This window comes from Pieris brassicae, chromosome 13 (genome assembly GCF_905147105.1).
Source record: "Pieris brassicae chromosome 13, ilPieBrab1.1, whole genome shotgun sequence".
Taxonomy (NCBI): Eukaryota; Metazoa; Arthropoda; class Insecta; order Lepidoptera; family Pieridae; genus Pieris; species Pieris brassicae.
In genome coordinates this window covers 5696793-5961041 of record NC_059677.1, presented here as the reverse complement: position 1 = coordinate 5961041, position 264249 = coordinate 5696793, and the positions used below count along the sequence as shown (strand labels likewise).

At 34.4% G+C, this 264249-nt stretch overlaps 27 protein-coding genes and 1 long non-coding RNA gene across 50 annotated transcripts; 13 read left to right on the top strand and 15 right to left on the bottom strand.

The window, feature by feature from the left end:
- Positions 1-34029: 34029 nt before the first annotated feature.
- LOC123717771 (protein HBS1) lies at positions 34030-36349 on the bottom strand. The gene has a single exon (XM_045673949.1). The coding sequence runs from the start codon at positions 36227-36229 to the stop codon at positions 34187-34189; it is 2043 nt and encodes a 680-aa protein (XP_045529905.1). The 5' UTR covers positions 36230-36349; the 3' UTR covers positions 34030-34186.
- An 81-nt stretch (positions 36350-36430) lies between these two features.
- On the top strand, positions 36431-40775 carry LOC123717773 (ras-related GTP-binding protein A). 2 transcript variants are annotated; one of them, XM_045673951.1, is made up of 6 exons: positions 36431-36524; positions 37029-37128; positions 37210-37427; positions 37676-37842; positions 38776-38869; positions 39507-40775. In XM_045673951.1, the coding sequence occupies exons 1-6, from the start codon at positions 36477-36479 to the stop codon at positions 39828-39830; spliced, it is 951 nt and encodes a 316-aa protein (XP_045529907.1). In that variant the 5' UTR covers positions 36431-36476; the 3' UTR covers positions 39831-40775. The 2 variants fall into 2 exon arrangements, with proteins under 2 accessions (XP_045529907.1, XP_045529908.1); XM_045673952.1 differs by lacking the exon at positions 36431-36524 and adding an exon at positions 36545-36943.
- A 7341-nt stretch (positions 40776-48116) lies between these two features.
- On the bottom strand, positions 48117-49930 carry LOC123717772 (serine/threonine-protein phosphatase 2A activator-like). The gene is made up of 2 exons (XM_045673950.1): positions 49728-49930; positions 48117-49274 (listed from the first exon to the last, which is right to left on the bottom strand). Exon 2 carries the CDS (start codon positions 49272-49274, stop codon positions 48288-48290), a length of 987 nt encoding a protein of 328 aa, XP_045529906.1. The 5' UTR covers positions 49728-49930; the 3' UTR covers positions 48117-48287.
- On the top strand, positions 49532-52586 carry LOC123717774 (beta carbonic anhydrase 1). Its single transcript, XM_045673953.1, has 5 exons — positions 49532-49712; positions 50125-50209; positions 50329-50516; positions 50886-51074; positions 51154-52586. Exons 1-5 carry the CDS (start codon positions 49620-49622, stop codon positions 51361-51363), a joined length of 765 nt encoding a protein of 254 aa, XP_045529909.1. The 5' UTR covers positions 49532-49619; the 3' UTR covers positions 51364-52586.
- A 134-nt stretch (positions 52587-52720) lies between these two features.
- Positions 52721-54205, top strand: LOC123717770 (HIG1 domain family member 1A, mitochondrial-like). Its single transcript, XM_045673948.1, has 3 exons — positions 52721-52957; positions 53242-53351; positions 53589-54205. Exons 2-3 carry the CDS (start codon positions 53261-53263, stop codon positions 53780-53782), a joined length of 285 nt encoding a protein of 94 aa, XP_045529904.1. The 5' UTR covers positions 52721-52957; positions 53242-53260; the 3' UTR covers positions 53783-54205.
- A 466-nt stretch (positions 54206-54671) lies between these two features.
- Positions 54672-68855, bottom strand: LOC123717660. 4 transcript variants are annotated; one of them, XM_045673767.1, is made up of 12 exons: positions 68649-68855; positions 68359-68569; positions 68161-68284; positions 67327-68090; positions 66511-66836; positions 65883-65996; positions 63257-63752; positions 62879-62903; positions 62605-62679; positions 59579-59670; positions 59321-59372; positions 54672-58416 (listed from the first exon to the last, which is right to left on the bottom strand). In XM_045673767.1, the coding sequence occupies exons 1-12, from the start codon at positions 68715-68717 to the stop codon at positions 55026-55028; spliced, it is 5739 nt and encodes a 1912-aa protein (XP_045529723.1). In that variant the 5' UTR covers positions 68718-68855; the 3' UTR covers positions 54672-55025. The 4 variants fall into 4 exon arrangements, with proteins under 4 accessions (XP_045529723.1, XP_045529725.1, XP_045529724.1 ...); XM_045673769.1 differs by having other exon boundaries at positions 67564-68090; XM_045673768.1 differs by lacking the exon at positions 62605-62679.
- Positions 68856-69360: 505 nt separating this feature from the next.
- LOC123717802 lies at positions 69361-70760 on the bottom strand. Its single transcript, XM_045674015.1, has 2 exons — positions 70667-70760; positions 69361-69838 (listed from the first exon to the last, which is right to left on the bottom strand). Exons 1-2 carry the CDS (start codon positions 70715-70717, stop codon positions 69410-69412), a joined length of 480 nt encoding a protein of 159 aa, XP_045529971.1. The 5' UTR covers positions 70718-70760; the 3' UTR covers positions 69361-69409.
- Positions 70761-72010: 1250 nt separating this feature from the next.
- On the bottom strand, positions 72011-73236 carry LOC123717810. The gene is made up of 2 exons (XR_006754873.1): positions 73188-73236; positions 72011-72425 (listed from the first exon to the last, which is right to left on the bottom strand). It is a non-coding gene; the product is annotated as an uncharacterized LOC123717810 (long non-coding RNA).
- A 2259-nt stretch (positions 73237-75495) lies between these two features.
- On the top strand, positions 75496-104205 carry LOC123717675 (ATP-binding cassette subfamily C member 4-like). Of its 3 annotated transcripts, none has more exons than XM_045673804.1 (29): positions 75496-75631; positions 76349-76443; positions 76947-77097; positions 78410-78481; positions 79731-79932; positions 80499-80636; positions 81432-81516; positions 85081-85237; positions 85695-85908; positions 86890-87025; positions 88201-88278; positions 89146-89243; positions 89751-89907; positions 90460-90656; positions 91147-91229; positions 92055-92178; positions 92433-92582; positions 93645-93811; positions 94720-94899; positions 95878-96025; positions 96319-96469; positions 97079-97303; positions 98119-98282; positions 98931-99065; positions 99614-99769; positions 100500-100620; positions 101147-101385; positions 102829-102969; positions 104059-104205. In XM_045673804.1, the coding sequence occupies exons 1-29, from the start codon at positions 75555-75557 to the stop codon at positions 104086-104088; spliced, it is 4071 nt and encodes a 1356-aa protein (XP_045529760.1). In that variant the 5' UTR covers positions 75496-75554; the 3' UTR covers positions 104089-104205. The 3 variants fall into 3 exon arrangements, with proteins under 3 accessions (XP_045529760.1, XP_045529759.1, XP_045529761.1); XM_045673803.1 differs by having other exon boundaries at positions 97079-97306; XM_045673805.1 differs by having other exon boundaries at positions 75506-75631; positions 76382-76443; positions 97079-97306.
- A 363-nt stretch (positions 104206-104568) lies between these two features.
- LOC123717676 (exocyst complex component 2) lies at positions 104569-115806 on the bottom strand. Of its 2 annotated transcripts, none has more exons than XM_045673806.1 (18): positions 115630-115806; positions 115438-115552; positions 115009-115161; positions 114686-114878; positions 114259-114370; positions 113466-113625; positions 111601-111815; positions 109817-109932; positions 109461-109597; positions 109061-109242; positions 108783-108959; positions 108561-108713; positions 107600-107791; positions 106802-106962; positions 106507-106732; positions 106088-106266; positions 104982-105041; positions 104569-104755 (listed from the first exon to the last, which is right to left on the bottom strand). In XM_045673806.1, exons 2-18 carry the CDS (start codon positions 115544-115546, stop codon positions 104671-104673), a joined length of 2610 nt encoding a protein of 869 aa, XP_045529762.1. In that variant the 5' UTR covers positions 115547-115552; positions 115630-115806; the 3' UTR covers positions 104569-104670. The 2 variants fall into 2 exon arrangements, with proteins under 2 accessions (XP_045529762.1, XP_045529763.1); XM_045673807.1 differs by having other exon boundaries at positions 115660-115798.
- A 104-nt stretch (positions 115807-115910) lies between these two features.
- Positions 115911-119362, top strand: LOC123717892 (growth hormone-regulated TBC protein 1-A). The gene is made up of 6 exons (XM_045674143.1): positions 115911-116164; positions 116249-116433; positions 116587-116853; positions 117171-117353; positions 117806-118059; positions 118342-119362. The coding sequence occupies exons 1-6, from the start codon at positions 116145-116147 to the stop codon at positions 118447-118449; spliced, it is 1017 nt and encodes a 338-aa protein (XP_045530099.1). The 5' UTR covers positions 115911-116144; the 3' UTR covers positions 118450-119362.
- Positions 119363-119469: 107 nt separating this feature from the next.
- Positions 119470-120453, bottom strand: LOC123717783 (mitochondrial import inner membrane translocase subunit TIM14). The gene is made up of 3 exons (XM_045673971.1): positions 120178-120453; positions 119864-120103; positions 119470-119653 (listed from the first exon to the last, which is right to left on the bottom strand). The coding sequence occupies exons 1-3, from the start codon at positions 120178-120180 to the stop codon at positions 119537-119539; spliced, it is 360 nt and encodes a 119-aa protein (XP_045529927.1). The 5' UTR covers positions 120181-120453; the 3' UTR covers positions 119470-119536.
- A 363-nt stretch (positions 120454-120816) lies between these two features.
- LOC123717674 (importin-5) lies at positions 120817-131300 on the top strand. The gene is made up of 17 exons (XM_045673802.1): positions 120817-120928; positions 121311-121544; positions 121793-121935; positions 122074-122275; positions 122583-122708; positions 122892-123103; positions 124003-124234; positions 124856-124999; positions 125768-125887; positions 126178-126373; positions 127151-127303; positions 128000-128173; positions 128330-128634; positions 129171-129311; positions 129436-129956; positions 130233-130446; positions 130580-131300. The coding sequence occupies exons 1-17, from the start codon at positions 120848-120850 to the stop codon at positions 130661-130663; spliced, it is 3282 nt and encodes a 1093-aa protein (XP_045529758.1). The 5' UTR covers positions 120817-120847; the 3' UTR covers positions 130664-131300.
- Positions 131301-131528: 228 nt separating this feature from the next.
- On the top strand, positions 131529-162022 carry LOC123717736 (choline-phosphate cytidylyltransferase B-like). 3 transcript variants are annotated; one of them, XM_045673880.1, is made up of 8 exons: positions 131529-132015; positions 147633-147855; positions 153121-153218; positions 156738-156900; positions 158326-158495; positions 158715-158923; positions 160542-160614; positions 160860-162022. In XM_045673880.1, exons 1-8 carry the CDS (start codon positions 131881-131883, stop codon positions 160914-160916), a joined length of 1128 nt encoding a protein of 375 aa, XP_045529836.1. In that variant the 5' UTR covers positions 131529-131880; the 3' UTR covers positions 160917-162022. The 3 variants fall into 3 exon arrangements, with proteins under 3 accessions (XP_045529836.1, XP_045529834.1, XP_045529835.1); XM_045673878.1 differs by having other exon boundaries at positions 131530-132015; positions 160542-160606; XM_045673879.1 differs by lacking the exon at positions 131529-132015 and adding an exon at positions 135510-135717 and having other exon boundaries at positions 160542-160606.
- Positions 162023-162467: 445 nt separating this feature from the next.
- Positions 162468-163824, bottom strand: LOC123717664 (protein canopy homolog 4). Its single transcript, XM_045673782.1, has one exon. It carries the CDS (start codon positions 163612-163614, stop codon positions 162967-162969), a length of 648 nt encoding a protein of 215 aa, XP_045529738.1. The 5' UTR covers positions 163615-163824; the 3' UTR covers positions 162468-162966.
- A 633-nt stretch (positions 163825-164457) lies between these two features.
- Positions 164458-165472, bottom strand: LOC123717665 (N-acetyltransferase 9). The gene is made up of 4 exons (XM_045673783.1): positions 165220-165472; positions 165013-165122; positions 164877-164933; positions 164458-164804 (listed from the first exon to the last, which is right to left on the bottom strand). Exons 1-4 carry the CDS (start codon positions 165294-165296, stop codon positions 164464-164466), a joined length of 585 nt encoding a protein of 194 aa, XP_045529739.1. The 5' UTR covers positions 165297-165472; the 3' UTR covers positions 164458-164463.
- An 87-nt stretch (positions 165473-165559) lies between these two features.
- Positions 165560-170501, top strand: LOC123717663. 5 transcript variants are annotated; one of them, XM_045673780.1, is made up of 6 exons: positions 165596-165617; positions 166380-166456; positions 168442-168531; positions 168603-168957; positions 169233-169419; positions 170214-170501. In XM_045673780.1, the coding sequence occupies exons 4-6, from the start codon at positions 168608-168610 to the stop codon at positions 170466-170468; spliced, it is 792 nt and encodes a 263-aa protein (XP_045529736.1). In that variant the 5' UTR covers positions 165596-165617; positions 166380-166456; positions 168442-168531; positions 168603-168607; the 3' UTR covers positions 170469-170501. The 5 variants fall into 5 exon arrangements, with proteins under 5 accessions (XP_045529737.1, XP_045529736.1, XP_045529732.1 ...); XM_045673781.1 differs by lacking the exon at positions 166380-166456 and having other exon boundaries at positions 165560-165617; XM_045673776.1 differs by lacking the exons at positions 165596-165617; positions 166380-166456 and adding an exon at positions 168130-168201.
- On the bottom strand, positions 165855-167999 carry LOC123717661. Of its 5 annotated transcripts, none has more exons than XM_045673773.1 (6): positions 167919-167999; positions 167304-167362; positions 167107-167239; positions 166862-167038; positions 166700-166784; positions 165855-166522 (listed from the first exon to the last, which is right to left on the bottom strand). In XM_045673773.1, exons 2-6 carry the CDS (start codon positions 167360-167362, stop codon positions 166098-166100), a joined length of 879 nt encoding a protein of 292 aa, XP_045529729.1. In that variant the 5' UTR covers positions 167919-167999; the 3' UTR covers positions 165855-166097. The 5 variants fall into 5 exon arrangements, with proteins under 5 accessions (XP_045529729.1, XP_045529727.1, XP_045529728.1 ...); XM_045673771.1 differs by lacking the exon at positions 167919-167999 and adding an exon at positions 167658-167731; XM_045673772.1 differs by lacking the exon at positions 167919-167999 and adding an exon at positions 167444-167645.
- A 4737-nt stretch (positions 170502-175238) lies between the features above and the next one.
- Positions 175239-178007, bottom strand: LOC123717904 (prostatic acid phosphatase-like). Its single transcript, XM_045674160.1, has 6 exons — positions 177588-178007; positions 177421-177516; positions 176919-177158; positions 176290-176590; positions 175822-176033; positions 175239-175541 (listed from the first exon to the last, which is right to left on the bottom strand). Exons 1-6 carry the CDS (start codon positions 177789-177791, stop codon positions 175398-175400), a joined length of 1197 nt encoding a protein of 398 aa, XP_045530116.1. The 5' UTR covers positions 177792-178007; the 3' UTR covers positions 175239-175397.
- Positions 178008-178124: 117 nt separating this feature from the next.
- On the top strand, positions 178125-183264 carry LOC123717906 (retinol dehydrogenase 13-like). Its single transcript, XM_045674163.1, has 5 exons — positions 178125-178359; positions 178472-178834; positions 179164-179285; positions 180012-180229; positions 182707-183264. The coding sequence occupies exons 1-5, from the start codon at positions 178242-178244 to the stop codon at positions 182837-182839; spliced, it is 954 nt and encodes a 317-aa protein (XP_045530119.1). The 5' UTR covers positions 178125-178241; the 3' UTR covers positions 182840-183264.
- A 108-nt stretch (positions 183265-183372) lies between these two features.
- On the bottom strand, positions 183373-189093 carry LOC123717905. Of its 2 annotated transcripts, XM_045674162.1 has the most exons (6): positions 189004-189093; positions 188415-188675; positions 186470-186664; positions 185441-185680; positions 184302-184580; positions 183373-183723 (listed from the first exon to the last, which is right to left on the bottom strand). In XM_045674162.1, the coding sequence occupies exons 1-5, from the start codon at positions 189065-189067 to the stop codon at positions 184351-184353; spliced, it is 990 nt and encodes a 329-aa protein (XP_045530118.1). In that variant the 5' UTR covers positions 189068-189093; the 3' UTR covers positions 183373-183723; positions 184302-184350. The 2 variants fall into 2 exon arrangements, with proteins under 2 accessions (XP_045530118.1, XP_045530117.1); XM_045674161.1 differs by lacking the exon at positions 183373-183723 and having other exon boundaries at positions 183802-184580.
- A 62-nt stretch (positions 189094-189155) lies between these two features.
- On the bottom strand, positions 189156-191061 carry LOC123717908 (mitochondrial nicotinamide adenine dinucleotide transporter SLC25A51). 5 transcript variants are annotated; one of them, XM_045674164.1, is made up of 4 exons: positions 190909-191061; positions 190746-190770; positions 190429-190637; positions 189156-190159 (listed from the first exon to the last, which is right to left on the bottom strand). In XM_045674164.1, the coding sequence occupies exons 3-4, from the start codon at positions 190615-190617 to the stop codon at positions 189434-189436; spliced, it is 915 nt and encodes a 304-aa protein (XP_045530120.1). In that variant the 5' UTR covers positions 190618-190637; positions 190746-190770; positions 190909-191061; the 3' UTR covers positions 189156-189433. The 5 variants fall into 5 exon arrangements, with proteins under 5 accessions (XP_045530120.1, XP_045530122.1, XP_045530124.1 ...); XM_045674166.1 differs by having other exon boundaries at positions 190746-190767; positions 190909-191057; XM_045674168.1 differs by lacking the exon at positions 190746-190770 and having other exon boundaries at positions 190429-190605; positions 190909-191060.
- Positions 191062-191171: 110 nt separating this feature from the next.
- Positions 191172-203003, top strand: LOC123717820 (integrator complex subunit 4). Its single transcript, XM_045674036.1, has 16 exons — positions 191172-191359; positions 191504-191836; positions 191979-192227; positions 192715-192890; positions 193387-193579; positions 194149-194323; positions 194767-194972; positions 195467-195589; positions 196770-196905; positions 198391-198528; positions 199467-199626; positions 200088-200234; positions 201258-201463; positions 201652-201791; positions 202041-202260; positions 202754-203003. The coding sequence occupies exons 1-16, from the start codon at positions 191306-191308 to the stop codon at positions 202948-202950; spliced, it is 2853 nt and encodes a 950-aa protein (XP_045529992.1). The 5' UTR covers positions 191172-191305; the 3' UTR covers positions 202951-203003.
- A 2901-nt stretch (positions 203004-205904) lies between these two features.
- On the bottom strand, positions 205905-207538 carry LOC123717762 (steroid receptor RNA activator 1-like). The gene is made up of 3 exons (XM_045673922.1): positions 207286-207538; positions 206798-207214; positions 205905-206282 (listed from the first exon to the last, which is right to left on the bottom strand). The coding sequence occupies exons 1-3, from the start codon at positions 207314-207316 to the stop codon at positions 206128-206130; spliced, it is 603 nt and encodes a 200-aa protein (XP_045529878.1). The 5' UTR covers positions 207317-207538; the 3' UTR covers positions 205905-206127.
- A 95-nt stretch (positions 207539-207633) lies between these two features.
- LOC123717685 (stromal cell-derived factor 2) lies at positions 207634-210583 on the top strand. Its single transcript, XM_045673824.1, has 4 exons — positions 207634-207772; positions 207954-208149; positions 208524-208748; positions 208895-210583. Exons 1-4 carry the CDS (start codon positions 207697-207699, stop codon positions 209064-209066), a joined length of 669 nt encoding a protein of 222 aa, XP_045529780.1. The 5' UTR covers positions 207634-207696; the 3' UTR covers positions 209067-210583.
- A 291-nt stretch (positions 210584-210874) lies between these two features.
- On the bottom strand, positions 210875-221007 carry LOC123717684 (serine/threonine-protein kinase polo). Its single transcript, XM_045673823.1, has 10 exons — positions 220739-221007; positions 219926-220150; positions 219449-219653; positions 218758-218950; positions 215832-216061; positions 214951-215078; positions 213748-213929; positions 212981-213114; positions 212088-212200; positions 210875-211109 (listed from the first exon to the last, which is right to left on the bottom strand). Exons 1-10 carry the CDS (start codon positions 220835-220837, stop codon positions 210915-210917), a joined length of 1704 nt encoding a protein of 567 aa, XP_045529779.1. The 5' UTR covers positions 220838-221007; the 3' UTR covers positions 210875-210914.
- A 930-nt stretch (positions 221008-221937) lies between these two features.
- Positions 221938-240423, top strand: LOC123717898 (pancreatic triacylglycerol lipase-like). Its single transcript, XM_045674150.1, has 11 exons — positions 221938-222281; positions 229610-229716; positions 230362-230520; positions 232539-232676; positions 235252-235355; positions 236107-236234; positions 236891-237031; positions 238254-238352; positions 238620-238731; positions 239412-239551; positions 240044-240423. Exons 1-11 carry the CDS (start codon positions 222203-222205, stop codon positions 240208-240210), a joined length of 1374 nt encoding a protein of 457 aa, XP_045530106.1. The 5' UTR covers positions 221938-222202; the 3' UTR covers positions 240211-240423.
- Positions 240424-245120: 4697 nt separating this feature from the next.
- On the top strand, positions 245121-263431 carry LOC123717866 (transient receptor potential cation channel subfamily V member 5). Its single transcript, XM_045674114.1, has 16 exons — positions 245121-245211; positions 245941-246119; positions 247547-247675; positions 248334-248472; positions 249136-249325; positions 251788-251941; positions 252304-252558; positions 253482-253728; positions 254163-254273; positions 254832-254914; positions 255955-256079; positions 256604-256738; positions 258265-258374; positions 258618-258799; positions 262317-262559; positions 263288-263431. The coding sequence occupies exons 1-16, from the start codon at positions 245121-245123 to the stop codon at positions 263429-263431; spliced, it is 2517 nt and encodes an 838-aa protein (XP_045530070.1).
- Positions 263432-264249: the final 818 nt, after the last annotated feature.

Genomic DNA, 264249 nt, shown 5'->3' with positions numbered 1-264249 from the left:
AGGACGTTGCGCCCACTGAATGCTGTCTCCGACAGTATCGACATATTTCTGCAGAGTGAATGAATATGTTCACAGTAGCGATATTGTGTATATTATGTGTTTAATTTTTAAATTTTTTTGTATTTCTGTAATAAATAAATAAATTATAAAGTGTATAAAACGGCTTTATTACACAAGTGTCCAGAAACATAGAATAATACATGGGGCATGGGTCTTTACAAGTATAGAGCTCGTATCGAATATCAATAACATTTAGGTCCCGTATAGGTCGTTCGGTGTCAAGTCGTGTCACCCTCGTGACTCCGGAAGGGTTATTTCGAAACGTGCAAGCGATTGTCGCACGCTTTGCTACTGGTCGCATTGTTCTTAACATAAATAACCACTCAGCAAATGTGAGGCCAATGGCACACTTGTGTTGCTATATTTTAATTGCGATTATCGTTTGATTAAAAAAGAAACCTGTTAAGCAGCTTCGTATTGTTAAATTTGAACTTCGTCAATGACTTCTGTCCGTCTTCGTTATGTCATAAACACAAAAAATAACATTTAACTCCTAACACCAACTACACTGAATATTATGTTCAACCTATTTGTCAGTTTTATTCACTACACACTACTTACTTCTTTTTACTAATTTTTTCAGTAAAATATGTCTGTAAAATGATTTCAATAGAAGCTAAACTATATACAGCTATGAACATTATTTTATGTTCATAACAAATTTAATGTTTGAAATAAAGAGTACTTTTAAGAAGCCATCAACTCTCACCGAGCTTCCTACTCATTTGTTCCCTGTTCTATAAAATAATTATTAATGAAACAGTCTTGCTTACTGAAAAGACTGGCAACGCACCGACTAAAGTGGGCTTCCATAGGCTATGATGACAGCTTTTTTTGGTATCGCATAGGCTGGTTTTCCTTGTAAATACATAAATATTTTATGTAAACAGGTAGCGATCAACAAACGATTGTTATTCGATCGTCCGAAAACTGTTTCATAATAACCTTGTACTTCCAGAAAACCCGGCTTATATTGTACTTAATATTTAATGAAACGATGAATATCTATAATCGAATGCCGTAAACAAAGTCACGACTCGATTTAACTACAATCGAGTTGTAATATATGGAAAGAATTGTATGTACACTGAACATAGCACAGAAGTCGAAAAATTAAAATATTTCTATTTTAGGTAACTTTTATACGTTAACTTTACGTTATACTCCAAATGTTATATTTATTAATTTAAGTAACCTTACAGTTACTCATCGTTATTATAAAATAAAACACATAGACAATATACAAACTTAGAAACTCAAAACAGATTACTTTGGTAAACAAAAATTATCGACCTTTTCCCGAAGGAATACCTCTCCTCTCTCGATTCATCCCCTATGATGACATGCATGCTCGTCGTTTATGTGTACTTTTGTCTTGTCCCTTATCCCAACTTGTCCCAACTTTAGTACGTCCTGAATTTGGTAGAGGAATGTACGACAAGACCTTCCCAATCCGACTTCACCATGGCAAAACCTCCTAATTTAAATAAAATTAAAATCTAATAATGCTCTAATTAATTAGTGACAGTTCTCAAATTAAGACGGTAGGGGGGGGGGGGTGAGAAGAACTGGCAATAAACTTACCTCCACACCTTTTAAATGATGTCAACGATTAATATGTAGTATAATGTAAATAAAAACCTGAGTAGAATACCAATTGACGGAATATGGGAGGAAGTAAAAGTAGTTTTTTTTAAATGTAATATATTTAATATAGGTAACACAATCTACACTTATGACCGTCAATACAGAAATGTATATAAAATGCTTCTAATTTTACATTTACTGCCAGTTCTCAAATCAAGGCCGCAGAACGGAAGAGAAGAGCTGGCAATAAACTCTCCGCCACTCTTTTTAATCGCCAAGTTTTGTTGTTTTACAGGTAGGTAGTTAGCTAGATAGATAGGTAGTTCATTGATCACTTTACTAAAAAAACATTCGTACGGGAATCAATAAGATATTTAAAGGCGGTTTCCACTGCACCAACAGAGTTTAATTTTTTACCTTTTTCAAATTAAAAAAAAATTGTGATCTATTGGGCCAAGGTCCGAAGACCAACAAAGGACCATACGTCAAATTCATATAAAGGGACCTAATATTTAAACGGATATAAATACGAACTTGTGTATAAGTCTTGCGGGGAGCTTTCACAAAAACTGGCTTCTTTCTGCTTAGGGGATAAGTGCGATGGCGGAGGCCAAGGTCGTTTGCGATACCAGGTTCAGGGCATGGGACCAGAACCAATGTTTTGCACAGATCCCACCTCATCCCAACAGATGTTGCGCTTACTAAATGTTGTCTCCGATACTATCTTTATATGTTCGCACAATATGTAAATTATGTATTTAATATTATACTATTTTTCTCGACATAAGTGCTATGTACTGTAAGGATAATGTATGTATTTTTGTGAATAAACAAATTCAAAGCATAAATATATACCTTACAAATAAATTACATAAGTTTATTCTTGTTACTGAAAGTATATTGCGAAGTAAGGCAAAGTTTTCCTAACTCTAGTATTGTTCGTCATTTCACAAATGGCCTTAATAAATAATAATTTTCGAACAACTTTCCAGATGGCAGATTTGTACCTTTTAGCTAAGGTATAATTTACAGTTAAAGGTTTCACGTTCGACCAACTAAAGCAATTTTAGCCAACCCAAATGTTGTTTCGTCGAGAAAACGCTCCCGCAGCCTTACGCACGACGGGGGCTCATAAAAGTTAATATTTGTGACCGTTCTAAATCCACCTAGTCCCCCATATTTTACAGATAACTAAATAACCGATTGTTGTGACTTCTGGTTATCTATATCTGCAAAGAGATCACTAATTAGTATTGTCTATTGTTAACATAGCTTTTACACATTAAGAAAACACTTTTTAAACGGATTGAAGCTATGTAATTATATTACAAACTTGGTCACGGTGAACACGCACGCTGTAAAGCACGCGAAACATCGGATTTTTTTTTAATTTATGATATTAATAAGTATAAGTTTTTAATAATACATAGCTTACATAGCTTCAATCCGCTTAAAAAGTGTTTTCTTAAGATCACTATTTGATATTTTCTATCGAGAAATAAAACTTTATCTCCTAGATCTATTCTATTTATTTTATTACTAAAATCATATATTTTTTTTTTCGATTAACCTAATTTTATATCCAATACAATATTATATTACAATATACAAGTTCAACAATATTCTTAACCATATTGTCATAATATTAATAATTACAAAATTATAAACAGCTTCATCCCGATACTCCGTTCGACCAGCTCTGGGACACCTGTACTATCTACCAGGCGCCAACTCAAATCTTTAATCTCTTGAACTCGACGGCACAAGAGTCTCAACTTCATAGGGAACAAAATCGAAGTTGGAGGAAAGACTTATATTCGAGCCCTTTACTATTTCCCTCCGGCTCTGCGGCCGCGCCAGTTTTTGTGCTTGTCCGAGGTCCGAGGGAGATGGGACGGGACAAACGTGTCAACAAAAGTAGAATCTTATACCAAAGCCAGTCCCATCCTTCAAGGGATGAAAGACATCTCATCCCGCCTCTAGCCATCGTCTTTAGCGATGCCTGTTGGCTCCAAATAGCTGGAACATTGATGCAGGCTACAGAGCGTCATTCTTTCTATATGCGCATTTAACATTTCTAAATACGTCTTTCTTTTAATAAGGTAAAATGAACTAATTGTATTATTTGTATTCATGTCTATGATAATAAAAGCCTATTGTTAAACTTTATCTTTTTAACTTTATTTAACCAATATCTGTAAAGTTGCATGCAGTAGATATTTTTTTGAAAAATAAGGTCATAAAGAAGTTCCATTTCTTACGTGTGTACACCAGTACACGCACACATTTTTATTTTATATAAATGTAACGAAGTGTGAATAAATAAATTATTACTAATTCTAATAATTTACCATTTATCACGGTCGTGAACTACAGTCTAAAAGCAAATGATTCTCCAATATCAGAGCGAATTAACTGAAGAAGGACAAATCGATTATGCAAACGATTCCTATTAATTACATCAATTCGCTTATTGGATAACATTCCAATCGTTTTAATCACACAATGGCCCGTTTTGCTATATGAGCATGCCTTACATGCGAATGACTATTAATAATTGTAAAATATGCAATATCTCTACTCTATAATCAAGATAAACGATGACCAATCAACCCGAGGTATCGATTTTTCTATCCATAAATGCTTTATTGGAAATGTCCTTAGTCTGGACTCAACCAGACAACTTAAAAAAAATATATAAATTTACTTTCTTTGAGTACTAGGCGTTATTAAATAGATTGTGTCAGTATAAGAAATATATGCGTACATGACAACAACTTGTTCAGATCTTCTGGAACTCATATGATCTCTATGCTCGCACAAAACCTTTAACCTTTCGACTCCCAGAACCAACATTGGGTTCCGTGAGCATCTTCACAAGATCTAGTTTGGATTCAGCTACTAATATCGACCTTTCTTCACACTCCACTGCTTCATTTAAGAATCGGTTAAAACAACTATTAATGTCCTAAACCTTGTTTATTTCTCCTTTATTATAGTACGTTTACGTACTAGTAACGTTTGTCGTTCTACAGATTTATACATTTTGTGTTGTATTGTCTACTTAAATAACATTTCGCTGTCATGTTTTGTTTTGCTTTGTATCTTAATTTTTATCAATGAAACATTTTGTGGATATATGCCAATGTGCTAATTTTGTTTTTTTTTTACTTTTACAGAAGTATCTAAATGAATAAATAAATAACCAATTCTTGTGTAACAATTATGTTTAGACAGTGTTTTAAAAGGGTGAATTTTTAAAATATATATAGTGATGTTAAACCAACAAATGTTGTTTTGTTATATGAATGTTATTGCCTTCTTCAGTCGCGCTCATGCTGCACTGTCCCCTGTCTTCGGCAAGCGTCTGCGCCTGGGTGGTGAAAAGACCTGTAAGGGCGTATATCCACTCTGGAATTCACGATAAGTTATTCTAAACGCAGGAGCATAACAAAGTGTTGAAAGACGATTTTTTGCCTGTAGCCGTTTTAGTATGACACGTTAGTTTCCTTAGCTGACTTCACACAAGGGGCAAATGGCCGTCCTTAGCTGTCCAGGGATTCCTAAGCATCTCGAACACCACATTTCCAGAATAGCTCTATTAAAAATGGGGCTGGTAGTAAGGGTAAAATTGAGTGTAACACAGTGTACACTTATGAATGTCAAACTAACTCTTACTAACTCTAGATAATAAAAAAAACAATGTGAAGATTCAACATGCCTATCAAACTTCCGTGTGAGGAAATGAAACAAACAAACGCCCAAATGAAACCTTATTATTTAGTAAATGAACTTTGTATAACTTGTTAAGTACGACAATAAAAAAGCGATTAAACGATGAACACAGAGATAGGAGGTCAGCATTTATTTAATGTTAATGTTGTTTAGATGAGTTACATAAATCTGTCTCGCCCACTTCACTAACGGTAGACGCAGATAATGGTCGTTAAATCACTAGAATAAACATATTAATGTTTTACGTGAAATAGCGTTTGAAAGTTATGTAATCTGTATTATAGATTGCTCATTGTTCAACCCTGAACTCCTGGACCAGCTGAGAACAAATCTTCCACAGAATAACATATTCCACGCCTATGACTGAAACATTAACAGCCTGTGCTAATGTCGACGCATTTTAAACTGTACCGTCAGGCAATAAATGTCACTGACAGTAGGACACACGTCCCATTGTTACATTTTCACCGAATTCTAGAAAGATACCAAGAACGGATTTGATTTTAAGTTGGGGTTTCTTCAATGAGAAAAATTTTGACGTGAGTCAGCTACAAGTTTAAAAACAATGCCGATAGACGAAAGTATTTAATGGAAAGAACGGATATAGTCTGTGCTAGTATATTAATACTTAATGTAGTATATCGATCGTACCCCTTATCGATATGCACGTCTACAATTCTTACGTACATCACTACACCTCTGCATAAGACCTGTATGTGCGAGCGAGACAGATAAATATAATTTATGACCCGAGACCTCATAATGCGTCGACTATAGAGAAGGAAGACTGATACTGAATCTACTGGTCTATATACAGACAATTCAGGAAACAGATATCAAATTCTGATACCCAGAGATTGTAGTGTGTGTTTTAAAACACAGATAACAATTTAAGAAGATTCAACTTGTTTATGTGTAAAGTGCGAATGAAACGTATTTATTCAATTAACATAAATATGAATTCAAGGAAAGATAATCTTTAATTGTTACATAAATACAAAATATCACAACTGAGCGTTTTCCAATTCCGTTTTTTACCGCCCACCACCACTATTTGGCTGCCCACTGAAGTATTTCCGAACCAATTCGACTTCAAGAAAAGAGTGTACCAATTGCTGAAAGGCCGGCAACGTACTTGCGAGCCTTCTGCCAAAGTGAGTATCCATGGGCGGCGGTATCACTTAACATCAGGTGGGGCTCGTGTCCGTTTGCCTCCTATTACATTAAAAACATATTTATTTTTTCTCTTCATATTAAGAAGAAATTTAAATTTATTTAAAAATCTTCTTTTTGATCATTTTTCTTCTGCCTCACCTCGTAATTAGCTACTACTTATATATATTAATTGTGAGCCAATTAACCTTTGTCAAAGGTTTGATAGGTCTGTTTATACATATTATTATTTATATTTTAGCTATAGTTGCGTGTTATTTTGAGTTTTTTTTTTCATTATTTAATTATGCACTTGTACTTTGCCCTCTGTAGGTGTTTCATTTCTTTAATTTTTTAATCTCCCATATTAGGGTTGCCTGGAAGAAATCGATTGTTAGCGATAAGGCCTGTTGCCTAATAACTTATGTAACCATTTGTTTGTATAATTATGTATATTATGGTAACAAAGTATAAATAAGAAGTTGTCAAAAATACGGATCGTAATTCTTTGAAAATACACTTACACTATAAAGCTTGTAACAATCATTGTTTTGAGTATAGGAACCGAGGGTATACTATGGGGTTACTGCAGAAGTTGTAAACCGTTATCAAAGAACATAGACCCTTCACAGCAGCGGACGTTGCGCAAATGGAGATTAGAACTAGCTAAAGGCTTTTGTGATTTCCATTGAGACATCGCCAGGCCAGTTTATTTATTTTGAAAAGTACTTAAAACTTGTTAATTATGCATATCATTTATTTAACGTCTTTATTCATGTCTCGATAACTTTCATACCACCTACATACACATACGACCAATTAGAGTTGATCTGTGGAAGATGCTTAATAATCACTATTATTAACGGCGCGGGCGTCGGCAAGAGGTCACAATAAATTGGCCATAACCCACGACAGATATCATCTTATTGTCTTGCTATCTACCCATTATTTATAATGATAAACGTAAATGGCAACGCACATACACTACAATAAATAACGTTAATAAATATTTAGCCGCCTCCCTGGATCAGTGACTATCAGCTTCAATTCCCGGAAATTGTATTAGATTATAGTATGAACGATTTTTTGTTTAGTTTTTCTTCTTCTTCTTCTTCTTTCTTCTTGTTTTTCAACTTCTTTAGGCGCATTAGGGTAAATTTACAGAACGTCACGATAACTTTTTTCAAGAAAAGGGAGAGAACGATTGAGGACGATTGAGAGAGAGTGAGAAAGGGAGATCGAGAAAAAAATACACGCGATTGGTTGATGTATTCGTTTAGTTGTTACATATTAGAACTTTAGATGGCAGTTCTGTCGCATAACGTCTTGTGCAGTAAATGCAGATTTTTATTTATTTATATTATTATTAGCGCGTATACAGTGTGTAAACACTGTGAATATATATATATACAAATACATGGAGTGACTATATACTGGTATATGATCATCTATTGCGGCTTTTAACTTAGTAATAATGAATTTACAAAGTTTCACTTCTGACATGTGTACTTTATAGGCACTGACTTTTTTTCTCTCTATTTCATTATATAATTAAAATTCCTATAATTATGGTACTGCTAAAGCTGGTGTAAATAGATTTTTTATTGAATTTCCTTAGTTTTTAATTAATAACTGGCCTGTTATTTTCAGAAAAACCCCTTCTACTAACTTTTTTATTTTTTTAAATCAACTTTATTTATGTATATACATTTATTATTTTATTTGTCTAAATAATAGATAATAATAGACTAACACCTGAATACATAATAAACGTTTATATAAAATGAGTCTCATTATTCATCCCTTAAGTTAAGAGCTACAATGCAACAGGTATTTATATAAACGTGATATGAAATTAAAGGTGATACACAGACACCTCAAACATATGACATCATCCCCCCTTTTCGTCGTACCACAGTACTGACATAGTGATGGCCTTTGGAGCAAAAATATGAATCGTTTGGTACTTTAACAAGAAGTTTTGATACCTAAATTGACTGATAATTTAATGTTTCACTATTTTATTTTAAATAGCGTGTGTTCGGCCGTCCTTGTCTCCATTTCATCACAAACCTTCCTACGAACACCTACGCCAGGGAACGTGCAACCAAATCTACGCTATTTTTATTGCTATTTAATTAACAATCTTCAGAAATTAAAACATTCGAAGCCTCCTCTATCACTCTGAATATATTTTAAAACTAAAACGTTATCACAATTTATTTGTCTACAGTATTTAATTTGGAAATCGTATTAATTGTTTGAGATAGATAGAAATTATTATTTACTTCATACAGTTTTCGCAGTGTGAATTATTAAAATTTTATAGTCTTTAGAGGTCACTCCTTTTCTTCTCTTTTCATTTGAGGAGATTTTATTTTTATTCAGAGCCACGCCCTCTTCCTCTTGCCTTACAGTAGAATCCGTATCATATTTATTAAAAGCAGCTAAAGTATCTAGTATTAACCACATGATAGGTACAAGTTCAAATAAAACAAGTATTTCTTTAGTCATTGCCAGGATAGAGCCTGAGTCTCGACAGACTGGTTGAGAAGTAATTTTTTTTTGGTATGGAATCTCGCTGTTGGCCTTAAGGGCCTTTACAGGCGAGCTGTTTTGGCGAGCTCTGCCTGAATGGGCGTTATTGAGAGAAGTGATGGCAGGAGAAGTTGGGGTCCATCGCCAACCCGTTAGTCTGACCAAATTAAGACAATTATGGGTCTCAACTAATGCCTTGTGACAAGCGGAGGATAGAGCGATATGGAAGCGATGGCACGACCTTCAGTAATGAAGTCTATGTAAGAGAAGAAGATAAAATTTAAAATTATATTTACCCGTCTTCTTATTCTTCTTCTTCTGTCTATTACTGGTGTTTTGTCCTGTGCCAGATGCACCAACTAGCGCAAAATCGTGCGCGGTACATTCTTTACTTATAAGGTATTTTAGAACTAGAAGAAAAGAAAAAGAGTTTACACAGTTATAATTAAAACTAAGTACTGTTCTGTACAAACCAAAACCAAAACCGCCTATCTCTCGACGAACTAAAACAAAAAATTAAAAGATATTTCGCCGTGGCTCCGCATTCATAAATTATGTAGTATGCCCGCTGCACAATGTTCATTTAAATTCACTGAGCGATGTATTGGGTGAGTGCCAGCTAATGGTACCAGCTTAGGTGCAAAATCGATGCTTTTTTCAAATTATATAAAACCCGCAATATACCTCAAAGTGAGTATTTTAAAAGAAATATTTAAGAAAATCTCCCAAAAAATTAATTAAATCTAGTTTTAAGGACAAGTAATTAATAGTACCGTACATGAATGACACAATTAATCATGATATGTCCCTTATAACAATGAAAATGTTTAGAAAATGAAAAACGGCTTAATATAGAAAGTTACCAATACTTTTATTGTTTTTGAAGTAATCTCCGATCCTCTCTACACATCGTCGCTTTCGATGGAACCACTGAGAAAAGCAGTGGGCCCATTCTTCCTTAGAGGTATCTTCTGTGGCATTATCGTACGCTTTCACCGCATCTGCAGGGCTCGTAAAGCGAATACCTCGAATTTTATCTTTAGTTCTTGGGAATAAATGAAAGTCGCAGGGCGCCAGGTCAGGACTGTATGGCGGATGACTCAGTATCTCGACGCCTGCCATGGTCAAATATTCACCAGTCCATGCGAAGGTGTTTCTGGTCGTCGGTTAAAGTATGGGGAATCCATCTACAAGCAAATCTACTGTACAAAGCTTCCTGACGGCTAAATGATCGTGTAATATTTTTTGAACTTGACTCATACCAATGCCTAGGCTTCTGCTGATATGTCACTCTCTTGTCTTCCTCTATCATGCGTCACACAGCACTGATGTTATCTTCAGGACGTCCCTCACGCGGATCATCATTGAGATTATTACGTCCAAGCTTAAACTCGTTAAACCAATTGTAAATAGTGGCACGAGATGGGGCTTCATTAAGAAATGCTAATCGAAGCCTATTACTGCTTTGTTGTTGAGTAAGTCTATAACAAAAGTCATAATAAATCATTGACCGACAATTTTCTCGCGTTAGGTTCATTTTCACGAGTTTTAGATTCAAAAAACAAATGACAAATGAATGCAATATATTATATTAGGTTACCAAAGAGTTCTAAAATTAAAATTCAAAAAAGTTTTCAATAATAATGTTTCTAACTGGCCAGTTCTAAACATTTTTAGTGTTACCCACGTAATTTTGTATAATATATATTAATATTTAATTATAAAAAATAACATAACATTGCAAGTGTTATGGAATTTTTCGCTTGTTTTCCAATTTGGGGGGGGGGGGGGTAATGCCATCCTGCAGATAACGCATTGTTTTTAAAATATAATTTTTAAACAAAGTCTAAACCTTTAAGCCACACATAACTAGTAAAACTTTCATAATTTATTACCTTAAACAGGGTCATTAGCTTAACAAAAATAAGCTTTCTCAAGATTAAAGTAAAACAAATTGAAGTTAGCCGTAGGTGATAATTTATGACTCCCAGTATCAATTAAGACAACTGGCTACGCCCTATTAAACTATACATTTAACTACATCGCGGTCATCAAATGTATGCTCTCTGACTCCACGAGACTGGCCTGTATACAGGATATATTGGCGCCTAAGCACAAGACGAACACTGCCCTATAACCTTGTGCTATGGAAAAAATTAATCCATTTATAATTTATCATCATTGTATGCATTTAAAGATATTTTGTATGTAAACATTTAATGACATCCGTATTGGGATTCGTATTAATCTTTGTAGTAACTTCCGCTTTAATAAATGTTTTAAATTTAATTTATTAGTCTAAGATTACATTTGTAAAGTGTTAAAGATATAATTCTTAGATAAAAATAAACAGTCAATGGAGCAATAACATCTGTGTTCGGTGACATTCATTTTTTTTCTTTACAATACATTCAGATACCGGCAAACTTCTTGAGCATTAAACAAGGGAGTGGGGGAAAGTTTGCGCATCGTACACAGCGCGGGACACAAACGTCAACTGATTTACCAATCACGCGATCGAGACGTCACACTCCCGCCACCTCCCCCCTCCCAGTGATACCTAAATATCGCTTATGCGCAGGCAATGACATTTGTTCAAGATATTTGCCGGTATCTATACATTCCTTCGTGTCTAATTGACTTTTTGAACTGAATCTTCTTTATCGACGTTGGATTTTTTTTACCATCGATCGATAACGATAACAATGATAGTAATAATTATATTACAATTAATGAAATTCTGTAATAATCTTAGTAGTAATAATATAAAATGAAATAACTGTATTATTTGTATTCATGTCTATGATAATAAAAGCCTTTTGTTAAACTTTATCTAATTTAACCAATTTCTGTAAAGCTGCATATAGTAGATCATTTTTCGATAAATAGAGTCATAAAAAAGTTTCACTTCTTACGTGTGTGTACGCACATCTTTCTTTTTTACCCACTAACTTTTAAAATTACAGAAGATAGAAGAAATCTCTCAATCTATGTTATTTGAAATCATTATAGCAAACTCTCTCAATATTTTATTATATTTTTTTGACCGATTGACCAATGGGGCAAATTTTTAGGACAATCATAAAGAAACCAACTAAATACATGAAAATACAACGCATATAATTTCTGAGATCACAGACATCTTGCTTGTTTAATTACAGTAATGCATCGCCTCGACATAACTATGACATCAAAGAATAATGACTGAAGTACGATCCCTATGTAACCACGGGCTCACCATACGACCCGTCATTAAAAAACCTCTTTAGACCGTAATATAGAGTAATCTAGAAGAATTCAACTGACATTAACTAAGACAACATTATTTAGCTCATCCACAAATGGATGTAAATTTAAACAAGGTATTATAATGAAATTCAACCATTTGTTAGAAGTTTAGTAACCTGTTATTATAATTAAATATATTTTAATTAAAAATCTTCGAGTTTATAGAAATGAAAACAAACACACAAAAAATTTTAAGCACGTCGTTGAAAAATGTTATAATAATACCAATAAGTCGGCAATGTATAATAACTGGAATAAAATAAAGTGTAATTCAGGTAATAATTGTCATCAATAAAGACAAACTAAAGCCGGAAATAAGTGGGCATCACAACTCACTCTGTGGATCGTGTTACCGAAGGTTCGATTACGGAGCCTTAAATTTGTAAATTTTACTCCGGTTTTGGTGGGTTGAGACCTCGATTGGTTGTAGCGGGTATCATCTATATATCATCTGATGCTAAGTGATATCGCCGCCGCTGCCATTGCTACAGGGCTCGCCAGTGCGTTGTCGGTCTTTTAGTCAATTTCCCCTATTTAAATTTGATTGTGTAATCTATGATTCAAATCCAATTATATTTATGTAACAAATTTCTTGTCACAGATAAGTAGAACTTCTTCTGGGCTTTAACGCGAAAAATGTTTCGGCGAAATCAAAACGCACGAAACTTTTCTTATTACTACACTACAAAAACAAAACAACGTTCCCTATTTTAAACATTAACGATAAAGTTCGTCTGAAGAACCATTACCACGATCTAAATTGTCTTTACAATTAGGAGTTAGGAACTCAAGATTCTACTTAGCATGAAATTACAGAGTATCCAAACAATTAACACGAATTAAACAATTGCTTAACTGCAGTTGTATTAACCACAACGTTCCACATCAGTATTTAAAAGCATATTCATTTACGGTTTAGCATGAGAAACTTCAGTCTGGCATACAGCGAAGTTTCAGGTAATTTCTAAAAAAAAATACTTCATTTTACTTTAGCTAACTTAATATTCTATTCATAGATAATATTCACAATATTATAGTAATAGCATATCTCCATTTTTGTACTTAAAGAAAGCTTTAATTAGTGCAAGCTTAAAGCTGTCCAAGTATGTGTACAATCCCCATTTAATAGCAGTTTTATGAGAACAATTGTGCCGCCAATTATCTCATTGACCAACACCGCACGCAAATACACATACATGACACATACATATTATAAAACGAGGACTTAAGTATCAAATGATGACTAGGCAGATGTTAAAAAAACAACTTATTAGCTAGATTGTGCCTCCCTATTTACATCCATATTTACATATGGATGACATACTTGGGTCATTTATTTTATTATATATTAGTGCTCAGTTATAAATAGAAAAATAAAACAAATTTAAATTTATTAGACTGAGCAGTGTTGGCCTAGTGGCTTTAGCATGCGACTCTCATCCCTGAGATCGTAGGTTCGATCCCCGGATGTGCACCAATGGATTTTCTTTCTATGTGCGATTTTAACATTCGAACGGTGAAGGAAAACATCGTGAGGAAACCGGCTTGCCTTAGACCCAAAAAGTCGAGGGCCTGCGTCATACACAGAAGGATGATCACCTACCTGCCTATTAGATTAACAAATGATCATGAAACAGATACCAAAATCTGAGGCCAAGACCTAAAAAGGACTGGCTGCCCTCTCAAACTTTGTTTCGCCATATTATTTTTAGTAGTTACATACAAACGTCTGGAACGTTTTGTTATGCTTAGAGTCTGTTTCGTACTACTAAAAAAAACATTGTCTTCAAATTTTGCGCTTAGCAGCATACTTGCGATTCATTTTCGTTTATATATATAAGTCAATATTAAAAATCATTTATTCATATAGGTCACACAATGTACACTTATGAACGTCAAAAACAGAAACGTATATAAAATGCTTCTAATTTTACATTTACTGCCACTTCTCAAATCAAGGGCGTAGAACGGAAGAGAAGAACTGGTCAAAACTCTCCGCCACTCTTTTTTTTGTATAACATTATAACACGACGTTTGTTCTATCTATGTAGTAAATTTAGTGTGTGAATTACCTAAATAACTAAATCCCATCTCATAACTCCTACTTTCTTGACGAATCCTTTAAGGTCCCTGCAGTTAGGCTATGGAAATCACTTTCCGTCCGTTCGCTTAGCTTCTTCTCAATCTTCCTTTAAATTTCTTCTGTACAAACATTACCTGTCCACATCGTATCCCTAACTTTCTTACTAACTACTACCTGAGGTGAGACTTATCTTAAATTATCGTGATTTATGTGTCTTTTTACTTTTACTTTTTATTTTTAATGTATCATCTTTTTAATTTAGTTTGTTTATTTTTGTTCCTGTTTAGTTTTGTTTTAATAACTGTGTATAACATGTATTTTTGCACTACTTGCCTATCTTATGTAATTTAATACATTTTTTCTTTACTCACAGTGGTTGAGCGATAAGGCCGCCAGTTGCCCTCCTTTTGAATTAATTATGTTTAAATTTTTTTATATTGTAGTGTAACGAAGTGTTAATAAATAAATAAATATTTAAGGGTGAGAACTAAGAGCCTAACAACTTTGTGGACCCCTTAGCCGTACTCTAACATATTAATCAACCAGATGTGATAATATATATTTTCATTTAGGAATCAGTTACTACCAAACGTAAATTTGAATTGAATTATCAATTTTTATTCACTATTTTGGCTTTAATGACTTACACATAAGATATAGATATATACTGTGGTGGGTCATTTAAGATAAACATATACATCATACATTTATATGTATTAAAGAAAAGCTGTTTAAAAAGGCTTACTACAAAGTTAACGATTATCTAGTTGATAAAAGGGCCTGGGACTAGTGCTGGACAGGCTACTTCTAATTAATTTGCGATATTTGTTTTAAAATCCAGAGTGCCGAGAGTTTTTTACGCCGGCTTTTTCTCTCGGCCTACATCCTGGGTCTTCTTTGCCGATGAGTAGGGATATCTACTTATTTAAATTTAATGACGTGGAATAAGTGATAGTTGTATCTTATGTTCTATAAAAAACATATTTTTTTTTTTTTTTTTTATGTGTAACTACAGTTTTGACAGCGCTTGCTCGCAGGTGTTAGATATTTTTCTACTTGATAATTTACACAATTCATGCAATATCTTTATAAAAAGCCTATGTGTTATTCTGATGTATCTATTCGAAGTATCTATTTAGTAGTGACGTGAGCAGTGTTGGCCTAGTGGCTTCAGCGTGCGGCTCTCATCCCTGAGGTCGTAGGTTCGATCTTCGGCTGTGCACCACTAGATTTTCTTTGTATGTGCGCATTTAACATTGGATCGAACGGTGAAGGAAAACATCGTGAGGAAACCGACCCAAAAAGTAGTCGGCGTGGGTCAGGCACAGATGGCTGATCAACTAATTACCTATTCAATTTACAAATAAAAATAAAATTGTAGCGCCATTGTTTTTTGTTTATCTACTATCTGTTGGATTGGGCAAAATCTATCGAAGGTAAATGATATAATATAATATATTTACGTTTATATACCTCTATTTAAGTTTTATTCAACTAGTACTATCGCAAAGTCAATAGATCGAAAATCCTATTAATTCTGCGCATAATTTATTCTAATACTAAATAACAGCTCATACGTTTCGCTTTCCGGGGAGATAACGGTTAATATGGTGGTTATTTTATTTTGCGTATTTATTAGAAAATATTTAACGTATTAAATATATCAATGGCGTAATTCTTATTATTTATCGTGGATTAGCTGAAGCGTCACAGACAATGCAAAAGGTCAACGCACGACAGTTTGACGTTTTTTCTACTCCATCGAAATGCCAACCAGTAGAGGGGAAACTTTTTTAAATTAATTTAGCATTTAAGAGTTGATGTAATAACTATTTACGATCACCTTATCAATCGTACAAGGTAGGGTTCGGTGGCCGTTAACACACAAATTCGTTTAACCATTAATATCAAGCCCTGAGCACATACCTTGATTACCCGAGTTAAACTAAGAATATAATAAAGTTTATATATAATACTAGCTGACCCGGCAAACGTCGTCTTGCCATGTATATTATTTATATAGGAAACATTTTTAAAGTTCAATAAAAATTTCTACTATAATTAAAAATAGGGGTTGATCGTAGAGGGGTTGTATGTATTTTTGTATGTTGTATCATAAAAAAATAGAAATTAAAAAATTTGCCTAAAAATTTAGGGGTGGACTACCCCTAACATTTAGGGGGATGAAAAATAGATGTTGGCCGATTCTCATAGATACCGGATAAGCATAAAAAATTTCATGAAAATCTGTCAAGCCGTTTCGGAGGAGTATGGCAACGAAAACTGTGACACGAGAATTTTATATATATATAGATATACAATATTACTACAGTGAATTCACTCTGCGAACATATAAATATGTTGATAGTGTCGGAGACAGCATTAGGTCAGCATCAGCAGTAGGCGCTACGTCCTGGATGACGGTATCGCAAATAACCCAGGCCTTCGCCATCACACATATCCCACAGGTACTTCTTCTTCTCTTCTCTACTTCAGGAAAGTTCTTGGAGGTGTACTCAACAAACCTCAAGATAGGTTGCACACTACAAACCTCAACACTTTCAGTACGTCCCGTCTAGTTTCCAATTTATTGTACCCCAAAGACAAATAATGTTGGGTACAATAAAGGGTACATAAAATTTATTCTGTATGCGCTCCAACATGAGACAGTTTTTAGCTTCATGCCCAAACATACGAGTTACACTCTAACATACTTCTAACCAGAGCGTTGTACAAGCTTGATATTAATATTAGTGAACGAAGCACAAATTACTTTGTTGCGTTACTTTCTTGTATTTAACATTTAAGTGAACTGACGCGCAAACTAATTCAAACGAACACTGATCGACGTTGATACCATTCGGTTCTTTCACACATCGCCAGCGCATCTTCTTCTTCTTCCATCCGTTCCGTTCCACGACTGAGCGTTTTTCAAGGCATTTTTTGCCGCGCACCACCGCTATGTGGAACCAGCTGCCCACTGAAGTATTTCCGAACCAATTCGACTTAGGGTCCTTCAAGAAAAGAGCGTACAAATTCTTAAAAGGCCGGCAACGCACTCGCGAGCCCTCTGGCATTGAGAATTTCCATGGGCGGGCGGTATCACTTAACATCAGGTGAGCCTACTGCCCGTTTGCCCCCTATTTTTAAAAAAAAAACCTTCCGGTCGCATCTTACAATTTATACCTCACGGGTACAATTTCCGCATCTTTAATAGAATCATTACATCCCGTTTCTGTTATGGCCACTATATCGATGGTAAGTGCTTCCATATCTCGTATAACTTTATTTATCTTGATTCGCAAACCTTTAGCATTTTGATAATAAACAGAAAACTTATACAGTTTCCTCTGTTTTATTTTTTGACTTCCGAAACCAAAACCATTGACTACACTCGGTGTTCACAGGCCATACACCGATTCCGATACTGTTACAGTAAAGCAGGCACATTCCTTTGCTTTTTCGACTTAATCTTTAGAACCTTAACGTTCACTTCTATGCCACATATTCGTTTTATACACGATATCAACTTTTCCTCCTAGTATCTAAACCTCATCGCCAGATATGAAGGTGCTTCTTTCTTTGAGTAGCCCGTATTTCTAGCCGTATTTCTTCCACGAAGTAACTCAGAATTTGTAACACTGAGTACCGTTTGCGAAGCATCGGAATTCTGACTTCCTATTGTCGTAGTTACTAACTCTCAAATCGCCAGCCGCTTCGCTTACCAACGCCGGTTCCCTGGCCTCTTTTTTTACTGAGATCTACCCTCTTTTGGCATTTTTACCAATAACTTCGGCATATGTCAACTTATCTTCTTTTTATTTTATATTTATTACAACACTTCGCGAAACACAACATGCACAGGTATATTCACATAATGTGATACTGCGATGTTCTGCACCCTTTTATTATATTTTGAGTTCCTTCAACGCGTCGTTTACGATATCAATATTCACACTACCAGACAGCAAATGCGTTGCCGGCTTTTAAGAATTGGTACGCTTTTTTCTTAAGGGACCCTAAGTCAAATTGGTTCGGTAATACTTCCGCTGGCAACTGGTTTCATATACCTAGTGTTGCGGCAAAAACTGCCTTAAAAAACGCTCAGTTGTGGAACGATTGACTTCGAGGTGATACGGATGGTATTTTGCATTCTGCTTTGACGTCCGATGATGAAACTCAGCTGCAGGTATTTATACGATATTATTGGTAAGAAAATGAGTGAAAGAAGTCATCTACACTTGTCACTCTGGTACACATTTATGCCTAGCCCCAAAAACTATTAAGAATTTGCATTTACAGTTTAGCTAAATTAAAATATATTATATATGGGAAATCCCCATCTCGATACATATATCACTCTAAAATAGCTGCGAGACAATATAATGGGGGCAAAGTGAATTCATTTGCATAGTTATATAGTTTTACGTGCAAATTCGTAATTTATGAATGAACTTTATAAATCGTTTTATCTTTATTGAAAACGTATTTTCCAACCTATTGGACTAATACGTTTAGCCTATTATTGTGGTTAATGGATCAATGATACAATAGAATATAAATTGGTTGTTTAATAAAGCTCGTGAAGTCACTAATCATGTATTGGTTTCTTGTTTTTTTTTGTCATATCAGTATTGTCGGAGCAGTGTTGGCCTAGTGGCTTCAGCATGGGACTCTCATTCCTGAAGCAGTAGGTTCGATGGCACTGTGCACCAATGGATTTTCTTTCTATGTGCGGTGCAGTTAACATTCGGTCGAACGGTGAAGGAAAACATCGTGAGGAAACCGGGCCTTAGACCCAAAAAGTTGACGCCGTGTGTCACAGAAGGCTGATCACCGACTTGCCTATTAGATTACCAAGAGATCATGAAACAGATACGTAAATCTGAGACCCAGACCTAAAAAGTATAACGTTTTTTAGGCCATTGATTTTTTTTACCAGTATTGTCGAGTCTTGCGTTTAAATTTGTTTCCATGTGTGAAGTTAACACTTGTTAACATTTCGGGAAAAGACATGAATGACCCTAAAGTTGACGACGTGTAACATAAGAAATAATCTATGGAGCAACGACTCTGAATCAGTCTTGGATCCTGTTCGTTAACTGTCTTTATAGTTGCGTACCTTTATTTAAGAAGCTCAAAATGTTGTCTCTTCCCTGTATTTATATTTTAAAAATGTCCTTATTCGTACACAGAAACATACATATCTTTAAGTCGAATGTAGAAGTAGACATGGGGAGAAATTGGCTGTGCCAAAAATCAATCTGGAACTGTTTAGGAAAAACACTTTTTGTATGGCTATTAGGGTTCACAATAATTTACCAAAAGAATTAAAAGATCTTGGTGTATTACTTTAGGAAAAAATGTATTATTCAATAAATGATTATTTGCGTGAAACACTGTAGTTGATATAAACTTAATAACATTTGATATGATATGTACGATACAAATAATATGAGAATTGACCAATTCATATGACTATTAATGTAAAATGTAAAACTCTTTTAATGACAAATTTTCGTGCCACAATATACATTATTGTATCAAATTCTTGCAATAAATTATTATAATTAGATCACAAGTAGCTGCTCAGAAATCTAACACATGTCATCGATATTTGGATTTAAGACATTCCTCACGACATGTTCCTTCACCGTACGCGCACAAGTCCATTGGTGGACAGCCGGGGCATGAACCTACGACCTCAGGGAGTCGGAGGAGTCACACGCTGTAGCCAATGACTAACCTAACCTAACCTTGTTTTTTCTCCTAAAACTTAACGGATAAATGAGTGGCGAAAATATCACCTAAGAAACTTTTCCGCATTATTTACACAATTCAACATGAAATACAAGTTAATACTAGACTAAAGCATATTGAAATTACAGCATATTACGGCGTTAATGATATTTTGCTTTTATTAACGCCAAAGAGAACCACTAACATCACCCTGATGTTAGTGGTACTGAAAGAAGGGAAGATTTAGCTAACTATGAATATGTCAAAAACTTTGGTAAACATCCAATGATTTGGTGGTGTCTTTTAATTTCCATTGCTTCAAAAACAATAACTCAACACTATATCGAAAAGTGGCTTAAAACGCTTAGTAGTGCAATAACCGATTATAGACTTAATACGTGCAGAATCCACGGTTTTGTCTATGGATAGACAAAAGATATATATAGACAATCAATTATATTAAGACATAGACAAGAGAAGGTAATCAAATCGAATTTAACCTAAAAAAATAAGCTATCAAAAAGTTCTCAGCTAAATTTCGCACAATTAAAGACGTTTTAACGTATAAGCGAACATTGATTTGTTTCTGTTACGCTAATCCGAGACTTGTAATTGAGTTTTCAACCGTGTCTTGAGAGATCAATGAACCGACCAATTAAGTTTGACTTAACCTTGGCGGTCAATTACTTTTGTCTACCACAAAGCGTTATAACCATAACCAATGTTATTTCAATTAAAACACAGCAACAGAATATCATTTATTCATATAGGGGATGCTTTAAACAATGTAAAATATAATATTTTCTATACTAGTAGTTACTGAAGAGAGTTTCTGTCTATAAGCCTCTGGCTGTATTCAACCTAAAAAATCTGACTAAGCAAAATGTACACGTGAAGGAAAAGTAACTAAATTAAAAACTCATTTATTCCCAGTAAACTCTTTGTGACACTTTGTAATCTACGATAGATAGTTTTATTTCGATAACCTAGAAAATGTTCCGGAAACTGAAAAGTATTGAACTGGAAGCATATAAATACTAAGATAGTATAGTATAGTATAGGACTATGCTTCAAGACAATGCTTTGGTAACAAAACGGGTAGGTATGTGTTAAATGCAAAAATAATATAATTTTGAGGTGAGTTATATGCAAATATATTTAACCTAAAATAATGAATATAACAGAAAACAATAACTAACCTTAAAATATAATAACTAAAATATATTATTAATAGGAATCCCTTTAGGCAAGGTTACAAAGATACTGGCAGCGTTCCCCCTTTAAATATCTGGACTAATTCTTTGTCCAATGTTTCTGCTAGCTCTTTGGTCGCCTGTGATGTCAGCCATCCGTTTTACTATATATATATAATAAGCGTAAATGTTAGTAAGTATCGCAAACTTGAAGCCAAAATGAGCCCTTTAGTCCTTCCCACTCTCAATAATTGTAATTGAACATTCTCGCTTCCGATAATGTCCAATAGGTCGAAGACATTTGTATTTTTTATAGGTAAGATAAGTGTCACTTAATATATAAGTATTATATAAGTATAATACGTCAAATTAGTTTTTTGTTAATCCAGCCTCGCAAACCCACAATCGCTAATTTTATGTTAGTTATAAGCTCATGTTTTAAACAATAAAAGCCAGTTGACTCCCAGCTTCAAACAATGTGTTTCATTTAACATAAATTTCTACATATCTACTGGCATAGTACTTTATTAATAAAAAAATATTTCAGATTAGATTTATTAATTTTTTCTCTTCTCATATATTAACGTTTATATTTGAACCAGACTATTATGAGATTCGTATTTGTTGTATCAATTTATGTTGTAAATATATATATTCACGTTACTAATAATTCATTATTCTAATGGAGAAAACATACAAATATTTTCTCTGTATAATATTAGTTACGATTAATAGAAGTGTATATTCTATACATTAGTTCAATAGTTTTAGAGTATATTACGAAATCAAATTAAATTATCTTTATCATTTTAGTGCGCTTTGAGTATTTCCATAAAGCGTTGATAATATTTCAGATTATTATGTCATAAATGTTCTGCTTTTAATAACGGAACAATAGCCATTAAGAATGGATTGGCATTGCGATTAAGCACATAATAGGGAAATACGTTGAGGTCATCTATAATATTATAAATGTTATAGTCTGGTTATCTGTCTCAAATCTTTTTAAAACAAATTATAACTTTCACAAGTATAATACTCGAAACAGAACTAATTTGAGTGTACGAACAACCAGGCTCCAGAAGATAAACCACTTTATAATGTGATAAACAACCTTATTTTGGAAGTTGTATTCGTTTTTACAACAATCTCCCAAGCGAACTTAGAGAATTATCACTAAATAAAGCCCTCGTTAAACGTAAATTAATCAATAAAGCTTTTTATAAATTTGACGAATACTTAAATAATCCTAATCCTTGGGAATGGTTTGCTCCAGTTCAAACAATTTATGTGACTCAAAACTTAGCGATTAAAAAGAGTGGCAGAAAGTTTCTTGCCAGTTCTTCTTACCCACTCTACGCCTTTGACTTGCGAACTGGTAGTAAATGTAAATTTACAATTAATTTAACTTCTTTTCTGACGTTCATAAGTGTACTTGTTTAGCTATATGAATATAGTTATTTTGAGTTTGAGTTTGAAATCACATAATACAATTCGATCAGGCGGTAGAGCATCACTGACAACCCTTAGGTCATGTGAATCCCAGTTATGCACCAAATTAGTTCTATATGCCGGATGTTATATTGAAGAAAACTCAGCCTGGTTTCTCGACTCTGAATCATGCTCTGCCTTAGCACACATAAATTTTCATCAGCATCAGCTTGATGGCTGTAAGTCTTCCACGGTCTTCTTCACAAGATACTTTCTTTTGCAAACTATCGAACTATGGAATGGACTTCCAGGGAGGTCTTCCCGGAGAGATACGACCTCCAACTGTTTTAAGAAAGAGTATACTGCTGCCTCAAAGGCCGCACCACTAAAACTGGCTGCGGTGACTGCCGTTTTTGGGCGACCCGTAGTCTCGTTTGCTATAAAAAAACGATAAATTTTGTTTTAAACAAAGTCAGGGCTAAATGTTATATAATAAACTTAAAATCGCGGGGCCATTGTCATCGAAGCGCCGAAGAACTATAAAAATATAAATAAATTAGCATAACTGCTTTCACGAATTACATATGCGTTATATATATACGTTATGGGCGCGTGTCATAATAAATTTCTATACACGTAGAGCCTGTTACTTCGCCTTCGTAAAATGATGATAAAAAATTCTTACTGAACAATACAGATTAATTTAGTTAAAAAACAAAATTAATTTACGAATTTTGCTGGAACAACACATAACGAATTTCTTCTTGAATAACAATATAAAGTACGACAATACTGCTGTGCAATGTACTGTAATTTGAATTTATAACATTCTTATGTATATCGCTGACCTCGTAATAGTATATATGACAGCTGTATGTTTGACAATTGACAATTAAAAGTATCATCCTTACGTACTCCGGTGGATAGTTATAAATAAATTAACTACATTGTCTCAGCTAAAACTTTCCAGTCCACGCCAGGAAATTCCCTGAAAAATACGACCGCTTCACCACTTCATTATATATATTTAAATATGACATAAATGTCGAGGAATTAAATTCGAAGTGAAATGGCTGCCTCACTTGTCATATTTGCATAAGAATCATGCATAATCTGCTGACCGTGAACTAGCTTTTAGCTTTGAGAATAGAACGAACTATTATGAATAAGACATAGGGCGGATATATTATTGCCTCAGATTCCTTGATGACTTAAGTCCACTATGTAATTGAAATAATATCAATTGAATAGCGAGAAAGTATTGGAAAAAGGTCGCGAATTAGAGACAAGTGGAAGAGTTTGGAGGAGAGATAGATTATTAGAATTTAATCCGGATTATGTAGTGCTTTTATTTATCATGGACAGAGCAACTCCATGTAACGCCCCTCGATTTAACGACTCCCTCCCTCCCTACTCCCTAAAGCGTCGAAATCAATTGTCTTTGCTTAGTTTAGCTTGTCTTCCACATGTTGATACACTCTACATAGAATTACACCCACTCTCAATAACGATAGGATTGAGTAATAAAGTACTTTTTAATTTGCTAAAATTAGTAAAAAACTGCGGAGCTGTGTACGTTCTTTTGTCGCTTTATTACCGTAGTCCGCAATAAACTCGACTGTCAGAATCATGCATACGAACTTTCTAAGAAATTCGTTCTTTTGTTTAGAGATTGGGATTGCTTGCCACTCCATGACTGTCGTTTAGCATGACTAATAAGTAGGAGTCATAGATTATCTACACGTTTTTTTTTATTTTCTCCATTTCTATTCTATTTCCAGTCTATTTATTTATTTATTGTATAAGTGTTCTTAATATAAAGGAAGTTGGTGTGGTGGAAACACAAACAGTTTTTCTATCCACCAGGACGTCGAACATAATTAAATCATTAACACACATATATATATAACCTAACTAAGGCCAGTGACATATAAACTGTAAATTTAAATTTAAAATTGCACGTAAAACGTGATAAACAAATCTAAACACTGACGCGCCATAGATAGCCGATGCAAGAAAACTGTTCTTGTCGAGAATTCTCATTCACATACAGAATGAGTTCCTATATTCGAATATTTCTTAATGACGTATATAGCATAATTTTTGTTATGCATAATTTATAATTGTTTGACTTATGTAGTATTTTTTTTAATTAAATTTAATATTGTTTTTTGTTATATTAGTAAGAAGTGTAGCTGGTATCGAGTTTATTAAATTTGGAATGATGTAATGTTTTTTTCCCATATAAATTATTGTATTTGGGTAATAGAAATTCGTTTTTTAATTTTCTACGTGTTGAATAGTGATAGTGAGTATTAATTGTTTTGAGGTAATTTTCTGTAAAGTAGTTTTCATTTAATTCGTTATATAAAGTTTACACTGTAATTCTTTACAACGAGTCATATGATTGAGAGGTATTACTAGTAGTTACTATACTAGCTATTGGGGCACGGGGCATGCATCATTTTCGTAAAGAAAGTGAACTTTTTGTACCCTCTTGCCTGAAAACTTTTGCAAATTATCTATTACCTCATCTTGGTGATACAAAATAAGATGGTGTATTGTCCTCTGAACAAATAAAAAAGGATTTCCTATGTCTTGCAGAGATAGGACTCTAAAAATAAGGAATAACACAATCATTATAACAAAACACTTGTTTTAGATTTCAAAATGTGATTCGCGCTGGTGAGTAAGTTGATCAAACTCTTTGGTTCAGCAAAGTATTACCACCGTATTCGATTTCCGTCGAATGCTATCGGTTTGGTGTTGCCAGTAAAGTATATGAATTATGTATTCTCTAAGAGGTAGTTTTACACAACCACTAAACTTAAATAATAATTGTTTTCGCTTGTGTTATGCGCAGGAGTGGATGGGTGTGGGCGCTTTACGAGTTAGAGGTATATAAAATGTTATGACAAGTGGAAATGCATGTTGCATGTGCAGCCATTGAAAATAGGAAGTTATTAACCTAAAACTTGTTATCGAAGCCATTGCAATAAATACTTTGAGCGATGTGTTAACTATTTCAGTACGTCAAAAATTACTTAAGTACAATAAAGGTTATCGTTTACGTTATCGATACTCACACTGCCAGAAAGCAATTAAGTCGCTGGCCTTTTAAAAATTGGTTTGTTTTTCCTTTTTTTTATAGAATAGGGGTAAACAGGCAGGAGGTTCAACTGATGTTAAATCGCGAGTACGTTGCGTGCCTTTTAAGAATTGGTACGTTTTATTTTCTCGACCCTAAGTCGAATTGATTCGGTAATACTTCAGGAGGCAACTGGTTCCATATAGTGCTGGTGCGAGGCAAAACCTGGCTTAGAAAACGCTCAGTGGTGGAGCGACGGATATCGAATTGGATGCCCAGATTAAAGTATTTCTGATTCGCGTTTAAAATACTAATGAAACGGCTGCCAAAGCAATAACATAAACGCAAACTGCAGCCGAGGGACCAATTTATTGCATCCCATATGAATTTTATAATACCTGCTCCGATTTTCAATTGATAAGATATTGCGACAGATAACATTTCTTTCAAGCGACCGAAACCAGTTCTTTGCTTATTTAATGTTCAGCCATTAAATTCATGTTGTATGATTTTCCTTTTTTCCACCAATCGGCGCCAAATAAATAAACCCAAAATATGCCACTGAACGTGCCTTTAATACCTTTAAAATACCGACTTCAAAAGGTAATATAATACTATATCTCATCTGTGTTGGCCGCGTATTATTTAAGAATATTATTGAGTACACCACATATAACGCATTCAGAGCAGTGTTGGCCTAGTGGCTTCAGCGTGCGACTCTCATCCCTCAGGTCGTAGGTTCGATCCCCGGCTGTGCACCAATGGATTTTCTTTCTATGTGCGCATATAACATTAGCTCGAACGGTGAAGGAAAACATCGTGAGGAAACCGGCTTGCCTTAGATCCAAAAAGTCGACGGCGTGCGTCAGGCACAGAAGGCTAGGCATAGCGCATTATCTACAGTATAAGTTACAAGGTATTTATTCTAAAATACATGGCAATACATAATATAAAATTACAAAAAATTAAATAAAAAGTTTACACTTCCAATTTTAGGTTTTACTTGTAATTGTTTGCTTAACAGTTAGAATATGAATTAAAATAATTCTCCAAAGGATCATTCAGAAAAGCGTGCTAAATCTTAAAAAGCCAGCAACACACTCGCAAGATCCCCCAGTATAGAGTGTCCATGGGTGGCATCACCTAACCCCTAGTCTATAAAATAGGTATAGATTTCCGCTAGAAATCAAACTAAAGAATTGCAATAGGAATCAATAAGGCTTGACCTATTATTTACTATAAATGAACACAATTTTTTAGACATGAAAGTATACTTTTCCGAAAAATCTATCAGTTGACCAATTGTGCTATGACTATTTTCCCTCTAGTATCGAGGCTGTAAAGGAGCTGTGAGCCCCCCTTACGGGCTTTTCTTTTAATAGCGGGCACGATGACCGAAAGAACTTCACGGCTGAGAACTGCGCCAGTATGCCTTCATCTTCTGATTGTGTTCACGGCTTTTACCAATAATTACAACTAGAGCCAGCTTTTAATCTGTGAGTGTGAGTGACGCTAATAAATATTTGTTATTTCCTGGTACTTAAGATTATAAAAATCTTACGGAAACTATCAAAGATTAGTTGACCTTCTCATACTTACAAGACACGATACATTTAAGCGTATTATTATTTATATATGTCTCGATTGTGTGTACACTAGTGTGTTATTGAAGTGAAACTACTATTTGGGGATATTACTATTGAGGGTTTTACGGATGAAGCAGAATAATAATAATATTAGCGTCACGAAGATTTGCAGCGTTTTTGTCGAAGAAAAGGGAGAGAGAGGGGAAGAGAGATCGAGAAACAATACGCGCTATTGGCTGATGTATTCGTTTAGTAGTTACATATTAGAACTTTAAATGGCAATTCTGTCGTATAACGTCTTATGTAGTAAACGTAGATTTTTTATCTTTTTATATTATCATTAGTACCTATGTATAGTGTGGAAGCACTGTGAATACAGATATACAAATACATGGAGTGATCATATACTTATACATGATCATCTATTGGGGCTTTTACCTTAGTAATAATTAATTTACGAAGAAGTCTCACTTCTGACATGTGGACTTTGTACGCACACACTTTTCTCTATTATTATTTGATAGGTTAAATTGTCTAACTTTCACCACAAAAAAACTAAACCCAACCAAACAAACATAACCCTACACGTGAGTAACTACAGACAACAAATTTTTATGTGGATATGATTGATGTATTAGCCTGTCAACAGGAATATGATCAATTCGTATGTTAACCAAATTAAATAAGTGGACACGCGGAAATACGGGTCCCATTATCCCACGTCCATACCCCATACCCGACATACCGTAATTACCACGAGTGCAGCAAATAAGTATGAATCATTGCGTAAAAAATATTGATACAACAAGACAGCTTACCGTTTGTTACTAAAATTCCACAGGCTACAAATAATATGAAGAACGATTCAGTTGACTCTGCAGTCTATGGTCTTAGTTAAATTAAAACTTTTTCCTTCAACGCTAAAACATTCGAATAATTAAGAAAAACAATAGACTGTAATGAGAAATTATAATTTCCTGAAACATTTTGCCCTCTTTGTTACTACGTAGCAACATTGTTATTTATATTAGATAACTGTCAAACGGCCAAGGCGTAAATAAAGCTAAGTACTATCAATTTACGTTATAAAATAACATTAGAATTAACTAGAAATGAAATAAATGTATGTAATAGACAAGTTTAGACAGCAATATGATGCTAACAGCGAAACTTTCACGTAATCAGATCCCACTTAGATATTTATCTATTATTTTTATTAGCGTCCTATAATTATAAGGTGAAGTTTATGTACCGTTTTAAGTACTTGTTCTGTTTGTCGAATCGTACTAAGGCTGATATGAAAAGATGCTTACAATATGTTTCTCATTTAATTTTCAGGCTTAGTCTAAGACATTTATATGACAGCATTAAAAAAAGCGCCTGCGTACAAAGTGCACATGACACGGATGTAAACGCGCATTTGTAACAATGTGCCCGTATGGGTCGGCATCAGAGCCAGACTCGTACGCCAAACGATCCCATAATAATGATCAATGGCGCTACAACCTTTTTAGGTCTGGGCCTCAGATTTCTGTATCTGTTTCATGATCGTTTGTGAATTGAATAGACAAGTAGGTGATCAGCCTTCTGTGCCTGACACACACCGTCGACTTTTTGTGTCTGAGGCAAGCCGGTTTCCTCACGATGTTTTCCTTCACCGTTCGAGCTAATGTTAAATGTGGAAATGTCTCAGGGATGAGAGTCGCACGCTGAAGCCACTAGGCCAACACTGCTCTGCTGCTCTCAAACAATCCCATACATACAGGAAATTTTGCTTTTGAATCTCATCTTAAGTAATCAACCGTTCTGGCCATCGAGAAAGTTGAATAAATCGCGTTAATATACGTTAAATGTATTATTTACTCCCTTAAACCTATTATAAAACTGTTTTGGTCGATAGTAATATAAATTTAAAGGGTTACGTTATATCCGGGTCATATAAAATTATTAATAAAAACTTCCCTCATCTAATAACTACACTGAATATAAGCGCCTTAAGGAAACCTCGAGCAAAGTTCCACGTAAGCAATTACCGCGGCATGTGTAAATAGCACTTTGAACGTTCTTGCAAATTAAGATTGCGCACAACTTGGAACAAACTTGTGTTTTAACAACGATAATTTATCGATTTCTACCAGTACTAGTACTCTACTAGTTTTGATGTTGTGAATAAGCGAGAGTTTGGAGAGATTTTTCCTACAGCTGGGCTGACTGAACAACATTTCTATTCTCTTATAGAAATTCGTGTTAGTTTTATAGTAATATAGAGAGTATAAAACTGTGTGTAACATCGTTAATTAGATGATTTTACTAAGCAATTAATTTAATTAAGTTTAAAAAGAGTTGCATCGTATTGTAGAAAGTGCATCGTCTAGAAAAGCAACTACGTAATGAGATTAGTCAGCGAGACAGTTCACTGCATGTTCCTGTGACCTCGACTTAACTTACACTCAATTAATTCTTGTCTGCCTTTATTGGGGTAATTAATTAGTGATTTTACACTAACAGCCACAGAGTCACCTATTAAATTGAATATAATATTAATCCCTAAAAGATTAATATTATATATCCAAATTATAATAACTCAGCTAATATCGAATAAGGGGATTTATGTATCAAATTTCTAATGAACGATTTTGAGTGAGACACCCTCTCAACTTTGTAAATAAATCTCAAAATTTATACAATAGAGCATATGGTGATGGTATAGGTACCGGCAAAGTTCCTGAGCATTAAACGAGGTAGTGGGGGGAAATTTGCGCATCGTACACAGCGCGGGACTCAAACGTCAACTGATTGACCAATGACGCGATCGACACGTCACTCTCCCGCCGCGTCCCCCCTCCCTCTGATACCTAAAAATCGCTTTGGATACCTAAAAATCGCAAGGACATTTGTTCAAGATATTTGCTGGTATAAGCTGTGCGGTATTATGAGTGACACTAAGATCATTTTCAACAGACATGAAGAAGAACTGAAAGTACAGCGATATTATGTTAATGGTACGAAATATTTTAAACATTGCGATGTGCTTAAATAATTACTAGGCTTTCTATAGGTAACATTGGGTATAATTTAACTGGACTATAGGTTCTTAAAAATGGGAATAATCTCACCAACTAAGATATATATAGTAGAGTAGTATAGATACAATTCCAAAAATCACTCTGAATTAGTACAATTATCACCCAATAGCCATAACCTCCTTCTCGAATGTCATGGAATCCAATAGGTACTTAACGGCCAGCAAGATATCTCGTGGCCTCGCTCAGCTGGTGACCTTACACGTAGATGGGCAGAGACAATTGAGACCAAGGAGCACCGACCTTTCCGAAAGCCTCGATCCCTTAGCGTTGCAGGAATGTGTGGTTTCTCTGTATCTTCTACCGCAAGGGCGGCAAAGCACTTACGAGCCCTCTAACTATGTACGGGCGGCGGTATCATTTAACATCAGACGGGCCTCCTGCCCGTTTTCCCACTGTTATATGAAGTATATATGTTTGAGGTTAGAAAATTACTACTGTAGAATAAAAACTGTATTTTCATTTGATACCAAACGATTAATGAAACAGACCTCGAAGTTTCTCCGTGGTTGTGCCCCAATATTGCACCATTGGGTTAATCTCTATGTTTCATTTAAATGCCGGACCGAAAGCCCCAGTAACTTCAAGAAGTTGTATATATCCTTTGATAGCGCGTTTAAAAGTTTGCATCGTAAGGATTCATAGTGATACGTGTATGTATGTGTGGACTCAGTTTCAGCACTTAGACGCTCAGTAGGTCCATTGTGCGTAATGTCCTGGCTAAATAAGCCAGCCTAACTCCTTCCAAAAGCACAGAAGCCTCCTGGGCGCTTCGCAGGCTTCACGGAGCGACCTCACTGTTCCGAGGATTTCTGCACGTTGTTTAGTCACAGCCTCGCATTCCAGGACTACGTGGGTTAGTGATACGTGTAAGTGTATACCAATAATACTCGCTGACACGGTGAAGAAATTGGATAAATGAACATGTCTGCAGACACAAGAAAAGTATCACGAAACCCCAACATAATCATATCATAAACTAAAATAACATAAATCATAAACATAATAACTTAATTAATAACTACAACGTAATGGATTAATGCATTTACTGTTTATCTTACTACAGGTTACGATACGATACAGCGTATGTTAAATCAATACAATTCACAACTTATAAGCACACCGCAGACCCTTGCTGCAAATTGTAAAGGAAATTAAATTTCAACAAACCACGATTTCTAACGACGATAAGAACCAATATTGAAAACTCCTAACAAAACATTCATTAAATTACTTTTACACTGAGTTTAATCCATTTTAAATAATCATGATTAAGTTTATTTTTATGTTTACGTAGTTATTTTATTTATTTATACTTTGTTACCATAATATACATAATTACAAAAACGAAGTCGCGAGTATCTGTATTAAAAGTCCATAGGCAGCGGTATCACTTACGATATAGACGTTAAATAAATCATATAGGTATAATTTTCAATAAAACCATAAAGTAGCATTTGTTTTTTTTTACATATTACGCGGTTTAATTGGAAACTTCATGGAATCTTTTCTTAAATTAAAAAATTACCTATTATTTGGTCTTGCTAATATTATTAACGCGGAAATGTTAAGTATAGTTTTTTTTATCGAGCGCTGGCGCTAAGAAGCGTAGTGTTCTGGTGTCAATTAAGCGAGGACGACTGACTAGTGGCTAGTGTACAGTGTACACAACAAACGTACCCGTAGTTCAAGTGAAATGAGAAGTACGACACAGTGTTTCGCGGTACAAAAATGCATTAAACGCCAAAAGCTAAACATTTCGTAAAACATGCAATATTTCATAAAATCGATAGTAACAGCTCTCGGCCATACTAATGTGCTGTAATTCAATTAACTTTTGCCTTCATAATAACCTTAATTGAATAAAAACTAAATCAGCCTAAAGTTAGAAATTTTTTTAGACTTTGTAATTTTTTTACGAGGAATTTAAGTATATTGTATTTTGTTTTGAGTCAACTATTGAAATTATAGTCAAGGATCAATTATTATTATTAATTTATTGTTTTTTAATTCAAGCATCATATAAAATTAAAATAAATAAGTGACACTACAACCTTTTTAGGTCTGGGCCTCAGAGTTCTGTATCTGTTTCATAATCATTTTCCAATGTATCTAATAAGCAAGTAGGTGATTAGGCTCCTGTGACTGACCGACGCCGTCGCCGCCTAAGGAAAGCCGGTTTCCTCACGATGTTTTTCTTCACTGTCCGAGCGAATGTTAATTGTGAACATATACAGAAATTCGTATTTCAATTCCTCCATTCGTACACAGTCGGGGATCGAAACTACGACCTCAGGGATGAGAGTCGCACACTGAAGCCACTAGGCCAACACTGCAATCAAACATCACTCTCATACAGATACCGGCAAACATCTTGAACAAATGTCCTTGCCTGCGCATAAGCGATTTTTAGGTATCGCTGGGAGGGTAGGCGGCGGCGGGAGAGTGACATCTCAATCGCGTGATTGGTAAGGCAGTTGACGTTCGTGTCCCGCGCTGTGTACGATGCGCAAAACTTTTCCCCACTCAAAAAGTTTGCCGGTATCTGTACTAAGATTGTAATTTGTATATCAAATCTACGATGAGTGATAATATTTAGTCTAATCTCCTGACTAAAGCGGCGTAGATATACGTATAGAACATTTAATGAAAACATTCCACAGCTTAGTCTGCTCAGCAACTACATTTCTATTCGAAGTACGAGCCAGAAAACTATTTTATCTTAATCGAATCTCTAGAGCCAAGCATGACAAATTGTTTTCTCGCAAGTCTTTAGCTCTTGTCATTTCGGGATCTAATTCATCATTTCACATGATAAATAGACCGATAAATCAAGATTTCTACAGAATTGCAAAAAAAAGTGTAAGGCGTCATTAAGGCAGTGTTGGCCTAGTGACTCTCATCCCTGAAGTCGAAGGTTCGATCTCCGGCTGTCCACCAATGGACTTTCATTATATATACGCGATTAACATTCACTTGAACGGCGAAGGAAAACATCGTGAGAAAACCGGCTTACCTTAGACCCAAAGTCGACGGCGTGCGTCAGGCACAGAAGGCTGATCACCTACATGCCTATTAGATTGTTAAATGATCATCAACAAATAGAGAAATCTGAGGCCCAGACCTAAAAAGGTTGTAGCGCCATTGATCTATTTTTTATAATAATTAAGGATTTCATTAAAATATTAATTTTCTATTTGTAACGGTAATCGCGCTAGTTTATTTTCACGAACTTTTTAAACTCCTACTATAATTTAAATGGAACCTGAAAAATACTGGCAACACCTTTACGTCAATTTTATTTTCATTAAAAAATATATTTAAAGAAATTATTGGAGACCCCGATTGTAGAAGACTTGAGTTCATAGTTCTCTTGTTTTATCTATACCTAATATTTCCCTTTGGGATGATTATTTTCTAACATTCATATTATGCAAGGATATAATATCAATAAAATTACAAAAAATACTATAATAACCTTTAATTACGTAATAAATATAATTTACAATAACAATATGAAATAATTTTTATATCACGTTTATGTATAGCACATTACAATTGTACATGAATTTAGTCTCATAAATAAAATGGTTCAGCGCTAGCAACGCTATTAGGTTATCAGATCAATCGGTATAAATCTCTGTGACAAGTCCTGCTGCTATAGTGACACCCGCCACGCGTAACATGACACGACCCAACTCCTTAACATCCTTATACCTCTCAATACAAATAGGCCGACAAACTTCTATATCCACTACCGCTACTGAATTGTTTCCTAAACATCTAGGCTTTTTCTTTATCATTTCTCCGGTGCTTTTATTTAATAATGCCTTCAATTTTCTGATATGTGCCGATTCTATTAGTGACTGGTGGTGTAGCAATACAGGATATCCCTTAGTTATCGGCACCTTAACATTAAAAACCACAAGCCTTGCTTCAAATCGTGAAGTCACTGGTACCTGATAGACCGAATCACACAGTATGTAACCTATAGAAACATTTTGCATCTCTACCCCTGCTAGTGTTATTGCCACTTGGTCACCGGCAAACGCAATGTTAGTCGACAGTTCATTTATAGCCATATTTCTGACTTCAGCCATTTCTTTTGAAGGACAAACTAAAACTTTATCGCCTTTATTTACAATACCATTTTCAATACGGCCTGCAACGCAAAACCCAGAACCGGTTCCTTTATATACATCATTAATAGACATTCGCATGGGCTTTGACACAGGCCTCTCTGGAACATTAAACTTATCTATTACATCTAGTAAAGTAGGTCCAGTATACCAGTTAAGCAACTCTGCTTCATTTGAAGGCTTCACCAGATTGTCTCCAGTTAGCCCTGAGCACGGGACAAATGTCACATCTGAGTCTTTGTAACCAGCTTGTTTTAAAAACAACTTCAACTTTTTAACAATTACATTGAATCTTTCCTGCGACCAATTGGTAGTATCAAGTTTGTTCACAGCCACAGCTAATTGACTTACTCCTAATGATCTAACAAGCAATGCATGTTCACGAGTCTGTCCTCCCAGTTCAAAACCTGACTCAAATTCTCCTCGAGTGGCATCGACAACTAACAATGCGACATCTGCTTGTCCGGCCCCAGTAATCATATTAGGAATAAAATCTGCATGTCCCGGTGCATCTAAAATAATTACTTTCTTTGTTTTTGTTTCAAACTGAGCTTTACCAACATCCATTGTGATACCTCTAACTCTCTCCTCACCTGTCTCATCTAAGACCCAGGCATACATAAAGCTCTGCTTTCCAATTTTTTTGCTTTCTTGTTCATATTTATGCAAGGTTCTCTGACTTACCTCACCAAGCTCACAAAGTAAGTGTCCCATTAGGGTAGATTTTCCAGCATCAACATGACCAATAACAACAATATATAAATGCTCCTTATCAGATCCTCGTTCATTGGAGTATTTAATAGTTGGATCAATTTTGTTTTCCTTTACTTTTGGAGTTGATTTTGATTCATCTAAGTTGTCAGCTCTAGAAGTCACAGCTGGTGATTGGTCTCTGGGTGTCTGTGGTCTGCTATATGTGATATCATTATTTATTTTAAAACCTTTTACAACTGCTATGTTATTCTCTTCTGGTTTAGAAGCAATCAATATTGTTTTATCCAATGTAGAAGTTGAAATTATTGGAGCTTTATCAAGATTTGGTATTATAGGGGCAGAGTCAATGACTATTTTGGGCTTTTCTGTCGAAACTTTGATGTTGTCCCGTTTATTATTATTTAAAATTTCATCCAGGGCTTTATTGTAATCAAATTTATGTTTTATTACTGCCTGTATAAGAATAGTATCTGATACCGTATCTCCCAAAACGTTTCGTAGTTCATCTAAGCAAGACATTAGCTTAGTTTCGTCCTCTTCAGTCAAATTTAGTCCACGTAAATCCATGGATTCGCGACGTTCGAAAGATGGCCGAGAGTTATCGACATCGACTTCAATTTCTGGCTCTTCCTGAATGTCATCCGACTCCAGAAATTGTGATATAGCATGTTGATTTCTGGAACGATCATATATGAACTGAGCAGCATCACTTGGAGATAAACAAACATCGTCTTCAACCGAGTGGCCGTAAACGTCTTCGTAATCATAATCGTCTGAATAACTTCTATTTCTTATATTTCGATGACGAGCCATTTCATACAGATTTTTTATTAATTATGTTAAAAGGTAAGTCATATCTTATTTTTTTCTAATTTTGCAAATGATCCACGAGTTTCTAAAGCTTCTTCGTTTTGTTATTGACTTTGAGAAATTGACAGTTGACAAATAGATAGGACATCCGGTGAATATGTACTGTGTGGCTTGTGAGTATATGATTCTCGTCAACTTGAAAGTAATTATTATTATCTCGTGGTTCAGACATGTTCCAGAATAGATTAGGATGCACACCTATAAAGCAAAAACATGCATTCTACCTGTGTATAAAATCGTGAGTTGTCCCTAGGATTTAAGTAATTTCATAGTGACTTTTGGTAGGCATTTATCAATAATAATGACAATCAACACATCTGTGATCTGTGGAAGTGGTTCATACAGGAATTGAATGGGTGAATAAAAATTTAGAACCCTGAATTAAATTCTAAACAGTAATACTTTAAAAGTTCTTAATTAAAGAAAGTTAAAGTAATTGTTTTTACTAAATAACCTAATGCAGCTTAGACGTATTGTTTCACACTTAGCTTGTAGCGTTGAATACGAGAGAAAATTTGTAATTATCATCACTACATAATATACGTGTTAGACACCTTTGTGTTTCGCAATACATTTAATCTCTTAGGGTCACGTTAAAAGTTATTAAGGCTTAACTGTGAAAGTGATAACTTTTAAACTATAATCATGAAGAAAAAGGTACGTTGTTAATCTTATCAATTTCTAATATATAAACGTTGGTATGTTTTATATGTTTTCTAAGATTAATTAAAATATCTTCTAGGTATTGTTGATGGGTAAAAGTGGTTCAGGCAAGACTAGTATGAGGTCTATCATATTTGCAAACTACATAGCAAGAGATACACGCAGATTGGGTGCCACAAGTAAGTACAGTTTATAAACAAAGCAGAAATTAAAGTAAATCATATGTCTTGTTATATTTAATACATCTATGCCTGTTACAGTTGATGTAGAACATTCCCATGTAAGATTTCTTGGAAACCTTGTACTAAATCTTTGGGATTGTGGGGGCCAGGAGGCTTTTATGGAGAACTACTTTGCATCACAAAGAGACAACATATTTAGAAATGTTGAAGTCTTAATATATGTTTTTGATGTTGAAAGCCGTGAAATGGAAAAAGATTATCATTATTACCAGTCTTGCTTAGAAGCTATATTACAGGTACTTTCATTCTATAATTTATGTAAATGAAATAAAACTTATTTAAATTGATATTCATTTATAGTTGGAATTGGAGTATCATTATAAAACAATTATTGCAATTTCAACAAAGATTAATGTGTGATTTCCTATTGCAGACATTAGAAATATATTAGAAATATTTTTGAATAAATCAAGATTTTGTAATTAGGAAACTCTTCTACTTGCTACTATATATATCTATGACAAAATCTGTTACTATATTTCAGAACTCACCAGAAGCAAGAATTTTCTGTTTAGTTCACAAAATGGATCTGGTTGCTGAGGAAAGGCGAGATGAAATATTTAAGAGTCGTGAAGAGGACCTTAAAGGGCTTTCAAAACCATTAGAGTGCACATGCTTTAGAACAAGTATATGGGATGAAACACTATACAAGTAAGTTCAATGTGGTTTATTATTCATATAAGGTATTTTTTATTTACTAAAAATACAAAGTGATTCTATACAATTAGTCATAAACAACCGCTATATCATTTATTATAGATGTTACATATTTTATGTTTTGTACATTGAATCATTGGCAATTATTTTCCCTTATCACATGTGTGTTGTTTTGCAAATAATAAGATGTCAAAAGTAATTTTATGTTATTGTTGATGAATAAGAAGTATTTTTTTAGATATTAAATTGTGAGCTTTTAACTTAAATAAATAGTGGCTAATTTGGCTAAAGTGGGCGAATTTGATTTGGCAATAAAATTAAGTTGTAAGGAATATTCAAGACACAACTGAGCTAAGTTTAGTTTAACTGTTAAGTTCTGCGACTATTCTGACTTTTTAAAGATGTTCCTGGTAAGCAGATATGTAATTTTATAATTCTGCCCTAATGTGTACACAGAATACCCAAACATTGCATTTCTATATAGCATGTTGGACTGGAGCTTGAGGTTCAATACACAGGTGGAGCTGAAATTAATATGGCAGTTTATTATTTTCATGAAACAATAAACCTAAAATTGTTCCTTTTTTTATAGACCTGATTTTAATGAAACATCTTTACTTTTAGTCAACAAATTTGTGGACAAACATACACCTACTAAATACATGCTTGAAAACCGAAGCACAGTCAAAATCTGTTATAACAACTTCTAAGGGACTACTCATACTTAGTCGAAACAGCCGATGACGTTGTTTTTAAGTACCTAATACAATAGAATTCAGCCAGACCTTTAATTTTGAACGGTTTTGACAATATTTTGTATACACTTGTTTAATAATTATATGTGAAGACAATGTAAAATCAATGATATAATAACAATTTTTTTAATAAAACTAGTATTTAATGATAATGTTTTTTTTTTTTTTTCAGAGCGTGGTCCAGTATAGTTTATAAGTTAATACCCAATGTCAAAGTGTTGGAGTCATCGCTCAAACAGTTTGCTGCAATTGTTGATGCTGATGAGGTACGCCTTTTAATGTAACTTCTTAACAATATTAATAAATGAATAATTCTATACTTAGCACCTTCGGTAAATAGCTTTTAGAACTAACCTGTTTCCAGAGAAACAAAGACTAGATTTTTTTTTACAAATGAACAAAATTTTAAGATTAACGCCATCTGTTGCCTCAGAGCAGTGCTGGCTTAGTGGCTTCATCGTGTGACTCTCATCTCTGAGGTCGTAGGTTCGACCCCCTGTGCACCATTGGACTTTCTATGTGCTCATTTATCATTCGCTCGAACGGTGAAGGAAAGCTTCGTGAGGAAACCGGATTGCCTTAGTCCCAAATGGCGTGTGTCAGTCGCAGGCTGATCATCCACTTGCCACTTAGATTGACAAATTATCATGAAACAGACACAGAAATCTGAGGCCCAGACCTAAAAAGGTTGTAGCCCCTTGAATTTTTTTTTATTGCCTTAAAGAAAAACACATTTTGTTTAAATGTGGAATACTCTATGTGTCTATGCTTAACCATAGACGATATGTATTTCTACAGCTAGTTATTATTATAATATCTAGATAATTACGCAGAATATAATACATAAGCTACAGTTAACAACACAGCCCTTGTCTAAATTATAAAGCAGGTATTTGACATCAGGTACTCCTATTCGAGCGAGCCACATTCCTGGTGGTGTCCCACTGCCAACGGCGCGCCCACAGGGACGCTCATCGCTTCGAAAAGGTTTCCAATATCGTGAAACAGTTCAAATTGTCCTGCTCGAAGCTGGCGGCGCAGTTCCAGAGCATGGAGGTCCGCAACAGCGCCTTCGCGGCCTTCATCGACGGCTTCACGACCAACACGTACGTCATGGTGGAGCTGTCCGACCCGAAAATCCCTTCTGAAGCGACGCTCCTCAATATCCGCAACGCCAGGCGGCATTTCGAGAAGCTCGAGAAGGTTTCGGCGGACCATTACCACTGACACTGATGACTCCCGGATATACTGTAATTGCGGTAGATTTACTGTAATTTCATTAAAAGAATTCGAATTGTTTAACGCCTATTAATGTGTAAAATATATTTTTCAAATTTGTATGTAATTTATGGCCGAAGCAAGCGATATTAGTTAAATTGGTGTGACTAGTAGTAACGCCAGAACAGGATTAGATACCATCTCACAATATAAGGGAACTCGTTAAGTACTTCAATTCAACCATTTTGGATGCGTTTCTGCGGACGCAGACGGCTAACGACAGTTTTAAAAACAATTAATCTCAGTTTTTTCGCATTTACAAATTATTGTTAAAACAGCATTAAGACCTTTAATAAAACATAAATTCTCAGAAATATTGGAACTTGCTAGGTCTTATTTGTGATCACACAAGAACATAGAATGTTATGTTGTTATTATATTAAATTTTATAAACCTTATTCAAAGAATTTGCTGTTGTTTTTCTTTACTGGCACGAATATCTAATATCATATAAACTAATGGTTTTTGTATAAAAAAAAATAATAAGGACTAGACGAAGAAATTATTTAAAAAACCTCTTAGTTAACTTACTATCGTTTAGATATTTTTTTTAATGTTACCAACTGCTAATAAACGAACTGGAAAGCTTAAATTTGGGAAGCCTTTGGTTTATCCAACTTTTATATACAGATGATCAAGAGCTACTATTTATCTTAATAACCAGAAAGATGCCTCTTAACCTATTGTTGAACATTGTTTACTTTTATGCCCATAGCTTATAGTATACCTGTCATATACATACATACGACGGCCAGGATATGTAACACCGTCTCTTCAGCTGTATTTCAAGGACAGGCAGCACTTTGTCTAACCCTGAACCTGTAGAGAGACAAGAATCCACCGTGACCTGTCAACATCTGGGAAATCAATCCCGTTGGTTTTATTTGTTTAATTATCGTAAAGGCCGAATTTAGAAAGAATTACTTAGTTATTGCAGCTGTTTCGCCATTATCTGTGATTCCATTTTTCTATCGTGTTTCCACGTAGACAGTTCTTCAAATGTCATAGGCAATCTTTTTTATACGCTTTTATTGCGAGTTGGTCTGCTCTTTTATTCCCCTTCATGCCCGCATGCGCTTTAACGCAAAAAAGAACATTTTTTTTTTGTTGATCCAACGCTTTGTCTTACGAATTTTGACTGCCAGAGGATTGAAAGAGCTGTTTGTTTCACTGAAATTTCTATGCAAGTGGACTGAATTATTAATCCAGGAATGGTCCAGAATTTCTAGCTAGAAAATTTTAATAAAATACGTATATTTTGTTGAGTAATATATCATATAGTATATTTGTAATTTTAATATGGTATAAGTATTTATCAAGGAATGAGCCAAAGGGCCTAAATTCAACATATTGTGTGTTTAAATTAATTTTAAAATGTTTTGTAAAATACTATTTAATGGATTGAAATAAATATTTTAACAGTTTAAAAATTGAATTGTTAAAATTTACGTGCATTCCAATTTGCCAAAAGTTCTATTTCAAGTTGGGAAATATTTGATAAGTAAAATGACTAGGCCCAGGTACTCACGAAACATGTTACGAAATATTTTATAACTATTTGTTACGAATAAAAACTGTGTTTTTTTTAGAATTGTTAATTTATCGTTATTAAACTCTAAATGGAATTTATGTAGTTTTATTTATAAGGTTTATATCCTTTTCTCTAATATCCAGACGACTAGCGCCAAATATGACTCATAGTTTGACATATGTCAAAATATTTGATAAAACGCAAGATTATAATGACGTTCTCCAAGACTCGTAACCTGTTTTGAGACTTACCATGTTATCATTACCATCAGACATTACTTATTGAAATTAACCCAAAACCTGATTATTTTCGGTCACATAAACTACTAAAAAAACTTGGAAAATAATATATTTCAACCTTACATATGAAATTAGCGAACTAAAACTACTTTTTTACCGGATTGAAGCTATGTATATGTTTATTATAAACTTATAATTATTTTACATAATTTTAAATTTTTACCGACGTTTCGCGTGCGTGGTCACGGTGACAATACATAGCTTCAATCCGGTAAAAAAGTGTTTTCTTTAAATGTGTAAAAGCTATCTTAATAAAATACTACAAGACAATACTATGAAGAAGATATAGTTTTTATTAAAATATCATTTAACTAATCAAGGCATGTATTTGCTATGAACTTTTGCCATCTTATAGGTAGTTCATTGATCCTTTTACTGAAAAAAACATTCGAACGGGAATCAATAAAATCTTTATAGGCAGACTTTTCGACTGCCTCAATTTTACTTACTTTACAATTTTAATATTATGCCTCTACCTTGCGTAACTTAAAAATTCTAAAAAAATGGATTCTGTTGGAGCAAGGTCCGGAGACTATCGCGGAAGTCTTAGACATTCTAATTGGAGCTCCTCTAATTTGGTAGCAGTCTGTTGTGCAGTGTGTGGTCTAGAGTCTTTGACTAGCCTTGGTTGTTTAGTCGCTACCTTTTCCATCATGGTTCGCAATTGCCGATCATAGACATCAGCCGTAATCGTCTAGCCAGTTTTAAGAAACTTATACTGCACTGACACTAGTCACTGGGGCACGATTTGGCTGGCTCGGCTAGGTTCAGCCATTGCGATGAGCGCTTCCAATTAACGTACAGTAGCTATTCTTCATCACAGGTTATTATTCGATTTCAAATCCATTCATTATTGTGCCGGTTGAGTCATATAACGGAGCAGTCGACGCGCGTTTAGCGAATTGGTTCACTCAATTCGTGCGATGAAGCTTTTTCACCTTCCCAATTAGCTTCAAGTGGCAGCTTACAGCTAACTTAAATATATAGCAGAAAACCCTTCGTTATCAACTTTGGTCTCCGGCCGTCCACGTGGTTTGTTCTGCAGGCCGAAATCTCCAGTACCAAAACGTTGGATCTAAAAATGTTGTAAAAAAATTGGATTTTTTAAGTCCAAACCAGACAGATAGTTGTGGTCGAAGTACAGCATAACGCCAATTTCATATGTATGGACCTAATATATTAATGAATACATTTAAAAAATATAAATTGAATTGGATGAACAAAGTTATCATTGATTTGATAAGAAAATAATATCGATCAACATTATTAGCACATATATTAAATATGTCCCCTCCAGAACTTCGTGGTTACCGATATCTACAAAACTACTAAACCGATTTTGATGAAACTTGCATCAGTCCAAGTTTACAATTAGAGATCAGTCTCAAAGTTGTAATACCAGTGGAAATCCGATATTTGTGGACAAACGAGCTTGCAAGCCAAACTAGGCGATACTGAAATATCCGCTCCGCCAAAAGCGCTTTCATAACGGTCAAATTGACAACCACCTTTTTTGAAGTCAGTTATTAATAGTGATACAGCCTATGAATTATAATTTTACTTACAATGATTCAATTTTTTAAGTAAAGTACGTTTTGTGATGTGCGTCTTAGTAAATTTTGTTACGGAATTATTAATTATTATTACGGAACTATCAATTTAATTCACTCCAAATTCTAATCAACAAAAGGTAGCTGTGACGCGTTAACCTTGTTGACAATCATTCGTTATCTACAAATATCTAACAAGTGCTCAAGTATGGTAATACTAAAAAAAGGTTCGGCATATTCTGTGATAATTATAACTCGGATTAGTAGTTATTATGATTAACTTTAGGCTTAAATTAGAATTTTCCTCGTAAACAAAATAGCAAGGTTATTCTCGGACCCAGTTTTAACCAGAGATTTCCAGACGAGTATTGTCGTATTAAAATCACGAATTATAGCCCCGATACATAATATAATGTATTATAAATTGTATATTATATACCTCATACCAATTTCCTAATTATATATAAAGTGTATACAGTGGCCGTACACTGTTGGAATATGCTTTTTGCGTTGAATGTGCATCTGGGAAGCCTATTTCAAGAAGAAAAAATCTACATCAGAGGCAACAATATGGTTAGAATTCTGAAGAACTCACCAAATGGTGGAATCTGATAGAAACTTACAAAATTAATTGTGGCTATGTTCAACAACTAGAACTACATACGCACAATGTTAATACTCGGAACAAACGCAGGCTGCAATTTGCCCGTACTAGACTATCTAAAGTTAGTCATTCTTTTATGGGAAAAGGGATACTCTTCTTTAATAAAATTCTAGAGGCTCTTTTATCTCTGCCTTTTAATAAATTTAAGAAAGGTATTAAAGAAAATCTGTGTAAAAAGGCTTACTACAAAGTTAACGATTATGTAGTTGAAAAAAGGTCCTGGGACTAGTGCTAGACAGGCTACTTCTAATTAATTTGCGATATTTGTTTTAAAATCCAGAGTGCCGAGAGTTTTTTTACGCCGGCTTTTTCTCTCGGCCTACACCCTCTGTCTTCTTTGCCGATGAGTAGGGATGTCTACCTATTCAAATTTAATGACGTGGAATAAGTGATACTTGTATCTTATGTTCCATAATCAACATTTTTTTTATTGAGAATATATTTATCTTCTTGAAAGAATAATAAGCATCTTATTGTTCTTCACGATTTTAAAAAGAAATTAGATAATTTCTTCTTAATACGCATGCATCATGTGTTTAGTAAATAGTATTCTTCTTACTTGAAAATTTCGTATGTTGTTCGAGAATATATTGTGAACTTAAATTATTAATGTGTCCAATCTTGCATCATAGAACGTAAACAAACTGTAACAAACGCACGTGATGCTTCGTAATGACGCAAGAGTGTATGGTGAGTCATCATTACGTCCGGAGTCCCCTGCGTCTAAAGAGTGGAGACAAAGTACTGGTTGCAAGAGGAAAATGCCTCAAAAAATTATAAATGACGGAATTATTTATTTATCTGTCTCAATTAAGTAATGACGATTATGGAAATTAACAAAATATGTCTAGAGACAAAGAGAGTTACAAGTTATAAGTATGCATTTTTTTAAATTTACGTAATTTAAAAAAGATCTGGGAATAATTTATGGATAATATAAATTCAAGTTTAATGAAAGAGTGAAAGAATTTGTTAACGGTCTAGTACTATTTGAGTTACAAACATACAAAAATACCACTTCTACAACAAAACATAAGAACACTACATATATACAGGTACACACTGCGCCATTCATGAATCCGAGAGATAAGTTTCTAGTTTGTTATTAATATTTTTCTGTATTATTTTTGATTAAGGTTCTATATTTTTCTTGTAACATTTGGTTATGTATTACTCATCATTTTCTTTTTTGAGTTTTTCTCTTACTAGGGTTGCGTGAGAGAAGAGATCGTTTGTTAGCGATAATTCCGCCCGTTGCATCCCTTATATTGTATTATCTATTGTGTTATTTGTGTATTTTTTTACTGCAACGAAGTGTGAAAAAATAAACGGTTTATATACACACTATCTTAGTTTAAACTATTTACTAGTATTGTAGAACATTAAGTCAACATAATATAGCTAAGAGTAATTCATATGAAGTCACATACACATTTGTTAACTTTATAGTTAGAAAAAACAGAAAGATCTAGTATATAAAATTCTTGTTTGTTCACGGTGATTGTAATAAAAGACTTAATAATAGAATGTAATAACATATCGGGCGTCTTTAGAAATTTAGAAAATGATGACGAAAAATGAATTATGTTCTAATAATGATGATAAGTAAAAAACATCCCTAACAAATATCTAGTACCTAATAACCTAACGGCCTTTTAAACTGAATATTTGTGTAAATCTAATCGAAATTGGAGGCATACGCAAGTTTCTATGCAGATTGCATTTACCAAAACACTTTATTGTTCCAGATCTTCGGGGTCTTAAATACCGCACAAACATATAACAGCTGAAATAAAACCGACAAGTATGTAGTAATTTCTTCAATATATATATACTAGTGTGCGCACAGCTGTCCTTTTCCTCGTATTGCAATTTGCAATATATTTCGAGTAAAGGTTTTCCCACTCAGCAACTTCGACGAGTGACGACAACAGTCCACAGTGTTTCATTGATATCTGTACGTTCAAGACGTGTTGCGCTAACAATTTTATAGTGCTGGTGATAATTGACCTTGACTTTGTGTAAGTTATTTTTACTTTTCTGCAAATTAGTTTGCGAGTTTATAATAATTTATGAGTGTTTTGGATATAAAGACAATTTATATATCTATAAATTATTTAACATTTTCTTTTTTACGTGGCACGGTGCAATTTGTATCCCTTGGAAATATATATTGTTATAATAAATTATTAAAAGCATTTTTACATAATTGTGTAACCGAATTCATGCTGTAATATATTATGCAATAATTTAAAATTGAAGGAAATGATTTTAAATTGATAAAATTCCGAAGTTCATGTAACTGTACAATGATAAGATACAAATAGTAAGTGGCAAAAATGACCACGTTAGTTGTAATTATATATTTTTATTACTGACGGCATCGCTTAATTGGTATTTCACACAATTCGTCCACTCTCTTTGCTTTAGTAACGCCAATAATAATAATAATTTTATTATCACAACGTACCTATGATTTACATCATCATTTCTCCTTTAAATTTTGTTTCTCAAAACAATTGCACGCGTCAAATATTCCTCTTTTAGGATTTCCTTAGGATTGACTTTAAGTAGTCTGGAAACAAAGTTTTTGATGCCGGTCTATCAATGTGTCTCCACTTTAGATACTCACTGAATTGTTCTTTACTACTTTATGATTAAGGTGACCTCACTGTAATTTATAAAATTTTAATGCTTCCAACTACTTTGTACTGTGCTCGCTTATACCAAATATTTATAACAATGTGTAGGATTCACTAACTCTGTATTTTTGAAAAATAATGTGTTCCTTGTTTTAGAATCCAAAATGGCCATGGAGAAACCGATTTTCGAATACCAAGAAGAGTCTCATAGTGATAGGTTGGCTCGTAAATCAAAGGAATCACCTTTTATGGTTATTGGTAAGATTGTTTAACAGTAAATATAACTAATGCCAGCGATGCCACATGAATTGCATTGCGCACGCACTTTCTCGTAATCTTGTGACACATTATCCCGGACAATCATTTAATCTAAATCTTCAGGGCCGGCAACGCACTTGCGAGCCTTCTGGCAATGTGAGTGTCCATGGGCGGCGGTATCGCTTCACATCAGATGAGCCTCTTGCTCGTTTGCCTGCTATTACATTAAAAAAAAAACTTAGAATCATCCTTATTATCACAATTATTCATCATTATTGGCAAAACTCCAGAATTTTTTTCAGTACCTAGGTATCCTCTTGCATCGAGTTTTTATATCGTCCTAACTACAAGTTTGCTTTGGCCAATTATATAACATTAACGGTACTAATATCACCGATATTTATCAATCGTTTTGTTGAGTAACGATGAGTTGATTCAATTGATTAGTGGTGAGGTTAATAGATACAGCTGAAACACAACATTTTTATTTACAACATATGTTGTTTACATATAATAAGCTCAGTAATTTGTTCAGTCTTTCTTTACAATCAAAAGCGATGTAGGAGGAAAACTTTGGTACTAAATGTCCGTAATTAAAGGCAAGATACTTTAACGATTGATGATATTTTTAAGCCAATTGTTTCATTTGAGAACACAACGCTTCCACATGTTAATACAATAATATTTTCAATTGACAGGACTAGGGGGGTTAGCAGCAGCCGTGGGTTATGGAGCATACGCGTATAAGCGGCGCGGGGCCATGAGTACGAGCGTATTTCTTATGCAGTTCCGAGTAATCGCTCAGGGAACTGCCGTCGGAGCCCTTACTGTAGGAATGGCCTACACATTATACAAAAATCACTTTGCTAAGAAACCAGAGGCTATTACCACACTACCAAATGAACATTAGTTTAGTTATTACATAAAAAAATGTGTCTAATTACTTCTTGTAAGAAGAAATATAGATACAACTTGTAACACATTTGGATATTTTAAACACCAAAAAAAAATCCATGATTTTTATAACTTTTATAAAAGTTTGTGATTTGTTTATTAATTTATGAAGACTTTTTGGTCGGCGTTTAACAGAACTGGTATATGGAATTTGATTGTTAGTTATTGCAAAATAGTATATTGTGTGTAAGTGTATTTAATGCAAATGTAATTATTTATGAATTAAGTGTGTGAATTCATAGAATGGCAGTGAGAAAATAGTATGAATAAAATAATACTTTATAAATACAATATTTTATTTCATATAGGCTGTTAAATAAAAAATATTAAAGTAGGTTTTATCATTTAATAAAAAAGGAATATCAACAAATAATAAATTACAGAGTATTAAGCCAATTTTTTTTTAAAAGGATTATAATTAATATCACATTTAGGATAAGTTCCTACAACACAAGCACAATGTATACTAATACAATAATGATACTGTTTAGGCAAATAAAATAAAAACTTATTGTTGAATAGGAAATCTACGTATCGGTAAAAGAGATCCAAATAATACATGCTGAATAACAGGAAACTTGGCGAGCACCTCTTTCTTATACATTTTTATGAGACCCTGATTTATTTTGGCCCAAGACCCCACAGCACTTATACTCCATAATTGATTCGAGTGTTCTGCAAACGGACCTTTCTTTACTTCCTTAATGTACTTAATGCACGATAAAAATATGTAATCATTTGAATATTTCTCAATTATATCTTCCTCAACAAATTTGGCAGGTGGATATATTCTGGGTTGATCGATGAGCTGGGAGCTACCCCAGATAAATGGTACAAACTGGTAATCATCTAAACTCCATACGCCATGACTACCTGCTGGTTCCATTCTATATGTCTGCTGCAATCTCCTTGCAATTTTCAAATATTTATTAAACAATATGAACACAGTGGACACATTATCATCTAATTGTAAGCAACTTATTTTGTATAGACAGCACAAAAACATAATGAAAGACATTTCGTGTCCTGTACCATAATCAATTCTAGTTGAGTTACCAAAACTCTCTTCAAGGTACACTTTGATTTCTGGTATGGCTAAGTGCAGTTTCGGATCTAATGCTTCCTGAAGATATGGTGTTGAATTCAACCTGACTTGATTTAACCAATCTTTGAATGCCACATTTCCAAACCTTTGTGGCTGCTCAATTGGGGGAAATGCATCAATTAAATTATTAATTTTATCAAGTAATTCACCAAGTTTTTTAATGTTAGGGGATATTTTACAGTCAACTGAGAGTGGTTTCCCTCTGATAGCCTCATTTAATGTGACAATAAAGCCTGTGTATTCCATATAAGCCTCTGATTTCTCCCAAATTGCCATATCTGTGATTGTTTTAACTGCTTTCTCTGGTTCAAGAAAACGATGATTTGAAGGGAGAGATGGGGCCTCTTTTTCTACCTTCGCTCCATCACCAAAAGCACATTCAGCATTCATCTTAAAACAAATTATATAATTATTAATTATAATTCGAACAATTGAGTGTTATATAACTTAGAGTAATAGAACCAAAAATAAGCATATTTGAATGTAAAGGAATAATATTATAAGGATGACAAATTTTAGATCTCTGATAAACAAATGCGATAATTATTCTAGTTTCTACTCATAGGAGGGTACAGAGTACACAGTGGGTAGGTACTTCTGTCAGTATGCTAGTAAGACCATGATAAGAAATTAAATGAAGGTCAGTAACGTCAAAAACGGCTTCGGTACTCGTGCAACGAATTTAATTGCTTTCTCATCTAAATGTCGGAAACTACGGGTAAGAGATAAAAAAAAATGGATAGAATATTGCGAGGTATTATGAGATATCGTGTTTTGGATCGAGCTAGTATGGTTAAACAATTCGAACAAGTTAAAGACAACCCAGTGGTAAGTAAAACTAACCTTTGTTATAGTTTCTTATTTTACAGTTTCGTGTATCACATAGGCAAAATAATTGAAGCTGTATATGATAAATTATGGAACTCGTTACAAACAAAAATATGTATTTCTTTCTGTCTTGTAGAGATTTAATTCGGTGCTAAGCGCTAGCCAAATAATGTATTTTATATTATTTTACTTTAACCACAATGTTTTGGTATTTCTTGTTAACAGAATTGACAACTGACAATTTATGTTAATGTCAATCTAACCATCATGCTTGTTTTTATTTGACAGAAAATACAATAGCTGCAGTATGATCTAATATCACAATATTTTTACTACCCACTGATAATTACATTTATTAAAAATGTAATGGCAAGTAAGATATTAAATATTTAAAAATATTTATTTATTTTAGCCAAAAGCAATATTTTATACATGTATGGACAGCAGAATGATACCTACGAGATTCACAGAGACGTCCGTTGGTGACATGTTTGTTGGTAGGTTGGTTACATATTCGCAATAAAAAATATTAATTTTTGTTTTGGCTTTAAAGGTCTCTTGTAATTATATTTTTTAACCCATCAAATTAATGTCTAAATTTTTTTTTTAATTACAGTCAGAAATGCTGGAAACCTTATTCCACATTCTGAAGCCTTTATTGACGAGATGACAAGTTGTGAACCAGCCGGTCTTGAACTCAGCTGCATTATAAATAATGTAAGGCATATTATTGTCTGTGGACATAGTGACTGCAAAGCTATGAATCTCTTGTATCATTTAAGGAGCAAAGAAGAATCTAATGTCGTAAGTATATAATAATGGTTGTATACAATTGTACAGATATCGTAATACTAGTGAATACTACAGAATAATATTGTTGTAATAAGATCATGTGTGCCGGCGCCACTCTAATAGGGATGGGGCCCTAAACCATTACTGGGTCTTATCGCTTGTAGGTTAGTCTAGGCTTATACCGAGTAAATATCCATTGAAAAAAATACGTTTTTATGTTTCTTATAGCATTATAAAGTAATTTTTTAAGTTTACATTTTTTGTACTTATATGTTGTTTTAAGGGTTATTGTTTTTTAAAAAATAAATTTTATATTTATATTCATAACATCTTAATAACTTTCACTAGGATTGTACAAAAAAATTACCTACAAATTTACAGGAACAACGAAGGATTTCGCCATTGAAATCTTGGTTGTGTACGCACGCACAGTCGAGTTTGAAAAAATTCTTAGAAATGAAGGGAGATTTTAATAAACCCATGCTATTCTCTGCCGAAACTCCTCAGAGAAAATTTGTAGCCTATATTGATCCAGAAAATAAATTTTGTATTGAAGATAAACTTTCACAAGTAAGTAACAGGGTCTCTTCAGCCACTTTAAATTCCTTTTAATCAAATTCAAAATTTAAATTATAACTGTATTTAACAGGTAAACACTCTGCAACAGGTACAAAATGTGGCGTCATACGGTATGTTAAAAAAACGATTAGAGAAACACGATCTGCATATCCACGCTCTGTGGTTTGATATATACACCGGTGATATTTATTACTTCAGTCGTCGGGCGAAAAGTTTTGTTATAATAGATGAATCCACATACGAATCTATTTTAGCTGAAGTTCGAAGATATTATTCATAGATTCCGTAGATGCAAATGATTCCTACTTAAAAATAAAGGTGTACTTACTCAAATTAGAGCTATGTACCCGTCGCAGCTAACCAGCTTAATTATCCGTTTAATTAACAGCCTAGCCTTTTAACTAAAAGACGCCATTTAACTAGCGGCCTGAAAGGTCGGTAGAGTTTGTTACAAAATATAATAAACTGGCTTAGGGCTTTACTAAGGTCATTCGTGCGATAGAGTAATTATTTGGCAGATGGAATAAAAAAGATGAAACCTATGACATAAAAATATTTCTTTAAAAATTTAATTGCTTGAGTCAGACAGCTAAATGCACATTTATTTATTTATTCAAGTTTACCACATCATACATAGTTCTAAACTACGTTCTACGTATTTTTATTATTCTACGTCATTGTATATATTCTACGTCATATGTTACAAACTATTTTATCTAAAATAAATGACAACCAAGGTAAACATAAATGTTACAAAAATACTATTAAAATAAATATAACTTAAAATTAAAATACAAAAAAAATTTGGTAAGCACAAAAAAATATTAGGAAACCAGCGGATTGGGTTATTATTATTGTTGTTAATGGAAGAGTGTAGACACATAATCATTGTCTCTACACTCTTCCATTAACAATTGTATTTATTGTTTTTCATTAAAGTTTGGAAAACATCATCAAAGTTATGGATGGCCGACGCCATATTGTTTGAAGAATTTCGTGTCGAGTTTCAGACTGGCAGAAATGAAAGGTAGGCCAGTAATGAAACGGAGCTGCTTAGTTAAGAGGCTGTTGATTGAGTGGCTGATTAAGCTAGTTGGCTGCGACATATAGCAACACAACTTGAATATAACACAAATATAATATGTTAATTTTTATACTTATATTAATCTATAATTATTGTAAATAAATTCCTTTAAATTTCACTAAATCTTTAGAACGTTTTTTGGATACCCGTGGTTTTAGCCCTTTTTTGTGGGCAGTATCCGCATTTTAATTATACAAATACATTTATAAGCTTATTTCGGTTTTCTAAAGTACTTCATAATTTTTTTAGAGTTTATAATTAAGTAAAGAGGGAACAATTGTTTTAATAATACTTATAAGAATCCAAGAAAGTGAAGTCAGCCTTGTGTATAAGTAAATAATTTGTTAAGTACAAGTGAAACACAAGCATTGTATAAAAATAAATACTTTTTCATTAAAAAATATTATATAGGGACCAGATTTTATATATTCTAGTGTTATAATTCGTTAGGTATATATAATAAATAAAAATAATTACTAAGATTTTTTTTTACCTGGTAAGATTTAATTTATTACATAATTCTGGCGATACTTAGAGACTTTATTGACGAAATCTACTATTTTAATGAGATGCTGTATTTTACAAGACTCCTCTAAAGTTTTTAACTGTATCTGTGATTCGTGATCTTGTCATTTCAATCATTATGTCAAAATTACGGCACAATTTGAAGTAAAAACGGGTAATAAAAAACCTCAAGGTTACTTATGTCTCAAATTCTGAGCAAATGTGATGCAATGTGGATATTTCAAAAAATTATATAATTTTATTGTTTTTTACATCTAAGGATTCTGTAAGTTAAGTTTTATATTTCCTGAATAAATAAAATAATGGTTTACTTCTACTAATTTAGTTATAAAACTATATTTTTAAAACGTATATACTCTAATAATATTTTTATTACTGTATACGAACTATCACTTCGATAATGTAGTTATTAATTTAATCCTTTATATGCTTTTAAAGTTTCACATGGAAGTTTTTCCGCAAACCGAAAACATTATTACCGCAAGCTCTTCAGCTTGCTGAAAAACTAAGATAAATTTTTGCTGTATGAGGTTTCTAATGCATTTACAGTTCACACTTGAATCTCAAAATGGATCAACAGCCAATCTTCGAATACAAAGACGAATCTCAAGCAGACCGATTAGCAAGAAAATCGAAAGATTCACCATTTATGATTCTTGGTAAGAAAAAATATTGCTCTAAATTGTGGGTTCAACAATGATTTATAGTTATCTAAAACAGTGAACTTGTATCTATTGCTACACACTTGTGCTTATCTATATCTTGATCCTATTCCTATGTGCATGGCAAGTTACTCATGGTATCTATATAAAGTCATTTATTTATTTATGTTAAACCAATAAAGGTGCCAATGAAAACTTGTGTGTTATATAATGTAACATTTGTTTATTTGATAGGTATAATGGGATGTATTGGTGTTTGTGGTGTTGGCGCATACAAATACAAGAACAGAGGTCAGATGAGTACAAGTGTATTCCTCATGCAGTTAAGAGTTGCAGCACAAGGAACTGCTGTTGCTGCACTCACAATGGGCCTAGCGTATTCACTTGCAGAAAGATATTTATTTAAATCTGATAAGAAACCAGAATAACATTTGTTGTTCTAATTTTAGATAAATGTTTAGACAAAATTTTATTGTTCAGTATTTAATGTCAATCTATACGATCATAGTTGCACACAGGACTAAAGCAATAAAGGGCATATTCAGGGATTTTATAAGATACAATCTCTTAACATAGATCTTATTTTTAATTTTATGGTGACTATTACAAGGAAAATAAATCATCCCAAAATCATTTTAAAAATAAATGAATATGCCCATATTTAGCTCTAGAAATAAGTAATAATTTAATTTAGTTATTTTGTTCTGTGATTTAGATGTTATTCTGCTTAAATATTGTTTAAGAAAGATATTTGTAATATTTATTTTTTGACACTGCATACCTTAAAACTACCTATGTGATATTGTCTTGTTTATAATTTAAATGTTATGAATAAATGTGACCATTGCTTGACAAAGTGTTTCATTAAATAAGCCATGCCATATATTAATGCGACAGCCAATATAACTAGTATGGCTATAAATACTGTTACATAATAGATAATCTTTTTTTCAACTTATTTATTTTAAATTTGGAACATGTAAAATATAATTTTTTAACTTTTGATTATGCGCCATTTCAGTATTTTTTCGTGTTCATTATCAAATTACGATATGGAATGGGGTGTTAAAGAAAATAGGATTGCGGTGATTGCCTTGCACATACAGTCATGGATCAATCTGTGAAACCTCTCAGACTTAATAAAAATATTCCATGGAATTTCAAGCAGGATTCTAGCTGCCTAGGAAGCCTAGCTTAAAGGCCTGTAAAAATTGAATGACCTGGCCATTTCAAAAATAATATATTTTATTTTCTGCTGTTACATATGTAGATATTAATATAAGATAACTTCATTAAAAAAAATGCATTTTCATTTTTTACAATAAGTTAACATATAATATAGCTAAAGTCGAAATTGTTTCTAGAAGTCTTAGACAAATAAGTTTCTGGTATAAGCAGAAATAATTTTGAGAAAGTCCGGTTTAAATGCATTTTGAACAGTAGTCTATTGAAGTTGAGTATATCTTCACTTAATGGTTAAGAAATCTATGATCAGCTAGAATTAGACTGCAAATAAAAATAAGTACATGTTGAATTTATTACTCAATATCATTAAATCATTATCTCAATGTTATATACATATAGTCAAAACAAAACATTAACAAAGCTTTTAAGACAAGTAGGAATGTATAAAAAAATATAAATAACAAAATAAGTATAAACAAAAAATGGTCACGCGCTTTTGCTATTATCAGAGCCTTTCCTTTTGAGGCTGCAATTTGGAATGGTTAAATCATCTCTATCAGAAGTGGAATGATTCCGTATGGAGGTAGAGGTCACTTTGACCGAAGACAGTTCTTCGGCATTGCTGAATAATCCGTTGGAATTGTTGGAGCTGGACGTCGTGTGATAGGTGGTAGATTTGAAAATTTGCACTGGGGTGGAAGTCCTCGCTCGATTCGTCTGACTCGCGACGGACTGATCAGCCTCCCTAGTTTTTTCCGGTGTATCCCTAATTTCCTCGGGCATTTGCGTTTCATACAATGACACAAATTCGTCAGCATTTCTACTCGATTGATTTGTAAAAGTTATTTTTTTAGCAAGTTCATTCTTGAGAAACTCTTTGACAATCATTGAATTGGTGACCGAGGTCTGTTGTACGGCATTTTTTGCACTGTCACTGACATTTTTGGACCTATTTGTGTCGGATAGCGAGGAATCCGTGGCTAAAGCGGGAGGATCCTTATTGAAGCTTTTAAATTTCAACTGACTATAGCTCGAACTGGATGTGTTCGAAGAAGACGACAAGGCCAACCTCTCTTTCGTCTTCTTTAAAGTAGAAGAAGCCCAGCCCATACCGAGTTTCTGAAAGGCATTTTCCAAATCTGGATTTGATGATAAACTTAACGTTTCCGATGTCTCCGTGAGATTCTCTTTGTTTGCGACGTGCTTGCTCGATCTTCTTTTCGCTTTGTATATATTAGATAAGGCCAAGAGTGACAGAGAAGACTCCGATGACACGCTAGTGGTGAGGTGTGACGCCGTCGCCGTATCGAACTTGAACGGCTCACTTATGAGTTTTCTCTTCAATAACTCTGAAATTACATCAGGAAGGCTGCCATCGGAATGTAATGAGCTCATTTCGCCGCCCCCTTGCTCATTCTTGGGCAGATCCTCCATATTAGAAGCGTCTTCGATAGGAACGCTGCACTGTTTTGCATACTCTTGCAAACTGACAAAAGGTTTGAGCATAATATCATTAAATATTTTCATATCCATCATTTCCATCTTTGTATCATCAGAGGTGAGTGAGGGCGTTTTCGATCGAGTTTTAGGTGAATTTGCTTGGTTAATTTTATTCTGTTCCAATTGCGTATCGTCTGAAACCGGATTGCCACTAACGGTTGGCTCTCGAGCCGGTTCCCGATACAAGTTCTGCCGCGAAGATTGATTTTTTAATTTGACGCTCATTGGGGAATCAACTTCCATAACTGTGGACAGTTCGTGAGGTACCACGAAATTATCCGGCGTGGTCTTTAGATTAATCCTGGATAGAGCAGGCGGAGGCCTCGCTTTGTGCTTTGTCTGATCGCTTGTGGAAGACGCAGCGTTAGACTTTTCGCTGATTGTAGAAAGAGATAAAGTGGAAGGCGTCAGTGGTTTAGGTATGTCTTGAAGAAGAGGAATATATTCTCGTTGTGCGTTTTCTTGATAACGGAGATCGTCGAGATTATCGTTTCTTTCCTCGGTCACGTGACACACTTGCCGATCATCTGGGATTTTCTGTTTAGGCTCCGAGTCTGAAGCGGTATCTGAGGTAGAAATATGGCTGTACACCATTGACTTGTTCTTTCTCACTTCTTCGAGCACCTTGGCCAGGTTAGATAACCGATTCATACATTTCTCGGTGAGGTCAGCGATTTTATCCATATTTTGAAGCTTATTTTCGGCAGATTTTATAAAATTTATTTCACTTTCGATACCACTGGTGTGAGTGGAGTCCGTGGGAGGAATGTGTGAAAAAGAAGCGGTCTGGACGTCTCTTTTATCTGAATCGGTGGAAATCGATGTACGATGTCGGTAAAGAGTGTAATCATCACTTTTAGTGTGATTTGAGGAGCAAGGGGTCAGGCGTCTTCGGCTGTCTGCTGTCTGTCGTTTCGGCTGTTTGTTTTCAATAGGCGTTGGTTCGCTCTTAGAGGGCTTCTGATTGGTTGGTGAACTCTTGTTTCTACTTTTTGTTTTGGCCAATAATTCGCCGTTATTCTGGGTTAAACGGTCAGACGTCGATGAAGACTTCTTAGAATTGATGTTTAATTGATAATGGGAATCATTTATCTGTTTATTTTTAAATAAATGCCTCGATATGTTTAGGGACTTCACTTTGTGCACTTGTTTCCTTTTTGGCAACTTTTGCAAACTTCTGTTGTGTGTTGAGTCGGAGAGTCGATTATCTTTATTCGCGCGTTTCGCGTATTCGTCAACTATCTGTTGTTCGAGCATTATTTTGATTTGTTCTAAGGAGATTTTGTTATCTAAGGAAGCGTCCTTTTCCATATTGCATGGAGCGTTGACGATAGAACTGCTCGGCGTGTTGACGGAGCTGCAGTCTTGGTTGATCACTTGGATCGCTTTCTTCCCTTCTTTATTGAGGGCTAACAATTTGTTGACATATTTCTTTACCACGGGATTTATTTTGTTATCAGAGATTCGCAATTTAGGCACAGCTTTCGACGAATGCGTTCCATGTACAGACTTTGAAGACCCTCTGTGTAAAGTTGAGACGCTTCTGTGTTTGTGATTTTTGTGGCAGAGTCTAATCTTTTCATTGACAAAATCATCATTCCGGGCAGTATTCGGCGGAGTATCGGTCGTGCCGCTGACGTGTTTGCATCTCCGTACTCTGGAGGAATGCGAGCACTGTTTATGTCTTTCATTTTGAACGTCAGGTACGCGATGTCTCAAAAACTGTGGAACGATAAAGTCGGGGGGACTCATGTACGCCGTGGACGTGGATGACGTCATATGCATGAAAACAGGCCTGGAATTTGGTGAACTGAACGATGTCTGGGTGTAGGTGGACGTGGCTGGCCTTATGGGATCACTTTTCGGAACATCGTCGGGAATCGCAAAGGAATCTCGGAACGTTGTGTTAACGTTTTTGTCTTCGACGTTTTTAGATTTAACTTGTTCCAGCTCTTGTGTCACATCCACGGCGACACCTTGGTCGACTGATGTCTGTGCTGCACTTTCCCTCACATTAACTGCGAAAGATTGTACTTCGGTATCTTTTGACAAAGTCTTCGTTTCTTCAGAATTAATAGAGTCGGGTTTTGTCAAATCTTTAGTAACATCTTCCGCTTCTTGCGATTTGGATATCTTTTCTTCTTTTTCAATTCCTTTTTTTTCGATTTCTTTCTTCTTCAATTGAATCACAACTTCGTAGTTGTCGTCTTTTAAGAAACCAGACGCTCCAATGTAGAACTTTCCAGTTTCCTGTCCATCAATAAGTTTAACGAACCCTTCGGGTGCGTCATTGGGGGCCGTTTGAAAGGAACAAGAGGATTGTGGCGCAGACAATGGTTGATGGCGACATTTGCAACCAGGACATGTGTGGTCGCATCTGAAATAAAAAAATAAAGCCTGTATTTTATGCAGTCTACAAATTTCATCTTAAAGTATATTACACAATCAGAGATAATTGATTTTAGCCATAAAATAGATCTATATTTAGTAACATCTAATATTTTATCATTTATGTCTCTTGGCATGTTGAATTCCGAGTACGTAATTTGGCTACCAAAGAATTATTATAAGCCAAAACATTTTCTGTTTTAAATCGTCGCGAAGGTTGTCTTATATATAGAAAAAATATGAAGTACCACATTAAAACACGTTTAGTGATGACAATTCCGATATTGTTCATAAACTTTTTTTATTATTTGCAACCAGCCTGATAGAAGGCCTTAAAAGAGGTTTCCTTTCTACTTACTTGTACTGGTACTTGTAAAATATATTGTAGTATTTATACTTCACGAAATAGAAAGTGTCAATGAACGTTGTTAAAGATATTTGAAAGATTAAAAAAAACAAATCAATGGCGCTACAACCTTTTTAGGTCTGGGCCTCAGATTTTTATATCGGTTTCATGATCTTAATCGAATAGGCAAGTAGGTAATCAGCCTTCTGTGGCTAACACATGTCGTCGACTTTTTGGGTCTAAGGCAAGCCGGTTTCCTCACGATGTTTTCCTTCACCGTTCGAGCTTTATGCGCACATAGAAATAAAATCTATTGGTGCACAGCCGGGGATCGAACCTACGACCTCAGGGATGAGACTCGCAAGCCGAGCCACGAGGCCAACACTGCTCTTTTTGAATACAGAGGAATCCAAAAATCTCCTTTAGAAAGAAAAATTTGAAATATTATCCCCAGATAAACTGTTGATAGGTCTTCTATATTATATCTACGATAATAACTATAAGGTATTTAATATATACGGTACAAGCTTTTACGCAGAATACAAACCTTAAAGATGTACTATTCTTAGCACTGGTGCTTGGAACTTGTTGGTTTTCAACTGAAATCGAAATACATCAATTTAAAAAAAAAATATGTTATCCTGAGGAAATTTTGACAATGGTTCGGCAAAGCAGCAAATCATTGCTGAAGATGATCCCCAACCTTCGAAAGAAGATGGCAGTATAAGATGTGTTCAATTTACAGTTGCACATGACAAGTTCAGAAAAAAATGTTTATTAGGAGGGTAGACGTGTCGAGCCTCACCATTTTGCGAAGTAACAGATTTCTTACTCTCGCCCTGTTGCTCTGTCGGTACATTGCTATTATTCTCAAAATAGGTAGACGCAATATTATCCCTGAAATAATACAACAAATGTATGTTAGAGTAACATATAATTTACACCATCATACCTTTAATAGTAACAATAAATGTATAGGAACTACACTAGCGAAAATACAATGACAACGCTACGTGAAACTCCCATAGTGGCATTGACATAACTATCAAAGAACCAAACTCACTCATCATAGACTTGATTTTATCAAATCATGTGATTATTTAATATAAAAAACAATAAATATATATTAATCCTTCACTATAACTTCATTAGATGACTCATTAAAAACACAATACAATATAAATTCCACCTAAATTCGTTTTTATTAAATTTTCGCGAGTTTCGAGTGATTTATGGAACCAAAAAATAATTGAATTACAGCACATTCGTTTGGCCAAGAGCTGTTACTAGCGATTTTATTAAATATTGTATATTTTAAGAGTTATTTAACTAAAAAGCATTTGGCGGTTACTTCATTTTAGTTCCGCGAACTTCAGGAAGACGGGCGATTGAACTGTTCAAGTAAATCAAATCAAAGAGTTTGTTTATATTCGAGTGTTATACCGCTGCCATATGTACGTCACGTCGAAGTCAGTGCGACATGCTTGTACAATAATTCACTTATTCCTAACTCGTGATCAACCCGCTATAAAACTTCTAAAAAAAAAAAAAACAATGGCGCTACAACCTTTTTAGGTCTGGGCCTCAGATTCTATTTCTGTTTCATGATCATTTGTTAATCGAATAGGCAAGTAGGTGATCAGCCATATGTGCCTGACCCACGCCGACTACTTTTTGGGTCGGTTTCCTCACGATGTTTTCCTTCACCGTTCGACCCAATGTTAATGCCTTCTGTGCCTGACACATGCCGTCGACTTTTTGGTTCACCGTTCGAGTTAATGTTAAATGCGCACATGGAAAGAAAATCCATTGGTGCGCACAGCCGGGGATCGAACCTACAACCTCAGGGATGAGAGTCGCACGCTGAAGCCACTAGGCCAACACTGCTGCTTTGAAACTTCTAGTACGCTTAAAACATACTTTAAGCATTTTTTGGGATTATAAAAATATAAAAAAGTTGGTCGAACTTTTTGGAAAGCTCATTTGAAAATTTGGAGGTTTTGGAGGTCAAATTATTTTATTTTTCAAAATTCATTTTCTAATCAATAGGGGTAAGATCTACACGAACTGCAAAGCGTGATTTTTAAATACCCTATTAAAGATCTACTCAAAAACCGGAATTTCAATTAACATTATTTTTTGAAAAAATCATGAACGCTAAAGGTATGATTAACCCGAATATAAACAAATTCTACAACCTCACTTTATCTTAGCTGTCCGCTTCAGTGAAATTGCCTAATAACTTCGTAAATTAATTAATAATTAATTTTAAAAAGGCGCCTTAGATAAAAATATAATTATTTTTTATCTAAGGCGCCGCAGAGTAACCTGGTGTATTAAAAATGGACGGTGTGTCTCAAATGCCTACATGTTTATATATAAATTTGTAAAATAATAATAATACCGCTTTATTAATATCACAATAGTATAAAAAAAGATTAATGGCTTCGTCAAACAGATCGCGTACTTAGCGCTGCGTAATAGCGATATATAGAAAAGGAACAAAGGAACAAAGGCAGACCTATAGAGCGATGGGCCGACAAAATAAATTAGGGTGGGCAAAGTTGGAGGAGGCCTTCTCCCGGACAGGGGCCGCATCTTAGTTAAAACTATATATTTACCTTTTTTTTATCAAATGTATGTCAAAGATGTGGAATAAAGGCATATTATTATATATTATAATAGCGATAAAGCGTCGATTTTAACGTCGCGCTCGCTTCGTGTCACACAAATTCGACCATTCGCGAAAGCGCAGTGCTTAATGCTTTTTTCTTACTTTTATATTCTATATCACGATCCCACAAAAAAGAGTATTGATGCACGACATAAATAAAAAAAAGGATTTAGGAGAATACCATCGTTCGTGTCGCGAGCTTGCATCACATCCACATCGTATTTTTACATACTTTCGTATGACTTTTTCATCTTAATTGTTATTTTTTATAAGAATTATTCTTCGCATTGTATAAGCATGGGTACTTTCTAACCAATTTATCAATTATACGGACATTGTGCAGTATTTTAACTCACATTCACTTGGACACAAACATAAATCCCCATACGAGATCTTGTATATTTTCAAAAAAATAATTCACGTGACTGAATACGATGAATACTGCATGTTTGTGTTAGTGAGGTTAATTAAAATAAAATATTATTTGAAAGAAAACAAAAGCCTTTATATTTTAATATTACTAACGCAACAACTGACAATTTTAGTAACAAGTACATAATAAAAACAAAAGTAGGTATAGCTCAAGGAGATTAAAAAGTAAATACGGGTGATTTTGGAACTTCTTAAAAAACAAAGTGTATCAAGAGTGCTATCTGCTAACCGGCATTTAATGTCCGTTGCAATGTACCCTATGTAATGTGCAATGTCGCGTGAAGCGTCCCGAGCGGATGTGTGTAGAATCGCTGACCATTGCAGCCCAATCCCGCAGATCTCGAACGGGATCTCGTCACTTCGGGATCAATATCCCAAAAAATAACACGAGATCCCGCTAGATCGGGATTGCATTCCCTAAATACAACACATCTTGGCGTCTTAGCGCACTGTGATACGCTCTGATACGCGCTAAGAACGCGTTCTGTTTGACGAAGACTTGAAAGATAAAAGTAAGTTGGTGCTCTTACTGCTAAAATCAGTTTCTTCCAGACAATATACATGAAAGCGCAGCTAGTTTACGAGATTATAATTGTTTAAACGAGAAATATTTTGAAATTTATTGTTATGCTATGAAAGATCTCTAGTAACGCTTAATATTTTTATTTTGCTACATACATGATCGCAAACATACTCTAATAATTTAATTTCTAACAAATAATTACCACCAAGACTTTCTTTCTGTGCACGTCTTCCACATCTCGACATTGCTTGTGTAACAACTCATAACATTGTAGGCTCTGGGATCAATCGCATCATTATTGTTTTAGTCTAAATTAGCTAAACGATTTTCAATAAATTCTGGTTTTTATATAGGATCACATTTATTTAAATAGGATCAAAATTTAGGCTTTGCGAGATCAATACATATTTATATATATATATATATATATATATATACGTGTATCCTGAATATATGATAGGAATACAATAACTCACCCATTTTCTCCTACTTTGTAGATACCTGAGAATAAAGAGAAAACAATTTTTAGGACTAAGCCTCAGATTTCTGTATCTGTTTCATGATCATTTGTCAATCTAATAGGCAAATAGGTGATCAGCCTCTCGTGCCTTGTGCACCCGGCAGTTTCCTTCCCCGTTCGAGCGAATGTTAAATGTGTACAGCCAGGGATCGAACGTACTACCTCAGAGGTGGCACACCAAAGCGATTAGGCCAACATTACTTTAAGGTTAGTTAAGTAAATGCTAATTGAGTTCCAGGACTGTTAACTTATCTCCGAGTTGCCTCATCACCTACCATAATGGGCGATACAAATAAAATACAAAAAAGTATTTTAATATTTATTTTAAACTTACCTTCGCTTAGATTCTCCAAAGCTTCTCCATGTTTAACCGTAAAAGCGCTCTCAGTATTCTTAGTATTATCCTGAACTTCAACATCCTTCATACATTTATCACTCCCCTTGGCAGATTTAAAAATCCTATTGATCGCTTTCACTTTTTTATCATCCCTTTTGCGTTTTGAATCCAAAATCTTATAAATGACAATTCTATCTTGGTCCGAGTGTCCTTCGAAATCCTTATCCGTCCGTCCGGAACTATCGGTTTCAGACGTATCCTCAATAACCAATGTATTCATTTTGTCTTTAGTTTTTTGTTTAGTCGGAGGTGTGTGCTTGTGTCGTGATCTGTATTCGTGGTATGTGTCGACATCGTTAAATTTTACGCAATTTTTATTCGGTAGCGTGTGAACGGCAAAGTCGCTCTCCGGGACCGGCATCCAGTCATATTGAAATGGCCGATCAAAGCTATCAGGTGATCTCGAATGCCTTATGTTTGTTCGATTTTTGTGCTGAAATTTGTTCATTTTACAAATACACTACAATCTGAATTTGTTTCGTAAATATTTGTATTTTCTAATAAGCTAGTAGGTAGTGATTAGACTTCTGCGCTTGACACTTGGCCAAACAACTGACGGCTTGTCGGTTTCCTTACGATGTTTTCCTTCACCGTACGAGGGAATGATAGGTGCGCGTGCACATAGACAAAAAGTCCATTGGTACACATACGGGAATGGAACCTACCACAGTGATATACTCTGTAGCCACTAAAACCTCACATATACTGCAGTAAAATTTATTTAGATACAAATAAGATACACTCATATTTACGGACAATTGTCGAGAGAAAAACATTCAGGTTTATGGAGAAACTCTTAAAACTACTGAACCGAGCGAGTATCAATCTTAACACCATTATTATATATTATACTATCTCAAAATCGAACTTTTATGAGGAAGAATTTAAAAATTACAAACATTAGAATCATTTTCCTTCAATAATAATAACATCGCTGTAAGACGCTGACGTCTTTCGAAATCAATTAAAATCAAGTCTAATTAAAAACACAATACTATATAAATGCCTCGATAAAAATAAACACAGAGTCACCCCTAACTTTTGTCTAATTTCATTTTTTATTCAATCGTGGCGAGTATTGTGGAAACAAAAGTTAATTGTAGTACCCCACATTAGTTTGGCCGAGAGCTGTTTCTAACCATTTTATTAAATATTGTATATTTTACAAGTTATTTAACTAAAAAGTATTTGGCGTTTGCTTCATTTTAGTTCAACGAAACACTATCGTCCGTCTCATCTCACGCGAATTTCAGGCATACGTTTGTTTCATTAGTCAGTCGCCTTCGCTCCATTGAGACCAGGGGGCTTAGTCAAGATACTTTAACACTAGTATATGTAGAAAGTCGAAAACTAAATTTATATGAAAATTTGTCAACACTGTCAATTTCATACATCTTAGCGCCAGCGCTGGCTTTAATATTATAATTACCACGATTAAAATAAAACCATTACTCAAAGCTAAACTTTTGCAAAAATATTAGCAAGACTAAATAATACGTCATTTGGCAATTGAAAAATTTTCATAAAATTTCCAATTAAACCTCGAAGTAAACTTTTTTATGAATTTATTGATATTCCGCTGTTAGGTGTAGACTTATAAAAACAAATCGACGAATACTAGCAATGGTTAAAAATAATAGAGATTAAAATCTCGTTATACTGTTAGCCTATCATGTTATTATCGAAATAATTGTTAGAATCGGTGTAGTAGGTATAACTACTAAACCAATACTAACTAGATTACTCCAACAAACCAACCAAAAAAATATTAATTCAAAGATATTAAAATATTTATTAATATAGATAGATAATTTTCGGCTCTGCAATTACACTAAGGTTCCGTTCACAATGCCCTCGAGTTTGATATCTGTGAAGTTACCAGAGCACCAAAAGAGTTCTCGTAGCACACACAATAGTTCTATAGTTATTAGGAAAAGTATAACTTCCTAAAAACTATAAGGAACAACACAGACACTCAAGTTTCGACTATAGACCGTTGCGCTGCGGTTATGGCGGTGTTTGCGTACACATCCGCTAGCCGAAACGCGTTCTTAACGAGGACTAAACCGAGGGACATATAAGCATACATTTTAGCACCACACAATCAAACTAAACAAAATAAATAATGGGAGGTATATATATCCCTGATTAACATATATTTATTTAAAATCATGTACTATAACGGTGAACTTCAAGTACCGATTAAGTATTACGTAAGCAGATTTACTGCAATTTACCCCCCCCCCCCCTCCTCTTGTCAAAGTAAGCAAAGCTGCCAAAACCAATAGTACATAAACGTATACATTTTTAGTAGAAATCCTCGGAAATGCATTTCCATTTCAAGCATAGACAATGTGTAAAACATAAATAATTACTGATGACGTAATCACCAAATAAGAAATACGAACCCCCCTCCCAACACCCCCCCTCCCCATAGTGATTACGTAATACTTGTCACAATATATGTATCTAACATAAATTATTATTATTTTATGTTGCTTCTTTGGAAGTACGATGCCCCTAAGGATATTTATAAAGGACATAAAAGTATAATATTACCTACCTTACAGGTCTTCTTGGTGCAATCCTTTTCAATCTTTCTAAATTCATCTTGCATATGCTTCTGCCGTTTGTCATTTTGTATTTGAAGCCTGTCATAACCCATGCGAGCTGTATTCTGAAATTTATTTAATATATACCCGTGAAAAAAAATTAAAAACCAAGAGAGTCTAACAATTAATTTATATTATAACAAATATTCTAGATAAACAGTTATCTATGGTTCGGTAATTAGTACATATCTAGTCTTTTATTAAAATAACTTTTACATATTTAAAGCAAACACTTTTTTCAAAAAATTATGTAAAATAATTTTAAGTTTATCATAATACATGACTTCAATCTGTTGAAAAAGTGTTTTTTTTAAAATAGTACAGACTAATTGAAAATAATGTTATGAAATGAAAATTAATTATCTGAAATATGTCTACTTTTTTATATAAACCATTACTACTTCAAAATATTTGTTAGTTGATTCAAATATTGTCTGCAGTATACAAGTATAGACAATATTTTAAATTATCTAAATAGTCAACCCTGCTTAACACCAATGTTGTATATTTTAAATATATAATACTAATAACAAAGCTTCAGTTTAGTATATTTTTAATTATACATTTACAAAAACTTACATTTGTCGAGGTTTTTTCTTTTGATAACGAATTTAAAAATGCCAGCGTATCTTTGTATTCTTTATCCACATTTTCCCTTGTCACGGCCACTTTATTTCTTAAAAGCTCTCTCTTCTTTTCGAGATCTTGGGATTTAACTTCATTTAAAATAGACGTTTCCTTTAGAGCATTCAAATATGCATCGTCACTCGTGTTTTTCTCACGAACAATGGTTGCTTCATTATTATATGATTCTCGTGTGTCTCTTGTGCTGTGATTGTACATTGTCACTGAGGGTTTTTTATTTAATGCCGAATTGGTTTTTGAACTATCATTCCTACCTGAAACTAAAAATTCATAACCGTTAACAGTAGTAAGTTAATACAAATGGTGCTTACATATATAAATTAAGCTACACAGAAGGGACAAAATCAACTGGAAATTAAAAATAAATTAGGAAAATATGTCAATGCCAATAATTAATAAAACAAATATTATCTTTCATTTACAGTAAAATTAATATGTTAAAGCATTCAGCTTTATATTTAACATATTACAAAATATACAAGATAATATAATATTGAGCTACCAATCTATTTCAAAAGTTCTTTAGCTACAATCTTAAATTGAAAATGTATTTTACTAACTGCTAAACAAGAGAGTTGAGAGTTGATCACAATTAGTACCAGTTTATATGAAAATACATGAATTTATAACAAACACAGTAAAATTTAGTATTTTTCTGTATACTTCTTATATGAATATTTACTCTACCATGTAAATAATGTATTGATGTAGTGAAACTATTAAAGTATACAGTAATTGTGATGATTTCACCTGTTTTTTTATTCATATATTTATTATCTTTTCTTTGATCATTTTTGAATGCACACGAGGAGAAAGGACTAGCTGATCTTTGAAAAGAATTTGTGTTGTTAATTAATACATTAGTAACAGGTTGTATTGGTTTCCTGTTATGGCAATGATGACAAAGACAAGAATCAACTTCTGCTGTCCAAGATGGGACAGGTATTAGCTGATTGTCAAGAACGTGGCATACATTTGAAAAATTACCATCAATTTTTGAGGCTCGACTCCTCAGTATTGTTTGTTTGATACTCTGCAAGTCATCAGACTTCTTGGTGCTGACGGGCTTTGCTTCTCTCAAACGTAAGTTTCTGGTTTGTAAATATTCAGAGACAATAGTAACTGATGATTGTTGTTGGCATGCTTGAATAGGCATATTGCTATTGCCACCTCGGAGACTAGATGGCATTTCATCACTTAATGCAAATAAATTCAATCTTTTATGCTCAGATTTTTCAGTTTCTAAATGTTTTCTAGAGTATCTATCATCTTTTGGAATAGACAGCGATGGAACACTGGAGCCCCATTCTTTAAGTAACTCATCAGCCTCCCACTGTGTAGCCATATCATTTTTAGATGTATCTCTCTCTGCCTTGTCCTTTTCCACTGGATTGTTATTTATTTCAGTAACAATAGGTTCCTCTAATTGTTTCTGTATATTGTCACATGATTTGGAGCTTAGTGTCTTTGCAACAGTGGCATGTTTGTCTCTAAAAAGTTCATTTGCTGCTTCCCTACAAAAACATAATTCATAATTATATAATGGTAAAGTATCATAGTTAAAAACTAAACTTATATACATACCTAGCCTGCAACTTTCTATCAAGAATTTTCTTCTGTTCATCTAGCTTATCTTGCTTTCTTTTACGAAGCTCTGCAACCGCCTCCTTGCCGCGTAGTTTTGAAATATCTTGATTAGTTTGTTTCTCTACAAGTTTAAGAATGACTTAAATAAACATATAAAATAACTAATAGAATTAGGATTTAAAAGTGAAAGTTTACCTTGGCCTAAAGCTTCAGCAGCATTCCTATGACTAGATCCAATATTTTCTACACTACGTGAATACAATTGTTCTAATCTTCCCACAAACTTTTCTTGTAAGTCAAAATATTCTTTTTCTTTCTTTGCATCAAGATTTATCGTCTGCCGTAACTTTTCAACTTTAGCACGTTGTCGTATTTTCTTTGCAATATCTTTTGATTGTTCTCTAACCTAATCGCAACATAAAATTACCAATAAAAACACAACTCTTAAAAAAAGAACAGAAACAATATTAAATAATTTATCAAACCTGTTGAAGTCTCAATTTTCGACGACGAAGAAATTCATTTGTTTTTAGAACATCACTCTCAGAAGTCATATTAACGTCACGTCGTGTCTTTATAACTTACGTTATTTAATTCATCATGAACATTTAACTTCAATAATTAGTATGTCGTATTTAAATAACTCGAACTCATAAAAACAATTAACAAACATAGCTTTAAATTAAAGTTTAAACAAGCTTTTTCAAAATTCAACGATTTTTAAGATAGATTTTTAACGTCAATGTCAATTCTTGAGTATTGATATTCTGTCATTGTCAAAATCTGCGGATGCAAGGATATGCTTAGACAAAAAATAACGAAGTTATACAATATACATATTTAAATTATCTGAACTACATAAATTATTTCTCAATATGCCGGGTATTTTATAAAAGTTAGGGACGGGGTGATTGCTATGAGCCTTATTTTATTATAATAAGATGTAGTTTTGAAATTTAATCCATATTTTAACCTTAAGCCTTTGATAACATCCTTATGATAAAATGAATTTTATCATAATATGTAGGTTGTCTCGTTAGTATGACAAATTTTAGGGTAAGATTTAGAAAGAACGTTGATGGCTAAGTCACCTCCTATACATTAAACAATATATTATTCGTATTACAACAATAACACAAACATTAGTTTTGTGATATATTTATTGCTTAAGGATAAACAATATTATTAAAACAATAGGAGGTACATATTTGTATTGTTACATTGATTGTAAGAATAACTAAAAATACTACAGAAGATCTTTGAGCGCTCCACCGATGACTCCATTAGTGGTGTCTCCGAGACCGACTCCAGCAATGGTTTGCTTCCCAAGATCCAATTGAGCGACATTGTTAGGATTGTTTGGGTTCAATAGGTCCAGGTTGACTAAGCCATCTCTTTGTCCTCTAGATGCTGTTCCTCGCCCTCCCGAGTATTCTGATCTACCATTATAACCATAATCGCAATTGCATTTATTTTGCGCCGTTGAAGTTATAACGAGAGCATTGACCAATTTCATAATCAAATCCTCCGGGTTGAACGCTTTACTTTTCGGTTTTTCTTCATCATCCAGAAGACGGGCAAGATTTAGCAGAGTCTTTATCTCTTCACATGATGAAGAACACGGCTCTGGCTGGTAAGTGTGTGGCATCGGTCTGTGCAAGCCGAAGCACTGTACCTGAGGGATTACATAAAACCATTTAAAAGTTTTTCTAAAGTTGAATAGTCTTTTAATTATGTTTATGTATTTCTTTATTTGTTATTGTTATTTTGATAAATAACAATGTTTTATTACCAACTCCTAAGAATAAACTATTTATAATTTAAAGAAATTATTTAAATAATTTTCATGTAATTATATCGTTAATTTCAAAATTTATTGGTGTATCTCAAATAACTCAAATAGTATTATGATATAAATACTTTTTTTGGAAATAAACTCTAATTTGACATTTGTCAGTCATGGCATACTGTCAACAATTGCTGACAAGGACACGTCGGGATACGAAAATTATGTGATATATCCGAAAATAAGTTATGTATATTTAAAACATTTTCTTTTTTCGTAAGTGAAAATGGCGTAGGTAAAGAAACTTCTTAACTTTCTTTGTTTAACTAAAAGAAATAATAAACGGTTCAAATATAAGTATTTTTTCCAACATTGATTTTGTTCCCTTTGGACAACAGACTTTGGGCCGTGGGATTCAATTAGTGCACAGGCGCTAATTAAATAATTAAGTTCGCCTGGCGCCTGATAGATACCGGTGATCACAGAGCTGGTGCTTTCCTCGCTCAACGAATAAGTATCGCAATAAACGAGTTAGATAAACTGCCACCTGCACCAAACCTTTAAAATTTTTATTTGATATTATTATTAATTTGAACACTGTAAATACATATTGTATATCTGTGTGTTGGAAATATAGTATTTGTTTATCGTTAAAATAAATAGTTACTAAGATTCGAGTTTGACGTTAAAATAGTTCACATAATACATAACACTTACGCCAACAAAGAATGCCACGAAGAAAGTTGCTAGATGTAGTGTTGAACCCATTTTTCAACTGAACATAACTCAACAATTAAAACTATCTCTTATATAGGTTAATAGTGTTATTATGACATGCAATATACATATATTTCACGGAATTCAATTACCCAACAATATTGTTTTATTTTTAACGTCACGTAGTGTTGCTATCATAGGCGTTATTTATATTACGAAACATTAATGTAGGTGAAAATCAGCCTCCCCGGTTCTTTACCTAATATTAAAGACAAAGGAAGAAGAAGGAAGAGACCAAAGAAGAGATTTAGACAATCACACACTTAAAAACTACAGCCCCCCACAATGCAGTAGACCCGGACTACGTGTATAGGATATCTGGTTGTAGTATTCTCGTAAAATAGTTTCTTTTGACAATTTAAAAACAAGGAGTACGAATTTAACTTGAAAAATCTTCGCGGAAATAGCGCGTAATAGGCGGGAAATACTGCGTAATAGGGGGTTGCCTGTTGAATATTGTTTACTTTGTTGAATAGACAATTGAAAAACTAAAATTATTTTGAACTTATATTATAAACTTTATTTAAACTATTTTAAACGTATAAACCTCTAGAATAACTCAATGAAATGAAACAAGCTGAGACACACGCATACACACATACGCACATAGAACAAAGTTCATGCACATATGGTACAAAGTGTCAGAACTACAAACTAAATAAATAAAATGTTTACTTGGATTCCAATTCCAGGGCCAGGACCATGACTACATTGGTTTGTAGGTACTACTACAAACTAACAGCGCAATTTCTTCCATTATTAATAGTAATGAACAATTACTATTACTACCAACTAGCAAAAGTAGTAGTTTTAAAAATATAATGGTAGTGATAAAGTTAGTTTTTTATCGTTTAAGAAGGTTCTACCATGAGGTATTCATACATAATCTTTATATTCCATACGAAAGTTGTTAAAAATACTTTGAATCTTTAAGGATCGCAGAACGTAAAACATTTCTTCTAAAACTCGTTTCGTTAATAGAAACAGCATGATATTTACATTTTATTTGTTTACAGTATGTTTTTATTTGCTTGCCGTAGACTCGCTCGTGTGGATTTTGTGTATGTTGACAAGATTTTTTCCAACGATTCAACAATTGTATAGATTATATCTCGGTCAATTAATATTAAATCGTAAGAAATTATGTACTTCCTAACGAATCACACTATACATATTATAATAATTTGTACGGTAATAAGTTGTATACAACCAAACTACAGAAATAATATAAAGGACAAACATTATATGAAGCCAGCAATTTCAGGCAATTAAAGGGTACATAAATAAATGAGTACAATTTTTTTACATTTAATATGACTTTAAACTTAAAATCCTTACAGATACATACAAAAGTTTTCATATTATACGTTTAGTGCATTTAAATAGATACACCCAATAAATCCGTGTCACCAAGGGCGATATTCAGCAGATTGCCCTCATTTCGACCATTGTTTCGCAGTGTAGACACGACTAACGCATCTATTAATTTACTAATAATTTCTGAAGATAAACATCCACAGTCATCCTTAACAGGATAATCTTGGAGTTGATTCAGAACTCTGGTCGTTTCTATTGTGTCGTAATTGTCGATGATGTGTCTCCCTACGGTGAGGATAGGTTTCGCAGGAATGGAGTATTTTACAGCTGGAGGCGGTTGCATACGCCGAGGTAATCCACATAACCTTTGAGTAAGACACACCTAAAATGAAAAACCGTATTATAAATACATCTAAAATAAAGTTCTACCTTGTTCTTAGACTATTAGAAATATTTAGATAATAATTGGAAGATGGAAAGGTCTCCAGCGAATGGAGACCGAAGTTCCAGCGCTACATTCCAATGTTTGCTTACACAAATCGTTAACTTATTTGACTTGTATTATAGTATTTTTCTTTTATGTTTATATTAATAACTTATACGTAAAAAATAATTATACAAAGTCATAAGCGTAACAATTTTTACAAATTATTATGGTTAAGTCGTATAGGTATGAGTCGATACTATATCGTTTTTTTAAATTTCATTCATAATTTTATTAATTTAGAGTTTATTGTCTCTGAGTCTGAGCTTATGGCAGAGAGGTAACAATAACGCTTACTTACGCAACGTAATACGATCTCTTTTTATTATTTTATAAAGTTCTCATTTATGCAAAGTTCTACTTAGACTCACATTAAATTAACAAAAAAGTTGACTAAGGAGTTATTTTCGCTGCCGATAATATTATGATTTAGTATGCCAGACTATATTACGATTTAGCTATCTGTGTCTACCAACGACACACAATTATTTTTGGCGGGATTTTCGAGGTCAAAATATGTTCCGGTTTGTTAGACAGTAATATATAAAATTTGTTAAAAGCAAACTTTACGCGATATAAACAGAATAGGTGGAACGAGGTTAAAATATTTGTAATATTAGTCATCTTGCTATTAAATAATAGTATTTTAAATGTACTTACATCACAGTAAATGGCGAAAACAACGAAGAACAATAGCCGAATCATTTTCTTATAATTGAATTACAAAACTAGAAAAAATCCTTTTATATTAAAGGTTTATGAAATACATAGAAATAATGTATTTCTACATCCTAGATACTAGGTACGTGCATATGTCGATCATAGAACTTTAATTAGTATTTCGAAATTATATTTTTTCCTAATAGTTCTATTAAATATTAGATGAGAAGTCTTATTGACGTACAAAACATTAAACACATAAACGTTTTTCCTGTAAGTCCCAACATAGTACCCAAAATCATCATACCATAGCCAAACAACATGGTTTTAAGGGCCTATAGTATAGGCCCTATGCCTAATGGGTCCAAAAAAGTACATTGTTTCTTTCAATTTTTTGTCATCGTTTCTTGAAGTAGGGCGAATGGATAAAATATATGGTGGAGTTGAGTTGTTTATGTATCCATTTTGAAAGATCGAAACACGATTTAAAAAAATCCAAACAGCCAATTTTTGACACTTTGAATTCATTTTATGACGAAAATGTATATCTGATCATGATTTTGAAATTTACACGATATATTTTATCGCAAGCCGAATAATTTCAGAAAAAAAATTGATAAAATAACATTAATTTAATGTATTACATAACAAATTGTTATTACTGGCCGACGCGCAGCGTCTCAGCGCTCCAGCTCTCCATTGCGTACCGCAGTCCACCCCGAGACACTGACACAGCAATGCGTTCAATAGGGCCTTAAGAACTCATTTTCTCTTATACTATTTATAAAAATATAATTTTAAATTATTTTTAGACTTTGTCACTAACAGAAAACTACTGTTTCCTTAATTAAAACATTTTTTTTTAAATGTGTAATTCTTTCTGTATATTTTCCATAGGTTTGGTGATACTAAAATCTCATAGATTATATTGTCAAGCTTGCAAGCACACCTTCAAATAGTTAAAGCCTCTATTGTGGAGTTTATCTGATCGTAACAATGACGTAAGAATCAAATGAATCAAAATACTCATTATTGGTTTTAAAAAAACATATTAGTTTTAAGTCTCACAAATAAATGTCCTTACGTAATTATATAATCGTTAAAACCTATTTAATTCCTGGTCGATACTATTATAGTGACTTGCTCGTTCAAGGTTCGGCTGCAGAGAGATTTGGTCAGTGACGGTGTCCACGAAGAAACTGTTTGCCTAATAAGCGTCGTGTCAGCCGTAATAGGGCTGCACACGTACCTTACATAACATATATATATATAGATAGACCTATATTAAATATATATCAAAACTTTTATTTTGGGAAAGTTAGCGGTGGCCGGCATTTCAACCGCGTTCATATGATCTTACAGTAAACGTTACCTCGATAAATTATAAATGTTTTTCAACTCAGCAGTTTTGGCGGGAATAATATGATTACATATTAATATACATGCGTATTTTGTATTCATTCATGTATGGATTCAAAATTCCGCCTGCTGATTCCTTGATTAGTTTTCTTAACAGACAATTGGTCACACGTCATCAATTTCCGAGTGAAGAGGTAACATTCAAAGACCAGACCATTACTCCCATATGGGAACTAAGAGTAGTGAGCACTGAGAATCGATTCTGTATTTTAATTCTGGCCATGCCAGTTCCTCTCTATATTTGCACAAATCAAATTGGGGTCTGGATCGTTATCCACCTCGAGTCTGTGTTTACCATGTATCGTACTATTATAATACATAATTGTACCTGGCTAACTAGTGTCATTACTTTCTGTAATGTCAGCTTCAAGAGATGAGACTAAAATAAGCATACTAACGCTGTTCGGTATTATCCTCCGTCGCGGAGAAACATTTCTAATATTTTGTGAATCCTAATTGCTAATTTAAGTTCAGTTGTAGCCTGAAAATTTTTCTTTAATTCACGGGGACAATTCTAACAGTACATATGTTTGGGGGTACATTTGATTATATAATGATTAATTAATTTAATCTACACTTAAGGTAATAAGGATTACGATAAATACTCGAACATAATAAAAACATCAAATGTAATTTACAAGTTTATCTTGTCATTAAGATGGACGAGTTTTCATTAATAAACATATTACGTTTAAAAATATCTCTACTGTGCCGTGATATTAAAAATATAATATAAAATATGTGTTAAAACAAAAAGGTGTATATTTACGATACATAATCTTCTTATCTTTATGTATCTGCATACAATACATACTTAGGAATGACACGAAATTGCATGTGTTTAATGTAGTGAAAATAATTATTGTCTATGCCTAATAAAACAATACTAACGTAGCCTACTAGATCATACTTATTGAATGTAATTGTAATAATCACAAAACAATTAAAATGGATACCGGGCCAAAACAAAGACGACATATAAATCCAAGATATAACGCAAATCTTTTCTCCGCTTTAACCTTTGGGTGAGATTATCTATGTCTTAAATATGGACCCATGGTAGCTATTATTTTATATAAAAGGGGGCAAATTCCACAACCAACACTCCCACTACCAGAAGGCTCGAAGGCGTACACTCGTTATTTTGAAGAAACCTAAGGTAGAAATTGAGGGCTGCTGGATCCACAAAGTGTTGTTCCGCGACAAACAAAGCCTTAGATAGCGCTGAGTTGTGGAACGAGGGACGTCGAACTGATACTAGTGGTGGTGGTATTAGTCCAAACATTCTCCTTGGTAAATGCGGTAAATGATGGAGATACTCCAAGTCTCCATGAAACTTCATGGCGGTCTTTTCTGCCGGTTACACGTGTATAAATACTTATGAATGTCTATTGAAGTAACATAGTACAACGATTTTCAATATAGGTATATAACGGTCATTGTTACAAAATATCTGTATCTATATATCTGTTTCATGACCATTTGTCAATCTAATAGGCAAGTATGTAATCAGGCTCCTGTCACACACGCTGTCAACTTTTGTTTCCTCATGAAGTATTTCACTGTACGAGCGAATGTTAAATGCGCTCATAGAAAGAAAGTCTAATAGTGCACAGCCGCGGATCAAACCTACCACCTCACGGATGAGAGTCGCATGCTGGACCCACTACGCCAACAATGCTCATGGTTTCGAAGTATCGCTGTTAATATTCAACTCGAAATAATTAAAATATTGTTTTAAGATGGACTTTGGAGACATTTATGCTTGGTTACAGTCGAGATATCAGAGAAGACGATCTGTATGGACCTCTGCCTGAACATAGATCTGACGTTTTGGGTAATATATTACTAGGGAATTTGTGTATAAATTTGTGTAAAAATTAAGGTCCGCACTATAAGAGACAGGGACATTAAGATATTAAAAAAAATGAGAAAACAAATACATTCGTATAATTTTGATGTAATGTTACTGAGCTGTGTAGCTCAGTGGCCCGCCCTAGTCCGGCGTGTACTGCGGTACGACCAGCACTTTTCAAATTCGCCGATGCGTGTTATGCATAGGAAGTTAAGCTACTTGCCTTAAATAAAGATTTAACGAGAGCGTTGCGGTGCCACTGTAACATACATTTATATCATACAAACAATTTTTAACCGCCTTAAGAAAGATTATGATTGGCATGTATTTCTTGTTTAGCTTCCGAGTGCGTAATAACAAATTTCTCGGAAGCTGGAATTAATATTGTACTGTCCAACTCTTTTCCAAATCGGATCAGTGTTCTCAGTTCTGGATTCTTCTTGGCATATTTTTTGACGTGGGAAAATTAACCATATTTTTATTAGGTGACTCGATCCAAAAAGCCTGGGATCTAGAAGTCAAAAGGCAGTCTGAAGATGACAAAAAACCTAGTCTTTTGAAAGTTTTGGCGAAGGTCTTCGGCGTAGAACTGATGCTTTACGGTTTGATTCTGGCAGCAGTGGAATTTATTATCAGGTATTCAAATTTGTTGCAATAATCTTTTTTTTTAATCTACATACACAAACCCTTCATTCAGGGTTCATACACTGACGTCATCGTCAGCGACTTTGTCGTCCTCGACTTTATGTCGAAGTAAGAGCAGCCTTTCTCAATAAATGAATATAATTTTAAATATCTCCTATACTCTGCGTTATGTATAAGTTGTAATATTGACTGATTACTAGAATTCAGTTCACTATACTAAATTAATTACAATTGGCTTTAATTTGGGATGCTACTTGTGTGGACACGTTTGCCCCATCTCACCTCCTTGGGACAAGCAGGAAAGCTGGGTTAGCGATGTATAATAAACGGAAATTATATAAGAGTCTTTCTTCTCCGATTTTGTTTCCTTTGGAGTAGAGACTCCTGGGCCGTTGTGTTCAAGGACACAGGCCCTAATTAAAGATTTAAGTTGGCGCCTGGTCAATAGTGCCGGTGAACACAGAGCTGATGCTTTCCTCAACGATGTATCGCAATACAGCAAGGAAATGCTGCCAGCGTTAAAGGTACACTGCCGCAGGGACCAAACTTTTTCAATAAGTTTTGTTTATTTTTTAAATAATTTAATATAATATATAAAAATGAATCCGTATTTCCCTTGGTCATGGCATCACGCGTGAACGGCTGGACCGATTGCGCTAATAGAAAAAGGTTCTTATGAAAGAAAAAATTAAGAAAATTGTAAATGAAATTAAAATTCCAATTCTTAACTACCATATTGAACATCAATTGTAATTGAACAACATATTAGAAATTGATAGAATGCTGCTAAGATAGTTATTATATTGATAAAGAACATATAAAATAATTTTTTGTGGCATTAACCTTGAAAATCCATGTTTTTCACATGACCAGTTCCCGTGTCGAATACCAACAAAACTATGTACATTTATATACGCGCCAGAAAACCAAATAAAGAATGTTGGATATCATAAAGGATTTTTAGTTAAATATACCAATTCGAAATCAATATTCATAGTTAAGACAGGACAACGTCTATCGAGTCCGCTAGTATCTAATAAACTAAATTGTTAGTCATATTGACTGAATACTAGAACTCCTTGGTCTGTTGTTGGCAATTTTATTCGTGTATGATGTTTGCTTTTAAATACGGTAAATTGTTTATTACCGTACATTATTCAAATATTACGTGAAAAAATGTCAAGTATGTTTGATGATCGTGCAAAACTAAAATCTTATTTGTACAAATTTTTGTCGGAAACTCATTAACTGTTAATTTTTTTTACTTCTATATGGAAATTGATTATTTTAAATTTTGTCCTAGATTACAGCAACCACTATTCCTGGGTCTATTACTCAGGTATTACAGTCCAGCGCAAGACATGTTCAATTCCACGTGAGTATGTCAACTGCATCGTGTCTACTCCGTAGCTTCCAATAGTGACAGCGATTCCAATCTCAGTGACTCTAACTGGAATTGAATTGTATACAACTTCGATGTGATTCTCTTAATATACAAAGCGATGTTACAATGTAAAATTTACAAATTTTGATTGATATTTCTGATGTTTGTCAGAGATTTCCCTTAATAGAAACTGTACACTTATTGCACACTTTCTTATGATAAATATGCTTATTAGTTTTACGTAAGCCTACAAAACCGACACCGCACGCCGTCACAAAAATCCGACACCCTGAATAGTCAACATTTTATAATAAAATATGACAATTTCTTTAATTATGTAGAGATGTTTTAGTGATATTTAAATAAACTGTATTAACTAGATAATGCGTTATAATAAAACTTTCAATGTATTAAAATTACCTTTGTTTCTATTGTTAGTGTCGTTCTTTCTACAAACGTAGAATAAGGCGTAAGATAAAAATTTTGTTAAGATTTTCATCTTGTTACGCCAAAGAAGTATAACTTCTAACGCGTGAACATAACTACACATACGTGATTTTTATTGATAATTCTCTTAAACATAATTCTGTTTTCTTCGTATTATTCACATGTAATTTTATTATTCATAAATAAACTATCTTTTAATTAAATGAACTGTGTAGAGCAGTGTTCGCCTAATGGGCCTGCAACTCTAATCCCTGTTGTGGTAGAGTTGAAAGACTGTGCACCAATGTTTGCATTTCTTCTACTCGTACGGTGTAGGAAAACATCGTGAGGAAACCGGTCTTAGACACGGAATGTGGACGGCGTGTGTCAGGTACTGAAGGCTGATCACTTACTTGCATATTAAAAAACAGATACAAAGATCTGTGGCCCAAACAAAGGGTTGTAGCGCCAATGGAGTTGCAGAGTTATGAAATAGAATAACACTTCTTGAACGGATTGAAGCTATTTATTTAATTTAACACCTTTTGTCTTCAGTCACCGTGACCACGCACGCTGAAAAGCACGCGAAACGTCGGAAAAATGTTTAAAATTTAGAATTATGTAAATAATAATAAGTTTTTAATAATAATACATAGCTTCAATCCGTTCAAAAAGTGTTTTTCTTAACGTGTAAAAGCTATTTTAACAAAAGACAATACTAGAATAACACTTGTATGTACCTGCGAACTTGGCAAGCCTCGATAGAAGAAGCTGATGGATGAAGCCAGTTCATCATTCATTATTATTATTTTAGATCTTCTTCGACGTATTTGTCACGTCTTCATTCATACTACGACATGTCGAGTGGAGTGTCGTGGGGTGAGGCCGTGTTCTTCTCGTTCGGAGTGGTCTTCTGCAGCATGATCAACGTGATGGTGCAGCATCCGTTCATGATGGGCGTCATGCATATTGGGATGAAGATGCGTGTGGGGATATGCAGTCTTATTTACAGAAAAGTATTCATGATAATCAAAATAGATTTCAATATTTTAATATGTAAGATAGAACGCGTTCTACTGTCGTTGCCGGGATTCGAATGCTGAACCTCATAGCTGCATATTTTGTTTAATATTTTGGAAACAAATATATAGATACTATTATTACTAAATATGGAAAAAGATCCTCTACAGTTTGTGTGTTTAACTAACTTCTAAAGGAAAGTATTCATTAGCTGTAAAAATTTTGGGATTGATTAATAAGAAACAATCGAAAATGGTTCACTCGTTTTTGAGGTATTCTGAAGCATTGGATATAATATTTATTATAGAAGACGAATTAATTATAATTCATAAATTTGTCTGGGTTAAATTTTTCTAAAAACATGTTTCACAATCAAGACACAGCCAACCAACTCAAAGTGACTTCTTTTAATTAATATCTTCAACAATCGCCCATAAATAACGATTTTAAAGGTGAATATGAAAAAGATACTGGCAGGTCAAAGATTCTTGTTTCGGTGGACACATTTTCGCAGTGCTAGTAAAAACATAACCAAACATTCCACTTAATATTGTTATTTCAGGCCTTAAAAGTAAGTCTCCAAGCAATGTCAGAGACCAGAGGAGGTCTTGTTGTCAATCTGATGGCCAATGATGTGAACCGATTTGATACTGGTCCTCTATTCATACACTACCTTTGGATCGGACCATTGGAGACTATTGTAAGTTAGCAAAATCATTTTACAAATGTGTTAAGAGCGCGCATTACCCCTCCCTCCACCCTAGTGTCTAGTGAAACAAACATATGCCTAAAGGTCGCGTGAGATGAGACGGACGATAGTGTTTCGTTGAACTAAAATGAATCAAACGCCAAATGCTTTTTAGTTAAATAACTCGTAAAATATATAATATTTAATAAAATGGTTAGTAACAGGTCTCGACCATACTAATGTGGGGTACTACAATTAACTTTTGTTTCCACATTACACATTGAATAAAAAATGAAATTAGACAAAAGTTAGAGGTGACTTTGTGTTTTTTTTTTGTATCGAGGAATTTATATAGTATTGTGTTTTTAATTAGACTCAACCATTGAAATTATAGTAAAGGATCAATACATATAAATTTTTAATTCAAACATACTTAGATCAAATCAAATCTACGATGAGTGATTTTGGTTACACCCTCATAAGAACTACAAATCGTTCTTAGATTTATTGTTTGACAGTCCAGCCAGCTTGTTATTAAAAACTGTCTTATTTTATTTTCATACCTACCAATTCGACTTAGGATCCTTCAAGAAAAGAGCGTACCCATTCTTAAAAGGCCGACAACGCACTCGCGAGATTGAGAGGGTCCATGGGTGGCGGGTATCACTACCATGTGAGCCTCCTACTCGTTTGTTAAAAAAACCAGTCATTTAAGAGCTAGGTTTCGTAAAGAAAATATTTGGAATTCCAGCCCGTATCATTAAAAATCGATTTTTAGGAATAATTCTAATGGCTTTGTATTTTCAGTTCATGACTGTTTTCTTATATCGAGAAATGGGAGTATCGGCAATTTATGGAGCTTTAGTAGTCTTTGCAGTGGTTCCGTTTCAAAGTACGTAAATTTACTAATTTATGACTTTCAGTTCAGTGTAAACACTATGTAACGTTAAAATAAATTAGTGGCACTAAAACCTGTTCAGGTCTAGCCATCAGATTTCTGTATCTATTTCATCTTCATTTGTCAATCTTATAGGCATGTAGGTGATCAGCCTCCTGTGCCTTGTACCACCAGCGGTTTCCTTACGATGTTTTCCTTCACCGTTCGAGCGAATTTTAAGATATTAGATTGCCTAACTCTAACCAACATAAACTGTAAATTAAAAAACTACTATTATATGCAATTGTCGCGCTCCTAAACAAGACTGCTATGGTAACATTAATACAATTCACAGCGGTTTTCTAATGTAACATTATTCTGATTATATTATATTATTTTGTAAAATAAGGAGAAAAAAATGCGCACGGAGGATGTACATTGGTGCACGGGCGGGGTTTGAACCTATGTCCTCCGGGATGAGAGTCGCACGCTGAAGCCACTAGGATAACACTGCTCTAATAAATACAACGTGCGGAAATAGTACTTTAGTGTCAATTTGATAGTATAGTGTCTGTTGCATACGAAACGTCGAGTTAAGTGAAGGGTTAAAAATGAGTTTAAACTCGCTAAGGTAGTTGGGGAAAGTTTGCAGTTTGTGTCGCGCATCGTTCACAGCGCGGGACACAAAAGTCTTTAGTGCGTAACTAAAGCTTGCTTATCTGCTGCTTTTAATGCTCTTACAACTTAATTACCAACATTGATGAAAATACTGATATATTTTACAATATATCAACAACATCATCTTCCAACTAACCGTACCTTTGTTGGTATGGGTATGGGTTTATTCAGTTCTAGTTATTATTATTACTTTTTTAGTTATTGTTATGTAGCTGCTTGTTGCTTTTTACCTTGCTAGCTTGCTTATGTTCTCATATAATTGACGTGTATGTGTGTAAAATTTGTGAAGTCATATTTTCTTGTATAATTTTATGTGTACACATTGTTTTAGAACTTTAAAATAAATAAATTTGATTTACGCTTCTAATTCTTAACTTAACTTAACTAAAATATATATATGTAAATTAGCTAATGTTAGGTTACATAACTCACGTCACAAAAATTAAAATTAAGCACTTTCAACGTAAGATCATTTACATGTGAGACAATTCGATGTGAACAATGCATTGTCATCAGAGAAAATTTGAAAGACAAATGTATGGACTGTGTAGGAAGCTTTTACTCTAAAAGTATGCATACAATGCAAGGCCAATAAAAAGAACGGCCTTATTTTTTACAACTATCCAAATCGTCGGATCGGATACATAAATAAAGCTCTTTTATTATTAAGTTTAATATTTACTCAGTAAATTCAAAGCATATTCTTTTATATTATTCACTTAGAAAAGATTATTGGATGGGACAGCAAAATATTTCTGTTAATTTTGTAAATATTACTTAGTTTTTTAATATTTTTAGTTGAAATTTGGCCATACAGTATGAAAAATATAAAAAGTCGTTTATTTTGTTTAAATCAGTATTTCTTAAGAAAAAAGATACAATAATTTGTACTGATAACTAGATATTTTAATTATTAACTGTCCACATAAAAGATAAAATGTGTATTTTGGCTAAATAAAACTAAAAACTATGTATTTCTTAGAATCAAATAATCTGGTTGTATTATACTATTTCACATTAAAAACGACAAAAGAAAATAAACCCTCTAGTTTTAAAAAAAATACTATTTTATATCAAGAAGAGATTTCTTTTCGATCGACTATTAATTAAATATTACTATCAATCAAAGTGAACTTAGCTCCTAATTAATAAATAAAATAAGAGATCATAAAAACAAAAGATAACGAAACTATGATCTAGCGTGTTACAAACGTCGTCGCCTATACTAGTATGCTTGTAGTAAGTACGCTAGAATATAGATTCGTCATCTTCGCTGTCAAAGAAGTGATTGAAAAATGTTATTTTTGTCTGCTAAGGTTGTATAATCAAGTCGTCCTTATCGCTGCCTTCTGTGCGTAATGGCTGAACACGTTGTGGAGGAAAAATTATATCTGAATCATCAGAGTCTGATAGGAACCTCGATCTCTTATAGGGAAGTGAAGGCGTATCCTGAGAAACTGTTTCTTCTTCAGGTGTAACCAGATTTGACCTATGTAACTGTAGACTTCTTGGAGAAATATTATATATAGCTGACTATGTGATCGCCTATCATCGAATGGAATCTTTATCTTACCAATTTGAAAATGTGGACATGGAAATGCAGTTCGCATGCAAGATACACAATTAAGCCTCCTAACAAGTAAACTATTTGGTCTGTTTCGATTCCAAGAAAGTTCATGTCAGTCTTAAATGTATTCATTTTATTTTTGGCGACCATTTCTTGAATATCTCGCACAGTTGGATCTTCTATTCCGTAAATTTCTATACCTTTATAATTTTCTTTTAAATATGACATAAGAGAGTCATGATCAGGTACGTTTTTATCCATTGCGACCGAATTGTTACATAGCTTTTTGATGCAACCACCTACTCCGTAAGCAGCACCTTACTCACTGTAGTAACATTTATACTGTTGACATCCTTAAATTCTTGGCTTATAAAATTTATAATTACCAAGAACATAGATTTGTTTCGGAACTGCGTTGTTGGGCAGACAATTAATATGTGTAATTCTGTTAAGTTCAGACCAATTTCTTTAATTCTGTAAGATTGGTTTAATAAAGTTGATATCTCATCTTAATAAATTTATATCTCAATCTAATAAAGTTTATTGCTTAATTTAATACATTTTATTGCTTAATTTAATAAAGTTTATTGCTCAATTTAATAAAGTTTATTGCTCAAGTTAATAAAGTTTATTGCTCATGTAAATAAAGTTTATTGCTCAAGTTAATAAAGTTTATTGCTCAAGTTATTAAAGTTTATTGGTCAAGTTAATAAAGTTTATTGCTCAAGTAAATAAAGTTTATTGCTCAAGTTAATAAAATTTATTGCTTAATCTAATAAAGTTTATTGCTCAAGTTAATAAAATGTATTGCTCAATTTCATAAAGTTTATTGCTCAATCTAGTAAAGTTTATTGCTCAAGTTGATAGTATAAATTAATTTTAGTCCAATATTTGTGTACTACATATGTTCCGTTTGGTACCAGGTTTTTTATGGCAATAGTTTTAACTATATAAGCTACTTTAAAAAATGTACATAAACCTATTAAATCTTAATATTAGCATTGATTATGAAAGAACATTACATTACAATAAAGGTTAAAGCAAAAGGCAGGGGATTTTAATCGGAAGATTTATTAATAGTAATTATGAGGAATTCTTTAGTACCTGTTTGCGCCACCGGTATCAGTCAAATAAATATGACAATTATCGATTTTGACTTTGATAGGAATCTGAAATGGTAGGTGGTGTAGGGGCGTAGGGGAAGGGAAGGGAGCATCCTGGATAGCTTCCGCATACCCAGGCCCACACAGTACCATTTGTTCTTGAGTTCTTAAATCATTTATCATGATTTTAATATCAATTGTATAATTTAACAAAAATAATGATTGTTTCAGTATATTTGGGCTCCCGCACAGCGTGTTATAGACGTAACACCGCAGTGAAATCTGACGAAAGGGTCCGTCTTATGGAGGAAATCGTTATTGGGATGGAAGTCATCAAAATGTACACTTGGGAACAGCCTTTTAGAAAGATCATAGATACAGTACGTCGGTGAGTGTGTTATTAAACTAAAATGTTATGTCAAGCTAACATATAACATATTTAATTGTTGGATAACAATTCGAGAGGGAATTGAAGGCCTGTTTTGGCCTTAAGCAGTGTTAGCCTTGTGGCTTCAGCGTGAGACTCTCATTCTTGAGGTCGTAGTTCGATCTCAGGTTGTACAACCTTTCTATGTGCACATTTAACATTCGCTTGAACGGCGATCGTAAGGAAAGCGGCTTGCCTTACACTAAAAAAGTCGGCGTGTGTCAGGCACAGGCTGATCACCTACTGATTGACTAATGATCATGAAACAGATACAGAAATCAGTTTTTTTTTTAATTTAAGGGCCAAGCCAAAACTCGAGTTCATATAACGAGACTAACAAACTCTCAATATTACAATTAAATAAAACGTCAGTTTCGACACATGACAGATAACTAACAATCTTTTAAGTATTTCACAGACAAGAGATCTACTTCATAAAGATGACGTCATACATCCGTGGCGTCGTGATGTCCTTCATCATGTTTACATCCCGATTCAGCATCTTCATAACTATGTTGCTATACGTCACATATGTGTCAAGAATCACAGTGGAGAATGTATTCTTTCTCACCTGCTACTACAACATAATGAAGCAAACCATGACCCTTTTCTTCCCTCAGGCTGTCGGCCAAGTAATTTTTTTGCTTAAAAACATGCTCCAGCAACGGTGCTCTGTAACTTCCAATTGCGATTCCTCCGTCGAAACATTGATATTGCGTGGTACAAAAACTCAACTCGAGAGAAACGAGAACGACGAAGAGCAATGCTCTTGGAGTTGGACCCCGCGCTATTAGACCAATATGCCATATAATAGGCAAATAGAATAACATCAGGTGAGCCTCTTACCTGATGTTAAGTGATATCGCCTATGGACATTCTTTGCTAGAAGGCGTTGAAGAGTTGCTACGCTCTTTTCTTAATAATTACGTGGAACTGGCGCTAAAATTTAATTTAAAAAAATGTGTGCGTGTTCTAGTGTACACACGTAAGTAGTGAATCTTCTTTATGACCTTATTTTTCGAAAAATGATCTACTATATGCAACTTTACAGAAATTGGTTAAATAAAGTTTAACAAAAGGCTTTTATTATCATAGACATGAATTCAAATAATACAATTATTTCATTTTACCTTATTACTACTAAGATTATTACAGAATTTCATTCATTGTAATAGATTTATTACTATCATTGTTATGGTTATTACATTTTTTTCTTATTAATGGCTAAGAATCTCTTCGAATCAACCGCGGTAGGAACAAAAAAAAATTGACTTATTCAAGAGTTCATAAATCTAAGTGACTCTTATGTTATAGGACATTATCGGAAACGAAAATAATGTATTACAATTTATGAGTGTGGGAAGAACTAAAGAGCGCATTTTATATTAACTAAAATACATACATATATGTAACTAATGTTAGGTGACACAACTGCATTATGCGATTTATGCATATCTTAAGATAATATTATTCTTTGTTCAAGAAATTAATGAATATTTAGAATGTAGCCACCATTTTGTTGCCCAAAAACATCTGCTTAACGCAAATAAAGTAGATTTCTCTATTCCTTAAACCACAATTATTAATTAATTAATATTGTAATATTCGCACAGGTTGCTGAAATGATGGTAGCCATACAGAGAATAAACGATTTCCTATTAACTGAAGAATGTCATTTCCCACCGAAAGATCCATCAGATGTTACAAAACCCGGAATCAAAAAGCTCAAAAAGCGCGTCACAATTTCAAGTAAGTGTAAGAGAATACCTCCAAATACCGTTTGGCTGTAGAGTCGTTGTTATTATTAACTATATAAATCAGTGGCACTACAACCTTTTTAGGTCTGGGACTCAGATTTCTGTATCTGTTTCATGATCATTTGTCAATTTAATAGGCAAGTAGGTGATCAGCCTCCTGTGCCTGACACACGCCATTGACTATTGTCTAAGGCAAGATGGTTTTCTTCACCGTTCAAGCGAAACTTAAATAGAAACATAGAAAGAAAGTCCATTAGTGCACAGCCGGAGATCAAACCTACGGCCTCGAATGAGTGTCGCACGCTGAAGTCACTAGTGACTAGGCCAACATTGCTCTACTAACCCACTAATTATTAAGCCTTTGACCATGCCATAAGTTGACGCGCCACTTTTGATCATTACTTGTTTACACAATTATACGGTAAACTGCTGTACAGGAACCAAGTATTCTATATTTTTTCTATTTACTATGTTTTTTAAATAATTCAGTAACATTCAATAACAAGAGATTCTTGACCATGGGGGGAGGCCCCATGAAACGCCGCCGTAACGTTTTCTGTACCCAATAGTAAAACGTTTCGTGACCAACCCCAGTGACTCTTTATACCTAAAACTTACCATTATGTGGTGTAAAGTACTGGAAACTGGAAAATAATATAAACAATGACGCTTAATTCAATCTCCGCCCCGCATCGTAACGTTTTACAAGAAGACCCCCCCCCCAAAATTGGTTACGTAGTACTTGAACGCACAGCTGATGTGCAATAAATTTTAGGCCTAAATAAAGTATGTATTCGTTGCAAATAGTTCCAATGCTATATTTAGGCTTGCTTGCCCGTAGTAAGTAATAACAATCCAAGTAACTAATAACAACATTTAAAATGTTAAATAAATATGTGGAAATAAAACAAGGCTTTATTATTAACGTTTGATTTTATTTATGTTCTGTTGGATAATGACGTGGAATAAGTGATACCTGTGTCTTGTGTTCCATAATAAACATTTTTTTTTTAAGAGCGGGTGACGAGAAAGTGATTGATGTAAAAGCATTAGAACAGACCATATTTTACATTCTCTATTATCCGACCAAAACGCTTTATCATTTTTACATAAAGTTCAATGAAACTCGCTCAAGAGCTTTACATAAGATAGCTTTCCAACTTTCAGTGGATCCCATTAAGCCCCTTCGAAAACGACCACAAAAGAAACCTCAGCCAAGCACCTCCAAGGCGACCGATCCTAAAGGTAAACGCATATATATCCTTTTTTTTTATGGAATCTCGCTGTTGGCCTTAAGGGCCTTAACAGCGTAGTTCGGGCTGTTTTGGCGTTCCCCGCGATTAGGGCAAGGGCGACTCCTGTGAGATTCGAACCTCGGCCTCGGCTGTCGCGTGTTGGTCCATCGCCTGAAGGGTAGGACGGAAGCTCACTGGAGTTACCGAACTACAAAGTAAACATTTATACCCGATAAATATTATGTTAATTAATGTTATTTAGTATATTATAATAATACGTTAAAAATGCAATTTTTTAATATAAGTCAACTACCGGAAATCTCCACATTGAACTATAAAAACCGTAGTAAATACAAAAACAACATATGTATATTAAAAGTTCTTTTACTTAATATTTTTTTTTCGAAAATAACCCATTTGTACATGTACATTCATTGTGACGATTTCCTAAACCATCGGAGTTACGCCCCGAGTATAACCAGACGCAAGCATTCTCTTCAACTGGTACCTTACATTCGTTCGTTTCATAGGAATTAACTTTTCATTATTTCGCTTATATTCTATCGTTGTACGCGAATGATATAAAACTAAAATATTATATCTATGTCTATCAAAGATGATAAGCGAACTAATACGCTACGAATTTATTCAAATATTTTTTCTAGAAAAGTGCTTACATCATTCTATTGTCTCTATTTTATGTCGACATAAATCCCCACGCAACAAGGCACTAAGCTTTAACTCATACTCACTAAGGCCTTCCAAAATACCTGCAAACGTTTCATTTCATAAGAATGTTAAAGTAATATTTTTAATTAATTTGACTCCAGTGTCTCACGGTAGGTACGAATGTCATGAATACAATATAAAATTTCAGACGTAGAAAAAGAGGAAGTTATCATTAAATTCGATGACGCAAGTAGCAGGTGGATCAAATCTTCAGAAATCGACGATGTTTCTAATATATGTTTGTCTGTAAGTATAGCCATAACAAACAGACCACACCACCATCATCATTTTTGACCTGAACTTTTGTATGGTTAAATGAAATTGTGTATCCACCGAACCGTTCTTTGTTGTACAATTAACCGCACCTGTCTTGCTTATAATTTGCCTTCATAAAAGTCAGTGGCGCTACCACCTTTTTAGGTATCTGTTTCATGATCATTTGTCAATCTAATAAGCAAGTAGGTGATAAGCCTTCTGCGCCTGATACACGGCACCTATTTTTTGAGTCTAACGCAAGCCGGTTTCGTCACGATGTTTTCCTTCACATTTCCAGCGAAAGTTGAATGCGCACCTAAACAGAATGTCCATTGGTGCACAGCCAGGTATCGAACCTTCGACCTCTGGATGAGAGTCGCACGCTGAAGCCACCAGGCCAGCACTGCTCCCAGCTGCTAATCAGATACAGAAAAAAATCTTGTCACATGTAGCTTGGTTTTGAAAGGATTTTTTAAATGTTGTTAAACCTGTTTTTAGATTTATTCTCGAACTTTGAACATAGTGATAGGTGCTGTGGGCTCTGGTAAGTCCACCTTATTACATATGATGCTGAACGAGCTGCCCTGCTGCAGTGGCTCCATGACTATATCGGGAACTGTTAGTTACGCCTGTCAGGATCCCTGGCTTTTTGTCGGTATGTATATAAAAGTAGCAGAAGATACATAATGTATAACAAAACGCTTTTTGTTTGATTTCTGATAGAGAGAGAGGCAGAGATGTAGTCAACGTGTATAAGATAACTTGCAGCTGTTTCATCATCGGACGTCGAGGCAGATACAAATTCCAACCGTATCACCTCGATGTCCGTCGTTCCACAACGATCGGGCGTTTTTAAGGCAGTTTTTGTCGCGGATATGGAACCAGCTGCCCACTGAACTTCTGAATTTAATTCCGAATCAATTCGTCTTAGTGTACTTTAAGAAAAGAGCATACCAATTCTTAAAAGGCTGGTAATGCACTTGCGAGCCAACTGGCTATGTAATGGGTCAATGGGCGGCGGTACATAACATCAGACGATTCTCTGCTCGTTTACTCCATGTTACATTTAAAAAAAAAACAATACGAAAAGGCGAATGCATTCCTTTACTTGCCTGCTCAAGGAGTGCTGACAAGAAGGTAGTTCTGCCATCCAATAGAAACAATAATTAGTTCAAATAAAACAAACAAAATGTTTCACGATTTTCAGGCTCCGTTCGCCAAAATATCTTATTCGGGCAGCCATTCATAAAAACCCGGTATATGGAGATATGCAAGGTTTGCGCCCTGGAGAGGGATATTTCATTATTCCCGCACGGGGACAAAACTATTGTTGGGGAGCGCGGGGTCTCGTTAAGTGGAGGTCAAAGGGCTAGGATAAATTTGGCCCGGGCAATATATAAAGAGGTAAGGTTTTTATTTAAATCCGAAAACTCATACTATAGATACCGGCAAACTTCTTGAATTTTAAACAAGGGATTGGTGGAAAGTTTTCGCATCGTACACAGCGCGAGACACAAACGTCAACTGATTTACCAATCAGTTGCCTCCCCCCTCCCACTGATACCTGAAAGTCGCTTCTGCGCAGGCGAAGACATTTGTTCAAGATGTTTGCCGGTATCTGTACCAAGTTCAAAATTTATCTTAGCTGAAGATTTGGAGTCGAGACTATGCGTTAAAACGCCCGTCTGTCAAAAATATATTATATATGAGATACGGAAGTCTTAGTTCGCACTAAGTGTAAGACGTTTTAGGATGGGCAGATAAATGTGTTTTTGCTTAAAAACGTTTGGAACTTCTTTACTAGAACAATCGTCAAGCAATATAAAAAATCTTTGCCACACAATCTGTTTGAAGTTAGGAGATATAATCTGTATTCTTTTGATTATCCTTATAGGCCGATATTTATTTATTGGATGACCCCCTATCAGCCGTGGATACGCAGGTTGCGAGACACATATTTGAAAGTTGTATAAAAAGGTAAATGTGAATGTGTGTTGAATTATTATTTCCGTGTTAAGTCAAAAAGGGCTGATGACAGATAAATTACCAGAAAAACAGTTTTTTTTACTTCATCAGTGTCAAGACTTTTAGTTTCCGAAAACTTTTTATAATTACATAGATCTTCATACTCAATTATTCCAACACTAACACAAACAGGTTAAACTGATAACAACCTTTTTCGAAGACGATTATAATAAGCGTGACGTGACGCATCATCGTGATCGTCACCAACTTCTATACTCAATTCTTTTCCATCACAAAACTCCCTCTTAACTTAAAAATGATTCAAATTCTCAGATCCTTATAATTATAATGTTATGCTCCTCTCATTAGTGCTTTTTGGAAATTCCATCTCTCAGCTTCTTCTGAGGCAATTCATTTAGGATCTCCTCCATAAAGTTATGGAATATCCGTACGATTGACTACCTCCTTTAAATCTTTTTTAAACACTTCTACATAAACATTTCCTATCTTCATCAATCGTAACTTGTAATATATGTACTTCTGATTATTCTGTATTGCATTCATGAAGCGTGAGAATAGCTTCTAGATTTTAGAGTATATTATGTTTTTTTTAAAAGATTTTAGATTAAGTTTGTTAATTCTATTTCAGTGTTACTTGTAACTTTATTTTTGTTGATGTGTTTATGCGCTCTAAATATAAAGCGAAGGACGCCCGTTGAATCCTAAATAATTTATGTTATTTGTTTTTAATGTAACGAACTTTAAATAAATAAAAATAAATAAGTACCTATGTTAATAGATTAAAAACCATGCATTTTATAATCCATACGATTGTAGATACCTTTCAAACAAAACAGTAGTATTGGTAACTCATCAACTGCAGTTCATAAAACAAGCGAATCGCATTGTAATAATGGATGGCGGAAGTATTCTTGCGGAGGGTGAATTTGACGACCTCAATGTTAGTATTTAAAATCTGAATTATTTAGGATAAAATTACGATGACACTGCTTTATTCGTTAATAAGGCAGTAACTTCTCAGAAAATTTCAATACTGATTTTTGTGTGCAGTTTTGATACACTTATGAAGGTTCATGTATAAAAAATATATGTCCGAAGGAATTATGTCGCTTAGGAAAGTACTTTGTCAATGTTGAATGAATGAAAATCATTGTGATGAGAGTGTTCGCGATGTCAGGCCAATCTGTATTCCAGGATCAAGAACTAGAGATAATCCAGCTGATGCAGGAGAAAGTCCGCGAAGTGAAGGAAGAGGATTTGATGTCGTCCGTTCAGAGCACGGGCAGTTTCTTGAGCGCTAAGAGATCACATTGGTCATACTGGTCGCTCATGTTCGAGTCTGCCGTAAGTCTCAATCTACGCGGACACCCTAAGCCCTAAGGGGTACAAACCACGTATTTTTTCAAACGGTGCAAAGTGGGTTATCCAATTAAACTTAAAGCGAGTTCTTCTCGTCCCTTCCAGAACATCATGAGATATTTACAAGAACGCTACGCACCTCGTACAATTTTACGATGAAAATATTTTGTTTATTATTATTATCTGCTGTCTCGCTAATTATATTTCACCCTAAAAAAACATAATTTATTACGAACTTATTTATTATAAATTACAAATTAATATACTAATATTAATTGCAATGCTTATTAGAATGCAATTCTTTAAACTAAGTGCGATATCGAAGCGACGCCAATGGCCTCCTTCGTCAGCAGAAATTGTATATTGTTAGGTGCAGGGCTGGCACATAACTCGCTCTTACAACTTGATTACTAACATTTATATAGACGGATTGAAGCTATATATTATTATTATAAACTTATAATTATTTACATTATTTTAAATTTAAAATAAAGTTTCGCGTGTTTTACAGCGTGCGTGGTCACGGTGACTGAAGACAAAAGGTGTTGAATGTCAAAAGTATCGAAGTCCTCTATTTTCGCGGATTGTTTGTCTTGCGGTTTATAATAATAATACATAGCTTCAATCCGTTTAAAAAGTGTTTTATTAATGTGTAAAAGCTATGTTAACAAAAGACAATATAATATTGATATATTTTACAACAATCTTCCAACTTACCGTAACTTATTTATCACGCGAATGGGTATATTTATTAAGTTTTTAGTTTTCGTTATTATTATTCCTTTTTTAGTTATTGTTATGTAGCTGCTTGTTTAACTTTTTCCCTTACTAGCTTGCTTATGTTCTCATATTATTTACGTGTATGTGTGTAACATTTGTGAAGTCATATTTTCTTGTAAACTGTATGCGTAAACATTGTTTTAGAACTTATAACAAAATTATTATTATATATGATTTAGTACAAAAACATTGCCATTCAGGAGTTATACTCAGCGCTGTTTTAACGAGTTGACAATGACAATGTTAAGCAACTTCCCTGAGTTTTAGGATCAGAAGCCAGAAGTGGAAGTTCAGACGATAGGACGAGTGCATGGCTCAATATATAAGGCATATTTCTTGGCAGATGCTGCCTGCCCTTACTTCTTCTTAGTGACTCTGATGTTCCTTTTAGCACAATTCTTCGCGAGTGCTAGTGATTACTGGATTAGTAAATGGTAAGTCGTGAAGCACTGAAAGCTCTGAAAACCGTACCTATAAAACTCGGCTTGAGATTTTTGTATCTGTTTTCTTAATAAATTTATGAGCTCCTCATCATGACTGCTAAACCAATAAACATGAATATCATTTTAGGCTAAATTAGCCTCCAAAAAACTTGGTATGCTCAGCAAGGCGAGACGGTACTTCACTACGGGGCACCGCTAGCAACTCTATAAAGCGCAAATTCGGCCCCACATGGAATACTGTTCTCACCTCTGGGCGGGAGCTCCCCACTCCTTCCACATTTGACCCTATTTAACCAAGAACGGTTTGAATTGTTGAGGACCAATCCCTCTCCGAGCGACTTGATCCTTTGGCGTTGCGTAGAGATGTGAGGTCTCTGCATCTTCTACCGTATCATCCCCTCGACGTCTGCCGTTCCACGACTCAGCCTTTTTCAAGGCAATTTTTGCAATTTGACTTAGGGTCCTTCAAGAAAAGAGCGTACCAATTATTAAAAGGCCGGCAGTTACGTATAAATTGGTTTTATTTCGTTACATCGTTTAACATCAGGTCTAATTAATCAAATGAATTATTCTGTTGCCTATAATCATGTGCTGCAACTCTGAGCCGCTAGAACACCATAGCAACCACCAAATATCTCTTTATCAGCGCATGATTGGTACCCTGAAATATTCAGAAGCTAATTCAATGTAGTTCTCTCTCTCACATTAGATAAGTCTTAGCGCATGCTTATGAATGCCAAAAACGTTTACAAAAATTCGTAAAAGAGCAAGACTTATCCATCCGTTCGCAATACTTCCAGACCTTGTTCTAAGAAGAACGGGCAACACTCGGCAGGTTTTACATTAAAGTCTGGATCGCCATACCGCACCCATTTTTAAATATAACTTCTGCATTGCAGGAGCAATGCAGAAGATCACTTGACAGGTGACGCCACAATGGATAACTTGTTGTGGTCCCAGTATGGGCTGATGAGAAAGGATTTCGTCATCATATTCGGAGTTATTACTATTGCAACAGTAGCTGTGGCCCTAATTAGAGCTTTCTTATTCTTTACGCTTTGTATGAGGTCATCTATAAGGTATGTATTTCAGACAAATGTTCTTAATAGTGATATATTTATAAACTCAAAAATTGCTTAACATATGTTATATTTATTTCTAAAATATTGTAAAAAATTCTAATGATAAGTTAAAGTTGCAAGCCTAACAAAAAGTAAATTTTTCTTCCTCGTGAAACAAAAAATTAAAAATCCTTTCAATTATTTATTTATTCGATGTTAAATTATTGGTAATTATTGCGAGCAGTGTTGCCAAGTGGCTTCAGCATGCGATTGTCTCCCCTTAGGTCGATCCTCAGCTGTGCACCAATGGACTTTCTTTGTATGTGTGTATTTAACATTAGCTCGAACGGTGAAGGAAAACATCGTGAGGAAACCGGATTGCCTTGGACCCAAAAAAAGCGACGGCGTGTGTCAGGCGTAGAATGCTGATCACCTTCTTGCCTCTACTTCTGAGGCCCGGAGCTAAAATATTTATAGTGCCATTGATTCATTTTGTTTTTTATTTTATGTTAAATTATTAATGTATTTGATCTGATTTACAAAAGTGACTTTTGAAATAAAATTTTAAAATAAAGAAATTATGTCTCTGTAGAAGTCAATAATGTTGAAAACTGTTATTTGCACTTAGAGTTTGTTTACAAATAAATAGTAATGACACTGTCAGAGCAGTGTTGGTTGTGTACGACTCTCATCCATAAACACATAAGTTCGATCCCCGGCAGTGCACCAATTGACTTTCTCTGTAAAAGGAGTAAAACATAAATGATCCTGAAACACACAAAGATTGTAGCGTCGCTGATATTTTAGATTCCGAGTTCTTCATATATCTTCCGTGTGTCATTCACGTGTTATGTAATAAAATCAAAAACAAAAAAACATCAACCAAACAACTCACAGTCATTGTTGTTAATACCTGCTTCAAAATACGGGGTATACGAAATTCGACTCATAAAAACGCAGTATACAGAGGTAAACTGCTATTTAATTATATTTCAGTCTCCACGATCAAATGTTCGAGTGCATTTCTCTGTCACCAATGAGTTTCTTTCACGCGAATCCTTCGGGCCGGATTTTGAATAGATTCAGCAAAGACATGGGGTCAGTCGACGAGCTTCTGCCTCAGGCGATGCTCGATTGTTTCCAAGTAAATTCACTTTATTAAAAGTACTCTAAGCAACAGACTCATCAAATACGTATTTGTTTCGTGATCGATCGTGATGACATCGTGATTGCCTCGTTCACGAGGTTTACTGCAAACTGTTTCGTTTGGAAACGTATCATGTAATCTTCAGCCTAGTTTCAAAACATCACGTCATTTTATTGGTTAGCTGTGGACCTGTGCCTGCCAAGGTATATGTTCACAAATACTGATGATGATAACATATTTTTAATACACCTAAAAACCTGTAGATGCTGTCATGTGTATAATGATTCCAGATTATGTTGAACTTAATTGGTGTGATATTCGTTATTTTGGTTACTGAAGTGACGCTTCTGATACCCATTGCAACCGCTTTGATTATATTTTACATTTTTCGATTGATATATATTCGAACTACTGGTGCTATCAAGCGGCTGGAAGGAATAAGTATGTTTTATTTTATACACACTAATATTTACTTTTGTGAAGAAAAGTGCTGTTCTTCCACCGACCTAAAGGGTTTGGCCAGTTAAACCACTGACTGGCAAGATAGTAACAACGACTAAGATGCAGCTACAGTGGGAGATACGGTAACAGTGTTATCTCAGTGACGGTAGCCTATGTGTCAACAATTCAAAAGCTATCCTCGTACGTCGACCATTAAAGACAACAGTAGATATTCAACAAATAAAATGACGTATAAATTATCGTCTATTTTTACAATTTAAAACTAGCGTTTGTTAATAACAAAAAAATATAAGATTCTCATGAAAACCTTTACACTTCGTTTTTGTATCATTACAACTACAGTATAAGAACAATGCAAAGTTGTGCTTTAGTGATTTAAAAGTTTATTGGACTGGACACCTGCTACCATCAATCTATTTGTTGTCCATAAATACAATAAATAACTAAACATTAAAACTATTGATTTCTAACTGCGCAATATATATTTACTTTTTTACTTTACTCCAATTTAATAGTCAAATTTCCTTTCATCATTAACTCTTACGTTATATCATTAAGTTTTTGTATAATATTAAAAATACTTTCCAGCACGAAGTCCGGTCTTCAGTCACGTGAACGCGACGATTCACGGATTGCCTACCATCAGGTCATTCGGAGCTGAATTGCTCCTCTCTAAGGAGTTCGACAGACACCAGGACCTACATAGCTCCGCCTGGTACCTCTTCATTACTTGCAGCCGCGCGTTTGGCTATTTTCTGGACATCATTTGTTTGCTGTTTATCATTTGTGTCACCTTCAGCTGTTTGATGAAAAGTGGTACCTTTTTCGGCTTTTGTCTATTTTATTACATATATATAATACTTTTTAATATAATAGAATTCGTCAGTAATTAATAACAATGCTATATAAAATGTTTTAATTCATAAAAAAATGTGTGCGTGTACTAATATACACACGTAAGAAGTGAAACTTCTTTATGACCTTATTTTTCTTAAACTTTTTTATTTTTTTAAAAATGATCTACTATTTGCAATTTTACAGAAATTGATTAAATAAGATAAAGTTTAACAAAAGGCTTTTATTATCATAGACTTGAATACAAATAATACAATTCATTAATTGTAATAGATTTATTACTATCATTGTTATTAAAAGATGGCGCGTAACGAAAAAATGTTTTGCGTAACCGAAAAATGTGACGGTAAATATTTTTCCAACGCCAATAAAGAAATCTCACTTCAATATTATAATAACGTTTGCTACATAAATTCATCCATCAAAGCCTGTAGTCTACCACAGAGCTGTGGCACTACTCCAGCCAAGACCTGCTATTATTAGACCATTCTTCCATCTTGGGCGCAAATTGCAGCTGTTTCTGAAACCATGCAGACATGCAGGTCAGCTGTGCCTGACAAATGTCTTAGATTTTTATAACATGTCGGCTTTACGTTGTTTGTCTTCGCCGTAGGAGTAAGTTTAGACAAAAAATCTATAAAAGCACTGTGATTCGAACGCAAGACCTGAAGTTTGAACACTTAGGCTACTAGATCCGTACTGTTAACAATGTTACAATGTAAACAATGATCAAACAGAAATATTTTAGACTAAATTCAGGTTAAAATTTTCAGATATAGATGGTAGTATCGTAGGTCTGATAATAACTCAATCCATATCTCTGACCGGCATCTTCCAATGGGGGATGCGCCAGTCCGCGGAAATGGAGAACCAAATGACGAGCGTAGAACGCGTGTTGGAGTACACGGCATTACCCAAGGAATCTACAGTTATGGGGGTAAACAATATTGGACAATCCACTATATAGGGGGTACCTAGAGCAGAAAACTCTCTCGTCATCCTGGATTGCGGGAGAGTCAATGACGAGAAGACGTTTAAGAAATCTTTAAAAAATTGATATCTTTGGTGTGCTGTGCACTTTTCCACCTAAAGCCAGTCTAAAGCTTTTCTCGGTAAATAGACTTTTTAATGCAAAGAAGGATATTAGATATGGCGGACATTTTTGTTGGTGATGTCTTTTATAGAACTGACTACAGTTCAACCAAAGTATGTTACTAATGTACTGACAACACTTTTCTCCAATGTCTTCTGTAGAGTTGAAGGAATTGTTATTGGTCTTTTATATTTTCACAAATAACGCTAACTTGAAAATATCCTATTCATCTGGGATATAGGTCTAATGCTGCAAGAACTTTTCAAATCCGTTAAGTTTTGGAAGCTAAAAAATCAAATAGCAAACAAATCTTTCCTGTTTAGAGGCATCATGATATGTATCTCTGTTTTAGGCTACTTGTGGAGATGTTATTATAATCCCGCCTGAGATTTTGGACGGAGTTGAGTTTAACTAACGTGACCTTTACACAAAAAGCGTCCTTTTAGTTATGATTTAACGTATTTATGATGATATTTGTACGAATGTGTTTAGCCTTCCAATGAGGATCCACCCGAAGGTTGGCCAACGGAAGGAGCGATTGCCTTCGACAACCTCAGTCTGAAGTACAGTCCGGAAGGGAGTTACGTGCTACAAAACTTGCAGTTCAATATTAAGCCTCGGGAAAAGGTAATCCTAATATTGTTCAAATAAAGTAATGCTACATCTAAAAGTATCTGACTTCATCTCTTGTAAATGTGTCAAAAATAAGTGTTTAATAAAACGCCAATGTTGTCATTTTGATTACTTAGGTTTCAAAAAATCGCATTTATAAAGCCCCTAATTAAGCTATTTGGCTGCGACATATATACAAAGCAGTCGTTGTATGAATTAGAATTTTATATTAAAAAGCGTATAAAGCTTTAACTTAACTAAGCGCTTTTAACGTTAAAGCGTTTACTCTAAATTTATGAGTTTTATGTACATAAACATATAAACAGAAACTAGAAGACACATGTTATGTCAGTTTAAGTTTTGTCTTGGGCATTTATGAAGGAAGGTGCTGCTAGAGCAGGGGTAGACCCCCTAAAGGAAGAATCCTCGACCAGTCTCTACTCTGACTGACTTGAAGGCTCCAGGGGCAGTGGGGAAGTTGTATATATCCTTGATCAGAAAACTTTTATCTTGTTGCTTTGACTTCTTATCGCAATTGTTTGTATGGAAACTTTACGCCACAGATAGGAATAGTAGGAAGAACTGGTGCAGGTAAATCGTCCATCATCCAAGCACTGTTCCGCTTGGCGTATATCGAAGGCATTATTGCTATCGATGGCGTGGACATCACCACTATCAAACTGGACTCCTTGAGGCAGAAAATATCGATTATTCCTCAGGTACTGTTACACTGTTTAATATGGAGTATTTTTTTTATATATAACAGGGGGCAAACGGGCAGGAGGCTCATCTGATATTCAGTGATAGCGCTGCTTGAACACTCGCATTGCCAAAAGGCTTGGACGTCAATGCAGAATACAAAATACCATCCGTATCACCTCTATGTCGATCGTTCCGCAACTGAGCGTTTCTGAAAACATTTTTTGCTGCACATCAACACTATGTGGCTGCCAGGTGCCCACTGAAGTATTTTCGAACCAATTCGACCTAGGGTCCTTCAATAAAAGAGCGTACCAATTCTTAAAAGGCCGGCAGTGCCTTTGCGAGCTTTCTGGCAGTGCGAGTGTCCATGGGCGGCGGTATCACTTTACATTAAGTGAGCCTCCTGCCCGTCTACCTCCTGTAAGATAAAAAAAAGTGCGTTGACGGCCTTTTAAGAACCGCTACGCTCTTTTTTTAAAGGACTGTAAGTCGAATCGGTTCGGAAATATCCCGATAGGCTTTAGATAGCTTTAAAAACGCTCAGTTGTAGGTATTTGTCTGAACAACTCTGAATGGAGAGTGTCCATGATAAATGCAGTAGAGGATGCAGAGAAGTGTGTTGCAGACATTATTTACCCTTTGATGGTCGATAACCTAAATAAATATATCAAACGCCTTCACAATCAAACGCACTGGTTTTTTACATTTTCACAATTAATTCATCTATCAAAAATCTAACCGTCCCAGGAGCCGGTATTATTCAGCGGGACTTTGCGAAGGAATCTGGATCCGTTCGATGAGTACCCAGCTCAAGTATTGCTCGCGGCGCTGTATAATGTAGAACTCCTGTCTGACGAAGGGGACCTTGGTACGAATAAGAATATTCTTTTATTATGTAAAATTCCTTCCAATGGACTTTCTTTCTTTGTGGGCATTTAACATCCGCTCGAACGGTGAAGAAATCATAGTGAGGAAACCGGCTTGCTTTAGAGCCACAAAATCGGACGGCGTGTGTGACACAGGAGGCTGATCTACTTGCCCACGTGGCCTACTTACGTCATGTGGAGCAGGCTGTAGTAGTTGAAGGTGAATGTGAATCATGAACATGAATCTTTAAGACAAAATTTGACATTTTCGCAAATTCATCTCGCCCTTCGTTCATCGCCCTTGATTTCATCTTTTATCGACTTATGGAGGAAGGAAATGTACTGTTCGTCCAAATTAAAGGGACGATCTAGATCTAGTCTTACCACTGACTGGTCGACCCGAAGGCCCCAGTGGCTAAGGTCGAAAAGTTGTATATATATGCAGCCGGAATCATCAATAGATTCAAAAGATTTTACTTATGTGAATAAATGATTTTAATGTTTTTGATCGCGAATCAAAACCTACAGAAGCGTTAAACAAGCAAGTATCGGATTGTGGAGCCAACTTCAGCGTTGGTGAACGTCAGCTCGTGTGCCTCGCCCGGGCTATCGTCAACGACGACAAAATTTTGTTACTCGACGAGGCCACGGCGAACGTCGACGCTCAGACAGACGCCCTGATCCAATCGGCTATACGGGACCACTTCAAGGCCTGCACCGTGATCACTGTGGCACATCGGCTCAACACTGTCGTCGACTCCGATAAGGTAGGATTATATGTAATGCTTGTCCACACATATTTATAGTATTGTCTGTTGTTTAAATAGCTTTTACACATTAAGAAAATCACTTTTTGAACGGATTAAAGCTATGTATTATTTTTAAAACTTATAGTTATTTACGTAACTCTACATTTTTTCCGACGTTTCGCGTACTTTTCAGTGTGCGTGGTCACGGTGACTGAAGACGAGAGGTGTTAAGGTGTTCTTTAAAAATAATACATAGCTTTAATCCGTTCAAAAAGTGTTTTTCTTCACACATAATTATTTAATTAAGTATGTAATAGACATAAACTGTGAAACACTTTGTTCTATTGTCAATAGTTCCGCAGCCTAAAGTTTTTCGAATAGGATTCTAATGGTGAAATTTCAATCGGGTTTTGGAGCCAATTTAATGCAAACAAAACAATCAAATCTCTGTTCTTTGTAATATTAGTCACTCTGAATTCTCCACCACGAAGCAGTCACGCCGCGGGAGATAAAGGAGTATGAGTAATGCTTTTCTCTACGATTGTAAAAACGATTGCTAATTTCGTGTCCTGAATAATGTTAAATGAAAGTTCAAATCCAGTAAATTGTATTTTAATTTAAAAAAAAGTTGCTCTAGAACGAGATGGAAAATAAAAGGTATTTGGAGGCATATGTCGAAGATACAGGTCTTTCTGTTTATTACTAATTGGCCAAACTACAACATACTCAAATATACTAAAATTTAATCGATTAGTCCTTTTCAGTCAATTGGCCAATTAATATTTTTTTTCGGCAGCCGCACTTATATTTGTTATATTGTGTCGTCATCGTCTCGCCAATCAATATTTTGGTTTAGCGTGTGCTACCATTTTATTGTACTTAATTATAATTATATATTGATAGGAGAAATTCGATAAAATAAATGTAATTTAAAAAAAATGCTTGGTGGACCACATGCGGCCTGGATTGAACCATTTAGTTAAAATAAGTTTAGTTAAATCCTCGCGGATGCTGGAGGATATGTTTTCTAGGCGTGATGACTCTTCTAGCTTGGGACTTCTTACTTCAAGCCAATTGACGACTAAACATAACGACGATGACGACTATATCAACTGGATTCCTTTTTATTATAATAATAAGGCTTTATTTTACCACATCTTATTACCACTCATAAGATAATGTCCTCCAATTTTGCCACCCTATTTTACTTTTTGCCGCCGCCATCAAATATTTTCAACCCTTTCCATCTCGTTGGCAGCCCTTATTGGAAGCGAGTAGTACATATATGTAAAACTGGTAGAAAGGAGTCGTGGTTACAGAATATACGGCAGTAGACCGGCATCGCCTATCAGCTTTTTAAACCAGAAGAAGAAGTATATGTTAATTTAGATCACCCTTATTCTAATTCATTCAATAAGGCTTGTAAAATTAGAAATGAATTTTACAAAATATGATTAACAGATTCTAGTCCTGGACGCCGGTCGTGTCATGGAATTCGATCACCCCCACATCCTCTTACAGAATAGAAAAGGCTATTTCAGAAAAATGGTGGCTGAAACCGGACCGGCCATGACACAACTCCTGCACAGGCAGGCTGCTGAGGTACCCTCGCTCAATAATATTACAGTGAAACCTGGTTAATTGGGATCTCAAGGGACCAAGACATATGTACCAATTATTGAGGGTTTTCAATATTCCAGTTTTCCAATTAAACCGGTTTAAATTTATAGTTGTCTCATTTACCTACAGAGGTCGAAATGTGCCGTTATTCCATTTTTAGAGGTGGACATGTTAATAAAAATGCGTATTTTTGATGTTATGAATTTAATGACGTCGAAAAAAAATACGAAGTTTATGACTTAAAGTAATCGGTTATGTTTGTTTGTATTTGATTGCTAGTTGCTAGCAAAACATGAGATATGTAGTACTGACAATCAAAGCATGCGCGAAAGACGACGAGAAATGTATGTAAACAAACACGTCAAAACGTGTTGACACCTGAAACCTTTGTCTCACTTATACAGGTAATTGAGCTACAGAGTCTCAATTGTAGAGGTAAACATCGAAAAAGTTTTAGAATTCAAGTCTTATTTAACCAGGTTCAAAAAGGTCCCATTAACTGAGGTAATTTAATGAAAAAGAACCGGGACTTCGTTGCAACTCTCAATAATAGAGGTTTCTCATTTATCCAGATCCCACTTAACCAGGTTTCAGGTTTGTTTAGCAACCTTGTAAGCGCGATTTTGAGTTCAGTTAGGCCATAAGACTTAAATTTCTTAGCTAGCTACTTACTACGTATAATTGATAGTTTTTTTAGATCTAGGTTAAATTAGCCTTTTAAAAATTGTTTCGTCGAGAATCAAATCTAGAAACTTGGAGTTACGTGTTGAATATTGTTAACTTTCTGTATGTTTCATGATTATTTTAAAATGTAATAGGCAAGTAGGTGATCAGCCTCTTGCGCCATACATCGTGGACTTTTCGGGTCTAAGTCAAGCCGGTTTCCTCAAGGTGCTTTCCTTCACCGTTCCAACGAATGTTAATGAGCAATCCATTGGTGCACAGGCGGGGTTCGAACCTATGGCCTTGTGGATAAGAGTCGAACGCTGAAGCCGCAAGGCCAACACGGCTCTTCTTTAATTTCGTTTGGATATCGATACAGTTTTTAAATGAATCTAAAAATGTTTTCAGAATTATCAAAACAGGACAGTGGAGGAATAAAACGAGTTTTTTGTGAATTATTTATTAAATTAAATACATTTTTATTTATAAATATTATTCTTATTAATACTTAAGGTACTGCGGTCGAATCTCATTGTAGCGCCATTCAAGTATTACGTAAGCAAGAAGGTGGGGGGGGGGGAACTTTTATTTTCTTATTTGGTGATCACGTTACATTGTCTATGCTTGAAAACGAAATGCATTTACGAGGATTCCTACAAAAAAGTAAAACGATTACGTACTATTATTTTTGAGAGCTTTGCTTTCTTTTGATGACAAGAGGGGGGGGGGGGGCTGGAAGAAAGTGCAGTAAAGCTGCTTACGTACTTAAACGGGGCCGTAATTATTTCTTCTCGTACGTCTATCGTCAGGAATCTTATCCATTGTCAAACCCTATACGTTTTTGTTACACCCAATGGACGCGTGACACAGTCGGCTGATCACCTACATAACACCACACAAAAATAAAACCATAGAAAATTTGCTGAACGATGTCATACTTTCATTGCCTTAACTGCAAAGTGATTAGATCTTTATTATTTGGTATTAAGGTACATTTTGGTAAACAATTGTAAAAATAGTTCAAATAGTCTCGACATTACAATTGAGACAGGCCAATTGCAGTTCCATTCTCTTCTTGAACCCTTGGATTAGACCATCCATTCTTCTGTAATAGAGAGAAATTATTTTTAACCACACTAAGATTATGGACAAACATACACTTTTGAAATTTCTTCGTTATAAAATATTTTACAAACATTTAGTTAAAAATATGTATTGTCTTAATGTGTTACCAAAAGAATCATACTTTCGCTATTTTGTTTAAACACCTGACATTTCTTTTTTAAAGAAAAGAGTACACTCCAATGATTAATCAATCAAAAGCAACTCACTTTTTATCTTCCTCGTTGTCGAGTGGTGGAAGTCCAGCCAGAGCCTCGATCAGGTAGCTCCTGCAAGACAACTTTTCATAAGAACAAGCTCCTTAAACCCCTTTTGTATTGCACAAAGAAGAAAAACTCAATTGTCTGTTTAGTTAAGTTAGATAAAAAAATGTTTATTATTATTATACAGTTACAAGATGTACAATAAGTCTACAATCTGCGCTTACAAACAGCGTACCAATTCTTTAAAGGTCGGCAACGCACTCGCTAGCATTGAGTGTCCATAGGCAATATCACTTGATACCAGATGAGCCTCCTGCCCGTTTGCCTCATATAACATAATTTTTTTTAATAGATCTGCGCTTACAAAGAGCGTGCCAATTCTGAAAAGGTCGGCAGCGCCTACTGCCATGCCTACCCCATACTGCCAGAAGGCCGCAAGTGCGAGCCTTTTGGCAGTATAAGTGTCCATGGGCGGTAACACTTAACAACAGATGAGCCTCCTGTCCGCTTGCCCCCATAAATACCAAGTTTTTTTGGGAAGACTTGGCCCCCAGCTAAGTTTTCCCCGTTCTCAAACCTCAAGAGAGCGTTCGCTGGACAGAAATTATACGCTGATGAAGGATTAATCACCAAAACTTAAACCTATTATGAGGCTGAATACAAATCTTTTAAAAAAGTTTTTTGTGCGTTAGCCTACAAACTTTTCCACCGGTACCTACAATTTTCGATCACAGCGACCTTTGATCAGTCAGTGGTTAGTCAGGTCAGAAGAACAGTAGACTTTGCTTCCTCCACTCCAATTGCATTTTTACAGATAGAGACAAAAGACTGCAGATATTAATTTAGTTTATGAATGCTAAAAAAAATCTCGTAACCGTTATTAAAGATTATATAATTATATTCTTATATGAATCTGGAAGGTAGGAAATTGGTTAATTAATTTCAAAAATTAATCGGGCATAGATACTAAAATCAATAACACTGTATTTATTTTATATTGTTTAGTCTGTGTTATGCTAAAGTTGACAGATGCCAAATGACAACTGACTGCGATGGTTAATTATTTAAATAAGTTGTAAATCAATACATGTGTTTGTAACTCGTGCACTCACTCAGCCTTTCTAGTGAGGTGTTCGCTGCAGGCCAGTCTCAATAGGGCGCAGTCCAGCCTGGCGCGGAAGGCAGCTGTGCGGGACAAGGGCGTGGCTGCCAAGCGGGACACCTCCTCGCACACCGTCTCGCAGATGTCTCGCACGTAGCGGGACGAGGAAGGCCCGCAGATGCTGTCCACCTGATGTCATGTTTTGAAATATGACGTCATGGCATCATTTTTTTTATATAAAAAATATATATTTTTTTAAAATAAAATTACTCAATTAATTTAGATTGTAAACACAACAAAATGAATAAACATTCTTTTGTCATTGATTTTGATAATTGAACTGTCAACTGTCGAAACGTCACTAAATGTCAAACGTCAAAAATAAATAGTCGTTCGTAACAGACTAAAAATAAAATAAAAAAAGGTCACCTCCGCGTGCACGGCGATGAGGTTGTTGATGATCTCGTAGACGTAGGGGCGGGCGTCGGTGGGCATGGTGAGGGGCTGGTGGCGGCCCACGAACATACTGGGTTCGATGGTGCCCACCAAGGGATCCCCCTTCTGCTCGATGTACTGCTCTCCGATACGCGTCTCGAGCGAGTTCAGGGCCTCGCGGGACGCCTTGAGTCCCGCAAGGGGGGGCCCGACGCTGTAGCTGTTGCAGGGAGGAAAAATTAGTATCTAAGTCGACTGCTATTTCAAGCCAATTTATCTTTATTCGTACTTCTGAAAGGCATCAGCGACGCGATCCAAAATGACCTTCCGCGTGTAGTGGGCGTTAGCGTTCGCGATGAGCAGCTTCTGCTGCCAGGAACGGGAACCGCTCTCGGGGCTGTCCTCCACCGATTGCTCCAGAAGGATCGACAGGCTGCTGTTGTCGAACTCCTACAAGAATACATATCCTTACGGCACTAAACCAATTATGTCAAAGAAAAAATACATAATATCGCTACAGTGAACTCACTCTGCGAACATATAGTAACGAGCTAGCGGTTCAGATAGATCTCTTCAAGGGTTTCTTTTTAAAGAAAATTAGAAAATTAATTGTACTAAAAAGACACAAATTGCGCGCAAATATACACTGATTTTCCTAGAATCAAAACCTAGTCTTATAAAAAACAGTTATTCTCACAGATTCATGAATGGCGAAAATAAAAGAAGATACGAGAATTACCAAAGTCACGATTGATGAGGATAGGAAATGTTTATGTAGAAGAGTTTAAAAAAGATTTTAGGGAGGTAGTCAATCGTATGGATATTCCATAACTTTATGGAGGAGATCCTAAATGAATTGCCTCAGAAGAAGCTGTGAGATGGAATTTCCAAAAAGCACTAATGAGAGGAGGATAACATTATAATTATAAGGATCTGAGAATTTGAATAATTTTTAAGATAAGACGGACTTTTGGGATTTACTTAATTATGTGAATTTAATTGTTATAATATTATAATTATGTGACCAGTGAGTCTATTTGTAATTAGACATGCTTTTATTTTTTTTTAAATGTTGTGCAAAAAATACCTCCTCATGATCCAAGACCAGTCCCTCCAGCACTGACACGAAGGCCATTAGGATCTGCTCGGTTTGCTTGTGGAGGGTGAGCAGGGGTGGCGAGTTCTCCGCCAGGAGAGGAGTCTCCCGACGGCCGCAGGGCAGCACGCACTTGCTGATGCTCGACAGGGCTTCTTCGATGTACGATTCCAGGAGGTGGGGCTAGACCGTTTTATCCAAATTTTATATAAACAACATAACGGGAACCAGGAATGCATTTTATACTAATACTTTTAAATGCTTTATTCTGATGAGAAAGAAAAATACAGGATATATAGGTAAAGTAAATTGCACCGGCCCCCACACTAGGATTCCCTGTGTCGTGGGCAGCCAGGCTCTTCCTTTTGACATGTAAACAGTGTTTTACTTAATGACTTCGACATAACACATTTATGTTTCAACCAATTTTGCACAATAAGAATATTTTCTGTATCATAGGACAGGTTGACAAGATGCTCTTTGAGATTTTTAGTAAGTGTATGTAATGTGAGTTTTGAAATGATAATTTTGATTTTAAACAAGTGGCAAAGTTGCAATGTGTGGTAATCTACTGAATATATAAGATAAATAACTAGGCAAAGCACTGACTGCAGCGCCATCTGCCGGGCTAAAGTCTAAATCTAAACCATCCAGGGCGCCACCCAAATGCATACAAAATAAAAATGTATGCGTGTACTAATGTACACACGTAAGAAGTGAAACTTCTTTAAGACCTTATTTTTTTTTTAAAAATCAAGTATATGCAACTTTACAGAAATTGGTTAAATAAAGTTAAATTAGATAAAATTTAACAAAAGCCTTTCATTATCATAGACATGAATACAAATATTACAATTATTTCATTTTACCTTATTACAACTAAGCTTATTACAGAATTTCATTAATTGTAATAGATTTATTACTATCATTGTTATCGTTATGGTACACTCACAAGTCCAGTGATGGCCCCGTAGTCGGTGAAGTCCTGCACCTTCCAGGTCTCGAGGCCGCTCAGGGCTTTCACTCGCCGCAGAGCCCTCTGCAGGAACACCGACATGCCGTGCACCCGGTACTCGAATATCACCTTCTCCACTATGGCGAGGGGCTGCAAGTGCACTTTGAGCGGAAATTGTTCATAATGACATTCATCTCAGGGAATGTGTCTCTTATATACCTGTGAAGGCAAATCCAGCTTCAAGAGCGACTCGTACGCCTCTCTGAGGTGCGCCAGGTTGGCTAGAAGTCTGGCCCTCAAGGTGTCCGGCGGCAAGGCTCCGGCGGCCCCGCTCCCGCCCATGAGGCAATACCGCATGTGCTCAGAGAACAGCTCCACTGCGGCTATTATCATCTCCTGTACAACACGACTGTCACTTGGTAACGAAATTTATGTAAATTGTCAAATGTTAAATATTATTATTATATATAGACACAATGCATCCGGCCCTCGCGTACCTTCAACTCGGCGTGCCTCTGCGGGTCTGTGGGTCTGCCGGCCAGTTCCCCCGCGAAGTACCTTCTGGCCAGAGGCCACAGGGCGTGCAGCTCCCGGGACAGAGCTGCGCTTGCGCACGCGCACCATGACCCGCGGCTGACACCCCACGAGACCCCGCTGTCATCGCGCGATTTGCGTTTACCTGGCCATCATTACCATATTTACTAACTTCTCTATCGGATTGCTGATTAAGGCATCCTAAAAATTGGCAACCTTCCTTAACGTTTCTCAAAATTATTATTTTTCTAGATATATAGAAAATTCTTCTTACTTTAATGACATATTCCGAAAGTTATTTCTTTTAAATTTTTATTTGAAATTATTAAAAATTAAATTATAATAAAAAAACATTAAAATCACCCTTTTCGCTGTTCTCCTGCTCCTCTTTCTGCTTGAAATAATCCTTGACCTTATTCATGAGTGCCATGAGATACTGGTGTCGGCTGCTCACGGCTTCCCAAGCCGCGTCACCATCCCAGTTCAGGCTTATTAGGAGCCTTCAAGAGGAAATTCTGTTTATTCATAGTATTTTTAATATATTTCAGTTTCAACAACAATTGTCAATAATTATTTTAACTGTCTCTTTTTATCACAGTCTAAGCACAATTTGACTGAAAGCGACGAAAGATAACTTAATCGCGTGTAAGCAAATGGAGTAAAAATAACAGAAATTCTTCTTCCGAAGTGAAAAGTAAGCAAAACACTGGACAGTATACCTGATGTACTTGGTCTGTTCCTGAACGTTGCAGGGCATCGTTTTCATCCTCATGTAAAGGTTCTCCTTCAAATCCTCTATCTTCTTGTCGATTTCATCCAATATTTTTTGAAATAGCTGAAATTAGGACACAATATAACAAAATCAGACAACGTTGGGCCACAATACCACCCGATGTCAGGGGAGATGCGGCCTATTAGGTGGGCACCCTTGCCCAGGAGATGTCTATACGAGCGCCGCTTAAGTGACCCCATAAGAAACTGTTCAGGGAGATGGAAAGGGACCAGGAGTTCCACTCCTTTGGCCCCTTTGTTACAAGACACGGCGATCAAAATCGTATCGACGTAGCAGGGGGGGGAACTCCAGCGTGCTTCTAGATGAGCGTTTTTTTTTTTTTTTTTTTTTTATAAAATAAGGGGCAAACGGGCAGGAGGCTCACCTGATGTTAAGTGATACCACCGCCCATGGACACTCTCAATGCCAGAGGGCTCGCGAGTGCGTTGCCGGCCTTTTAAGAATTTGTACGCTCTTTTCTTGAAGGACCCTAAGTCGAATTGGTTCGGAAATACTTCAGTGGGCAGCTGGTTCCACATAGCGGTGGTGCGCGGCAAAAATTGCCTTGAGAAACGCTCAGTCGTGGAACGTCGGACGTCGAGGTGATACGGGTGGAATTTTGTATTTTGCCTCGACGTCCGATGCTGAAACTCAGCTGCAGGTATTAATCCGAACAACTCCTCTGAACACTCTCCATGGTAAATGCGGTAGAAGATGCAGAGTGACCCCACATCTCTACGCAACGCCAAAGGATCGAGCCGCTCGGAGAGGGATTGGTCATCGACGATTCGAACCGCTCTTCGTTGGATACGGTCAAGTGGAAGGAGCTGGTACTGGGGAGCCCCCGCCCAGAGGTGAGAACAGTATTCCATGTGGGGCCGTATTTGCGCTTTATAGAGTTGCAAGCGGTGGCCCGGAGTGAAGTACCGTCTCGCCTTGCTGAGCACACCAAGCTTTTTGGAGGCTAATTTAGCCTTTCCCTCCAAATGACCGCGAAACTGAACGTCGTTCGATATGTCAACGCCAAGTATTCCGATGCGTTTTTTTCAATTTTTTAATATTAAGATTTTAAACAAAACTCTCGTTAATCGTAAATTAATTAATAAAAAAAAATATTATTTTGACGAATATTTTAATGATCCTAATCCTTGTGATTGATCATACAAATTGTATGACTCAAAACTTGGAGATTAAGGAGCGGCGGAGAGTTTCTTGGCAGTTCTTCTTGCCCGCTCTAAGCCTTTGACTTGCGAACTGGTAGTAAATGTTTATTTATTAACACTTCGTTGCACAAACATTACAATTGACATAATTAAATGAGAAGTAGACTCTTACAGGCAACCACAGTGAAAAAAAATAAGGTAAGCAAGAAGTGCAAAACTAAATCATAAAGAAAAAGTGAAAGTCTCACAGGAGTTATTACGAAAGTTAGTATATACGGGATACTATGTGGATAGGTAATGTTTGTACGGTAGAGACTTAATGGAAGATAGTGAAGGAGCTAAGCAAATAGGGACGGGAACTGAATTCCATGGCCTCACTGCAGGGAGGAAGAGTTAAAGAAGAGTTATGAGCTGTGATTTCAAGGATATAGTTTTCGGAAGAGCGTACGCGAAAATGAACAATCAGAATCAATTTGACAACTTTTCTTTTGACGTTCATGAGTGTATTTAGTTGCCTATATGATTAAAACAACATGCACAGATTATAAAACACACGTAATAAACATACCTTGACGTCTGTATTTCCAAAGAGATTCTTGACTCTGGTGTAGTCGTTGACTACAAGGTCGTATTCCTTTTTCTTTATATTCTTATCTATAGACGCGGGCAGTTGGAAAAGAAATTTATGCCGCGTCAGCATTGAAAGGGCTTCCCTCGTCTTGTCCGCGTTCTCTTTTCGAGATAGTATTTCGGAGAAGAGGGAGTCGGCCAGCGATATTGATTCTGAAATAAATTTAATCTAAGTGCAATGTTTAACACACAAATTTATAACCATAGCTATCCAAAGTCAGGATCGCTATCGCTATTGGAAAATACTGGCGCAGATAATAAAAACAGCATTGCTTTATTTTTATTCGCCTTTTACGATTTATCTGAACTCAAATCAATAACATAGCAAGGAGTTTTCACTGTTTCTATAAAAGGGCCTTTTATTTATGTATTTCAAAATCCTACACCTAACAAACAATTATGCTAAAAATATGTATAGCTAAAGATGGAATACATAATACAGTGTAAACTTCATGTAACGTCTAATCTGTTAAATATTTTGCTGGGCCGTGTTGAACTATCGCATTTGTCGAATTATAGAGTACTGCCTACGACCTGTCTGAAGATCTGTCGTCCTGACCTTTATACAAAATATTACCTTGTAATCAGATAAATTACAAGAGTCTATGTGTTATATGTGAAGTAAAAATAGTAATTCATTATGTATGACAAATATAGTAGATTTAACAAGAAATTAGAGACCTTGCGTTTTATAAATATCATAAAATTAACTTCATTAATTGAAATTCAAAGTAAGCAATCAGAATCAAAACAATATAGTGGTGGTGCGATAGTGAAGATTGTCAATAAAATATTCAATACTAAATAAAAGACAGTATTTGATAACAGGGGTTTCCGGGGTTCCGGATTACCGGGTGTCAACTGTTTATGAAAATACAGTGTAAACAGGAGTTCACTAGGAAGTAACGTCCCTCGATTTAACGACGAACTCCCTAAAGCGTCGTAATCAATTGGCTTTGGTTGGTTTAGCTGGTCCTCCATACAATACACTCTACATAGCTTTACACTCACTCTCAATAACGACAAAATTTTGTTGCTAAAATTAGCAAAAACTGCGCAGCTATGTACGTTCTTTTGTCCCTTTATTATCCTAGTAATAAACTGGACTGTCGGCATCATGCATACAGATTTATAAGAAATTCGTTCTTTTATTTACAAATTGGGATTGCCTGCACGTGTATTGTTTTGGACCATGTCTGATCAGTAGGAATCATGGATTATCCATACACGTTTTTCTCTTCATTTAAAAACAAGCCATTATAATGCCATAAAAAGCACAGTCGCATCAGTGTCGTTATATAGAGTTTACACTGTATTTACAAAAAAGGTTCAAACATTTATGAAAGGGAAAAAGCAATACAAATTATCAAATACATTTAACTAAGTAATACCTAATTCGGCTGTGTTGTGTGATGGTGTAAAAGTGGGGGTATGCACGTGAAGGTGTATTGTGGGGTGTGCTCATGATGCAGGTGATTTTGTACTATGAATATTCTTAATACTTTTTACTACATTTTAATACTAATAAATTGAGATTTCTACTCAAAATTCCATGAACTATTGTAGATTAGATAGTGGACATAAATTCCAATTATTTGGTCAAATACAATATTCAATGATAAGGCAATCAAGTCATACATTCTAGATAGTGAGCAGGAAAAAATATAAAAAAAGATTATGCTCATTTTAACGTTATTTTTTAACAATTAGGTAAAGATAAAATAAAAGCAACACAATTTGAAGGAAGGTCAAATGCACATACAGATGCCAAGGAAGAGAAGAGTTATTCATGGTTATTTATACCCTCAATAGCAGCCTGTAGACTCGGCAGAGGTTCCCTGCCATTCTTTCTCTCATCATCCTCATACATGTTCTTGAGTAGAACAAGTCGGTCCAGTTGGTCCATCACTGCCCCCGTGTTGGCTTTTAGAAAACTCAACTGACCCTCCTTCTGGCCTTCTACCTATGAGATATTATATCCATATGTATAAATACAGATATTATATTATATGGAAAGATGTATTTTGAGTCTATTTAATATATATATCAATTGCGTTACAACCTTTTTAGGCTCGCGCCTCAGATTTCTGTATCTGTTTCATGATCATTTGTTAATCTAATAGGCAAGTAGGTGATCAGCCTTCTGTGCCTGACGCTCGACTTTTTGGGTCTAAGGCAAGTCGGTTTCCTCACGATGTTTTCCTTCACCATTCGAGCTAATGTTAAATGCGCACATAGAAAGAAAGTCCATTGGTGCACGGCCGGGGATCGAACCTACGACCTCAGTGATGAGAGTCGCACGTTGAAGCCACTAGGCCAACACTGCTCTATCTCTGAGGTTCCAGGTGATTGCAATATTCACTTTGTCTGAAACATCTTGTCTTATTTTTTAAAATGATCATGCAGGTAGCGCCTGATAATAGTAAAAAACAAAGGCCTATTCATAATTACATATTTTTGTCTATGGCTAGATTAATAGTGCCACTTCAACTATAACAAGTATACTTGTAAGCTTTTTTCAATATTATCTTTTAAGAAAATCTGATAAATGAAATAAATGATTTTTTTTTACTGATATTTCATTTGAATGGATTACCTTCCTCTGTAGAAACACAAGCCCAGCCTTTAAATCTTCAAATGACGTGTTGCTGTGGTGCTCCAACAGATACCAGCCCGGTTGGAAGTTCTCGTCAGTTAGCTTACCAGATCTATATATATTTTATCATACAATTATTATAAACAAAAAGTTTAATGTGCAATTAATATTAGCTTATAAAGTGAGGGGTGTACCATTTATCCAATCCAAAAATCAACATGTGTCAGGTATAAGTGGCTATTGAAAGGACTACTCATATTTGGTTGTAAAAACCAATAGTCATAGTAGATGATGTTGTTATTAAGTATCTAATACAAAAGAATTCAGTTGGGACCTTTGAATTTGGTCAATATAACCAGTATGTAATTCTAAATGATGTCATCATAAATGGTTTGACCATCCCAAAACCCTTATATAGATTTCTTACCCATCAGGAAACATTTCATTGAGTTCTTCTTCAGGAAATTTATAATCATCCCCTTCTGTAGATAACCCAAGGGGATCTGGGGGAGTATAAGCAGTGGGGGACATGGGTCGTCGGCCCCACGGCAGTGCTGGTGGGGCTGTTTCCTCCACCCACACTGCGCTTTCTTTTACTGGGCCAATGGACTCATGGTATCCTAAATTTAATATACAGGTTTTTTTTATTTTTACAATCGATTTAATATACAGCAGATAATAAATAAAATTATGGTTTTTTTTTTCTAAAAATAGTTAAACCATGACTGTAAATGATGCAAAACTACATACCTCTAAATTGCACAGTAGATGTGCCCTCTCCACCTGACCGTGTAGTAACAATTATGTCCCCACGACCTTTACAAGGGCCAGATCTAGCAACAATTTTATTTCTACTCTTCCATTCAGCTGAGAGCAGGCAGTCACACCCACATATTTTAAGTCCTTTAAACCATAATTCTCTATTAAAAAACCTTGATATATTAAAATAAAGTAGTCAGAACATACTGTAACTTGATTCTATAGTATCATTTTCCTTTGTACTGATATATATATATATATATATATATAAATTGTACAGATTTTCATTGTTTTGTCACAAATACTATAAATCATTATGTCCATAATGCAAGACCCCAATCTGTTCTTGAAAAGTTTAATATTAGTAAAAATTAAACATCTCGCAAAATTTGGTATAGATGTTTGCCTAGTCGTAGTCACCTATGAGGTCTGTTGCTCCAGTTCCCAAGAATTCGCCTCTGATTGTAACCCTTGTACCAGGTGGCCCTTCTTTTGGTGATATACCGGTAACTACGGGTGGCGGACCCATTGTCAACTAGAAAAATATTATAAAAAAGTAAATATAAAAGTACACAACAAAAAATTTATTAGTATATATTTTGTGAGACTAACCAAATGAGTAGACCTAAGTTTATTTTTTACCTCGCTGCAAATGAATAATTGATGTAATATTACTGTAGATTTATTTGATTTTGCGTTACAACTAGGTTTAGAAGCTAGAATGTCTATAAAATTAAATAATAAACTTTAGTCAACAAATAAAGAATGTATTCAATTGTAAATGTCAATGTCTGATGTCATCGTATACAATCGAAGGATCTACTACCGTCTAATCAGTTTGGAGGGGATTTCTGCTTTTGTGTAATGTATGGACTAGTATCAAGTCTTTAATTTAGAAGTAGTCTGTGTAATATTGAGCGACGATTGGGAGGCGAGACTATTTTTAATTTCGCATTTTAATATTTATAATTATTGGACTTGTACATAATTTTGGAAATGTTAATATTAAAAGTGATAAATTAATAAGTGCATCGGACAGAAATACAGTTTATAATATTTTTCAAGCATGTGAAGAAGAGAAAATTCAAGTTGTATGTGCTTAATTTGTATTAATCACACTCAAAACTATGGCTCAGTCAAATTTTAGGTACATTGATTTTAGTTTTTTACAAATTTTATCTTAACAGGCAATGTTATGCTAATAAATTAATGTCTAATTTAAATATTATAGTGCCGTTGATGAGTATGGGTTTGAAAGACACGAAGATTTTGACTACGCAAGCTATGAAGAGTTCATGTCTGTATATCTTAAGGTATTGGCCTCGAGAGCGCATAAATGGTCTACAATGCTTGGCGAAGGAAAGTCGGTCAAACGCACGAACACTATTAAAAGATACGTACGCAAAGGAATACCAAGTAAGTTTAAAAATCTACTTAACGTATTCGTACAATTATGTTTCTATTTTAATATTAGATGAAATTGGTGATATTTTCATGATGCTTATCTCAATACTGTGCATTACTTTGCCAATGTTCATAAAGTACCGTAACTATCCTAACTAACTTCAGGTGAACACCGCCCATCAGTATGGATGGCAATCTCAGAAGCAGACAAAATGCGAGATCTAGCTCCTGACCTGTATCATAAAATCTTAGACAGCCCTTTTGAGAAGGAATTAGTTGATCTTGTGAAGACAGATTTACCGCGGACATTTCCAGATAACATTTATTTCACTAAGGAGGCAAACCACCAAACACATTTATTTAATGTGCTTATTGCTTATGCCCATAATAATAGAGTTGTTGGTTATTGTCAAGGATTAAACTATATTGCTGGTATGTAGCTAAATATATATTAATTATTGTTCTATAAGAATATAAATTTCTTATCTCTTAATATAACATGATTAAACATAAGTTGATAATTAATATGAATCATACTTGCACAACTAGTGAGCAAATCAAGGATCAATAGGGATTAATTAGTAAATGAATAGTAGTATCTCATATCTAATTAATTAATGATTGTTTAATTATGAACTACTGGTATTCATACTTAATTATATCAGTAGTAATTATCTGCAATATTAAATTTATTAGAAAAGCCTTTTTTCTATACTTGAATAAAAAATAATCAACTTAACACTTTTTAGGGCTATTATTGCTGGCTACAAAAAGTGAAGAAACTTCATTCTGGCTGCTCAAAGTATTAGTGGAAAAAATACTTCCTGATTACTACACAAAAACTATGGACGGCCTCATTGTTGACATTGAAGTGTTATCTGAATTGGTAAAGTTCAAGGCACCTGATGTACACCAACATGTGATTAACTTAGGTATTGATTGACATATATCTTGTATATCAAATAATCCTGTGACTGTTGAGCTGTTACTTTATCTCATTTATGCATGAAGAAATCTTATTTTGTTATCTCTTTTATCTGAGTGTATTGATTAATTTCCAAAGTTGATAATAAATAGTTGTGGTAATCACTGCCACAAGTGTGTTTTCTTACAAGGGGTACGAGATATTATCATAATATTAAATACATATGTTAACCTGATTTTAAAGTTAAGCAAAGAATTAATTCCTAAAGCAAGAGACTTCTTCAATATCATAATAACAATTATACATGTTCAGTGATAGTATGGTTCCTAAAGGTTTAGTAGGATTTTAAAAATTGTCTGATATATAATAATTGTGCTTGAATACATGAAGTATACATTCACAATAAAAGACAGCATGTTCTATGTATGTATGAATAAATGTATGAAACTCTATTTTCAGGTTTACCATGGGCAGTTATCACTACTAAGTGGTTTGTTTGTCTCTTTGCTGAAGTGTTACCAATAGAGACAGTCCTCAGAATTTGGGATTGTCTATTTTACGAGGGCTCAAAAATTTTGTTCCGAGTTTGCATTACATTGATCAAAACAAATAAAGAGGCTATTATGGCATGCAATGACTTTACCTCTTTAGCCGAGTGTTTTAAAGCCATTGTTAAAAATGCAAGTGCATTACACTGTCATGAGTTTATGCAGGTAGGTTCATTTAAAATTTATTATTATAATTCTTTATAATATTTTTGGGTTACCTTTCCTTCTCTCCGTATGCCTGAAAGTGATTAGGTTGGATAGGTAGGATGATTAGCATATTTTTTTTAGTAAATCATACTATTTACACTATGTAGTATTGAATTCGGAAAATACTTAGTTAATTAAAAGCATTGTCCATGTTGGCATCTTAAAAATTACAGAAGATGTAAAAGTGTAGTAATCTATAAAGTGCACAAAATCAACTTAAGTAATTTTTGTTCTTTTCAGTCAATATTCAAAGTACCTGGAACACTTTCAAATGCCACAATTATCAAATTACGTGCTCGCTTCGCGAAGCAGCGCCGAGAGCAACAGCAGAAGGAGCCACCACGATGAACAAATTAATAAACTTGATCTCTAAAAGTACCAAATGATGTTCTATTTAATCTTTTGTAAAAATTCGTCATGACAGCATGGCAAGGCCATTAATGAATTTCATTTTAATTGAGATTCTAAGCTTCTGTTGTGAAATAAAGATATAAGACTTAACATGACACTAAACTTTGTTACATTTCTCTCAATGTAGAAAAGATTTCTATCAGTTATTACCTTTTTGGGTATGCTTTTTTTTATTATATACTATATTTGATGGTACATATTGATTTTGAAAGTTATTTAGTCTTATGTTAGGATTAATAATTTATTTTAATTATATTTGAGTGAGACACATTATTTTTAAGCAATAAATAAGCAAAGCATTAATCATTTGCTTAGCATTTTTGTGGAATTTATAGAAGTGTAAAAACTTAATTAATATTGTTTGAAAAATTATTTTATGCCATAATTATTGAATCATTCTATTGGTTGATTTTTACTTTTTGGATATTCAATTAGTGCAGTTCTTATATAAAAAAATATTCTAATTACAACTTTTTCGTGAATACTATACATATATAATTATTAAAGCAAGCCATATGGCTGATTTTATAAATTGTTATAATGATTTTAGCAAATGTTTTATTCAAGCTTTGTATAGTGTATTACACTGGTTATCAAAGAAAACATTTATCTTACAAGATACTGAAGAATTATTATATAATAAGGTTAAATCCCATCACTAAAAAAATATAAAATCTTTTTCAGTTGTCCCACAATAGTCAATCAGTTCATTATAAATGGTATTGGTATTGTAATTGTGTACTTTTGATGTGCTTTTTTGTCTTGTCACAATTTATTCATGTCAATGATAGATAAATGTCAACTAAGGTTATGAAATTTCTATATGTACAGATATATTTCAAATATATATTAATGTTTTAGATGTTTAAAATTTTATTTATTTTCTCCCAGCATTAAGAGAGAATATTACTACTCTGCACCTATTGCCTTCTAAATGTTGATCAAAAACTCATCATATTTATTTAATCTTTTATTAAAACAAACAGATACAATTTAAACTACTATTATACATTACATGTGGGATTCATGATTTTCCACTTTCTAAGAGGTCTTTAGCTTCATTTATTTTTGCTGCTATTAATGGTGACCCTCCTTTATCTGGGTGGTTTAGTAACATGATACGTCTATGAGCCTCTCGTATCTGTAAAAGTAAACATTCTAAATTACAGTCAAATGTAATAAAAATATTTTAAATTTTGTTGGTTACAAATGTTATGCTATTTTCAATAAGTATAAAATTTTATGCAAACTTTATAATATAGTTTTAGAAACAATTCTAGTTTAAGTATAATGTACTGTTTAGCCAGCACTTACAAAATAGTGAATTCCTATGGTTTCATGTTCCCTTTACCTTAGATTTAGTTGCTGTTGGACTAACTCCTAGGATAAGAGCAGCTTCTCTTTTTGTCATTTTGGGATCAAAACCTCCTTTGTAGTATTTCGAATTTGCTAAGCTTTCAGCATCAAATTTAGGTAGATTTTTTACAGCTTCAGCAAATTTCATTGAAGCATTTGGCATTTGCTTAAGTAGATATCGCCCAGCAAAACCTACTGCAGCCATTCCAAGTCCTGCTAAAATCACTGAAACAGCCTATAACGGGGATTTCAGTAAAATTATTAAAAATGTAAAAGAAAATAAAATCATTGCACAACATGACTACCTACCATTGTTTGTAAATATTAAATACAAGATTTTAGTTAATTTTCATGTTCAAACGAAGATTTTTGAATCGTTAATAAAGTTAATCCAAATAATTTTGTTTATTGTGAAATCATAGTTGTCTTCTTGCACACAAATCATAGGCTTTTGCTTTTATTGTTATTAAAATATCTTTTGAGGTTATCAGTTAGCTGGACATTTCACGTACTGTTAAATAGTAAATACTTAATAGTGTAAACTGTCATTGATGAAGTTTTTATATTGTTCATTTTACTCTCTTGCCGGTTCCTAATTTGTGGACATTTTTATTTAAATAATAAAAAATACAATATTCAAAAGTGTCGTAAGTCTTTAGTCTTAAATAGAGTGAAAAAATTCAACCCGTAAAATTAAGTCTACATATTATATGGATAAAATACCGACGCAGATGACAATAAAACTTAAACAATAAAATATAAAGTTTTGAAATTCAGTTTTATAAAATATATAGTTAGTCAGGTTCAGGACTTCTTTAAACATAAAAGTATTGTATCCTTAATTTGATAATTAAGAATTTGAATTTAAAAACCGGTTACCGGTTTTCTAAGCCGTTAACACTGGCACAAAATCTTCAAACGTATAGTGACGGCTGGCTAAAATTAAAAAAAAAACTGGCCTTTTTCAAAGTGGTTCAACATGGCAGGCGATCAGGCGCAGTTTTATAATTTACTAATTACATTATTATCACCAGATAATGACGTACGAACACAAGCAGAAGTAAGTAGTTACTAAAATGTAAATTATAATATATTATTTTGTATAAAATTCCGTTGTGTAAGGAGTATTATTTTAAAAGTTTGCCTCGTGTCAAAACGTGGTCATGGAGGATCTCCGGTTTAATTTTTTTTATAAAATTTAAACACGTTTTACGCTGAATTATGTGAACACGCGGTTTTAATAACTATTTCTAAAGTATATACTGCATGAAATCTCAAATTGAGCTACATGTACTATTTCAGGCTTGTGGTAATGAACATGTGCTATTTTAGGTTTTAATGATGTTGCGCCGAATTTTAACAACGTAAATTTCATTAATGTTTTTATTACAATTAAATGCACTGATTTATATTACTAAATTATTTTACTTTGTTGTGTTCAGGAAGCCTACAATAATATATCCACTGAAACGAAGGTAGTATTCTTAGTGGGTGCCATCCAAAATGCAGACCTTGCAGAAGAAGCCCGACAAACAGCAGCTGTATTGCTGCGAAGATTACTTAGTGCAGAGTTCTTTGAGTTCTTCCCCAAATTGCCCTTTGAACAACAAGCTATGCTTAGGGAACAGTTGTTGCTCACTCTACAAATGGATGTTAGTCAGCAATTGAGACGCAAGGTGTGTATTATATATTTTTAGATTGTTTTTATTTATTATAAGGTGTTTATCTTCTCATAGTGTTACTATATTTGATATATAAGCTAACTTTTATTTGTGGTATGCAAATGTAATAATTTAGCCACTACATAATTAAAGTCTAAAGATGTGACTCATACTGTGATGTTATTAAGCCAAAACAAAGTAAACAATTTAATACCTTGATTAAGACCTTAACTTTAAATCTAATTAATGCACAATTTTTGCAGATTTGTGATGTAGTATCAGAATTAGCCAGGAACCATCTTGACGATGATGGTGTCAACCAATGGCCAGAGTTCCTTCAGTTTATGTTTAATTGTGCCAATGCACAGGATTCTAACATCAAGGAGGCTGGCATCAGAATGTTTACGTTAGTAAAAGCTGATATTAACATGTTACATGGCGAGATAATATTTATTTGAATTTAAAAAATTGTAAATCAATTCAATGGATACTAAACTGAAATTAAAACCTTATGAATGATGTTAAAGATTTATATCTGGTTTAGATCTGTGCCTGGAGTTTTTGGCAACCAACAGACAGAAAACCTTGATTTCATCAAGAGGATGCTCCTCTCAGCACTGCAACCGTCAGAATCTGAAGCACTGCGTATGCAGGCTGTGAAAGCAGTTGGTGCCTTCATCTTGCTCCATGACAAGGAACCCACCATTCAGAAATACTTGGCTGATCTACTGCTGCCATTTATGCAGGTTTAACTTACTATTTTTGCCATTATTTTGCACACACAACTCCTACGTGTACATTTGTATATGAAATGTATTACTGCCAAAGTGTGCGATATTAAATAGAGGATTTCGCTAACACCAACCTAACGATAGGATGGAGTTTGATAGTAGCCCTCAAGACATTTATTCTTAAAAAGATTTCATATTTGAGCCCTGTACTCTTGATTATATTTAGACTCACCATAAATTATACATGTTTATTATATTAATTTAAAGACACCCATGTTTTTTTTTTAATGAATTTATAACCATGTGTATATGTGTTTAACAGATTGTAGTGCAATCTATAGAAAAAGCTGACGATGATGCTGCACTGAAAGTTCTTATAGAACTGGCGGAATCTACACCCAAGTTCCTCAGGCCCCAGGTTGAGGCTATTTTCCAAGTGTGCATCAAGGTAAGTGTTGGAACTATCAATCATTACAATTTCCATTTGAGCCTCATTGCAATATAGAATGTGCTCATAGTTGCAGCATAGTATCTATAATTTTTTGGTTTTACATATGGTTTATGGCATATAAAATATCAAAAATTCTTTTTTTTTTAAACCCTTAATGCTAAGTATGTTTGTGTGATTTAGCTGTTAGGTGACCAAAACAATGAAGACAACTGGAGGCAACTTGCTCTTGAAGCTTTGGTGACATTGTGTGAGACCGCCCCGGCCATGGTTCGGAAAGTGGTGCCCAATGCGGTCAAGGTGCTCACCCCTCTCGTACTTGAGATGATGTGTGAGCTGGACGATGAACCCGACTGGTCTCTTCAGGACGATGCTGCCGATGATGATAACGAGCAGTAAGTGACAATAATGAGATAATATTCTTCTTTGTTTCTGTTAACTGTAGTACTGAAAGTACATTAATATTACTAAATTGAAGCATAAGCAAAAAAAAATACAGGTAAAGATTTGTCTACTATTGAGCATTTTCTATCAATTGTGACACTGACTTATTTAAATTTGTGTATACTAATATTATTAAGAGGTAAAGTTGAGGTTGTTGGGGGTAATACAGTCTACTTGTCATAAGGCTTAGACATATTTACCGTAGAAATAATTTTCCATGGCTTAGGTTAGATAGGATTTTTTAAGTATGTCAGAAAAACCGAATGTGCGTCACAGCTACCCGGGACGGATCGCTAGATTTGATTTAAATATATTTCTTGTAACACCTTTTTTATCAGCAATAAATATCTCTTAATAAGTTTTACTAACAGTACTAAATAGGTGTGCTAAAGTATGACAAATGGTTTTAAGAAAGAAGAATCTTATGAAGTTACGTACTCTCACACGAAATGGATGAAGTTAATATTTTAAAATAGTAAAATTCTTTCTTTGGCTTCATTTAACTAGAATGTAGCCACATAGAATTTTACAAGATTAACATCGAGTTAATTAACATTCTTGCTGTTTTATGCCCGGATGTCAGTCCCTCGATGACAAGCTATATTTTGAAATTGTGTCATGTTTATGATTTTGCTTATTTGTCCCTTTATGTTAAACCTTATCTTATGAAGAAAAGCGAGACTTATATTACACATATTTGTCTTGTAAATCACGACCATATATATTTACAAACACAGCTAGACAAAATATATCTGAATTTATTGTGTCCCACTTCTTTTAACCTAACTCCCGAAGCTCTGTCAATATCTTAAAACTTGTCCTGTCATTAATATAAAGATTATGTTTGCAGGAACTACGTAGCGGCCGAATCGGCGTTGGACCGTATTTGCTGCGGCCTCGGAGGCAAGATCATGCTAGGTCTCATCGTGGGCCAAGTGCCCGAGATGTTGAACTCTGAGGATTGGAAGAGACGCCACGCAGCCTTGATGGCTGTGTCTTCGGCTGGCGAAGGCTGCCACAAACAGATGGAACAGATGTTGGACCAAGTTGTCTCAGCAGTGCTCAATTACTTGGCGGACCCTGTAAGTATTAACATAGGTGGTTAAAATTTTTCCAGTGGTCTGAAAGTTTTGCTAAGTATGTATTCAAAAAATTCAAAACTCATTGTTAGTTGGATGTACTGAAAAAATAATATTGATTTATGATATTTCTATGTCACTTAATCAATGAGTCAGTAGTGGAATGTTCAGTTAAGAAAAATAGGCTTAAATGAGCACCACTTACCACCACATCGTCAATCTTGACCTTGGCCTACTAGGTCTTCACAAGCTTTTTCATTATGCTAATTGAGGCCACTTCATTGCTAAGAGAGGTTTCAAAGATGGCCTATTTTTTGCAAAAAATAATAAGCTGTTTCAATGAACAATAGTATTTTTTTCTTCTCGGTAAACTGCCTGGCCCTAGCTGACTTATTCTATTTCAAAATTATTTATTCATTTAGGTAACACAATGTACACTTATAAACGTCAATAAAGAAATACATATTAAATGCTTCTAATTTTATATTTACTGCCAGTTCTCAAATCAAGAGTGTGTAACGGATGAAAAGAACTGGCAATTAACTCTCCTCCACTCTTATTATTCACATATGAACCAAATCAAATGTATCTTAAAGTTGGTAACGTTTTTATTCGTGATTCCAGCATCCACGTGTGAGATACGCCGCATGTAACGCAGTCGGTCAAATGTCGACTGATTTCGCTCCAGTGTTTGAGAAGAAGTTCCACGACAAAGTTGTTCCCGGTCTACTCATGGTTCTCGATGATAATGCTAATCCTCGAGTACAGGTAACATTTCCAAACCTATATAAAATGAGCAATGTTATGTTTTAATTACATTCATTTATTTGTAACCTTTAACCTTTTGGTTATATAATTTTATACAAATTTAACAATTTGCAAATAATGACTAATTTAGTAATATTTATAGTAAAAAAAAAACAATTTCATGATATTGCAGAATACCTTTTTTTTAAGATGTCAATAGTGTCTCCTTGACTTATTATTAGGGATGCATCGATTCGCCTTTTTGCCGATACGATACCGATGCCGATGCTTTTAGAAATATAGTCGAGACCGATACCAATATGGATACGAAAATTAAATTAAGGTAAAATATATCAAGTTTAGTTAGAAAACAAACAGTTACAAATTTTGAATAAGATAAAGGCTTAGTTATTAAAATTAAGAATAAGAGGAAATAATTTAATAAAAATAAAATAAATAACTTGTTAAAATTAATATTGATAAGATTTTTGTAATGCTGTCGAAAAATACTACTCCCTATAAGGCAACTTAAGCGAAATGGAATACGCTGGGACAAAGTGGGCGAGAGAGACAACGACCTGAATAAAACGCGGGGCTTCCCCGGGAATAGATAGTCCGTGCAACGAACTCGATCAGACCAGATGCGGATTACATTTTTATAGCGCGGATTTTGAAAAGTATCGGTATCGGATGCCTCCCTACTTATGATACATTTCAATATGTGGGTAGGCCAATTTTTTTTTCTGGAAGCATGTTGAAAAATGAAAATTGAAATCGTTTTTGTTACAGGCGCACGCAGCAGCTGCATTGGTGAACTTCAGTGAAGATTGTCCAAAACCAATCCTCACCCAATATCTGGGACCTCTAATGGACAAGCTTGAGGCAATTCTTACCGCCAAGTTCAAAGAGGTTTGTCCTTTTTTCATCATACACTCTCAACAGTAGTTTCTGTACCCAATGTTCGTTTGTGGCCAATTAGCTCAATCTGTTGGTCACTTCCATACCATTGGGAAATTAAATGTGGACTTTGCTCCGTTTCTATCTATTATAGCTAGTCACGGATCTCAGTGCGCAGACATTTTTAGTAAGCCTGTTTAAATATGATATTTTGAAATTCTATTGAAATGTTGCCATATGTACATTAAATGTTATCAATTCGCGTTTATATTCTTTAGTTAATGGTTTTGTTGCCGTTACAGTTGGTGGAAAAGGGCACAAAGCTGGTGTTGGAGCAGATAGTGACCACCATAGCATCGGTCGCCGATACGGTGGAGAAAGACTTCGTGCTGTACTACGATCGTCTCATGCCCTGCCTCAAGTACATCATAGCAAATGCCAACACTGAGGAACTGAAATTGCTGCGCGGCAAGACTATCGAGTGCGTCAGTCTTATTGGTAAGTTAATAACTCGAATCTTTCGACTTAAAAAAAAATAACCACCTGGAATCCTTCAAGAAAAGTGCGTACCAATTCTTGAAAGGCCGGCAACGCACTTGCGAGCCCTCTGGCAATGTGAGTGTCCATGGGCGGCTGTGTCATTTAACATCAGGTGAGCCTCCTGCCCGTTTGCCTACTATTACATAAAAAAAACAGCCTCTTGGCTTTTATCAGATTTTATTTTTCCTAGTCAGTTGCATGGTCGTATAAAGTCTCTCATAGTTCTTCGTAAATAACTGTGCTCAGTGTGCAGATATCTGGTGTGTGGTCCAATGAGCCACCTAGACACGATTAGACTAGTGTAGAGCCCAACATCCCTTGGCAACGAAGTTGACAAGATCTATCTGGCATTTTTGTCGCTCTGTTGGCCAATGGGTCATTTATCTGTTGATATTACACTAAGGTTATTACTTAAATTGTTATGAAAAGTATATTATGTCGATGTATTAATGATTTGTATTGTGTTTATTGTACATGTGAGGAGGAGATGTTCTCTCAAATACACTTTAGCTTCAATTATAACGAGCAGCGGATTGAGGGCAGCAATCTTTCTTTTAATCACGATCTACTAGACACACCAACTCTGTCCAATCTCTAATCACTTGCTCCACTGAATACTCCGTTAAAACTAAGCTGCGTTTTATTGATATTAGTGATTGTTATAACTATATATTCTGAAATTATTCCGATGTGGTTTAGCACATGTAGTAGATTTTAATGGATAACATTTTTTAGGACTCGCGGTGGGTGAGCAGAAATTCATGGCAGATGCCTCTGAGGTGATGGACCTTCTGCTGAAGACGCACACTGATGGAGAAGCCCTGCCCGCTGACGACCCGCAGACCTCCTATCTCATATCTGCCTGGTCACGAATCTGCAAAATTATGGGTGAGCTTTGAAATTACATTCTGTATTTATATATAATTTTGTTCCCAAGTCTTTATAGGATTATTTTTGAATGTATGTATTTATAATATCTTTTACAAGGATATAGGTAATGTATTTCTTAAATAAGTATTATACTGTTTAAACTTAACTATGATAGACCAGCACTTTGAGATAATGTAATCATACAATTAACCTTTATGATTGAGTTCAATTTAATAAACTAAGCGCAATGAGCAAATATCCAGAATTAATTTTTTTGTTATTCTTATACACATGCCCTTGAAATTCCTTGGCAAATCACTAAAGTCACTCAGTCGGGCTATGGGACTACCCTCTTATCTTTATTTGTATGAAAATGTCTGGTCATGTTGAGAAAATTCCCACACTACGGTTAAGGCACCTTGTCTAAGCCCCATTGTCCATATTGCATTCCATAGCTTATTATACTACCTATAAATATATAAATACTTTTTTCTTATTTATTCAACAGTGTGGTTTCTTGAAAACCTCATTCCTGTTAGTCCTTATAATTTTAGTATTATGAGAGTCATGTTTGTACAATGTGTAAATATTTGTTTTTGTACTTCCTTAAAAATGTGCTACTTGCATTTTACTCGGGTGTCGCATCAATAGATATTATACCAATTAAGTTCCTCCAGTTCCCATTTGTGATAATTGTTAAATAAAAATCTTTAGGCAAGAAGTTTGCTCAGTACTTACCTATGGTGATGGAGCCAGTTATGAGAACGGCAGCGATCAAGCCCGAAGTGGCACTGCTTGACAACGAAGACCTAGAAACTATCGATGGGGACCTTGACTGGCATTTTGTCTCACTTGGGGAACAACAGAATTTTGGCATCAAGACTGCAGGTGAGACATTTTTTAAGAAGTATATTATTTGTGAAAAACGTCCAAACGTTCAATCTATCGATTTGATATGTTCGGTTCTAATCCTGACCATAGAGCATACTCGTGTATCTCATACTTTCGTTACTATTATTATAATTAACATTCGACGCTCTCCAGGCCTCGAAGACAAAGCCTCCGCTTGTGAGATGTTGGTCTGCTACGCGCGTGAGCTCAAGGAAGCCTTCTCCGAGTACGCGGAGCACGTCGTGAATCTGATGGTGCCGATGCTGAAGTTCTACTTCCACGAGAACGTGAGGATGTCGGCCGCGGAATCTCTGCCCTATCTGCTCGAGTGCGCCAAAATAAAAGGCCCCCAGTACATACAGGGAATGTGGGCGTACATCTTGCCCGAGCTGCTCAAGGCTATCGACTCGGAGCCCGAGCAGGAGGTGCAAATTGAGCTGCTCAATAGTCTGGCGAAGGTACGTTTCTCTTCTTTATCGCTTACCTACTCATGGTGCAAAAAATATCGTGATCGAACCGACATATCTTCAATTGTAGAATTGAACACATATAGACATATATGGTTACTATATGTTCATAATATTGATAACATCCTTAAATTAAATATGTTTATTGTGGAACTTAAGAACACAAGTATCACTTATCCCACGTCAATAAATTTGAAACGCAGACATCCCTACTCATCGGCCAAGAAGACAGGATGTAGAGAATATCCGGCGTGAAAAAGCAAATCATCAAACAACACTTATTTTATAACAAATATCGCAAATTAATATATTTCGTGAGGCTCGACAAAAGTTACTTTTGTCATTACTGTACAGTTCATTCTGATATAAAATTTCTTTCTTCAGCACTTGTCTGTTGAGTTTAAAAAAAAGGGGTTTTTCATGCATTATTTTAAATGCACATTGGATCATAATTGTATCGTAATCATGTTTTGAACAACTCAAGTTACTCTTAACAAAGATATTAATTTGTAATGTGTTTGTGACAGTGTATCGAGGTGCTGGGTACCGGCTGCCTGTCCGAAGAGTCAATGGCAGAAGTTCTACGTATCCTGAACAAACTGCTCACGGAACACTTTGAACGCGCCACCGAAAGACGACAGAAGCGAGCCGACGAGGACTATGATGAGGTAAACGATATATATATATGTCGACTTTGTGCAATAACACATTCATACTGGCCTATATAGTAAACAAATATATATATATTTGTTTATTGATTACGGAAATGTAAATAAATGAATACGTTTGCAGGTTGTGGAAGAACAGTTAGCAGACGAAGACAACGAAGACGTATACGGATTATCTCGCGTCGCGGACGTCCTCCACGCCCTGATGGCCGCCTACCGCGACGCGTTCTACCCTCATTTGGACTCTCTTCTGCCGCACCTGGTGCAGCTGCTGGCTCCTTCCCGACCTTACGCCGACCGCCAATGGGCCATATGCATCTTCGACGACGTCATCGAATTCGGAGGACCGGCTTGCGTCAAGTACCAGGACATCTTCTTGGAGCCGATGCTCAACGGCCTCAGGGAGAGGGAGCCGGAGATCAAACAGGCGGCGGCCTACGGCTGCGGGGTCTTGGCCCAGTTCGCGGGACCGCAGTTCGCGGCCGCCTGCGCTCGAGCCGTGCCCTTGTTGGCCGCGCTCATAGCGGAGCCCGACTCTAGATCCGTAGAAAATATCAACGCTACAGAAAACGCTATATCGGCAGTGGCGAAGATCATCAAGTATAACCATTCGCAAATCAATAGGGACGAGATTATTAGGCATTGGTGAGTGGGATTTTATTACCGACGTCAATACAAGTTACTCACGAAATCCCCAGACTCCTCTACCCTCAATATGTTACTCACATTAATTGTGACACTTGGCCCAGTTTCTAAATACAATCAATTAGTCGTTGAATATTCATGAGAAAGCATTCAAAATATCAAAATTAGTTTTATGAAAACACAATCACTCTGAATAAATAAAACAACTCAACTAAATTCGGAGAACAGAAGTAGTAATTGAGTAGTGGTTGAAAGTTTAATGATTAATAATTTCAGGCTCACGTGGCTGCCGGTGGTGGAAGCCGCCGACGAAGCGCCGCACGTGTACGGGTTGCTGTGTGAGCTGGTGAGCGGTGGTCACGCGGCCCTGCACACGCCCGACGCAGTCCCACGCGTCATCGCAATCATAGCAGAGGCCTTCCTTACGGATGTCGTGCCGCACGACGACGCGGTCTTTGCACAGATGGTGGCCCTGGTGCGGCAGATACAGGTGACACCAAATATTATAATATTTATCTCAATAGTAATTAATTAGTTTTGGGTACCTTAGCATCTGATTGAGTTATCTTATAAAATTAAACCACTATGTTAAGATGAATTTCTAATGACATTGGTTTTTGCAGAGTAATGCGGAAATGTTCAACTCGTGTCTGATGCAACTGAGCAATGACCACAAGGAGGCTCTTCAGCTGGCTCTGTCGACATAGTGGCTCTAGCATCGCTTATTTATTACCTGCACGTCACTCCACGCTCCATCCGCCATGTGTCGCCTTGTGCATTCATACTCGGGCCCAAAATTAAACCGTAGACTGCCTAAATAACAATAATAACCCTCTGTATCCGTTAAAGAGTCATATTCGCTCTTCTAGTTAGAAACAATTGAAATTACTATGTAATTCTATTTTTCCTTTATTTTTAACTCTCCCGGATCTCCTCTGTCGGGCTTAAATATTGCTGTGATATATTTTGTACTAATTTATAGCAGCCATCGTTAAAGTAGCTTCGCCTGGCCACGTTTCGATTTCTAAACATTTATGTTTGTATTTATATATGTTAACGATGTGAATTGTCCAATTTTTAAGTTGACAGATTATTCCCCATGTTATTGACTTAATTGCAAAAGAATTTAGTTTTTGAGATAATTGTTGTATTGAGATATGCATTGTATGCAATTTAACATATTGTGACAAAATTGGACTTTCACATTCCATTTTTTTATTTACCAAGTTGTGCGTTGGGATCTTGGTAGCTGTTTTTAAGAAACAATTATATTATTCAATAATATAAAAGAAATATGTAAACATTTCTTTGTGTTTGACCTAAAATAAAAGTTATTGATATTTAGTTGTTTTTTTTTATTTACCAGTATAAAGTTTATTTTTTAGCCAAAACTAATTTTACTGTTAGTTAGTTTTATCCCTAAAATGCCAAGTTTTATTATGTTGTGCCTAGTTTGCACAGATTAGGATGACACGTTTATCTGAAAACAGTGTCAATATATTATCTGTCACCATTCTGAATTCTCTGCTGTCTATGGTATATCTAATAGAAATTTGCCGAAACCTGCCGAGTGCCGTCTGACTCTGAAGTCTCGAGTGAAGTTTTGGTGTTTTATCGTCAATCGTGTAGTATTTATTAATTATTTATAGTTATAATTTTATTAATTTATCTATAACTGAATAATGTTACATTAAAAGAAATTATTTACTTGATAAATTTTGTTATTTTAAAGGCACGTGCAATTCTAATCACAATAATGTCGCGGTTGTAATCACGGTCTTTTTTTAAAAATAGAACTCTTACGAAATCCTTACCTGTCAAAACAAAAACCTTATTTTCATCAACAACGAAATTGTATAAAGTAATAAAATAAATTATTGTACAAGGTCTATTGTGTGTTCATAAACCGGCGTGCCATGAGATAATGTCTCGTAAGAGATATCGAATGGAAAACGAAAAGGAAATGAGTTCTAAATTGGAAGATAACGGCGACGGACCCAACGGTAGTGATGCCAGTTTTTGCAGCAGTAGCAGTCAAGTCTTCGCTGATAGTGCTCAGGTTAGTCAAGTTATGAATTCTACCTACAACTTTATGTGTAATGTTAAAAGCGTTTATATATCACATTGTGCCCTACAAGTAACAGCAACAGTCTTCTTAGTAAGAATACTCCTTAATTAGTTATAATAATATTTATTTTCAAAAGTAGTTCAAAATGTTAAGCACCAATCATTGAATTGAAATATTAGATTTAGAAAAGTTGTATTAATAGTCTTAGTGCAAATGTTTTAGTTACTGTATAAAGTATCTAAATAATTTACAATTTTCTGTACTCTGTAAAATTAAAAATTTCTAACTAGGACTAGAATACAATTCTAATAAGATACATTATTGGTTTTTCTAAATGTAATATGTAGGTATACTGTATATTTGATTGTCAGATTACTAATAAACATTATTATATATATTTATTTACCTACTATATTATACTGTTTTCTTTTTAAAAGTAATTAATACACAAGGTTTCTTTTATCGTCGATATAAATTTAATTGAATTATTAAATATACATGCTAACACATAAGATTTGGTTATTTATTAAATAGACATTACCCATGCTTAATATTGTAAACATGTTTATTGAATTCATATCAAAATGCAATAATAATAATGAGAGGCCAATAAAAATTGGGCATGTTTCCAAGTGTGTGGCGTGATGGTGTTATTTCTTTTATATTGTCTGTGACATATTACTTATGACCTCAATGGCTCCGTGAATGTGGGCTTGTTTCTTGTATTTGAAGTGGTCTGTCTGGCCCTATCCATTGGTCCCATAGAAAAAAAAATAATTTTGTTTAGGTTTACTTTCCAATTAAGTTAAATTTCTTATTGACCCTGTTGATTTGGTAACGGTAATATTAAGAATTCTAGCTTTCATACATACTGTAAATATACTCATACATTGTATTAGTGTTGTTTTTGTTGGTTGTGTTATTTTTTTTATATAGGCAAGATGAATTCTGATTTCTGAATTGAGAGATGTATAGCGTATACCTATATGTGTGAGTTGGGTGAATTGGGGTGAGTTAAAAAAGCAAAATTCTGTAATCAAGTCAAATCAAATCAAGAATTAAATTATTCACTCAATGGCTGAATATTATTAACATATCTTGATCATACCCTAAAGGCTCAGTCTGAAATGCAGTTTAAGAACCACGGGCGCCCTATGCCGGTTTTCTGTAACTTCAAATAGCTATACGAATCTCGACGTTTTTGTATGCAATTTTTATGTAATTCTCTCAGTATCCGTAGAGCTGATATCGTGATCTTGAGATGGCGCACTACAATACCTTTACTAAAATAGTATCAGAGCTATAATTTGTTTACAAATTCTTCTTAGTCAGGTTGAAACAACACGTATTTCACAAGAAGTATCAATTATTGAATTCCTAATGAGAAGTGGCTAAAAAACATGTTCAAGTTCTAATAATAATTCTAGAAAATATATCTAATCGTTTAACGTCAATATAGTTTTCGTGCTAAATTTTAACCCCAGATTATACCCAAACAAGAAGCACATCCAGCTATGGTGGAACGGAGCTTTGCCTGAATGGAAAATACGATTATTATAATTCAAGACTAAATGAAAACACGTTGAACCCGGATGTTTTAAGTGCAGTGTAATTTTATTGTTCCCTTCACTCTACATAACCTTAAGTTAAAAAAAAATACTTTCCGAAAGTATAAAATGTATGTATGTTGTAAACATTACTCTAATAATAATAATAATAATAAACAAAATTACAGTCTTTTATAGCAAATGTTTGGGCCTGAGACAAATTTATTTGATTGATTCGTTTCACTGTGATTGGTCCTCTAGTTCATAGACACGAGGAACGATACGTCCGTGTGAAAAATTCACAATTGAAAACGCGTCGTCATTTCCTTTCACTCTATAACTAAAATTATACCTTTAAATTATTATTATTCTTTCGTTTCGTAATAATAATGTTCTAATATATAAATAGAAACATGAGCCAACAATGACCGCAAATTGGCGAACACCACTAGGTCACTAAAGCGGTCGTCAAACCTAATTCCTATTTCGCTCCGAAATATGTAAATTTAGAACGTGTGACAATTGTCACTAATTAACATAGAGCAACGGTGAAAATGTATTATTTTTAAAATATCAGTACTCAATAAATAGGTTTTTATTGTAAGATGTCACCTCATTAGATCTAGTATGATTATGAGTCGAATTTAAGCGCAGCTTTTAACTACCGTTAATACGTTTTTGACACACCGGAGTCATGCTTATTCATTTTTGGTTAAAATTATCATCTTGTTCATCAGTCGCTAATCTTTGGTCAAATGTCATTTGACTGTAAATGTCACTAGATTTCTAAGTTTATACTGAGATTAGCTTGTCAAAAAATAGACGTCAAGTGCTCAATCTCATATCAATCTTGCTCTCCGAGTTAACTGTTATTATTCATTCATCACAGCTTAAATAACAGTAAGAGAAGATTACTTTAGTAAAAAAAGTATTAAGACTGAGTTAGAAAGTGTAATAAGTTGGGCTTATATGTATTTTTATACTGGTATATGGCTGATTGCCGTATGTCAAACTTTCTTACAGTGATGAGTTATTGAACGATGTTTGAGTTTCCATTTAGTGCTATTGTCTTTAATTTGTACTACTCCATTACTTTGACTATAGTAGTGACGTTTTGTATGTTACTACTACGTTCGTAAGTAGAATTTGAAAGAGTAGCCGCTAAGTCGCTACTATTTCAAGGTCTCTTTACGACAGCGTCACTGACTATGAAAAAACTATCTAAATAAAAACCTATTTCCTAAGTACGTCATCATATCTAACCCGTGTTGACCTTCACCGCAATTGTAATTGCATATTAGTAATACTAAACCTATGCAAAATTCAGTGATTTCATCACCACTTTTAAAAAGACACTACATCTCAAATTTCTGCATATTATATTGTTTTATATTTACCCTACTAGATTAAATAGCATATCTTCTATCATCACAGACGTGGGAGACGTATGATTTATTCGTCATTCAGCCATAAATCCTGTGGTGGCCACTAGACCTTATGTGTAGAGACCACGCGCCCCCTGTATACAAAATCGATCTATAAGGCACGGACTAATCACCTCATCGACTATACGATGCTCGATGAAACAAACCTTAAAAAATTGGTCTGCCCCGTGGCTTCGTTAAAAATCGTTTTGTGATTTTATTTGAAAGCAGAAGTCGTCTAGAAATAATACCTCTATAATAATTATGTCGTATTTCTGTCCAATATAATGTAAATTTGTTACATAAGATAATAATAATTTATTTTAAAATCGTTGTACGGTCTTCGTGGCGCGCCGCGTTTCTGACGAGCCTCCACGTCGGCGTCACGCCACCACTTCCCTCCCCCCGCTACTTCACACCCGGGTACACCTGCATAAAAATATACACCGTATGCGATGTTGTTAGCGTTTAGATTTCCCTAACAAGCGATCTGCTTACAGCCGGCACTTTATTTAATGTCAGTCGCCGTCCTTCTTCCGTGTAGGGAACTCGTGTCTCTAGACATTTAGTTATTAATAATGCAATTTTGAGTACGTGTTATAGGTGTAATATTAAATATGTCGCTAACAATGACAACAACGCTTAGAAACGGCCATTGCAATGGCAAACTTGAGACGAATATAACGTGTAAGAAAAACGGAACTGTTTCAGACTTTAAATCGGTGAGTAATCTTAAAATGTGTTACCGGTTTCGTATGAATATAAAGATGACCTTAGTTTTGATATCAATGAATTGTTTAATATGTATGTTACTTGAACGATTTTTATTTGATATAAATACTTAGAGTAATGTGCTATAAAGGCCATGGAATCCCATTTTATTACAATTTTGGATGGATGTGTTACCCGTATTTGAGGGATTTGAATTTAGTTTCTCTATAATATAAGTTTCGAGCTTCGTTATATACTAGCGCTTATATATCCTATAGAAGAAAAATCCAATTTAAACCAGTCATTCTTGATATTAATAAAAACAAATATACATTTAATTAATTCCGCCTGTTGCGGAAATTGAATATTTCTATACTGGAGTTCGTCTAATAGAATATATGAAACGTGAAGAAAAAGTGAAAGCTAAAGTGAAGAAAGTCTAGGCTAAGAAAATGCATACATACTGCATTATCAATTTTGGCTTGGCTATTTGTCATGTTATGTTGAGCCATTTTCCGTAGAAGGGCCGTTTCCGTTGTTATTGACTTTACTAAGTTCCTACCTAATACATAGAATTCGATGTCCTTGTAAACGGTTTTGATTGTGTAGTGGTCCGCGTTATGTAATCTAACAGTTGATAATTCGCAGCGCAGACCAAATGTTAGCAATTGACTTACATGAAGCCAAAATGAGCCTTTTAGTTTTTCCCACACTAATTGTAATATAACATTCTCGTTTCCGATAAAGGTCGACTCCACGTATAGACTTTATAGTTAACAGATGTCTCACTTAGATTTATGAAGCCATACATAAGTTAAGTTATTTGTTAGTTACAACCTCATGTTTTGAAAGATTTAACCCAAACGTCAAACAAAGTGTTTCATCCATTCCAATTGAACCGAACTTAACTTCCGTCAACAATTCTTTCGCTGCTTGTCATAAGAAAAGCCTTTTTTTCGATATTCTTAATTTTCATTTCAATAGTTAGTATTTACTTATATTAGTCAATGTTAGACAATAGTGAGTAACAAGGCTTCATATATATTATTGTTAGGGCTAAGTATGACTTCCATATATTAAAAATGTAGTTGATTTTGACATACGTAACATAATTCGCGCTTACCTGTAACGCAGTTTCGATTATCTGATAGCTAATCTGAAGCTTTTACAACCTAAAATTACTTAAACACTGTAAATGATGATTTTATTAAACTGTTAATCGGTATTCAACAAAATTGCAGTACAGTCGGTGCCGCATTCCACAACGGCAATGCAACCTATTGTTTCTGCTGGCTGGATCAGTCCGAACATTATGTTATTTATACTTTTATAATATATCTTAAAAAGCTGTGTTGACCTTCAGCGTGCTTCTCAGTTCTGAGGTCTTAGGTTCCATCCCCGGCCGTGCCCGGTTTTCTGCCTATGTGTGCGTCTTACACTCGTCCGGTGAAAGAAAACATCGTGAAACTAGCATTTCTTTGTCAGACAAGGCTTACCTATTTATCTTTGAAATAAAAATGATTAAAGAAACAGATGTTATCTGAAGATATTTATTGTTATACCGCCACTGTATTAACATCTTAAGGGTCGTCTTTTGTTAAAATAGCTTTTACACATTAAGAAAAACACTTTTTGAACGGATTAAAGCTATGTATTATATCACTGTGACGACGCACGCTGATAAGCACGCGAACGTCGGTAAAAAAATTAAAATTTAGAATTATGTAAATAATTATAAGTTTTAATAATAATACATAGCTTTAATCCGTTCAAAAAGTGTTTTTCTTAATCTTAAAGGTCACATATTAACTTAACGCATATTAACGTCATCGTATCGCCTTTCGCCGTAGCCGTCAACCGAACTTACACGTAAAGCGTAGTGTAGCGCACGGTTATGTACCGGTTTACAATATGTGAGATTGCTATCATAGCCATAGAACTTGATGAAGATAACAGGGGACAGGAGCAAGGGTGGGCGAAGAGACGTTAAATCGGTTACAGAGAGACGTAAGTACGGGAACTGCATGTTGACCACCACATCGCTCTTTGGCTGTTCCGAGGCGAGGCAATTACGTTACAATTCCGATTAGTGCGTTGCAGTATGGAGTTTCATACAAACAATACTGAACGGCTCGAGGTGATACGGTGACAACCCTTTTCCGAGTTGATATGTGTGCTGTGACCCTAAGCGTGATAAGTATTTTCCTTATATGTGTAGATAATACTATGTATTAATTGTATACATTGTACTTGGACATGTGATGTGAAAATTTTGTTAATAAACAAACTGAGAAATACGCGTAAAATCTCGTAATAAATAAAAATGAATAATATTTGGTTGCCAAGCTCAAAACTCGAACGAATTCGAGTATTTTTTTCATTTATTGCTTGAAGTATTAAGGAAATATTTACGGAAAAATCTAAAAACCAGCTTTTATTCCGGAAAAGCGAGCAGTCTATGGGCTGCCAAAGCAAAATGTTCCATACGTTGGTATTTAAGGCGTAGCTCATAGCCATGTTCGATAAATCTTGGTATGATTTATTTGATTTAAGTTTTAAAATAATTTTATGAGAGTTGCGTAACCTAACATTAGTACAGTTACATATATATATTAGTAAGTAGACGAATAATGTTGTCAATCAATTGAAGCCAAAATGAGCCCTTTGGTTTTTCCCACACTTATCAATTGTAATATAACATTCTCGTTTCCGATAATGTCGAGTTAGTTTTTTGTTAATCCAGCGTCTCAACCCCACTACCGCTAATTGTATGTTAGTTATCAGCTCATGTTTTAAACAGTCAAAGCCAGTTGAACAACTCTCAAATAAAGATTTTCAACTCATCACTGGAATGACATAATTGGACAAAGGTACTTGAAGATATGTGCCATCAATTATGCGATATTATTTACAATTAATAAGGTTAACACAGCGCGAAGTAACACTCGTAAGTCAAAAACGTACTGAACTTGACTAAGTCTGTATTCTAATTATTAAGCATTTGAACCGGATTCGGTGTTGGTGCATGACCTGCAAAAATTATGGTCAAAGATAACCTCGACATCCATTCATTCGTTATCGCTTTTTATGAATATTTAGGAAAAAATAATGTCTTCGGGAAGCACTTAGAATTATGTGCCCGTCGACAAGTATTAAGAGGCTTCCAAGTGCGTTGCCGGACGGCATACGGCTTCTTGAAGGACCCTAAGTAACAGGTTGGCATGGCAGCTGGTTCCAAAAAGTAGAGGAGGCAAGAGGAATCCTAGAACATCATACTTCTAACTATACATGTGTACATAGAGACGGGGCTCTTTCTATTCCTTCAACACTAATCAAGGAATTATATAAAATGTAGATAAATTAGTCAACAATGATTATCTTAATTAATGTGTTTAAACTGGTAGTTCGTGAACTTTGATTAATATTGTATTATCGATATTTAGTTCGATAGGACACGGAAGAACAGTTTACAACCAGCAAGCATATGTTAATTGGTTTTAGATTATGTTTGAAGGGGATGATTCATAGTCGAGACTTAATGCTAAATTATTATAACTGTGGCGATCCCCAAATACTTTTTGGGCTTAAGACAGGCCGGTATCATCATTCACCGTTCGAGCGAATGTTAAATGCGCACATAGAAAGGAAGTCCATCTTTGGAAGCCACTACTGCTTTTAATTTACTCACCTTTATTTCTCGGCTTCAATTATCAAGCATTTGTCATCTGTATTATACCAAACATTGTCGTAGTCATCTTCTTCAGGTGCCACTTTATTTCTAAAGGTTGATTAACGTGAATTGACTGGTATCTAGCTTTAGTCTAAACAGTCCTCGGCGGTTGTGATGTCTTCTTGATGACCGCGACTTCTTCTTTCTACAAGCCCGTGTCTATGAATTTTGCCCTGGTGTCTGAGTATCCGAAATATGCGACTTTCCGTATTTTAAGTCTGCATAAACTTACGGCGACCGAGTTAATCACAAAGCCACCAAAAACCAGCTCAATCAATTGCGCGGAAGGCTTGGAATCAAAGCAAGAATTGTGACGTGAGACTCGATAATTATATACCTAGGTAACACTGAAAATGTTTAGAAAATGAAAAACGGCTTAATGTGGAAAGTTGCCAATACTTTTGTTTTTCGAAGTAATCTCCGTTCCTCTCTACGCGTCGTCGCATTCGATGGAACCACTGATAAAGCAGTGGGCCCATTCTTCCTTAGAGGTATCTTCTGTGGCATTTTCGTACGCTTTCACCGCATCTGCAGGGCTCGTAAAGCGAATGCCTCGAATTTTATCTTTAGTTCTTGGGTATAAATGAAAGTCACAGTTTGCCAGATCAGGACTGTATGGCGGTTGAGTCATTATCTCGACACCTGACATAGTCAAATATTCACCAGTCCATGCGAAGATGTTTCTGGTCGCGGCTTAAAGTATGGGGAATCCATCTGGTACAAAGCTTTCTGACGCCTAAATGTTTGTGTTATATTTTTTGAACTTGAGTCTTACCACAATGCCTAGGCTTGCTCGTATCTACTGGTCACTCTCTATTATGCCTCGCACAGCACTGATGTTATCTTCAGTAGTCGCTATTAAAGGACGTCACTCACGCGGATCATCATTGAGTTTGCTACGTCTATGCTTAAACTCATTAAACCAATTGTAAATAGTGGCACGAGATGGGGGTTCATTAAGAAATGCTAATCGAAGCCTATCATAGCTTTGTTGTTGAGTAAGCCTATAACGAAAGTCATAATAAATCATTGACCGAAAATTTTCTCGCGTTAGGTTCATTTCATTAGATTTCCCGCCAAATCACAAAAACAAATGACAAATGAATGCAATACACTACATTAGGTTACTAAGAGTTCTAAAATTGAAATTCCAAGGAGGTTTTCATTAGCAATATTTCTAACTGGCCCATTCTAAACATTCTCAGTGTTACCCACGTATATGTTTTATATTGCCTACGACCATTGTTCAGAGTTGAGGTCGTATGACATGCAATATTACTGGTATTATTTACATAAGTATGCAATACTTATTTCCGACATGTTCTAATAACGTGTACTATTCATTTGATATTCTGAATTTTGAAGTTGAAGCACGAGAACGTGTTTTACAATTTCTTTAATAAATGGCCTTTTATTTACTCTGATACTTTTATACTAAAACACTTTTATATTTCTATCTCATTCTTTTTATGTATCGTGTGTGTCCTTTGGCCTTCAAATCCCGCCACTCTCTGCCATATATCATCAGTTTCTTTAGTCTATCCACCTTCCAAATTCTCTTTCTTTTCTCAGTTTATTGTCCTTAGTACCTTCTTGCTCCACTTTTCTGTTCCTCTTGCCAGGTGCCCCGCCCATTGACACTTAAATTTATATATCTTTATTGTAACATCTGCTACCTTCGTTGTTATTCTTAAATATGTATTATTTATTTTATCTATTATTTTCTTTCTTTACACCATTATATTCGCTTTAATTACGACAAATAATCATCTGTTTTTTTGGATATAACTTTGTGCAATTAATTTGAAAAGTAATTTATTTCTCATTTTACCATTTGCATAAGAATGTTTGTTGGTGGGTATTATAATAATGTTATATCGTTATACTTTATGTATGGTTATGAAATTAATTTTTTGAAAATATGCTGAAAAAAACGACGTCGATTGACGTATTTTTTTATTAAAGTTTACCACATCATATTAATGTACAGTATATGCTATATTTTCTAAAATACATGATAATTATAGTAAACAGTAAATATAATTAAAATATTCCTAAAACAGCGAAAACGGTATCAGATAGGAACTCAACTATATTTTCTTTAAAAATAATGGAAACCATCCACGTGGAAAAAATTCAATGGATTTTCAAAAATGTTTTCATAGTCTGTCACTTGTGGCTGTCACTCGCTGACCACCAATATTGAAAAACCCTGTATGCGTTTTGTTGATATATATTTTATCTATTTGATACAAAGTAAATTCATTATATGACACATAGCCAGGCGTCGCATCACGCCACCTTCTTATCAATGGCTGAACCTTGACATGTAGTAATCATTTTGAGGGCTCTGCCGCTCGAGTATGGATCTGTCATGCTCATCCCCCAGAATGGATATTGTGTCAAAATCGACGATTCGATTCTCTTGTCCAAACATTTGGAAAACAAAGATAATAAGTGCGCCTTTAAGCGAATAAGCCATGCCATGGGTTTGAATTTTTCAAATTGTGCCCAAGAGAATGTTATTTTTGATCTCCGCCGTATGTTTAAAAACAAGGATTCTTGAACGAATTCTGTACTAAAAATTATTATTATTAAGAGGATGGCTCGTATTTTTGTAAGGAATAAATTCGCAAAACTGGACCTATATGCAAAATTGTTTCACAATTAAATATCTACAAAAATATTTTTAAAACGTAGCATTGCGCAAGTATATAATATATATCACCTCGATGTGTGTCGTTCCACAACTGAGCCACTTTGTAAGGCCATTTCTGCAGCGCCACTGTGTGGAACCAGGTGCCCATATTCTTTAGAAATTCCACTTCAAAACGTACGAATTCTTAAAAGATATTTCCCTTGGAAAATATGTTCATGGGTACTAATAATTAACATAATAAAAAAAACATGCCTACATCTAAATAGATATTGTATGAACTCGTTGTTGCTTGTTAAACTTGACTAAATGTCAACTCGTGACAAAAACAATAGATTTTACTTATTCTTATAAAAAGTATTTACGTACGAGCGTGCGTCATGGGATAAAAAAATTGATGGTAATGAATAATTTAAAAGTTTCAATGCTAATAACCGTCTGGAGTTTTACTCAGAGAAGTCATTAGAGATAGTCTAATTGACTTTGGATACGGTTAATTATATACATATGTTTTTGTCGAATTGTGTTTTTGATGGAAAAAGACATATCTACATCTATTTGTTATTAATATTAATCATTATAACAGAAAACAATAAATAACCTTAAAAATAATTACTAAAATATATTATTAAAAGGAGTCCATTTAGGCAAAGTGCCCTAGGTAGGTAGGTACTGGCACCGCAAAGACGGACCTTTAAATATATAAATAGATAGACTAATTCTTTGGCCGAGATGGCTGCCAAGCTCTTTGGTCTGCTGTGATGTCGACTAACCTTTTTGCTATTTCCTTAAAAAGCCTTATAGCGTTAGGTCCCCACGGACCAAGGGTCTCGACACCGAATGGGACAAAATCATATTCGGAGCCTAGACCAGTGTATTTGCATGCTTCAGCATTTACAACCGCTTCACAAGCCGCAGCTCTGTTGTAATAATTACTATTTTAATTTTCTCTTTTCTGTCGAATTAAATTTGACAAGATTTTAAAAATAATTTCCGATTATTTATAATATATATCTATATATTTTTTTACAAAATGTGTTATGTATTTAAATTTAAAAATGTTCAAAATTTCAATCCAAAGCAAGATGGCATCGCACAAGTCCCTGTGACGCACAACACACGAAAACAAACGTCAAGATTTTTTACGTGTTAATTATCATTCTTTAATTATACAAATATTACGTTTCGATTAAAAACAGACTCCGAAGAAATTAAAGTACAAAACCGTATAAGGATTTGACAGGCGAAGAAACATTTACAAGCTTAGTAATATTATCGACAATTTGTGTTTACTGCTGACATATAAAAATCTATGGTTTAAGTTTTAAAGCCATTTGTTATACAGATTTCTCTCAAAAACACTAAATCTATCACGTCAAAGAGCCGATTGTGTTTGCGCTGTGATGAAGCTTTATTTACAACAGATAGACCTAGTTGGTATAAAGCCGTTATTTCGTTATATATTTAATAACAGATAACTATTGTATCTGGTATCTATCCAGTGCATCCCGCGTCCAATTTCGCACCTCTATTGTTTCGAGGTCCTGGTCAGCTTCATCCCACCAACGCAGCTTTGGTCAATGGTTTGGTTGAGAGTTCAGTAAGGACCTTGGGGTTCTGTCGTTGGCCATTCGGTGCACCAGAGCCTGTTGTTATGAATTGGACAATGTTGGCATCGTTTGGGATGTCATAAACTTCTTCATTGTCGCGAACACGCCAAACACCGTCGTCATTTCTGATGTATAATTAGTGATCAATTTTTTAATGAAAAACTACTCGGTGGAACTTCAGCAACTCCATCAAGACCAAGTCGTTTTAGCAACGTTGCTGTGTCAAGTATTTGCTATTATTATTTTGTTTATTCCTACATAGTTATGTATTTACATTGTATATTACGCTTGGCTCGTCATCATCATCGATACAACTCCCCTCGTGAGTTGTGTGCTGCAATATTGCGGGTTTCTTGATTATGAGGAATGCATGGATCTGGTCTGGCGCCTTCTTAAGTTCTCGCGTCATTTTTACATTTTTCATACGGATCTAATAGTCCCTACTATATGTGCTATGGTTGAGAGTTAAAAAAAAGAATGTCAAAATGTATTAACGATCATCGCATACACATCTCCGTAGTTGAGAGTACAACACTTTCACTAGAACCTTGATTTAATTTCTAAGTACTCGTGTGTGAAAGTGTCTATCTTTAAATTATATTGTGCGGCCTATTCATAATTTAACGTATGGTTCAAACCGAAATATACAAGTTGACAGGTTTGTCGATATAAATCTAAGTAATGAAGTATCTTCATACCTTTCGTATACAAATAATATAAAGAAAATATAATTTTTCGAGGTTTAAAAATACTGTTATATTGTCAGTATTCACAGCGCGATAGAATTTTTTCATACAATTTGTATTCGAACGGACTTCCGTATAATTCGAAAACGCTCTCGGCGTAGCAACATTTTCTATTCGATCTTTTTTTAGTACGATTATACGTATTTATGTTTAAAATGTTAATTGCTATCTAGTGTGTTTATATTTCAGTTAGTGAATTTAAAAAAACAATCTGTACGAAGGTTTATTTATTTCGTACCTACAGCTAACTGAAGTTACATAAAGAAATATACATAGTCAAAGATGGAAGACATGTATATGACAGAGGAGTTGTACGGATCTGAACCTGCTGAGTGTCATCAATGGATGTCGAGACGGAATACAAAATTATAATATTATAATTATATTACCGTATAACCTTGATGTCCGTAGCTCCACAACTGTGCGTTTTTAAAAATTACGAATCTTAGGAAGGTCAAAATCAATAAAATTATATACACGAAGGTGTGTTCTATGTGTAACTGAGGGCTTGTGTGGGGTGTGCCTACGATGTCCCTTATTTAGCGCTATGGATATATATTAAACAAGTCAAGGGTTAAATAGTGGTCGTTGCATGTCCAGGCTGCGCTATACCAAACTGAATTTTGCATAGTTTGTGTTGATGTGAGGAATGTGTAACAAAGCACGCTTATATTATATTAAGTTTAATTTACTTTAATACGCCTCAAACTATTGTTAATTACCTAACGGTGACGTTACAGTTATAAAACGAGTTTAAAATCACTTGCAAAATATCATTTATTCATACACTTTTTACGTCATTAGATTTTTATCTCATATGACGGGCGTCTGTATGAATTTTTTTTTCACTTATTAAAGAGATTCTTGAATAATTGCATAGAAGCAACTATTCGGAATGGTTGGTATGAAACGTAAGGCACGGGTGGAAAGTGTTGAATAAACATGCGACTTCCGGTGGAAATCGGCCGACATTGTGTGATGAGAACGAGCAATCGGTGTGAATATAATCCGTCATACTATTCAATAGTTTAAATAAAAAGTTTCTACTAAATAAATGAGCAATGTCATAAACTATTTACTATACTATAACGTATTACTATACAAACATACATTTTATAAGATACTAGCTGCTCCCGCGAACTTCGTTTCTCCTTAATGTGGTTTTAGTTAGCCTTAATACCGTGACACGAAAGAATAATTTCACTGTATTATAGTCAGTATAATTTGAATTTGATTTACACTTCGGTCTAAGTAACACGTGGTTGGCTATGCTAACAGCAAAAATTAAAAAGTAGAAATAATTGAATTTCACGGTTTATCGGTCTGTTAGAATCTTTTGAAGTTAACAGATAATTGAGACTGTCCATTAATTATAGACAAATAATTTGCGATAAAATAAAATTGCGACTATAATTAAAGATCTAAACTATCCTATCTCTTAAGTTGGACCTGATCTGACAGATCACGGTGTGCCAATTTAATTTAAAATCGGTTAAGTAGTTTAGGAGTCCAACGTGACAGGAGATTTATATATATATTAAATTATAAGTTATAACTCTAGTAGAAGGGGGCTTCACGAGCCACCTGAAGCCAGTCTGCGCCAGCAGCTGACCCAGGAAGTCGACGGTGTGTGTCAGGCACTGGAGGCTGATACAGATTGAGTCTATTAAATAAATAAGTGGCGCTACAATCCGTTTCATGATCATTTGTTAATCGAATAGGCAAGTAGGTGATCAGCCTTCTGTGCCTGACGCACGCCGTCGACTTTTTAGGTCTAAAGCAAGCCGGTTTCCTCACGATATTTCCTTCATCGTTCGTAATGTTAAATGCGCACATAGAAAGAAAATCTATTGGTGCACATCCGGGGATCGAACCTACGACCTCAGGGATGAGAGTCGCATGCTGAAGCCACTAGGCCATCACTGCACTTTTTACTCTATTTTATTCCTCTGATTGATGCCTCTGATCTCCACTTACAGTCCTCACGTACCTCCGTGGCTTCATCCGCTATCGTATGGTTACTTTTAACTAGTCCTTTCTCTAGTACGTCCTGGTTTTGTTTGACTTCATCCATTGTATCCATCCTGTATATCCTACTTGTTAACGGTCTTGTCCCTCCTTTCGTCATCCTCTTTTAACCCACACAAAAGGGGGGGTGTATCCCCTTTTGGGTTAAAAGAGGACACATATCTATTACTCACTCTTATAATTTAAATATGTATTATATTCGATGCATTGCTTGATGATTTTATGTATATAATATACATATACAATAATTCCATATATTTTCATTAAGAACAGTCCACTTTTTGCAATCTTCGTCATTGTTGATTTCACTGACTGACTGTGGCTGAAGTATAAATGTATTTTTTTTAATACATATCAATATTATTTTACATTTTTTTTTATTCGTCACACGTTTTTCATACTATTATAGTTTACTTCTACTCTGTGGTAATAATAATCTTGCTGATAGATACAATTCCACGTGGGTCTGTCACAAAATCCGCTTACTAATGTGTCGTAATAATATTGAAGGATTGGAATTTCCATCGCTTGCAGGATAATGTGAAATGTGAACGCATTCCATTACGGGGCTTGTCCAAAGTCTGCGTTTAACGACACTAACAAAACTCTAGAAGTAATTGAAATGTTCTATGGATTTTGTCTTTGGTTTTTTTGGTTAAATTGTTATAAAAATAATTCGCTTTTTTTTAGTGATCGCGGTCAGCCAGAGACTGCTCCATTTAATTTTTTAACTATCATAATAATAGCACAAAGAAGGAAAGAAATAAAAAGATAACAACGAAGTATGTAAATGGGCCGATAGCTGCAAATATAAATAAATTAATTAATAAAGGGGCATGATGAAATGCTTTATTTTAAAAGGGTGCAAGTAGAGTTTTTTTTTTAATTTATTACCTGTCCATGGACACAAGTCCTTTTGTCGAAATTACAGAAATTAATTATACATTTGGCTTAAGATAAGAGGAATAGAAATAATTAAATATTACAAGTATTACAATTTTGATTTATGTTTAAGGTACATGTTTCCATATTAACACCAGCTATAGTATATTAAAACTACAAAATAATACTGTTTGACAGTTGTCTATGGTTTATTATTAAAAGTTGTATTTGTAGGTTCTATAGAATAATTTTACAAAGTGGTCTCTCTCCATAGGCCCTCTGCACATCAGCGCCGTACAGCACAGACCCAGCCGCAGTAGCGGAGCGCGAGAGATGTCGCTATGGCCGCATCCCACGGTCGAGTGCACTCGCTGGCACAGCACAACGGAGGGTTCGCGTATACGCGGACGGCATATACGACATGTTCCACCAAGGACACGCGCTACAGTTGCAGCAAGCGAAGACAGTTTTTCCCAATGTATACCTCATCGTTGGAGGTAGGTCTCCATTCTCTATGACGTATGCTAGTAAATAAGATCTAGTCTAATTCTAGTAATGATATGATGTTTAATTTCTTCGTTAAAGTTAACAAAATTAACTATCTGTCAAAAGTCACTAATAAATTATGTAAAATAGCATATTTATTTATGAGTTCTCAAAACAAGGGCGTAGAGAATTGAACAATAGACAATAAACACTTCGTCGGTTTTTAAATGCCATTAAGAGATAAAATATATATATATACACTGTTAAACGTTAATAACATAATTTACTTTATTTGTTATTGATTGATTACTATGTATACATACTTTAAGAATTCAAATTGAAAAATCTTAAAAATATATAGTATTGCTAAACATTACTCTTATAAAAAGTTATTACATAATATCTTGTCATAATAAATACAGATGATTATTATTCTACATAATAATAATAATTCGGATTAGCAAGGATATTTGTAATAATCACAATAGTAAAATTTTATCAAATTCAAATGATAACTTATCTTTATAAATGTCACAAAAATAAACAGTATTCAAGGACAAAGATATTCGTTGGCAAAATATATTAAGACATGAAGCCAGTGTGAAAAGGCTTATACCTCAAATGAAAGAAATGTCAGGGCTTTATGAGGGACTGAGACCCCCAAGTGAAAGAAATGTCAGGGCTTCTGAGACTGTCTCTCACTCCTAAATGACAGAAGTGCCTCTAGTCACGGACATCATATAAGTCCCTAGCGTTCTCTGTATTGAGACTCTACCTCAATGTTGCGAGTACTGGAAACTGCATCATGCAAAAAGAAATGCAATTATAAGACCGGTGCTGGAGTGGGTCTTATAAACCTACTTTCCTATTAAGAATAGATCACAGATACAGAAATCCTTGTAGCGTCACAAACGAAGGAGGTGGACTGGTCTAGGTGGTCCATGTGTCAAATGCTTTACAGCCAAAAGGTACCATAGACAGGATTTTGTAATCAGACTGATAGCTGTCAGGACATTAACTGATATATCTCATGAATCCTCTAATCACCGCTCCGTTTAGACGCTTAGACATTGATAATATTTAAACTCTCTAATCTAAATCCATTTCTAACTGTTCAGACTACGTAACAGTGGATGCTTGATAATTTTATTTCTTTTCCGGTCTCTTGGAAAATACTTGATAAATCACTGTTAATACTTAATTAGTCACCTCGGTAATTAGAAGTTGAAGAAATAGTATCTTGCTCGCCAACATGCGATAATTTGAAGTGCGCGCTTTGAAATGTCACAGACCTGTCAAGTGTCAATTTTGGGCAATGATAGACGGAAACACTCACTCAAAAATAGATTACAGACTACTTTTTAAAATATGGTTGTAACTAATTGTTAATAGATAGTAACCTTCTCGTCTAGCATGCTAGTCTCCCCGCAGCCCTCAATATTTATTATCTAATTGTGTTTTTTTCATACCTGTGTTAAATTTATTTCAAACACAGTTGAACAAATATAATTACTTTTCGTTAGTAAGAATATTTGCAATTGTATAGAGTATTTTTGTGTTATGTCATTTAGTTTTAATATCTTATACGTAATTTGCATTATCTACTTCGTATTACTAATTGCTTAGGAATGTTTAAAGTAAATATGTTATATTTATGATATAAATTCCATTACATACTTTTAAAAATATAAGGACTCTGTATCCACGGTTATGAAATAAATTAAAAAAAAAAAACATTCTAGTCCTATGAAATTTAATTTAATCTCTAGTCCCTTGAGTTTCAAATTATCGATAGTTGACTGTGGCTAAATAAGTAATTGAATCATTGGAAATCGAATATCAACGAACACGGATTGGTCGGAATACATCGTACGATGTAATCTATAAATGTGCAGTCATGTCTTGTGTAATTAGTTTTTTAATCGGAATTGATAAACACGTGACTATATTTAGATAACTTTTCGAATGAGGGACAATTATTTATTATACAAATGTATGGATGTATATTTAGGCTTAGATATCCCTTGGAGGGACAGGTCGTTGATTCATCAAATGGCAGTGATGTGCTGGCACTCTATTTCCTTGGAGTGTTTTTTAATAGGTTTATATATAACAGGGGGCAAAACGCCCTGAAAGTGATACTGCCGATAAATCAAAACTTGATAAAAGAAATGTTGAGTTCAAACGGAAAGATGGGTGGAGTGGAGGTGGGTCGTCTGCCCTGATTGGAGTTGTCAGTCAATATACGCCAAACTTTAGTTTGTATCGACATTCATTGACGTACCCTGAACGAGTTAATTAAGTATTTCCCGCTAAGGATATACACTTCTCGACTTTGGCCAGTTAGTGCTTGGTAGGGGCGATCCCCTACCAAGCACTTTACACACTTTAAAGTTGACAGAACCATCCTTTTGCACAAGTTTTTTATTCTCCCGTATTATATTTAATGGAGGTCTAAAGTCGCCTTTGTCATGTCCAATCATTTCGTACCTTTTTTATCAGGGTTAAACAAATAACTTTGTGGTTAAAATTAGTTTTTGCTAATTTCGAGTAATTCTAGATGTTTTTTAATGTGACAGAGCGCAAACAGAAGGCTTACCTGTTGTTAAGTGACACCGCCGCCTATGGATACTCACATTGCCAGAAGGTTCGCAAGTAGCCGGCCAGTTTAGTAGAATTAGTTCGCTCTTTGCTGGAAGGACCATAAGTCGAATTGGTTCGGAAATACTTCAGTGGGCAGCTGGTCTTCTTCTCTTATCTTGGTATATCAATAAACAAAAACGATTGAACTGATTTCAAATTAGATGTTACATCATTATTCAGGAGCAGGCTATATTTACTTCCAAAATGTCCATACGAAATCGTTATAGTAAATAACTTTGATTATATAATCATTTGCACAATAATTATTTAACAATGCTTAGTACGGTTAAATTGTTAGTTGGGAAATATGTTATCGTGTTATCAAAGCACATTTCTTATCAAACTTAATGCGTTTTATAAAAGCAGTTACGCTTCCACGGTGGATTAAATTTCAAATTGCATTTGAGAATACGCCATAATTTGTATTGTAACCTTTGATTAGAGCAAACTGTCGATAGTTGCGTACCTTTATTTAAGACGCTCAAAATGTTGTATCTTCCCGTATTTATATTTTAAAAATGTCCTTATTCGTACACAGAAACATACATATGTTTAAGTCGGATATAGAAGTAGAAATTGGCTGTGCCAAAAATCAATCTGGAACTGTTTAGGAAAATCACCTTTTGTGTTTAAATGTTTACAACAATTTACCAAAAGAATTAAAAGATCTAGACTAGCTTTTTTTTTAATTGACTTGGTGTATTATTAAATAAATGATTATTTGCGTGAAACACTGTAGTTGATATAAATTTAATAACATTTGATGATGTGTACGATACAAATAATATATGAATTGCCAATTCATATGACTAATAATGTAAAATGTAAAACTCATTTAAAGACAAATTTATTGTGTCTAGCAGAATATGCTAACTTACTATTGCACCACCTTACACATTTTGTACCAAATTCTTGCGATTAATTATTATTATTTGGTTTTAAGAATTCAATATTATTTATACATAGTGATTAGTTTTGAGCAGTGGCTGTGGCTTTCAGCGTGCTGAGATGAAACAGACGTCAGCATTGCACCAATGGACTTTCTATGTGCCCTCGGTGAAGGAAAACATCGTGAGGAAATCGGCCTTACACCAAGAGTGGCGTGTGTCAGGCACAAAATGCTGTTGAGCCTTGTCTAATGGATTGATAACGAAACAGATACAGAAAAAGATAGTTTTTTTTATTGATTGCAAAAAAAAACACAAATTCCTATAATCGTTCCCCGGTCGTTTGGCCCTAAGACTGAACGACTCTAGCACGGTGTAGTTCTGTAAATTAAATATTAATCTTTTTCTATGGGGCTGAGTAACCAAGTTCTAGTTTTTTTATTGTCTGCACAGGGACATTACATTTCGTAAAAATGTATTATACAATAAATGATAATTTGCGTGAGATAATGTCAAATGTAAAACTCCTTTAATGACAAATTTGCGCGACATTTTACACATTTTTAAATTAGGTTAGACATAATATTACTATTATCTAACCTAATTTACTAAAAAAAGAATATTTAATATAAGAAACCAATAACTTATTTATTATATTACCCCTATTAAGGGGAAAACACTCCGTTCTTGTGTACTCTTTCCACTTTCCATTGTTTATCGCTTAAGAGCATCTAATTCAAATGGTTTTGTCCCATTCAAACTTCTCACGAGGCCCATGGCGTCACGAAGCTCGCCGTCACGAAATAGCCTCGACGAATATTCACGTGTTGGTGGAGTCTTTGTTCGTGGGCTCCAGCAATCTTTTTGATTATTATGACGTCCTCTACATTAAGGTCCCGATGGAATTAGTCATTGCGAATGTACAGCAGTTGTTGGCTATACTGAGAAAAAAATTCTGGAATCTTTGGATTTTTTTTAACAAATATCGTTAGGTTAGAGCAGTGTTGGCCTTGTGACTTCAGTGTGCTACTCTCATCCCTGAGGTCATAGGTTTCGATCGCCGGCTGTGCACCAATGGATTTTCTTTCTATGTGCGCATTAAACATTAGCTCGAACGGTGAAGGAAAACATCGTGAGTAAAAACGGGCTTGCCTTAGACCCAAAAAGTCGACGTCCGTCAGGCCCAGAAGGCTTATCACCTACTTGCCTATTCGATTAACAAATGATCATGAAAGAGATACAGAATCTGAGGCAGATCCCAGACATAAAAAGTCTTTGCTAGCTAGCGCCTTAGATTTATTTTAATACCAGAAAAGACACACAAGAGGAGAATCATTTACTTGGTTATTGCGCTATTTGTATCTGTTTTTAGGCCCCGCGAACTTCTTTTCGCCCTTATATGATATTCCCTGGCTAACCTTTTCAATACATACATCTGGAACATTTTCTATTGTACCTCATCGAGACTGTTAGCATTCGCAATTAGGGAAAAATAAGACTTTTTTTTTAATTTCTTCTATTCGATTATGAAACAAACAAAAGTATGAGAGTCAGTCCCAAAGTTATTAGCCTTAATTCGGCACAGAAGGCTGACCACCTACTTGCCTACTTATTCGATTAACAAATGATCATGAAACAGATTCGCTCGGCAGAACGCCATTGATTTTTTTTTTAATATCGTTAGGTATAGTTATTTTTTTCTTTATTAAGGTGATTATACTGAATATATGGTGTCCCTTTTTCCAGTGTGCAGTGATGCCCTAACACACAGTCGAAAAGGCCGGACTGTTATGACAGAGGATGAGAGGTACGAAGCAGTCCGGCATTGCAGATATGTTGATGAGGTGAGTTAGAAGTATACATTCGCAAACGCTCTTGACACTGAGAGACTCTCACTTATTTGTATTCAGACATGGTCCCAGTCAGTCTTGGGCTTATACTTATACATGTATACAAATAAAATTTTAAATACAACTATATTTTCTACTCATTTATGTTTCTTGCAATTGCTTATGATCTTGGTTATTAATTTGTTCGTTTCACAGATTAGTAAAATGGCCATAGAAGCTTAGATTTCGGAAAGTTTGAAAAGAATAAAGTTTCCGAATACTCTGTAAACTTGGCCGGTCCAAACGGTAGTCGTACAATAAACGTTTTTATGTATTTATAAAAACAAAAATATATTTTATTAATGCATCGGAATAATGTTTTTTAAGAATATTGCTACAAGGTCCATTTTTTTATTGAATGTATTGCAATATACAAAAACAAATGTGTGCGTGTACTAGTGTACACACGTAAGAAGTGAAACTTCTTTATGACCTTATTTTTCGAAAAATGATCTACTATATGCAACTTTACAGAAATTGGTTAAATAAAGTTAAATTAGATAAAGTTTAACTAACGGCTTTTATTATCAAAGACATGAATACAAATAATACAATTATTGTTATCATACTTTTTTATTAATGGCTTCGAATCTCTTCGAATCAACCGTGGTAAGGAGAAGAAAAGATGGCGCGTAACTGAAAAATGTGACGGTTAATTTTTTTCCAACGCCGATAAAGAGGTTTCACTTCAACAAGCACAAAACATGCTTCGAGACAAATAAATTCTTAGTATTTTATGTGTTGCACTTATTATTCATGAATGACGTAATACAGTGTTTGTGAATCACTAATGTGTATTCTTCGAGTATATGTATCTTGGATTAGCATGATGACGTTAATATGACTGGCATACATGGCTATCTCAATCTTAAAGTTGTATGAATACCTTTGAATGTGAATCACAATTTTTTTTTAACAATTGTGCGTCGGGAGTTAACCCTGACCTTCGTGGTCGTGACTTTAAGTTGTCAAGTGTCAAATTCCGCGCTAATTCTCGATTTTATATACCGTCTGTCAATCTAATACATTTTAGACCTGCAATCAAGCATACGGAAGTAATTCTAACAATATATTCTATCTAAATCTAATGTTAGACAAATAATATGGGTTCCTTTAAGCGATGGTTCAATCCATATGTGTGCTGCAGAAGCGGGCTCTTCCGGGGATTTGTTGTGGTTCCCTAATGGAGTCGGTACAGAATAACTTTAAGGAATTAGATATTATGATACCATCTGTTCAATATATTTTTGGAGCCTTGTTGTATATACAAAAATTATAAACGATTTTAAAACAAATGGCGACTATCAGTATAATACTCGAAACAGAACTTTATGCGTAGACCAACCAGGCACCAGAAGATAAACCATTCCTTATAAGGCAATTGTATTCGTTTTTAAAACAATCTCCCAAACAAGGTTTGAATTTATTTAGTCAAAGTCCTCGTTTAACGTAAATGAATGATTAAAGAGTTTTATAAATTAAACGAATATTGAAATGGTCCTAAATATTTTGAGTGATTTGCTCCAGTTCAAACAATTTGTATGTCTCAAAACATTGCGATTAAAAAGAGTGGCGGAAAGTCTAGTTCTGCTTGCCCGCTTTAAGCCCTTGACTTGCGAATTGGTAGTAAATGTAAATTTAGAAACAACTTCACAACTTTTCTGTTGACGTTCATAAGTGTACTTGGTTACTTATATGATTAATTGAGTTTAAGCTTAAGGCATCAGCTGGACAGGCGTGCCCTCCAATAGGCCACATATAACAAAATATTTTTTACTTTCTCTGTGGACGTCAAATACAGATCACGTGATGCGCTGTGCTCTACAAAATTTGGGACAAGAGTTGACCTAGTGTCCACTCACTTGTCAAGTGGATGCCACGAGAGCGTAACATGTTATCTGACCTTGAGCTGAAAATTAAAACAATCCGGTTGTTTTAGCAATGGCCTTGCATCAACGGATTCTGTAATCAATCGTTATTGCCACGAATTTATGGCCAAGCGGGAGTATTTTTTATCAAAATTGTAATACAGCCTTCTTTGAGTTATACATGCATGAACATATATATTATTGTAAATTTTTTTAAATGTTGTGTCTGTTAGTTTAAAAATAAGCTAATGGAAGTACTAAAACTAAATGTTAAAATTAAAGTTTTTATCAAACTTTAAACAAATAAAAAAAATGTCATATCTATTTATAAATTATATTTACTAATAGAGGTTTATAGTACGTGTTAAGTAATCATTAAATAGCTTCAGGAATTGCGCCGATTTTATGTTTACTGAATGCATGAAACACGTAACACGCATAATTCGTTGAATACCACTTCTGGTTGATCGGTAACTGAAATAATATATTTAGTATATCATGGTAATCTGACCTTCGGACGTCAAAAATGTATGGATTGACATACGAGAGTCTTTCGTTCTCTTCACTTAAACTTGCTCTAATACCGGAGTAGTTTTCGATAATTGTGTGTTCGATAGCCGAGTTTGATATCCGAAGGACTTAGGTTTCATTCCCCGTAATTTTCTAGCCAAAATCAACTTTTCGGAAAATATGGTCCCGAGACTGTAACGTCACTGAACATATTATTCGATTGTAGCAACTTAATATAATATTTATTTTTTATTTTCTCATCAGTATTCCTACAGCTTATCACAAAACAATGTCTAAAAACATTATACACAAAAGCCAAAAACAAAATATATATTTTAAAATAGCTCTTTTTTGGAGAACACTATTTACGGGTTTGAAATATAGATAAAAGCCGATTCTCAGACTTATATGCATTAAAAAATCATAAGAATCGGTCAAGCCGTTTCGATGGGATGGGAACGAACATTGTAACAGAAGAATTTTATATATCAGTTAAAGTCTACTTGTTTAAAAAGATTCTGGTTACTAGTACTATATTTAGTTATAGCAAAGTTATATTGCATTGTTATAATGGCGTCCTTATTAATGAATGTCCGCCAACACGGTGGCTAATGAGACTTGCGAAGGGGCTACACACACACACACTATTACCTAACTCTCACTATGATGGGTTGGATTTTCGATGGACTAGATATTGCTCATCCGGGGTTTTTGTTGCATGCGAATTCGCGAAATTTCTACGGTCCCAACCGGAAATAGTTAAAGAATTACTACTGAATAAATTCAAAGCTCTCGTTAAACGTAAATTTATCAATAAAGCTTTTTATAAATTTGACGATCATTGGGATTGATTTGCTCCACTTGAAACAATTTGTATGACTCAAAACATGGCGATTAAAAAATGTGGCGGAGAGTTTCTTGCTAGTTCTTTTGCCCGCTAAACTGCCTTGATTTGGGAACTGGTAGTAACTGTAAAATTTGAATCAATTTTATAAGTTTTCTGTTGACGCTCAATATGTTATTGTTTGAGTTTGAAACGACTACCAATAGCGCAGTTATCATATTTGTTGTGTATTTTCACATTAAAAATTTTCAGGTGGTACGCGACGCGCCATGGGAGTATGAAGAAGAGTTTTTAGAGAAACACAAAATAGATTTCGTTGCCCACGACGATATACCATACACCTCCGGCGACTCTGAAGATGTCTACGCAATGGTCAAGTCCAAAGACATGTTCGTCGCCACGCAGAGGACGGAAGGTACTTTTTTTTTATAAAATAGGGGGCAAACGGGCAGGAGGCTCACCTGATGTTAAGTGATACCGCCGCCCATGGACACTCTCAATGCCAGAGGGCTCGCGAGTGCGCTGCCGGCCTTTTAAGAATTTGTACGCTCTTTTCTTGAAGGACCCTAAGTCGAATTGGTTCGGAAACACCTCAGCGGGCAGCCGGTTCCACATAGCGGTGGTGCGCGGCAAAAATTGCCTTGAAAAACGCTCAGTCGTGGAACGTCGGACGTCGAGGTGATACGGGTGGAATTTTGTGTTTTGCCTCGACGTCCGATGCTGAAACTCAGCTGCAGGTATTAATCCGAACAACTCCTCTGAACACTCTTCATGGTAAATGCGGTAGAAGATGCAGAGTGACACCACATCTCTACGCAACGCCAAAGGATCGAGCCGCTCGGAGAGATATATCGACTGTATACATAGACTGTATACATTTAAAGTTATAGTTATATTGTTTATAAACAGCAATTTTCCTTTAATTACGTTAAATGCATTGGTCCAGAGACAATATTGATGTGTATGTTAGGTCTCGGTCTAGACAGTTTATCTGAAGCGCCCTAGACCCAGTCAGCCTATCGCGAATATTGTTGTGATAACATACATTGAAGGTCATAGTCGATATACAGTGTAAAGTCTATATAACGACACTAGAGGGTTGTCGTTAAATAGAAAGAAGAAAAACGTATAGATAATACATGATTCCTACTTATTAGTCAATAAAAGAACGAATTTCTTAGAAAGTTCGTGTGCATGACGCCGACAGTCGAGTTTATTGCGGGCTAGGACAATAAAGCAACATAAGAACGTACACAGCTGCGCAGTTTTCACTCTTGGTAGCAACAAAATTTTGTCGTTATTGAGAGTGATTGTAATGCTATGTAGAGTGAATCATTGTATGGAAGAGAAGCTAACCTAACCAAATCCAATTGATTTCGACGCCTTAGAGTCAGTCGTAAATCGAGCAACGTTACATGGAGTTTAATAACTAGTTTGATACATATACCTTATTAATACCAACTTAAATTCTGTCAGCGTTTTGTCGACTTCAATGTGAATCGGATACATATTTTTGTATGTTCTAAATAAAACCTCTCAACCATTTTATGAAAAATAAAGTGGCGTTACGACAGTAATCATTAGATTTACAAAATATTCATTATTAAAAATAAGGACTTCATAACTAAGGATGTCACGTGACACAAAACGATCACAGATTATTCAAAACGACAATGCTTACTTGTAAAGAATGTCTTCTAACCCAATCCTTGTCAGTCTTGGGCTTTCTCGTCTTGACTTGACGTTTGTCGACGCGTCAACACAATGACAATACTTTCTTACCCCATTTCTTAGACATGTTTCATGTTATCATCTACATGATATTGTTTTCCATCGACAGGCGTGTCCACGTCGGATATTGTGGCCCGTATCGTCCGCGACTATGACATGTACGTGAGACGAAATCTGGCCCGAGGCTACTCGGCCAAGGAGCTGAACGTCTCCTTCCTTAATGAGAAGAAATTCCGGCTTCAGAACAAGATGGACGAGCTCAAAGATCGGGGGAAGAAGGTGAGCGTCACTGAGCACTCTTATGTCTCTTTCTGTCTCATTGTATTAAACTGTGTTGGAAAGAGACGGATGACTAGTACACTGACTTATTTATAATTAATAACAAGGTTTTGTCTCTTTCTTCTATTGTCTATAACTCTTATTGATTACAATAACTAGTAATTAACATAAAGTCAATCAATCGTTTGTTAATGGGCTTTGAAAATGTATCTCTTTCAGGTCATAACAAATATTGGCGAAAAGAGGGTAGACATCCTCAGCAAATGGGAAGAGAAGTCCCGAGAGTTGATCGACGCATTTCTGCTTCTCTTCGGCCCCGATGGCAGACTCTCCAGCATTTGGAACGAGTCCAAGGGTCGGCTGATGCAGGCCTTGAGTCAGCCGCCTTCGCCGCAGGCCTCCGAGAATGGAGATCCACATGAGAACAGGTATACACATCTTTGGAGGACAATTTTGAAAATATAAACAAAATCATATAACAAAAGTATTCATAATTAAAACCTATATCTATATAAGTGACCAGATCTCTAGAGGCATCTTAGTCTAAGAAGAAGCTAAGAAGACGGTCTACCCTGAAATAGGGCTTTCGAACTCAGGCTACCGTCAAAAATTAAGAAAAGCTGACTTAGTAGACCATAAAAGATTATTGAATACCTGAGGCCGTTACAAAGTATTGTAGAGTTGTTGGTTATTCAAAATAACATAAATCCATGCCGCTACAACCTTTTTTAGGTCTGGGCCTCAGATTTCTGTATCTGTTATTTGAAGTTAAACTTCTTTTTTCGGTGCTGTAAAAAATTACCGTCACATTTTCGGTTACGCGTCACATTTTTTGTTACGTTTTTTCCGTTACGCGCCATCTTTTTCTTGTCCTTACCACGGTTAATTCGAAGAGATCTGAAGCCATTAATAACAAAAATATATAATAACTATTCTATTACAATGATAGTAATAATTCTATTACAATTAATGAAATTCTGTAATAATTTTAGAAGTAATAAGGTTAAATGAAATAATTGCAATATTTGTATTCATGTCTATGATAATAAAAGCCTTTTGTTAAACTTTATCTAATTTTACTTTATTTAACCAATTTCTGTAAAGTTGCATATACTTGATCATTTTTTTGAAAAAAATAAGGTCTTAAAGAACTTTCACTTCTTACGTGTGTACACTAGTACGCGTACACATTTTTGTGATCAATCAGCCTCCTGCGCCTGACACATGCCGAATTTTGGGTCTAAGGCAAGCGGTTTCCTCACAATGTTTTCCATTTGAGTGAATGTTTAATGCACACTTAGAAAGTCCATTGGTACACGGATCTCGACCTCAGGGATGATCACTGTAAAGCCACAACACTGCTCGGTTATTAAAAATACTATTTAAAAGATCAGTGTTGGCCCTGTATCTAAGTGTCACTCTCAAACCTAAGGTCTTCTATTCAAATGGCTGTGTAAAACTGGTTAAGATGAATGGAAACATGTCCTAGACTCAACAATCCACTCGGGCCAGGTGCAGAAGTCAGATCCGACTTGTCCTTACAATAAATTATTAAGGAACTTTACAGTTACTCTACACCTGTGAATTTCGAACTGTTATAATAATAATAATATAGCCTTTTAATCACATCGATACACATAAACATAGGTCATCGTATTAAACTAGATATTAGAAGGTTGAAAAAAAAACATTCTAATATTTGGATATTGCTTGATTTCTGCAGATCTTTGGCAGTTTGCCAGTCCGCAAGACCCTCCAACCTTTTCCATTCATCTTTCTTGGGCCACTCTTTTCCACATCACTCCTGCCTAGTGGTAGACTAGTGACAGACTAGACATCCATCTTCCCATCTTTTTTGTGGTGTTCCTCTACTCCTTTTGGCTTTCCTAGGGTACCATCGTGTCACAATTTTACTTCATTTGTCTTTTCCTCTTATCATGTTCGAACTGGCAGTAAATATAAATTCAACATCAATTTCAAATCTTTTCTGTAGACGTAGGAATAAAGTTATTTTGAGTTTGAGTTTAATGAAAACTGTTTCAACAGGAGTTCAGAATCACCTCCACCGACGAAGGCGAGGCGTTGTGATAACCTTTGGGACCCGCATGCAGGTAACTGGGTAACTAGTGCACTTTTTAGATTGCTTTGACACGAATACATATAGATATAGTACAATAGCTATCGGCACAGTTAGTATTTTGTACCTACCATTATTCATAGTAGACAGCGTTGTATATAGTTAGAAGTAGGTATGGTCTGAGTATAATCTAACTAGTTATACTTAAGCACAGGCTTTGAACATAGTAATTCACAAAATAATATTTCAATATTATTACATAAATATAATATATTGATGAACCTCAGATGCATCGAGCTCTGACGGCGGTGGTGAACCGGAAGAGGCGGCACAGCGACAGCTGACCGACGACTGCTCCGACGACGACGACTACCAGGACCCGAGTCCCTACCTCACCTAGGACCACCTTCGTGCTTTACTTTACGCCAGGCTGAGACATTTGACAATTTTGTATATTCCTTAAGGAAATAGAAGATGCTGTAACTTCAAATTGGCTTTGAACCGATCGTGCCCTCACTTGTGGATGGGCAGGTCTATCGACAAAATTTTATGTCAAATGTGAACATTGTACAAATATTTCAAATCAATATTATGTATTTGTATGCATATTTTCTTTTACGCATACAAACTGACTAGTTAACACAAGTGTTAGTTTGATTTTTAGAGATTCATTCCTCAGATATCAAAAATTTGTTTTCATTAATAATCAGTCAAATCTGGTCTATACGGTTTTCGTTGACATGTATATGATTGCTGATAAAACCTTTTTTCTCACATTTTAAGGAAAAAATAATAATTTCATAACATTCTCCTTCACATTGTTACACACCTTATGTATCTTATTGTTTTTTTATATTCATTTTTCGGTCAGTTATCATTTTGGTAAAAATATTTTATTCCATTAAAGATAACTTTTATAAATACTATGTTCTGTAATAGCTATATAATGTATGTATTAGAATAGGCTCAAAATAGGAGCAACAATTTATACAGTAAATAATGTGTCGACAGTTAAATCTGAGGAATGAAACAGTCTCCTAGTATAATAGTCCATCTGCACCGAGCTGTATAATATACAGTTATGTCAGTAAGATATGGTGACGTTTAAATGTTGCTTTTCTGATAAAACTTACAATAATTTTTATATTTGTGTTTTAATTTTTATAAAGTTGGGTAAAAACAAAAATGACGAAGTATTGCTATACATAATACGTCCGTAAACATCGAAAGATTGATATAGCGAGCATTTCTTTTGAATGAATTAAGTTATTTATGTCTTCTGTATGTTTTCTGTAACCTAGTGCGTATGAATGATTTATCCTATTAGTTTTATTATTTATAAATTATCACACAACCTCGTGTAAAACACCTAGGTCTCTAGGTGACCAAAAGATATAGATTATTTGTATAGAGTACTCTTTTAAAAATTAAATAAAGAGGTGCTTATTAATGTTTGTTTTTTACTTTTAAATCGACATGTGTCTTGGTTAAGCCATAATACTTGGAGAATAACTATACTTTACGTCTGTATGTAAAAAAATAAAGTATGCAACTTAAATATTGAAAAATGAAGTTGATCTATATATAAGTGTTATTAAAGAATAAATTATAAATAATAAGCTATGTTACTGATAAGGATTGTTGTAACTCGTACGGCATGAATAATATTTCCGGTAGATTCATTTCATATCCAAATTATCATTTTAAACAACACGTACTTCAAACAAATATTTTATTAACTTGCATTAGGCTCATGTAGTTTAAAATAATTTATTTTGCAAAAGAGATATATTGTTTATTTACAGTTTCTTCCAAAACACTAGATATTTTTAAAAAAATCATCTAAATTCTTGGTTTATAATAGAGAGTACAAGGTTAAATAAAACCATTTTCCATACAAAGTATATTTTTAATATTTTGGTATAAAGTTGTACTTTTAAAGTTCACCCCTATAATATGGAGGTTTAGAAGAGATAATGATTTGTCATTTCCATGATTAGTTTTGTGTACATTTGCACCAGTTTCAATTGTGTTGCTATAAAATTAAATTCATTTTAATAGTTTAAAAAGATATGGTTTTAAGAGAATGCAATATCCACACTATAGCACATTATACCAGGGAATACAGTATATACACAATCTATAGTAAATTAATAAACCAGTTTCTATAGATGTTAGATAATAATACAAGTTAAATCTTAAGTTATTTTATAAAATAATTTCATGCAAGAAAAGATTTCCTTTCAAACAGAAAGCTTTATAAATCATCAAATTACATAATCACATTATTAATGCATAAAAAAGTAAAGTACACACTAATTAAAAAAATAATAAATGCTTTTTCCTAGCAGTTCTAGCTGTAATTGGTGATAAATAAATCCTTAAAAATAGTAATCACAATTCTGTCTTGGCTTTAGCACTGTCACCTTTTTGTTTAAGCTCTTCAAACAAACAGGAATCATCTGTGTTTCTCAATGCATGTTTTGTACACAAGTGGATTTTTAAATCAACATTCCCTTGTAGCTTCCAATACCAGTCTTCAATGACTTCCTCATTCTCTTCTAAAAGGCTTTCACATTGAGTTTTCATGTGAGTTATTTCTGCTGAGGGTTTGTCCCATAACTCTAAAGGTATTCCCAAATCAACTTTAACACCTTTATCAACAAGGCCATGTAAAGTTTTAAAAGTTTGACTCATACCTTTAGCAAATCTCGTACTATCACCTCGCTCCTTATGAATATTATAGTCGAGGATTTTTTCACAAACACCATCCAATGACTCAATGAGTCGAAGTTCAGACTTTTCATACTTCGTCCTCTTCTTTGGCTTAACGTCATCTAGAGAATATCCAATTTCAATTACGTCGTGCACTTTGCCGGTTTCTTCTAGCCGGCTTTGCAATTCTGTTGCTAATATTTTGCACACTTCGCATCTATTAGCGTACTTGACCCCTAAGTCTTCTTCGGATTTTACTTCAACGTCATGGCTGCCCATCACATTTAATATAAATAGAAAACAGGTAAAATATTTAAGAACCATCATTGTAAGTGTTCAAATAATTTTAAGTCATTAGTTTAAATTATCTAATCTCTATTATATTATAAGATTGAAAACTCACAATCAAGATGAATTAGAGATAGACTTTCGTCTTTCAGAAACAAAATAACAGTAAAATCCTGATATAAGTGATATATCTAACATACAAAGGGTTTAATCAAGATGCCTTAGCACTTAGCAGTAGTGTATGTAGATTGTAGAAAGTCAAAAACTTAATTTGTACGAAAATGACAATTGTCTATCTGTCAGCTCTATCAGACTTGTATTGGGAATAGCTACAAAATACAGATCATTATTATCTGTAACTCATTATTAGTTACAATAAATCGGAACCCTAAATCTGAAATGCAACCTTCATGCCTTTAGGGTGGTTATACTGCCTGAATCGAAAGTCCTGGCTTTGATTCCAAGAAAAAAATAAAAATTGTTTTAGGTATGTGCTGATCAAATCTATGTAAAAATTAAAACTCAATTGTTAAAAACTGCACTCTGATCTAGTCAGTATTATATTTTATTAAACAAAGTATAAAATCCAAATTATTTGAATACACATTCTGCCAATATTGCTGCCCAATATTATAGCCTAGTAAAGTTATTTAGAGCATTATTTAAAAGGTTAAATTCTAACCACAGAACCGATTACCAATATTTGGCTACTAATATAAAATTAAGCCTTAATAAATTAGCTCAGGTACACAATGCCCCAAGTTGTTGGACTGATTTCCTATTACTTCCTCGAGTCTTGATATTATAGGCATGCAACAGAATCCTTTTTCATAGAATCTATCATATATATAATATTACAAAGTACATCAACAAATGCAGAAATAAGTCTTAATCAACATAATTCTTTATTTCATACTCAAAATTATCTTTTAGTGATACACACCATTCATTTGTAACAGATTTAGCAAAAGTAATTTCATTAAATATGGTACTTCGAGACTCCTCTTTAAATCCTAGTTTAGTAAACATATTTATACTTCTCTCATTTGACCATGAAATTTTTGCTTCATATTTTTTTAATTCAATAAAATCAATGCCATATATTAACATCAGTATAACAGCTTCCCAGCCAAACTTTTTACCTCTAGCAGTTTCTTCTGCAATCATTATTTCAATTTCTCCTAGAGCAAGATCCTTGACAAAAATATTTGTATCGCCTATCATGGCATCTAAAGAAACAACAATATTATATATTATTCAACAAAATTGAGAATGAATAAAATATACTACCGCAATCATACCTATCTCATTATTGTCCACTTCATATTTTTGCTTATCAAGTATTATAAAAGTGCATTCTGAAAAAGAAGTACATTAATTATGACTCTTGGAGGTAACGGTGCTTCAACATATTCATTAATGTTGATATATACAAACTGTCTTTATCTTCTTGCCATAAGTTTTGCATATCATATTCTTGTTCTAATGTAAGTGGTTCAGATGCAGTTAATAATTGTAATTCCTCAGATTTCATCCATTCGTGATACCTTTAAATGTGGTTTCACATTAGAAACTTTGTCATATTAGGAATAAAGTTAATACACTAACTCTTTAACGTATTTGTATGAGAAGAGTAAAACGTACTTTGGTACATGTTTCTTAGTATATGGTACTAAAATAATGTTTTGACTAACAATTTTAGTTTTACTATTAATTTTCATTATTGACAGGATATTTCTTTGGAAATAGACTTCAATTGCTTCGAATCAGAATAATGAAAATAAAACGACTTGCTTGTCCACAGCTGTCAGCACTCAGCAACAAATAACAATGTCTAAAGACTAAAACTATCAATGACCGTCAAAATCCAAACTGTCAAAAGACATGTAACCTTACCCTACATCGAATTATTAATGTATTTATTTTCTTATTGCGGTAACTCTAATAAAGTAACAACTAGGGCTCCTTAGGGCTTAGTCCTATGAATAATTACTAACTGTAAATAAACTTACGAGAGGAAAATTTATTGGCACTGTTGGAAGGTACAGATTACAAGTAGATTCATACTTTCTACTACACAAATCAGTGATTTCGTATAGCTATAACGTTTGGTTAGCGAAGATTCGTTAAGGGAAACTGTGATTAACATTTGGGTTTCTAAATTTAATGTATTCTATTGATGCGTAAATACAAGTAGAATCTCGAGGTATGTTTTCCAAACGATTTTTTTAAATATTTAAACCCAGTTTATTTTAGGATTGTGAATTAAATCCTTATATTTTACAAAAATAAATTAGTCCAATTTAATATTTTCTTCATACATCTATGCAGAAAAACCAAAAATCTCTTTTCAATGTGTGGAAGACTCGACACATGATGTATGTCTATAACAAAGCTGCTAGCACTTTCAAAGGTGGTGGCTGTTGTTAATATCACTCTTTATCATAAAAGGCACAGCGTTTTAATGTCACTTCCCAGACATTTTATTTCACATTTGTTTCAAACCATTAATTCTCCCACATTTATTTTTTGTCATTCAAATATTTATCTAAAATATTCAATCCTGATCTTGCTAACTCCAACCACTGAGCTTGCAATTGTAATGCAGTATCACGTTGTCGAAGCTCAACATCCCTCTGACGAATTCTTTCTTTTTCCAACTCTGCATACAACTTCTCTTTCTCTAACTCAACATACATCCTATCTCTCTCTCTGGTTTCCTCCCTTGGTGAAGGTTCACGTCTTGCTAAATAATCATCTTCATCATCATCATCTCTGTCATCCATCTTTCTTTTTTGTTGAAGGTATGGTTGAGGAGAGTCAGGAGGAGATGATGACTTTGGCGAAGATTTAATTCTTAGAGGTGACATGGTGGACATTGGTAGTATTGATTCTTCATCTTTATCTTTACTGGACTCAGAATTATTCCAATCTGCACTATCTGTAACTACAAAAATTGATTAGAATATAGAACAATTTTCCTTAGAAACAAATTAAGTAAAAGTTAGATTAAGGCTAAAGCAAGTAAAACATTTGTTTATTTTATGTACTTAAAAAGCAATGTACAAAATATGATAATATATAATTATTACCCTTATAACAAAATACATATTCCTCAACTTACCGAGGGCTGTTGTAGTTGGAATTAGTATTAAATTCTCAAAAGTAGGATTAATATTCTTTTCTTCCACTTCTATTGTGCAATCCGCCTGAAACATTATTGAATTTATCATATAAGGGAAAATATAATGCAGTTCCATGTAATTGGAAACAACTTTTTACTTACACTGCCAAAGCTTTCATTTGCGGATCCAATAGTTGTTAAGATACCAGTAATTGCAAGAGCTCTTTGCTCTAAATCCGTAAGACATTTGCTTGTGGTCGGTCTACCACCCCTGCCTTGCAAAGAGTGAGTTATTTTAGCTAATTTTCTTTTAGTATTATTTTTAAAGTCACTCCAGACCTTAAACCAAGTAAAAAAAATTACAAAAGTTTATACAACCATAAACGAAAGACCTAAAAGAAACTTACCTTTCGCCATTTTTCTTCACTACGAGCTTCACGAGTTCCTTGACTATTGAGCATATCAGTTAATTCTTGCCACTTTTTCATTGTCCACAGTCGACCACTTGGTGAATTTTGACACTTCGATAAATCCCCGTTTCTATAAGTAATATATTATTAGTATAAAGAATTTTTAAAACTGTACATTATAAATTTTAACTTACTTTTCCATGAACTCTACCATAATCGAAAACTGGGTATAACTCGTTCTTAAACTAGACATCTTAAAAAAAAATATATTTTATATTAATAGATAAACTCCAGAAAACTACACGAGATGTGGAAAGTTATAAACTATTCTAACAATGCAAAATCAAAATGGCCGCCTGTAGAAATAGAAAAGCTTAAAAAACGAGAACGAGAAACTTAAGTTGCTTATTTAAGTGCAAGACTTTCATTTTTAGATTATTTTTAACCGAAGTGTCTAATATCGGATTACATTTATATTATTTAAGAGCTAATTTATAATTCTAGATGCGCCTCGTAACTGTATCGACCAAAGAATATACTACTCTAACCGTGATATCGACTTCGTTTTCGCCAGACGTCAGCAGTATTCGTTTACTGTCTTTACGTCAGACTTGCCCGACGTTCGACTCTCGATCTTGCGTCTAAACGAAATACGAACAACCTAGCATCATGAATAGAACGCAACCTCGCACCATGACAATGACAAGATTCATAGATAATGTATACTATATTATCAGTGAAATAATATATTTATTAGAATCGACTAGTTTTCTAGTTTATTCAACGTTATCCACGTTGTTGCTACTTACTTGTACTTCTTATGACTGACTGGCCTAAGTCTAGAAGCTGCATATATCCTTTCCGGCAGGAATAACTTTAACGTTTCAGAACATACGTCACCGATAGATTTTGCAGCCGTAGAATTAAAGTATCGATACAGGTGTTTCTATAAGTTTGGTATACTTAAGATGACTATCTGTCGAACTTAAAATTACGTTAATAGAGATAGTTTGGAGGTCACACGAATTCACAAACTTAATCAATTAGTCTACTAGTTTTCTAGTCTGTGACTAGATGTGCGCCGTATTTAATGTACGTATATATAATAGCTACGTATTTACGGTTTCAAGTTATTTATGACATTAATCTTTTAAAAACTTTTCTAATTTGAAACTGAATTTTAAGGGATATAATTTTACAGTGTAGGTTGGCAATAAACATTAATGCAAATTTAGGCCTTGCGTAAAAATAAACAAAGAAAATGCCTTATAACAAATTTTGAGAACTACTGATTATAACTTGCAAATGTTTTTGACTTTATATCTTTTACAGATAACAGATTAATGTTACGATAACGTAGAGCGACTTATACCAGGAAATGAGGTCAATACAATAAAGCAAATTATGAAAATAGTCTAAAAGGTAATTGTAGGCAATCTATATTATTTTACATAATGGCAAAACGTAAACATAACGTTATAATTTCTTTTCAGCCACAATGAATCAATATCAAACTGAAAGGCGGCTCTGCTGGTGCTATGGGCTTTTGGCTTTAGTATTAGCCGTGTCAGTGATATGCACAGCCATCCCTTACAACCACTGGAGAGCTACACTAGATGTGTGTCCTGGGAGTTGGTTAGAATACAATAATTGTGGTTGTATTTTCTTTGGAGCAAGCTCATCACAATACTTCACTGGCGGTCACAACTCTTATTGTTTATATGCAATTTTTGCTCCATTGCCCATATTAGTGTATGCCCTGGTGATGGCATTTTTTCACATGTATAGAGTTTGTATTAATAATGTTGGCCTCTATGAAGGAGACAAGTCTACTGCTATGGAAGAAATGTAAGTAATTTCAAACTATTTATTATTATTATTTATTATTATTCATGATTATTATTGACACTATAAAATGTGGATTACTTGTATATATCTTTAATATGGGCGAAGTTAATAGTTTCCAGTGAAATAATAATTGAATTGCAATGGAAAATTAAATTACTTCTCTTAAAATATACATAATGAAATATATATATAGATCTGCCCTATTGAGTTGTTTTAGGTATCAAAACATTTTTATGTGGCCATTGTTCTACATTATTTATAAATTTGTTTTACAGAGAAGGTGAAACAATTGTTGTAACAGCTCGTACTAGAGTGTCACAGAGTGTTGATGGTGTAATATATTGCTGGATACCTACATCAAGTGTTGCCGCTGTATTTGCATTGTACAATCTAATTCATGCAGCCATTATGACTGACGGCTTCTATAAGACATGTCAACAATACAGAGGATACCTTGTTAGGGTAATGGAAATTATAATTCTAAAAACTGAAAACTCATTGTAGCATCACTTTGTTAAACTCACTAAAACATGGAAATAACTTGCCTTAGGTTGGCTTGCCTTGTCCATATGTAGTGTGGCCAAATTAATATTGCTCTATATAAATTGTGATTCAACATACAACTAACGTCCCCATTTAATTCCCAATTTAATAATATAAAGTTTTTATTGCTACACAAATATCCAAACCCAAACGTTTTTATTGGAGTTTACTGCTTAAGAAACGATTTGAGTTATAAGGCCCGATACGGAAATTTTATGAGGAGTAAAATCAAGTATAACACGAAAAGTTGAGGCGTTACATAGAAAGAGACAAACATATATATCTGTAGGATTGAACGTGTAAAATAATGATTCCATCTCATTCTCTCTCTAAAATTGGATTTGTATAAATTGAACACAATTATTATTGTTATTATTATTATTTATATTGTTTTGTAACATACTTTATATAATACGCTTTATTGAAGTAATATAAATAATCGGAATAATTACAGATATATGTTTGTTTCTCTTATCATTTTAGCAGATGCGTTCACTTTACCCTTTTTTTCTATTCGATATATATCATAATTATCGTTCATAAGGAGTAAACTCCAATCGTGCGTCGTAGCTGACACACACACAAATTTTTTTATTCGAACACAATTGGATTCATTATATTAAATCAGACTTTGACTTTGGTAATTTTAAGTATAATATAAAAATATTAATCTGCCATTTTGTCAAATTGAGCTTTTATAATTGAAATTTCAGGAGGTTCGTGCATCTGGTGATCAAGCAACCGTGATACATTTCAGACTCGCTTGTCAAGCAATTTTTGACTTTATGGACTATATACAAAAGGATGCTCCAAATAGTCGCCGAGGTGATTACATAAACACTGGTATATCTTTACAAATAGCATTGATAGCTTCATGGCTTGGGGTTACTTTATGGGTGTCGATTTCCATTTATACTGCTATCAGGGCGTATAAGGAACGTGGTGTTTTAACCTGTTGTGGAAATTAAGAAAGAAATTTTTCGTAATCTTGTCGATATGTTATTATTTAAAAAAAACTATTTATATATATTATTACAAGCCATAGATATTGTAACGCAACACATCTTAATTCTAATTACACTAATCATAATACTGCCAATTGCCATTTAGTTCTTAAAACATTGGTTGTTTTTTGTTTACATTTGATATCTCATAGTTTTTAGTAGTTTACATATGTCACAAATTGAACACCAATAAGTTTTTTTTTTTAAATAATTTTAGGCCTGGTAACGAGACCTTTAAGCCAAACAATAAGAATATAACTAAACTATAAAGAATAGAACTATATTCACTATTGAATTGACGCGCGCTTTTTTTACTCTAGTTAGTCTATGAATATAGATCGCAACATCACTTTGGGTTTTTTAATTAACTGTAATACGCCATATCGGAACAATCAATTTGATTGCCTGTGGTCGACTTTTCTCTTCATATTGTGAGATGATTTTTTAATACAATTGCGAACTTTCGATTAGAAATTATGATATCAGAATAAGTATACAATAAAAGACAAGAGACTGAAATGTAATTTTTGTAATTGCGTACATTCCAAGTACATTCAATATCAACGAAGAAACCACCTTTTAGAATAAGCACATATTTTTTGAAATATTTTACAAATACAAGTTTTGTAAAAAAACTTCGTGCCTTTTTGGTATGTTTTGTAGTTCTTTGTGCATGACAATTAAGTGTTTTAATGCACCGCTATTTGTATTACTGTATTATTTATTTAAAAAATATGACATCTATTTATAATCTAAGCTCCTTCAATAACGTGCTATAATTCTGATTTAGCAATAGCTATTATATTATGCTCAATAGAGCATAATATAAAAAAATACCTTAACATTTCTAGTAATTAAAAACAGCTAAACATTCAATAACTAATTGAGGCTTATAGTACGTACAAGCTTTAAATTGTGCCGTCCAGTGTTAAGAGTAATTGTGTACATTTGTTTAAAATATTTTACAAATTAACTTGTTTTCTTATTACAACACCCTCTCCCCCCCAACCTTACCGACTTACAACGACCCCATGAGGTCGCGAAAGGAATAGGCAATTGGCCTGTACGAGCCAAGGCTGTTTATTTTGCTCGCACAGGTTTTCTTAGTTTTATAAGCGTAGCGATGACCTATTATCGGACTTATACCACGAGCGTAGAGAGAAGAGAGTTTCATAAGTATTAGTAATTAATTATTTGACATATATTTTACTATAGACAGGAAACGCACACTGCCTTTAAAATAATTATTAATGAAACGGTTGCAAAAATATATCTGCCGTCTATGAAAGGTGATACAATAAAACAAATAAATTATCAATTCCATTTAATACAACAACGATAGAATATTTTCCGACATACATACTAAATGACAGGTAAACAATAATACAACTTAATAATATTTAGCCAATTTTAAAGCTCATTAAACGTGAAAATTTTTGACATTGACAACTGTCGAACACAACAGTCACTGTCACATTGAAAAGACATTTATTAATTCTACATCATAACACTAATTTTAAGTTCTTTTGTCTCTTTTTGACAAATTGTGATTATGCTTTGTAGAAAAGAAAGGCAAGTACTTCAAAACTTTTACTTTGTCCTTTACTATTGAACTGCGTAATTTATCTGTTAGTAGTCATTAATTCTCATTGAATTACTAAGCTGGATTTTTCAATATTTGTGAGGTTTAAAAAACAATGTTTATTTTTATTCCCGTTATGAGCAACTCGTAGCAAGAATCAAACAAAACGATTAGTAGTTTTAAATACGTTACAAGCGCTCAATTTTTCATTAAAAAATAGCGAGTCATCATACGTTCAGGAGCAGCAGCTGAATAGCTTATAGCCCTCATATTTAGAAAAGAGACTCAGTTGATGGTTTATGGTTTTTTTTTAACTTTTTTATGATACATAATTAGAGATGCATCCGATACCGATCCCGATATATTATCGATACTTTGCGTTTGCCGATATAGTGGCATCGGCGATATTTTAATTGCCTTTTCATATTTCGCGCTTTAAAAACGTAATGTAAACGCGAATCTTGTATGATCTAGTTTGTTTCAATCGAGGCACGGACTATTGGAAATTCCCGCGTTTTATTCAGTTTGTGGTCACCCTCACCCACTTTGGCCCCGAATATTCCATTTCGCTAGACCCTTTAGTTGACTTTTAACTGCTATCGCGCGTAGTATTTTTTTCAATACCAAATTAAATAAAATACAGAATTACAAAAATCTTACCAATTTTAATTATTAACAGTTATTACTCTTAATTTTAATTCAATAATTCATATAAGCGTTGGTATCGGTATCGTATCGATGCATCCCTATACATAAAATATCGCCCAAAATAAATGTACCTCCTAAAACCCTCTCGTCCGGATATCATGATTCCTTCTAAATTTGGTGGGTAACTTGGCAGCACTGCATAGTTATAGCGCCACAGATAAATTACTAAGTAAGTAATCTGTAATATTCACTTGCGTCTATCATAACAACATTATATATTAATGGCACATCATATACATCTAATAATATATTACTATTCTTAGATAATTTAAATTTTAATAGTGTTTAATATAATATTAACACGGCCTTAAAACGAACACTTACATCAGGGCTACTACAAATATGAAAATTTCGTACTACCTAATTACAAGTGACATCAGCGATATTGAAGAACGCCTTATTTTGGTATTCTTACGTTTTCATTGTAATAACTTAGACCGAAATTTATTGAATCAGAGGTTTTTATTATCCACCAATAGAGATGGTACCGTATGGAGAATATATTTATTGGCAAGACGTCTTATAAATCTTGCAAACATATTATTTAGATTTTTAGAAGAGATTCAACAGTGAATAAGTTATCAAACGTATAGTCGTACTCAGAGTAGTTTAGAAGTTAAGAGTTTAAAATGCGTCATATTCATCATAGATCAATATGTAATAATAGTATCTGTAATCATCCTTAATTCATGTTAATTATCGGAAATTAAATCTTAAGTTGTAGAAATACCGGGTATCGAAAGATCGGTACGAAATTTCCATGTTATTTTATACAAAACGTGTAAATTAATAGAAAAACGTAACGCAATAAGAGAGAGTTATGTTCTTCGGATAAAAGAGGTAAAATCAAGACGCCTAGACCCTAAATACCGACACAATTGAGCTGAGTTCAAGGCCGTGATTAAAAAAATATTTTATACCAATCAAATACTATTTCCTGTTTTATATTCAGAGACGAGACTTCGCGGAAAATGTGTAACTTTCATATGTCGTACGGAATCAGACATTGGCATAAGTATCGAATCTTCATCATGAATGTACGTATCTGTGGATAAGTATATTTATATCAAAAATTAAATAATTCGGTTATAGCGAGATTCAAATTTCATTCAATCATTTAAAGATACAAAAAGTCTATCTAAATATAGTATAAATTATTTTTAGAATCATGTAATTATAAAAATAAAATCTTGATTTCAAAAATTCATTAATAGTAACAATTTATAATATATGTGAGGAAGACAAACGTATGTCTGTAGATATTGTAAATGTATAGAAAAATAAATACAGATTAAAATTAGAATGTGTTGAGATTATTTGTGCCGTCATATCGATCGTTAGACGGATATCTTCATAATTTGACAGTTTTTATATAAATTAGGTATTTCATAAATCAGGCTTTAACATTATAGACAGCCGTGTGGAAATAGACCGAAGTAAGCTTCTTTTGTATGATGAATTATGGCGGGGCAGATAAATACAGAGTTCAGATGGGATGATTCAAACAAAAACTAGATTCTTACAACCCTGATCCGAACATTAACCAAATGGCCGTAAGTTAATTGAAATAACATTAACATTGACGATTTAATAATATATAATATGATTAACTGTCCTTTCATTAAATGATAAATTCTAGAACCAGACATTATATTGGGTACAGTATATTTATTTTTAATTAATTTAAATTGTTACGTATTGGATTTAATACGAAATAATTTTAATAATAAAGTTTTAAATAATAAAAATCCATAAATTTGTCGTGCAAAAAGTTTATTTTGACGTTTTAATATATGTATCAAAATGTTTTTTTTTTATTTCAAAATTTATAATCAATTTAGAATAAATGCACTGCATTAAATGTATTAAAATAGTAATTTCTTACCTTTGGGCTTCTATACCAAAATAATCGTTTAGCACTTTGACTTTTAGTGATTTAACTAAAATATTATATTAGCAGACGTGACTAGCTGAAAATCTCGAAATTTTTCATACAAATTCACGTACGTCTCACTTAATACTTTGTCAAAGGTAAACGCATTGCAATGGACACTTACTCTTTTGGCGCCCAGATTTCCTTTACGTTTTGAACAAATTTTAACATTTTCTAACATGACACCCCAAGTTTAACACTCATAGCTGCCAATTTAAAATTACATCTATTGAGATACAACACAGATAGCTTAACAACTGCGACAGGCGTGACCATCTTATGTATTAAATTGTATAGAAAAAAATTGTGATTATTTATATATATATACATAGATAATAATGACAAACTATTATTTGGCAAGTATTTTTTTTACATGTATAAAGGAGAATTTATTATATTATTTACATAACTGGAGTGCTTCATAGCAAGACAATTGATAAAATTATTAGAATCTGTTGAAATGTTACAATATTAGCTCCATCTGTGGCTGCAAATTTGTTTAAAAAAAAAATTGCATAAAAACAATTTATTGAAAAAAATTGCTTTAAATTGAAGTATAGATTCAAAGACACGCCCCTCGCAAAGGTTTTGTCTATGGCTCACCTTTTAATGCTTTGTAAAAAATGCATTATACGAACGTGTTCCTTCGCTGGAATATTTTTAGATGTAATTAATTTTGACACTCCGCTTCCCAATCCAATGGTATCAGAGTACCGAGGTGTTCAACAAATTTCTCATAAGTGCAAGGTTCCATACAATTAGGTACTCTTAGTTCCATTGGAACTTCTATCTTCGTATTGTTGCGATAGAAGAGCTAAAATAATACATTACTTAGTTTTAAGAGAATTACAACCATTTAGTAGTTCATTCACATTAGTCACATGACGCTTACGTCATTTATTCATATCTTTGTAGGTCTGTGCGACATTATTGAAAATATTTTGACAATTGACATAACCGGATATATTGGATCGAAAAAATTATACTGCTATTTAGAAGCTCTGAAGATATTTTATAACATATTATAGTTTTTTGATGCTTTATCAATAATAACAAACTTGCAGATTATTTTTATTGATTTGGCTAATAATTACCTTGACATAAAATTTGTCCTGTTCGACCTCTTCATGCAATTCCACCAAAATGCTTGCACCATACTCTGGCTCTAACATTTCAGTGTAACCCAATGCTCGCATTAATGATACTAGGTTGACGTCATGCCCTGAATATATGTATAGTGCCCGATCAGTGTTTGTGTGCATTACTGCCTCTTGTAGGTGTGATCTTATTTTATTTAAAAGCGGGCCTGGAAGTTCAAGTACTATGTAAAAAAAAATAAGACGACAATGCAGGCAACGCAATCGCGAGCCATCTGGCATTAAGAGTGTCCATGGGCGGCAGTATAAATTAACATCGGATTAGCCTCCTGATCTATTAAATACTTAATGATGTAATAATAATTATAAGATGAAACTTATACAATCAAACATACAATTTAAGTTAAAAATATATTGTATGAAGCTGTAGAAACACATAACTTATAGAAGGCTAAAAATTCTTACCAGTATGTAATCTTTGTAACGATTCATTGTATGATAATAACGCCAAACTTAACATAAATGGTGGTCTCATTTTAGTAGGAAAAACAGTTTTAGTCCACTCCGGAAGTTTCAAGCCTGCTTCATATTGAGCTTGTAATGTACTATAAAAGAAATCTACATCTAAAATACTTCGCATACTTTGATTTGTATGTTTACTTAAATAGTCAAATAACTCTGTGTATTTACTATCAGCATTTCTTTCAGCTAGCAATTCTTGGTACATTCGCTTCCAGGACTTACACGGTTTTGTAGCTGCTACTATCTGTAAATGTTCAAATAAATTTATATAAATCTTAATATAATCTATGGTAAACACCTAGTCTAGGTTAGTTTGTTAGATGTAATTTTTTTTATTAAGCTAATTTATGAAATAACTAATTCAAGGGCTCATCAATCACATAACAGCACAACAACACAACAGCAGCAAAACTAACAAAATCCACTAAGAAATGGTATGCTTCCCTTTGTTGTAAATAAATAAATGGGTGATCCTAAAAATCTAGACCTTAACAATAATTATTTTTCAAAAATAAAAAATAATTTAATAATATTATTCCTTTTAAGGCTACAAGATACATTTACAAACTTACATTATCAAGTTCTCGAGGTAAAGAGTGTACAGGTATGGGCTGCCATAATATCTCAGGATGCCAGATTTGTCTTTCATAAGGAGGATATAATCCTGCTAAGAAGGTGTAAGCACTCATTAAACAACGGGAAGAGTCACTGCTTCTAATATAAACATCTTTCTCTTGATACTCTTCAGGAATGAAATTAGCATAATAACTTCGGTATTTTCTTCCCAGCTCATATAGTTGCAGTTTACCTGCCTATAAGTTGTAAATGATATACAAAAAATATAGTAAACAAGATAAGTGTTAGCCTATTGCTCTGAACATATGTCTATCAATGTGCATAAATGTTTTTTTTTACACAAAGCACAGAAGGCCATTTAGTGACATCTTAATTACAGATCAAAATAATCAAAGAAAAATATGAAATCATAGGCCAAGACCCCTATTGTAAAATCGCTAATTAATATAATTATGCAATGCTTTACATTTCGAGATTAAGAAATTGTCATTTACTTACATTAGTCAAGCTTCCTAGGCCATCTGGCCACTGATAGTTTTTAAAGGGATCACTTTTATATGAACTAACTGGTGCCCTGGCTCCATGCCGAAAAAACTAGAAGAAAGAATTAAGATATATTTTTCTATTTAAATGTTGCAGCACTTTAAAAATGAGAAAATACCTACGATAATAACAAGTCGCAAGGTTTTTGATTCATAGGGTAAGGTCTCACTTAGAACACAGTAACCCATTAAACAACTTAAGACTGCCAGGCCAAGGACAATAACAGCAGTAGTGGTTGACCTCCTTGGTAATGGTTTACATATTTTCTTTTCCTTAAACTGAGGTGATGATGAACGGCGCCAAGTATCATCATTATCGTATTCCATTGTTATTGTAGACAGTATTGTGAAATTATATCCACAATGTGAAAAGGTTTTTTGTAAGTTACAAAAAAAACCTTAAGTGTACTTAGCACATGATCACTGAGAGTTAAACTTTATTTGTCATGAAATTACTACAAGAGTAATAAAAAATGTTACATAATAACAATCAATTAACAACTGCTGAGTATAAATAATATCTTTTATTTATTTTATGAATAAGACAAATCTCAAGGCAAATAGTAAAATTATTATTTAGAAATTTGAACTGTCAAGTGTCAATATTTACTTCACCTTACTTTATTTCAATATTTATTGCTGATAGCTGTCAAATTAGTACAAAGTACCGTTAGGCGCCGAGATTCAACTTTATAGTTATTATACGTAGTTTTACGTCTACTCCACACCTTTTTTTTCGTATTTATATTTATATTAAATTTATCTAAAAACTAAAATATGCCTATTTTTAGTGGACGCTGTTATAGCACCGTTAAATTAATTGGGAAGACGGCTATTATAACAGGGTGTAATACTGGTATTGGTAAAGAAGCAGCTAAAGATTTTTATAAAAGAGGTCAGTATAATATACAATGTTTTTTATGCAATACTTTATCTGCTATCAATGAGAAATAGTGTCCTTCTGGCATATACTTGTGACTTACCAGTATAATGTTTCAAATTTTCAGGGGCTCGGGTAATTATGGCTTGCAGAAACCTTGATAAGGCTGAGGAGGCTAAAAAAGATATTGAAGAAGCCTGTAAAGATTTCAAGGAAACAGGAAAACTAATTGTGCAGCAATGTGATCTTTCCTCTCTGCAGTCAGTGAGAGATTTCTCACAAAAAGTGATTGAAAGCGAACCACAAATAAATATATTAGTGAACAATGCTGGTATAATGATGTGTCCAAAGGGAACAACTGAGGATGGCTTTGAAATGCAGTTTGGAACAAATCACTTGTCTCATTTTTTATTAACAATGTTGTTACTACCAAGAATAATTAACAGTCAACCGGCCCGAATTGTTACAGTATCATCTAAAGCACATATAAGTAAATAGATTCATATTATACAGTAACTAGCCATTTAGATGTCTGCTTTAATGGAGCAATGGGTCATTCACTGATCACCTTGTGATTAACTTGTCGGGTTGTTGTACCACGGATGCCTAATCTATACTATTTCCATTGGGTCTAGTGGAGATAAAGTGTCAACAACCAAAAATTTATACTAGGCAATATTAATGCTATATTCTTTCATCTAGATATAGCTATCATATCAAACTTACTATAGGCTAGACTTTATCATACAGCTAAAAAAATATAAACAATGCAAGCCCTAAATATTATTTATGGTTTTATAAGTTAATTTAATGTTTCAGGATATGATATGGATTTTGAAGATCTGAATTATACAAAAAGAAATTATAACGCTGCTGAGGCATATTCACAAAGTAAATTAGCAAATGTTTTATTTTCAAGGGAGCTCGCATTTAAACTGAAGGTAAAAATAATAGTTAATTTGTCATTGTTTATAGTACATAACGGCATAGGTTTGCTCGCAATTGAACAATAGAAAGACCTAGATTGAAAAATTGATTTTAAAATTGAATTACAATTTACTATAGTTGGTAGAAATAGATTTAAAGGCCTAAATTCTTTGTATTGTTAATATTTTGAGCAGTGTGAGAGCTATTGGCAAAACTGAATAAAGAATTATTTCCTATGAGTAACATTAGCTGGTACGGTGGAGAAAACTGGCATATCTTCTGCCCTTATTATCACCATCAAAAACAACCTGTAAATAAAACAGGTCTGTTACAACTACCATAGAGTTTTTATGATAGGTCAATCAGTGAGTGAGTGACAAAATTAAGAACTTAAACTACTGGTTCAAATTGAATAAAATTTGAACCGGGAAACTTCAGGCCACTAATTTAATCCACAACAAAGTTATGGAAGTTGAAACAGGCCTAAACTGCTTCTGCTTGGTTAGGTCAGGTCAGGGTCAGGTTAAATGCCTGCCAAGTCAAGCACAAAAACATACTGTAGTCATTTTTAGGTGGGTAACTACCAATTAAAAACACCTAAAGACCTTACATTAATTTGAATAGTAATTATTATTTATTGGATGCTTATAATTGTCTATTGTCTTCAGATTGTAATAGTCTGTGAGTAGCATCTTTTACTATGTATATAGTCTATGTGATACATATTATCTTTCTTTCAGGAACATAATATACGGGGTGTTAATACATACAGCCTGCATCCTGGTTTGATAAAAACGGAGTTAGGCAGGCATTTAGACGAGACAATGTTCAGAGGGGCTCGCAGAATTATTGGATTCATTTTGAAGCCATTTTTGAAGACGCCAGAGCTCGGGGCACAGACTACCATATATTGTGCTCTTGATGAAAAATGTGCTGACGAAACTGGACTGTATTATAGGTAAATATTACTTATTTGAGTTTTATTTAGTTCACAAATATGGTCACCCCAATGTCAGAAAAAATAATAATAGCAAAAATGAATCAAATTATGAGGGGCAAAGGGAGAGCAGTGGATCTGTAACAAACATTAGAATATTTACTAAATACCTCATTATTGCTACCACTATAGGAACTGACAACCCTTATAAGGCAAACCTTCCAATTACAAAACAATCAAAAAACATTATTATCTATGAAGTTCATTATTTCCATATATTGTGTCATGTTTGCCCTTTGAAAAAGGTTAGTTTGGTTTAGGTACTGAACACTTGGCCAGCGCAAATTCTTTTCGTATCTTAAACCATACTCACGAGAAACAAGTGCCAATTCGAACACGTAGACCTGTCAGAAGAAAGGTTTTGACGTTCTTCTCGTATTGTGTATTTCCGGGTTTGAGTTCCGATTACAATAATTGTTTTGGCTGCGATTAAGAAACATTAACAGCAGCTTATAGTAGATGACTACGATTTATAATAAATTAAAAGACCTAATAGAATATTATTATTTTCCGTTAAACAGTAAAGTGTTGGCCTAGTGGTTTCAGCATGTGAGACTTAACCCTATCGGTTCGAATCTCGGCCATGCAGTAATGACCTTCCTGTCTATCTGCGCATTTAACACTGCTTTGTAAGGTGAAGGAAACCGGCATACCTTAGAACCAACAATTCGAAGGCGTATGTCAGGCACAGATGGATGATCACCTATCAAAATATTAGAAATGATCACGACACAAATACAAAAATCTGTGGCCTAAAAGGTTGTAATGCCACTGGTTTTGTAGCTTTTATACAAAAGTATAAAAATTAAATCTTGCTAAATATATTGACTTTTTTGGGTGAAAACCTAAAAATTTGCTAAGTAGATTTGTGTTTGCCGTATGTGTCAGGTGTTTAACCTTAATTTTATTCTGTGTATAGAAAGTTAACTAGGTTTCTGTGTCAATTTGCACTATGTTAATTGTCAAAACGATGTCATCGCCCACATCAAGTTGACAGATTTGTTATAACGATTAGAGCAAAACTGATGCCACAGTGCGTCATCTATTGCCGTAAATATTTGCTATAGTCTGGGATAATATAACTGTATTTTTTTTAAAAATAATTTTATGGCCTGGTAACGAAACCTTTAAGCCAAGTCTTATTTACAACTGTATTTATATAATAATAACATAGACAAATATGTCACTAAGATAAATAGTACAAGTTGTACCGTGGGTCCTGTCGCCGAGCGAGTTGCAACTCGCCCATAAATATCATAATGATATTTCTGAAGTAATTCTCGCCCGGGCTCGGCGACGAAGCTTTTTTAGTTCTTTTCCTCTTAGAAGGGGCCTACTCCCCTGATAGCGTGCCTGAATGGCTATATATAAGATATTATATATTAATATTGAATTAAATTTTACAATACATGCTACGAAGGAGACAGCCAAAGGTTTTAAACTAAGTTAATAAAAAAATACAATAAATGTTACGACTAAACAATCCGAATTTGAATAGGCACAAGAATTGAAAAAAAAAAAATAGGTTTCACGGAGTGAGAAATGCTGGCAGCGTCCAACGTGAGACGCGTGTAATCCTTATAAATTGCGTAATGCAGATTCCATGGACTACGTAACATGTGTTACTATGACAACATTTTATACAATAAAAATCAATATTTGTCAACTTGTGCTGATACGCAATTTTAAAATTAAATTATGTAAATTGAATACGATAAAATATAGCACAGTAATAACACAGTTACCCAATAATAATTTTAATATACATTAATATACAAATCTATAAGAATGGACGATAACTGGCAATAAACTTTTACCCGAGCTATGTTGTAACCTAGTTTAGTTAACAATTAAAAGCGTAAACCAAATGTTAGTAGTTATCGCAAACTTGAAGCCAAAATGATAACATTCTCGTTTCCGATAATGTCCAATGACATAAGTGTCATTTAGATTTAAGAAGCCATAAAAGCCAAGTTAGATTTTTGTTAATCCAGCGTCGCAACCCCTAATGTTATCTTAACTAAGCTCATGTTTTAAACAATTAAAGCCAGTTGACACCAAGCTTCAAACAAAGTTTCATTTAAAATATATCTGAACATATCTAGAACAACCACCTCCGAACTTACTTCCGTAATCCAAACAAAAACAACCACGCTTGCACTGTTTTGGAGTCTTCATCACAAAAAAGGTGGACAGTGTGCCTGACTGACGCCGTCTTTTTGGGTCTAAGGCAGGCCGTTTTACTCATAAAGTTTTCCATCACTATACGAGCGAGTGTTCATTGAGAGTGTTCATGGGCGGCGGTATCACTTAGCATCAGGTGAGCCTCCTGCCCGTTTGACACGCGCAGGCTCAAGCCAGTAAGGCGACACAGCTCTTTATTACAGCATTGTGACAGAAAGAGAAGAAATTAGTACTAATAATTTTTAAATTTTCAGCGACTGTGCAGTAGTACAGCCCGATCGAAAGGCGCTCAATGATGAATATGCTAAGAAATTGTGGGAAAAGTCAATTGAGCTGGTGAAACTCAATTTTAATCCTTTTACAGCTGATTCAGTTAACACGAAATAAAGGACAAGAAAGTCTACATGTGTACATCGACTTCTCTAGTACCTAATATTAATATATGTAGATATACATATACTGTTCTAATACTCAACCTTTTGTCTTAGCGAAAGTTATGACTCCGTCCGTCACAATTTTGACGTACGGGAGTTGACATAACGATGGCTCGTTTCTGAAGTCTCGGATATAGAAGTCTCTTAGCGAGACTTCTATATGACAAAGACAATTGTCTATTTTGACATACGGGAGTCGTAGTTGAAACTTGAGGAATATTTATCGGAAACGACTAAATAAATTAGTTTTTAAGCTTACTAATTTAACTAACTTACTAAAACATAAGTATGAATGAACATCTTGCCGTCCGAAATTAATATTAATAAATAAATATTAAAAATAATTTTTATTTAAAATTTATAATATCTGTTATTTGGTGTTGGTGAAATATTAATATTGTTTATGAATTACAGTTTTATGTGTTAATATTTTGTTTTTAAGATTAACATTTTTGTACTGTGTTTACAAATAAAATACTTTTTTTAGTTCTGACTTTTTTTCGACAAAATTACGTCTAATTGGTAACCTTGTCTTGGCCTGCGCCATGGATGTCGAGCTTGACGCGGAGACTGTGGGGCTATACACTCAAAGCCCTCTGTTATTCAAAGGGGTAGTGAGATCCCATCCACTAAAAATAAGTCCGCTCTTGACACACCATTAAGATGGGCCCTCGTGGTTCGCCTGGCATTCCACCCAAGGGAACCATTACTAACATAGGCTATTATTATTTTAAAAAAACTTTTTAAAAGCCCAGCCGTATGGCCGACAGATTTTGGAATATTTTTGGAGCGACAATATATTCAAATATTAAAACTTTTATTAATAATCTTCACAGGCTGAAACGAAGAATGAATTAAAAATAGTTTTCAAAAGACATTAAATAGAAAATTAAGTTTATTAAATGGTTACATTAACTCAATTTAATGTTTTGTCAATATCACTCGTTCTTTAAATAAATGTCATTATGGGTCAGTCATTTAACATACATGACATAATAAAAGTCCTATCATAGACGTTATTTTGTTTAGTTTGCCTTGTCCATACAACGTACTCGTAATTAGTATCTTTTCATTTAACTTAAGAATGCGTCACTTCAGGATCGCTTTATTGTTTACATTGTTATTGAAATACATAATGTTGCCATTGTTTAATTAAAGTCAAGTTTTTTGAGAGCCTAGTAAACTTAATTACTAATTTTGAATCCAGGCAACACTTTAATCAAAAAAAAAACAAACAACATGTTTTCGCGCTCACTTTGATTGTCTATGACCATCCCGATATTAAAATCATTCTAAAAAGTAATCTAGCTACAGAATTAATGTTAATGACACACTAGAGTTTTTTGTATGTAGTGGGTGTTATGTTTTCATAGATGCTCAAGCGACAACTATATATATTACAAAATGATACTAACAATCAAAATATGTAATTAGCTTTCTTAAATGCGTAAGTTTGAACACTGTCTAAACTTTCCGTAATTTCCTAAACCCACTTCTTAGCTGACTTCGCGCGTGATTCTTTATTCTAAACGTCCCATTTGCCGGTTTCTCGCAAAAGAACATAGATGGTTTCAAGCAACTGTTGGTTGATAGAAGCCCACTTCTACGATAACCGCCGCACCTTTCCTCCAACTTCGTGAAGTTTCCTGGACACTTGAAATCCCAGTCGACGGCTTTCTCTTTTAAAGGATCACCTAAGATATAGAAATCGAGAGAAATATTATTGCACTCTTTTAAGAAATTCTTAATTTACAGAAATAGTTACACAGTTTTACCTAAAATTGATTTGTCATATGTTTATTTTTACATTTAATTGGCGACGCATAGATTACAAAATATATTTGTAAATAGTACTCTGTGCGAGTTGCAATGTACAGTTAGCCCTGGAAAAATTGATCTCCTAGACAGCCTTACGATATACGACAAAACTAGCTACATTATATTGTACGAAAGTGGATAAACAATAACACAAACATTAACTTGCATTTCTTACATATTGAAAAGCAAGCAGTCATTCCCTTACACCGTTCTAAGCGAGTTCCTAAACGTGTTCATTATTTGTAGTGGCAGAATTAGAAATCAATTTTCTCATTGCTACCTCAGAATAAAAAAAAAACTGCATGACGGTTTTTTAATGTTTTACAGAAGTCTTTCCCCTCTCGCTTGTCATTTTAGATTCGGTTTAGCAAATTTCCATATTCTAGAGTGAAACAGCTAGTTCGCTGCCGAAATTGCTGGAAATGTATTTCCCTTTTTCCCCTATCAACTTATTCATGTCAGTTCTAGTATTGGTTGGAGGCTGCGAACTGCATGGTTTGTGTTAAAAGCACTTTTGTGTTAATCCGCCACTGATTATTTGCAGGAATCCTCGAAAATGCATTTTGTTTTTAAGCATCGACAATGTGTCGGAAGCCATTTTCGTAAAAAAGTTTTTAATTACTGACGACGTTATCTAGGTCACCCACCCTCCATCATCCATTTAAATGTTACATATTTTAGGAAGCAATATAGATTTACCAAATTTGACCGAAAAGTTAATTAAAAAACAGCTTACCAAGAACAGTCCTATAATGATACCGTTGAAAGATATCACTGAAGCCGAGAAACGCGAAGTCCCCTGGCGTTTTGTGCTGGTCATATTGCTTGAACGTGTCTCTTATGTAGTCTGCCTCTTCCTTTGTGTCAAGAACTGTGAGGTGACCACCTGCGCTGAGGCAGGTGGAATATGCCTCGTACCATGTTTGAGGTTCCAAATGGGTTATATAACACGTGTTGTTGGGGCCTAGTATCCAGCCTGCATTGATTGTTGAATTATAATTAAACCTTTTTGGTTTTCGCCAAAGTCTGGTGCATAAGAATTAAAAAAAAAGTTACTTTAAGTTACTATAGATAAGTATTGATTTCACAAAATTATTTTTTATGATAGGCCAACAGCATCTCTACTACAATCGCCATGATTGGAGGAATCAGCATAGATTGGTTTCAGCATTACGTGTCTCAAGTAAGTAGCATTGACAAAATTGACATGACACGATACTTATTATGACGCCGCTATCGGCTATTTTTTCAAGTTACAAATTCCACATATAATTGAGACCTCACTCTGAAACTTCCAAACCAAAACTTATTTAGATTTGCTGTCAGTGGCATTATTGGAAGTTACAGATTATGGGCTATGTTGCTTCTTCCCTGAGCTCGTTAGGGTGATTCTATAAATGTCAATTCTATCAATTAAATTTTTATATAACCAATAAATCATTGCGCAGAGTTAAGTGTAACTCGTTCCCAGTTATTTTTATAATAGAACATAGTCGTACAGTGGGTAAATTTGTACGACTATGTTTCCTGTTTAGTTTTAATATTACACTTAATAACTGTGTATAACATGTATTTTTGCACGTCTTGCCTATCTTATGTAATTTAATACTTTTTTTTCCTTTACTTACAGTGGTTGAGCGATAAGGCCGCCAGTTGCCCTCCTTTTGATTTAATTATGTTCAATTTTTTTTTTGTTATGTATATGTTATCGGTTATATAAAGCCATGTTGTGTATGTGTATAAATATGTAACTCTGAAAACTCACGCGAATCAAACGTGTCACATTCTGAATAATACATCACTTCCGAAGCTTTAATTTTGCAAGCGAATGGAAGGGCCTCCAAACAAGGATGCACAAAGAGGCGACCATTGCGTCGCATCGCCACACATCTCCCTCCACTGTGTACAGGCTGTTTCAGTTCCCATAGCAAATCGAGAATTGTGTCGTGAAGACCACTACCTATTATATATTTGAATATAACACGACCTTTTCATAAATCAATTAGTGTTATTCTTATTCGACACTTTCGTAACTACCTAGCCTATCAAAGGCGTAGATAATTGGGCTATGAATTGACGTCGGTTTCGATGATATTGATAATTAATAAAATACTGCCTGTATTATAAAAAAACCTGAAATATATTCTATGGGGTTTGATATTGGTAAGTACCTTCATTAACAAACAATGTGTATTATTTAATTGGCGTTTTGCGAGTTTCATTAACAATGCAAGAGAATTGTGGATTATGGATCACTTCACTTCAACTTCACGTTGCCACCCTATATGATTATTAAAGGTAGATTAATTGTTTAATGTTTTGTCTCTTTCATCGGTTTTATTTTGTTATCAGTTAATCAGACTCAGTTAAATTTATTTATGTTCTTGCTATTTCAAGAATGTTAGGCAGTTCGAAAATAACATTTATAGTCTTTATAAATACGCATTAAAATCCGCGGCGTAATTCATAACTTTACATAACTAGGTCACTAGACCATATTAATACTTAGTGTGCCTTGTATGTCTTTATAAAAATGCTATCTATCTTAATAAAACAATGTCGGGTTTGTTCGAACACTTTCACAACAAATGACAAAGGATTGACATATATATAGGTTGTCAAATATTTATACGTGCGTTCAGACGCTGTAAAATTTAACTTTCATAAAATCATAAATTAAATTTAGATAATCTGTAATACAACATTGTTGTCGCCAAATTGCTGACAGTAGTCTTAGTGGGGTGCACAAATGTTGGGACAGACAAGTCAATTTCTTTATAAGGTTTAATGTCAACGTATGAGCAGGTGTTCATAGGTCATTTAAAAATTGAAAAAAAAAATTGAAAATTGGCGCACATTTGGGGTCTGAATCTCTGGGTGGCACGCCTAAAAATACTAGCCCACCGATAACTATGTTAATATATAATATATACTATACCTAATACATTATATAAAATATTAAGAACAATTTTACGAATGGCAAAATATTTAAATAAATACTTTTTGCTTATAAAACTTTTTTATAGTTGCTGACACAGCAAAGATTGTTTCTACACCGCATCATTTATTGGAGTAGTGTTATGCAAGCATTATAAGTGTTGCGCAGACACTTGAATGGTTTTACTTGTTATAATAGCAACACGGTGAAGGACCCCGCCAATTTTTAGGCAGCATTGCACAGAACGATTCATATATATTGTCACGATCATATAAAAAACAGATTTTTTTTCTTTTTATCTGTTTCAAGTCTTACAGACTTCTTATGGACTGCCCAACATAGAATTTTTCAATTTATATAAGTAGCTATACCTTGACTACATTTTACCGCTAAACTAATGTACAAATGGAGCACTTTTGAGCGTTCGACTCTCATCCTTTAGGACGTAGTTTCGAACCCCGGCTGTGCCCCAATGTCAGGATTTCTTTATATGTACGCAATGCGCATTAAACACTCGCTTGTAGAGTCTAGTCCCCTTTGTCAGGGACAGAAGGCTGAACTACTTGCCTATTACAAAAAACAATTTATCACAAACAGATATCTAAGGCCAAAAGGTTAGCGTTGATTTTTTGCCAAATAGTTCTATAAAAAATATTTACGAATAATTTTCATATTAATATTTAACACGGCTACACAGTACCTGATGTAAACAAAACAACTCTTCAGCTTTATAATATTAGTAAAAATGAACTACTGTTATCAGTAACTATACCTTTTATAGTAACGAAAGATCGTTCCGAGTATAAATCATGTATTCCAATATACACTCCTTCATATTTTGTCAGTATCGGAGCTATCAGGAGCGGTATACTATCCGCTTCGTCCAAGGAATGTGGTACGATTAGCTGAGAACCCTCCGCCTCACAACGTATGCGAGCCTGGTACCAATTCACGGCCTCGGTATGGAGTTTGTAGAATACTTTAAATACTTTCTCGTATCTGTAGTCGTCGCGAAATTGTGGCCTTTGCGAATCTAAAAATTAAAACAACCCTGGTCTTGTTTTAAAATTCCTATATACGTATTTTATTTATTATTTAGTTAAAGGCGATTTTCAAGCAATAGTGTATGTACCTATCGTTATATCTAGTTACGCAACTTTCACCATGTGACAGGCGTCGGAAATTGTTGTAGGACTTCATACAAATTAATAATATCGCAATATATCATGTCAAATTACACACATTTTCTATGGCTCTGCTGAATATTATGAAATCAATCCCGATTATTCTACACAAATTATTTAGATAGGCATTGATTAGATTTTAATCACGTTATGCGCTTAATCATTTATTATTCTTACCAATAAAAACAATTTCGTTAAAGATATACAACACTTGAATCGCCCAAGAAAAAATTGTTCTCATTGTAATTCATTATTTTAAAACTACACTGACTCAATCAAAAATTTCACTTACCGTAAAATTTACTCTGCAAGTCAATAAAACACAGTAATTTCAAGCAGATTTTATTTTTAATCTATTTCTCTATTTCTTGTACTATGGCAAAAAGTTGTGACAGTAAAACAATGTCTTTTAAAAAGTAAATTGTAATTTTTGTATTACATACATAATTACAATGATTCTCCAATAATAAATAATCATCAGAATCTTAGGTACACATTCTTGCTGTTATAAATGCTTCACTAGGATTAATCTTATAACATATTGAGAATATAATATTTATTTACACAGAGCCCATACATAACAATAACAAAAACAAAATAAATATGACTAGGAATATAATATTTTCCTAAAAACTTCGTAGGATGCATTTATAATGCCCCAACTGAGAAATGCACGGGTTATGTTGAGTACAACACCATGGTAGAAATTTCCAAACTTAGACCCTCGCTTCCGTAAAATATAATTAAATTCATACAAGATTGTTCTGTGGGGCCCACCCAACTCACACTGCATTCCAATTTTTATCACATTTAATGGATAAAACAATGTGCTAAGAAAAGCTCCAATTGATGCACCAGCTATAAAATTTTGTAGGCCCTCATATACCATACTCTCTTGCTTTGGCAATCTGATCTTTATTTCATCTCTTATTATGAAAAAAAGCGCATTTGATGGACCATTTCGCAACAGTATTGGTACATATCCTCTATAAAACTCTTTGATACCATAAAACTTAGATATCTGGCTAAACGCATGAGCTGAGTTCCTAAATTTATTATGATACTTGGGGTGAATCAGCAACGTTTGTAATCTTTCAAATGGCATCAATGTCGCTTCGAAACATCCAGCCACAACACCAGCAACAGTTTTAGAAATGTACGGATTAATTTTTCTATCTAAAAGTGGTTCCAAACATTCATCATACACACCAAACATTAGAGACATAGATATTGACCTCTGCAATAATGGAGGTAGCATACCCCGATACAGATATCCAAGGCCTTCCTTTTGCAACTGGTTTAAGGCAAATGTTGCTTCTACACCATGCATCATCTGCAACACAAACATGCAATAAATTAATATGTTTAAATTATATTCCTATAGAGGAAAGTTTATACTTAAATATCCAGTGGGATATTATGTGCAACTGCTGTTAAATAATCCAGATAATTACCATTTATATCCATTTAAGAAAATATATTTAAACTCGTCTAACTTAAGGAAATTGCTAAATTCAATAGAACTTAATTAAATTAAATCTTGAAAATTGTATAGTTTTTATACTTGCAAATATATAAAATATTATAAGATTTTAAACATACCTGTCTAAAAATTAATTTATTAAGAGGATAGCTGATAAGAATATTGCAGAATGCTGAACCACCACCACAAACAAACTCCTTCCAATGTTGAGAAAAAGCTTGTTTGGGCATCCCGACAGCCACACTTCCCTCATTTAGGCGGCTATGTTCTAAAGAAGTCTTCAGACATTGTCCTCCCTGTGATGACATTATTTTCCCATACTCATCATCTGTAAAATAATTTAATAGTAGAATTAGAGATTTGGGGTTATGATATTATTTCCTTTTAAGTGGATTTTGCAGTGTTTATATATTTATGAAAAAATAAGTTTACTTACTTCTTGCAGTCGAATTAATCGTCTTCTTAAATTCGAATAATTTGTAGTAATTAGAGTGCAATTAGATTAATTTTCAGGGGCATAGTACATGAAATATGTGAAAAAAAAATTATTTATTTAGCAAAATGTGAATAGATAACATAATTAAAAACTTAATACTAACGTCGTTAACTTTCTTCGTCGTTTTCGATAATCATTTTATAACATTTCTATCAACATAATCCGAAGCTTTTAAATTATGTATTAATCTATTACAAAATAATTGTACAAGTTGAATTTGCAGGAAATTGCTAACTTGTTACCAGAAAATTGACAATAGAAGAAAATTGTCAAATAATGTTTTTTGTTTATTGCCATCGCGTTTGTCATAAGCCAAACGTTGACAATTGCAAGTCTTTAGTAAGTCAAAAATCAAAGTCATGTCAATACTCAAAAGTCGTATTGTTTGCAAATAAAATAATATTTCATAACATAAATTCAATGAAATCAAAAGTAACTAAGACATATAAATAAACTGTTGAATTAATCACTATATACGTAGTCGTATCTCGGTTATTGAAATGGCAGCTGTCCTCAAGAAAAGGGCATTAGCTGAGTATAATAAGTCCTATCAGGTAAGCAACTCGAAAATTGATATATAAAATAACAAACAAGTAGTAAATTTATTAATATTAAAATGGACACTTAAAGAACCATAATAAAATAATATCTTTACGCGAAATTGAAGTCCTAATACTACAGAGAATATACAATTTCAGGATGGTCCCTCGTCAAAAAAACTCCACTTAGCAAAAAAACCTTTGATTGGGAGTTCAGCCGCAGCATTTGTTGGTCTTTTAGAAAAATGTAAATCGAGTGACGAAGCTCTTCAGTTACTATTACGTATATCAGACTGTCTTCAGTTTCAAGAATCTGATGTAGAAGAAGCTATTAAGAAACTTTCAGAGCACTTTCAATCAGAGGAGGAGTCAGCGGTGCGCGTTAAAATATTATGGCTCTTCTGTGATATTGGGTTAGAATGCCCTGGTGCTAATTTAAATCACTTAGTTGATGAAACTATACATTTGATAAAGAATGAAACTTCACATAAGGTAAGATATGTTAAAAATTTACAAGTGGAACCCATAGTATAAAACTTAAGGCAGTGTCATAATTGTGAAAAAAATAACTTAATGAAATTTTGATCTATAAAAAAGGCCAGCAACTCTTATTTGTATATTACTTATTTTGCAGGTTATAGCTCAGGGATTAGGCACATTACTAAAACTTGGTTGTAAGCTGTCAGATGATAAGACGTTAATGCAACGTTTGGTTGCTGTTGCTAAAGAAAATCTTAAAGATACAAGTCACCAAGTGAAGTGTAGATGTTTGCAATTGATTAGTGAATTATATCCAATATCTCCTGAACCTGACCGGACACCTGACATGATTACAGAAGCAAATGTGATTGTTAAGTTACTAAGTGATTATAGTAATGCTGAGGTAAGATATAGTTGAAAGATTTTAATAAGGCATATTATGAAATTTTAGTGAACCTTCAGTTTAATTTCAATACAGGTCATTTTGTCAAAAGAATATACCACTTCCTTAAAGGCTTGTCACTCACTCGTTGTTGTTGGTGTCTATGGGCAGCTATTGACAGTTAATTCTCTAATTAAATTATTATCTTTTGAAAGGAAATGAAGCTCAATACTGTTGATAAGCATGCATTAGCATAGACAGTTAAAGCTAACTGTTATCCAGGGTATAATTGTGTACAAGATTTTTCATTGAAATATTTTTTACATTCACCTGCTGTGTTTGATTTTTAACAAACAACAAAATAGTAAAAATTACACTATGATACATTTTTATTTACACTGTATCTTGATGACAACCTCATTAGCTATTATGTATATAAAAGTATTGAAACAGAAAGCAACTTTGTTTTGTAATAAAACATATTCTAATTCAAGGAATTATATTCTAGGATGCCAGAGTAAGGTCTGAGGCATTTCAATCATTGCTTACATTGCATGGACGCGGTTTAACATTGAGTGCTGACATCTATGAACAAGTTTGCCCAGCTCTATCAGATGACTATGAAATTGTTAGGGAAGTGGCATTGAAGCTCATTTGGCTCCTGGGAAATAAATATCCCGAAAAGTGAGAAATATTTTTTGCTTTTTCACTAATTTAATTAGAATTGAAAGTATTAGGGCTTGAGTGTGTTTGTATAATGCAAGTAGTTTTTGCGTTGATTCAACATGCAATTCTTATCCCTGAGGTTGTAGTTTGAGTACCTGCTTTGCATCAGTAGACTTTCTGTGTTTGCTTTTAATACTCATACAGTGAAGGAAACTGCAAAAGTTTCTGCCCGAAAAGTCGACTGTATGTCAGTCTTTTATAAAAAAATGACAATTAGAAATAACAAATGATGAGATTAAACTAAACATGCATCCAATCTTTTTAGTGTATTAATATACATATATTATATTTGTGTTTACATTTAAACCACATATATCCCAACTAAGAACAGTCCAAGATTCATCAATGTCGGTAGCTAGTAATTGAGATATGGGTCCACACTTTGGTCCAGTAGGTATATAGATAAATAATGTTAATTATTTGAAGTAACTTTTACTAAGCACTTTTATTACAGTACAGTGACCCTTCAAGATGGTGAAACAACAATGCGGTTGGTTGATGATGCATTTATCCGCATATGCTCAGCGGTTAACGACCTGTGTATGCAGGTTCGAGCCCTGGCTTGTACTCTACTTGGTACTACTAGGGCTGTATCTGACCGATTCCTTCTACAAACTTTGGATAAACAACTTATGAGTAATATGAAGGTAACAATTTTATTACTCTTAAGCTAGCAGACATTTTAAATGAATTTATTGTTACTATGTTGTCATAATAACGCCATCTGTTGCCGTAAATAATTATTTTTTATTTATTTTTTACTTTTGCATTATTTAATAACTTTAGTGCTTATCAGCAATTGTGACAGTGACATCTATTGTCTATTGAGATGTTACCTCATTAACTTCTATATATAGTACTGTAGAGTTGCCATTTGCAATATTTCGATGAATTTTTTAATTTTTTTTAGTTCTTGTCTTAATAGAAATAATTTCGTATTTCTATTTGATCCTTTTAATTTTATCTGAGCCTTAGTTTAGTATATGGGTTTCGTTATAGCTTTTGTGTAGCAAAAAAATATTTGATCAGTTTTCTGACTCACGTTGTTTTTATGTGTATGACAAGCTAGTGCCATGAGGTCTTAGAAGAAAGGTGCAATCATAATTCGAACGCACCACCAGTCTTGTGAGGCGTACGCTCAAGCCGCTTAAGTTCGTGCAATTCGAAAGTACCGACTTAATGTCTAAAACACTAATAAATAGCAATTATAAATTAGAAAAAGAAAACAGCCCACGAGCGTGGAGCGGAATTGGTCCGCTCTGGAGCGTGGGCCAGTGGGCGCCGCTGGGCGGATGATGCCCCGGGACAGTTGTTGGAACAGTCTACGGTTCAATTGCTACCCGGAGGGGCGGCTGGGGCGTTTGTGCATGGGCTGGAAGACGAGTTTATGGGTGTGTTTTTTCGTGATATTCACCCCAGTCTTATTCTTTATTTTGTTAGATAGGATTTGTTCCAAATAATTATCAGAATTTGATATCGCCTTTGGTTATTACAATTGAAAAACAAAAGCGGCATCTCGTCAGTTCACTAATGCCAATAAAATGCTTCCTTCTGCTAGTGCTAATGTCCCAAAATTGCATTTTTTAATGTCAAAGTCAAATCATTTATTACAATTAGGCCTGTTACAAAGTCAAAATTAGTAGTATATAAATATATAAAAAAAAAGATTTTAGTTGACCCTTCAATAAGGTAGTTACTCTGAAAATCCATATTGATATTGTAAGTTACAGAATACCAGCGCTGATTGTTACTCTTGAATAGAGAAACACAAATATCTGACGCCATTCTAGCAGCGACAAAAACTTATATTTCTTATTTACATGTATTATTGTAGAGGTTCGCACAGCGGCCGTTGAAGCGGTATGTGAATTGTCGATGCAAAATCCAATTTTCGCAACGACGTCACTCGATTTCTTAGTAGATATGTTTAATGATGAAATCGAAGATGTAAGATTGCGGGCGATTGATAGCTTGAATAAGATTTCCCATCATATTGTGTTGAGAGAGGATCAGTTGGAGACCATTCTGTCTGCTTTGGAGGTAAATAATATTAGAGATAATAATAAAAAAAACTAGATATATCGATTTATAAAACAATTGCAGAAAAACTAAATAATGTGTAATAACACAAACACATCATATGAGTCCGTTCACTGATTTGTATTGTAACAAAAAAACTGTGTGAATTGTTTGAAATATTAACTGTATTTTTTTTTAATTTTGGTAATATTTAATGTTGAGAATAAGATAGTCTTTGATCTGCATTGATTTTCTAAATAAAAGTAATTATCCTTACATCAATATTAAAGTATTATATTACATAATGTAAACAGAGTCGAATAGTAAAATTGTTTATTTTACGAATTGGCCAAAGGTGTATAACAGGAATCATATAGGTCCTAGAATCGCACCTTGTGGAACTCCAAGATTATAGCAGACATATGCTCACCTATCCTTTTGATAGTTTTTATTTATGTTTATTATAAATAATGAATTGTGAAACTAATGACAATGGAGTTTTAATATATTTGTAGGATTATTCAATGGATGTAAGGGAGGGTTTGCACAGAATGCTTGGCTCGTGTACAGTGGCGTCTAAGACCTGCCTCGAAATGTGTGTTGATAAAATTTTGGAGAATCTCAAGAGATATCCTCAAGTGAGTTTTTATTGTATTTATATATACGCGAATCTGTTACATTTTAAACTCTATTCTTTTTATCATACAAAATATATTTTTTATTGAATCAAACGATAAGGATAATAATAAGGAAATTAGAATATCTATTAAATATTGTAGCAACATTGCATGAAGAGACCGTATGTCCTTTCTGACTGTCCAATGTATGACGACAGTGATGAATTAACATAATTAATGTCAAATTAATAGGCCTATTAAAAAGACACTGAAAGACAAAATTACAAGTTAAAAAAAAATGACAATTTGCGTCTTCCAAAAGGTTTCATATGCAGAACGATGGGCAAGAAACTCCATACATTCTATACATCCACTCTTTTAAAATAGTTTTACAATATTTTGTGTACATTTGATAATTATATGTGAAGACCATGTACCAATAGAAATTAGTAACACCAGCCGATAGCTATTGACAGGCATCACATACTTACTAACGAAACACCCAAAATAACAATAATCAAAGAAATATAAAAAACGCATGAAAGATAACAATTTTAAAGAACAACGTTACGTATATATATAGAAAACTTGTTAAACAGAAATAAGTGTTTAATCATGCTAGTTACAAATTCTATTTACTTAAGTTATATACATAAGTTACTTAAAACCTCCGACGACAATATAGTCGGGGATTTAGCTAAAGAAAGTATGATTAATAAAAACGCTTGAGTTTTCTTAAACTACAGTGTTGGCCTAGTGGCTTCATCGTGAGATTCGATCCCCGGCTGTGCACCAATGGACTTTCGGTCTATGTGCGCATTTAACATTCGCTGGAAAGGTGAAGGAAAATCATCGTGAGGAAACCATCTTGCCTAAGACCCTAGTCAAGGGCGTGTGTCAGGCACAGGAGACTGATTACCTATGCCTATTAGTTTGACATATTTTCATGTAACACATACAGAAATCTATGACATAAGAAGGTTGTTGCGCAACTGATTTTTTTAATTACACGGTCTGGTAACTGGTTGAAGCCAAGAAACATTTCGACTAGACTAGCCCGTCGGCTAGTGAGTTTTATTTGTAAATACGTTAATTTAAAAAAATACGAAAACACAATTTATATTTCCGATTATATTAATCCGACCAAAGGACTTTTTTACTTTTTTTGTAATAAATTTTTGAGAGTTTTTTTTTGTCTCAGGACAAACGATCTACATTCCGTTGTGTGCAAAGAATGGGTAGCAATCACGCTACACTCGTGCTTCCGCTGACAACACGTCTTCTTGGGGTTCATCCTTTCTTTGATATGCCGGAACCGGATGTTGAAGATCCCAGCTGTATCCTTTTTTAACAAATTTCGCATCTGTTACTATATAGGAACAACTTTGTATCACTCAGTCGTGTGGCAGCATTTTACTTGTGACAATATTCAGTCAAAATTTATTTAGCAAACAAAACAGTTACATCTCTATACAATAAAAAGCAAAAATATAAAACATAAAATTAGCACATGGAGTTTTCACAAAAGGTTTCACTGATTTAAAAGAAGATACAAAACTAAACAAAAAAGCAGAACGTTATCTAAGTAGACAATACAACACAAAATGTATAAATCAGGAGAACGACAAACATACATATAGCTATAATAGAGAAGAAATATACAAGGCTTAGCACATTAATAGTTGTTTTAACCTATTCTTAAATGAAGCAGTGGAGTGCGTGTGGCATCATTCTGTGACCCAATGTTGGTTCTAGGTGTCGGAAGGTTAAAGGTTCTGTGCGTCATCATTTCTATCAATGATTTGTTAATCATCATCATCAATCAAGAAAGATATTGGTACATTCAGATTGTATAATTTATGTATATAAATGTGATGTGATGTATATAAAATCCGCACAATCATCCATATAAAAATTCGCAAAGGCCTTAAAAAATATCATAATTTATAATTATGTAGTGCCGTTTTACTAAGACTTTTTATTAAATCTAAAATTAAACCTTTAAACGACACTTGTGACGGTCATAAACTGACGGCAGATTGCTCAAGCTGACATATTACTATTTGATATTATGAATAGTTTGTACGGTTCCTGGGTCATCAGGATGCTTAAAAGAGGATTTTAGTTTTACTCTACATTAACCTCTCGCGCAATAGAATATACGAGAAATAATAACATTTTAATTGCTATGAAACGAACGAATGCAATGCAACAGCTGTAGATAGTGCTTGCGTCTGCCTATACTCTTGGGGCGTAACTCTGACGATTTAGGATTAACTAGAAATCCTGAGTGAGCAAAATGTTCAGGCTCGTACAGTGTTATGAAAGATTTTTACATATTTGACATGTAGTGTTGTTTACTATCTTCATTTATCTTTGATTCATAATTTATTTATTTTTACTAAAGTAATCTAACATTTGTAATGAATGTCGACGTTTCGATGGACGGACAAATTGTCACCAATTTCCGTTCCACCGTCACATCATTTTTTTTTAAATATATAAATCAACTAACTTCTTCACAGAGCAACATTTGTGATGTCATTGTTCATTGTCATCTGTCAAAGTGTTACTGTTTGGTTAATGGATATGACTTGATTTGTAACTCTAGCCAATTTGCATGTATTTAGTGTTGCTATATGCATAATTAATTTAGTGTCCGAGAGCCGGTTTTTTATATATATATTATATCCAAAAATGTTTCACCTAACATTTACTACCATTGGTCTGATGATGGAGCTTGATATTTGATTTTTAATTAAATATTTAAAAGACCGATTCATTCGTGGATTTGGCATTCAATTTACTTAACTCAATCAAAGATATGTGCGTACTTATCTTGGTTTTAAATGCGGCTCAACATTGTACGACAATGCTGCCCCTTTTCGAGGAACATACAGTCAAACATTACACATACTTAAGAGATACGATGCCACATTTGGTGCCGCTGCTGCCTATTGGTGAGTTTCTTTATTCCTTCTTATATTGTACCTCATAAGAGCTATATTTCTGTGCCAGTATAAATACGGAAGACTACTGGTCGGCTGTCTCTCGGCAAATTTTCAAAATTTTAGAAATAAATATTACGTAACTAGTATTCAGCTTGCGACTTTAATCCCTGGTTCGAACTCCATTGTACTCCGGACTCTCTGTCTATACACTCGTTTAACACTCGCCCGTAAGGTGATGGAAAACGTGAGGAAACTGGTTGATCACCTACTTGCCTATTAGACAAATGACAAAAACATAAATCTGAGGGCAAAACTTGACTACCATACGTATGGTAGTTTTTTTTTATAATTCGTGAACTTATGAGTTTTCTCGATAAACATAAGAAACACATATCTTTCTTTTTGGAGTGAAACTTCTTTATCGTCGTTGGAAAAAAAATACCGTCACATTTTGCGGTTACGCTTGATATTGTTTCGTTACGCGCCATCTTTTTCTTGTCCCTACCACGGTTGATTCGAAGCCATTAATAACAAAAACATATAATAACAATAAAAATGATCGTAATAATTCTATTACAATTAAATGAAATAATTGTATTATTTGTATTCATGTCTATGATAATGAAAGGCTTTTGTTAAACCTTATCTTATTTAAAGAAGTTTCACTTCTTACGTGTGTACGACAATACACGCACACATTTTTTTAAATGTAATAAGAGGCAAAGGCGCACCTAATATTAAGTGATACCGCCGCCCGTGAACACTCAGATTGCCAGAAGGCTAGCAAGTGCGTTACTGGCCTTTCAAGAATTATTTCTTTTCTTGAAGGACCCTAAGTCGAATTGGTTCGGAAATATAGATACTTCTTAACAAAAGATAATTTGATGAACGCGGCATCTGTTTTATTCGTGTAGTTAAACTTAACTAATAGTAAATTTAACTTGTAGGTGAAAATCAGTTTTCTCGTAAGCAAAAAAGTGAATCAGCGATGGACGATAGTGCAGTTCGACGATTCTTCGAGAACGTCTTGCAGCACATTGATAACGTGACTCTGTCAACTAATGTCAGGCTGAAGATGCTCCAATCTGCTGAAGAACAGCTTAACAAGTGAGTAGTATTTAGGATACAGGAGGCTGATCACCTACTTGCCTATTAGATTGTCTAATTTAACTATTAGACAATTATACTTGATAGCAATATGCAGACAAACACAACGCACACCTATATATAAGCAACCCAAAAAACCCTTTCTCTCCTTCCCAGGCCCTTTCATCTTTTACCACTTCCTTAAAAACAAAATTATCACTAACATTTCAAAACTCACATTACATACACTTACTAAAAATCTCAAAGAGCATCTTGTCAACCTGTCCTATGATACAGAAAAAGATTTACTGCAATTTATCCTTCCCAACTCTTCTTGTCATAAAAAGTAAGCAACGCCCTCCCCCCCATTGTGTAATTATCCCGCCCTTACGTAATACTACAACTACTAACTATCACCCCCTAATTAAATAATAACACCGTGTATATATGTTAAATAAGTTTCTTGTTATGGCTATTTTTAGATTATCAGAAATGGAGCCACTGGTGACGGGCGCGGCAAACTTCACGGCAATGTTTGCGCGGTGTGTGTTAGCTTTGCACACAGCGCTAAATAATCCAGCGGGTCCACCTGCGCATGCGCTGCAGAATCTCTCAACGGACTGTCTCAGGTAATAAATAGGACATCAAATCCCCCATTCCCTTGGATATATATTTGGTACATTTACAGTATCTTAGGAACTCATGACGATATCATTGAGATTTGCAGCATGAACATGTACCAAGTTTCATGTGACATACGGACAGACATGACAAATGTACACGCTATTTAAGTATTACAAAAGGTATCTCAAGCACAATTTCGTTTAAGTACAGTCTAATATGTCAAAGTTCAAATAAAAACAATAATTTGACAGCTGTTGGAGGCTGGAAGGGAAGTTATTAGGAGTATTAAGTAGAATTATTAAGCTGGAGGAGGGAAGTTATACTATATGATAGTATAGCCTAAGATTTCTGTACATATGTCTGAGATAATGTGTACACGCGAGGCCATGCTATTAGGATGGCAACACCACCATAGACCGCTTACAGGTTGTTAATTGTTAATGTCAATGTGTCAATCTGTCAACGTTCGGCGTGTGATGGATGTGCATCACCTTTAAATTTTTTGGACATTAACAATCTTTCTGAATCTGCGACATTCGATAAAATAAACAGTCTATATTACTGTATATATATATAAAAGTTACTCTTAAGCTACTTACGTTCCGTCTTTTGACTCTTCATCCGTTCAAGGGTTCTCTTAGTATTATTACACTGTGACCAGCCTCTAGAATTTTCTAATTGGAATTTTATTGCATGGAAGATTCGTCTTCTGATATAGGTGTTTTTATGTAGCCGTTCAGAAAGGGGTTTGGTAATGGCAATAGTTTATTTATTTTATTGCGAATCCAAGGAATACGGTTTTTGAACGAGTACATTTTATTTTTATGTACATTCTATTTTATAACTACTATTGTTATGGTAACTATTACCAAGGCCTGGGACGGCTCTACTTAGTACTAATCTACTATTGAAATGTCTTGTTCACGCGAAGGATTTGAACCCGAGACCTCATGATCTACAGTCGAAAACTTTCCTATATATGACTTTTTAGAATGAAAGTCTAATATAAACTGTTTGATTTATTTTAGATTGCAACACCAATTCAGTGGTGTGACGGAGCAAGAAAATGCTTGTGTATGGCAACTTGCATTGCGCGTTAGTGCGGCTCGACTAATAGCGGCGGTTGAAAGCGCCGCTATAACAACGGGAGCGGGGGCGGGAGCGGTAGCGTTGTCGATGGCGGCTGCGTTGACGCATCACGCTGAACTTTTGGATCGGCTACTTGTTTCTGCGGGTGAGTAGAAATTGTAGTTAAATTAGAAAATTCTACACATGTAATAATTGTTTTATAGAACATATGTTGTCGTAGATATATGATTTTAATGATTTATTCAAAAGGATCAATCTATCTCTCTTCGTCACAGCGTAAATTCCATTTGACAGAAAGAGACTAAAGAGCTACTTTGTTGAATATTTTTCCAGGCATGGAGCCGGATCCATTCACGATAGCAGTGTTCCAACAGCTGTCGTGTGGTGAGCCGAAGCCGGGGTCGTTGGCCCGTGCGCTTCATCCGCTCTTACTCGCCGCTCCGCTACCGCAAATTCCCACGCCTAATCTAAAGGTACATAATTGGTTTTTTTTGAACAAACACCCAAAGTTATTTAATAACCAAAGATTTTTTATAAAAAGCTTGTATGAAGCAATCGTCATTATTGTAGGAATCGCAATTACTATAATCGGTAATTTATCCAATACGACTTTTTGGGTCTAAGGCACGCCGGTTTCCTCATGATGTCTGCCTTCGTTCGAACTAGTCAGGAGAGTCGCTGAGCCCACTAGGCCAACACTGATCTATATATATTATACACAGATAAGAATGTGCACAGCGACGATAATAGAACCCGCCAGTGACAACGACACAGTCCTACGTTTTTGTGCGGGTCTGATAACGGGGGTCTCTTTCGAGGCGGAAGTGTTGCGCGTACGCGAGCCCGGGGCTCTGCGCGTGCGCGTGGCGTATCCGGACAGGCGCGTGCACGCACTACTGCCGCCCAGGGATCATTTGAGGCCGCTCGATCATCAAAATACCAGTGAGTGAGATTTCTGATAACTATTTATCGCTGTTTGCAGTAGTGATTATGGAAATATACACGAACATTATATATTGTTTATGGTGGGTTAAGCCGATTAACCGGTTAGTATCCGAAAAACCGGAAACCGGGTCGAATATTTTTTTTCTTCTTCTGTATCTGCTATAAGTACATCAGAGTGTTGATGATCCGACACCTTGTTTATACTAATCTTGGCAAATGAAAATTCAGGCTTTCGATAGTGGTAAAAAGAGAGAAAAGAATGGTAAGGCCGGACATTTTGCACGACTTGCCGGGGCGCATTGCCGTGCCCCTAGATTATTCTCGTAACTGTAAGGCCACTTTTTATACAGATTAATCGCAATAACACTTAATTTTTCATACTGTCAAATAGCCATTTCCTGAAAACCACAAGGCTATCATTGTTTAACGGAATTTCATTAACAAAATTATATTGAATAGATATGATTTTCGATTTTTTTCTCGTTTTTAGATGACGATGGAACAGAAAATGTGCGCCTTCTGACAAAGGTCCTAATATCTCACGGAGTATGGACGGAGCCGTGTGGGGTTGATATATCCGTTTGTTTGGCTGTGGAAGAGGGGGGAGGCCGGGAGGCACAGCTAGTGGAGCTCTGTCGCCCCGTCAGGGTCACAGTGGCCCCTAAACCTATTAAACGCGGTATATAGATGCAGTGATTGTGGTATATTAACTGTAAATATCAATAATAATAAATTTTGACGAAAAACATGTTTTTTTTAACCTTTCAGAAATCAAATCAAACTTGTATTGTATCCTTGGTGATTTATTTTATTTTCACACCATTTTGTGACCGGGATATGTATTAACGAAATCGTCCACATCATAATTCCAAATTAATAAAACATTGCAATGGCAATGCAATTGTTAAATCATGCTCCGTCGATGGTGGATTCCTTAGGCTGGAAGCTTCGAAAGAAGTGCTCTGTGTCACACATGATCGGAGGCTTTCGCTGTAAAAACTTAATTAGCAATTCTCGTGGTGATTATAAATTTAAAAGTTGGATATCACGAGCTGTAAAATTAAATTAAAATCAGAAATGCTGACTTTATGAAAATGGTTCGAGCTGGCCAGTTAGAAGCATTACTAATGAAAACTTTTTTGAATTTCAATTTTAGAACTCTTTGGTAACCTAATGTTAAGTATATTGCATTCAGTTGTCATTTGTTTTTGTGAATTGGCGGTAAATCTAAAACTCTCGTTAAACGCGAAAATGAACCTAACGCGAGAAAATTTTCGGTCAATGATTTATTATGACTTTCGAGGGACATCCTTTAACAGCGACTACTGAAGATAACATCAGTGCTGTGTGACGCATGCTGGAGGAAGATAAGAGTGACCTATAGCAGATACGGGCAAGCCTAGGCATTTTTTTTTATAAAATAGGGGGCAAACGAGCAGGAGGCTCACCTGATGTTAAGTGATACCGCCGCCCATGGACACTCTCAATGCCAGAGGGCTCGCGAGTGCGTTGCCGGCCTTTTAAGAATTTGTACGCTCTTTTCTTGAAGGACCGAAAGTGGAATGGAAATACTTCGGTGGGCAGCTGGTTCCACATAGAGGTGGTGCGCGGCAAAAATTGCCTTGAAATACGCTCAGTTGTGGAACGACGGACGTCGAGGTGATACGGATGGTATTTTGTATTTTTCCTTGACGTCCAATTAATACCTGCAGCTGAGTTTCATCTCAGCTGCAGGTATTAATCCGAACAACTCCTCTGAACACTCTCCATAGTAAATGCAGAAGATGCAGAGTGACCCCACATCTCTACGCAACGCCAAAGGATCGAGCCGCTCGGAGAGGGTATTGATATGAGTCAAGATCAAAAAATATTACACAAACATTTAGGCGTCCGGAAGCTTTGTCACAGATGGATTACTTTAACCGACGACCAGAAACACCTTCGCATGGACTGGTGAATAATTGACTATGGCAGGTGTCGAGCTAATGAGTCATCCGCCATACAGTCTTGACCTGGCGCCCTGTGACTTTCATTTATACCCAAGAACTAAAGATAAAATTATTCGCTTTACGAGCCTGAAGATGCGATGAAAGCGTACGATAATGCCACAGAAGAGACCTCTAAGGAAGAATGGGCCCACTGCTTTTCTCAGTGGTTCCATCGAATGCGACGACGCGTAGAGAGGAACGGAGATTACTTCGAAAAACAAAAGTATTGGCAACTTTCTACATTAAGTCGTTTTTCATTTTCTAAACATTTTCAGTGTTACCTAGGTATAAACGTTTAGGAAGCCGCCCCGAAAAATCACTAGCGCAAGCGCGTTTTGCACAAACGTAATAATGACATGCCGCACATTTAATTTATTTCAATATTCAAGTTTAGTTTTGTCGGCAATAGTCTCAAAACTGTTACATAATGGAAAATGGCAAATGGAAAATTAATATATATAATAACGATAACAAAGATAGTGATAATTATATTACAATTAATGACATTCTGTAATAATCTTAGCAGTAATAAGTATAATTATATAATTATTTGTATTCGTGTCTATGATAATAAAAGCCTTTTGTTAAACTTTTTGTAATTTAACATTATTTAACAAATTTCTGTAAAGTTGCATATAGTAAATCATTCTTCGAAAAATACTATCATAAAGAAGTTTCACTTCTTACGTGTGTATACCAGTACACAATTTTTTTTGGGTGGTCACCCCTTATCACTTAGGGATTTGAAACATATAATATAGTAGCCGACTTACTTAATATGCATGAAAAATTATAAGAATCGGTCGAGCCGTTTCGGAGGAATATGGCAACGAACATTGTGACACGACAATTTTATATATTAGATATTACTAGTTTTCTTACTATAGTTTAATTCAAAAAAATTCTAGAACATTTATACATATTGGTAACAATGTACACTTTATCACCGAGTTTTTGTTTTGTTTTATACAAGGTTTGTACGAAATCGTTACACCATGTTCCACATGACATCTTAAGTAATCAATAATAATAAAATAAATTAAAAACAAAGATTTGTCTCAGATTGTCAAAGATCCTCTATCAGCACGAACAACGTTCTCGTGGGAACACTCAAATACGTAGTCGAAATAACTAATATCACCGCATACACGAATTGAAGTGCGACCTGGATTTGATTGCTAGTTGGTCGCTTAATAAGTAATATCGATTACTGTTTTCATAAAATTGTTAAGGATTAGTACAGGTTTGTGTATACCACATATTTTATATTGCAGTGTGTAGTGTACAATTGGTAGCTCCGGATCATGTCGCGCGCAAAATATTCGCAACTGAATTGAAAGTTTCCTACATAGGGGCCGTTGAACGGCCATTTATTATTTGTCCCCTTTCTCTAGTCAGCAAAAGTAAGCAATACTCAAAAATAATAGTAGGTATATAAACATATTACTTTTTTGTAGAAATTCCCGAAAATGCATTTCGTTTTCAAGCACAGAGAATATGTGGGTAATATATATGTAAAAAAGGTAATAATAACTGTTGACGTAATCACCAAATAAGAAAATCAAAGAAACCATTTAAATTATAGCATCTTCAGAACAGAGGTTGTTAATGAACATCAGTCAAAAGTAACAGATAAAAAATGGAAGAGTGACAGACACAAAATACTGTTGGCTATAGACGTTTATTATTTACAAATGAAAATAAATAAATTGAATAAGTAAACATTGTTATTCTGGAATTGTCTACATACAGACAGCAGCTTTGTAAGGATATATTATTTTTTTATTATTCTATTGATGAAAATACACACAATATTATGTTATGAAAGGTAGTTATAAATAAAAATATATTTCAACATCATTTAAGCTTATAATAGTTATTCTTTATCTATTGCTAATAATTCCGTTCGAGCTATGCAGTGATAGATAAGTTGTTTCACACCTGGCATCCAAGTACCAACTGTACTGACATGGTCTACCATCAACGCTTTGTGGATCTCATCAGCTTTGGTAGGGTTGTCATCCTTTAGGGCTGAAAGAACAGGAAGTTATAAGTCTTAATGGCACGGCTGTATTTTCAAGTATTCACACGAACATAATCTGTAAGGCTATGGACTTACATTAGAGACCTTAGCATGTCTTTAGTTATATAATACCAGGATAATGCCAGCTCAAACATGCAAATTTTTTAAATAATTTGTTAGTCTATTCAAATAATCCCGTTTAGTTTAAAGTATGTTGGTAGTTCACTTCTTGGCTTAAGTTCTGTGCTATTTATCATGTTATTTCATTTAATGTGTTGCTAAAAATAAGACCTACAACTTTAAAGTTTCTTAATTCCTACCCTAGTGGTCTTTTAAAATGTTTTTATTTGTATCAGAGGGTTAAATTAAATATGTATTTTTTTTAACTGCATTAAATTGCCTACTCAATTGTTGCACACAACTTCTTAATATTAAAATCATCTTCTAAATAAAAGCTAGTGCAAGTGGTGCTAATAATTATTACTGTAATAAATTAGTTAAAGCAATTGTTTCCAATTATTACCTTTTGTTAGTTCCTGCATTTTTAACTGCACCTGTGCATTTATTTTTCCATTTGTCCACATATCTTCCATGGCACATATTTTCTTTCTTATACTCTCTACTTTAGTTCCCAATTCAGTACTGTTTTTTAAAATATCTAACAATGTTTCTTTAACATTATTTAAGGTTTTTTCACTATCAACCTGCATATTTTGTTCTGTAATGCCATATATAGGTTTTTGTACAGGAGGTATCAATATTGGAGTAGGAGGTAATGCTGATAGCATTGGAGGTAATTTCATAGGAGCTGGAGGCAAATTAGCGGCATTATTTGATAATGGAAAAGCAACTCTTTTGTTTAATCGAGGTTTATTTGGTGTCGTCTGTTGCGCGTTGTATGTGAGAGTTGGTGGATCGTTCCAACCAGGATCGAAAGATACTAAAATTTCAATTTATTAGTCGAAAATAAAACGATGAAATTAAAACTAAACATATGCTATGCTACAATACCTCTGCCATCAGATTTATTGATGTTGTCCATGACTAGTACACACTTAGAGATATAATTTATAAAGTTTCTGTTTCTCAAATTATTTTGAATATAAATATAGAAACAGAATGTCCTTCAATCTTTAGTATAATGCTATCTTACTTTACTGACTGAGCTAGAAAGAAAGAAGGATTATTGCAAAACACTTGCAAAATTTGAAATTCAAACCATCTTATAAATTGAAACTTTTTCTATTTTGAAATGTAGTGTAACTTGATGATGAAAAATGATTTTGCTTATTTGACAATGACAGTAGGTATTAAATCAAAGCTCTTGAATTTTTATTATTATTGTCAGTTGTCAATACTTAAAAACACCGAAGGGACGTATAGTGGCGAAATTTAATTGATAAATATTTTTCTAAGCTAAAAATGGTGTTTGTAAAATTATTTCACGTTTTTCCAATTGTATTTTTATTTATTATATGCATTTCTAAAATATCCAAAGGTAAGTGACTTAGTAATTTATTTTAAATGGAATTATTCTGAAGCGCGGTGTGGTGTTGTTTACAACTGGGCATGGTTGATAGTTACGTGGCCCAATGTTAGGGGCGGATTTTGGATGTATATATGTTAGTTACCAAACGCTGAAAATCAAATAGAAAAATATTTTCTTTTATATATTTTAGCGTCACGGGCTGAATTTGTAACATGCGGCACAATGTTAAAGATAATGAACACGGATTTGCGTCTTCGTCTTCACTCACACGATGTCAAATACGGCTCTGGTTCTGGCCAGCAGTCGATAACGGCTGTGGATGTAAGTGATGACCATAACAGTCATTGGCTAGTGCGACCAGCTATGGGAGAAACTTGTAAAAGAGGGTAAGTTTATTCAACTAGTCCTTTCCTTTTTTTTATTATTCGTCTTTCTAAAAGTTTGTACATCATATATTTGACTCTACTCTACTATATCTATATTGATAATTTCTCTGACTAGTTACGTACAATATGTGGCAGACAGGACATCAAAGCGCTTATATTTTTCAAAATCAGTGACACTACAACTCTTGATCATCAGATTCTGTGTCTGTTGCATAATCATTTGTTTTTTCTGACTAAGGCTGGTTTCCTCACAATGTTTTCCTTCTCCTTGTGAGAATAAAAGTGTATGTAGGCAGAAAGCACATTGGTGCGGCTAGAACTTATGACAACATTGCTCTTTATAATAACTGTTATGCATATTTTTTGTGATCTAGGTCTCCAATTAAATGTAATACCAACATCCGGCTCCAGCATGTAGCAACAAAGAAGAATCTACATTCACATTACTTCTCATCACCACTATCAGGAAATCAGGAAGTGTCAGCTTATGGTGATGATGGTGGAGAGGGTGACAGTGGTGACAACTGGACTGTTGTGTGCAACAATGACTACTGGAGAAGAGACTCTCCAGTCAAATTAAGACATATTGACACAGCAGCGTAAGTAACATTTTCAATAAATTATAGACTAGTGGTGAATTATCGCAACAAATTCAGTATGTAAATTTTAGTTAAAGCCAAATTTAATTTATTTTGTGTATATATCTATTACTGGCTTTAGAACCTTACAACTATTTTACTTTTAGGTATCTGGCTGGGTCAGGCAGAACATTTGGCTCGCCAATCAGTGGGCAAGGAGAAATAGTTGGTGTTACATCTCAATATGTGGCATACACCGACTGGCAAGCAATGGAGGGATTATTCGTACATCCCAGTGATCTATTACCACACCAAGCAGCAATACATACTGAATTATAGAAAAATTATTTGAAATTTTAAGTTCATTGGATTACAATTTATATACATTTTTCAAGGTTACCAAAGATTGAATTAATCTTCACTACTACACCTCTGAAAAAAATATTTATTATTATTTAAGATTCAAACATTTTGGATTCAATGTGACTTAACACAAACGCTTTATTAAATATTATAAGCAAAATATGCTGTTGAATGATGCACAACTTTGTGAGAATAAATTGTGATACAAATAATACACAAATTTTACTAAAACCTTTATTGTCAAGTATTATAACTACATGAGGTAATTATCCTCTGAGAAATGTTGCTAAAAATGCAGTGCTTCAACATCGAAAAGTTATCATACTTACATCTTCGTATCAACAATGCTAATTCTAATGTTCAAATCTAGACTAAAAATAGCTAAGAAGTCTGAACTAATTTTGTTTCTGTTTAATCAGAATCATAAGCAAGTGTACAACTCTTTAACCACTAAGATCTAATAACCCTGGAATCAAAATACATACCTGTGACCAATACTATAAAGTACACAAAATGCTACCAATTAATTAAAAATAAATAAATGTACTTTTTTTAATTTGGTCAATGGCAAAAACCAGGATATATCTACAACTATTTGTAGTTTAGCAAAAAAAAAAACAGGAACTTTTGACTTTTAATAATTTTCACTGTCTAAATTTTGAACATAAGAATTATTCCTATATATCCTCCCAGATTGTACCAATTAATTGTATTGAAGCACACAAACTTAAAAAATAAGAGTTTATAAAACTAAAAACAATACAAAGGATCGTTATATCGCACCAGTGTTTCAGTCATGATGCTTTTTGGATAAAAATATTAATTTAAGAGTGAAAATTTTAACTTCATACATCCCTCTAATGTGATGACCAATCAAAATCTCTTTATGGTAAAACTGTTTCTGAACTATAAAGAGATGATTATTAGAAATTTATAAATCATGCTTATGGTAAGATTAAAATGCGTGACTTAGCACTAAGTACAACTTAGACTTGATTTACAAGTGAATGATGTGAATAGACACAGAATTTGTTGAAATCTCTCTTAGCATGCACTTAAAAAAAACTTTGTCCAGAAGGAGTATGCATTCTAAGTTGAGACTTAGCACTTCTCACATATCATAATCTTACTTTAAGTAAGCTTTACAAATTTCAGCTAATCTTGTAATAATAAAAACCAACCAGTGGAATGTGGAACAACAATGTTCTAAAACTCCTTAATAAAATTGATCGCTAATATGAAATAAATGGGCAGTTAGGGACCAAGTCTGCTATTATCTACGATATAGATCCAAATCATTTGATTATATTTCTCAGTCATTATAAGGTAAATTTGCGTGAGTTGTGTACAGGTTAAATTTTTTACATGACTAACTTAAAGAATACAAATTAAAAGTTTATATTGAAAATAAGATTTCAATTTCATTGGTATTTTTTGTTCAAATTTAGGTATTTATGTACTTTTACACATAGAATATAAGGCACTTGTTGAAATTTATAGTTTTATTTTTGTTTTAAAAGAAAAAAATCCTTCAGTTAATTTCCTATCACCACCAATTGCCTCCTGTTATAATGGCCTCTACTGAATGTGGAGTGCTGCGATGTTACCGAGCAATATTTGAATAGCGTCGTGAAAAGTTTTCAAGTAAATTTCCTGTTAAAATAAATTTAGGATCGAAAGATATCCAAAAATTTATTCAGTACTTTTATATAACAGACTCGCCCTCTTTACTTACGAAGCTAATTCGATCGTCTCTATTGGAACCCAATAAAAAATGAACCGGGTAACATTAAAAATATCTAAAAATATATTTCAAAATCTAATTTAACATAACTTGTTCGTTAAAATACTGTTCATTTTTTCTAAAGCATATTTGAGATTTGTGTAGAGTTTTTTGTCGCAGCCGTGTTCCTCGATCGTTGCAAATCTGAATGTTCTGAAGTTTTTCTCTACATCGATGTATGTCACCGCTTGCATAAGTGGACACAGTATGATCTTTGTGTGGTCTTGGAAGTTGATCTGTGGGAAAATATTGTAATATTGCAAATGTCCCGATGAATCCTGATACCAATAATAATAATATTTAATAGTTTTTTAACAACCAAACAAACCATTAAGCAAATCTCAAAGTAAAATCAATTGTTAAAATAGGAAGGTACTGGTCTACCTCTGCTCTCATGGATCTTCAATCTGTCTGACCAGAAAGGCCATGTGGCTAAGATCAAGTGTTATATATGTCGCAGTAAAGTAGTTAAATCAGAGAGTTAATTTGATATCTAGACAGTTAATTAAAAATCGATATTCAATCAAGTCGCTAAAGTTCCAACAGACAAGTGAGTGAACGAAACGTTTAACGAGTTTCCTAAAGGTTCCTAGGCCACTAGGACTAACCTAACAATTTACAATAAACAAAACACAGAATTTCCAAGCTCTCAGTTCTTGACGATCACACCGAAATAACAATAACAAATGAAATAATCATGGCGGAGTCTTGTTTAACATTGTTAATCAACACGCTGGCTTTCGGTCAGACAGATAGTTAAACGTTTTCGACGCTGCTTTATTTAAATCAAAATGCTAACGACTTGATTGAATTTAGATTTTTAATTAACTGTCTTGTGATTGAATTAACTCTCTGATTTAACTGCTTTACTGCGACATATATACATAGCGGTCGGAAATCGGAAATCGAAAAATCAAATAACTATTGTTTAGGGTATAACATCATTATAGTATTTGTAGGTGTTGCTATACACCACACAACCTTGAATTTTTTGGAAAATGTTGAAGGTATTTTAATGAGGGACAAGCAATCTTAAAGAAATTTAATGGAAGGAGTTTAAACTGCATTATAATCATTAACTTACTTAAGAGTATTGGCTGTAACTATATTTGGCCTCGACATAAGGTGAACACCTTTTTATTTTTGAAATAAAAATTGTAATAGGGACTATCTATTGACTGAATGAATGAAGTAACATAATCAAAATAATTTACCTGTAATGTGCCATTGGTCAGGTACATGATAACGGCCAAAGTGGTTCTAAACCATTGGTGGAGATGAGGCAATCGAGACAGACCATCACTTTCCCTCACTGATACCGAAGCACCTGTAATACAAACACAAAAGTTATGTAAAATCAAGACTCCCAATCAACTGAATCTTCTTCATCTCTTTGATGAATATCCATGTCTCACATAGTACTATACTGAATTTGATGAAACTAGCATGGTTCCCTAAGTTGGTATACCTGAAGCTGATTAGAAAAATAGATGGAAAATCTGAATGTGACAAGAAAATCGAAAATGTGATCAGATTCCATAATCAAATCCAGTTAAATTTTACACCTTTATTTATGTCTGGATGATGTTTATATGAAGGAAAGAGTATAAAAGTCAGGACACACGCATAATTCAACTTCAATTTGTGTGAGTACTGAATTGTAACTAATTCCGAAATTATATTATTTTTATATAATATACTAAACAATATATTAGTAGTATTACAGAACAAATCTTTACTCAAACAAAAACAAACTATAGAAATGCTACATTATATGTGAAAAACAGATATCTATTTTCAGGATATTAAAAAACAGTTCACCTTTGTTTGATAAGTGCATGAAAACAAAAAAAAATTGCAACTGAGGTGCAAACTAGCTGCTGTGGCCTCTGGCTGAATGACCAGCGCTATGGAACAACTCTGCTCCTCAGCATAACGCTGAGCCAGGGCCAATTACAACCACAGCACACACGCATTACACAATTAAACCTTGTTCTTAAAAAAATTGTCATCTCTCATTCTTTTTATTTTTTTATTATTGTTATTTTATGTGTTTCTATGTGTGAGTTTTGGAAGTAATAAATATTATGTCTAAAATAATGTTTACCTGCTTTCATAAGATGTTCGGTCATGTATCTTCTGAAATAGGTCAAGAGTTTCATCTTCTTCTCCAGCTCCGATGGGTATTTGTGCATTGTCATATACTGCTCTTTGCCTTGTCGGTCAATGTAGTGGACGGTACTGGAATTATTTCATATAAGTCAAAATATGGTCTATTGTTATATCGAAATAGTTGTAATTATTTCGTTATGTTAATAAAAACATTCCTTTCTTTGTTTCTTACATAATACTACATATTTAGTTGAGTAATTAGAACAGACGACCTAGTATAGTCCATGTCTTGTTCTAATTTCTTTTAGGTATTTTTGGACATCCTGGGGTCGCATTGCTTAGCTTCATATATTTAAGATAGATGTTACTTGTACATATAAAACTTGTGTTCTCTGTTTGCTATATGTTTTATTTTCTTTTTTCTGGTCTCTTTTGGTACTTTTGTGCTCTTAGTTAATTTGAAATTATATATATTATTACAAAGCAGATTGCTCTAAAAGTTCTCAACATGTCAATGTGTACATATTAAAAATATTATACAGTAGGGTCAAACAGGGTTTGTGGTCTAATAGCATATGACGGCTGCATGATATATACTTCTTTGACATAGTTTGCAATAGAAATAAACTTTATTCATAATCTCCTTATGAATAAAGTTTATTTCATAATTAGTAAATTATCATAAAAAAGATCGTTTAAGATATATTTAAATCCGAACCAGTACTTCTAGATATTGGCGGTTTAAAGTTAAAACATACTCACACTCCATTAGCAAGCATAATAAGCTTGGTTGTATCATTGAACATGACTCCTACACTTTCATCACACAATTGGTATCCGAAGCCATATTTGTCACTGTAGTCGACCCACTTCCCGACCCACACCAATGGCTGAGCTGCAGGGTCACTTAACTCGTCAGTCAGGCACTCGGGACGACATTTCAGCTGAAAGAGCATTATATTAGAGAGATAGCTGTAATGGGGCATGGGGAAATGTCACTTTATAAAAAATTAGTTTTATATTTCCAGACACCACATAAATAATTTTGGCTCGACAAACTTTAGTTATAGTTCGGTTCCTTTCATAATTTTTGTGGGTAATAGGTAATAAATTCATCCATTTTTTTTATTTAGTTTATTCATTATTATTATGCCTATATGTATATGTAGAGACCTAAAGTCGTAGGTTTGAAGCCAGGCTTCTAAGACTTTCTGTCTAAGTGTGTATTTAACACTAAAGGAAAGCATTGTGATAACTAAAATGATCACTAAAGAGATACATAAATCTGATGCCCATACCTAAAAGATAAGACCACTTTTTTAGATGTATGTTTGTTACTCACAATAGCGAACGACATTAAATAAAAATTTAGATATAAACACATACAGTGTAAAGTCCATGTAACATCCCTCGATTTAACGATAAACCCCATAAAGCTTCAATTGGCTTTGATTGGTTTAGCTTTTTTTTCTGTATAATGATATACTACATAGTAGTTACTACCAATAACGACAACAATTGAGTAAAAAAGTTATTTTTAAGTTGCTAAAATTAGTAAATTCTGCGGAGCTGTGTACGTTCTTTTGTCGCTTTATTATCGTAGTCCGCAATAAACTCGACTGTCGACATCATGCATACGAACTTTCTAAGAAATTCGTTCTCTTATTTACAAATTGACAAGTAGGAGTCATGGATTATCTATTCGTTTTTCTTCTCTCCATTTAACGGCAACACTTTATAACGCCATAAAATGCACAGCCTCGCAGTGTCGTTATATAGAGTTTACACTGTATATAAACATGTATTTTCTTCAAAAGAGTATCTGAACGGGCTGAATTTACCTTATTATATACGTAAATTGCGTTTTTATAAAAAATTTATAGTGTACGTAAATAAAAACTATAAAACAAGTATATTACATATAAGTTGAGATAAATGAATGTTATTTTATAGAATGGCAAATACCTTGGTAGTAAGCAACGAAGCAATTTGGTCCCGGAGTGCCATAAGGTTCTGCCTGTGGGCAGTGGGTTCCACTGCTCGGGGCTCTGCTGGTGCTTGGGGCTTCACTGGCGAATCAACCGCCATCATGTCTGAAAATTCACATATATATGATAAACACTTTTAAAAATATCGTTCGATATCTCTATATATATAAAATTATCGTGTCACATTAATGTTCGTTCCCATACTCCTCCAAAACGGCTCGACCGATGCTTATGAATTTTTTATGCATATTCAGTAAGTCTGAGAATCGGCTACTATCTATCTTTCAAACCCCTAAGTGATAAGTGTTGTAGAACAAATGTTCGGTATGGAAATGAAGTCATTTGTATGAAAAAATCTTTATTTTTATTTTTTATGATGCATACAAATATACATAGAACCCTTAGTTGTCACCCCTCTTCTATCAATCCCTATTTTTATTATAGTAAATAGGTTATTTTTATTGAACTAAAAAAATAATTTTTCCTGGAAATAATATACATGGCAAAACGACGTTTGCCGGAGAAGCTAGTTACAAATAAAATGTTTTTTTATATCCGAACAAGGTGAAATTTTTAAAGAAGGATTTTTTTTTAAATTGAAAACTATTAGTTTTTTTTTTAAATGGGGCAAGAAAAGTAAACCACAAAATTTGAATGAAATTCACGTCTTTTACATGGGAACAAATATTTTAAAAATTACCTCAACGACAAGTGCGCAGTCCAATAATGTGGTCGCCTTGGCGCACTACGTTAGGGGGAGGAATTCGACATGATAAATTTAGACACCTAGGAAAATAAAATAGGACTTCTTGCCGAAGGCGAATGTCGCGGGCAGGTTGTCATGAATCGTAAAATTACCATTACTGTTGACTTCATTAAGTGGTCGTCTATGTATAGGTTCTCCCTCGATCAACTGGTCAAGTCGAGGAGCTGTGGTCAGACAAGAAACTGGCAGGGCCGCTGGCATTATCCCGGATGAGAAGAACTCATGCTGGAGCAATTTGTCCACAGAGGGCCGGAGAGTTGGGTTCGCTTGGAGCTGCAGGACTATCATTGAGGCAGCGGGCTTGCGGAGAGCCGATGGTATTCTGAAATTGTTCTTCTATTTATGGTGTGACGTTGGGACCATGACCGCCTCGTCTTTATTAAATATAGTACAACTGAGGCCCGAGAACGATCTATGTAAGATTTATTAGCAATTAATATGAAAAAGGACTGTTTAAACTTGTGTTCGAAGAGAATACGTGTACATCCCCCATATAACGCGATTTACGTCACTCATATAACGCGGTAATTCTCTACAAATATTTCTGTAGTGTGTTACGATTTGTCTAGTCCATAATTAGTTCCTCCAATTGTCTATAACGTCTAAAGCGTTATGGGAGGGATTACTGTACTATACAAATATTTGACATTAGCATCATAAGTATTCAGGCCCAGGTTCGATTTCTATGTAGGTACGTAGGTGACCGAATGACTAGTCGCAAAAGTAAATAAATATTACATCCAGGGAAGTAAACAATTTACTAGATTTATATTACTTCTCTTCTATTATAATAATAACTAATATAGTAACTAATTTTTGCCACGGACATCGAATACAATGTCTAAGCTACAAAGCTTAAGCCGGTTAAGGTGAAATTAATCATGATTTGTGTAAACATTGAAAAGTAGACAACATCGTTAGACACAGCGGAATATTGCTTGTTAAGTACGATTCTTCCATAATTGGTCCAATACCAATTTATATTTGCTAAACATTTGTTGTAAGAATGAAATCGTTAAAAACAATGTGTTGGTTTTAGGACTCGGGACATAGCACGAAATATATAAGCACTGTCAAGGGTGTCGTCAGGGTGGGGCAGGCTGTCCCAGAACGTAAAAAAACTGTTTATTAATAAATGATTTGTTACCCATAGGGCAATTTGATTGTTAACGGAGATATTAAAAAAAATATATTTGGAATTAGAATTACTTTCTAGTAATTTCTGCCCAATAACGAAAAATATGATGGGTAGCATTTGTTTAATTGTATAATTTTATGTATGTTGAATAGGATATACAGGTTGGGAAACAATGCTCTACTCTTATACTAATACTTTTCACCGGATTTAGGGAGCGTTCAAGTATTACGTAACGAATTTTTATTTTTTATTCCTCTTGTAAAACGTTACGATGCGGGGCGGAGATTGAATTACGCGTTATTGATAATATTATTTTCGACTTTCCAGTACTTTACACCACATAATGATAAGTTTTAGGTGTAAAGAGTGGGGGTGGTCGTTAACGTTTTACTATTGGACACAGAAAACGTTAGGGCGCGATTCAAGAATTTCCAAAAAATGCGTGTCGTAATTCATGAAGGCTCTCTTATACTTTTACCAAACTCTGTAGGGGCTGGCCCCTGCCCCACTCAACAATCGTCCGGCGACGCCCTTGAGCCCAGTTTAGTTACACAAAAGCGTACCTTCACCAATGTGTAACAAATATAACCTGTATTCTTGTCTAAGTGTGTTATTGTTGATAACGGCCTGTGCATATCTTGCACCGAGGGTTTTCCATGGACCACAACACACCTCAATTGCCATGCTTATCCCCTCACTATGCGGCAAGGAATATTAACCCATAATTTATATAAATAACTAAGAATGAAATGAAATGTTTGAATATATAAAATACGCTAAGAAAATCACACTGCTATCGTAATAAATTCTTTAAAGTTTAACAAATCATATATGTACATTATATGTTCTAATTTTTTTAAAATGTAATAGGAGGCAAACGGGCAGGAGGCTCACCTAATATTAAGTGATACCGCCGCCCATGGACACTCTCAATGCCAGAAGGCTCGCAAGTGCGTTTTGCCAGCCTTTCAAGAATTGGTACGCGCTTTCCTTGACCCTAGGTTGAATTGGTTCGGAAGGACTTCAGTGGGAAGGTGGTTCCTCATAGTGGTATTACCTCAAAAACTGCCTTAGAAAACGCTCAGTTCAGACCAGTTTCAGAAAGACAAATTATTTCTAAATGTTTTGTCTTTCGTGTGACAATTTTACCAAGATTAATAATGTATTACACTGTTACAGGGAATATAATTCAAATACAATAGTAATATGAGTGGTATGATTTAAATATGGCATAAAAACAGTACCTGGTAGGAATATATTGGAAGGCTTGAATACTGAAACAGATCTGGTAATCTTACACGTCTTAGTACGTAACTCATGGGTTCAAAGTCAAGATTATTAAAATTATGTCCTACGGGGATCACAATTCAGGCTATATGTCAACTCTATATGTATCTTTGTACCTAGTATTAGAGGTATACAATCATATGAATACAAATTATAACGGTGGCCTTAAATAGACAAGCAAATTTGTAAGCCTGCCAAGTCTAAATGTGAATGGAATGGGCAAAAAAAAAGTTTAAAATACTAGTACACTGATAAGCACATTTTAATTTATTCACTAAAAAAACTGTTAACTGTTATAAACCTGTTTTGGCCCTTATCACTTGTGTGCTCTCGACTACATTATTTCTATTAAGACTGGCAACGACTTAAAAATATAGTATACACAAAACACTATTCCATGTCCAACTCCGATGGGATATAATAATTTTCCAACATTAATTAAAGCTCTATTATCTAAGTTACTCGCTACATTGCAGTATTTTGCAAAAAATTATCATTTCTTCAGTAGGACATCAGTTACACATTAAAATTTCTCTAATTATAAAATTGGTATAATCTACCGAGCCAACAAAATAATAACATCCTTTACTCACTTGTATTCACACTTCTTGATTCTCTTGTATGTATCTTGTAGTGTGGATGTCTCAAACGGCGGTTTGCCCACAAGCAGCGTATACATAATACAGCCTATGCTCCAAATGTCAACTTCAAATGAGTGTCCTTTTTTAGTCAAAATCTCAGGTGCAATGTAATTTGGTGTACCGCAAACAGTCTGCTTTCTCTCCCCTATTAAAATAGAATTTCCTATAAACTACATCCATACAGTAAATCAAGTATACAGTTTTATATCACAGAGATGTTTTCTGATAGCTAGTGCGTGAGTTCTTATAAAAATTTATTAAACTGCTAATTGCTATCATTACTATACTTTATCTTAAAAATATAAATAACTAAACCTTGAAGTTGGTTTAAGGGGCTCAACATGCCCATCAAAGGGACATAAATGATGTTGATACACTTGAAGCAATAAAACACCATAGCTGGTTAAAGCAAGTACATGTTCAAATCAAAAGGGTCAGTGAGGTTCACATTCACATGACTACATACAGTGTAAAACACCACATAGACATAGTTTTTATTTCCAACTAAATTTATATTTGTTGATTGAAAAACCCTCAATATTACAAATGGTTCTGTTGTTTTTGGAATACAAGTGCCGAACACACATCTAAAGGCGACCTATGTATAAGTAAAATATTTACAAAATTGTACTAAGTATGTTACCTTCATATTCAATTTTGGCAGCTAGACCAAAGTCACCAATTTTAACATGCAAGTCATCATCAAGGAAGAGATTGCCCAGTTTCAGATCTCTGTGTATAATGCGCTTATGGTGCAAATACTGAACACCAAGCAATATTTGGTGCATGTAAAACCTTGTTTCTGGCTCAGTCAAGGCTTTTCTCCGCTTATGCAGTTCCATCATCGACTGTAACATAACAGTAAATTGAAACCTAGATCTGAAAACTTGACATAGGTTTTACAACTTTATTGTTTTATTTTTGTCTGTTGCATAGTTATTATTATCCTTAAAGGTGTATGCATGGACATGTAGGCAGCACTAAGTGCAAAATGGCAATAATATATTATATATATATTTGATCTATATATTGTAGTCCTTTCATCACATCAACTTCTCCAGCCAGGAAGTATTTTACCTTAAAGTTAATAATAAAATCTCATTTTAACACAAGGACTTACCCGTTTCTTACATAGCTCCAATAAAATATATATGTTCTGGGAATCTTCAAAGAAATTGTGGAATCCCACCACATGTTTATGTAGAAGTGATCTATGGATGGAGATCTCTTGAGCAGTTTTCTCTTTTTGGGTCTTTTTCACAAGCAGTTTTTTGGAAACCACCTTGCCCGCCCATACTTGCTCTGTAGCAAGATCTTGCATTTCGTAACATTTTGCGAAACCCCCCTAAAATAAATTTATTGTTTTTGAAATAAAAAAATATTCTAGTGAATAAATGTGTTTGTAGATTATAATTTCATATTAAAGCAACAAATATCCGTCCTATTGATAAGTAGTAAATAAGCATTAAAAATATAAATGCATTTAGTTGCATTATGATTTTAAATACGTGTGTAATTAATGCACATTATTTAATTAATTTCTACAGTAAATCTTTCCCATTCTTAATGGAACTCTAGTATGTATGAATTTGCATTTAGGTTATTAGGTAGTAAAATTTGATGTTATAGCTTTTTAGGTGTTGAACAATTAGAGCAGGTGCAAATCGATAGTTTATTTTAATTTACACTGATAATTTAAGATTAGATGACTATACTACGTGTAAAATGTACTAAAAATTGGTAAAAGGGTAGAAATTCATATGCATCACGAAAAAAACTCAAACCGTTAGAAGTTAAAACTACTACCACTAAATGATAACCTCTTATATTAGTTTGCTTATGATTAAACTTTGAAAGAAAGCTTCCAAAGATAAGCTAAAATATAATTTAATTGAACAAAATTTACACTTTAAAGATATATGATAGTAATTACCTTTCCAAAAAACCGTAATCTTTGGTAAGTACAGCCAGTCTGGGGATCACGAATAATTTCCGGGATTTCTTTTTTGTCATCTTCTTTCATTGAGGTCATTTTTATATATAAACTAAATAAAATATAAATTAAATCAAATAAAACTTTAAATTAACAGCAAGGTTGTAACAATTGTTGACACATTCACAAAGAGAAATTTTCAAACGGCAAGTCGTTTGAAATCTTGTTGCTTTGCGTTGAACGGTTCAATTCATATTATTTCAGTTGGTTAAGTAACCAATCAAATTTGAGTATTTATGATGTTAGTTATTATGTTGCCATTATTAAAAAATATAAAATATTTATATTATAGTAACACTAAGCCTCGTATATTATGGAAGTCTGTGGATCATTATAACTAAAAGCTCTAATATAAACTATTTTTTTATATGTTGTTATTTTTATTTGTATGTTGTATTGTTATAATAAAAACTATAAATATAAACATTTTAGGTTAAACTGTAAAATCTAGGTCTCATTTTCTGATTTGTATAGTCTATCGGTACAATACAGGGGGCAGTCTCATACAACGTGATTTTTCTTTTGATAGTAGCGCCCTCTATGCTCAAGAGATGCCGCTTTAATAAAAAATGTGATTACCATTTCAAACGTTCAAAAACTAGTTTTCAAACTTTTACGCATATTTATATTTAGATTAAGTAAATAAATAACAAAAAAGCTGTAAGATGGCTCTCTATTCCCAATTCCCACACATTCCCACTATACTTAAGTTAATATTTAAATTTTCAAAAATTTCGATAAAACTAAAAACTTGGAAATTATATATGTATATAGTTTATATACATATATTATTTCCATAGAATATTCGTGAGTCTAGACATTTATTTAGGATGAATGAAATGACCTATTAAATATTATCCAAGTATTACATAATTAACTGTGTGTGTAGGTCCACCTATTAATTATAAAAAAAATGAAAATGTTAACTTAAAAGCGACAATACTTTCATTACCAATATCTTAAACCAATATTCGGCAATCACGAACAAAATGTACAGTTGCTCGTTATAATTTACTACGTATATTGTATTTCAAATAATATCCTGTGATTGAATGAAAAACGAAACAGTTGAGTTTCTGAGTTTGTTTTATAAGTTTAGGATATAAGTTGCCATGATTTTTCTAAACACGATGCAACGTTTCTAAAATAGATAATTTAATGCTATATACAACAGCGATCTATAGATATTTTGCATTTGTTAGTAAACAGAAATTATTGATAACATAATTATCAGCTTAAACCTCGTCGGTTGACTTCCTGTAGGTCTGAAAACATTAAGAATTGCCTTTTTATATCGGCCCAGTTAAATTCTTAATCACTTACTCTTTAATTGTCTTACTGTTCAGTAGTTTTGTGTGAATTATTTTTAAAATTGACAATCGCCATTTTCCTGTAGAGGCAAAAATGTTAATACAATTATTATGGTGTATTTTATTAACAAGTTTTAAGTGTACGTGTTTTAATATTTTAACGACTGATGAACGTGAGTAAATTTAATTTATTTTAATATATTGTCTTACTTTATTCATAACTATTCTAGGTTAGTAAAATTCCTTAACCCAAGAGACCAAGTTGTCTCTGATCTGTAATGTAACCATAATTTTTTAATGTAGTTCATAGGTATGTAGTATATAAAATTAAAAATATAGGAATCAAACTTAGGGCTTTCATAATGTTGCCAGGATAAGAATTTTAATATTTAACATATGTATTACCTATGTTTAATTATCTAATAACCATATATAGTTAAATACCTGTCTGTTATGTTGAGAAGAGCAATTGGAATGGTATTTAAATTAAATAAATATTGTTGTGTTATCATTAATTAATCTTGAATGTATGTACGAAACAGATATCGATAAGTGAAAATATTTATGGAAAAACTTAGTAATATAAATTGTTCATTTGGCGTTTGACAGATACCAAATATAGTTTGATATAATTTATTCATAGATAAGTAAGATGATGCCTTGGCCTGCTCGTTGATTTGACAAGTATATGTTGTGGCTAGGTTCTAAGATGGCCAGCGTCTATTTCTTGTAATACGATGTAGCTCGTTATAGGATTGAATGAATTTCTGTACCTGGAATAGAGAGTAGCTTACTAAAGACGAATTATTGAAAACAATAAAGGTAGATATTTTGGTGAACTGGTATAGCAAGAAGTAGGCCAAAAAAGGGAATCAAGAAATTTTATTAATATGATTACACAATAATTACCCTAAGTGTAATAAATAAAAAGTATCAATTGTTTAGCTTATTAAAAAAAAAATTGAAGTATTGATTTTTATTCGTCAGTTGCATGCTTGTAACAATGCCTTTGCTTGTCTAATCCTAATACTGTCTTGTAGTTTAATTTCATCGGAGAATGATCCTGATCGTAATAATAAATGTGTGCGTGTACTAATGTACAAACGTCAGAAGTGAAACTTCTTTATGACCTTATTTTTCGAAAAATGATCTACTATATGCAACTTTACAGAAATTTGTTAAGTAAAGTTAAATTCGATAAACTTTAACAAATGGCTTTTACTATCATAGACATGAATACAAATATTTCATTTTACCTTATTACCACTAAGATTATTACAGAATTTCATTAATTGCAATAGAATTATTACTATCATTGTTATCGTTTTTATATTTTTGTTATTAATGGCTTTGAATCTCTTCGAATCAAACGCGGTACAAGAGAATGTGTAACTGAAAACTGTGACGGTAAATTTTTTCCAGCATCGATAAAATAATTTCACTTAAACAAAAAGGGTAGTATTTAAACGCAAATCAAAAAAACATACTTTTGTATGCAATAATAATCCGAATTCCCATCAAAATTACTGATTGCAAGCAAAGCTTTTTTACCAATGCTAATAAGACTAATGAACATTATACCTATTAAGTCTTTTTTTTAATATAGCTTCTATTTGTGTATTACTCAGCAGTTTTTCTTAATAAAACAGCATTTTATTGGTTATACTCATCTTATTATTTATTAAGTACGACATAGTGAGATAAGCAAAAAGATATAAAATTAGATACAAATGGTAACTTTTTTATTAGATTTTAAGGCTTGCTTGCTTTCGTGGGGCGTCCACGCTTTCGTTTTTTCCCAATAGCTACAGTTTTGTATTCTGTAGCTGGTGTCACGTACTTGAGTCGGATCCGAAGTCCGATGATAAGCTTGCACATATAGTTCTTTAAAAAAATGGGGCAGGTGCAATTTCCGCTCATCCAGGCGGTTTGTTGGGTGGGCGAGTCCCCAATAAGTGAAACCTTTCTTTTTGTATCCATCAAAAGTTTCCCAATCATGATGAAATGGGATGTTATTTGTCACCCATCGATACGCAAGAGTCCAGTCTTTCAGTTCTATCGGAGGTACAGTTATAAATATCTCAGGTTTATGATTTTCCGACCATTCTTTGACCACGTTTGTATTGTTGCGACTGAAAGAAATCTAGGCAAAGGCAGTTGTTGTCACAAAGTGTGGCTGTCTTTTATACCGCCATTGAATGACTCTTGTGCATTGTTTGTCACTGGACTATACTATTATTCACTGGACTATAAAATAACTATAAATATGATGAGCAAGTTTTGTGGTGCTTAATAATATATATGTTACTTGGATTGTTATTTTGCCAGACAACGAGTATCATCTACATGCGCTCTGGTTAATTTGCTGTGCAGTCAGTATTTGTGATAAGCATGTAGTATTTTTGTACCTAAATAAATTTATTTGTATCGCGTTATGAGGAAAAAAGTAAAGTAAGCATTATTTTGCTTTTTTCCTCATAACGCGATGTATATTTTATAATTATCTGCAGTACTTTTATTGTTAAACTTTTAGTTTATTTGTAGTGATGTAATTTAATTGATGTAAAAAAAACCTATAAATGATGAAAATATATTGATATGCTATTATTTATTTGATGTGCAATTAAACATTTCCCAAAAAAAAAAATTATTCCAGTGGCATCTCGAAAAAAATTGGCCACATATTAAACCAGGTTGACACTAAGATGTTGTCATTGGAGAATCAAAGAAAATTAATTAATATATCGTTTGCATTTAAGATATAAGCTCTTAAACTATCAGGTTTTTTTTAAGTTTTAATATCGTAGAGTCGTACCGTATCTAGATGGGGTATCCCATCAAAATTTTTGTCTCTCCATTCAGAAGAACGCGTTTTGACCAAAACTCACCGATATCCAGATTGAGCATTCAGCATGAGCATAAACGAGCAAGGCCTGGTATCCATAGCTTCCTTTACACTTTGTAATAAATTTTCCTTTAGTTTTTATAATTTTATTGTTTTGTTTATTTTTTTATTATCCCTTCGTGTATGTTATGTTTGCCGATAAGTGGTTTTCACATTAAAAGTTGTATTATTCTATTATCAAAGTACCAGTGTGCCGAGCGTTGGCAAGCTTTTATAAATACGGTAAATAGAAAACGGTACGTCATAAGGTGCGACGCCATCTTGTCTTGAAAAGCATTTTGGCGGGTTCTTGAAATTATGAATATTTATTTATTCATTAACACTTCGTTGCACATAATATAAAAAGTGAACATAATTAAATTAAAAGGAGGGCAACTGGCGGACTTATCGATTTCGAACGATCTCTTCCAGGCAACCACTGTGAGAAGAGAAAAAAAATGTATTAAATCGGATAAGTTAGGCAAGAAGTGCAAAAATACATATAGCTGTTGAGATAAAACTAAACAGCAACAAAACAAACTCAAACTAAGAAAAAGGACACATGAAAAACAACAGTAAAAGGTGCACATGTATCACTATAATTTAAGATAAGTCTCACGTCAGTTAGTAGTTAGTAAGAAAGTTGGGGATACGATGTGGACAGGTAATGATTGTACAGAAGAAATTTAAAGGAAGATAGTGAAGGAAACAAGCGAATAGGGACTTGAAGTGATTTCCAAAGCCTGCAGAGACCTTAAAGGAATCGCCAAGAAAGGAGGAGTTATGAGATGGGATTTCAAAGATATAGTTTTCGGAAGAGCGTAAGCTAAAGTTATGGTCTCCCAAACATTTGAAGTCATTTTTGAGATAGGAAGGAGATTTAGGGTTGAACAGGATGGAATATAAAAGATGGAGAACGTGAGCATCACATCGCTGACGAATGGATAACCAGAGATATGGTCGTACTTTTTTAGACCGAATATAAATCGGATATAGAAGTTTTGGAGACGATGCAGTTTAGCAATTCCTCGTTTAGATCAGAAGAGCAACAATCGGCGTAGTCCAGTTACGGCAGGAGGAGAGATTATTTTGTATTTAATTTGAATATTTATTTATTTATTGACACTTCGTTACAATACAATTTTTTTTAACGTAATTAAATCAAAAGGAGGGCAACTGGCGGCCTTATCGCTAACGAGCGATCCCTTCCAGGCAACCACTGTGAGTACAGAAAAAAGAAATGTATTTAATTACATAAGATAGGCAAGTGCAAAAATACATGTTATACACAATTATTAAGACAAAACTAAACAGGAAAAAAAAACTAAACTAAAAAGATGAAATGTTAAAGATGATACTTAACATAATTCAAAATAATTTGTATAGGTTTTATAGTTACTAATTAATAATCTGTAATGGTTCTAAAAATATTGTTGAATACATGTTCTTCGATCCCGCCGCTATATAGCCTTATCATAATAATGGTCTTGAAACGAAGCTTTGACTATGATAACCATAGAACATATTCCGAAGTAGGATGTAACGTGATTACAACTATTGACTATGCGGAATCATTTGATAAAAATATTCAACGTATTAATGATAATTTAAATTAAATATTATATTAGAATTATCACGCTGTTATTATGCATAATGTTATATTGTATATATATATATATATATATATATATATATAAATAAATTATCCATAAAAAAAAATCGTTAATCGATACTATTGATGATATAAAAAATGTTGCACAGTATAAGGGAAATCTATAAAGAAATTTCTTCTCTAATATTATTGAAGAAAAATTTGCATTTTTGTTTTTATTTTTATAAAAAAATCTTTCATTACCTGTTTGAAATCCAGAATTTTACAATACCTGTAGAGTAGGTATTTTCAATTTACTAATATCGGACATTGTACGTAAATTATGTTACGATTTAAAAAATATATTAGATATATATTCGTTGTAAAGTAAAATCTGTATATTGATTAGATTATGAATGTAATGTCCTGTGCCTGACGCACGCTGTTAATAATGGTCTAAGTCAAGATGGTTTCCTCACGCAGTTTTCGTTCACGGTTCGAGCGAATGTTAAATGCGCACATTGAAAGACAGTCAATTGGTGCACAGCCAGGGATCGAACCTACGACCTCAGGGATGAGAGTCGCACGCTGAAGCCACTAGGCCATCACAACTCTATTAAAATTGATTGAGTCGTTAATAGTTAATTAAATAAAATTAATTAATTACACTTTCCCCTGTATTTCCCAAATCACTTATTTAATGACTACTTGTAATTCAATTGAATTAGTTCGACAATAAAGAAAGATATCATTCAAAAGTTCAAGGCCGTATTTAGAATTGTCTATTAAAATGAAATATACGTAGAACACACGTTTTTTTAAAAATTATTTTATGGCCTAGTAATGAGACCTTTAAGCCAAAGAATACACGCTTCGGTAGTGTCAGAGATTATAGAAAATCTATATACATGACTAAAATACACAGATTAAGTCAGAAATTATCATTCATTTATAATTAGACAATACGTTTTAGCCAGAAAGGGAATTTAACAATTGACAGTTAAAAAAACATAAATTAAAAACAAAACAGTATTACAAAAAAGATTTTTTTTTTTATATTTGTTTGTTTGGAATGTGTTTTATTTATTCACCATCAGAATGCTGCCATTATCCTTGCTAAATCATATTTAATTCCAGAATATTTTACTTAATAAATGTCGTTGAGGCTCCTCAAAAAATGCACGACCATAGAGTAGGTTACGTTATTTTTTATATATTACAACACTGTTCACTTTTTAATTCTATATTTTAAGAATCTTCTTAATCCACCATCTCATTCATAATCCACTTTACGTACAGAAATACATATTTCAGTTATAAATGATGTAATATTATATAACTAGCTTCAATACAACCTTATTGAGATCGCGTGCGTCCTCAACGCAAGAAATAGCAACTTAGCCCGAATTTCCTTGAAACTGCGTAATAGCTTTATGACGTTACCATGGAAACGGGTTTAAGTTTTATCCCGCTCAAGGCGTCAAGAAAAGAGCGTACCATTTCTGAAAAGACCGGCAACGCACTTGCGAAACCTCTGGCGATGTGAGCCTCCTGCCCTTTTACCTCCCGGTTTAAAAAAGAACACAGTAAAGGCTTCTGTGAGTCAAATCCGATACAATGTTTCCTGAAAGTTGGAGATATGGGCCAGGGAACAGTCAGGCAAACGTCCACACCGAAATCAACCCTAATGTTTTATGGCTGCGCTGAGCCCTGGAGGCATATACGCACGGTCGGTTGGTGAATTTGTGGGGCTCTGGGCTATTACCAGGAAGTCCACCGTGATAGACGATCACGAGAGTCATACACCGACCGAAAACAAGCGACGGGGAATTCCCCGTTCCGTTCAATAGAGGGCGTCTATATGGTTATATCAATTAGTTGATTTCAGGGTTTCCAACCATTTGATTGGATTTTTTTAATTTTAGATATTGCTTTACATTTGAAGTATCGCCTATTTTTTTCAGTTGGGACTGGGGGCCCATTATATCTTGGGGCCCATGGGCTGCATCCCAAAAAGTCCTTAAGTATGTCCGCCCCTGCGTATACAACTATAGGCAGTTATCGAAACGTAAGTTTCAGACGTTATTTATAGACTCTTATATATTCGCAATGAGGACTTTTGTCCTGATGACACAATACCAGGATAACAGATGGACACTGAAGACAATACAATGGAGTACTACGGGAAAATAGGAATGGGCCGGCCAAAGACGTGGGCTAATAACTTGATAGAAATTGCAGGAAAAGACTGGCAGGTTATTGGCAAAGATAGCGACATCTGGAAAGGGGGAGGAAGCCTTCACTCAAGAGGGGTTCATTGTCACAGGCGACCAACGTTTAGCTATAAGTAAAAACTAACAACACTAACGTGCGAGCAGTGTTAGCCTAGTGGCTTCAGCGTTCGACTCTCATCACAGTCGTATTTTCGTACTGCGCTGTGCACCAATGGACTTTATGTCTATGTGAGCATTTAACATTCGCTCGAATGGTGATGCGAATCATTCTGAAAAACCGGCTTGCCCTAGACGTAAAAAACACAGGGTGTGTCAGGATGATCACCCACTTGATAAGACTGGCATGTGATGATGATGATCATGAAAAATACTAACAGCATTCGAAATGGAAATAAAAGGCTTTATGTATTATTAAGTTAAATAAATATTTCTTCTTCATACCGCTAAAAGAAACACGAAAAAGATAAAAGAAGTCTAGCTTGATCTACTTCCAGGTCAAGTTCCAATAAATTATGAGTTTATAAAATATTATCGAATTCCACATCGTAAAGTTAATGTCAGTGCGCTCAAGATGAAATTGATAACGCACGTTACCAACGCACATCATTATCTCTCCGTATGCCTCTGCATAAAAATGAAAAGTATATTTTTACGATTATTTAAGCATGTAGCGACTTATTTGAGAAGGGTGTGATAGATAGATAGAAGGGATTTAGATTCTAAAGAAAATATGTCTATATAAATATTTTATTTCGTAACACTTTTTCTATAATAAAATCAAATAATTTACAGTTGAAAATCACATCAGTCCTGAAGATTTAAGGGAATTTCTGAAATATGGCGACGGAGTCTCAACCTCGACAAATAGTCCAGAATATGTTGGTTACGCTGATATCGAAGTAAGTAAAGTTTCTATATGAAATAGCTCTGCGGTTCCAGCTGCAGTTACTTGAACCTGCCACATCATTGCGACATACTTGATACTTCTGTATACACAGCGAAAGCTCTGGATACGGAATAATTTATCCCTTTTGCTCCTTGCGAGATGTTATAGAACATAACTAGACCGGACTATAGCCAACAGCTAACAGATAAATATCAATTTGAAGACTTTTAAATATATAATATTAGTATTATAAGTGTTCATACACAATTCCGCGGATTTCTTCATTATTCTTTGTTTTTAACACAAAATAGTCATTGTTTATGTAGAAAATTTAAATGTAGTAGAAATTAGGTACAATTAAGACGTGCTAAAAGACTTTGCAGTGTGCACGGGTTTTCAATAGAGCACAGAGCGTCATGCTTTGTTCTAGACGCGCCATTTTCTTAATTGTCTATAGGACAGTGCACCACAGATTGTTAAATAAGGGAATTCTTTAAGAGTAAATCTGTATAAGACGTCAATTGTCATTTAAATTTGATCACCGGAAAATTAAGCCCTTTACCTTTCCTTAGTGTTAAATAAAAAAAAAAGAAACAATTTAAATCCCTATTTTACTTCTAAACTGAGGATTTTATTTTCATATATTTATGTTTACCAGGACACAACATCTAAGCTGCCAGTTCCAAATACAGTAGACTGCTTTGGCTTAGGCAACTTCATAAATAAACTTGGGTTTTTAAACATGAAGCCCGGATCATCCGACAGTATTAACACACATTTCTACTTCTCTTCTAGGCAAAACCCGTTGCGAGTTCAGGTGAGTCATAACTGTTAAAAACAGTTTTTTATACAAAATTATTTAAAAGATTAATTCAAACCACTTACAGATGCCAAGCCGTTTTGAGAACGTCAAAATAACAAGTATATAAAAAATACATTAAAAAATAATTAATTGTGTAACATTTCGCCTTCATCGCGAAAACAAGACGGCAATATATTAATAGGACGAAACAGGCCATCTATTAAAAACTTAGCCTTTGATAAGTGTATTTACTTTAGTACTTTTTATTGCCATTTTAATTGAGGTATGAGTCTGGAATTCATGCTAAAATCGTTTATGGGGCTTGTGACTTGAAGCATACCCTAGGTGTCGCGGTATTATGAGCCCAAATTTTTCGAGTCTATTTTAATTTGACATTTTCTTCCAGAACCAAAACTAGCTAGGCTTATGTCGTTTTTGACTTATAATAATTGTTTTGATACACACTCAGTATAGTCCTTTATTAAGGATCTAGACCTCAAAATTCACGGAAAACTGTAAAAGCAACAAATATTATTCCTCGCTGTTGATGTAATTTGTTATAGACGTAATATAATGTAAGGATTTGTTACTACGTAAGCGAAGGCAAAAATAATAATTATGTAAACAATAAAAAATCCTTGATAAATCCATTATTCAATGAGACAATTAAGTCATAAAAAAATCTAACAGCAATTTCTCGGGATTTTAATTTGTCTGTTTAAATTTCCTTGAATTATTACCGAGAAAACCCCGCGTCATTCAGTAACTTTACGGAACTAAACAATTCCAATGACGTATTAAATGCATGACAATTGACAATCATTTATAACATAATATTTGTAAGACCGGTAAATATCTGTCAACATTTATATGTGCTGGTAATGCTATGAATAATAATTCAACAATTAAAAAAAAAACCGTTATTATATCTCATAAAAATGTTAGTATGACTAGTTCATCAAATGTTAAATGATTTGGATTTAACGCTTCTATAACAAAGAATAACAACAAATTCTAAAGATATAGCCAAGGATACATAATATATACAAAAATGTTCAAATATTTACGAAAGGAAAAACCAATAAAAATACCTGTGTTTAGGTGTGTTGTGTGCTGGTATGGACATATGTACGAGAGGGTATGAGGTGTGTTCATGATGCTAATGATTTGGCGCTATGGATCTTCTTAATACACTTTTTAAGATTCCGCGATAGCTTAGACTACATACATACATACTAGAATACAAAACTGAGTATCCATAGTTGGTGTTGATGTGAGGAACGTGTAACTAATCTTAAAGCAAACATACATAAAGTATATGTAAATAATACTTATGTAAACTATATATGCTGCCTGTAGAAGGATCAAATCTTTAATAAGACATTCTATTAATATAAATACATACGGTATGACTGTACGGAAATTTAAACTCATAAATATGTATGTAATATCAACATTCTATATAAGGTGGTATATGACTATGTTTTCCCCACTGGCTTTTCCATTTTAAAAACACTTTACGGAGCTCGAATCAGAGCGTTCCTTTGAGTTCCTATTACGGCATACTGTTTACTTTATTATTGTATCAATATATGGGACACTTATATAATGAAAAAAACTTCAACTTAAAGAGAGTGAGAGTGTGGTTCATGATGTATCCTGCTGAGGGTGGACATGTAGCTAGACAAGACCTCTACAGTCTACACGGACACAGAGCCGAAGTTGGATTGAGGACTGTGGAAGTGAGGAGAGCTCGACTTGATAATCCTGGGATCGTGTCAGGAGTGTCATGTCCAGTGGTAAGGGGCCAAGAATTCTCGATTTGGCTCGAATATCGTTGACGGTGATAGTGAACATCTTATGGCAGTTGTGGCTCGCGAGTAAAATAAACTTACAATTCTAAACACTATATGTTTCTAGGACGTCGTTTTGCTATCGCGTTTTATACATGCACAACGTCATCTATTGTTTAATAAATAAATGAATTTATACAGCAACGAATCAAACTAAGGGAATTTTATGTTTTGTTATAGGTATACCCTGGAGATCAGTTTGGACTGGAGTGGGTAGATTTTGACCCAAGCCGAAGAACCGCCATGATAGTACACGGCTTTATGAGCCATAGCAACGCATCGTGGGTTCTGGATATGACAAATGCCTTATTGAATTGGGTAAATTTTGCTTCATTTTTGAGACAGAAGTAGTGTTGAGGGTTCCGAAATTTAGATGAATTAGACATATACATAACATTTATTACTAACTATACGCACACACAGAAACACAGAAAATAATATTAATCAAAAACTAATAATAACCAAAAATTCTGGAAAGAAAAAAAAACGAATTTGGTACATTTTAAGTGTGTAATGTGTGTGTGATTGTATATCAGCATTGTGCTGTGATTCCATACATTCTGCCAAAGACCACAACAGCTAGTTTGCACCATAAACGCTAGAAAAATGGGAAATAATGTATTTTTTTATTTTTATTTATTCCACATCATTATTATATCTTAAGAGTTACTACTAATTCGATAGAACAACAAAACAATAGCCACACCGATTTTCCTACATAAAACATTAAAAAATATATATTTATATGCCTAAATCTTATAACGAACAATATAGCAAGCAACTCTTGTGAACTCATCCAGTGTACAAACAAATAGGTCTAGTAGAAATTCTGTTTATTATTTGTATTGCTCGCGTGAGTGGCGCTTCGCTAACCAAGTTGGAATGTGCTTGCGGTACATCCAAAAGTTTAGACGGAAGCCTCAGGTTTCTACCTGGTACCCGTAGACTCTCCATTATATCCAGATTATGAACCCGACCCGTTATCTTAAATAAATACAGTGACTCAACTAGCTCTCTTCTTAGGCGTGGCTGATCGTAACCCATGGTGGGTTTCCCAGATGAAACAGGATCGTGTGATAAGCGAAGATACACTCCATACAGTCTCTTGTAGAGGCAGCGAGTGTATTTCTTTTGTACTCACTCTAACATGAGACTGTTAACCTCATATGGGGCCCACACCATTGCGTTGTACTCCAAATGACATCTCACTAACGCATTGTGTACAATTTAAATTGCACTGATATTCGTGAAGCCACAAGCTATTCGCTATATGAACCCCAGATTTCTGTAAGCCTTTTTACGTGTCTACATGATGCGTGAAACCATTGTAATAATTAATAGTAAAAATTAACAGTGCAAGAAAAGAATTCTTGGTAGATTTGTGTGTTAAGGTAAATACTAAATAAACAATGTGTGCGTATACTAGTGTGCTACACACGTAGGAATGAAACTTCTTTATGACCTTATTTTTCGAAAAATGATCTACTATGTGCAACTTTACAGAAATTGGTTAAATAAAGTTAAATTAGATAAAGTTTAACTAAAGGCTTTGATTATCATAGACATGAATACAAATAATACAATTATTTCATTTTACCTTATTACTACTAAGATTATTACAGAATTTCATTAATTGTAATAGAATTATTACTGTCATTGTTATCGTTATTATATATTTTTGTTATTAATGGCTTTGAATCAATCGTGGTGACAAGAAAAAGATGGCGTGTAACGGAAAAATGTGACGGTAAATTTTTTCCAACGCCGATAAAGATGCATCATTTCAAAAAAGAATAATTGTTACTAAAACTACTTACTACAAGAAATTGATAAATAAATATTTTGGGCGGTTTAATAACTAGATTTCGTGGGGTTTTTGTTGAGTAGATGTACTTTATAACTGCAACGAAAATTTGATTTATTAATTATATTGATAATCTTAGATAGAATGAAGTTACTGTTACACGCTTACGTATTCTGGCAACTTTTTATGACATGCTTTATGAACATAATCTAGTTGCACGTTGCTTTGTACCGAAATCTCACTTAATCACAGCGTATACTTAATTCGACAGAAAAATACGAAAGATAGTATTTGTTAAAATGGGGGATGTTAAAGAAACCAGCACTGCAATCGCTGGTCTTGGCAGGAGATTTCTGCATCTGCTTCATGATCATTTGTCAATGTCAAGGCCTTCTGTGCTTGATACACGACGTCGACTTTAAGTGTAAGGCAATAATTAATTATAATAAAAATCATTTTTTTCTTCTCCTATTATTATTACTTGTCACTTAAACAAGCGTCCATAGTAACATTATGTTAGCGAAAAGTAATCCTAAATACATACAATTTTATAGAACAGGGGCCAAATGGGCAGGAGGCTCACGTGATGTCAAGTGATACCGCCGCCCATCGACACTCACATTACGAGAATGCTCGCAAGAGTGATGCCGGCCTTTAAAGCATTGATACGCTCTTTTCTTGTCCCTAAGACGAATTTGGAAATACTTCAGTTGGCAGCTGGTTTCACATAGTTAGAGCCATTATCCAGAAACTAGCCGCCTCTCAACCATAAGCAATAAAGTGCTTGCTTATAGATACCGGCAAATTTCTTGAGCATTAAACAAGGAAGTGGGGGAAAGTTTGCGCATTGTACACAGCGCGGGACGCAAACGTCAACTGATTTATCAATCACGCGATCGAGGCGTCACTCCCCACCTAGGGATACCTAAAAATCGCTTCTGCGCAGGCAAGGACATTTGTTCAAGATGTTTGCCGGTATCTATACAGATAATCTATATAAAAGAAATTAACAAAAAATAGGTCTTTAACGTGGCACTAAAGGTACACCGTTTTATCAATCTTTCAAAAATTACTAATTATATTCGAAAGGCGGACTTAAACGTGATTGCCGTGGACTGGAGTAAGGGAGGAGACACGTGGAAGTACTGGCGCGCTGTCGCCAATACAAGACGAGTTGGCTCTGATGTTACCGGGTAATATATTTAAAGGTTTCTTTCTTTAGCCTATGTTCTACTTTCACATCGTTGTGATTACAAATTGATAGAGGCCTTCGAGATGTGGCGATGGAGGAGAATGTTGCGAACGCCATGGACTGCAAAAAAAAAAGTCTATTCTCACGTACTATATACACGACTGTAGACTATCATTTACAAACGGGTGCTTAGATACTTGGGCCATATTGTCAGAAGAGAACTAAATAGTCTTGACTAGTTAATAATGGTAGGAAGGAGTAATGACCAAAGCAAGACAAATTATGGGTGCCACACAAGCTGAGGATATGGTGCTGTGGTGGATGCATGTCAAGGTATTACGATTAACGGTTAGGGCTTTTCAAGACCTTTAGTAATGAAGACTACGGAGAAGAGGAGAAATCCATAAACAACAAGACTTTAAGCAGAGTTTAGAGTACTTCGATCATAAGTAAAATTGCAAGGTTTTTTTTAGAACGGGAAGGAGGCTCATTTGATGTTAAGTGATACTGCCGCCCATGGACCCTCTTAATGCCAGAGGGTTCACAAGTTCGTTGCCGGCGTTTTAAGAATTGGTACGCTCTTTTCTTATCTCAAAATTACTAAACCGATTTTTATATTAGTTTAGGAAAAGTTGGAATATATAGTTAACAAGCATTATTTTCAAGATTCTCAGTTGACGTCATTTGCGTGTTTTGTCCAAACATGTATTGATGGCAATCGCTTTTAAAGTTTTGTGCTAAACTTCTTTTAGGTTCATGCGCCAACTCATAGCGGTGACTGGTGCCAGGTTAAAAGACTTTCATTTCATAGGCCACAGTCTTGGAGCGCATATTGTTTCATACGTCTCCTTCCATCTGGGCAGAGTTGCTAGGATTACAGGTAAGGTGTATGAAATTATCTATTATATTATATGAATATAACAATTTCGCTTAATCTTACAATTACAAGTTGCGGAACGTTGGAATTCGAGATGATACGGGTGGAAATTCGTATTCTGCCTCGACATCCGATGATGAATAATTTTGATGAAGAAATCTTTATTTTGTATAGTTAGTAGATATATAGGATAATGTATATATTTCTGTAATAAATATATAAATAAATATTCTACTCGTAGTGAAGTCTATTGAGGGTTTTCATGTACGTAAAGATTTTAGAAAGTTTAGTTTTGAAAAGAAAATATAACAGATAAGCATTTTACTTTAAAAATTACGTAATCAAATACAGAAGAGCATTAAATCTTCAATACCACACGTAAGTGGGATAACCCTAATCATATCTACCTAAATCAGAACCAATTACGGTCGCAAAAGCGACTGAGCGACTGAGATTTCTGGTAGATGGAGTCTAATGCAATATCAACGTACGTTCGGGGAGTAATACAGAGATCAAACTTCTTAAAACCGATTTAAATCGTTTTCGAAATCCAAAAGGTTTTTTGTAATGTCCGGTCCGGCAGGTGGGGAGTGGTCATGCCACACCCCACCTGGATTGGCCTATGAACTACCATGACTAATTAAATATTAACTTTGAAGGTTTAGATCCAGCTCAACCATGTTACGGCGATTCAAGTGCTGTGGAACGATTGGATCCTTCGGATGCTGACTTCGTGGATGTCATTCATACCAATGGCCGTCTTTTGCAGAAGATTGGTTTTGGATTACCCGATCCTATTGGTAAAAATCATTGCAATAAAAACAAAACAATTTCTTAAGTTGCCTCTGTATGGCCGATATATAAGATGATTCAATAAAATATTAATATAAAATATAAATAAATCAGTGGCGTTACGACCTTTTTAGGTCTGGGCCTCAGATTTCTGTGTTTGGTGCACGATCATTTGTCAATCTAATAGGAAAGTTGGTGATCAGCCTTCTGTGCTTGACGCACGCCGTTGACTTTTTGGGTCTAAGGCAAGCCGGTTTACTCACGATGTTTTCCTTAACCGTTCGAGCAATTGTCAGCACATAGAAAGAAACTCCATTGGTTCTTAGCCGGGGACCAGAGGGATGAGAGTCATTGAAGCCAATTGGCCACTGAACTCTGCTCAAAAATAGAGATATAGATTTGTCAATATCTCTATTTTTGAGCAGGGTTGGCAGTGTTTTTCATATATATTGTTTATGAATGTAATCTGTTTTGCCTTTGTATTGTCTAAGTGTTTTGTTTTATACTATGGATGTTAGTTGTAAGATTACCAATAAATAACATCCCTAGCGATGTTGCAACCACAGAAACTCAACACTGAATTCTTCCAGTAGCGGATTGCAAGTGACAGAGTACCAGTGCTGTTCATTATTTATTTTTCTTACTAGGCAAGGCGATACTCATGTAAATAATTATGGAGAAAGGAAGGTGTTTTTCCGATTTAAAGGTAGGCTCCTCGGCCGGCTTAGACTTAGCATTTCATGACCTGAAGTACTCAGTGACTGTTTAATGAAATCTCACTGTTGGTCTGAAGGGCCTTGACAGCTCAGGTCCGTCTGTTTTGAGCTTTTCCCGTGACTATCCCTACGTCAATCACCTGCTGAGGTCCTGAAGTATAGGATGGAAATTCATGAGTGAGTGAAGTGCGAAGTAAAAATACCTTCCCCGGTGAAGGCGATTTTTTACCCTAATCTCTGCTTTGCCACGGATCCGTCAGAACGTCCTGAAGTCAAATAGTTATTTATATGCTTAGCAGAAACACTTCGTACCACGTTTTAGCGTAAGACGTCATCGCAGTGTAGCCGTAGATTGTAGATGAGGCTACAGGTATACGTTTCGATACGGTTTTCCTACGATAATAACATTAAGAATTAACTCTAATAGCGCTTATAGTGGTTAAAAACATTTTTTTAATCGCCCTCGTACATGTATAATGTATGAATAAGAATTGTTATTCGCATCTGTCTCTAGGCCATGCCGACTTCTACCCAAATGGAGGAATGCAGCAACCAGGTTGCGTAAACCGAACAAGGTCTCTATGGTCGAAATTGATTCCATTTTCTGCTTCACGTAAGTCTATTCATTATGACAAATAGAGATATAATAAGATAATCATCTGTTTTATTAGAATGGCAACATCAAGCAATATTATAGACATGTTACAGGTTGTAAATTGTCAATTTATCAATAGTGCGTTGAGATCTGTAGTTCCTCTGATCGCCGTGGATTATTTTAAAATAAAATAATCAAAGCCACTATTCAGATATCAGATAGTTTAGTATTCCTATAGTCATATAGATCTTAAACTGGTTTATTAATTGATATATGTTGTTTAAGGTATCCAGCAAGCCATATGCAGCCATGGTAGAGCGTATATGCTATTTACGGAGTCATTGATAAATGACAACTGCACGTTCAGGGCTTACCGGTGGAATTTGACATATGAAGGGTTTGTTTTTATTTTAAAATAAATCAATGGCGCTACAACCTTTTTTGGTCTGGGCCTCCGATATCTGTATCTGTTTCATGAAAAAATGTTTTGATCGAATATTCATGTAGGTGATCAGCCTTCTGTGCCTGACGCGCACCGTCGACTTTTTGGGTCTAATGCAAGCCGATTTCCTCTCGATGTTTTCCTTCACCGTTCGAGCGAATGTCAAATGCGGATATAGAAAGAAAATCCATTGGTGCACAGCCGGGATCGAACCTACGACCTCAAGAATGAGAGTCGCACGCTGAAGCCACTAGGCCAACACTGCCCTTTGTTCTTATTTTAGATGATATTTTATTAACATATAAAAATAAAAATAAGAAAAATAGTAATTAAAAAATTTTTTTTTACTGATCTGTGGCTGTAGATTTGGCGCTATTTATACGTTCTTCTTTTATTTAGTAATTTATTATTTATTAATGAAACAGTGTATGGAATTAGATAACTAGAGGTGTACTAAATTACAAGAATTAACATTAGAAATGCGCATTTAACTATATTAAAACAGTGTAATGTCCTTCAACACTAAACAAGATCCTAAATAACCAGAATTTAAGTAACTTTTTCTATAATCTATTAATAAATAGATATTCTTATAATAAAAAGTAACTAATAAGGGATATGTATGTAATTTTTAGGGTGAATTCAAGTTTGGTAGCGGCCTGCGATCGTCAAGCATCATGTGCTGAAATGGGAATTAATGCTATCGGAGGAGTATCAGGGCCGAAGGCGAAGGGTCCATACTTTGTGCTCACTACTGAGAGAGAACCTTATTGTCGTGAGTATATGTGAATGTTGTTGTTGTTGCCACGGTAACAATATTTTACGTAACTGTCCATATTAGCTGTCATGTGTCAAAGACGTTTTGGAGAACGCCAATTAAATCTGGCCAACACTTATTTCCTTTTTAAAAATTGACTTATTTGACATGTACTCTATTTAATAATCACTCCTTTAGAGGATGAGAGTACCTATTCCTAAAAGGCCGACAATGCACTCGCGAGCCCTCTGGCATTGAGAGTGTACATGGGTAGTGGGTTTTTAAGGGTCCTACTAAGTGCGTACCGATTCTTATTAGGTCGGCGACGCATTCGCGGGCCCTTTGGCATTGAAAGTGTTCATGGGCAACTTCAACTTTCTGCTCGTTTGTTCTATAAAAAAACAAAAAGTAATAGAGTGACGCAATGGGTCATTTTCAATGCGTTTGTGTCGTTAAAAAAGTAGTTGGGAAAAATATACTTAACTACTTATAATATACATTATTTTTTAGCTACAGAATGGCAACGCCAGCATCCTCGAACTGACCTTCTCCGAGACTTGAAGTTCGGTTTCCGAATCGACAGGTCGGTAAAACCAAACGTCACCCAGGCGTATGGAGACCCATTTGAACCAACCACACAGAGAAGCTGGTTCCGAAGATTAGTTTCGTTCGGTTAAGGTTTATTGTTCTGTTTATTTTCTTAAAAAAACATATTTGTATCTTGACAGGATATAGAAAAAAAAACACACACAGATAATAATTTGTCAGTGACTATAGAGTCGTTTGAAATCAATTTCCTTTGGTTTTTATAATGTATGATTCATTTCCCACGTGTTTGTTATTTTTGTCTATAAATCACAATAAATCTTGTTAGCTTTAAGGTCTCGTTACCAGGCCAATAAAAAAAACAACACATCTTGTATTTTAATTACCTTATTTATTTTACCAATGCATGAGTGTGCGAGCTTTTGTTAATAAATAATTCTGTTCAATATTAGTTTTAAATGTAATTTCATGAACCCGCCCAAATGCTTCTCTAAGCAAGACGGCGGCACACCAGTCCCTGTTAGGTACCATGACAGTAATAACTTGGTTTGTACGAGTTATTATTCTTAAATTAAACAAATACGTATTTGTCATACATATTTGTGTTGTCTCGATCAAAAACAGTTTACCACGAAATTAAATCTCAAGACAGCATTAGGATATTGTTACGAAGACGGGTCGACTGCATTGTTTCTAGATTTTTCTAGATAGAACTTTTCAGCCGGCTGTAATATGATTTCTGACCGTTTCAGGAGAGGGTCAATCACGTATTAGAAAATTGTAATTTCCATAATGTTACCCTAGTTTTCAGGAAGCTGAAACCTTTTTTCAGTCAGTTTCAGAACATGTGTAGTCGAGTGGTGCAGTTTTCAGGAGACCCGTTTTCAGGCGTTTTCAGGCCTAGTTATACCCCTTTGATGAAGGAATATTCTAGACCGAACTTTCTAGGTGTGAGACAAGGACGAAATGATACGAGAGAGAGAGAGAGAGAAGATCAGAACTTTCTCGAAATTAGACTGAGCACTCTAGAACGCCGTACGACAAGGACGGAGCAACGTGCGAAAGAGACAAAGAGAGCGGACGTTCTACAATTGTGCAATCGCTACTCAGTAGCAAGCCCGCCTAGAAAGTTCTCGAATATTGTTTAGAATTATTCCCAGGGATATATAAGCGAGCCGAAACGCGACTAGTCACTTAGTTTTGAATGCGATAACAAGAGAGAAACACCGAAGCGATAAAGTGCGAATAAAGTGATTACGAGTGATAAAGTACAGTGTGAAGTGTGCATAAGTCAAGTAATAAGTGATTGTTTTTGTGTGTTATTAGTGCATCTCTGCAATTAATTTGTGCCCATAAATTCCTCATTGATTAATCAAGAAATAAACCTTTGAAGAAATCTACGGCCTTTTCTATCCGATCCCCTAGCTCGTAACAATATTATAAACAAGTCATACTGTCGTCTTCAATTCGAATAATCGATTTGTTCCACATTATTATAATAATCGTAATCGGTAATCGTAGAAAAATATTAATAACATCGCAATTTGAACGTTAAATGAATAAATATGTAAACCATTTGTTTAATGAATATACGGAAAATTTTATTATTTTTAAATTACAATTTTCTTAACTTAAACAGTAATAATAATAATTAATAAATTAATAAATTAAAACAAATTTTGGATGGTTTGGTCCAGTGTCAACTTTCACGCTTATTCGTTGAGGCAAGCTCATAATCAGCTCTGCAGTCACAATCTACCAGGCGCCAACTTAAATATTTAATTAGATTTCACCCAAAGTTCCTCCAAACGGAATAAAACGAGAGTTGGAAGAACAGCTTTATATATTTTTCGTTTATTACTTTCTCAAATGTATTCAATATTAATTGTGAAACGTTGAGTAATAAAACTGAATTTAGAACTGAACGATGAAACAAATTCTTCTAATACAACTGTGTTTACGGCGTAATAAAAAGAGACATTTCCTTTAGGTAAACGATGTAATACGACATTTAAAATAATTTATTTTGTCATTGCCATTCATAATTGATCAAAATTATTGATCCACTATACAGTTGCAAAACGTTTTAGTGGAATTGGGCACACCATTCACATGAATAATGGCAGATGGATTAACAGGGTTACAAGTGGAAAAGGACCACGAGCTGGGCCACGGTGGGCTGGCGAACTTATTTACTTGGCGAGCCAGTTGGCCTATACTTTAATATTGAATTGGAAGTGTGTGTATCGTTTGTCCATATTTATTGAATTAATTATTTCCAGAAAATACAGTACTAAACCAATACGATATGAGACTCTCATCCCTGAGGTTGTAGGTTCGATCCTCGGCTTGATTTTGTTTCTATGTGCGCATTAAACATTAGCTCGAACGGTGAAGGAAAACATCGTCACCGGCTTGCCTTAGACCCAAAAAGTCGACGGCGTGCGTCAGGCACAGAAGGCTGATCACCTACTTGCCTATTCAATTAACAAATTATCATGAAAATGATACAGACCTAGATCTAAAAAGGCTGTAGCACCATTTATTAATTTGTAAAACCAATACGATAACGTCAAAAACAAAACAAACTGTAATAAAATATATAGTATTAAACACACAGAATCACAGATGTTGATAGTGACACCATTCAGTAGGCGCAATTTTTTAACGAGGATCTGTGCAACAGACTGGTTCTGGTCCATGGCAAATAACCGAGACTCTCGTCGTCACACATATCCCGTAGATACAAAGAAATCCAGTTCTTGGAGTACACTTGGGGAACATTACCCCCCGCTAGACTTTCAGTATATAGTAGGCCAACTGTAAGTCTGGTTTCCAATTTATTGTTTATCCCTAAGACAAATATTGTTGAGTACATTAAAGGCTAGTAGGGATGGATGCCATACAGTCTGTTATAGAGGTATCGTGTAAGTTTATTATGTTTGCGCGCCATTATAAGGCAGTATTAGCTTCACGCCCAAACAGACGAGTTACAGAATGTAACCAATGCGTTGTACAAGCTAACACTAAGGCCTTCTCACCTTAATGTTAGTAAATTGCCCTTCGAAGCAGAAATCGCATTATTTTGTATGCTTTCTTGCAAATTTCCACTATGCGATACTGAAAACTCAGTTGGTCTACTAATATGAATGAATGTTTCAAAGAATAAACGAGGCTTTTTTATTATAATGTTTGAAGTGAAACTTCTTTAGGCGCATGTGGGTAAGATTTTTACACATGAAACGCAATAGTAATATTAGCATCACGAAGTTATCCACCGTTTTTGTCCAAGAAAAAGGAGAGAGCAATTGAGACCGATTGAGAGAGAGAGTGGGAAAGGGAGACCGAGAAAAAATACACGCGATTGGTTGATGTATTCGTTTAGTAGTTACATATTAGAACTTGAGATGGCAATTCTGTCGCATAACGTCTTGTGCAGTAAACGCAGATATTTATTTATTTATAGTATCATTATCACGTATACAGTGTGTAAACACTGTGAATAAAGATACACACATTCATGATGTGATCATATACTAGTACATGGCCATCTATTGGGGCTTTTACCTTACACTTTACGCTTACGCTTTTACTTTACAAAGTATACTGACAGGTGTACTTTGTACGCACGCACTTTCTTAGAACAGAGACAAACAGGCAGGAGGCTTACCTGATGTTAAGTGATAGTGCCACCCATGGACACTCAATGCCAGAAGGCCCGCAAGTGCGATGCCGACCTATCAAGAATTGGTACGCTCTTTTCTAGTCGAACTGGTTCGGAAAAACTGCAGTGGGCTGCTGGTTCCACATAGTGGTGGTGCGGCGCAGAAACTGCCTAAAAAACGCTCTGTTGTGGAACTTCGGACGTCAAAGCGGGTGGAATTTACTGTTCTGCCTCGATGTCCAATAATGAAACTTAGCTGCAGTTATTAAACTGAACAACTCCTCTGAACACTCTCCATGGGAAATATGGTGGAAGATGCAGAACCATCTCTACGCAACGCCAATTTACCAAGCCGCTCGGAAAGAGATTGATCGTCAACGATTCGAACTTCTCTTCGTTATTACTACATTATACTACTAAATAAAAATTAAAACTTGTTCTTACTAACGTAATTATCAAAATTACATACCGCATTGTTGTGTGTTAAACAATTGTGTTTCACGAAAATTGTTCACTAATTACAAACTCATAATTTGTCGAAACAACGCCATTAACACAAAACAACCAACACTTTAGCGATGTTTTTGTATACTGATATCATACGACGATTATCTTGTATCAGTGACGTGATAATCCAGAGATAATGATAATACGTAATACGTTCTATGAGATCAAAGGAATGGGCTTGAAGTGAACAAACCCATGGATTTCTCCTCCGAGCAAGGCACGTCCTTGAACCTAAAACTTGTCGGCGGATCTGAATGTTACGCAGGACGTCGCACTGTCATAAATTATTCAATTTAAAATAATTGTTATGTTCAGGTTTTATTTTAATAAATAAAAATAAACGAGTGTTTTGACTATTTCTATTTGATTAACAAATACTATTTGGTAACATATCAATTATATGAGATTCACAAACAATTTAAACCTAAAAAAGTTTCTAACTGGGAGCTTTATGGCAGACCTTAATGGCTGGAAGCCAATAATGATCATGTGTGAACCACCGAACTGTGGAATCGACTCCCAGTGGGGTTCTTCCCTGGCAGATAAGACCTTCAATTGTTTAAGAGATTCCTTCTCCAGCTTTTTCCAAACATCCAAGGCTATATTTCTCCATTCCCTCTTTTATCCTATTTTTAGGTCACCTCCCCTTGGTCCCGCTCTACACCCTTGACTTGCGAACTAGTAGTTCGTTCGTAAGTGTACTTTGTTTACCTATATGAATATAGTTATTTTGGGTTTCAGTTTCAGTTTGAAGCAAAACATTCTTCTTGCGTTGTTGCAGTATCGACCAAATAAAATCACTAAGCAACAAGCATTGTTAAATCGATTTGTTGTATAAGTGTCTCTGGAGAATTCTGTTAAAGTGAAAAAATGGGAAATACAGAGAGTAATGTAACCAGTGGCGTGAAGAAGCAGGCTGGCACGTCCACACAGAAGTTGTACAAATTAATAGACTTAAAAGGTCAGTGTTACTGGGTATAGTATAAGATTCAGTGACGAAAATGCGCTATATGACTCCCCATGTCAAAAACGTTTAACATACGGCAGTCATAGTTTCTCTCTAACCCTTAAATCCAGAGGGCAACTCTGATTCAGAACAATCTGCTTGCAAAGTATTTGTCTCTTTTCATTATTCGTAAACAGAATAAGCCAAAAAGAGACGAACGAGTAGGTACTTTTGTTGAACCTGTGATAACACTGATTTAGTTTTTATGAATGGATTCAACTCAATCATCAGGTTACGGTTCCATAGTTACCTATACATCATCCTATAACTGGGTTTTGGTCCCAACAAGACATCTAAACAGTAGTTGAGAAGGTGGAGATGTTTCAACACCATGGGAACGTGTAGCGTTTGACTGCATTTATTTAGTATTATCGTGTTTGACAGCCGTCGACAATGACCGAAGGCTCGTCATGACTCCCCAGACCTTGGACAGGATCTCACTTTGCCAGCTTTTGCTTGTGGATATTTATTGTGAAAATTCTGCCTTGCACATCAGAGTGAGTTGCGGAATTGATGACATATCTGACCCCTTCCCCCTCCTGATCCCTTGACCACATATCTCCTGCGCAGGGCCAGTCTCAATTAATACACGAGAATCGCCTTACAGGAGAAATGAGGATAATACATAGTTATCTTCTTGATATCTCGGGATATGTTACTTACTTTTCTTTTAATGTGTTGAAGGTGGTGGATTACTAGTAGACATGATGAAGCGAGCAGTTCAGAACAAGCAGTATGCAGAGATCGATCATGCTATTAAGACAAAAGTGGAGCCATTCCTGTATAACAGAGGCAAGGGACGGTACATACCGATAGCACATCTGGTATTGTTAAGGAATAAGGAGCGAGCGAGACATAAGCTGGTACTATACAATTTTGCTTGTATTTATACAAAAGAAAGAGAAACCGCGACGCTAAAGCCTTGTCCGGGTTTCAGATTTCTGAATCTCTTTCGTGATCGTTCTTCTTAATAGTCAAATAGGTGATCAGTCTGACACACACTGATTATGTTTCGATTGAAAGCCGGTTTCCTCACAATGTTTTCTTTCATCATTATCTATTATTTCATATAAATGCCGTGATTCAAACTAGGGTAAGAGAGCCGTCGCTGGACATGATTGTTGCAGTGCAGTTGTTTACCAGCTGACCTGGCGAATAACAACCGCCCAACAGTCAAGGAATGTCGTGTTTCTGATTAGTTGAACGAGTCATAAATTAAGTTATGAAAGAAATCACCACGAATTGTATTCCAATTTTATAATTTTTTACCTTCCCTGAACTTCCACAAATATTTCAAGATCATACGAGCTGGATCGGTCCAGCCACTCTCGAGTTTTAGCGAGACAAACGAACAGCACTTAATGTTACGTTAACGATAAAGTTACGTCATTATAGTTCGATAATAATCATATTACATTTTTTTGTGAATGAATGATTATTATGGGTTACGCCCGTAGCAAATAATAATTACATTTAGGTTACGTAAGTATTGGTTCTAATGAACAAAAATGTTATAGTTTCTTCCCAAAGTTCCGTTAAAAAAATATGCTTATGTTCCATAAGATACAAGTATCACTTATTCCACGTCATTAAATTTAAATAGGTAGACATCTCTACTCATCGGCAAAGAAGACAGAGGGTGTAGGCCGAGAGAAAAAGCTTGGGTAAAAAACTATCGGTACTCTTTCAAAATAGCAAATCATCAAACAACTCTTATTTTAAAACAAATATCGCAAAATAATTAGAAGTAGCTTGTGTAGTACTGGTCCAGGCCCTTAAACTATATAATCGTTAACTTTGTAGTAAGCCTTTTCACTCAGCTTTTCTTTAATGCATTTCTTAAATTTATTAAAAGGCACAGATAAGATAGCCTCTGGAATTTTTATTATAGTCTAGTACGGGGAAATTGGAGCCTGCGTTTGTTCCGAGTATTAACATTGTGCGTATGTTCTGTTCTAGTAAACTTATCATTTTTGTATACATACATAATATTTTCATAAATATATTGCGAGGGAAAGGTTATATATATATTAATTTCCTTGAATTTATCTCTCAGAGATTCCCTACATTTAAAATTATAGATTTCACGAATAGCCCTCTTCTGCAGGATGAAAATAGTCTCGACATCAGCTGCATGACCCCATAATAATAAGCCATAAGTCATTAATCTGTGAAAGTAAAATAAACAAGTCTAGCTGTATCGACATTAGTGAGCGAATGTTTTACCCACGTAAGCTTCAGATCTAAGTCTCTTCGCCCATCCGTTAATATCCGTGTACACTACATTCAGTTACCACCGCTGAGAGGCATGGAGAACCCTGACGAGGAGTTCGACATAGACAAAGACTGGCCTAACGTGACACAAGAGGAGTATGACGCCAACCCCTCAGGATTTAGGGAACTCTGCTGGGATTTAAAGGTTTGTTTGTCTCATTAGCAAACTCATTATTATAGAAATAGATTCAATAATTTTTTTTTCAATATTGTCACTTCGAGATTGTCTTTCACACCGATAAACACATGTTTAGTCGCAGTTTTTATATTTCTCACCTGGTATAGAGACAAGCGTGGCTGACGATATGATATACTTTGTTACCCATATGAAAAATAGTAATGCTTTCTGGTACATTTACAATAACGACCTCCATCGGGAACTTAATGAGGAGGAGGAGGCCGCCTCTATAATGAATAAGATTGTTGGAGCCCACAAACAAAGTCTCCAACACGTCAATGTCGAGGCAATTCAACTTCTCCACGAGTCTACTGAGAAGATTTCGAATTAGTGAATTAGTGTTAACGTTAGTCTTAAACAACAAGAACAGTGTTTTCCCCTTAATAGAGACTAAGTTATTGGACACTTTCGTATATTATATATCCTTCTTATTAAATTAGGTTAGATTTAAATTACTAATTAGTCTTAAGTTAGATTAGAATGTAATGCTCCATGATATCTCAGTGCAGACACATGTATTATGCATTTTATTAACCTCATATACGTATAATACAATAAAAGTACATATTAGTTTAATCTAAAATAAGAAAGTAATAAAACCTCCTTGAAAGTGGTTTAAATTTAGGAACGTGGTGCCGTGGGGGAGACAATCCTTCATCTCTGCTTGCTGAATGCAACATCGCTGCTCGCAGACTTGGCGAAACGACTCCTACGCTTCTATCCAAAGATGATTAACGATATTTACATGAGCGACGAATATTATGGTAAATCATTAAATTAAATGTAAAAAACACTATCGTCAGCACTTAGATGGTTTTGTGATGAACGAATGTGAACGCAGAAGGTAAAATTCTAAGGAATTCTTCCTCCAGCTTTCATCACCATTTGAGTCGACGCCGTTGAACTAACATTTAGCGTAACCAGACAATGCGTTTCTGGTCATCAGTTAAAGTATGGGGAATCCATCTGGTACAAAGCTTCCTGACGCCTAAATGTTCTTGTAATATTTTTTGAACTTGACTCATGTTTCTCTCGCGTTAGGTTCATTTTAACGTGTAACAAGACCTTTAGAACAAACGACAAATGAATGCAATATCCTACATTAGGTTACCAAAGAGTTCTAAAATTGAAATTCAAAAAAGTATTCATTAGCTAGAAATATTGCTAGTTTGAAACTGGCATAAAGTCAAAAGTATTGCCATAATATATAAAAAAAAAACATTGCTAGTGGCCAGTTCTAAACATTTTTAGTGTTACCCACGTACAAACGCCTATATAGTACCCTATCAGGCACACCTCTTGACAATACAGATATGCACTTATTTCAACCCATTTAAAGTGACGTACTTCGTTGCACATACATGATGATCCTGAAAGTCGTATAAAGCCTTTAAAACTCCTTAATTTACTTTATTTTTAATTTTAAGGTGAGAGTGTTCTCCATATGACTATTGTCAACGAGGACCCAACAATGGTGAAGTTTTTATTAGACGCTGGAGCTGATTATCACGAGCGATGCTTTGGTAACTTCATGTGTCCGGAAGACCAAAAAGCGTCCAGATCAGATTCGTTTGATCACGAATGGGTTAATGTTCAGCCAGATACGAATTATGAAGGGTTTGTATTTCTACTTTTGTGGAACAAATGGCTTCTAAGTCTGTAATAAATTGTATTTAACGTTTCATTTCTGAGTCACTCGTTGAAAATCTTTTTTTAACTTATTTATTTTGCAAAATAATATAATAATAATATGTTACATTAGAAAACCGCTGTGGTTTGTATTAATGTAACCATTGCAACCATAGCAGCCATTGTACAGCCATGTTATGTAAATTTTATTTATTTATAAGTAATCTAACAACGATACATTTACATGTTTAAAAACACAGACAATACATAAAGCCAAAACAGATTACGTTGATAAACAAAATATATCTAATTATATTTCACCCACCGGTGCACTCCAAAAAAACCAATTTATTATAAATTACAAATTAATATACTGCTCTTAAGCGCAATGCTTATTAGAACGCAATTCTTAAAACTAAGTACGATATCGAAGCGACGCCAGTGGCCTCCTTCGTCAGAAATCGTATGTTGTTAGGTGCAGTGTAAAAAGCTATCTACTAAACAGAAAACAAGTTAAGTAATAGATAAATAAAGAAAACTGAAATAAATAAAAAACAACTTAATATTTTAAAGACATAAATGAAATAAATAAAGAAAACTGAAATAAATAAAAAACAACTTAATATTTTAAAGACATAAATGAATTGTTACTGTAGAGGCGAAGACAAACGAACGTACGACATTCCAATGACATTAAAATATTTGCATGAATCTGCATAACAATATATTTAAAAGTGTTATTAGACATTTATTGTTATTGTTACGTTACATTGAATGCTTTGTATGATTTCTAACATCTTCTTCAGTCACACTCTTGATTTCTAAAGGATGTGTATGTCACAACTTCCTTCACTTCCTCTGTATTGGATAAGCCTCTGCGCCTGAGTGATGGTAAGACCTTTGCTTGATCGCTACAGCGAGTCTGTTGCCCTCCACTCTGCCAGTCACGATGAGTTTTTCGGAATCTCTATGTATAGTGTTACTAACAAAGTGTCGAATGATTTTTTACCCGTAATCCTCTTAGTTACTTTATACTTATACGTTACTTTCCTTAGCTGTGTTCGCACAACGGTCAAAATGATACACTTTGTTAGAGTCTCAACCAATTTCTTCTTGTGTTGTGTGAAATGTTTCAGTCCTTCCATACTTCGCAACAAATTAACAAATAAATATTTAAAATTGGTCCAGGCGTGTAATATTCGTTTGGGCAACTATTAAGAGAGTTTCATAAGGATTATTTTTATTGCATGTATTATAGTTGGAAACGTACATCATTATAATATTGTTACGAAGACGGGTCGACTGCAATGTTTCTAGATTTTTCCACTACTTAGAGAACTTTTCAGCAGGCCGTAATATGATTTCTGACCGTTTCAGGAGAGGGTCAATCACATATTAGAAAATTGTAATTCCCATAATGTTACCCTAGTTTTCAGGAAGCTGAATCATTTTTTCAGTCAGTTTCAGAACATGTGTAGTCGAGTGGTGCAGTTTTCAGAAGACCCGTTTTCAGGCGTTTTCAGGCCTAGTTATACTCCTTTGATGAAGGAATATTCTAGACAGAACTTTCTAGGTGTGGGACAAGGACGAAATGATATGAGAGAGAGAGAGAAGATCGGAACCTTCTCGAAACTTGACTGAGCAATGTGCGAAAGAGACAAAGAGTGCGGACGTTCTAGAATTGTGCAATCGCTACTCAGTAGCAAGCCCACCTAGAGAGTTCTCGAATATTGTTTAGAATTATTCCCAGGGATATATAAGCGAGCCGAAACGCGACTAGTCACCTTTAGTTTGGAATGCGATAACAAGAGAGAAACACCGAAGCGATAAAGTGCGAATAAAGTGATTACAAGTGATAAAGTACTGTGAGAAGTGTGCATAAGTCAAGTAATAAGTGATTGTTTTTGTGTGTTATAAGTGCATCTCTGCAATTAATTTGTGCTCATAAATTCCTCATTAATTTTTCAAGAAATAAACCCTTGAATAAATCTACGGCATTTTCTATCCGATCCCCAAGCTCGTAACAATATATAAGGCATCACTTATTTATTTTTCACGCGTGCATGTTGGTATTTCTAAATGAAGATTTTGACTACTCTGCGCCCTTTGAAAGCCCGTGGTTCGACGATCACAGAAGACATAATGGATAATCAGCAGATCCTGGTCTGATCTTGGAGTTTAAGGCGAATCTGAAAGCGCGAATTGCGTCTCGAATTCAACAATATAGAAAAGTGTGTATAAAACATAGAAAATCCACTATTAAGAGAATACCTAAATACATGGCTATATTTTTATACACATCGGTTAGTTATAGCTATAGTTTAAGAAGAACAGCTTCCATAAAAAGCTGAGTTTTAACGCTTTTTTTTCCATATTCTAAACGGCATCCATTTTTTTGCCTAAAGCGTTGCGGAGAAGTCTAATCTATATGTAAAACTCTTGTTTCATAGCTACGTGTACTGGGGAGAATATCCACTGAGCTTTGCTGCCTGTCTTGCGCAAGAAGAGAGCTATAGACTCATTTTGGCTCGAGGAGCAAATCCAGACAAACAAGACACAAATGGAAATACTGTGTTACATATGCTTGTTATATACGATAAAGTGGTAAGCACGAGTTATTTTTTAAAGATCTGGAGGCAAATGGGCAGGAGGCTCGCTTGATGTTAAGTGATAGCCGCCCATGGGCACTAGTACGCTATTTTCTTGAAGAAAGCTAAGTCTAACTCGTAATGAGTCCAAGTATAAACCTAAGTTGAAATGGTTCGAAAATACTACTGGTGGTGCGCGGCAAAAACTGCTTTAGTAAAGGTAAGTTGTCGGATGGACGTCCGATGATGATACTGATGATGATGATTTTTAATTTCTTAACTTATTACGATTGGAATTTTACAAATGATGAAAAAAAAATTGGTACATTTATTCTAAATGAATGTATTGTTCAATATAATGGTTTAAATTGTTTGCAGAACACATTTGATATGGCGTATGAAGTTGGGGCATCATTGAACATCAGAAATGTAAGGAACCTTACGCCTTTGACCCTGGCAGCTAAACTCGCCAGGACCGAGCTCTTCTTCCACATCCTGAACATAGAAAGAGAAATATATTGGCAAATTGGGGCAACAACCTGTGCTGCGTACCCTTTGGGGCAAGTTGATACTATTGATACCCAGACGGGGCTCATTAGTAAGGATTCGGCGTTAAATTTAGTTGTCTTTGGGGTAAGTGATAATATAGTGGCGCAAGGGCTGAAAAGTTCGCAGTCTAACATCGAAAAAAAATTTTTTTTTTATCGATTTTGATTTGACTTTTCAATAGCCTTCGAGAGCAATACAATTTTCGATACCATTTTTAGTAACGGCTTCGGCGAGTACCTCTTTATCAGCGAGTATTCTCCTGAGGCCTGAGAACAGCAAAAAGTCACTGGGGCCAAAGTTGAAGCTCAGTAATAAGATCTCATTCAGAGACCAGATAGCATTAATCCTTTTGACCGAGCAATAGGCCTAAAATGGCATTTCTTTGATATTATTTAATCTTCTAATTAAAAGTAAGGAATTGCGTTTAAATAATGAAAGCGTGATTGGTGAATATTGGCCATATATCACCAGTGAGTGTTCAGTCGGTTTGAGGCAGGGGCAGCGAGAAAGTCCTACTCATATACTCTGTACACTTCCCTGTGCGGGTTGAACACTGTACTTGTTAAGAGACTTTAAATATAATTATTATAAGGTCCAATTTATGTTTGCTGAGCGTTTCATCAGCTACCCACAAAAGCATTTCGCACCAATTCGAATTCTAGCTAAGAGCGTACAAATTCCTAAAAGGCTGGCAAAGCGCTTACGAGCCTTCTGGCAATTTGAGTATCCATGGACGGCAGTATCACATAAGATCAGGTGCACCACCTGTGGCCTGCTCGTTTGCCCCGTGTACTATAAAAAATATCGATTTTGTGGCTGAAGGGAGCATCCTCGACCAGTCCAATCACTCGCCTGCAGACCCCATTGGCTACAGTCGGGAAGATGTATATACTATATATCTTTAAAGAGAAATGCTTTGTATATACCCTGGAACACTCTAGTTCCAGGGTATGACATGATCACAATGATTCTAGCCGTTGATTTCTACGAATGTATAACATTTTTAGGAAAAAGACGAACATCTCGAACTTCTGGAAGGGATGTTGATAGATCTACTAAAAACAAAGTGGAATACATTTGTAAAATTTCGTTTCTATCGGCAATTTATTCTGTTTGCCTGTTATTTCGTCGTGTCTCTCGTCTGCTTCACACTGCGACCTGGGCCGCCTGACCGGGCGCTGAATTCCACTGTAGTGAATACTACAGTAGCATCTATTACTAATATTGTTGACGCTGAAGTGACTCCTGAAGTTGGTGAGTATAATTAGTTCTTTTAAGACATTAAAAGTCAAATGAAACACTTTTCTTGAAGCTGAGTAACTGGGACTTTAATAGTTTAAATATGAGCTTATAACTCAGATAACATTAGGGGACGCTGGATTAACAAAAACCTAACTTGACCTATTGAATAGTTCGTAAATCTAAATGACACTTATGTTATTGGATATTATCGGAAACGAGAATGTTAAATTACAATTTATGAGTGTGGTAAATACGAATTTTGGCTTCAAGTGTGCAATGTTCCAATATTTTGTTAGCGCTTCTAATTATTAACTAAAAGATACATATGAAATTTAACTAATGTTAAAAAATAACTAAAACTAAACAAAAGCTGAAACTTCATTAAGTGCGTGATACACAAAGTGATTTTTTGTTATTTTGTACTAACAAAAGTATTATGATTTCAGAAAACTGTACTCTAATCCGTATAGCTGAGAAACTGGCTGTCGAGGTTTTTAATAGAAGCAAAGTCAATGAAACCAAGTGTGGACATTTTAAGAGTCATCCCAAAGCTAAAAGTGAGTTAAAAGTAAGATCTCTGTGCGCAAACAATACACGCTCTTCCGGTGAAGTATCGTGAGGAAACCTGCATTCCTTCGATTCAAATGGACGACGTGTGTCAGGCACGGATGGCAGTTAACGTGTTAGGAAAAATAAATAATTCAAAACCTTTAGGAGACCATACACATATACACCATCCTATTTGGTCGGCCTATCTATTACTTTGTTAAAGTTCAATTTGTTTTAAAAAAATGCGTGCGTGTACTAATGATCTACTATATGCAACTTTACAGAAATTGGTTAAATAAAGTTTAACAATAGGCTTTTATTATCATAGACATGAATACAAATAATACAATTATTTCATTTTACCTTATCACTACTAAGACTATTACAGAATTTCGTTAATTGAAATAGAATTATTACTATCATTGTTATCGTTATTATATATTTTTGTTATTAATGGCTTCGAATAATCCGTGGTAGGGACAAGAAAACGTAACGGAAAAATGTGACGCGTAACCGAAAAATTTCAAGAAGTTTCACTTCAAAAATCTTTTCAGCCTCGGATCCAGCAAAGGAGACAGATATGGAGGGCTGGTGGGAGGATCTAACTGAAGAGTGTAGATTGATGAACTTCGATTCTTCGCAGGCTAAGGTAGACTGAATTTAATGTTTTCTTTGGATTAAGTTTTTTAAGTGAAAAATTTAAATAATTTATTTCAATTATTGAAAAGGCCACTTTTGAAAGTCGAAATTACAAGTCAAAATTTTTAAAAAATGACTCCTTCCAAAATATGGTAGTTTTTTCAATTTTTGAAGTGAAACTTTTTTATCGCCGTTGGAAAAAAATTGCTGTCACATTTTTCGGTTACGCGTCCCATTTTTCCGTTACGTGCCATTCGAAGCCAATAATAAAAAAAAATATATAATAACAATAAAAATGATCGTAATAATTCTATTACAATTAATGAAATTCTGTAATAATCTGAGTAGTGATAAGGTAAAATGAAATAATTGTATTATTTGTATTCATGTCTATGATAATAAAAGCCTTTTGTTAAACTTCATCTTATTTAACTTTATTTAACCAATTTCTATAAAGTTGGATATAGATCCATTTTTCGGTTACGCGCCATCTTTTTCTTGTCCGTACCACGGTTGATTCGAAGAGATTCTAAGCCATTAATAACAAAAATATCGATAGCAATAATAGTAATAATTCTATAACAATTAATGAAATGCTGTAATAATCTTAGTAGTAATAAGGTAAAATGAAATAATTGTATTATTTGTATTCATGTCAATAATAATAAAAGCCATTTGTTAAAGTTCATCTAATTTAACTTTATTTAACCAATTTCTGTAAAGTTTGCATATAGAAGAGCATTTTTCGAAAAAATAAGGTCATAAAGAAGTTTCACTTCTTACGTGTGTACACTAGTACACCCACATATTTTTTTTTTGTATACATTGATTTGATAATTATATGTACGTTCGTTCCGCAACCAAGACTTCTTAGTTCCACCAACCCCCGCTTGCCTTGAATTTTGCCTATCATTATAATCTGCAGAAGAGTGAACGTCTTCTTCTGCACCTCCAGTTTGACTGCCGTACGCCAAAAATGCGTTTGACTGTGAGCCATTTTGTTGCCACTGGTTTGTGAATCCCTTATTGCTAATCCCTGATTTACCATAGGTAAGAATATGCACGGAACTAATGTTATGGCTCGGAGCCCTCATATATATCGCGGCAGCTCTACGAGAAGCCAGGTTTCTTGGATTGAAGATGTTCTTTGAGAATTTGAGTACGGTACCATCCAGGTAAAGTCAATTATAAATTACCTAGGTGATACGTTAATATCCCGAACTGTTCCAAGTTGAAATATACCTGATCTATTTAAGGGCAAACATACACTTACGAAATTAAGCACATGTGCTTAGGAGCCTAAATAGACCTCAAATACTGTTGTACAGTTCTAACAAGATACAGGTCCAATTATTTTTTTTTAGTGGGAAAATCTCGTAATTTTCAATTGTTAAAAATATGTTTGAATAATTTATTATCATAACGAAATAGATATTTTACATGAGAAGAATAATATTAGTTAACCTACATAGTAATAATAATAATTATAAAAAGTTTGGTCCCGATACTTCATAATTGTCTATAAAACTATTCCAAATATATTACACCCCTACATTAAAAAAAAATCTTTAAACAGGTGTGACCACACATAAGTAAACATTGTAATATGCCATAGAGTATAGAAAAAAAGTCTAATAATTGCGCGCCAAAATAAATCGAATTTCTATATTCTGTGTACATCATAATTCTAATATTGTAGAGTAATGTTCCTGTTCTCTTGTATCTTAATGGTCATTCTGCCTTCTCTTCGCTTATGGTGTGCTGATGAAGCTGAGGACCATCTGGCCGTGATCATTATGCTAACAACTGCACCTTATTTCTTGTTCTTTTGTCGGTGAGCAAAAACAATAGATTGTGTCTATGTCTAATTATAGTTTTAATAGTAAACTTTTTTTTAACTACTCATTCAAATTGTCTTCAATTTATTGCCAGTTCTCAATGCAAGGACTGAGTAGAAGTAGAACAAGAGCTGGCAATAAAATCTCCGCCAATACTTTCAATCTTCCAATACATTATGCTTGAACAATTACTAGACATGGATTAAATCGTATTAAAAATAAAAACAGTGTTTAATCTCTATTAGTAATAGGCATAGCGATATTAGACCACGTAATTATAATATAGTTAAAATGATATGAAAAAGTTTATGGATGAAATTAATATCTTTCTTGTATTTGGAGATTTTTGGAGTCTGGAGTTGCCACAAATTATACAGAAATATTGGTACTTCGACATTTTCGTTTCGTTCGAAGTTATTTGCGATAATTTTTAATTTTGTACTTTTAATTGTTGTTTTAATATTGATCAACTTACATTAGCGTTGATACTTATGAAAATTTATGTTAGAGATTTGTTTTATGTTGAAAATATCAATATCATGATCAAAAATGATTCACTATTTCACAATGCAAGAGTTAAAATTATCATAAATAGTCAACTCTATTATCTAAAGGAAATACGTCGAAGTACCTATAACCCTGTATAAAGCTTTTCACCTTGTCACACATTACACTTTCCTACTAATTAATTTGCAATTCACACCCATGCTCCAACAACTTACAAGACACGTTACACAATTGAAAATACCAAACACTACTTACATAAGAAAGAATATATTTCGACCAAGTCGTTGTCGCCTAAACTGGTCCAAAACTAGTAAACAATAGTAAATAGAATCGCATCCAAATCCTTATTTTTGACATGCAGGAGTCATTAGCAGCGATAAGTCTTGATTTAATCTTGATAAAACTTAAGAATGTCAATAAATACCATTTACAAATACCGGCAAACATCTTGAACAAATGTCCTTGCTTTAGAAGCGATTTTAATCATGTATCATTTGGCGGCAGAGTGACGTGTCGATCGCGTGATTAGTACATCAGTTGACGTTTGTGTCCCGCGCTGTGTACGATGCGCAAACTTTCCGCCACTCCCTTGTTGAATGCTGAAGAAGTTTGCCGGTATCTGTACCATACAGTACATACCGATACGACAAGTTAAGTTGTTAAGGAATAAGGAGAGAGCGGGGCATAAGCTGGTATTATTATAAAAAAGAAGAGAAAGGCAAGTGACGCTTCAAACGTTTAGGTCTGAGCCTCATATTTCTGAATCTGTTCCGTGATCATTTCAAATAGGAAACTAGGTGATCAGCCAGCCTGACGCAAGTCGTCGACTGTTTGGGTCTAAGGCAAGCCGGTTTCCTCGCAATGTTTTCCTTCACCGTCCGAGCGAGTGTTAAATGCGATAGAAAGAGAATCCATTGGTGCTCAGCCGGGAAAGACCTCAGGGATGAGAGTCGCACGCTAAAGCCTCTAGGACAACAGTCCTCAATGTCAATGGACAATCATATATTTTTTTCAGTGGTTTCAAAACGGTTGGTCCATTCGTGGTGATGATTTATAGAATGGTGATGGGGGATCTATTGAGATTTGTGTGTATTTATCTGGTCTTCGTTATGGGATTCTCGCAAGGTAACTCTCCTGTTCTATGCTGATTGACTGACTGAAAATATTCTTATTGTGCAAAAATGGTTGAAACATAAATGTGTTATGTCGAAGTCATTAAGTAAAACACTGTTTACATGTCAAAAGGAAGAGACTGGCTGCCCACGACACAGGGAATTGTAGTACACTTTATATTCTATTTATTGTGTTTAAAAAAGACTTCTCTTTTCTTTCTTTTTCTTTTTTTATATACAACTTTTGTATTTACAGCGTACTATATAATATTTCTATCCTTCGACAATCCAAATACACCCGAAGGAGTCGATGATTCGGTCTCGAACCCCATGCCTTCCCCGATGGAGAGCATCATGGCGATGTTCCTCATGTCGTTGACGACTTTTTCGGATTACTTCAGCGCCTTTGACAGAACTGCGCACGAGACTGAGGCCAAGGTAACTAATATTACTAATAATACTAATATTATAAAGAGGAAATGTTTGTTAACGATTTTGTTCAAAAACTACTTGATAAAAATTATTTCACCATGCTGCATTTTTTGTTGTGTATTCAACATTTATTTCGAATTTTATAAATGTCCAGTTATGCGAAAATATTTCACAATAAATAAGCACACGCCAAAATATGTTTAAACGGAAGATAGAAGTGATATGAATGTAATACGGGCTGTTTAATAAATAGTTATAATGGTATACATTTTCCTTGGAAAGAAAAATAAATACTGGCAGGCTAGTAATAATAAAAAAAAACCTTTTGTTTGCGGTTTATTCCCTTTGGACTCTTAGGCCGTAGGGTTTAGGTGCACAGGTTCTAATGTTTTAAGATGACGCCTGGTACATAGTACCGGTGAACTCAGAGCTGGTGCTTTCCTCAACGAATAAATATCGCAATACAGCGAGGAAATGCTGCCAGCGTTAAAGGTACACTGTCGCAGTGACCAACTTTTTAAATTTGTTTTAATTTTCTATTTGTTAATTTTTGTTAAGATACTGTATATTTGATTGTAATGTTTAGGTTTTATTAAAAGATATATCTATCAAAATAATACTTTTTAAAGGAGAATCCTTGTCTAATGTCTTGAATTAATTTTAATTTATTTAGGCGTACTAAACGTTGTGAGTATTCTGTATCAGAATCAAATGTAATATATTGCAAACGTCCTTTACAGTTGTCAACCATTTCAATGGCTAAAAGTCAAAGGTTTATTGCTTTAAGAAATTACGGTACATGTTTACAACACAAAAGGCGTGACGGAATACTGTTGAAGCCATTCGAAGTGGTTGATTGAATTGACAAGTGACAGTTGCGGCTATGTATAAGCTTTTGTTTATATAACAGAGATCAAACGGGCAGGAAGTTCAACTGGTGCTAAGTGTAAGCCTTTAGACATTGGCAGGAGGCTCGCAAGGGAAGTTCGAAGGCTTTGAAGATGAAGAAGAATAACCGGTGATACGTATCGCCGTATCGTATACATATATTGGTGTAAAAATCTAATATAACATTAAGAAAAAATACCAAAGACCTACGGACAATACGGACCGACGTGAGATGGACGAGATATGAATAATTGTCACTTGGTTGTCATAACAACCTAATTTCTAATACAAAGGCAATATATCCCAGCGAGTTTTATTGGAAAATTCAATTGCCGTTTATAGCATTTTCTTTGCTGATTATTTATGTTTCCCGTTTAATCCTTCCCTGAACTTCCTCACATTTCGAGATCATATTTGCCAAATCGGTCCAGCCAGAGTTTTAGCGAGACGTTTATTTATAAATACAGAGAAAATTATAAAAATCTCATTAATAATAGTTTATTAGAAAAACTTACAACTTTTACGTTTTCTAAGGCAGTTTTTGCCGCGGACTACCACTATGTCGAACCAGCTACCCACTCAAGTATTTCCGAACCAATTCGCCTTAGAACTCAAGAAAAGAGCGTACCAATTCTTGAAAGGCCGGCAACGCACTTACGAACCTTCTGGCAATGTGAGTGTCAATGGGCGGTGGTATCACTTAATATCAGGTGAAGCTCCTGTCCATTTGCCCCCAATTCTATAAAAAACCTTGTTTTCAATTACATATTTTACAGTGGAGACTCTTTTCTTGAAGGACTCAGTGGAGAAATGGTTTGACAGATTTTTTTATATAGATTGTTGTTTGACATCCTGGAATAGTCCTCAAATAAAATTAAAAAAAAATGTTTCAACTCCCAGTCTTCAATTATCTTACTTACCGTATACAATGAGTATAATAGTTTGGTCCATATGACAGTGTACCTTTAACCTCAATCTAAATTGCAACTCAGATACGAAAAAGGCCCAATTACTAAGACCTTCTAACTGACTTAAAAAATCCCGTGTAAGTTGATCTTTGACGATCTATTAAATCGTTATATAATCTTATTAACGACTCTGAGTACTGTTAGGCAAACTCCGAATTTAACGGTGATTATGGGGTCTTTAAAAATGGTTGGTGAATAATGAATACGAATGAGTTATGTAGCAATAATGACGTAACAAAAAATGCTATTCATAATCCCCTCCGTAGATGTCATTTGAGATCAGTTTTAGTTCGATTTCGGTAGATACAATAATTACTTTATTCTGCCTAGACAATTATGAAACTCTGTTGCAGGGATTGATCAGAAAATCCAAGCGAAATAAGAGAATTATCACTGTATCACATAAATTCAAAACTACAAAAAATAGGCTACAAGTCCTAAGTTATAGTATTGTCTTTTGTTAGCATAGCTTTTACACATTAGGAAAACACTTTTTAAACGGATTTACATACAGTTATTTTTCCGACGTTTCCCGTGCTTTACAGCGTGCGTGGTCACGGTGACTGAATACAAAAGGACTTTAGTAAATAATTATAAGTTTATAATAATAATACATAGCTTCAATCCGTTTAAAAAGTGTTTTCCAAAGTCCTAAGTCATCTTTTAATATACGCGACATGGTTCTAGGTGTTATCTTCATCTCTCGAGATAAAATCTTTAGTTTTCGGACAGGTGTTCTTCGAATTATTTCCCTTACTGATTTGACCAGATTTTTCGTACGAACACTACATTACAGAGAGATTACATTAGAGGAGGTCTCGAGGCCTATTAGTAGTCCGGTACATAAACATTTGACTAATACCAAGCGTATGGAGAGTTTTAAAAATTGCATTTTGTGTACTTGGTGTAATGTTATCACAGCGATTCGGTTCTCTTTATCACCACACTCCATTTTAATCAAAATATTGTACAATATATTGGCGCCTAAATGAGAAAACTTAATTGTATAAAAATGACAGATTCCAAATTCAAATATAATATTTTCTTAATTTTGAATTGTAACAGTATTTATGGCCAGACTAATTATAGTTTTAAGGTGTTGCCAACATTCGAACCCAGGCTAGAGCACTTTAAGATTAGAGAATCGTTGAACATTAATTGATTTATAGTTTGCGTTTGAGGTATTTAAAAATAAGGTTGATTGCCACAACCTTTTAACTTTTTTTCCTACAACAAAGTTCACCAAAGAGAGAGTTTATATGAATTACAATTTAGCCTAGATACAATAATTATGACTAATAAGTAATATTATGCTGACTTAAAGGATTGAACAGGATATATTCGGAAGTGGGCTGATCGGTTTTAGAGAAAGCATTGTTAGGTGCCTATCTCGAACCTAATTCGCTGTTTTCTGATGATTTTTTTATTTCTATTTTTTTTTTACTTAACCAAAAAAATCTTCTAATTTTATTGTGTGCTTATTTTATCTTATGTTTCAATTGTTATACACACAAGACGAAAGATTTTGTAAAATATGCAGGAGATTAAGTACAATGTATGATGTGGTAAACTTTAATAAATAAAAAAATAAAAAATAACAATGTCTACTCAGTTTTCACTAATATAAAGCATATGAAGGCCGCTATTAATTAAAGCCTATATTTCAGCTCCTCTTCGTCATCTACATGATACTCGTTGCCGTATTGCTAGTGAACATGTTAATCGCCATGATGGGAAACACATATCAGAAGATCGCGGAGACTCGTAACGAATGGCAGAGACAGTGGGCCAGAATAGTTCTAGTTGTGGAAAGGGGTGTTCCGCCTGCGCAACGGTTGAAGCAACTCATGACCTACAGCCAGCCTATGGCTAGCGGAAAGAGAGCTTTAGTGTTACGGATTAATCAAAAGGTAATTAACAAAATTTATTTACTAACGTTCACCAAGTTAACGAGGTCACGGCAATTGGTAATGAAACCGGTTTATGGAAGAACAGTGTTGGCCTAGTGGATTCAGCGTTCGACTCTCACTCCTGAGATTGTAGGTTCGATCGCTGGCTGTGCACCATGTGTTTCCATGTGAGCATCGTAAAAAAACCTTGAGGAAAACGGCTTGCCTTAGATGGGTCTAAGTCCTGTGTCAAGCAGTAAGCTGTTCATCTACTTATCTATTTGATCAATCATGAAAGAGATACAGAAGTAAAAATGTCCAGACCTAAAAGGGTTGTAATGTTTTAGATTTCCTTGAGCCTAAACTAATTGTATTATTAACTTGAAGCTTCTATGTCTGTTAAAAATGCCTTGGGGTTTTGATTATCGGTCAGGGAGTGAGTGACAAAGTTAAGAAATTTTAATAGTTATAATTCTTAAACAAATTCAAAATTCAAAAGGATTTACAATGAAGTAAAATGAAACTTGATAAATACTATGTTTATTGTTAATTGAATTCATTTTACACATTGTAACCACAACTAAGTTACAGGGGGCGAAAATGGTCTGAACTGCTTCGAGAAAAGAATGGTATGTGCAGATATTTCGCACGACACCCAAAATCCTCCTCACTGATATCAAACTTTAGTGTCACAAAATGGCCGCTTGAATTATAAATCTAGCAACATTTAGTTATTGTAATGTTTATAGGATGAAGACAAAGAAGAGATGAAAGAAATTCTAGAAATGAAGCGAACACATCAGCGTATTGTCGCAAAGAGGAAGCAACGGGAGATTGACTTGAAGAATGGTCCAATCGCGTCACCGATACGAAACTATCCTCTTAGAAAATAGTCGTAACAAAGTTGTATGTAGAAAATATACCCTTTTCTTTCTTGAGAGGCCCTTTCATCTCTTAAAAACACTTTTCACTAACCATTAAAACAATTATATATTCATCAACAATTTTAAACATCTTCTCAACCTGTCCTATCCTGCAACTGAAAGTTTTCTTCTTGTGTAATAGTAGTTTAATCATGAAATTGTAAGTGTTATACTTGAGTATTTCAGATACGTTTTACTTAACGCCAAAAAATACGACCTCCACTTTGCCTTCAACGTGCCTTTGAGTTCAACTAATCATACAAGTCAAGTGACTTCTTAGACCCAAACCTGGCCACAGACGTACATTTTCGTTGAAAAACTTAAGACAATGGTTTGGTCAAAGTACCAACTATAACTATGTCAAACGAAAGACTACCTGCCCACGCAACAGGGGTAGGTGCTTGTGAACTCTCTTTTTAACTAATTCTTTTTTATTATGAATGATAATGTTTTTCCTTTATTTTTTTTCTTTCGAACAAAAGTACTTTATTCTTTCTGTCAAATTGTTTTTGTCTTTCTGTCAAAACATTTATTTTAAACAGAGTATCCGCTTTACTAAAACTACTTAATAAAGTTTATTAAGATTTCCAGTAGTTTTTATTCTTCCTCGCAACCCCAACTGCCTTTTATCTCTTGTTGAAATACTAAAGTCGTCAGTTCGTAACTAACAAAGTCATTTACCACAATAATAATAATAATTATTGTATATATTCATGACAATTAGAGATTTCTAAGTGTTTTGTTACATAGCAGGGGCCAAATTTGGTAAAATTTGTCATAAAATTTCA

What these genes read in the sequence shown, in the direction of transcription:
- LOC123717771 (XM_045673949.1), bottom strand. Translation starts at nt 36,229, where the DNA reads ATGGCTCGTCATCGAAATATAAGAAATAGAAGTTATTCAGACGATTAT.
- LOC123717773 (XM_045673951.1), top strand. Translation starts at nt 36,477, where the DNA reads ATGCACACCTATAAAGCAAAAACATGCATTCTACCTGTGTATAAAATC. An exon ending in TTCTACCTGTGTATAAAATC is followed by an intron (nt 36,525 to 37,028) that starts GTGAGTTGTCCC and finishes AATATCTTCTAG; the next exon opens with GTATTGTTGATGGGTAAAAG. An exon ending in ACGCAGATTGGGTGCCACAA is followed by an intron (nt 37,129 to 37,209) that starts GTAAGTACAGTT and finishes TGCCTGTTACAG; the next exon opens with TTGATGTAGAACATTCCCAT.
- LOC123717772 (XM_045673950.1), bottom strand. Translation starts at nt 49,274, where the DNA reads ATGAATGCTGAATGTGCTTTTGGTGATGGAGCGAAGGTAGAAAAAGAG.
- LOC123717774 (XM_045673953.1), top strand. Translation starts at nt 49,620, where the DNA reads ATGGATAGAATATTGCGAGGTATTATGAGATATCGTGTTTTGGATCGA. An exon ending in AAGTTAAAGACAACCCAGTG is followed by an intron (nt 49,713 to 50,124) that starts GTAAGTAAAACT and finishes TATTTATTTTAG; the next exon opens with CCAAAAGCAATATTTTATAC. An exon ending in GCAAAGAAGAATCTAATGTC is followed by an intron (nt 50,517 to 50,885) that starts GTAAGTATATAA and finishes ACAAATTTACAG; the next exon opens with GAACAACGAAGGATTTCGCC.
- LOC123717770 (XM_045673948.1), top strand. Translation starts at nt 53,261, where the DNA reads ATGGATCAACAGCCAATCTTCGAATACAAAGACGAATCTCAAGCAGAC. An exon ending in TTCACCATTTATGATTCTTG is followed by an intron (nt 53,352 to 53,588) that starts GTAAGAAAAAAT and finishes TTTATTTGATAG; the next exon opens with GTATAATGGGATGTATTGGT.
- LOC123717660 (XM_045673767.1), bottom strand. Translation starts at nt 68,717, where the DNA reads ATGACTTCTGAGAGTGATGTTCTAAAAACAAATGAATTTCTTCGTCGT. An exon ending in GATAGAAAGTTGCAGGCTAG is followed by an intron (nt 68,091 to 68,160) that starts GTATGTATATAA and finishes ATGTTTTTGTAG; the next exon opens with GGAAGCAGCAAATGAACTTT. An exon ending in AAGAAAAAACCTCGACAAAT is followed by an intron (nt 65,997 to 66,510) that starts GTAAGTTTTTGT and finishes AATAAATTTCAG; the next exon opens with AATACAGCTCGCATGGGTTA.
- LOC123717802 (XM_045674015.1), bottom strand. Translation starts at nt 70,717, where the DNA reads ATGGGTTCAACACTACATCTAGCAACTTTCTTCGTGGCATTCTTTGTT. An exon ending in TCGTGGCATTCTTTGTTGGC is followed by an intron (nt 69,839 to 70,666) that starts GTAAGTGTTATG and finishes GTAATCCCTCAG; the next exon opens with GTACAGTGCTTCGGCTTGCA.
- LOC123717675 (XM_045673803.1), top strand. Translation starts at nt 75,555, where the DNA reads ATGGATACCGGGCCAAAACAAAGACGACATATAAATCCAAGATATAAC. An exon ending in GCAGTCTTATTTACAGAAAA is followed by an intron (nt 79,933 to 80,498) that starts GTATTCATGATA and finishes TTGTTATTTCAG; the next exon opens with GCCTTAAAAGTAAGTCTCCA. An exon ending in TCCCTCAGGCTGTCGGCCAA is followed by an intron (nt 85,909 to 86,889) that starts GTAATTTTTTTG and finishes ATATTCGCACAG; the next exon opens with GTTGCTGAAATGATGGTAGC.
- LOC123717676 (XM_045673806.1), bottom strand. Translation starts at nt 115,546, where the DNA reads ATGGGTCCGCCACCCGTAGTTACCGGTATATCACCAAAAGAAGGGCCA. An exon ending in ATCTACTGTGCAATTTAGAG is followed by an intron (nt 114,879 to 115,008) that starts GTATGTAGTTTT and finishes TATTAAATTTAG; the next exon opens with GATACCATGAGTCCATTGGC. An exon ending in AGCTGGATTTGCCTTCACAG is followed by an intron (nt 108,714 to 108,782) that starts GTATATAAGAGA and finishes GTGCACTTGCAG; the next exon opens with CCCCTCGCCATAGTGGAGAA.
- LOC123717892 (XM_045674143.1), top strand. Translation starts at nt 116,145, where the DNA reads ATGGCTCAGTCAAATTTTAG. An exon ending in CGTACGCAAAGGAATACCAA is followed by an intron (nt 116,434 to 116,586) that starts GTAAGTTTAAAA and finishes AACTAACTTCAG; the next exon opens with GTGAACACCGCCCATCAGTA. An exon ending in CCAACATGTGATTAACTTAG is followed by an intron (nt 117,354 to 117,805) that starts GTATTGATTGAC and finishes CTCTATTTTCAG; the next exon opens with GTTTACCATGGGCAGTTATC.
- LOC123717783 (XM_045673971.1), bottom strand. An exon ending in CAACAGCAACTAAATCTAAG is followed by an intron (nt 119,654 to 119,863) that starts GTAAAGGGAACA and finishes TTACTTTTACAG; the next exon opens with ATACGAGAGGCTCATAGACG.
- LOC123717674 (XM_045673802.1), top strand. Translation starts at nt 120,848, where the DNA reads ATGGCAGGCGATCAGGCGCAGTTTTATAATTTACTAATTACATTATTA. An exon ending in GCCGATGATGATAACGAGCA is followed by an intron (nt 123,104 to 124,002) that starts GTAAGTGACAAT and finishes TTATGTTTGCAG; the next exon opens with GAACTACGTAGCGGCCGAAT. An exon ending in ATGCTAATCCTCGAGTACAG is followed by an intron (nt 125,000 to 125,767) that starts GTAACATTTCCA and finishes TTTTTGTTACAG; the next exon opens with GCGCACGCAGCAGCTGCATT.
- LOC123717736 (XM_045673878.1), top strand. Translation starts at nt 131,881, where the DNA reads ATGTCTCGTAAGAGATATCGAATGGAAAACGAAAAGGAAATGAGTTCT. An exon ending in TCTTCGCTGATAGTGCTCAG is followed by an intron (nt 132,016 to 147,632) that starts GTTAGTCAAGTT and finishes CTCTCTCCATAG; the next exon opens with GCCCTCTGCACATCAGCGCC. An exon ending in TGTATACCTCATCGTTGGAG is followed by an intron (nt 147,856 to 153,120) that starts GTAGGTCTCCAT and finishes CCCTTTTTCCAG; the next exon opens with TGTGCAGTGATGCCCTAACA.
- LOC123717664 (XM_045673782.1), bottom strand. Translation starts at nt 163,614, where the DNA reads ATGATGGTTCTTAAATATTTTACCTGTTTTCTATTTATATTAAATGTG.
- LOC123717665 (XM_045673783.1), bottom strand. Translation starts at nt 165,296, where the DNA reads ATGAAAATTAATAGTAAAACTAAAATTGTTAGTCAAAACATTATTTTA. An exon ending in ATGGCAAGAAGATAAAGACA is followed by an intron (nt 164,934 to 165,012) that starts GTTTGTATATAT and finishes CTTCTTTTTCAG; the next exon opens with AATGCACTTTTATAATACTT. An exon ending in AGTGGACAATAATGAGATAG is followed by an intron (nt 164,805 to 164,876) that starts GTATGATTGCGG and finishes TTGTTTCTTTAG; the next exon opens with ATGCCATGATAGGCGATACA.
- LOC123717661 (XM_045673773.1), bottom strand. Translation starts at nt 167,362, where the DNA reads ATGTCTAGTTTAAGAACGAGTTATACCCAGTTTTCGATTATGGTAGAG. An exon ending in ATGGTAGAGTTCATGGAAAA is followed by an intron (nt 167,240 to 167,303) that starts GTAAGTTAAAAT and finishes TATTACTTATAG; the next exon opens with AAACGGGGATTTATCGAAGT. An exon ending in TCCAACTACAACAGCCCTCG is followed by an intron (nt 166,523 to 166,699) that starts GTAAGTTGAGGA and finishes CAATTTTTGTAG; the next exon opens with TTACAGATAGTGCAGATTGG.
- LOC123717663 (XM_045673781.1), top strand. Translation starts at nt 168,608, where the DNA reads ATGAATCAATATCAAACTGAAAGGCGGCTCTGCTGGTGCTATGGGCTT. An exon ending in TCTACTGCTATGGAAGAAAT is followed by an intron (nt 168,958 to 169,232) that starts GTAAGTAATTTC and finishes TTTGTTTTACAG; the next exon opens with AGAAGGTGAAACAATTGTTG. An exon ending in ACAGAGGATACCTTGTTAGG is followed by an intron (nt 169,420 to 170,213) that starts GTAATGGAAATT and finishes TTGAAATTTCAG; the next exon opens with GAGGTTCGTGCATCTGGTGA.
- LOC123717904 (XM_045674160.1), bottom strand. Translation starts at nt 177,791, where the DNA reads ATGGAATACGATAATGATGATACTTGGCGCCGTTCATCATCACCTCAG. An exon ending in GTTACAAAGATTACATACTG is followed by an intron (nt 176,034 to 176,289) that starts GTAAGAATTTTT and finishes TTGAACTTCCAG; the next exon opens with GCCCGCTTTTAAATAAAATA. An exon ending in AGGACAAATTTTATGTCAAG is followed by an intron (nt 175,542 to 175,821) that starts GTAATTATTAGC and finishes GTATTATTTTAG; the next exon opens with CTCTTCTATCGCAACAATAC.
- LOC123717906 (XM_045674163.1), top strand. Translation starts at nt 178,242, where the DNA reads ATGCCTATTTTTAGTGGACGCTGTTATAGCACCGTTAAATTAATTGGG. An exon ending in AGCTCGCATTTAAACTGAAG is followed by an intron (nt 179,286 to 180,011) that starts GTAAAAATAATA and finishes TCTTTCTTTCAG; the next exon opens with GAACATAATATACGGGGTGT. An exon ending in GAAACTGGACTGTATTATAG is followed by an intron (nt 180,230 to 182,706) that starts GTAAATATTACT and finishes TTAAATTTTCAG; the next exon opens with CGACTGTGCAGTAGTACAGC.
- LOC123717905 (XM_045674162.1), bottom strand. Translation starts at nt 189,067, where the DNA reads ATGAGAACAATTTTTTCTTGGGCGATTCAAGTGTTGTATATCTTTAAC. An exon ending in TAACGAAATTGTTTTTATTG is followed by an intron (nt 188,676 to 189,003) that starts GTAAGAATAATA and finishes TTTAATTTTTAG; the next exon opens with ATTCGCAAAGGCCACAATTT. An exon ending in ATCTTTCGTTACTATAAAAG is followed by an intron (nt 186,665 to 188,414) that starts GTATAGTTACTG and finishes AATATATAATAG; the next exon opens with GTAGTGGTCTTCACGACACA.
- LOC123717908 (XM_045674164.1), bottom strand. Translation starts at nt 190,617, where the DNA reads ATGTCATCACAGGGAGGACAATGTCTGAAGACTTCTTTAGAACATAGC. An exon ending in ATAAATTAATTTTTAGACAG is followed by an intron (nt 190,160 to 190,428) that starts GTATGTTTAAAA and finishes TTTGTGTTGCAG; the next exon opens with ATGATGCATGGTGTAGAAGC.
- LOC123717820 (XM_045674036.1), top strand. Translation starts at nt 191,306, where the DNA reads ATGGCAGCTGTCCTCAAGAAAAGGGCATTAGCTGAGTATAATAAGTCC. An exon ending in AGAATGAAACTTCACATAAG is followed by an intron (nt 191,837 to 191,978) that starts GTAAGATATGTT and finishes CTTATTTTGCAG; the next exon opens with GTTATAGCTCAGGGATTAGG. An exon ending in GCTGGAAGACGAGTTTATGG is followed by an intron (nt 194,324 to 194,766) that starts GTGTGTTTTTTC and finishes GTATTATTGTAG; the next exon opens with AGGTTCGCACAGCGGCCGTT.
- LOC123717762 (XM_045673922.1), bottom strand. Translation starts at nt 207,316, where the DNA reads ATGGACAACATCAATAAATCTGATGGCAGAG. An exon ending in CAATAAATCTGATGGCAGAG is followed by an intron (nt 207,215 to 207,285) that starts GTATTGTAGCAT and finishes TTGAAATTTTAG; the next exon opens with TATCTTTCGATCCTGGTTGG. An exon ending in AATGCAGGAACTAACAAAAG is followed by an intron (nt 206,283 to 206,797) that starts GTAATAATTGGA and finishes CTGTTCTTTCAG; the next exon opens with CCCTAAAGGATGACAACCCT.
- LOC123717685 (XM_045673824.1), top strand. Translation starts at nt 207,697, where the DNA reads ATGGTGTTTGTAAAATTATTTCACGTTTTTCCAATTGTATTTTTATTT. An exon ending in CATTTCTAAAATATCCAAAG is followed by an intron (nt 207,773 to 207,953) that starts GTAAGTGACTTA and finishes TATATATTTTAG; the next exon opens with CGTCACGGGCTGAATTTGTA. An exon ending in AGACATATTGACACAGCAGC is followed by an intron (nt 208,749 to 208,894) that starts GTAAGTAACATT and finishes TTTTACTTTTAG; the next exon opens with GTATCTGGCTGGGTCAGGCA.
- LOC123717684 (XM_045673823.1), bottom strand. Translation starts at nt 220,837, where the DNA reads ATGACCTCAATGAAAGAAGATGACAAAAAAGAAATCCCGGAAATTATT. An exon ending in CTTCGTTGCTTACTACCAAG is followed by an intron (nt 213,930 to 214,950) that starts GTATTTGCCATT and finishes ATGCTCTTTCAG; the next exon opens with CTGAAATGTCGTCCCGAGTG. An exon ending in ATTATGCTTGCTAATGGAGT is followed by an intron (nt 213,115 to 213,747) that starts GTGAGTATGTTT and finishes AAATAATTCCAG; the next exon opens with TACCGTCCACTACATTGACC.
- LOC123717898 (XM_045674150.1), top strand. Translation starts at nt 222,203, where the DNA reads ATGTTAATACAATTATTATGGTGTATTTTATTAACAAGTTTTAAGTGT. An exon ending in TTGGTTACGCTGATATCGAA is followed by an intron (nt 229,717 to 230,361) that starts GTAAGTAAAGTT and finishes TATGTTTACCAG; the next exon opens with GACACAACATCTAAGCTGCC. An exon ending in TGAGAGAGAACCTTATTGTC is followed by an intron (nt 239,552 to 240,043) that starts GTGAGTATATGT and finishes ATTATTTTTTAG; the next exon opens with CTACAGAATGGCAACGCCAG.
- LOC123717866 (XM_045674114.1), top strand. Translation starts at nt 245,121, where the DNA reads ATGGGAAATACAGAGAGTAATGTAACCAGTGGCGTGAAGAAGCAGGCT. An exon ending in CAAATTAATAGACTTAAAAG is followed by an intron (nt 245,212 to 245,940) that starts GTCAGTGTTACT and finishes AATGTGTTGAAG; the next exon opens with GTGGTGGATTACTAGTAGAC. An exon ending in AGCGAGCGAGACATAAGCTG is followed by an intron (nt 246,120 to 247,546) that starts GTACTATACAAT and finishes CACTACATTCAG; the next exon opens with TTACCACCGCTGAGAGGCAT.